Source organism: Epinephelus fuscoguttatus, linkage group LG1, assembly GCF_011397635.1.
Source record: "Epinephelus fuscoguttatus linkage group LG1, E.fuscoguttatus.final_Chr_v1".
Taxonomy (NCBI): domain Eukaryota; kingdom Metazoa; phylum Chordata; class Actinopteri; order Perciformes; family Serranidae; genus Epinephelus; species Epinephelus fuscoguttatus.
The window spans coordinates 29,070,138-29,351,630 of NC_064752.1; the positions used below are offsets into that span (position 1 = coordinate 29,070,138).

The following is a 281,493-nucleotide window of genomic DNA, read 5'->3' on the forward strand; positions in this document are numbered from 1 at the left end:
CATTTCACCCAAGATGTGAGCTGCACAGGAAACCATGTCAGGTCACCAACCACAAGTTGAAGCACATATCAATACCCTATATTAAATGTTGAGAATAATATTTACAGTCATTTGTTCATCTTATCTTTTTTTCTCTTGTAAATCATAAGGTCACTAGTTTTGTCTTTACCGAATTATTATAAGCTCAGAGCATCCATCTACCTGGCATTTGAAACATGATTCCGCAATAATAAATTAGCTGAATAAAAGACAAGGTAAAGAGCTATCAGCCTTTCAGCTGAAGTTAATACAGCAGCTGTTGCAGGTGTCTCACTAGAAACAAGATTAGACTGCAAATCCTCAATTATTAGAATTAAGTCAGTTCAAATTGTAGTTTGAGCAACACATTATTGTCATGTTTTTATGGACAAAGGGCGTATATTCTTGACTGGCCGTGTTACCAGACCTCAACCCAACTGGGCGTGTTGAGGAAGACCACACTGAAGGCAAAAAGCCCTCAAAGCAAGTCAGACGTGAAGGTTACTGTACTATGGCCCTGCAGAGCATCACCAAGGAAGATACTAATTTCTAAGAATGGGTGGCAACCAAATATTAACATCAACATTAACATCAACATCCCGAACACAGCAAACTAATTAGAAATTAACCAAAGGGTCTCTGCAGATAAATACACAGCCACATACTTCTTGTGGTTCATAAGTGATGATTGAAGGGGATTACTTTTGTATGATGCTACACTGTTTTTTAGGAAGATCAATAAGAAAGAAAGGAATTCTCTTCTATTGTTGGTGCAACCAAAACTGTAATGGCAATCCAAGCCAGTATGCATTTATCAGTCATTTCCGTATTCCAGAAGGACCCCTGACTACTTTAATGCACAGTTCACACTTCAATGATTTAATACACTCTGCACCCTGGCATCGAGGTGTAAATGGACCTGAAGGACTCTCTTCTTTGCTGTCCTGTTTACAATTTACTACTATCTAGGGACAACTGAGAAGCCTGCCACAGCTTGATAGAGATTAATGGGGGCAGGAAATCATTAATCCCCTCCTCCATTTTCGATCAGGACATAGCTGTGAGTCCCACAGAAAGTGAAAAGTAGGGGGCGATCCAATCTTATTTTCAATTATTTTGATTTGTAATGAAAAAGAAGAGATTAGTTGAAAACTGCTGAAGGGGCTCAGCACATTTTTTCCCAAAATATGATGTATACTTACAGGCATTTTTAAAAAGAAAATGATGACCACAAGGAAGAGATAATTTACTTGAACTTGGGAGCAGACAAAATTTGCTTGTGTTTACATTTTCTAATATACCCCTTTTTGGCAGTGGTGACTAAAGTTTGTTTGGAATTGAAAGAAAGATCTTTCACACTTTTCACCTAGTTTCTTCCTTCACCTTCTTCAAATCTATGCAAAGTCCCCCCAGATAAAACACAAAAAAACAAAAAAAAACATCAGTATGTCCTGACCTCATACTCTACCTCCTGGGTAAAATAAGTCAGGCATGATGCTGTAAAATCAATAGCTTTTAACATCACTATATTTCAAGCTCAGGTTTTGGACCAATATCAGCTTGATGGAGCGAATCTGCTTTCTGCTGTCAACATAGGTTGAAGAGGAAAAAAAAGTTTGATTTCTCCCTGCAAAAAAGAAAAGATGATGTGTAAATTATTAATGACTTGTATTACAGATGCAGGCCAGAACTCTCAAGGGAGTGAAGTTTTTCCTCCTGATACAAAACTGACATTGGCCTATCAACAGTTTTCATTCTTCTCATCTGCTGCAGCTTGCAGGGCTCCATTCAGCAGAGCAAGGCATGGCCGCTCAGAGGCTGAGGCTGCTCATGAAAGGCTCATATCTACACTGCCAGATTGTAGGCAACATAACAACTGCAAGTCGCGAGCAAAGTGCTCATGTCGCACAGATTTATATCAAACAGGTCAACACTAAAGGTCAAGTGGGGTTTAAAATGGCTAAGGCATTTCAGGAACAGACAAAAAACTGTAGGGTTTTCAATCAAGTCAGCAAATACATTGAAGTCCCGAGTTCCCTTATTCTACATTTATCTTTTCAAACCAACTGTTGTATTAATATAAAGCTATTTAAAATGTTGGTGAGCATCTTTCAAATACCCATTTCATATGGTGTTCCACAGGGTTACTTACTTGGTCCCTCCTTTTTTCATTACACATGCTCTGCTTGACAATACACTGTATATTTTCACAGCCATTCAGGCAACACTTAAACTACAAAAACACTTTTATCCAGATTTGTCTTGTAGCCTACATTTCTTTCTAATATCTCATTTAGTTGAAAAATACATATTTAGTCTGTCTGGTTTTCTAAGAACAATAGAATTTAAAATCTAATTCTGAGGTACTTAGTGCAGATCATCTTCCCTCCACCATTTTGAGTTTATGCTGTATTATCCCAAAATGACAAAGAGATCCAAAGACAGTAATAGAATGTAATTGTAGACAACACTGGGGGTCCGTCACCTGGTGATTGGGACATAGCATTACAACTTAAATGGTTCTAAATGGCTTCCAAATATGTGCGACAGGGCTAGCTTAGAGCAACATCAAAAATTTGAATTATCCCACCCTACCCCCTAAAAATTTGTGAATAGTCTCTGCTTTGTACAAAACTCAGCTCCCAAAGTTTTACCATAAATATATGAGAGACATCCATACTGTCTCTCCCTCTATACTCAAAGACGCTGCCTTAGACCAGTGGTTCCCAACTGGTCTAGCCACGGGGTGCAGATATCTCTTTAGTCATTAGTTCAAGGTCAACACAGTTTAACATATTCACCAACATATTTGTGTAGGACATGTTGTGGTGCTAGTTTGCTGTCTCTGCTAAGTAGCTGTCCATTATTCACTCACTCTACAGCAGAAAACAACACTTTAAAATAAAAGCTCTGTGCCGGAAATTCGTTGTACTTCAAAATAAAGTGTATTTGTTACAAACTTGAAACGTCCGCGACCCACCAGTTGGGAACCACTGCCTTACACTGTTGAGCACAATATTAAATGTATGACCAGTAAAGACCAATGATAATTTATTGTTTTGTTTTTTAATGCCATTTAACGTGAAGCACTTTGAGCTGCATTGTATGTATGAAAGGTGCTATAAAAACAAAATTTATAATGATTATACTATGAAGAGGCAATATGTAACAATTAACTATGAAAATAGTGCTCTAAACCATAAATTTGCTGCAAGTGAGAGGAACAGCCAAGCCCACTTACTGGGACATACATTAACCTCATTTAGTGTAATTTACGGAGTGTAGTGTATGGTCCCAGGAAAACCTCTCGGCACACATAAAGTTATAAATTGAAATATAGCAATAAGTGCTCGGAGCAGGGAGAGCTGGATGCACCAATTATGGTTGAACATTGTACAAAAATATTTTCCTCTTAACGTCTGCCTCTAACAGCCACTACAAAAACATTAAGGCCCAAAGGCTATGCAGTTTAATTATGCTGAATGATTTCTGTGCACCTCTCATAAATTCACTTATTCACCACGAATATTTGAGGCTGAGAGTGCAAGGTTGTGAAATTCAACAGATAAATTATTTGGGATTATTTTTGCAGCGTATTAACCAGTTTAAAGGAGAGCGGATCTTCAACTGAAATGTTATCCAAAAATAGCTTTATCTCACCAACTTAACTGTGATGTCACAGTGAAACCTTTCTGCACAGGATGGATAGATTCAGGATGAATTGTTAAAGAAAAGTGATTCTGACAGTTTTCAGGCTGGGTTTCAGGGTTCATGAGGCTAATACCACTCATGCAAAATAAGCTTATTTGAATGCAAATTCTGAATGTGTCAAAAAGAATTCTATTTCTTGTCATTTAAGCAGTTTCCTGCTGCACTGTGCTGCACATATGATGAGAGTCTTGCTTCACTGGTTCCATAGGGTTTTGCACAGAACATCTTTTATGCTGGTTTCTACTGGAACAGATTCCAAGAGTTCCCAGTTCGGTTCCAGCACTTATTTGTGAGGGTCTGCCATCGTCACATAGCAATGGAAATAATTAGCCCACCGCTTTCAAAAAAGTCTTGTTCAGATGGCCAATCTCACAGATTGCTTTCCCTCTCTCCAAACTTGACACAGCACTTGAGCAATGGTTATTCATGTTCCCTCTAATGAGGCTGCCATATAACACATGCAGTTTACAGACATAAATCGCTCACACTCTCTGCATCATGATCAACCAGCATCAACCGTCTTATCTCTGTATTTGAAGTCCACATAAACAATCACAACAGAAGATGGGAAGGAGAAAAAGAATATGTATGTGTATGGGATACATTAGAAGGCCAACAGTATGGGACCTAATGGTGAACCCAGCTCAGGAGAAAAGCTATGGTCACACAGCTGACGGCAGCACTCTTCACAGGTCTTGCACTTTTTATAGCCCAGATAATACAACAGGGAACAAGAGACATGGAGAGGAGAGAGAGAGAAAGGCAGGGGGGATCATGGCTGTCTTGATTCTTCTCTACTGTGGACTCTGTGGGCTCTGCCCAGCAAAATGTGGCCTCACACACACACACACACACACACACACACACACACACACACTTTGACAACGAAAGCTGGGCTCACTCTCTCTATATCAAAGGCCCCACCTCACGGGGATTGACTTTTGTTCTTGGCAACATGAAAAAAGAGAAAACTTTATGATGTTTATTTCCCTCTGGTTTTATTTGACTCCGGTTTTGTTGTGGGGGAAGTGTGCTCGTTGTGTGTGACGTCTGTTTACAGCGCTGGGGGTTGCTACTGTATGTTGGTGAAATGTTTGTTTGGTTTGTTTGCGAGATTGACAGATTGTTTGTCTATGTTGGCTGTTTCTTCAACTCGTTTAATTGAAAATAAAGTCGTTTGCTCCTGCCAAATGTCTGAAGGCAGAACAAATGGAAGAGGAAGAAAAGAGATAAACATACCTGCCTGGTCTGTTGTGTTGTTCTGGTCTGTGTTTAATATCTCATGTGGCATCTCGAGGGCTTATTATTTGTTTTTCAGAGCTAAGGGGAGAGACCTGGGTCATTCATGTTGCTATGCTACAGCAAAAGCGATGCACACATAAAGACTGCTGCATCCATGTTGCTAGAAACATCTTCAGGAGCAGGGCAGTGGCAATGAAGAGGACTTCTAACAGAATGCTGACCTCTAGTGGAAAATGCAACAAAAGACAAAAAGTGTCAAAAATCAACTGCAAATGGTTTGCATAAATTCCCATATTTACTCCAAGTCCACAGCATGAGATAAATCTATAAACAAATAAATATTTTAATTTATTACTCTATCTCAAAGACATTGTGACAGAAAAACAAGCAACAGGGTGTCTTTCAGAACATTGTGCCTTCAAGAAGAACGATCCAAAATATACAGAACAATCACGACACTGCAAAAGAATTAAAAGCAAATGTGGGAATGTCAGACTCAAATATGGGCTCTGCTGCTGAAACAGTGCACTGTGTTACAGGTAGCACAAAAAAAGCTTATGTGAATTTATTAGATGTTCTGCTTTTTGTGACTCCTTTCCAGAGGTGGGACCAAGTCCTAGTTGTCAAGTCTTTGCACTCAAACCAAGTCCCAAGTCCATAACTTTATGTTTCAAGTCCTGAACAAGTCATAACACATTCTTCACCAACTGTAATGCCCTTTTAACAACAGAGTAGTGATACATTTACAACAATTGTGACATTTTGTATTTATTTGTATAGTATATGATATAGTTTTTGTTCTCCAACTATGTTTGGTGTCATTTTCTCCAAGTGGGGCTAAATAATACAACATTACTCCTTCATGGTTCTCTCCTGCAACACTTATGGATGACGTCGGACTGGTTCAAACAAAATATACCTGGAGAACTAAGTGTCAGCTTGCTGGGAATAAATGGTGTTAATGTAAGTTGATTCAGAAAATGAAGAGAAATATATTGATTGTGGCACATTTTGTACATCAAATATGGGCATGGGTGGATTGCTCAGGGGCACAGATATGCAAAGGGCCCCATTACCTCTCCTACATAGGAGCAAGACACACAGACTTCATGGTAGTTAGCTGTGGTCATTATGCATCATTTGTACATTGAGTGACACTTTGCAAATAAAGGCCCGGGTGTCCCCTGAAACTTTTGGCCCCTGGGCATGTTCAGTGATCCATGCATGGGCTTGGGGGAGGCTATCACGTATTTTTCAAGTCAAGTCGAGTTGCGGGTATTTTTTATTTTGGCGAGTCAAGTCTAAAGCAGACAAATTTGTCACTCAAGTCCACACCTCTGCTCAATACTGTAGCCAACACTGTTTAGACATGAATATGGAAGAACAGACTTTGCATTTATAATGTCTACAGTAATACCAGCTGAGCAAGAAAGAAACCTGGTATCTGAATAAGAGTCATGTAGTGCCGGAACAGGTTAGCTCAGCAATGAGTACGATTTGGTAATCTGGCTCTTGCCTTAGCCTGGGCCTTTATTTGTACAGTTCTTTGGTGTTTAAAAACACTTCAGTTAGCCAAATATGAACAAACTGTTTTTATGCCATTGCTAGCTAGCTGGCTAACATGCAGGCTGATTTAGCAAAACAGTGTAGGCTAATGCAAATTAGCTTCTGATGGATACATAACAAGTGTTGACTTGTTTCATTCTCTCTAGCTAACACACTAGTGTCTGTAGCTGTGAAAAATAACAGAAAATAAATGTCTGTTAAATACTTTTAAGATGACAGAGTCTGAAAACTCAAACAGCTGGTGATGGACCTCCAATATGGCTGCCCGAGGATGTGCTTTTTCCAGCTGAAAACATCTTACTACCACTTTCATGCACACAAACAGTAAGCAGTATCTCTGTTTCAGATGCTTTGTGGTAAGAGTCACTGTTGTGACCTGGTCAAGTTTTTTTGTGCTCCTGCTGTTAGCACCAATACCAGTTTTAAGTCGAGAGAGGAAGAGGAATGTGGATCAGGAGGAGACTGAGCCCGAGTCTTCAGTGTCTGTGGAGTTGTATTCGTCAGCAGACTCTGTGAGGGCTGGGTACGGCCGCGGCTGGTCCAGGTTGACATAGGTGATATTCAGACTGATGTAGTGTTCTCCTTCTAGGCTGGACAGGATGGTGGAGACAGCCAACACCAACGTAGCAAAGCTGGGCCTCAGCTCTGGATCAGGGTCCCAGCACTGGAGCATAATGCTATACCTGGGAAAAAGAACATGGACAGAGTCTGAGTCTGAGCAAGGAGGGGATGGCCAACTCTGTCCAGTCTGACAGGGAACTTCCTATGATACACTGAGACATTTCTTCTTGCTAACATTCATGTCCTATTCTGCATATCACTATCACACTATAACTGCAGAGATCTGTGTTTTTGATCAGTCCCAAGGCTACTGGACGTTCAAGGCCCTACACCCACTGTCCACCTACCTAGGTGTCTTTACTTATTACACCTGATGAGACTTCTCCTGCATGATTGACATCTGTCTGACCCAACAATTATTTTTCTTGCACCAGAATAACTGAGCATAAGTGAAGACATCTCTGTGGGGTAGCAGCTACCTTACCCAGAATTTTTAGGCAGATTTTGTTACCTCCGAGCGTAGCAAGGTCAGCTGTTTCCACCTGTTTACAGTCTTTATGCTGAGATAAATTAACCAGTCAGTTGGCTCTGGTTTCATATAACTGTCAGTGGTATCAATCAAACTATCATCAAGAAAGCAAATAAGAATATTTCTCAAAATGTCTGACTATTTCTTTGATGTCCCGTGTTAGCGTTCAACATGGGTCCATGAGTGACACTTCACCATGAACTCTTAACCCTTGTTGAGGGTACGACAAAGCCTCATGGACATGGGGTATGAATGGTTGATTTATTCTCCATCAATCTTTAAGTTGGTGGGAAGAAAGCTCTGTGCAGGGGATTTATCATTAAAAAAAAGCATGGTGGCTTTTATTTGAGTCATACCAGTGTGTGTGTGTGTGTGTGTGTGGTTTTGTGACAGAGGAAGTGTTCTTTTAAGTGTTTTGTAGACATATTAACTCCCAAACTGCATTGCATAACTGTGCTGGAATACCAAGTAGTGGACAATTTACGGGTTTCACACTACTGAGTGACCACTTGTACATCTCGTTATTACTGCATGGACTTTGTTCTTCCGTTTTGCAATTGTACATCTGTGTTATTGTAGTATTAGTATTTATCCTAAAGCAGCTATTAATTCAGTTAAGCTTTAAGATAGATGTATGCAAACTATGCAGCAGCAACTGATTTACAATTATTCCTCAGATTAATTCAACACAGTATGCATCATCATGCTATAATTCTTACTACTTACAAAGGGTCAGGGCAATACTGAGGTTGGGGAAGCCTCCTGCCCTTCATTAAGTAATGTGTCACATCATAAGGGTCCACCTCAGGGTAGGGGCTTGCTCCTCTGGTCAGCATCTCCCACATTAGCACACCAAAGGACCACTGTATCAGGAGAGGCAAAAGTTCCAGTACACTTATATAGACCTGAACTCCTGATCACACATATTAAGAAAAGGTTAAAAATTTATTAACTACTTTAAAGGTGTTAAATTGAGTGATTTCTGTCTCCCCTACCTGCAGACGATTTTGTGCATAATCCAACCAAGTGGCAATCAATGCAAAATACAGTACAATGTAGAGCAGTGTTTCCCAAACTTTTTGGATGGTGACCCCTTAAACCAAAGCTATGTTAAACTAGGACTCCTCATCGTCATGTATGTGTACTGTTTGTAACAATTTTAACCACTTACCCTTGTTTTATTTGAATATTTTTAAAGGCCTAAAGAGCTCAAATTATCAGGTAGTTGAAGAGAGAGAAAATTGAAGTTTAGAAAAAAAGTCAGACAAAATAAATAAACATTTCTGCAGCATTAAATGTTTGTTTTTCTGCTTTCTTATCTCGTAAATTATTTTGTGATCCCTCAAATTTACCTTGCAACCCAATGGAGGTTCTCAACCCCCAAGGGGTCACTGAGGACAGGGGATCACAGTACATTGATTATAACCATATATTCACACAGTTTTCAGAAACATATGTTAGTGTACTGTTTAGCTGTAAAATAAGAAAGTTTATCATCCAGCCACCACGTTGGACATAGTCAAACGTAGCACCAAGCACTGTCCACCAGCCGGACCAACTTTCTCATTTTACAGCTATACTGAAGTATGTTTCTGAAAACATCTGAGGAGAGAAATAGGCAATACAGTAACAGAATCTTGATTAATATTTGATCAGCACTGCCTAGTTGGATAGTTTGACCAAAGATCATGAGCCATGGTTGGCATGATTGACAGCTGCATTAGTGACTCCTCGGCTCTGATGTTTGTTTTCATTCAAGTGCAGTAAGGCCATTAGAAGCAAATCCAGGGGGCAGAGGAATATGATTCCTTTCACAGATAATCTGTCTCATGTGCTTTAATCACATGACACAGGATAAAGACATCATGCATTAAACACTGAATTTGACCCCTAGAAACATTGATAAGTGTCCCTCAAAACTTTGATGGATACTGCAGAGATCTCACTTATGCTGAAGTAGACGTTTACTTGCTCACCACATCAGATTTGGAGGTGAATTTCTGTGTCTGCAGACTCTCAATGGCCATCCACTTCACAGGCAGCTTAGCTTTCCTGTGATCCTGGACACTGTAATACTCCTTATCAAAAACATCTCTGGCCATGCCAAAGTCGGCCACCTTGACTGTATACGACTCATCCAGCCTAAAGACAGAAAAAAGTTGTACCATGAAACATCTCCCTCCACTAAATCAAAGAGAAACTCAGGCCTATTGGCAGTGAATAAAGTGCTGATTTCCCCGCACATCTCGGTGACTCACATGCAGTTGCGTGCTGCAAGGTCTCTGTGCACAAACTTCTTCTGGGCCAAATACTCCATCCCCTTTGCAACCTGCAGCCCGAAGCCAATCAGATCCTTTACGGTAGGGTTCTAAACACATATAAAAAAAAAAACAAACACTGATTTCAAACAGTTGGAAATGTACAGTTTGTTGGTTAATAAACAGATGTCTGTACATAAATCAGATGATTTATTTGCACTGTTTTAATGTTGCTGTCACACCCTCTTCTCGCAGCGTATGAAGTGCCGCAGGTCCCCGTGTTTCATGTATGGTAGCACCACTAGAGGGAGCCCTTCCTGTGGCAGGAGGATGCCCAGCAGAGACAGCACATTACTGTGGTGGAAACCCTTCATTATGATACCTTCCTTCAGAAACTGCTCCACCTCCTCCACATCTGTTATTCCTGATGACACACACACACACACACACACACACACACACACACACACACACACACACACACACACACATTATGGACTCAAATCTAAAGGAAGAAAAATAAGTTTTAAAAGCTGCTTTTAAAGGTACTCAGGAAATATCCTAAATCCTGTGGCAACTTGTTCCACATCAGAGAAACTGAGAAGACTTTCAGGTGCGTTCTTAAAGCAGATATTACTCACTGTTCAAAGACTTGACAGCACAGTGGATTTCTCTGTTGTTGTGGTCTGTGAAGTAGCCATGATAGACTGTGCCAAAATGACCTACAAGGGAAAAAAGGCAGAATGTCACAGGACTATTGCGCTTCCTTCCAGGTAGGACATAGCTTACACAAGGCTCAATAACAAGTTTAGTGTTTCAGACAGAGGCAGTGGGGTTCCTTACCCTTCCCTATGATCCGGTGGTGCTGCACAATAAGCATTTCAGCAGGTATGAGAACATCCTTCACCTCCTCTAACAGCTCTGGCCTAAAACTGGAGATGGAGATCTTCTCTGCAGGCATGAGGGGAGTGAGGGTGGGATCTATGCTGCCTGCAGCGTAGCTTAGGCTCGGGAACACCACCGGTCCCACCAGCGGGGTAGGAGGACTCAGAGATGCTACTGGTAAAAGTCCAGAGAGAGGGGTATATTAAGGAGAGCGACGAAGGTAAGTGTGTTAAGAGCAAATTTGCTATAGACCAAATCACTGTGATGTCGTGCTTACAACAACAGTCACTTTTGAGTGGACAACTGGTTAATAATTCCAATAGCGGAGATATGTGAAACTGACAAACCTGTTTATATCTGTTGTCATTTCAAGCTGTAACTGTAACGTTTAAATATATATAGTTAAACACCGTGGTTCGAACTGTGCAGACAGGGGCCACAGCAAAACTTATTTTAGCCACCTAAAGGCACACTTTGGAAAATTCATTATCAGTTTAAGTGCACGCTATATTTAGAATATTTTCTCCGGTTTCACACTAACCTACCATGTCAGTTGTAGATCAGCAACTCCTGTGTTCTGCGAAGTAAAATTACTGTTTCTATCAATGGAGTCTGGTGGCTTAGCGATAATGGCTTCAGTTCAACTGTTATAAAGGGCTTGTCTGACAGCAAGGTACAGCACTTAAAATATTCTAAATATAGTGTACACTGATGTTGATTTTTTTAAGTGGCTAAAAATGAATCAATGGAGGCTCTGTTTACTCAGCACCATTTAATTTCATGTACGTGACGTGGAGGTTTTCTACTAAGAATTTATTGTAAACAAACATTGTGATTCGGTCTATACAGTACTACAGTGTAATATGATAAACACTTAGCTAGACAGTCACCTCTCCTGTAGTCCCCAACAGGCGACAGATCCACATTATTAGTAATAGAGCGGTTTGCACTGTGGGCCAAACGGGTCTCTACCATGGAGGCTGAAAAAGATTTCACAACACTTTTTAATCATCAACACATGAACACATGTACATCCTTGGCCACACCAGGGACGTTCCAGTTGAAAGACTGCATAATTCATCCCCACAGCCGGTAGCCTCTGTATAAACAGGTCTGACCAAGGTCCATATGACAAAGAGGAGCCCACCTTTTTTCTTCTTCCTTAAGTGCTTCATGACAACAAAGGCCAGCACCGCCCCGGCCACCAGAGCCGCCAGGATCCCCAGAACAATGCCCACCATGTAGTGGTTGCTGACCCTTACAACCGTGCCAACGTTGTGGACCTGCCCATTGATGGAGATCTAAAGAACAGAGTCCGTCATACACAGTGAATTACAATATAATAGCTTTACTATCTTTTTTTCTGTTGTAACCAATGGGAAAACATACAGTACATTTATAAGTTCAAGCTATTTTCACTGAGGCTGGCTGTATTTAAAGAAACTCTTTGACATTTTGGTAAATGTGCTTATTAGCTTTCTTGCAGAGAGTTGAATGAGAAGATCAAAACCACTCTACGCTGATCTACATTCCAACCCTCACCTATGGCCAAGAGCTTTGGGTAGAGACAGAAAGAACATGATCGCAAATACACGTGGCTGAAATGAGTTTTCTCCATAGGGTGGCTGGGCTCACCCTTAAAGGTAGGGTGAGGAGCTCAGACATCCGGAGGGAACTTGGAGCAGAGCCACTGTTTCTTCGCAACAAAAGGAGCCAGCTCAGGTGATCTGAGCATCTCATCAGGATGCCTCCTGGGCGCCTTCCTTTGAGGATATCCTGGCACATCCAAATGGTAGGAAAGCCCCGGAGTATGACCAAGAATATGCTGGATAGAATATATATCTCATCTGGCTTGGGAACGCCCATGGATCCCCCAGGAGGAGCTGGACAATGTTGCTGAAGAGAGGGATGTCTGGATAGAAAACGGCTCTCATACTTGTCCAGTAAATATGAAGCTACCTGCAGCTCACTAATTAATATGTTATATTTCATTTGTTTAGTCCTCTCAGTCACTGAAGTGTAAAAATGAACATTAAAAACATGTTTTTTTTGAAGGGTTGTGCGCTGGACGCAAATTTGTGAATCCTAGGATAGCAAAGGAATAGCCTCTGATTTAGGGCTGGGAGATATGGACAAAAATTCATCTCTGTATTTTCAGGCTGAATGGCGACAGACGATATATATCCCGGTATTTTCTACTAAGCGGGCTACATGTTCAGTTGCAAGCTGATCCACAGCTAAAGTCCCCTGTTATTTTTGCTGCATGTGTTTTTCCACAGCTGGGCAGGTAAAAGAAGTTTACGTATTGGAGGTGAGCTGTTGCAGTAAGAGCCTGTTGTCTGCAGCTCTTCATCAACATCTCACTGTGGCTGTTTCTGCTTTCACTTGAAGAAAAGGCACTAATAAAGTTTCGCTAACTCTGAAATAAACATATTTTAATTCCTATAGAGTCTTAAAAATAAAAGTCCCCCTTATTTTGTTATGTAAAAACATTTATTGTGAAGCAGCAAAATTAGGAAATGTTGAATTTTTGAGCAGCAACTTCTAATACGGCTGATAGCGAACATGAAACAGTAATATGAATCAGATATCTAATGTAAAAACAGGACGCAGGAGAGAAACTAAACCAACAAAAAAATCGATATACCGCCTAGCCCTACTCTGATTGGCTTACCCTGACATTCTTAACAACCCTAACCAATCCAACTCCTCTTGCCTATACCTAATCAATTCAACCAAGGCAACGAGTACTAGCTAGTCAGAGTAAGGCAGCTCATTCCTTCGCTATCCTAGGATTTCCAAATTTGCAGGCTGGGCTACTTCTTGGCGAGGCACAGTGACTTCCTGGAGTCTGACAGGGAAACTATGAAAGAAGGAAAGGACATGATGTCAGTGACAACGTTCGAGGAGCCAGACTTTGGTGACAGTTCTATTGAAGTCAAATCAGACTATAACCCATCATGTCTTTGTAGATTCATCCTTGACTAAAAAAACCTTTCCACCAAATTAGAAAACAAACATTATGTGATGCTTACTGATGGTTTTTATCTCAATGTGCACATTTGTTTTTCTTGTTATTGGTCTCCAACTGACAGGCCATATCATTATATCCAGTCAGAGCTATTAAGAACTGATCTAATTATAACTGCAGTCTGGTCAGCGATAATAGACCGGACCTGCCTCGTTTGTTTATGTATCCTGATCTAACATTAGCTATCTTGGACCAAACAGGGGCTTGATACAGAGCCATGATCTGTTTGGAGACCAACAACAAGAAAACAAACAGGCACATTTAGATATAAATGTCAGTAACCATCACGTAATGTGTGTTTTTTAATCTGGTGGAAGGATTTTTCAATAAAGTTGAAACAACAAATATATGATGGATTATAAGGTGATTTGCCGTGCCCTCCCCATTAACTCAAACTGAACTGACACCAAATCTGGCTCCTTGAATGCCGTCACTGATGCCACAATCTTTCTGTCTTTTAGAGTCTGGTCCCAGTGAGGCTGCCAGGCAACCAGTGGAGCACAAATAAGAAACTGTCTAGATTAGTAAATTTTTAGAGGTGCGATCAGTGGTTATTGTTATGGACAGAACCAGACTAGCTTTTCTAAGGTAATGGAAGCCTTGAAACTATCATACAGACTTCTTACCTTCCCTTGCAACGAGAAAGCAAATAAGCAGATTTCAAAAATGTAGTATCACTTAAAGTTTTACTGACTTTGACTGCAAAAACTGTCAGAATTTCCTGAGTTTGTGAATACTAGAAAATGAAAGCTTTGCAATTTATTCAGCATAATGTTTCAAATATATGCTGTATGTTTGTGTAGTACATTCTAGTGTTTTTGGTTATATGTTTAGGTCATTGTTTTATTGATAGCGCTTAGGCTATGTCTTGTTGTTTATGCCTGTGTGCCTTGTTATGTGCTTTTGACTATGGTTATATGCTTGTTCTGTGCTCATGTGCCCTTCTATGGACATGGCGTCAATCCATTTTTATCTGTGCTTCTCTGTTTTTGTATGTTAATTTGTCTTTTTCTTATATACACTTACACCATCAACCTGCCAGGGACTGCAGATGAAAATTAGCCTGTATGGCTAAATCTGACACATTTACATGACTTAAGTGATCATGTTCATTAATGTGTACTGTCCCTTTCTACATAAAATAAACATAAATATCTTTAATTGAAATATGTATGTTGGTGATCACTGCACCACCACGTGTGATGTGATGCTCCATCAGTCAGTCAGTTAGTCATCATCAAACCTCCAGCCTGACTAACCTTCACTGGCAGTCCCTCACTGGGGATGGTCATGTTTTTGGGGATCCTGCAGGTGATCTCATTATCCAAGACTTTAGCATCACAGTCAACGCCTGCCACCGTCATAATGATGGTCATACAGGAGCTCACCAGATTCAGCTTTTGATGCTGTGCACAGAGAGATCAAATAAAGATATGAGAAGACATGAGTTATTTAAAGGTTTGCAATAAATATTACAAATCCACATTTATTTTGTCACTGATTCAAAAGCCAATATCCTCAGAGCTATCTCTTACATGTAGTGACACCTCGTCAAACCCTGGGTACAAATTCAGCACGTGTCCCTCTGTTTCAAAAGGAATGGGCTCGCCGTAGGGGTGGTAGGAAAACTCTTTGTTCCAAAGTCCCAACGCTCCGTCCATGTCGAAGGAAAGCTGTCCTTCCTCGGTCTCATCCCTGGGGAACACAGGGGAAATACACTCCATCCTCATGGGCAAGGACTTGCCTATGCACTCCTGAAACACAACAATGTAATCATACTTAAATGCTCCGTCCACAGTAAAATGCAAGCATATAACATTCTAAAACTGTAGACTGACTAACAGAATAATGTTTCTGTATGTATCTACTGTACATTATGATGAACAAATTACCGTTGTCACAGGTTTCAAGTGGCTCTCATTGGGTTTGAAGCGGATGATGGTGCGGTAAACGGAATCCAGGTTCTCCCCCCTGATGACAATCTTTGACCCCCTACAAATCAAACAAATGTGAGACATGGATATGTTTTCATAATGTCAGGGGGGAATAAGATTTTCTGTTACAACTGACGAAGAAAAGGATGAGAAAAGGAGGAGGTCTCACTGGCCTACCTGTCAAAGCTACAGTCAGGCAGGACAGCTGTTATCCTCGGGTCTTCTTTGTAGTAAAACACCTTTGTAGTGAGGACAGGAGACTTGTCGATAAAAACACTCAGGGGGACGTCCCTCACCTCTGAGATGGGCTGGGACAGACAGATGATGGAGGACACATTGCCTTTTGGCTTTGTGACTCTGTAGAGGCAGAGGTATGTGAATTACATGCCATAACTGTTAAAGTGTAGAAGATCAAAAGGCTTCATGCAACATCTCCAGTAGACAATAGTTCAGTTATGAGTCAGTCTTTGGCTGTCTGCCTTTACAGCCTGCAGTTTCCCAAACCATAATTATACTACAATCATTTTGAGGTTAGTGTGATGAAAACAAAAAAATAGATAATTCCAGACCTCTTTATAGGGCAGGGCATGTCATTGAGGGTAACCTTCCTGGTCTTCCCAGCATCCAAGTGAGGTCCAGTCACGGTGATGAGTGTGCCCCCAACACGGGGCCCATAGTTGGGCTGGATTTCTGTAATGTTGGGAATCTGGAGGGACAGTTTATTGCAGTATTTTGATGGATGAGCGTGTTTGAAAAGTGGTTCCATAGATTGAATTGTGTTTTAAATTATTCATAGTTTTGATGTTGTAATGAGGGTTTCAGAAGATAATAACAGCAAAGATTACCACAAATGTGAATCCTGACATTTCTGCCTTCCCGTCAATAGAGTAGCGTCCCTCCACCTTACCCTCATGCACCTCCACTGTAATGTTAACAGGTTTGGACAGCTCTGTGGCCCCAGAGCGAATCTTACACACCAGGCTGAAGAGCATGCACCACAAAACACTTGTGTCAGTAGGTCAGTGGTAAATACAGTAATTGCAACACCAGTGACAAATCTGATGAACGAAATTATTAAACTGTTGAATTTTAAACAGCATCAGGAGACAAAAGCTCCTAGTCGGCTTTCCTGCTAGAATACAACTTTCAAGTTGAATCAATCCACTGCTTGTATCTGAGATTGTCTTTATAGAGTTAGTATGTTGGTGAATCTATCAAAGAAAAAAATACTGTAACAGATTGAACCTGGAACCAGTACAATGCCTGCATGTATACTCACTGTGTGTTATTGCTTTTGACTGGAAGCACAGTGCAAGCAGTCTGTCCCAGTCGGACCTGGTGGGTTCTAGAGGTGATGGCAGGTCTTAAGGGGGACTGGAACTCCCATCCACACACTGTTAACTCTGTTTGACCATCAGGAGGAGCAGTCCGTGGAAAGAACTGCGTCAATAAAGCAGAATATATAGTGCCACCTTGAAATGAAATGTTTTTGTTACATGCACAAAGAGATGTCTGTACCCTGGATTACAGAACAAACCTCACCCCAGTGATTCCTGGTGGGCAGGACTCGTTCCTCCAGCGGCTGTGACACTCACTCTCCCACGAGCACACCCCAGAGCACCAGCCACAGCCCATGAACTTAGGGGCTGTCAGGCACATGGCACATGTCAGGAAGTGTTGACAGCCCGGCCCTCTCTGGGGTACCTGGATCATCTGAAACAGAGATAAAATTTTAAAGGTCACATATTCAATCTTAGGCGTGTGCTGATCCATTATTAATGAAGCTATTAACATGTAAACTGATATGGGCCTCATTCAGCACAAGGCTGTTTGGCAGGTCACATTAACAGCTCCTGGTGCTGAAATGAAGTCCAATAAAATGTCCCAATCTCAGCAACACAACATAACACTCCTTACATCCCATAAGACCCATGTGATGATCCAGTGCTAGCTTCTAATATCCACCTTGCTCCAAACTGTTAAGCAATATCAAGTTTATTGATTTCCTTTAGCCATTTACTCATTCCCAGGGTCACAAGGGTCACAACCTATCCCACAATGCACTGGGCAGAAGGCAGGAAAACACCCTGCACAGGTCTCTAGAGCACTAGGATCAATGACAGACAATCAGTCAGAGGCCCAGCTCATTTGTAATTGTAATGTAACCTGACCTGCATGTCGTTGGTCTGTGGAAGGAAAAATGACTCAAGGAGCATCCTGCCATCAGATGACAGGAAGATCCACAGAGCCATTGAACACGTTTAAATTTATATACATACATATGTATATGTATATATATATATATATATATATATATTAGATTGTTTTATTCTCATTTCATATGATTGCTCTTGTACCTTGTCTCCAACCACAAAGAGAAGATACTCTGAAGAGTAAACAGCAGCAGTGGACGAGACCCTCTGGTTCTCTACCAAAGAGTAATTGGCAAAGATAATAGGGCTGGATCTTGTCAATACAAGCTGCCAACACAGACACAACATATAGTTATTAGTAATGGAGCACATACAATGGTCAAGTGAAGACAAATGGCTGTTTAAAAAAACAAAAAAAAACAAAAAAAAAACCAGTCATCTTTTTAACCATGCTGTATACCTGCAGCAGGCGTCCAGTAGAGGTGCCAATATGGGCCACAGTCTTGTTCTCTATGGTTGTGACCAGCAGAGATGTGAGCAGGACATCTGTCATCTGTCTGTTGAAGAGGTCCACTCGGTAATAGGGTTTTGACACCATAGTAGGATGGTCTCTGCATGTGGCGTTGTTCTCCATGCTCTAGTATCAAGGCCACAGGCAGCAGAGGACATGAAAATGAGACAAGGAGGAAGAACATGAGTCAGAAAATACACTAAAAAAAGAAGAGTGAGGAGTCTGACCTTCTGTAGTGGCTTTAGTGCAGGGGTCTCCAACATTTTTAAGGCCAAGAACCCCTTAGACGAAAGTACAATGGAGCAGGGACCCTATGATGCGATGTGATGTGATACGATAAGATAGCTTGTCAGATGGCCTAAATTTCCACCTATAAACATACCCTTTCATGGTACATACAATACTAATCTATTAAAATAATAATTAGTGTCAGATTCACATATTTACATATCATGTTCGTTTCTGAGGTGGATGGTTTCAGAGTCTCTTGCTTGAAAAGGTACAAAATGATCTACTGTGGCTCCAAGAATGTTCGTACACTTGAAATAATAAAACAGTGAATTGGCCAATATGTTTAAGTAGTACATAACAGTTAGCCAACCAGTTTTTAAGAAGTATTCATGGGTAACAGTTAGGCTATCATCAGTGCTGTGTACTGTAAATTAAATGAAGGCAAATTTATCTTTGCTAATACTATGCTGGATTCATGTTAATGTGTATTTTAGGACTTATTTTAACAATAATTTTTTTAAAAAAAATGCAAAACGTAAATAAAATGATCAAACAATAATTTGGCAAGCCCCCTACAGTAACTCTGAGGACCCCCTAGAGGTCACAGACTCCATGTTGATGACCCAGACTTTATTGAATTTAAGGTTTAGCCATTTCTAAGGTCAAAAACATAATTTATATTAAACATGAAAGTTTATTCTTGACCTTAGATAAAGTACTGAGACAAAAAAATCAAAACTTTAATCCCACAGCAGGTCCCCTTTTTAAAGCTTTCACAACATCACACATGCTCAGTTGTCATGATGATGGATCTGTACGAATAAGCCAGTAACTGAACCTTAAGTTGTAATTGTTTTTTACATATTAAACCTTGACAGATCAGAGTGTGTGTTTATGTGCTCTGAAGAGTTCCACATTCTCAGAGAATAATACATTACCTTCTAAAAAGGTACAGATGTAGTAAGACAGGCCCAACTGTTTGCTTGTAAGGACGTGCTACGAGCTGCGCTGGTCACCAGGTAACCATGAGAAACAAAGTCCCTGGCACGCCAGAGGTACAGGGTAAATCTGTCATGGTAATATGATCATTTCATAATATAACAGGCCATGATAGATGATTGTGTGTTGCATTACTGACAGAAGGATTGCCTTGGACACGGAGCAGGGTGGATCACTGTTTGATTAAAGGGAGTCTTCAGGTACACACAAGCTAATATCTTCAGGCCAAGATTTTACTAGAATTACCGCCATCAGTTTATATGCCTCCGCCAACCAGTCAAGTTGCAGTTTACATCCATGTCTGCCCAGACTTACATAGCCATGACAGTGCTCATGGGAACAGGACAGACACACAGACAATGTGAAAACATAACTCATAATCCTCCTGGCAAACAGACTTGCGCTTGTATAGCGCTGATCTAGTCATTTGACCACTCAAAGCGCTCTCACCCTAGTTGTCACATTCACCCATTCACACATACATTTTCACATTAGTGGCTAAGGCTACTGTGCAAGGTGTCACCTGGTACTCAGTATTTATTTATACATTCATACACAATCACGCACCAATGACAGCCACTGTGAGCAATTTGGGGTTCAGTATCTTGCCCAGGAAACCACCAACCTTACGTTTAGAGGACGGCCTGCTCCACTTCCTAAGCCACAGCTGTTCTACCTCCTGAGCCAAAGCCTCCCCAATTGTTTTCTTGGCATATAAAAATATTGGAGGAAATGCATCCTCTATCATCCTGTCTCATCATGTGAGCCCTGAGCTTAAGGAACAAACATAAACAGCATCGCTATTGGCTGAAGTCATTCACATCCAAACCCCTGAGGAGCATTAAACCTTGGTTATAATTCAGTGTCCTGAACCCTAAACCTCAAATTCCAAAAATACAGTACATTACTTGGGAAGTTTAAGGACACATACAAGGGGCTCAAAATGAGATGGCATAAGCTCAGTCCATGGAGACTTGGCTTGGTAGCTGAAGGGTCGCTGATTCAAGTCCCGGTAATGCCCACGTATTGAGTGTGGTGAACTTGAGTGGGAACTGGACCCCAAAACTGCTCCAGGGATGCCGTACTATGGGTGACACTGTGCTCCCTCCCCTTCTTTAATGTATATATGTGGTTTGTATAAAAAAAAAAAGGAAACTCCATATGTACATTTCAACTGCCAATTACCTGATAGATAGATAGATAGATAGATAGATAGATAGATAGATAGATAGATAGATAGATAGATAGATAGATAGACAGAGAGACAGACATTATTCAATTGAATGATCCTTCAATGTCTAAATAATTCAATGAAGTACTAAGTAGCAGGAAAGCACAGTGTTTATGAAGCACAGATGACGCTGCTGGTGCAAACAGTTTTTTGACTTGTTGAGAAATGGAAGAATCAGGATTTCAGCTTGTTGGACAATCCCACTGGCAGGTTATTCAATATACAGACCAGCAGCCAAAAGCAACAAAACAGAAGGAGCCTCAGGAGAAAGGTTCACCAGTCCAAGTAGAAAGTTCCTCTGAGGACAAATAGAAGAAAGATCATCCAAAGGAAACATTCCAGCTTAATAAAACTGTTTAACTAAACCTCTCCTCTTCTCCTCTAATCCAATGTTGAACAACTTGCATCACCTCAGAATGTTGTTTCTGAGTCACAGCATTTTCTTTCTACTACTCAGTATCCAAATTATGATATCATGGCTGCAATTGCAGTAATAATAACAGTTCTGGGAATTTTACGTTGTTCTAATAACTGGCACTGACTTTGGCAATAGGAGTCTTAGCACACACACACTAGAAATTCACTCAACTGATGCAGAAAACAAGTTATACCACCAATAAGCTCTCACCTACCACCTGCCCTCCATCTAATTTACATTCCACTGTGTGTAGGATGTCTTTTTCCAACCTTATTTTCCCATCGAAAAAGCTATTTGTATCCCTCTTTTCTTGGATTATACAGTGAGTGCTTACTGAATGCTGATGCAAGTGGTTCTGGTTGCATTCCTCTGCCTGCTGAGTTTCAAAATGACCTTAATGGGAGCCTACTTCACAGAAATCTCTGAAAGTTTGATGGTGACAATGTGCATACAACAAGGAATTATTCCACGTCAAACAGGAAATAAAAAGGCCATATGTTTGGATAAACTCAGTCACATATCAACTGGATGACCACAAAGATTCGCAGTTGTTTTCATGTGTGTTCATGACCTACTCACATTAAATCAGCCACTTTCATCACTCTTAAAACCTCCGCCCCTTCTTGCCAAGAGTAAGATGTGAAGATCTATGTTAGATATGAAGCTAGAGCCAGCAGAAGGTTAGCTTAGCTTAACACAAAGCTGGGGGAAACATCTAGCCTGGCTCTCCAGCTTCATATTGGTTTCACATTCATTTTACACAATAATCTTGAGACAGATGTATCTTGGAAAACACTGAGTCACACAATAACAACATGGAGCTGGAGCTAAAACAAAACTATGACACAACCTTTTTGCAGTTCGTTGAATTTCATTAGTCATGTGTGGCTCAGTCCTCATCTATTAATCCTGCTCCTGCCAGTAGTGTCAGTGAAGTGTTGCTTTGTTTGGGGGTTTACATGATTTCATAAACTGGTTTCTCTAAAATAATCATGAGAAAACACAGGGTGAAGATATGTACTTGTCTTTACAATTTGGATCTCGAATAAGTGTTTATTTACCTGACTCATTTTCCTTGCTCGTGTACAAACAAGCAAATTATGGTTTTCATGCAGGCACAACAAGCTCTCAGTACCCTTAGCATCTTTTCAATATTTATGTATACATTAAGACAACAGCCACAATTTACAGCTCCACAACCACATGGTAAAATTTTACCAGGCCTTGTCAGGATACCTTCACCATGAGTCAGCAAACTGTTACCCATTTGGAGAGATACCTTGGATGTTTTTTTTAGTTTGAGTTCTCTGAAAGTGAGTGATGTATTGCATCATCTTATCCAGCAGACTCAACATATGTTCCATCTTATCAGCCCTGCATGAATTGGAAACACACAACTGAGTTTACCATTGTTCCTCACCTGCATCTTTACTACAACCATGTAGTAGTTTTTATATGCTACAATATCATGAGCAAAATATAGAGTAAAACCACAGTTGAGCCAATCACCTCGTCTCAAGAATGCAGATCCAGACTTCCAGGGTTTGTTACATCACAAACCTTAGGAGCCAATCCTGTCAACTTACTGGGTGGAGCTTTCCATAATGCTACAGCAAAACGAGGAGAAGCCAGATGTAGCTAGGTATCAGTTAGGTTTCACTTTCACTTCAACTTGTCAGAGCTGGCGAGATGAGATACGTTTTTAGGGGTTTAATCAGTGCCCAGAGAGGGACTTTAACCCTTTGAAACCAGGGAAAATTGGGCTTGATTTCTTTTAAAAACATGGGAAGAAGGCAAAGAGCAATGAAAGAAGAAATGACCCAAAAAATTAGCAAGACATGAGGAAAAATACCTGCAAAAGGCGTCTGAAAGCAGCACAAGAAAAGTGATGTCGCTTCAGGTTTCAAAAGGACAAAACTGTATCTCAAAGAAAATCAAACAGGGGCTCTTTCAGTTAAGCAAAAGTGGACTTGAGATTACATTAATCACCTTGAATTTCTGTGTGTTTGTAGCTCACCTCATGTGGACAGCTCTCACAGGGCTGGAAATGGCAGAGCCCCCTGGAGAGCTGCTCTGGTCCAGACTCACAGCAGTCATCCACCCCATCTACGATTGCTTTGTTCACATTGTCCATTGGAAAAGCACACAGGGCAGAGTCGTGCTCTGTGACCCCGTTGTCATCAGTAACAGCAAAAACCCCATAGAGGATGTCATCTTCCTCCTCCGCCCCTAACTCCTCTGCCAGCTCCCTGCCTGCCTTGCCAAAATGGGCTGCCTGGACCACATTATACACCACATCTTTATAGGGTTCGCTGGCTACATTTCTCCTCCGGCGTTTCGGTTCAAACCGACACTCCAGGATCAGCTCACGATATCTCTTCATCTCCCATTCATTCCGTGGGAGACGGCCCAAGCGAGTCTGAAATGGAGATGATTCATGATCCGGGCTCTCTCTCTGAACGGAGAGGAAGTAGACAAACTCCTGAGTGAAAAAGCTGTAGACATATTCAATATGATAAGTCCTCCGCAAACCCGGGAGTACAGTCAGTCCACGCACATCATTGTAGAAACCATCTTCTGTGGCCAGTGGTCGCCGCACTGATAGAGACTTCCTTCCGTAACGTTGGGTCACGCTGTCATTGACAGTGGTGGCAACAAAGAAGTAGACAGTATGACCCTCTTCGACCATGGTGACTTTGGTACCAAGAGGGCTCGCCACACAGTCAGGACAGTAGGTGGCAGAGTTCGAATCCCTCCTGAACAAACACTTAGAAAGAGAGGGAGACTCTCCATTTGCCTTAAGTTGGTGGAAATAGCATACACCATACTGAGAACTTCCACAAGAGTATAAAGACATAAAGAGAGTATCCAACAGCAACACCTGATTGTCCGTGTCCTCCAGGAAGTTGGGGTCCTTGTCTATGTCACACAAATTGCATATCTGACACTCTGGGCTTCCCACTGGCCCAGTGCGGAGCTCCCACACCTTCTCTAAGCTTCTGTTGACAGCTTCGATCACATTCTGAGAGGCAACATACACCTCCTGGTAAAATGAATTGTTGACTATGTTCTGTATGGGGCCCTGAGCCTTGAAGAAAGGCATGGTGTAAACCACAGAGAAGTTGACAGGGCTGGGGGCAAGTGAGGGACAGTTGGCTGAGGCAAAGGCCAGCAGAGTCTGGAGCCAGACGCATGTCCCCCACTTTGTGGTCCAGCGCACCATCTCCTCTCCAGGTTGCACCACACGACGACGCAGGGTTACCTCCAGGTCTGATGTTGGGACCAGAGCATTCTTAACACCAGCTGCTGATACCTGAATGAAGAGAGGAGAGTAAGTCATTAAGTTATTGAGACACTTTCCCCAAAATACAAATGCAACTGAAACCACAGTGTACACAGTTCATTCTTGACCCTGATAAAAGAAATTAACTAGCTTTTTGCCAAGCTGCAACCTCCAGAGCTGAAAAATGAAGCCAACGCGGAAGTGCCAACAGGTGCAGTCCTTTGAATGGCCACTTGACACCAGCTACAGAGGCCAGTCAATCCCCACAGACCCCCATCTTAAAATGTCCAACTGTACAGTAGTAACAAACATGTTTACAGCCTGGTACAAAAAACGTTTTGGCCTCTATAGCTAACTTCCCCCTTTATGACAACTGTGTGGGGGGTGAATATTCAAATAATTTACCATTTACATTTTATTTAGGCTTAAAGTTACGTACCATAAAACTTAAATTAAAAGACATTAAACACCCAGTCCCTTTTACTAGCCCGGTATGGCTACGCATTTTGACAAATATACACCTTGCTCAATTAAACGTCAGGTCTGGTTTCCATGTAATTCATTGTTTTTACAGATGTTCTTTGCATGTTGGCTACCTCAAATTATGTGTTCATTACTTAATTACCCTGTAAGTTATTTCTTATTTCTGTTTGGTCCTTAGATCAAAAGAATCAAAAGGGTTTCTCATAAAAGTTAATCCAAGTTGTGAGTATTGTTTTAACAGAATAAAGTGGTGCTGTGTTGGTATGCAGATACCGTAATTCTCAAGTGTTGTAACTCTCTCTCTCTCTCTCTGTGATGCTGTGTCTGTCGGAGCTAGACCAAATGAATGATTCATAATTGATATGTTATCTAAAGCCTCCTTTTTATACAAGTAATAGTCATACTGGTTTAAATAAACAATTCACTCCGCAATCTTTGTTGAGCAACAGTTTTGTGTGAAAGGAATTAAAAGCCAGTCCCATGTAGACTAATATAAGTAAAATATATTATAGGCCCATTGATTTCAGTGATTTGAGCAAATAATAGCCCGGGCTATTAATTGAAGTTTTACGGTGAAACTATGGGCAGGCTCCTCAGAGTGACAGGCTGTCTGCTAATAGTGTCCTTAGCTTCTCAGTCAGATCCATCGCTTGCTCTTCAACAGCTCTACCCTCTCCTCTAAGGATGTTCACTTCAGGCTCCTAAAAAACAAAGATGGCGACAGCCAAAAAGCCGAACTCAAGGCTTCAAAACAAGATTATTATAAAAATAATTATTTTATACAGTCTGTGCTTTTTACATAACTGTCAACCTCATCTTGTGGTCTTCCAAGGTAAAGGAATTTATTTCAAATGCTGAAAAGTGAACCCTAAGGTTTCTTTTTCTTTCATTGACTGAAACAAATGACTGAAAAAAATAATTCATTCAGAACTGATCATTATATCAGTTGTCGTCAGTAATACTAAGCCTCCTGCTAACTATAAAATCATAAATGGTGGCCTGTTACAAAAAAAAAAACTGTTTCATGGAAGTGAAGCTCAGCATAAGTTAATTCAGGAAGACTATATTTATGCTTCATTCATTCAGCCAATCAGCTGATTATGGACATTTACAATCTCTATCAGCCACTGATGTTGCTACTGGCAAGCTTTAAATCTGTTCTCCTCTCTGTAGCAGCCAGCCCATCAAAGGTCCACTCCTCATCACATCCAAATCCCCAGCATCCTCCACATCTCACTACCACCACCACCACAAGTGTCTAGACTCCACAGGGCTACTGCGGCTTCACCATCCCCCTTAAAATATGACATCACGAGGGGTCTTATTGCCAAAGACTATTCACAGTTCTCATACTTCTGTGCACATGTAATGTGTGCATTATTTGTAACTGATTAAAGTTAAAATCAGTGTCAGTCTGCTTAACTATGTTTTGCACTGAAGCCAAACAGAAGATTTGAGGTGACAAATATCATCATCTTGGTTGAGCCAGATGATGATAAAAGTGCTTGTGGTCATAAAGATAAAAGCTTCCTCTGACTCACCACAAACACAGAGAGGAAAGGTTTACATAACCATACAAAGAGCTGTGTTGGTCATCATAGTGGATAGTGTATAAAACTATTTTTATTGTGACTTCCTGCACAACTCATTCATATCTGTCTGGACATGTTTACTGTGGTTAATCCAACATCCCATCTGTTTTTCCTCCCGTTGTGAGTCATGTTCCTTTATGCGGAGAAGTGGTAGAAACAAAGCAAGTTAAAGTAAAGTACCAAAACTGAGCATTTTTCTTTGGCTCATCTTGATCTTCAATTTCCTAACAACAACCAACCAGATGGAACCATGTTTCAAACTCTGAGCCTTGTCTTCATTCTGAACAGACGTTGTTGGGTGGATCATTAACTAGAGACATCACGGTGAGGCTGTATTCAAAAACCCCGGCCTCTCTACTTTGGATTCCTGTCACAACCACTACGTGCCTTCCAGGGGGAAAGATGTGCACGGGCTGATGGTCATAAGACGACATGCGCCTTTTTAAGCCCAAAGTGGAGAAAGAACGGCTCGTGCACTCATGCCACAGAATTTCATCAGCTCTGATTTTTAATTAAGCAGCAGAGAAACTTCACTTTGACCAAAATTCTTACAAGAAAACAGCACTTATTTTTGCAATAAGCAGTCATACGGAAAAGTTTGAAGTCAAGTACGGTGTCTTTACATTAATAATTCATGGAATCCCACTAATGTGGTGTTACATTTTAACATGTGCTGCTCCATGTGAAACTGAGGTTAAGGTTCGAGGACATGGGCATACATAGTAATGGCACTGATTGACTTTCTTCATGTTCATGGTTAATAAAGCAAATGGTTGAAATTGAGTTTCCATTCATGGCTCTATAGTGCTATTTACAGGCCGGTCAGCATGCAGGTCTTGGCTGAAGGCTGCAACAGTGTATTTTCCTCACTGATGAATAAAAAAGGCAGGATTTGGATTTATGGTCAGTGTGTGAAATGTACCTTTTCTAGCTTGTGTATTTTATCTTTGCATTAATATGAATTTAACTATTTTATTTTCCAAAAATACAACACAAAGTTGTTTTTACTGTAATTTAAATCCAATAATGACCTGTGAGATTACAATGAGAGGGGTGCAGACATTACATTGGCTGCAGCATATGCAGTACACCTGGGCAATGTATCAATAATATAGCAATGCTCTAATGTAAAGGTTTCATCACAGTAAAGTGATGCAATTTTCTGAACTTACCAGACTGTTTCAGCTGTTCGATTATTTGCTTTTTCCAACTTAGTCCTTATGTCCACAATACTGATGATTATTTCTCAAAAATTGTGTTGATATTTTTTTTTAAAGGACAAAAAGTTAACCTACAATACTGTTGCAATATCGATATCAAGGTATTTGTTCGAACATTTTGTAATATTTGATTTCCTCCATATTGCTCAGCCCTAATATGCACCAGTTTTGTTGGTGCCTTGCTCACAGGCACAGATCCAGGGGCAGTTAATTAGAGAAAGAAAGAGCACCTCTCTTTCATCAATCACTTGCACAGATATCCACAGGGATTTCAGGAGGCAAGCTGTGCAACAATCAATGGCCCAAACCTATTGGACCCCAAGGACACAGGTATCGATTCAGTGGCAGGGAATGCATTCCTAAACAGTACAGTACCGCCAAAATCCACCAGCTCTGCGTTTACTTTATTTTGATACATTCAGGTATGGATGACTTGAGTTTATTCTTCATAAAACAATGTGAGATTAATCCAAGTGGTCACATCAACATGGCACCCAAATCAATTCTGAAAACTGCACAGAAGCAGAATCATTTCTAGACAGTGCTTATTACTTCCATATTCACGTTCCTCTTTCTTATCCAAACTTAGCCTGAAGTTCAGAGAAATCATGCCAGTAAAGTCTGGCTCCATTCCACATGTAAAATGGCATTGAAATACAATGCACAAAACAAAACTCTGCTCTGTGAGCTCTATGAATGGTTATAATCTGGTACTAATATGTACACAAAGTACATTTAATTGCAAGTGTACATTTTATAACATAAGTCTCAAATTATAAATGGAACAGTATATGCACACCCCCTATATTATCAGTGTTCACAACTTTTACACTCATCTTCACACACACACACACACACACACACACACACACACACACACACACAAAATGCCACCGTTTTAACACCTCAGACTATATTACAATAAAAACTCCTGTTTAAAACCACTAAGACTAATTTAAATTCCATAAGTAATAGACAGTAATATGTTTAAATTGACTTTAACACGCTTTATTACAACCATTATCTCCTGTTTTAGTATCACTGTATGATTTTCCGGAGGAATCGTTGTTAACACACAGAGTGGCTGAACGTTTGCTATGATACCTGAACATGTGCCTATTTACATGGTGCCTGCAGCTGTAAATGTTATGACAGGCTTACCTGTTGTGTACTGTCCTGTTCAGGGAAGCAGCCACTGCCAGGTTTGCTTCTTGTCTTACTGCAGAACAGCGCAGGGATGACTCTCTTTACTCAGGTATATTCAAGATTTCACCATCAAGCTAGACTGATGTTTTAATAAAAGTTAAAGCCTGGTCATCCTTACAAAGAGCTGGTACATCTGACGCGTGCTTGTTTCGGGTTTAACTTCAGCTGTGTGTGTCTGAGTCGGCGCTCTGTGCCTCTCAGCGGTGCTCCGTCTCGCTCGCTCCTCCCCTCCTCACTCTGACACCAGCGGCAAAACCAATTAATCCCCATTGATGTGCCTACGTACGATGTCATAACATGATGCATGCCAGTGTGTAGTTTAGCACTAACTTGCCTTTACATGTTTGCTACATAGCGCACATTTATCCCCTGATCCATTGTTATTCCTCATTAAAACAGAGCATCAGAGACACATGTTCCAATACACTTTGGTTACACGCTGTTTAGCCAACACACCAACATGTCTACGGGTCTTATGTATGCCCCCAGATACTCATGATGGTACACTGTGGAAAGAAAATTCCAAAATATACAGTGTTGAGTTACATGTGACTAGCCACAGGAAATATAATGAGAAAATAAATGCAGTTACAGCTCCTCATATTTTAGAAAAGTAACTAAATGTATTATTGTAGTAGATATATTGTGAGATATGTTGTGATAATCATAACTGTATCTGTGCAGCACTTTTTGAGCTGAAAGAACAAAGAGTTTTCCAATGTGCAGAAAACACAAAACAAAAGTGACACCAATAAAACATAAGCAATGGCACTGCACTAAAGTTACAACACTTTGGTATGATTTGTGTAACACACTCACTGAAGTTATGGACACCCCAGTTCCGTTAGATCCAGGACTTTTTCTCCTGGGAAATGTTAGAAATTTGAAACTAAATCAAAGCTCAAGGAAATGTATTGATAAAGCTCTTGCTGTTCCCAGGAATTGAATTGCATTAACCTGGAAGTCAGATTCCCCCCTCTCTATATCAAAGTGGACATCAGAAACCATGATTTGTAATTTGTATGCCTCTAAAGAAGATCCTCTATGTCCTGAAAAACAAATATGATGCCATTTTAAACATTTGGCAGCCTTTCTTGAGTATATAGAAACATTACCTTTATCAACTGTAAGCTAATAGTAACATCCAGGTACAATAGATAGATGTGTCCATTGATTTTTTTGGAGGGAATAGTTTGTAATGTTTATGCTAAACTGAAAACATAAAATAGAATATTCATAAATAAATAAAACATAAGCATATACGTACACCTACATCAACATATACACTTCAACACATACCTGTAAGCATGCAGACATATACACATAGCTGCAAATACATACATACACTCCCATACACACAGTAAGTCTATCAACTGTCAGGAAAGGCCAATCTGTAAAAGTAAGTTTTCAGATGACATGAACAGAGTCAGCTGATCTAATGCTCAGTGGGAGGCTGTCTCAAAGCTACAGAGCAAGAACTGAAAAGGCTCGATTATCCTTTGTCTTTAACCTGGACTCTGGAGCAGTTAGAAGACCCAGACTGGCAGACCTGCGGGGCCTGTTGGGACGGTACAGTTTGAGAAGCACAATTATACTCTGGTGATGCATGTGTTATATGTGCTGAATGTGGATTGTGGTTGTGCCTTCTGTGTTTATAGTGTATTGTGTTTGTATGATGTTTGTGTTTTAGGTCTACATGTAAAAGCCCAATAGGGAAAAGAGTTGAAAATTAGCTATAAACCCTCTGTGTAACACATCAGTACCATACTCTAGTCTGTAGTGGAACTATGCTGAATTGTACTGTCCCTACCAAATAAAAATAAAAACAGATAAATAATAATAGTAAAGGGTAAAAAAATAATTGCATCATTTATACTGGGACAACAGTGGGGTTCTTTTAAAAAAAAAAAAAAAGGTTGTAAGTGGAAATACGTACATTTACTTAAGTACAATTTAGAGCTTAATTGTGAAATTTATACTTCTGCTCCACTACATATCAGAGAGAACCACTGTATTGTTTACCTCACTATGTTTGACAGCTGCAGTTACTAGTTACTTTACAAAATAAGAGTTTAATAACAAAACATATGATCGATTTATAAAATATGATACTGTGCCACAGATTAAACTATCCAAATAGTATACCAAGTTTTTAAATTGTGCTCCAGTAACTGTAACATTGAAATGCTGCTTATGTGTAAAAGAATCAGTATCACTATTCCAATAATACATATGATCAAGTACTTTAACTTTAGGAGACCAATCTGCCTGACAAGCACTTGTTACTATTAATACTTTTGTACTTTTTGAATGAGACTTTTATATGTAACTGAGTATCTTTACAGAGCAAAACTGCTACTTGAAGTTAACTTTAAGTAACTTTTACCATATCGTACCTTGTACTTAAGTAACTCACTTAAGTTAGAGGTATGAGCACATCTTCCACCACTGATTCTTAGCTCACTTAAAAAAGCAAGAAACACAAAGGTCACAGGCAAACAAGACAGAATCTAATAGGGAGTCTGTTTTATTATCAGCCATAATTTTATTTCTATCTAATAATTATGGAATTGTGCAGCAGCCACACTGGCTTTGTACAAAGACCATTAGTTAAGGCATGATTAGTGGAGGCAGACATGGCAACTTTGGATTCCCGAAGCAAAGCAGGATCCCGTGAAATACAGTGAACCTTCATGATTAGACACAAGCAGGTAAAATCTCATACAATACTTTTCTTGATTAATATGCATGTTAAGGCAAATTGAGGAAAATTCTAATGGACACTGGAAGATTAATGGACTGAAATTAAGATTCCTTTACATTGATATAAACAAAACATGTAAACATAAACAAATCACAGCAGTAAACATACCCATGAACACATTTCTTTTGGAGTGCGTTTTGCATAAAGAAAGTGCATCGAGGTAAAATGATAATGGTTCTTACAGTTATTGGTCATCGTGTAAAGATAAAACACAACAGGAATGTGGTTAACCCATATGTTGAAATGAGAATACATTCTACTGCACGTCCTCAAAAATTCCAGTTTTTAATTCAAATTTTATTCTTGATTCTTAAGAACTGAGCATCTATAAAAACAAAGACAGTATTTTTCATATTCTCAGAGGCATAATAGGTCTGTTACAGTAAAATAATCATTTATGAAACAACTTCAGCTGCATACAAACACCACCGCTCATGTTGTTATTGTGTCATTGATGGTGCTGATGCTACTATCATCTGTTGCTGTTATCCAAATTTATAAAAGTCTAGCCAGATAAAATATAGTTTTAACATACCTTTATAGCACAATCTCCATCATCGCATATCTGTCAATTAGATCAGAGCAACCTGGAAGCAAAGGGGGACAATCATTCGTGAACACTGAACTGCATCATCTGCAGATGTTGTTAGCACCAGACCAGTGGAGGTTCAGGGTGATGCTTTTTGTTTCAGGAGGTCAGCCGGCAGCGAGGGCTCAGTATGTGAGAGGACTCAGGATGAAGAGGCGATCCTCCTCCTTCCTGATCCACTTCAGCAGTTTGTTGACAGCAGACACAGCCATAGCCTTGGTCCCCAGCGGACTGAAGCAGAGGTAGAGCTCAAAGCCACTTGTCACCTGCAGGGAAGAAGGTAGAGCAGTTTGAAGGGTGTGACTTGGTCTTCTAAATGAGTAGTTCAGTACTTTCAGTTTGCTTTGGCTCAGTTTGATATATAAAACTCTTAAAGCGAGGAGCCAAATTGACTCGCTTTAAACAAAAAAAGCTGTCCTTTTACATCACCATTCTACCAATCTACATGAATCGCCATGCAGACGGGAAGTGTGCATCTACTTGTGCTTGTGACAAGGCAGTGAGCTAGCAGGATATGCATGCTTCCTTCTGCTCAGTGATAAGCTGTGCATTCCCTAACCCATACTACCGTACTACTTAGTATGCTAGAAAAAGATTGTATGATAGTAGTATAAGATAGTATGTCCCAATACATATAATGTCAGATACAGTATGCCAAATATACCAGGATGTTCTACTGCACCTGGTCGTGTTTTGCAATACACAAGCCAGCATGCTTTTCTGTCTATTGTGACCCACAATCCTCTGTGCAACAAAAGATCAATCAATCAATCAATCAATCAATCAATCAATTTTATTTATAAAGCCCAATATCACAAATCACAATTTGCCTCAGAGGGCTTTACAGCATACGACATCCCTCTGTCCTTAGGATGATAAGGAAAAACTGCATACAGCTAAGTAACAATACCAGAGCTCTTGGGTAGAGCTCCGTCTCAAGCAAGGTCAGCAAATGCTGTTTTGTTTTATCTAGAAGGAAACTGATAGATGAGCAAGGGGGTCAAAGTTCAGGGCATAATGTTATGAAGAAGTGGCATGTCCCAGTTGTGTGCATGGTTAACTTAGTAGTTAATGCATTTCCTTGTTTCACGCTGTGTGAAACAAACTCTGTTGTGAAAACTGAGCCAGAGCAATTGTGGAAAAAAAAATACAGTGGAAGACTACAAGCATCTCATCTCACAGTGCAAGGCTTACCCATGCCAGCAGGTTTTCAGTTTCGCTGCAGCGGTAGAAGGTGCGGAGAGGTCTGGTTGGATGATGCAAGCAGCTGTGGAGGTCCTGGTACAATCCCATCACCCTTTCCTGCTCTTCATCAGACTTGTACACCTCAGGAAACTCTGGACTGGAGGAAAGGAAATGAGAGTATTTTCTTAAGATTTACACTCAGAGAGATGCCAAGAATTTGGCGTGTTTGAGACATAAAATTGACGAAAGTATAACTCCTGCAGACGTCCTGCCCACCTGGTGTACAGCCCTGAGCTCTTTGATTTGTAGAGGAAGTGCCTGAGCTCCGGGATGCCGACCTGGTCCACAGAATAGCTGGGACTTTTAAGTGCCTCTTTCAGAGCCTGGTAGGCACTGCGCTTGCTCAACCTCTCCATGAAGCGTTGCTTGCAGTCAGACATGTTAAAAAAGTCCTCTCGGTCAGTTGAGACCAGGATGAGGCAGACATCAGACGCATGCTCCAAGTAAGAAATGTGAGCATGGAAAAATCCTGCAGTGTTGAACTTTGGCAGACAGATAGGCGTCCAGCCTTCACCTTCGCGAAAGGACGAGGAAGAGCCGACGAGGTTGAAGACCAGGTGCAAGTCTATGTGGTGCAGGAACTGGTCCTTTTTCCTCACCAGAGTAACCAGGCGGTCACCCGCCACCAGGATGGAGAACACCAGGCTTTTGGATTTGGCGGCCTGCAGGCTTGATGACACCACGTCCCTGGCAGAGCTGGCCAGAGGCAGGCAGGTGACAGCGCTCAGCAGCAGGCCGGGGTCTCGGTCCAGCCGATGCAGCAGGTTGTCAGTAAGGTACTCAGAGCCAGCCAACAGGCGGCGCAGGTCGTAGTTCTGCTTGTGCTGGAAGATGTGGTTGAGCTGGGTGAGGGTAAGCAGGCTGACGATCTGGTAGTAGATGTACTGCAGCTCCCGCAGCAGCTCCTTGTCTGTCTGACAGGTTCGAGACACACCCACCAGGACCAGAGGGCTCTTGGTGAGGAAAACCACTTTACAGCCATCTGACACACAAAATGTTCACACAGTTAATACAGACTCAACAAAGTTCATGAAATGCACTTTTAACCCATTTATTTGAAACTATGAACCATATCCTTGAACCAAAATATAATCTTACCTGCATGAATGGAACGAATGATGTTCTTGTCGGCCTCAAGGACTGATACAAGTGCCATCATCACCCCCATGGTGCTGGACAGAGCCTCCTCCGTGCCGTAGCGGGTGTAGATTGGCTTTCCAGCCTCGCTCAGCACAAACACGTGTTTTTTGTGGCTCCTCCATGCCTCACTGCACACGTCCTCCTCCTTAGCCCTACTCTCTGATGTTATGTCATTGTTGTGCTGCTCCTGTATGGTTTTCTCTCCCACCAGCACTTTGAGTTCCTCTGCACAGTCTTCCGATTTGTCTAGTTCAGCCTCTCTGTGAACCTCTTCTTCAGCCTCAGCGGTCAGATCCTCGAAAGACTGTGCATGGACGAACATAGCACTCTTCTGACCGGCACCTGCGTTAATGTAATGATAAATGGTTGTCAAGTGTTTGTCGGTACAACATATGGAAGGTTGAGGAATAAACACGTAAGCCTTTAAGATAATAAACAGCCTGGGTGACAGTCCCCGATGGTTCCCACTGACATGCTCCAGGAAGTGGTTGTGTACTGCCATTTAACAGAGGTGGGGCGGTTAACCAGACACACACCTGTTGTACTAACCACTCAGTCCTCATCCTTTAAGACTTTTCTCTTGTAAAAGTAAAAAATACAAAAGTATATTTCCTATATTATTTGAGAACAGAAGATGAGATTTCTCCTCTATTGTAAGTGTTTTTAAACAATACTTTTCTAGTTTATAGGAGAAAAGACTTCAAGGATGAAGACTAAATGTATGATCGGCCAGATTTACATCTAATTAACCCCCCCCCCCTCCCCCCCCAAGTGCACAACTGCTTTCCTGAGATTTTCGATGGGAACAATTCAGGACTGTTTCCCACAGTCGGTGAGACGGTCCAAAAAGGGGCTAATGTTGACCAAAAAGTTGGCAGAAAAAGCTGGCACATGATACAGAGATCGAATGTTTATGTTATGGCATGTCAGTTTGTAAGATATCCTTTTACTGACGAAGAAAAAAAGAAAAAGAAAAACTTCCCACAAGGAAAAAATATTTTTGAACACTGACTAATATTACCCCAGTCCTGTAAAAGCCTCAAAAGATGTATTATTTGGTTTATTAAGAAATATTTCTTAACAACAAAAGAAGTATTGTGCTACTTTAGACCCTCTTTTCAGAGCAACCACAATAAGAGGAATGAATAAACCCTGGTCACAGCTCATTGGATTTAGAGAATGAGAAAGTAGGAGAAGAATAGGAAAAGACTGATAATGAGTCAGTGAGATCAACTGCAAAAATGTCATGTTTATCTCAAGAGTCAGTAGAGAAAATCCAGGAAAAGTTACATAATTTCTCCTGTCAGAGTTGGATTTGTTCAAGCTGGATGTGACCTGCTGCTGACATGCTTTTACCATGACACTTTTTTAATAGTCAGTCAGGAGACACCTGTCACAGTAAATGTCTTATGCTGTTGGTATGGCATGGTATTCATAATGTGTTTAAGTTATTGCAAAAAAAAAAAAAAAAAATAGACAGAGTATGATTCATATTACAGTGTACTCTAAGAGAGCCCAAAACTAATGGTGTTCTGGAGCTTCTGTCAATGCAGTCGTTGTCATCTTTTCTTACGAAAGCATTCCCCTCAAACAGCCAGCAATGTGGCGTGAAGATTACAAAAGACACATAACTGTGATCATAAAGTTCAACATTTTTTTGCACAACAGGATGTGCACATTCATGCTCTCTCGCACACACACACACACACACACACACACACACACACACACACACACACACACACACACACAGTCCTTCCCATAAGATTGCATGATAATAACAATGTCAAATGGAGAACTTTGCCTGTACCCAAGTGTTGCCAAAGTATTACTGTCATGCTTTGCATGTGTTTTTGTCATGCAATTATGTATCCATTAAAAATCAGTATTATTGCAGGCACAGTGTGCTGCAAACTTTTTCTGTTTTTATTTTTCAAAAACATGGCGGAACTAAGCAGCAATCATGATCAGAATATCCAAATGCCAAACGACAAATGACTGCTTATCCATAGAGTGATGCATGACCAGCTCAAATGGAAGTTGTCTCTTTGTATAAGGAGCACTGGTGTACTGTAAACATTACACTCGTGTATATGTAAACATTTTTGATGTTTTGTAATATAATCCCGTGGGGGATTGGATGACACATAAAGGAACTCTATATGAAATTCAGAGCATGTTTGCGATCCAGTTAGTCTGCACACAGCTCTCAACATAGAGGTGGCTGTGGGGCCGTTAGCAGCTAATGGTGCTAACAGCGCAAACACTGCCAACAATGGCAACAGTGCTGACAGAGCTTAAGGTGTTAACAAGGGGGAAACCAGAAGGTGGACACTACACTTCTGCAACGAGTAAGATATTAAGCTTATATTGTGACTTTGCTGTTTTAATATTACTGTTGCTGCTCTAGAAATAACACAAATACAACAGTTAAAAAATACCAAGTTTTAATCCTGTTGTGTATTTATTCTTTTTTTTAATAATTCCTTGGAAAATTTACAGTACAGGCTCTCTGAGACTCTCTTTTACATTCTAGCAAAAATTGGTATTGCGACCAAAACATCCCTAATTTAATCGATATAGAATCAAATCGAATCAGGACCTTGTGAATCAAAATTGAATCGATTCAGGAAATCCGTGGCGATACCCAGCCGTAGCAACAACGCCACCCCGATATCAGCGGTAACCACTGTATGAGAGCAGTGCAGAGTGGTACTGATTACCTAGTCAGTGAGATACACACATTTGTTCTCACATGCACTACAAATGCATATGCGATTGGAGAAGCTCAGACTACAACATGCAGAGGGAGCATGACATAATTTTCTGCTCAGGCCACCATTACTCCACTAAATCTTTACATAGCAAATGCAGGCAGTTGTTTGCTGCTGTATTCGTGAATGTCATATAGAGCTTCTTTAGAGGAAAAATTCACCGACTAAATGACCTTTGGAACTCCATTATACACGACATGTTACCTTGAATTCACAAAGAAAACCTTCTCGCATGTCTTCACGAAAAATGGCGAACATATTTATTTGTTGATAGATTGGTGACCACGTTCAACAGCGATGAAACTATATCTTAACATTCATTTACAAACTCTCACGTACCTTATGCAGTATAATCCAAGTCTCATTTATCTGGTCCTTTGCTCAGAACTTCCAAACACATGTATTTCACTTAAAAACCTTAGTAGTAGAGTCTGGCTTTAAATAAGACATGGAAATGTTTCCCTATCGGTTAAATAGTATGATTTTAGTGAAAATACATGTGTTTGGAAGCACTGAGCATGTGGCTTGATAAATGAGACTTGCAAGATTTTTCATTAAATTCATTCATCCTCTTATCCAAGCCTAAAGATTTCTGGGCAGGCCTACAGTTTTATGAGAAAGCAAACGGCAGACAACAGTCTCACTGATAGTGGCTAATTGCTGAGACATGTTGCTTCAAGTAAAAGCATTACATCAGGTTGTAAACAGTTCACACACCACACAGTTGACCCCTCTGACATAGTTCAGATGATCAAGATTTATATGAAACTTCACTGTAGGTGTGTCTGACTGAATGTGGACCAGCCTCACCTGGTTCAGTTCCCTCCACCAGACCTGGTGTGGGGCTTTCCGCCCTGTCTGTTCGAAGGTGGTCCCCAGGAGCCAGGGTATTCTCCCATGACACAGTCGGCCTCTGGGCTTCTCCATCCATCACTGCTACTTATGGCAGGGACACACACCTGGCAGGACAGACAGAGAGACAGAGATATAGGATCAAAGGTCAACAGCTTCGTGATTGAACCTATGGTTTAAGATCAAGCTGGTTACAATGTGTTATTATTATGACATGACCACCAATGCGCGAGTCATTAAAATTTTATGGTCTGACTTTAACCTTCATAGTTTCTGACGTCAGAGCTGAGTATCAATCATGTTACTACAAGCAATGGCTCGTGCCGTGCTAGACTGGAAGACAAAATAACAGACAAACATTTCTCCTTCGTGTTTACACCCTCCTTTAATATGAGTCATAGGTCTGTCCTTGTTTCACACCCCTCAGTGTGAGAGAAACGCCTGATATGCTGATGAAGAACTTTAGAGGCTAACTGTCACTTCGATGGCTAACTTTAGCAGATAACCAACAGTATCTAAAGCTAGCTGGGTTTGGTTTACCGCCTTCATCCTGACAAAGAGCTCTCGTGACCCGTTCCGTTATTCCCAAATTATTACCTTTCATTTCCGGAGCTGTCTGCGTTTGATGTTGTGCTCCACAACTCGCTTGTCACATTTACTGCAACCAGCGAACAATCAGAGACTTTTTCTTGCTAGTCAACATGCCCTGCTAGTTACGGAAGTAGGAATTGTGGGATATGAAGTTCTCCTCCGGAGAATCGCTGTGGAGCAGTGAACAGGCCGATTTGTTTTGAACAAAACTAATTTAATTTTTGAAATGTCTGTGAATCAGTGTGTTAGCTTCTTGATGAATTATTGCATTATGTAGTTTGTGCTGTTACGTAGTTCACGTGAGGTCCATATTTGATCTTGATGGTGAATTCACTGTACTTCGGACATCAAGGAACTGCCCTTACTAATTATTAAGACACTTAAAAAGACGCTCTATATCTTCTACATCATATCTCTTGATATTATATATTTTTTCTTAGTGAGGTAGAAAAACGTGCCTTTAATAAAAAGTTTCTAAGAACTCTGTTGTCACAAAGTCATTTCCTCCGATGCAAAGCTGCCTCAGCCAATGAGAGTACAGAATATCCTCTTACACCATTTATCTCAGAGAGATTGGTATGGTTTACACCTGGAACATCAGTTTTCTTTGGTCTGAAAATATTATATGTATCAATTGCACAAATTTTCATTGACGTAAAAAGCATTTATCTATATTCCTATATGCGTTTCGTAGTGAGTGTGAGAGATATGGATGGAAAAAGAAAAATATGTAATGCAAATAAATGGGGAGGGAGTTTATCTGTTTGGCCCCGTTGAATTTTAGCTTTTCTGGTAAATATATATACATGGTTTTAAACTGAACGCTCTGTTTTCACTTTGTGCAAAGTTAATTGTAGTAAAATACCTCGCAAGGTCATTTATAAACACTAGAAATATGGTGTACAACTACTACATTTACCCTTCTAAAAATATGGCAAGTATACGAGCAGCACTTGAATGCAGCATAGGGGGCGGGGCTTGTGTTTGAACGTTCAGCGGGGAAACGGAAGGACCATTGTGTGTGTGTGTGTGTGTGTCTGTGTGTGTGTTAGTTAATGATAACCGCACCAGCAGCTAACGTCAATAAAAGGGGTCTGATAGTCACTAAGTTATAACTTGACTAAAATGTCACATTCCCCATAAGTTTAGGATGCTTGGTTTCGTTACGAAGGACGTCGCAGTAACTTAACGTCTTCATTTTGTAAGTATGGTAACTGTTAATAAGGCAGCTAACGTCAACAGAGCTAACTGGTGTTAGCCTAGCGACATGTTACGAGTGCAGGGCCAGTAACGTGTCAATGTTAGCTGATAACAGCTAGCATTGCAGCTTCAGACAAGCAGTTTTTGCACACACGATCACGGTTATGCTGAAGGAAAGCAGGACACTGTTTGTAAGTTAAGTAATATGTTTTTCTACACTCTTCATAACAGGGTAATCCTTGTGACAGCAAGATGCCTATCCGAGCATACTGCACCATTTGCTCCGACTTCTTCGATCACTCTAGAGATGTTGCTGCTATCCACTGCGGACACACTTTCCACTATGAATGGTAACCTGATATTGCAAGTTAAATCTTAAACATCCACGTTTAATGACACGTTTTAAGTGGCTAATTGTTACCGTTCACGTCTCTTCTCAGTCTTCTCCAGTGGTTTCAGACAGCACCCACAAAAACCTGTCCACAGTGCAGAAAACAGGTACAGTACTTCACACCTCCAGATGCCACCAAACTGCCAAACTAACCTGCCAAACAGAGGAAAAACTTAAATTCTGTTGTGCTTTGTGTGTAGGTCAGCACCAGACACATCATCAGCAAGCTGTTCTTTGACATTGGTGGAGAGGATGAGTGCACAGCGGACCCTGAAAGCCTGCAGGTACCAAGCATATAAGGGAACCTTTTGCTTGGTAGTCCTTGTCATTACATCATCTACATTTGAATTACAGAGTCATATTTTTTGTGTGTGTTTCTGTTTCTCAGAATGAGCTTGATCGAATGAGGGCGCTTTTAAGCTCTAAAGGTAAGACCCCTAGCTATGTTATGATTCAGTGATGCTTTGAGTGTTGAAAGTAGACAGCACAAGCTCATCATCTGTCTGATTAATTTGTAGAGCAAGACTGGCGGGACAGACAGAAGATGGTGGACGGTTTGAAGGACACTGTGGACAAGCAGAGGAGAGATCTGGACTGTGTTCGGAAAGAGATCATGGAAAAGGAGATGCTGTGTTCTGCCCTCAGAGTAAGCCGTCTGATCTGTTGTTTAAACCCATATTCTGTACTGACTCATACCCCAAAATGTCCCTGCAATACCTTTTTGTTTATTTGTGTAATTATTTGTGACAGAAACAGATGACATACCTGGAGACACAACAGAATGAAACTCAGGCTGCCAAGGAGGAAGCCCGGAGACTCAGGACCAAGATGAAAACATTTGAAAGGTATCTGCATTCAGATAAGTACTGTCACATTAGGCTTCTGATAGGGTGCCACTTTATTAATCACAATATTGACTGTTCTGCAAGTGTGTAAACATTTTTTGATGGTCTTGAATATCTCAGTATTTATAGTATGATGCTGTTTTGGGTATGTCTATGAACTTAAACTTATAGAAATTAAATTAGGGGTGATTGGATCGCTGAAAAAGTCATTATGAGTAATTTGAAGATACTAAGTTTTACACATATACATATACAAGGTATTTAAGTTTATATATCACAATAATGATAACAGGACAATCAGAATTCTTAAGATTGAGTTTTGTATGATGGTATTTTAAAATATCTAAAAGCTTTGCATAGTCTTTTATCATTGTTGATGAAATAGTCATGCTGTGCACTAATACTACTGGTTTGGCCCCAGCCTGGATGTGTTGTTGCAGGGCCAGAGAGCAGAGGTGGAGTCCATGATCACAGATATGGGTGTCAGCCAGGCGGCGGTGGAGCAGCTCTCCATCTATTGTATCTCGCTCAAAAAGTAAGAAGGATCACAATGAGGGATCATTTTCAAACAGCATTATTTTAGAGCTTTGGTCCTAATGAATGCAGCTTCCCAGTCGTCACTGACTATACACTCACCTTTATTCATCCCTTTCCTGATTTAGAGAGTATGATAATCTGAAAGGAAGCCTGAAGTCTTCAAATGACATGTGTGAGAAGCTGAAGAGAGAAGTGCTCTCCTCAAACAACAAGGTAACTTTATCCTAGCAGGTCACCACAACCAGATGAATCCATTCTTGATCATGGAATCTCTGTATTAAAGGTTTTATTTGCCATTTTAGTTACACAAAGCCACAGTGGAGGTGAATCAAACCAAAGAGGACATGAAGTCTCTGCAGAACGATCTGGCCAGTGCTGACAAAGAGATCTCTGTAAGACAAATCCAACAAATCTGCTTTTATTTCCATTATCAGAGTAAGTCATGGTTTTGATTCCTGTATGTGTGTCTATCCAAAGAGTCTGAAAAAGAAAATGGAGTTTCTTCAGAGGACTCTGAGCACCCCAACGCGGACAAATGAAGCTCTCAGTCGACTTGTCTTTGAAAGGTGTGTCACCACACTGCTGGACTGAAATCTCTACAGCTTTCACTTGTCTAATCTTAAACCATGTGTGATTTACCAATGAGGTTTCTGCGCTTATCTTTCAGCCCGGCCCCAATGGAGCTGAAGCAGCCTCACTTCCACCAGCCTGCAGACAGCGAGGACATTGACCTCAACCTGACTTACGACGTCACTACGCCAGATGATGTGGCCAAGAAACCAACACATTTTAAGTCAAAGAAGATGCGGCTCGATCCACCAGCGTACGTTTGATATAGCTCATTGTGGAAATGTGTGTGTTGATCTGTTCTGAGGAAGATGTGTGAGCCATGTCAGGGCTTGACAGTGACGGTTGCCATTGGCTACCAATTTGAGAAATTGGCAACCAGTTCTTGGCCTCTGGCAACCACTTTTTAACACATAAAAGAGATAGACAGTAAACAACAAAACATGCATGTAAAAATAAATAAATTTTCAATATTAGTTACATAACTGATATTTAAATATTGCTGTAACAGCTGGAACCTCAATCAGACAACGCTACATGTTAATTTACTCACATGTGCATCTACTGTGATTTTATATACCAGGGATTGAGGGTGGACATGTTCACTAATAACACTTAGGATTCAAATTCTGTTTAGTATCAGATGAAACAGACACTACACAGAATTTTGTTCAGTTTCTTCAATAGTTTTTAAATAATTATTTATGTCCAATTTTTATTATTAAGCTGATGTACAACTGCATAGTTTCTATTACTCAAAATATAAGGTGACTAAAAATGGCAACCATATGTTCAATTTCAGCAACCAGATGATGCTCGGTTGCCAGTCTGCCAACCACTTTTATGAGTCCTGCATGTGTTCAAAATATAGTGTTTTGCAATCTGTGTTTTTGTGAACTAATTATATAATAGAAATGCCTTAATGTTATGTTAATGCTTTATTTTTCAGATCATCTGTGCCCAAACACACTGAGAAAAAATCATCTCTAAGCAAGGTAGGTTTGTAAATGTCTCTCAGCAAGGTCTGTTTTAAAATCAGTTGCACATATCTCACTATATTTTTCTTACCTCAGGCTCGAGATGAGGACGTATCTATGGATCCTTTTTTGAGGAACTCCCTTCTCTTCAGAAAGAAGACTCTCGGTAGCATGTTGGACCCTCAGAGGAAGATTGGCGCTGTACGTACAACACAACCATTTCCTGCATTTCAGGTGGAAAGTTTCAGTGTGTTGTTTAGTTATTTTAAGTTTTTTATTTAAAAAAACATTTCTTGTTTCAGGTAAGATCTGGTTATGATGGTTTAGGAGGACGTACTAAATTCATCCAACCTGTATCCTTTTTGTCATGTGGAATGTATGAGTGTTACTTGATTTGAATGAGTTCGTCTGATTGTTGATGGCGAGGTGTTTAGTAGTTGGGTGTTAAAACTATTTATCTTGGCCATGTCGATGCTTACTTTTGGTAGAATGTTATCCCAAACAAATCAAAGCAGCTTGTTTAAGGTGTATTGCAATATTCAAATAAATTAAAGCTGCACTAAGATTTTTTTAATGTAACCTGCCCTGCTTATAACAGCAGACAGACACAGGTGTGAACATTCTATAGTGGAGCATTTAGCAGCTTAAGAGCCAGATATATTTCTCATGGGTTGGTGGAGATCAAACCAGAGTTTACATATTGGACTTTAAGCGCATTCATCAGATGGCCATAAACCTGGCTTATGTTGCTAACATGTTTCCCATAACAACTTTATAAAGTGATATTATGTCAGTGTTGTGTTTTGGGGACATTTTTAGATGAATATCCATGGAAGAATTGAAAACTCATTGGCAAATATACATACCAGGAAATGATTAGGACAGATAACAAATCAGTGTGTGAACTACATTCCTTAACCAAGTGCTCCACTGCAGTCTCCTTTATCAGAGATTCGCCCGCTGATGAAAGCTAAAAGGAAAAAGGTAACCAGGCCTCAACCCAAGATTACAACTTGCCTGACTCTGGACAGCTTCCTCGAGTAAATGTTAACCTGTCCTTCCCTGGATGTGGAGTCTAAGGTCAGGATTCTGTGTGATGTAGCGTGTTTGTGCTGCTCTGGCACACAGAACCAGTCTGGCAGCGGTTCTGCCACTCAGCACCAAACAGGACTCTCTGATTGAACTTATTTAAAAGCAGTAACGGATCCTGCACCTGACGACGGATACTGAGCTTTTGGTGACATCAGCAAAGCTGCTGTACATTTTTGTGTGATGACTTGAACTTGTATGTGGAGATTGTGTCCGGACCAGCCTCTGCATTAGAGCCTTTTCTTGTTGTTGATATGTGGGTGTGTATGTGTGTGAGGCAAACTGACTTATTTGCGGACCAACCAAATGTCAGTGCTCTGTATAATGTCATTGGTTATCACTGATGCATCTTTTCTCTACTCCGAAAAATAATCAGTTATTTTTCACACTTATTTAAAACCTGAAACACCAACATGTCGATATACTTTAGGTATTTTTAGTTTCACTGGTCCTGCCAGATGTAAATCAACTCAGATAATAAACAATATTTTTTTTTATTAAGGTTTGTGTGGGGTCTACAAACAATTCCCTCTTGGCTGTTTTTTTTTTTTTTTTTTTATTCACAAACATTTCACTGAGATGTGCTTTCCTGCAGAGGGCAGTACAAACAGTCTTGTCTCACATGAGGACATGAATCTTTCAGTCCTCCTGTGCCGTGAGGGAAAATGTACTGTACATGGTAACTGCTGAAACCATTTGTATTGAAAAGGCTGCGCCAGCACAGAAGGAGCTCCTCCAGAAAAACATGATTTAAAACACCTTCAGTAAAACCTGAGTTGCACATTGTGATCAAGTAACAAAAAGTAGACTGCAAATGATATCCTGGCAATGAAGGGACGGTTGTTAATCTTGGGAGTTACCTCATTAAATGAATGATGCTTGCACAAATGAGAACTTGTAGTGAAAGAGGACCTTTCATGGTACAAAATTAATAAATAATAACTGATGACATGAAGTCAGAAACAGAATGAGAGTAGAACGGACATTGAACAGTTTGCCATGGTCATTTGATGAACAAAAGAAAACGTGATTGATGTTAGTTTTTATTGAGAAGACACACATCAGTGCGTCACACTCATTTGAGAACTCTGTTTTGGCCTATTCTTCTTATACCTATTTTTCATCACTAAACAGGAAAATAAATTCGTACACCAATCCAAGTTTTTCTCTTTCAGCGAACTAAACGTTAGCTTAACGTCATTGTTAACTCTTCGTGGAACACACTTCATTCAAACTCGACAAAAGCAAAATAAAACTCACCAAAACCACCCTTAGTTAGTTGAAAAACACCCTAAATTCACTGAGTTAGATGAGATAATATGCTGATCTGCACAATGTTTTCCCCAGGGTCTCATTCTACCACCCAGCTGTCCACTGAGCAGCGTCTTTTTCTTCAACAGTCATGCAGTCAATGGCAACAAAAGAAACGGGGAAATAGCAGTTACGGATTTGAGTCATGGTTAAGTGACGATTGCTTATTTGAAAATGTACTCAACTGTTCATTTGGTCCTTACTGTAAACCTCATAAGAGAGCTCAGAAATTGCTGCAAGTGAGTTTGTGTATAAGGAAGTCTATATAGAAGGTAACCCACTACAATTTGCAATGGCAATGCATCCACATAAAAATAGCCACCACTCTGACCATCCTCAGGGCTATTTAGTGAATTCTGGGACACGCTCTTTGACCACATGGGAGCTATGGAGTATGACACATGCACAATGTAACTAGACCCACGATGTTGGAGGGCTACAGCAGACAGCACTAGAAATAAAGGGACGGTGTCCGCTCAGGTGCTCTTTGGGTGCACTCAGCCTGATGAACTTTTGGTTACACTCAATTCAATGGCAGCCCAAATACAATATAAGGTTTGCATGAAAGTATTTGATTATGGTCTTTTATGATTGACTTTTTCAATAATTACAGAATTGTAATTCTCACCCATATCTTTATTTTTCGTTCAAATATATTCCAACCCAAGGCCAACTGCGGACACTTCAATGAGCTGAATCAATCATCCCCATGTTGAGCTATTCAGCAAGTGTAGACCAGATTTCACCGCGCACGTGTTGTACCCATTTGGTATGACGTGATATGACACCATGACTTCTATTTTTAACGTCCTTGACCATCTTGCAATGTTGATTTCAATGTTAATGTCCATTCTACTGTCATTCTATTTCTATGCACGGGGCTTTTTGACAGGGCTCCCATGCATGAAAAAACAGTAGCTTGCCCATGACTTTGGCATGTTGCCTTACCGGCTGACGTTCGAGGAGATTGCTTGATATTTTGACAAACAATATAGGGAAATGCCAAACATTGTTTTCCACTGCGGAGAAGTAAAAGTACCAGGTAGAAGATAAATATCCTGCTCGTAATCACTTGTATCCTGTTTGCACACATGGATCTACAGCTTCCACAATGAAAGCCAGATTGTACCTTAATACATATACAACACTACTTTAAATAAAATGCTTTGTTGCATTGGTGATTGGACATTGAATGATTCTGCTGTGAGTGATTATAGTAAAGTGGTTAATTATACCTCCCCAGGGGACTTCATCAGAAATAGTAACAGGACATGGTGGTGCATTTTAAGAACTGGTTCCTTCCAGTGCAATCAGAAGAAAAAGTCACGACACCCCTGATGAACAATATTTCAAAACACTCATGTACACATAAAACACACAATCCATGCAGTGCTTTTGGAGCCAGTTAACAATGCTTCGTTGACCCCGAGGGATTCCACATACATGTACATCTTCCTGTAGGGTAAAGGTCGCCATTTAAACGTATTTTTTCCTAATCAGTATTTCCCAGGGAAAGTTAAAACTAACAATACCTCCTCATCCAGCTGAGGTGTGTATGTGGATGCTGAATACAAAAGAAGAACAAACCTTACGTCAGTGTCCTTTCAGTTCTTTTTAAAGTGTACTAAAAAGTTGTTAATTTTAAGTGTGAGCATTTTCTATTTCCTTCTGTGTTTCATTCCAGGTTCAGTAGATCTGAGTTTTCTAAATAAGTGTGAAAAGAAATAACATCCAGGGATGTCTTCGCTGTTCTTCAATCCATAGTAAAGGGGAGAAGAAGAAAAATTATCCGGCCAAAACTAGGAAAAATGCTGATTTTTCAGCAGCTGTCTCAGTCTGTGCTTGAGATGTTAGGTGATAGAAACATGGACCCAGTTTCATTTGTTTCACTGTGATCTGTCCGGCTCAATCTTGGACTCTCCGTTCTGTTTGTCGTTGGACTTCTGGGACAGGTGCGTGGACACAGTGGCTGCCTGCACCACAGCTTTGAAGCTGCGCTTTCTCTTCTGGACGTTCTGCTCCGGGTGGAAGATTATGACGTAGACCTTAGGGATGTAGAGCATGCCCAGGGACACTGTGGCACTCAGGCTCATGGACACTGTCAGGGTGGTGGTCTGGATGAACATCTGCAACAGAGACATGGCAAGTCAGAAAGATCCCTACACACACCTGTGCTAACAGTTACTGAACAAATTATTGATTAATTTCCTAGGAACCTTTAAAGGTCCAGTGTGTAGGATTTAGTTAATTTAGTGGCATCTAGTGGTGAGGATTGCAGATTGCAACGAGCTGAAACTTCACTTAGTTAGATTACAGTGTTCATTGTTGAGGAGGTTTTTACCGGTCTCTTCCTCTCCAAAACAAACAGAGCAGGTAATTAAAACAGGTAAAAACACAAGGTAAAGCAATTTCACATTACAAATCAGTGTTTCTCCTACGCTGTTATGCTCGTCAGAGGCGGGTCGCTAGACCTAAGGTGAGCTCACCAATTTTCTCTGATAACTTAAGACCAGACATTCAGGAGGTTTTCACAGGGAGCTGAATTATCCACAGAGGTCTCTTCCCCTCCAAAACATACAGATCCTATGGTTAAAACCGGAAAAAACACTGAATAAAACATGGTGAAGCTGCTTTTAGTTTCTATGCTACTCAAATTGCCAGAAGAGCCAAGACTTGAGACAGTGCTGAGCACTTTCAAATCCAAGTTAAAGACATATCTTCTCACCAATGTGTTTAATTAATTCTCTTTTAAATCAGTTTTTATTTGTTTGTTTTTTTGGTTGTCATTCAAACAAATGATGACAACAATAAAAGCAAGCACTCAAAAGATTGCATAGAAACAAAGGCAAACAGGCGAAAGCACATGGAGTGAAACAAAAAAAAACAGAACGTACAATCAAAAGCACATAGTTTTTGACTGTTTAATTGTTTTACTTTGGGTGCTTTTACCCATTTGCCTTTGTTTCTATTCTGTGCTTCTGATTGCTTTTATTGTTTGTATCATTTGTTTCTTGTGTTTTTACCTATGCCCACCTGTCAGTTTTTCGCCATCCAGTAGTTTGGAATAAACATACGAACAGCTGAATGAGTCATAATGACGATCTCACTGTATATATGTTTAACCATATTTTAGCAGAATAACACTACTCAAATTCACAATGTGTTAAAACTAGATAAGTTCTTTTTAATCATACACACTCACTTGACAATCAACAGGCAACTGAACTGAGGAAGAAGCCAGTTAGCAGCCTGTTAGCTAAGCTAGCACAATGTCATTCAGCCTCTCCGAAATCCACTGCAAAAGTTTTGCAGGCACATCGGATATCACAGAGATTCCCATAGGAATGAATAGACTTCCACATGCCTCGTCTTCATACACATACATAAGTGAAAGTGAAGCATTAATGATCTGTGTTTTTCTGACACCGCTTGTGAGAATGTGAATGGCCCTGTATAGAGCCAGTGTTACATTTGTCCTTTCTGGGCTACTGTAGGAACATGGTGGTGCAACATGGCAATCTCTGTGGATGAGGACCTGCTCCCTGTGTAGCCAGAAATTGCTCATTCTAAGGTAACAAAAACACCATTCTTAGTTTGAGATGATTATACACTAAGAAAACATTATTATATATTCCATTTCTGCCAATATATCCCCCTAAATCCTACACACTGGACCTTAAAGTACCCGTCCGTTTGCTGTTAAATATTGATTATTATCTTGCATAAGTTCAAGAAAATAGGCTGTCATCACATAGGTTGTCACAATGCAGTTAACAGTTTTCATCTCGAAGCACAGGAGGCAGGGTTCTTCCCCTGTTGAATGATTTATGACCTGGTATATGCAGTCAGGAAAGGAAGCTCTATTTATGGCCTTTGACCACGTCTACTCTTCACTGCTCTTCCTCTTATTGCAAATCCAACAGTAATAATGAGAAGAGACTTCTCCCGAGATCTGCCTCCAATAAATTATGAACTCATTATTCAAGGAAACTCTACAAGTCATAAATAAATCAAGCCATATGTGCCATAATAAATAAGATATATTTGTACTATAAATAAGTGATAAATTGTACACTATCCCCAGCAGCCGCCGCAGAACATCCTGGTGTCTCACAGGCTGATGTCCATACAGTATAGTTTCTTTTATCATCTCTGTCATGCTTTTCATGGGTGACCTCTGTGTTTGTAAAAGCAGCTGCGGCGATTGTATTCATGTGCTTGGCCTGAGGCGAGACTGGCTCAGGAACAGTGAATGGTTGTTCCATATGTACAGACATGAAGCAGGTAAATCACCTCCTCCTACACGTGGTCTTACATATGATGGGAGAGTAACAGCCATTATTTTCATGCGCCAGACAAAAGTTAGCGTCTATATTTAGCTCTTTTCCTAAGTGATGATTAATTGAATTGGATGGCTGATTTGGTCTACAAGGGGTCCCTACCGTCCCTCAGCTCATCTGACCTCCTTTCTTCCCTCCCTCCTTTTCCTTAATTCACTTCATTTCCATTCGGAGGAGGTGAAAAGACTTTGAAAGCACCTCAGGCTTTAATTGTTTCAGCCTGACTGATTCATAATACAGCTCTCTATTAGTCAAAACCTATCTCTGTTTTTCAAATATTCCCCCAACAGCCTCGTACTTTGTGACTGCAGAAATAGCCCACAAGCTAAATTAAACTCTCAGTACAGTGGAGGCAGGATGTCCTGTGAGTACAGCAGGAAGCAAATATGATATGACAGGCAACAAACTCAGATTTCACGTTGAACATCTGAGGGATTCATTTACTCTCTTACTATTAGTGTGTGTTATTGTGTAGCGCATCATTTAGATTCACCTCATTATTTAAGGTACTGCCATTAATATATGCGATTCAAGAGTAAAGAGACTCGAGGGACATTTAATCTGTCTGTGGGGGATTAATAAAGTACTTATGCTTTTTCTTAAATTACTTAAACAAAAATGAATGTACAGGGTTCCCATGGGTCCTTGAAACCTGAAACATTTATGAATTTGAGAAAAATTGAATGTTTCTGAAAACAGACATCAATAGACACAGTTCATCCAAAGTACTTAAATATATATATTTTGTGCAAGAAAAGAAATACTCTGTATCAACTGCTGAACTTACACAATATATTGTTTTGTTGTGCTGTTAGAGAAGACAGGACACCACACTGTCTGCCATCACTGTAACACAGCACCACTGAGAAGTGTTCACACATTCAAGCCTCTCTATTTAATTGGTGTCTGTGTGCTTCTGTAAAGTCCGCTACTTCTCATTATAAAAATTCTCAATCTTGTAACGGTAATTCACCTTGATCCAGGTCTCAAACCTTACAGTGTTGGGTCCTTGGATTTCAAGAAGTTGGGTCTGAAAAGTCCTTGAAATAGCCTGAATTTGATGTTGAAAAAGGTGTAAGAACCCAGAATGGGATTGATCTTTACAAAAGAATCTATTAGATGATCAATCAATAGATAATACTATAAAGCAAATAATCATGTCATTAGTTATTGCACGGTAGCCAGAATGAATGAGAGTTTGTTGCTATGATCTTTAAGGTTTAAACATTCAGGGGATGAGAGCATTTGTTTTCTTCAACAGCAGAGAAAATAACATGCACAAATTAAAGCTGAGAAAATATTTCCTTTTTTAATTTCCTTTTTGAAAACAGTGCTGCAAAACATGTTCTGGTGGCAGCCCCTCAAATGTGAATATTTGCTGGGAGGTTTCTGCTTATCAATTGATAATGAATTTATTTGGGTAAAAATTTAATTCTAAGTAATGCAGGGTGCCTGCAGGTAAAAAAATGTTAAATGTTAAAATGTTAAAATGTCTTAAATTCAAAGTTATAGATATTAGGCCTCAAAAGTAATTAGTCTTAATTGCCACAAACATTTTATCTTATTGAATTTGTCCATCTTTTTTTTTTTTTTTTTAAAGATATTTTTGGGGGTCAAGCTCTTCTGCACTAAAGTCAATTAACCCAACTTACTCTAATAACCACTGTCTAACATAAAAACCTTTATACTTACCTTACCTGCTATGCTTTATTTGGAAAAAGATGATTTGTCCAAACATTTGTACTGAATTTGAAAAAAAAAAATATTTTGAAAAGGTCTTAAAAAAACATTAAATTAAAGTGTCTAATATTTGTAGAAACCTCATAATAGTTGCAATATCACACTATAAAAATACTCCATTACAAGTAAAAGTCTTGCCTTTATTATTTTACTGAAGTGCAGATGTAAAAAAAAAAAAAAAAAAGAAAGTGTTAGCTGCAAAATGTACTACATCATTTCTGAAAGTGGTGTCCCCCCACTGTCAATTTAACACTTCTTTGCTGTGGCCATGTCTGCTACCTGCTGGGAAATGTGTGCTGTTAGTTAGCCGTTAGTTTGCTTGTTTATGAAAACACACTGGTTACACCTGTGTAGTTCCTTCTTGCTGCATGTCTACAAACTGTATGACAGTCCTTGTAAGGGGCACAGAAGTAAAAGGGGATTGTGCTTGATTAACCAGCATTATATGGTGGGCCACAGTATATTTTGAACAACAACCCAGGGACTGTTAAAAATCAGTCTGTGGACCACGATTGGCCCCTGGGCCAGACTTTGGACACTCTTGCCTGAGTGTGTGTAAGCAGCATTTAATGGTTTAGCTGACTGAGGTGGAGCTAATTTAAACTACTTTATATACTGTTGAGTAGTTCCGTCTGTAAATGCATAATACTTTAGAAGTTGATAATGTTTTATTGTCAAAATCTTGATCTTCAAAGTACCTGCTAATTTCCCTCTGAAATGTAGTGGGGTTGAAGTATAATGCAGCGTAATGTTAAGTACCCCAGTGCCTCTACTTCCAGGAGAACCCACAAAATTGTTAAATGTCCCACCTTCTCTGTAGACTGTGCAGTGCCAAAGAAGATTGGTACAAAGGCCAGCCAGATGATGCAAGTCGTGTACATGGTGAAGCCAATTGGTTTGGCCTCGTTAAAGGTCTCAGGAACTCCTCTGCTCTTGATAGCGTACACAGTGCAGGTGATCATCAGTACGATACTGTAGCTCAGACACAAGATAAGGGACAGGTCGGACATGTCACACTTGAGGACCCCACGGGCGAACTCTGGGTTTGGGGGCTTCTGCTCCTCATAGTCGATGATGGTGTGCGGAGGCATCACACCAAACCAGATGAACACCCCAAGTAACTGCAGAGAGAGGAGCGTTAGTAAGAGTGCAATACAGAATCTAGGTGATGTGTATAAAAGAAGCATCCACATTCATACCTGCACTGAGATGAGTATAAAAGTGATAATCAGCTGAGAGGTGGGACTGATGAATTTGGGGGGCGTGACCGACTTCTTGCCCTGTTCGAAGATTCGGTAGATCCGATTGGTCTTGGTGAGCATGGCAGAGTAGCTGATGCACATGCCGAGCCCCAGCAGCAGCCTGCGAAAGGCGCATACGGCTATGCTAGGCTCGGCTATCATGAGGAAGGTGATGAAGTAGATGAGGAAGATGCCCGTCAGCAACACATAGCTGAGCTCTCTGCCTGAGGCTCGAACAATGGGCGTATCGTTGAAGCGGATGAAGGTGATGATGACTCCACTGGTGGCCAGAATGCCCAGGATGGCCAGGAAGACTGGGATGATGGCCCAGGGAGAACTCCACTCCAGCTTGATGATGGGTGTGGGCCGGCAGCCTGTGCGGTTCTTTAAGGGCCTCATGTCGAAGGGGCACATGTCGCAGCTGAACTCATCCAGCAGGTACTGGTAGCCATCACAGAGCTCACAGTGCCAGCAGCAGGGAACACCCTTCACCATCTTTTTTCTCTCTCCAGACTCGCAGGGAAAACTGCACACTGACTCCGGGATCTTACGGTCACCACCTGACCACTGCATCTCCTCCGACTAGGGTGGATAAGTAAACACACCAACTAGTAAGAACTGTCTGAGACTTTGTATCAGGCTAAAAAGTGCTGCCATGTAGCTGGGCGGACACTGTTCAGATCAAGCTCGATTTTAACCACTAATCGGTTGTCCCCAAATAATTTTAGAATCGCAACTGATGTCCGCAGCTTAATTGTCATTTCATGTGCAGTTCGAAAGGATACTTCACTTACAAAGTCACCATTTGTGTACCAGTTAGTCATGCCATGTTACCTTGAATTCATTAAGATAACATTTTTTTCGCATGCGTCCACTATGTCAAAACATCCGTTAACAAACTCTCACACAATTAGTCCAGTATAATTCAAGTTATTCACATCGTATGCTCAGTACTTCCTAAACACATGCATTTTCTATTTAAAACTGAGCTAAAAGTGAAACTTATCTATGCTCTCTTTGCAGCCAGACTCCAACACTAAGGTTTTTTTTTATGTTTAGCTATAGTTTTGCTGTTGTTAAACATGGTCCCCAATAAATCAATATGTCCACCATGACACATGTGAGGAAGAGAAAGTTTTCTTTGTGAATTCAAGATAACACGTCATAATTGATACTCAACTGTGGGTGAAGTATTCCTTTAAGACACCTCAACAGTGTCAACAACATCAACAGTGTGGCTCTGAGAAGATCAACTGGATTTCAGGCAGGTCAGAAATTTTGGTGCTGTCCTGCCAATTTGAGCAATTACATCATCTGAATTGTCAAAATATCCATTATAAACTGTAGTGAGCTTGTTTTATTATTATTATTTTACATGTTGTGGCTGAAACTGGGGTCTTGAGACTGTTAAAACCAAACAGTGTTTGCCCAGTTACAGAGGAAGCACAATCCATGAGACAGAGGGATATGATACATCCAGGCAAGTCGATATGGAGAAAATCAAATGTCGCAATATTTTTGACCAAATAACTCAATATTGATATTGCAATGATATTATAAGGTTGACTATCGGTGCTTTCACAAAATATTCACACAATGAGATTTTAGAAAAATAATCGTCAATAATGCGGATACAACTAAGTGGGTAAAGGCAAAAAAAACAACAACAAAAAAACAAAAAACACTGGAACAATCTGGTAAATTTACATCACTTTACTGTAATGTAGCTTTTATCAAATCAGGAAAAGACAAAAATATATTACAAAAGCCAAAATCTAAAACAACACCACTTTCATGTTTGTATGCTAACTATGTAGCTAGAGCCAGCAGCTGGTTAGCTTAGCTTAGCACAAAGACTGGACACAAGGAAATTGCTAGCATGGCTCTTGTAAATTCCAGAAAGTTATTACACTTGGCCAGAAAAAATCTGTTGTATAATCCACCATGTGACATTTTTCTACAAATTAAAAACCAAGATATAATGTAATAATTAGTGAGCTATATATCGGTGCTGGCAGGCAGTTTTTTGTTGGGGTGTTTGTTTGTTTTTTTACCTTTGGACTGAGCCACACCAGCTGTTTTTCCAGTCTTTATGCTAAGCTAAGCTAAGATAAGCTAAGCTAATTGCCTGCTGGCTCTGGTTAGCTTACAGACATGAGAGTTGGTCTAACCTTCTCAAAATGTTTAATTATTAGTAGGACTTTCAGTTGTACCTAAAATGTAACAAAAATAAATATTTACATTGAGGCGGAGGTGGTTTGTCCACTGGCCGATAATCTTGTAGCCGGGGTTGCTGACATTAGACAGTTGGTACTGGAAGATGTCGTAGCGACCAGGAGCATCTCCGTTCTCATTGAACATCACTCCAGTCCCTGCGCTGCCTGTTAGATGGAGACAGAGTATTAATGGCTTGTCTGCTATCAAAAAAGCAAAGTGAGTCAGAGGGGAGGAGGAAGTCAAACTCTCTAAGATAGAGATACATACCCCCATCTTTAGTGGTGAAAACACCCACACAATGTTAAATACAGCTAGTGTTTGCTGCCTTCAGTTTTGTGCAATCATGTGAAAGCTGAGTGCAGGATGCTCTTTGGTGAAGGCTCTCCTCCATGCGTACCATCTTTCAGTGCACTCTGCTCTGTTGCCCTAACGCGATTGAATGTTCCTCTTGGGTCCCTGCAGGCGCTCAATCAGAAAATCTTCCATACAAGCTAAGGTCATCCAGCAAGAGGAGAGCAGTAAATAGGATGCTTTCATAGAACACTTTTTTTTTCTTTTTAAAAACTGTGACGTTTTTATGAAAGACGAGGATGAAAAGCCGGAGCGTTGTGTATAGGGAAGAGCGAGGAGGCAGCCCTAGGGAGGGGACGTGCTTTGAAGAAATGTACTATGCTCTGTAGCTAGGTACATTAGCAGAAACATCTCAAGGCTTCCGACTTGAAGATGTTCTCCCTTCTACTGTTTGTTTTTTAAAATGTACCTCTTATCAAATCTGCAGTGACACTGAGCAGCCGTGGAAAAGTTCCTCCAGCATAAATCTCCCTGAGGGTTTCTCGTCAATTTTGATCAAAGAAATAAAATCATTTTAATGTAAACCATCACACGCTGCATGAGAAAGGAGAAAAAACAGATTGAAAGTCAAAAGCTCACCATTGAAGTTGACTGAGCGAATGTATTGGAGCAGATTCCGTCCTTCCACGGGGTCCATCTTCTCACAGACACCCATGTAGCCAGGACACAGGTCCATGTGCATGCTGTGTAAAGCGTGGGCCATAGCGTACACAGCATCAATCACAAACTGCACCTTGCCCTCCTGTTCGTACTGAGAGTGCTGACTGATCCTCTCCTCACCTGAGGGGTGACAAAAGAGTCGAAAAATGATGAAAACACAAACCTGCTCATAAACAAAATTAAGATATGTTTAAAATGTCACTTTAAAGCACTTCCCTGTACGTTAAATAGCAGCCTGCTTACCTGTACATTTTCTTCTACCAAGTTCATACTTTACACCAGGGCGGGTTAGTTTACACTTGAAGTCGTCCTCCCAGAATTCTGCAAACCAGATGTTTCTTCTGTTGTTTTCCAGAGATCTTGAAGTGAAGTACTGGTCGAACCCTGAATCATTTCATAAAGCAGACATGCTTGTGTTTTATGAAAATGTCATGCATGCTTTAAAACCACAGCACTCATATTGATATCAGTATATCAGTCATTTTATTGTGCTGATATTAGGGATTGACATTTGACAAGTGATTTCCATATTCGAGTATTCGCATTAAATTTTCAAGTACCCGAGTACTCACAAAAAAAATAAATCCAACATAGAAGAGGGTCCAAAATGAATACCCAAATGAAAATGCAGGTGAGAGTTAGGGTTAGCCTACCTATCTGTGCTGCATAGACTATAGAGATTAGCTGTGATTTTAACATTACATAGCTTGCACTGCACATTAAAGTGTATGTATATATATGTATATATATAGATAGATAGATAGATAGATAGATAGATAGATAGATAGATAGATAGATAGATAGACCTGCTGAAGTTCAAACCGAGAATCAGATTGGGGAAGAAAGGTGATTTAAGTGATTGCTGATGCACACAGCCATCTCTAGGGTTTACAGAGGATGGTCCCATAAAGAGACAATATACAGTGAGCAGCAGTTCTCTGGGTGAAAATGCCTTGTTGATGCCAGAGGTCAGAGGAGAATGGCCAGACTGGTTCAAGATGATAGGAAGGCAACAGTAACTCAAATAACCACTGGTTACAACCAAGGTATGCAGAAGACCATCTCTGAACCAACACCATGTCCAACCTTGAAGCAGATGGGCTACAGCAGCAGAAGACCACACCAGGTGCCACTCCTGTCAGCTAACAACAGGAAACTGAGGCTATAGTTGGCACAGGTTCACCAAAGTTGGACAATAGAAGATTGGAAAAATGTTGCCTGGTCTGATGAGTCTTGATTTCTGCTGCAACATTCAGACGATAGGGTCAGAATTTGGTGTAAATAAGATGACAGCATGGATCCATCCTGCCTTGTATCAACAGTTCAGGCTGCTGGTGGTGGTGTAATGGTGTGGGGGTTACTTTATTGGCACACTTTGGGCCCCTTAGTACCAACTGAGCATGGTTTAAACACCATAGCCTACCTGAGTATTGTTGCTGACCGTGTCCATCCCTTTATGACCACAGTGTACCCATCTTCTGATGGCCAATTCCAGCAGGATAACGCACCATGTCACAAAGCTCAAATCATCTCACTGGTTTCTAACTGGTTTCTTGAACATGACAATGAGTTCACTGTACTCCAATGGCCTCCACAGTCACCAGATCTCAATCCAATAGAGCACATTTGGGATGCGGTGGAATGGGATATTCGCATCATGGATGTGCAGCTGACAAATCTGCAGCAACTGCATGATGCTATCATGTCAGTATGGACCAAAATCTCCAGCACCTTGTTGAATCTATGCCACCAAAAATTAAGGCAGTTTTGAAGAAAAAGGGGGGTCCAACCCATGAAATGAAATGTATTATGTGGACTTAGTTGGCTCATTTTTTCGTAGCAGGGTGGAAATGTCACTCATAGACTTATCAAACATCATTCATTTCCTTTATTTATTGCATTGGTATTAAACTCATCTATCAATGTCAGATGTCTCGGGCTATCTTAGGTGTTCATATTGCATTTCATTTCATTGGAGCTGAATATAAAATTTTGATTTAATAAATTTGCCGTACCATCAATAGAGGCTCTTTTGGGCAGGATGGTGACAGCACCCTCAGCCACGTCCTCCTGGTCTTGAATGGGGGAGCTTTTGGCCCCCCAACTGTCGGAGCCAACAAACAGGAAGTGGCCTGTCAAGTTGGCCTTTTTGGCAGACTGTAACACCCGTCTGAAAGAGAACAGATTATTCTTCCTCACACACTTTCTACTTTACTCCTCTGCTGGTGACCAAGTGTTATCAAACAGGACACTTGGCAGTTAAATATTAAACAGCACATTTTATCATCTGGCTGTTTTTCTTTCTCTAATATGCCGTGCAGCAGAACTTGACTCACTTGATATCGTCCTCGTTGGCAAAGATGATGACCCCACGAGCATTAGAGGTCTCCATCAATCTCTTGATGATCTTCTCAAACTCCCCGGGTCTGGGCTCTCTGGGAATCTTTATGGACTGTGCGATACACAGCCCCCCTGTGTCAGACATATTGGAAATGTGTAAGCAATATTTGTACATTCCTGTGTTCTTCCCTCACTGCACAGTAAAATTATGTAACACTAATAATCATTATAATGACTGAAACCTTTAAAGAAGTATTTCAAATTGCAACAAGGATGATATAGCATAAAGTGATATTACGTAAACTAAGATATCCTTGTTTTACATCCTATTAGCCTACTTGGCAAATGTTAGCATGCTAAGAGTCTAAAGTAAGACTATTAAAGATATACGAAGCAGGCTGCTCAGCCTTGCAGCAGGTTTTTCCCAGTGGCCACTTGCGGTATTGCAGCGAAAAAATTCCCTGCAGCCCAAAAAGCATTCTCCCTACAGATCACCTGAATGTTTGAGCCATGGTGTTTTTATATATTTAAAACTTTCATCAAGCCAAGTAAAGCAATTTTAAAATCACAACGTAAAGTTGATAAGCCGAGCAGGAACTCATGGGTGGGGCCAGCAGGAGAAACACTACTGCACATATTCAGTGGGTGGCATACCGCAGAAGTAAACCCAGAAGCTAGAAATTTTTTTGGTGTATGCGCCAAGCAAGCAAGTCCATTGGAATGAATAGGCGCTGTCTTGGTGTCTGGTATGTTGTTATTATTAAACTATATGGCCTAAGTGCAGCATCACAGAAAATGAGTGTCAGTCTAGATGAAGAGCACATCTAAGCCAATATTGACACTAGGAAACATGTCTGAATTATTTAATAATTCTGTGAACCTGTATGATAAATTATTACATTGAGTAATATTAAATAAGCTACAAAACGAAGAGTCTACAGCCACACTAGCAGCTTTGACACTTACTAATATCTGCATCCTTACATGCTCATAATGACAGTGCTAACATGCTGATGTTGAGCAGGTATAATTTTTACCATGTTCACCATCGTAGTTTAGTGTTTTAGCATGCTAACATTTAGTGCTGTGGACCAAACACGAGCTACAGAAGGAACAGATGGCAATGTCAGTTTTGTAGGATTTGGAAAATGAAATTTTGATCTGATGATAATGTTTGATGACAAGTTAGGAGTCAACCAAAGATAATACATTTCATCCTGATGGGAACTTGAATGTCTGTACCAGACACCAATACAACTAATAAATAATAATGTTAATAATAATAATGATAATAATACAAAAACCTCATGGCAGCACTCGGTAAAGGTCAGGGAATCACCAATGTCATCAGGATTCATCCTCTGGGGACAATTAATGTCCATATAAAAATGAATAGCAGTCCTTTCCTAATGAGATATTTGAGTCTGGACTGAAGTGGTCGAGCAACCACGGTCAGCATGCTGCTACAGCAGTGATCTGTCCAGCATTTTCAGTTATTGATGTGCAGTATGTGTGTGATACTATGTGAAATCTGAACCCTAGTAACATCATTTGAGCCTTTAAACCCATGTAAGGTGGTGACTGCTATTTGCCCTGTTACATCTTGTGTTTTAAAGGATTTTTGTTTCCTATTTTAGTCTTTTAATGAGTGGGAACAACGCGGCTCGCTAAGTGAGTAATCCCTTATTGTCACAGCAATGAATTCACATTTCTACAGCCAGACACACAACCTGCTTCTCTGGATATCTGGAGAAAGGCGTCGACGCCGCTCTCTCCGTAGTTGCCCTCAGATGCCAGCGTGGAGACGTAGTTCCAGCCCATGGCTTTGACTATGTCCACCATAGCCTGGGCCTGGTAGGAATCAGGAGGCACCACACGGGAGAAGAATTCATAGCGGCTGTTGTCGCTCAGCTCCGGGGCAGTGGAGGCATAGCTGATCTGGGGGATCTGAGACACGAGGATGGGTCAGTGATGACGAAAGGGTCGGGTCAAGGGGAAAACAAGAGCAGTGCAAATTAGGCCAATATGTGATAGCAAGATAAAAAATAGAAGAGGCAATGAACCATAACAGAGGATGATGCACCACTTACTCAGACAAAACCTTAACAGAATCTAAATGGAGGCCTTCCACTTTTATACTAGCAAGTTGTAGTGCATTAAAATCCCAAAATTGGACCATCATAGAGAGCAATCATCTCTTGAACAGCCTGTGTTCTCAGTAATTCTCAGAATTGACGCAACTTCACAGTGTGTTCTGTCCAGAGCTGGTCTGTATATATAAATATATATATATTTATATAGACAACGTCACAGTGAAATACAGATGGTTGGAACCACAGCTGTAAAAGCATTTGTTTGGAAAAAAAAAAGGATGAGAAGATTAATTTACTGGTGTGCTACTTCTTTAATGACACAGTTTATGTCGACAGTCTCAACCCTGACCCTGCTAATGCCGGTCCCACAGCGTGGCTTAACGTTGGGCCGAGGAGAGAAAGGTAGACACAAGGGGTAGTGAAGGGAGAAGGAGAGAGGAGCGAGAGAACCATTTCACAGATTATCTGGAAGGATTATAGGGGTTTTAGTCAAATTACGTTAAGCACAGAGGGAGAGACAGAGATCAAAAGACTAGAAAAAGGTTAGCATTTCTCAGCTGTAAGCCATACAATATATTTAATTCTGATGGCCACATGCAGCTTCAATTTGCTGCTGTGTGTTAATGCCAAGCTCAAACTCACTGGTCAGCCTCCATGTCACAGACAACATCTTCAACCAGGTGTTGACTCTCTCTCAAAAAAGAACTACTGTGTGTTGGACAAGTTTATTAGGTGACATTTGGCATCAGGGTCCAGAGAAGACTGAGTCAGTGAGGTGAATCAATTGTGTGCATGCAAATTTGTAAAGAACAAGATGAAACGTAATCCCCTCCAAATTAATCCGATAAAAGCATCTGCACCAATTCACTTTCTAAAATCAATGAGCCATATCAGTAACACAAGTATCCACTTACAGTCCCGTAGCCTTCTGCTGAAGTCTCACTATCAGTAAATGACTGAAACAGTCCAAGGATGGGATCCAGGATCCAAGCCAAGGAAATATGGTGGTGGTTTAGTTTGACTTAATGGTCTGATTTAATCACAGAAACAAAGTTTGTGCAGGAACAGCCTGAGTAGCCTGATTAAATGTTTTGCTTTGTAATGATTTAAATCATCATTTCTTTGCAGCAGACTTATTGAGGTTTAAGAAAATGTACTTAAATCTGCAGTTGCAGACTTATGATTCAGATTGCACACAGTGTGTTGAAATATTGGATGACACTAAATGAAGTGCATCACTATAAATAGGGCTACAATTAATTTAATTTTGTTATGTTAAAGGTCCAGTGTGTAGGATTTAGGGGTATCTATTGGCAGAAATGGTAAATCCTTTTCATAACTATGTTTTCATTAGTTTACAATCACCTGAAGATGCTAATCTTTGTGTCTTCATTGCCTCAGAATAAGCTGTTTATATCTACATATGGAGTGGGTCCTCTTCATAGATGTATAATAATAAATATATTCTGGACCCCAAGATGGCGCCTATTCAGTCCAATGCAATTGCTCACCACGAACATACGGCAAAAAAAGTTTCTAGCTTTCTAGCCTGAAAATGCACAGAAGTGTTTCTTCCACTAGCCCCACTTACAAGTTCCCGCTTAGCTCGTAGACTATACATTGTGATGACGTCATGGAGTTTTAAACCGCATTTCTCAACTTGAGGAAAATTTGAAAAACCTTAAACCTCCGTGGATCCATATTTATAATAGATAGAGTCATAATTAACCTTGTTTGAAGTTTGAGGTGGCGGTCTATGGAAGCAAGGCTGAGCTGCCTTCTTGGGGGCCTGAGTCCAAGGGTGTATATAGAGACCTGGACCCAGCATTGGAGGCAGGACCTGTTCATTCCTATTAGAGTTGTTCAGTGGCACATGAAGCCAGAATGGGTCCGGGGATTACAGGCACTGCTTCCGCACCGTGCAGCACGTAGACCAGGCGCACTAGAGACTTCCGACAGCCAAGCCGGCTACTTCTGGTTTAGCACTCTGTTGACTTAAATGGCAATAAAGTTATTTAATCGTGCAGCTCTTCTAACTTTCTGAATGTTATCAGCCAGAATGGATTAAATCCCGACAGTGACACAAGTCATTTTGCAGGGTTGTGATGCTAAAAAAAATGTCCATTGATTTACAGACATCTCCTTCACCATGTAAGTCAAATTCTTTTTGGGCTGCAGGGCATCATGTGATGGAGCAATTACACTGCTTAGCCGCTATGAAAAATGGCTTCAAAGCCCAGCACAGTCCGCCATGTTGTTCTACAGTAGCCCAGAACAGACAAATCAAACACTGGCTCTAGGTAGGGTCGCTTCGGCCACCATAGTTCTACACACTTGGCAGACAGGAGAAGTTTCAATTCTACAGCCTCACTGCTAGATGCCACTAAATCTTACACACAAGACCTTTAATACAGATTATTTTCTGATTAATTATATGAAAATAAATTAGTGACAAATATCTTTTGATATGACCATTTGATGTTTTCAAATTGCACATTTTTTGTGTGACAAGTGGTTCAAAACCCAAAGATATTGCATTTACAGTGATGTAAAAGAGTAAAGCACTAAATCCTCAAATTTATAATGCTGTAGTAATAATCAGTTAATTATCTGTCGATTGACTAATCAGCTAAATATTTCAGCCCAAAATGAACTGTTGAGTAAAATACAAAACTGATGTGATTCACACCTTGTAACTTGTATTATATAAATGTGACCTACACTGACAGTTTTCATTTACTGCAAAAGAATAAGCAACATTAAACAGAGTGTGTGTGGTTGATGCTGAAACATCTCCTGCTCCGGCTGAGAGCAGATGTTCGATGTATAGTGACCATCAGTCTAGAAGTATCCGCGGTGTGGAGAGCAGCACATATGGACAGTAGGAGGAAACACACCATTTAGCTAAATCTATTCCACGCCGTCCAGGCTACAAATTGCTGTTATCCTAGAACCAATGTCATCCCGCTGCCCTGATGCTCTATTTTCAGCCTGGGGTCCTGAGCTGCTGAGAGGGGCTTAGTGGAGGGTGGGATCTGTAATTCTGTAGTTAACATCTGCCCTGTATGCAAGCTGACCCTCCTTGGCTCTCATATCAACATCCTTACTATAAAGGATGTTGTAACAAGGAGAAATGTCTGATTTAATTTTTTTATCTGATACAAATTCAGCCAATTTGACAAAGACTAGTGCTGCTGTTTTTTTTATTTCATTTCTAGATTTCTGGCAGACTGCCGGTATGTCAGTAAGTCAATGAGAACATGACATCATGTGGGATTTACACAGACTCAATGTCCCATCATCGTTATAAGCAGTGTAATCAATTATCAAAGGTCAATCATCTGTAAAAGAAAAAAAAACTACAATGAACACATAACACGGATTAGTCTGCGGAGGCTGCGCATGACAATGGATTCAAAATCCTGTGAAGTGAGGAGACTCATTCAAATTATTCATCGTTTTAACTGACTTGTTTCAAAGTCGTATCAGATGAAATGCGCACTGATTATTTGTCTGTGCAGCAGCAGTGAGGGGATATGTGAAACAATATCTCATCAAAATATCCACTGAGGTAACGTTGATAATTAAATGTGAGGAATACTCTTAATTAGGTTTGTAAAATCCATAAACCAACTACAATTAAAGCTCCCTGTGTTCGTGCTGCAGAATGAAGACACAATTAAATGATGACCCCATTCATCATCTAAGAGCGGATAAAATGATTAAATGAATAAGACCATTGTGTGCTCCTGTACATCTTAAGTAGATCAGCAGTGAGCTGATTTAACAGCACAAGCATGAACAAGTGGGTTCATTAAAATAGAAGGTACAAGTTCAGCTACTCTGAGCCTTAAGTCTACATCAAAAGCAAAATTATCTGTTTGTGTTTATTCAGACATATGTGAGGTCCTGTCCCTGAGCACAGCTAATCACTGATATCACTGACAGATCTGATATCAGAATGCTCTGCTATGATTAATACTATGTTTAACAAAGTTTTCCAACGTAAACAGCAAGGAAAAAATGGGAGAAGGGGCTGAAAGCACATTTGCTTTCTCCCTCAGTGTGAATTTCAGGATCTGGTCCCACGTCTTACTACCGCTGCTTGTGCTAGGTCAACATATTTTTGTACAACAGTTTGTATGATTTCTAACAAATTAGTGCCCCACAAATGACAGTCAGGTCAGGTTTAGGCAAGTGAAGTTTCGTAGGTTAGGTTTAGGAAAAGAAACATGGTGACGACTTATCTGAAACTGACTCAAAGTTCATTTGGTTTGGGGCGTTGGTGGCTTAGTGGGTAGAGCAGGTGCCCCATGTACAAGGCTATTGCCGCAGCGGCCCGGGTTCGAATCTAGCCTGTGGCCCCTTGTTGCATGTCATCCCCCCTCTCTCTCTCCCCCTTTCACTCTTACCTGTCCTGTCCATTAAAGGCAAAATGCCCTAAAAATATCTTTAACAACAACAAAAAAAAGTTAATTTGGTTTCACATGGTATCAAACACCAGTCTTGTGTCATTTGACCCATCCACAACCCAACATACATCCCTATGCGTACTACTACTTTGCTCTTGTCAGTGCATTTATCATGTGATCAAAGCTTTCCCTATTACGTGGATAATACATTAACTAGTGGCTCATGATCACATGGGATTTATATATAAATTGTGGTGCATTACTTTTTGAAGGTATACATACGAACAGTGTATGAGAACAGCCTGGCCAAACTGACTATCAAGATGGCTAGCATTAGCATTAACATTGTAGAGATTCAGCCATATATGTTTAAGCTTCAGTCAGACCCAAACTCAGATAAGGAGTCAGAAATATCTGCTATGATGTCACAGTGTGTTTACGTTGTTACATTGTTATTGTTATACACCAGAGATCTAACCAAAATTTGTATTAAGTTACATCTGGTTGAGATTTTTATGTTAGGTGTAGTAAGTCCACTCTGCGCTGGAGGTTTCACATTTCTATGCTGGCATTTCCACATTAGACAGTGATTGGCTTTCGTATTAGTGATGTACATAATCTAGTCTGCCTGGCCTGTGTACATTTAAATCTCAGATTTTAGGTGTGCACAGCTATCGCCCACTTCAGTAGAGAAATGTGAACACACCTCTCTGGTGACAGACACAGGTCAGTATAATCAAGGTCAGATGTGTTCGGGGACATTGGCATAAGAAAAACACATTTCTGAGTGTAGAGGAAGTTTAAAGATGTATTCTGGATTGCTGGACAGTTTTTGACAGTTACTCTTAGTTTGAAAGTCCCTGACTAACTTGATAACTTTTTGGCTCATGACCCCAAATCATTTGTTTCGTTTGATGGATTTTTGAGGCTTAAGGTAATAAAACTATCCAGAACATATCTCGTTTTATAGATTTATAGAGAGACAGAAGGAGAGACAGGAAACACAGGGAGATAGAGGAGGTTCCTGGCTGTGATGAAGCATGTAATGGTGCAGGCATGTGACACATGTCTAAAGCAGTCAACAACCAGGACGCCTTAAGTATCCAATTCAAAGAAAAAATAAAACAAGAGATGTTTTTTTGTTTTCTTGACCCTTTAATCATTTTGGACCCCTCAGATTTACCCTGGGACCAACTGAGGGATCCCAACTCCCAGGCTGGGAACCTTTGCTTTAACTCATGTGCTTCTTTTTTTTCTCCTTTATGAATAGATTAAAAACAGAAGTGAGTACAGGATAATGGCTTTCACCTAGATCTCACCCCACCAGCTTACTTACTGAAAAGAGAAACTGTCCCAATTATTTTGCCCTTTCAGTGTTTAATGGAGAAAGGTGGTGAAACTCACCGCAAACAGTCTGAGCACATTGGCCACCATGATGGACACCGAACTGCCAGACGCCCCAATCACCCCAACCACCCTCTCCGGTTTGGGGATGATGGGAGGCTCTCCGTTTGAGCAGCGCACATCTGAGGTGTCCTTCTGGATGAGTGCCTGGACAAAGGTGAGCGACTGCTCCAGGGCGTAGGTGTCTCTGGAGCAGGTGTCAAGGATCCGGGCCCCCAGAGTGATGTTAGGCAGCAGGTCCGGGTCACTATTGATCTGGTCCAAGGCGTACAACATGGCCTCCAATCGATGGATCCCCTTTTCTTTCTTGACCTCCCCACAGGGCACCCCAGCAGGTCCCCGAGAGTGCACTGGGAACAGCCCGCCCAAGGTGATGTCGCCCTCTATTTTGATGGACTGTGGCTGGGTGCCCTGCTGGGCCCCTGAGCTTGGGCTGATACCCACCAACAGTGCCCACATCAGCTGAAGCCATGTTTGGTACCTGGAAGGTGAAGTGAGCCGGCAGCACTGATGGGATGAGCGGGCCTCTGATGTCATGATGATGACCGGCAGAGGTACTGACAGCACCAGGCCACTCCCCCTACCTCTGACACCTGAGGGCAGTCGGAGACGTCTGATTATCATCTCATCATCATGACAGTGTGTTTCCAAAGTCTCAGTCTTCTTTTGGAGAAGAAGAAGGCTGCAAACTATCAAACTACTACTGCTGCTTACCTACTTGGATGTTTATGTCGGTAATATTCCTTAAGTTTCAGAGCTTGATAAATCAGTTATTTTAACTTGATCACTTTATATTCCATATTTTATTTGATCTGTCACTTAGTCAGTGTGAAATATTTAAATAAAACATGCATTTTTTATGGTCACAACATAAAATGGAAAATTCTAGATGTGTTTTGCATCATTTGATAAACACTGTCTTGTAATTTAGCATGCCAGGTTTTGTATCTTTGGAGACTTGAGATCTTAAATAGAATTTAAACATTTTTATAGGTTTTCAGCTCTTTAGGTTTTTGAACATTGCATTGATCCATATCAGATAACAATGTGTTTAAATGCAGAGAGCCCACAGGAAGATTTTTATTTAAATGTCTGACAACAACCAAAGCCCTAACCTTAACCCTTTTTGACACATTTTCTGCTGCAGAAAATTTAAGAAAAGAAAATATAAACTATACTTCATTTGAAAAGCTGTAGCTGAGGAGAAGATTTAAGACAGCATGCATGATGACACAAAGTGAATATTGGAAGCTTTTATCACAGAGAGAGACGATGATGGAAAACATTATAAATTTTGCAAAACAGAAAACATCAACTGAACCGTCGCAGCATTTCATGCTCCAAAAGTTGGAGCAGGTTAATTTTATCAGCATGAGCATCACTGAAGAAACCCACAGTAAACAACTGGGCTAACCGATCCCACAGACTATAAAACTAAATTATTAAGAGTGTAAATATATTAAATATTTGCAGGCAGGATTTGAACAATAGAAAATATGAATTATGGGAGCTTAATTTTGGTAAATTTAGTATTAAATCCAAATGTCTAACATCAATAAATAACAGTTTTCATGCTTACAGAATAACTGTCTTTCAAAATCAGAATAAGATTTATTATCAAGTAGATTTTCACTTACAAGGAATATGCTTTGGCTTTTTTGGTACATAGATTAAGCATACAATAAACATACGAAGAGGAAATAAAAATAAGGCAAAGCACTGCAACTCTCAAGCACAAATCAAATTACAATAAAAATATCATACTAAAAATACCATAACATAAAAAATGTACAGTGTAGCTGTTTCAGAATTAAAAAGCTGCATGGTTTTGTGCAGGATGTGCAAAACTGCATTACCATACAATTGCAATACATACTTATATTCATACTCAAACTTATATCTACGATGCCAAATCTTTCTATGTTTCTGTACTGCACTTGTCAAGTTGATTTCATGGATGTTAGTTGAAAAGATTCCCAAAATAAGAGCATAATGTGAAACTGCATAAATCACACAACCGTTTACAGAGAATACTGTCACAGGCACCCTGCAAGTAGAGACATTCCTTCATGTAAAGGCGTTTCTTACCTGCCCATTCTTCATTGACCAGTCTTGATTTTATCCATCACATGAGCTCTTCCAAACAGGCCTCCATCCATGGTCCGAAATGTGATTATATATCTAGAGGCTCTCCTCTCCTCACCAAAAGTAAATCCCCTATCATCTCAGACCGCCGCTGGGCACTCTCAAAAATAACCACCACACAGAAAACAACTGTCTAAAAAAAAAAAAAAAGTAGTTGTGATATATGAGGACTAAATGAAAAGACTGACTTTTGAAGCTTCAGTTTATAGTATCATTGCAGAGTCAGAGAAAAGTGGAGGAAACAGCACAACATTACAGCAGTGAGAATCTACAAATCACTGCCAAATCCCTTAAAAGCTCTCCCTCTCTCTCTCTCTCTCTCGTTCTTTTTCCTCTGTGTGCATCTCTGTCCAGGCACTCCCCCCCCTACTCTTTCTCTCTGTTGAACCCTCTCCTCGCCCGCTCTCTCAGCTCACTAATGGCCACAGATTGGGATTATCATGCAGGCGTCTGTGAAGAAAGCACTAGGTGGACTAGCCCACTTCTTTTTTTTTTCCATGCAGCTGAACCAAATGCAGAGCCCCCTCCCCACCCCCTCCAGCATGATGGAACTCACTTTGAGAGATTAGATGAGCAGCGATTTGATTCATACTCTCACAAACACACACACACACACACACACACACACATACTCTCTACTTCACACACCTGTCAACACTGGCACAATGGTGGAGAATGCCAGAGCAGAAAATACATTTCTGCACCACAGAATGCAGCTGGATTAGATTTATTATTGATTTGAGTTGATGTTCTGGGAAAAGCAGCCCCCGGATCAGTTTGCAGCTCATCATCTGTCAATTAGATGCTTGAATGTGATATCACTACTGCCGCCTACTGTACCAATATACACACAGCGCATCACACATTTAAACTTCCATCATATGGTGTTACAAAAAATAAACCACACAGCATAAATTTCTTCACATTACTTTTAATTACAAGTTAACAGACTCTGTGACATATTAGAAAAACAGATTTTCAGAGTGCTCATTGAACCCAAAACAACAAGGTCTAAGGTTTGCTAGTACCTCTGCAAAACGTGACACATTTAGTTAAAAACTACCCTAAGAAAACAGACTTCTCCAAGCCATCCTCAGCTTTGGTGTACTCCAGGTGAGATCTGAAGTACTGGCTCTTGTACCGCGGGCTGCTCCGGACAAATTCAAGATAGTCAGGAGTTCCAGGGCAGATCACGTTGTCTGCCAGTAGAACGCTGCCTTTCCTGAGGAGGCCGCAATCCTGATGAAAAAGCAAAGAGCTTCATGCATCGTGACAGAAAAGAGTTTGATGAATAGAAAAATAAGCACGACAAACTTGCCTCCATTAGTTTTGCATCCGGAAGGTAACGATCCTTCCAGTGATCCAGGAAAATTAAATCAAATGTTGTCACCCCAAACTGCTCTTTCATTTTGGGGATCCAGTCACCAGATGCTCCTTCAACTAATTGGACCTAGGAAGAAGAAACACATCCTCAATACCAATTTTTGGCCTTCAAAGTTTCATTGATTACTACTCACAAATATTCAACCCTTTGGCGGGATTTGAAGACACCTGGGGGTAATCAATCACATTCATATAAGCTAATCAACCACCATACCCGGCCTAGTCTCGCCACCAGACAATCAGAGATCTCCACCTTCTGATAAGTGTCTAAAGACTGACTTGTGAGTCTATACCCGGCCCAACTTTTGTAGGAATTAGCCTTGCTGTGTGTGTGTGTGTGTGTGTGTGTGTGTGTGTGTGTGTGTGTGTGTGTGTGTTGTGTGTTGTGTGTGTGTAAAAGAAAGAGTGATAGGGAGGGGAAGAGAAGTTCAAAGGGGGACTATTGCACACAGTGTTCCTGTAAGTTATTAATAACTCTAAGGCCACAGGTCAGACCGCATCAGAAAGTGAAAACCGCACAGCAAGTTTTCACTGCAGTTGCAAGCCGTGGATAACTGTCAACAATTTCTCTAACCTGTTCCTTTTCCGTGTCGGACAGCCAATTTAATAACTTGAAGTGGGGGTCAATGACTGCACTGAAAATACTGGCCTCATCTGTGTCTGACACTTTCTGACACTTAACACCTCCTTTCAGTTTCCTCCACCAGTTTACTGGTGATAAAACAAAACAATATACAGAGCATTCGAATACTAATTTGGATGCGAGTTACCATGGCAAGCTTCAAAGCATTCTGGTCAGCACTATTGTCATCTGACCTGTGCCGAACATAAGGCTGAGTACCATTCAGCACCTTTAAGTACAAACTAGGATTAGAATGTCTCCTGTCAAACGATACATGCATTCTTTCCCGACTCTCTGCCAGATAATCAAACTTTTCAAACAGCTTAACATCTGCCTGGTTAGCACAAGCTAACAGAAGCAACAGCAGCCCACACCGTTGAACCCATTCATAACCGTTAGGTAACATTAGCCATGTAATGCTAACAGTTAGCTCTGTCACTGTGTATGTGTGCAGCCAGGCAGACACTCACCAACTAGCGAGGAGCTCACACTCAGGCAGCAGCAGGTACAACTTTTACAGTCTGTGGTGTGGTGAAGCCGAGCTAAGTGTGTTTGACAGAGTTGGCAGTTCAGCATGCCGAGATGCTACCAAAGTATTCAAAAAGTATATAAGACTATACTACACGCCTCTCTAGTCACATTATGGATACTGAATGAAGTACTCTATTGGTATTGGTATCACTTTCAGGAAACCAGTACTGGTACTGGTATCATAATTGTTTTAAACCATACCCAGCCCTGACTGCACACACTATGTAATGGATTGTTTTTCAGTTTGTATGGAGACACCTGGCTTTACCTTATCCTCTAATCCTGCCCAAGCGATGACTTGACGAGCAATTGCAGCATAGTCTGGGTTGAATTCAAGAGTGATGAGCTTGCCGTGAGGGGGAAGCAGGCTGGCGATCCGTACTGTGGAGTAGCCACAATAGGTTCCCAGCTCCAATACAGTGGCTGGGTTTACCTCAGACACCACTGAGTCAAGAATGCTGCCTGCGGCAATAAAACAAAAAGAAGATACCAAAACACACAGCTGGGTCAAGTGAGGTAATGATGTCCACATGAAACACATAGTCACATGGTGAGAAATCAGTACCTTTCTCATCCCCCACATTCATGGCCCATTCCTTGTTTTTGCAGAACTGATCAATGGCTTTCACCACGCTGCGAGGGTCCCCTCTGGTGGCGTTTTTCTGTACTGCATCCAGTAGCCTCTGAAGGGAGAGAGAAAAAAGCTAGACATGATATATCTATAATGGAGCATTTTTTAATATCACTGTGCGTGTCATAATTATTCACTCATTAATACTTTATAGATGATTAATAAGCAAACATTAAAAGAACTTGGGTTGCCAGTTGTAACCATGCATTAGAGCAACAGACCCCATGTGTTGGTGTCTGTTCTCTTGTTCTTCAAATTCTTTTATTTGGAATTTTTCTCCAAAAATTCAACACAACATCATTAATGTAAGACATACATTTTTATCCTTTGCAGCTCAATACCCCTGAATGAATGTGGCTTGTCTTACCTCTGGCTCACACAAAAATGTCTCAACATCAACAAACTGTAAAACTAACTGTTGAACAGACGCTAAACGATCAGTTTATACAAAAGTCACAAAGTGAGCTCAGAAGTATGACATCTTGTGACATACATGTCGAAATTGAGTTTAAACTGGAGAAATATGTGTGGCATGAAAAACAAAAGTACAGAAAGGCTATTTGTAATTTTAGAGTAAACAACACCAGAATTCCTGAAGTCACTGGAAGATATAAAGGGCTGGACAGAAACCAGAGGATCTGCAGCCTCTGTGATGATAATGGTGTGCGAGATGAGTATCACATTTTGTTTGAATGTCAGAATGTAAGCTTAATGACACACAGAGAAAGGTATTTGCCAAAGTATTATTTAAACCGTTCATCTATGTTTAAATTAATTTTGTTATTACAATCATATAAGCCAATAATTTGTAAATAGGCACTTTTTTGAAGAATGCAAGTAACATTGGTTGTAATTTAGCCACCTGTTTGCCATTGTTTTGTTATTGTATGTAATGTTTGTACTTCATACCATGTGATATGGTTGTCAATCAAATAGATGGAAAAACAAAGATACACAAAGTGGCCCCAAAAGACAGAAATATACCTCAGAGACCTCAAATTAACCTTTAAAGAGACATAAAACAACAACAAAGAGACACATGACGACTAAAAAAAGACAGAAAGACACAATCTACCTCAAAATGACTACATAAGACACAGGTATACCCCTGAGAGATGCAAAATGACCTCAAAGAAATACAAAACCACAAAAGATGCTGACAACAACAAAAAGAGACAAAGCTTGCACAACATCTATGTGTCTTGTTCCTATGTGAGAAGTGGTGTCCCCCAGTACCTATTGTGTCAAAATCCATCTATCATAATACTGTTGAGAAGCATTACATCCATTTTTACATGTTTCATTGATCATTCCTTTATTATTACTTCATTACTATGTAAGTTAGACCTAAATAGGAAGCGTCACTCAACATAGTAAATTCAATTTTTATTTTTGTTGATTTATTAAATTTTTTTAAAAAGCTAATCTAAGTCAGCTTTATATAGACTGGAAGTAATCTGATGATCAAGACTTCAAAGAGGCCAGTAGTTTAAAGTAGAGTTAGATAGGTTTAAGGAGAGGCAATATCCTGACATGTGTTGACTGAGGTATATAATATAAGGCATCTGTGTATTTATTTTTTTAACAAGTGTATCCTCAGCATATTTTCTTCTCCTGCACTCCTGGTTGCCATCAGCTGATCACCACTATGACGTGTACAGCTGGTTCTTGTTAATCTGTACTGTATGTGCAGCACCTTCTCCAAGTTTTCTTACGGTTTAAACCCCTCTAGGTAGTTGTGCTTTTACCTGTTGCTGCTTCATTGTTTGCTTAAAGGTAATGCTGAGCTTTCTTTGCTGAACCTGTTCAAGTGTAGTAGAGTGTCTTTTACTACATCTGACTTGAGTTAGGACTGACTCTGGCTGTCTTAAACCAAGACGCTTTCCTCAGGGACGTAGGTTAAGTTACAGGGGACACATATGAAACAGGTGTTTTGGGGGTTCACTGCCAGAAAATTTTGAGCATCAAATGCATTCTGGTGAATTTTTTATGCAAGTGTTTCTGCTTCAATTTATGGTGTAATTGTCTTTTTTTGTTTGTTTATTTTGTCAAAATAAAAGTAAAACTCTGCCACTGTAATGTTTTCATTGGGAGAGACAAAAGCTCTGTTCTAAATATTGAGAGGGATGTGTCCCCTGCACTCCCCTTTTCACTCACCTTTTCTCAGGACTTACGTGGGCGTGTACAGACTAGACCAGACCTGACTGACTCTCTCAGTCTTCTGTAATTGTGGAAAAACTTGCTAGGAATATGTACACAAAGTTTCACCTCAGGATTATTACAGTGGCAGAACATAGCTGGAGTTTGGTGTCTAGACCGTAGCCTCATCACCCTCACAGATATGTTTAAATAAGATACTGAAGAGTGATGATTAAATATCTTCCCACACAGGCGGAGTTCACAAGTGGGTGCTGGTTTGGAGGCAGACCTGAAGGAGCAAGCAGCAATACTGATACAGAGCAACAGTGTTGACAAGGCAGAGGGAGAGCTGGGAAATTTCTGGAGTTTAAATAGACAGCTAAATTGGGAGGGTCTGTTTTGTAGCTGTTATATGGAGAGTGAGGTATGACGAGCTCCTTAAATCCAAAAACAGAAAACTAGTTCATGGCAAACTGTGTGTAGAGTGTTCGCACCTGTCAGCAACCCTGCCTACAAAAGTTAAGAAATCAGGCTCACAGAGTTCTCTAGTATTTCATGTACGGAGAAAATATGAAATGTGATGTCAGGGAAAGCAAGCAGGTTTAAATTAAGCAGATATGGCAGCCCTTCCTTGACCACACCACAGAGAGAGGACCCTCATGAACACTAAGTAATTCTATATGACCATACTAACCTACGAAGAAGAGCACACTAACTGTTTTTGTTTGTTTGTTTTTTGCCTTCTCACATCTGTAGGGAGGGATTGTTCTTGTTGTAATGTTCTTTTTAAACTGCTTTAAGGATTTGTCTCTTTTCTTTCTGAAAAAGTTCTAAATGAAATATATATTTATTAAAAGAAGAGTTAAGGTTTGTTTCTGCTGTTATTGTCTGTTTGTTTACAAATTCACATTGTTAACACGCCGTGATGATCAAAAGAAAACAAGGCCTCAGGGTTTTGTTTTTTTCTTTCATTAGGGACAGACAAGGAAGCGTCAGCCCTAATTAATTAGCACAAAGAAAACGAGGAGCTCTTCTCAAGAAACAATCAGCTGAAATCACACATTTATACACATGCATACAAATCATGATGTAACCTAATGAAAGGCTTGGCTGATATCCATAAATCCATGCATTGGTCACAGAAAGATATAAAATGCAAAAATTAACTTCAGGTTTTGACCGGCTACTTCAGCAGTCGTTGTTAATGAGAATAAATGTTTTTTTTATGTTAAAGACTTTTGACTTGTCACAGTAGGAGAAGCACAAGTGTCACTACTAACATCAACCATGGCTCTGTTGCTGTAAAGTGTCCCAGTGAACCAGAATGCACAATAGCAGAGCTGTGGGACACCTAGTATATAGACTGCAGCTATTATGAATGGTATTAGTTACATCTGTGAAAGGACTATTGTTTCAGGTTGAATCTATTCCTGAGCTGCAGCTGACTTGTTTTCTTAAAAGCTTAGTGAACCCAGGAAAAAAATAGAATTACCGCCTTGTGGTTGTTGTATGCCTCCACAGACCTGTCAAGCTGCAGTTATAGTTTATATCCATGTCTGTCCAGAGTCACACGTCACATGCTATGAGAGTTAACAATGACTCAGATATGGATGTTAATACAAATTCTAAAATGTGGATGCTTCACATGCAACCCAGCAGCACAGAGGATCTATACAATGGACACCCAGGATTAGTGTCACCAGTTCAGTATCTGACCAAATGTCTCCCTTTCTCTTCCTGAGTTACAGCGTTGAATAATGGCCAGAAAAGTGTTTTTGCAGAACATTACGATGTCACAGTGAGTTGACCTATTTTTGTCAAATTTTGTTATAATTAGCATATAAATTCTTTCATTAAGGCCTAAATCAGGATTTGTGAGGTAACAGTGATCTTGACCTTTGACCACCAAAATCTAATCAGTTCATTGCTGAGTCCAAGTGGACGTTTGTGCCAAATTTAAGAAATTTCCTCAAGGTGTTCTTGAGATATTGTGTTCACGTGAATGAGACGGATATGAGACCAAGTGACCTTTGGCCTTTGACCACTAAAGTCTATTCAGGTCATCCCTGAGTCCAAGTGGATGTTTATGCCAAATTTGAAGAAATTTCCTTCATGCATTTTTGAGATATTGTGATCAAAAGAATGGGATGGCCCGACGTATTTTTTGCACATTTGTACTGATGGACATTACATAGATGGACTGTTGTGGAGCATAACAAAGATTTGATTGGGGGTTTTTACATCACTGTGTAAAAATGGAATCAAGTTCAGCAATGTCCTCAATGTCTAACAAGAGATTTTCAGTACATTTATGTATTGATACAAAAAACATATTTTTTAGACATACTAGTAGCGTGGCTCTACAGATGGTAATGTCAGTCCGTCTGTTTGCTCACCTGTATTGGAGGGATTGCCATGAAATTTAGTACATTCATGGTCCACAGAGAACAAATACTGTCCAATACTTTGGTTTATGACCAAATATCGGCAAAACGAATGGCATTCTCATCAGCTTCAGCTGTGCTTACTGCTAATGATAGCTAACACCCTAACATTATGCCTGCTGAACATCACCATGTCAGCGCTGTTATTAGCATTTAGCTCAAAGCACTGCTGTGCCTGGATCCTGAATAAAGTCTTGTTTACACATACCTTATTGAGCCATTACTGTAGCACAACTATTTGCAGACGTGTGGAGAGATGTGTTGATGTGTAAAGAATCTCTGGATGCGCGCTTAGATTTGTGAAAGAGTACAGGAACCTGCACATGTGTATCCAGAATCTGTTTGTGCATAATAAGATTTGTAAATGTGTAAAAAAAAAAATCCAAATCTGTATTCAGATTTGCAAGTGTACTGAAATTTGTAAGTGTGTAGACAAATCTGTAAATGTGTACATATATATTAATGAGTGTTTTGCTCCAAGAGCCGAAATACAATCATCAATTACAACTTAGGTGGGCCTCTTAATTGGCTGCCTTTATACATGTGACTGTTGCCACACTTCTGTCATGGCAGCGATCCGCTAATGTATGTGGAGATTTGTCTGCACCGCTCCGTCTGCACTGGGCCTCAGTAGCTATACAGCCGATATACCAGCAGTCGGCAGTAGCACTCAGTGATTTAAAGCTTAACCTTACTGTATATTCCATACAATTAATACTGTTTTTACCATATTTCAGTTCATGAAAGCCTTATGTTGATTCATGCTGCAGCAAGGAGACAAAACTTTTCTTTCTACTCCACGCAGATCATTAACCCTTGAAACAACTAATTGTAATCAGTTGATAAATTTAAACAATATTGTATTCCAGAAAAAGTGCAGCTCCCTTATTTACTTGTTTTTGTTTACAGGCCAGTCCTGCCCAGTTCAATATGGTGGTAACACTGACATTTTACATCAACAGGCCAAAGCAGTTAGTGCACCAACTTTGTACAATATGTACTGTACGTCAATGATCATAACCACGACTTAGTCCAGTGATGTCACGCTTAAAACCACGGGGATGTAGGCTGTATACTTAATGAGGCACAGAGCAAGCAGAGTGTTACAGACAAATCTCCACATGCATTTGCAATTGATGATCTGTCTGTATTTCCAACTCTTGGAGCAACATATTTTTTCAGCCATCAATATCTATGTACACATACAGATTGTCTACACATTTACAAATCTGATTCTGATTATGGGTTGAGATACAGTTACCCAGCTCTCCACACACATTTGCAAATAGATTTGCCACAATAATGGCCCCATAATAAATCATTTAAGGTGCATTTTATTTGTGTTTGAGAATGTATGAACATGCTTAGTTTATTTGAACTACCCTTACAATGCACAAACTTATTTTAGTTTTGACATTTGACCTACAGTGTGTGTGTGTGTGTGTGTGTGTGTGTGTGTGTGTGTGTGTGTCTTTTTCTATTTACAAAGCCTCCTGTGTGAATTTCATCATTGCCATATCTCAGTCTCCTTCACCTGCAAGGATGCATCACACTAATCTGGTCATGAGTGTGTTAGGGGGTGCTCTTGTGAGAGGTAAATACTGTATATTGAAGACACACCTGAGGACGTGTGGACTGGGTCACAGTGTCCAGCATCCGCTCCACAATAACATCATGCCACATCAGCGCCAGTCCTCCATGATACTGCACAGCAGCGGGGATCACCCATCTGTAAAGAGCATACAGGAGAGCTGCTCCACCGGTGCAGCTGTAAAGAAGAGTCAGCCACATCCTGCAACCAAGACAGAAAGCATCAATTCAGCATGGTAACATTGTGCTGCACTGTGGAGAGAGGCTGTGATAAATGTTCCACAGACACAGAGCAATAACAACACATCTGCATGAGATAAATGAAAGCTCTCATATCTCCCCTCACTCCACCTCTCCCTTTGTGTAGGGATAATGAGATGGGTGTTTACTATGCAGTGTACAATACTGCTACTGCTCCTGTTTTTATTATCAGCTGCTGCTGCCAGGCCCAAGCTGCACACCCACACACGTCTCACTGTGGTAATATCACTGTAGGATATCATTTAATATCAACTGCAATAAGCACTGGTAAACACATAACACAGCCCTTTGTGTGCAGCTTTCTCCCTCACAGAAGCAATTAGTGTGCTCTGATATCTCGAGCACAGATGAATTGGGATGAACAGAGTAAAAAGGAGGAGAAAAGCACAGCCAGAATCCTAAACAAGGGCTCCTTCTGTGGGAAAGCAGTGGAGAGCAAGGCTGGAAGCGGCATTACCTTGCACTAATAATGCAACTGTGAAAGACCAGTGGTGGTTGAGGTAATTCCTTTTGATTTAGAGTTTGAGTTGCATGGCAACTGGCTGGAGGTTAAGATCTGTGTCAGAAAAGGCAGAGCACTGGGACTTTAACCTTTACTTTGGATTCTGTCTAAAATACACACAACCAAGAGATTCACAGACAGAAGAGCAGAATAGTCCTGGCATGGCTAGATAAACACGCACTTTCATCTTTTATCATCATGTAGAGAGTTACTTGCACAATACCAAGTCACACGTTGTGCATACTGTCCAACATAACTAAATCTCTATGCAAATCACATCATTAAAGTTTTCTATTAAAGAACAGGAAGAAGAACAAGAATATAAACGTTATCAAAATATTTTAAAAACTTATTTGTTGAGAAATTGGCGCGACTACGAGTATCACCAATGTCAGTTACACACTAATCTCCCCAGTTTCACATTACTATGAGAAAACACATTCTTCAGTCCAAAAGAGGAACTACCACCAGACTGAGCCATAGTCTCCCCTGAGCACCACAGGAATAAACACTTCTTAAGCATAAAACAAACACCTCATGCATCATTAAAGGGTCTCTCATTAAAACCTAACAGAAAATGAGACTTACATGTGTGGGCAGGCAGCGCTCCCTGTCCTCTTCTCACCTTCTCTTGCTGCTAGAGGAAAATCTCTAGCTAAAAATTTCTAGCAGGCGGACATATGCCAGCATTTATGTGAGACTAACTCCTCCCTCTTCTACTTTCCATCCCCCTCTCGGTGCTCTGCTGAATGTGAGCATGCAAAGAATGCACAATGGATAAAATCTCAACGGTCACACACACACACACACACACACACACACACACACACACACATACACACGCACACACACGCACGCAAGCACACTCTCTGGAATTTCTAAAAAGGAGGGGTTAATTCCTGGTTGGCATTTAAAGGAGTACTCCACAAAATGATCATTTCTCAGTTATTTTTTCACCTCGTTACCTTGAATTTGTGAAGAAAACTTAATTTATCTCACATGCCTCCACAGTGAAAGAATACGAAACCATCTCAAAACATCCTTTTACAAACTCATGCATAACGCGTGCAAAACCTCTTGAACACATGCATTTTGCGAAAACCCTCCTATTTAAACACTTCTGCTTGAAAATTCTCACCAAGCGACACCCTCCAGGGCTGAAAAATGAAGCCAACATCAAAGTGCTAAAAACTGCAGTTCCTCAAATGGCCACTTGAGGCTGGCTCCAGAAGCCAGTCAATCCCCATAGACCCCCATGTTAAAATACCCAACTTTACAGCAGAAATAAACATGTTTACAGCCTGGTCGTGGTGTAGAAAACTGGTTTGCTCCCTGTAACTAATTTTAACATGAATGACAAGTGCACAGATGGTGGATTTTTATATAACTCAACCATTTACATTTGATCAAGGCTTAAAGTTATGTATAATTCAGGGTGTAGGTGCTTGAGTGACAGGCTGTCTGTGAGGCGTCACCACAGTCTATGAGTCTTGATCTAGAATAATAGATGAGTCTAGAATAAAAGCAGTGTTAAGTCAGTTTATTGAAATTCAAGAACTTGGTGATTACATAACAATGCAGTCTTCCAGTAAGACAAAACTTCTCTTTGGTCATTGCTAGGCCTGAATTAGATGTGACTGCCATTAAAATACTAAAAGACAAAGCAACCCAACTGGGAAAAGGTTCTTTCTCAGACTGTGCTCATGATGCCAGCACCAGACTACCGCTGTTTTCCCACAGCTGTCCGAGTCCATGTCATGTGCAATGTGTGCGAGCCTGCTCCTAAGAGCTAGTCCACTGGGCTCTGAACAAGACAGAGTTGATGTGTCTAGGAGTTAATCCAGGGGTGTTTCAGACACTGGGCAGCTGTGGCTCTTTTCTCTGGCAGCAGCTCCAACATGGTCAGGAGGAAAGAGCTGAATTGGGTGGCTTCCTCACGCGGCCACTCGTACTTATCCAGCAGAATCTCAAACAAGCCCCACGGCTTCAGCTTTGAGATGTGTCGCAGTAGTCCTGCACAGGGTAAGAAGTAGACTAATACACTGCTTTCATCTACTTTGAATTATTATATACTGTGTTTGCAAATACATTTTTAATTTGAAGCTTTTACTTTATCCCAAACTTTCGTCAGACTGTAAGTTGCTGACTGTTGTGTGTCACTCAGAATATCAGATGCAGGTAATTTGACTATACACTTAGCAAAAAAAAAGCATTTATTAAGTATCACTGTATATGTAATAATTTAGTTAATTTTACCTTTATGGTTGAAGTATCGCTTGGAATTTCTTCCTGACAGAGCGAACTGGCATGGAAGTGATCCCAGCAGCTCCATAATGTGGGCAATGTGATCTTAGAGAACACACAGCACACCGTATTATAAGCATATTTAGTTTTTTAGTCTAAGTCAAAAGGGATGTGGTGAACAACACAAACCTTCCTCACGGGAGAACGTGGCTCCTGATTGGGGGTCAAACAGGTAATCCCCAGTGGCCAGCTCAAAAGCCTGCAGCATATATAAAGGGATAGAAGAACATGGCTGTGACACATCTAGAAATCTTAAGAAATACTGTACATATCTATAAAGGTGCTCGGCTCACCATGCAGGCAGTGCTCCAGATATCAGCCGGTGTGCCGTAGTCAGCACCAATCAGAACCTCCACAGAGCGATACTGACACGTCTGGATATCTTCAGTAAAGTGTTTGTGCTGACGACCAGACAGATGAGATTTTAATGTTCCACCAAAAAAATGACATGCATCTATGACTATTATCTTATCCTCACAAAAACGTCTTCTTTTCTAACTCTACATGAAAATGCTAAATGCTAACATTGGCATGCCGACATGTTTACAATGACAATGCTAATATACTGATGCTAAGCAGGTGTAATGTTTATCATGTTTACCATCTTAGTTTAGCATGCTGACATACAGATTAGACTGAGCAGAATGTATTTAGTCATAAACCAAAGTATTGGGGGTGGCACAGTGGTGACCATGAATGCTGTACACAATTCCATGGCAATCGATCCAAAAGGTGTCAGATATTTTCATCTGGACAAAAGTGGCTGACACTGCCATCCTTAATGCCATGCTGCTAGCGTGGCTAAAAATGTTTTATGAAAGGTAAACATCATCAGAGAAAATAACATCACCGTCTCTTTCTCTGACTCTGCCAAATGAAATGAGAAGCATAACCACCACCAGCGGGTAGTTCTGAAATGCACAAGATTATGCTGTATGTCTCTCTCAAGCTACATCACCAGCCCACTCAGTCTTGTCTCACTCGAAACATATGGCAGCTCTGTCTTTCACTGGAGGGCACGATAAACATGGCTGCTGTGCTCTACAGAAAGCACCTGTCGCATTTGGTTCTGTAAAGACAACGTGTTGGAACTGTTTTATAAACTAGAAATGTGGTGTCAGCCACATTACCCCTTCACCAGCCCCCTGCATTACTATTCTCCATCCATCCACCACATGCCCTCAGACTCCCCCACCTGTCCCAGTCACTTTACTTTCACTACCACCTGCTCACTTGTTTACACTTTCCCTCATTAGCCCTTCAGTAGAACCTGCATCTATAACTGAATCTGTACCTGTGCCTGTACGTGCCTGTACCTATTCCTGAACTTATATATGTTCCTGTACTTGTACCTGTTCCTGAACCTATACTTGTTCTTGTACTTGTACCTGTTCCTGAACCTATACTTGTTCTTGTACTTGTACCTGTTCCTGAACCCATACCTGTTCCTTCATCTGTATTAGTTCCTGTATCTGTACCTGTGCCTGTACCTATACCTGTTCCTGAACCCGTACCTGTTCCTGTACCTATACCTGGTCCTGAACCTGTACCTGTTCCTTCATCCTTACCTGTTTCTGTTCCTTAACTCGCACTTGTTCCTGTTCCTGAACCCGTACCTGTTCCTTCATCCTTACCTGTTTCTGTTCCTTAACTCGCACTTGTTCCTGTTCCTGAACCCGTACCTGCAGGGCCGCCCCTCCCTAAACGCAGAACACGCGCTGTGCGTAGGGCCTCATCTTCCATAGGGGGCCACATTTTGCGCGAGGGGACGCATTTGCGCATATGCGCAATGGATGCGCACATGCGCTACCGTGAGACGCGCGTAGAATCAGCTCGAGGAAGGAGAGAAGAGACCTGACTGCCCATGCGTCGCTGCAATGATTGACAGCACTCCACATCTGAACAATCAGAGGGGTGCGCTGGCAGGCACTTGCAGAGCTGCAGCAGGTGAAGAGTTGTCGACATGTCCAAAAGAGCCTCAGGAGTGGGGAGACCCGAGCCTCGGGGGTATGTGCGGGGCCGGGAGGTCGGATGCTCCCAGAGAGGGGAGAGGGAGAAATATAGCTAAATAAGATGAAAATAGAAAAGAATGTCTCTGTATTTTATTTCTGTTTTCAGTGTTTAATTAAGGTGGGAGAGGCGGAGGGCTGAGGGAGATCAGACGCCTCCAGAGAGGGGAGAGGGAGAAATATAACAAAATAAGATTAAATAGTAAAAACCTGTCTCCCTCTTTTATTTTATTTTCAGTGTTTAATCAAGGGTGGGGGATTGAGGTGGTGGAAGTTACTTTCTTTGAGTAATTGATGGCTATTTGTGACTCAGATTTGTTTATTTATTTATTTCAGTTTGAAGTTATTTTTATTTAATATTTATTTATTTATTTTAATTTTTTATTTTATTTGACTCATACAGCCAAACTACTGTATGTACAGTAGATTTGTTATTGCTAATAAAGGTTGTCAAGTTAAATGGCAAGCCCTGCGTACCTGTTCCTTCATCTGTATTAGTTCCTGTATCTGTACCTGTGCCTATTCCTGAACCGAGACATGTTCCTGTGCCCATAACTGTTCCTGAACCCATACCTGTTCCTGAACCCGCACCTGTTCCGTCATCTATACTTGTTACTGTTCCTGAACTTGCACTTGTTCCTGAACCCATACTATCCCTGTATCTGTACCCATACCTAGCCATGTTCCTATATCTGTTCCTGCAGTGGTGTAGTCTACGTGATACGCAGGTATACGCTGTATACCCACTAAGAAAGCTCCAGGATTTCCGTATACCCACTTAAAAATGTGCAAAGATCCGTAACAATATAGTTTTGTGACAGAACTTTAACTTCCAGATGCCAGGAAGGATGTTGTGCTGTTGGCTGTGACACCAGTCGACAAAGAAACCCCGGACTGCAGTTTTATTCCATCCCAAAGGATGTAACGTTAGACTGGAATAAATGGTTGGCTGCGATAAGAAGAGACCACTGGCAGCCAACAGCTAACATTAACTCCAGGTTGTGCAGTCAACACTTCGTATCTGGTAAGTCCTCAACTCTATCTAATTTTTATTTTAGTCTTTGAAAACCCCTTACAAAACACGCGAAACATGATTAACTTCAGATGCCATATGATTAACGCCGACAGCCCGACACTACGTTACCTAACGTGATGTTAGCTACCTCAATGGAGATTCACATTGTCTTATGCTAACATTAGCTAACGTTATCAGATTACGGTACACTCAAAAGCTTATGGTTTGAACTGATGTCAGTCACTAATTAACTATTATTCTTCCCTACTCTTGTCGTGGTGTGGGTCCTTAAATATAATACACACTCACCGGCCACTTCATTAGGTAACACTTGTGCGGTCTAATGCAATCCAATCCAATGGTTATGCCATAAATGCTATTTTTACGACGCTTAACTTTATACATTTTGGGTTTTTGTTGACATTGTCAAAAAGGTGATAATTATACATTATTTTTATTATAGAGGTCATTGTGGATGGTGCTGGTGTACTGGAGTGCATTATATTGTGCGGTGTTCTCATAATTTTGCCCAATCCATTAACATATATTGAGGGGGACAAAATATTAGGAACACTTCAATATATTACAGTCCAGTACGCCAGCACCACCCAGTACAACCTTAATAATAAACATAAAATTTAATTATCACCTTTCTGACAATGTCAACAAAAACTGAAAATGTAAAAGGCTTCATAAAGTAGAATGTATGACAGAGCTGTTGGATTAGATTGCACGGGTGGACCTAATGAAGTGGCCGGTGGACGGACAGACGGACACACACACACACAACATGTTGCAGAGGTTAGCGGACAAAATACTGTTGAGGGTACTAAATATGGGCCGCAACCAATAATGGAAATTTTTAACAAATATCGTTGTCTCTCCGTCTCATTTAAGTATGAGGTGTGTACTGCCAATAGCGAAACTTAGGGGTACAGTCAAATCGGACACAAATATGGCGGCGGTCTCGTCGACGTGACGTCACTGGTACCCATGAATAGGTCACTGCCAGGCCTCCCTACGAGGCTGGGAGGGAATCATCACAGTATACCCACTACAATAAACTAGATTACACCTTATTCTTGTCCTTGTATCCGTTCCTTTATCTATACCTAAAGCTGTCCCTGTATATGTTCCTGAACCTGTATTTTCCTGTATCTGTATCTGTACCTGTTCCTCAACCTGTACCTGTTCCTTTTGTCTGAACCTGTGCCCAAACCTGTACCTGTTCCTTTATCTCTACCTGTTCATCTATCTGTACCTGTACCTGTACCTGTTCCTGCATAGCCTTGTTTCCACCAAGCCATCCATTTCAGTTATATTAAGTTCATTACACATTACAATGGTTATTTTTGCAATTCCATTGTCAAAAGTTGTGTATGGTACCCCCCCTGCCTTGTTTCTCTGTTAGCGCTTTGTTGAGGTAACTACCACACTGATCTCATACCAAAAGGTGGAGCTAGAAACACTGCAGTCCTTGTGGAGGTGCTTGGTCAAGAGAGAATCCCCAGCAAGCACTTTTTGGTTTAAAAAATGTCTAATAGCCGTCTACATGAAGACCTGACGTCTAGGCTAAATCATGGCTGAATTTGGGCTGTCACTGAAAATTTGGTAGACGTCTAACCATAACCAAAGTGTAGACGTCATCAATTATACGGCTATGTAGAGACCATGTCCAAAAAATGGAGATAAACATATTTTAATTACTGTTGACTCTCCATACGTGATTGAATATCATACCGCACGCCATCTGCAACGGCGAAAATTACATTTAATCAATTTCAAATTTAAATCGGCTAGATTTGGGTTACATGTAGCTAGACTAAATCAGAGCTAAATGTAGCCAATACGTTTAAATCACGACTATTGCTTGCTGGGATCGCTCTTGCTCAACAAGGTCTCAGTGTACAAACTCGCTATCTTTAAATATCCCATTAATTGCAACAGAGACTCTAAACACAGCCTGTTCTTTTTTGTAAGGAAAATTTCTGTGCTCTTTCCGCTCCATGGACAATCAACAAGGTAGAGCTGGATGGACTTATCTGTACCTGTTCCTGTGTCTGTACCTGAACACATACCCGTTTCTGTATCTGTATCTGTTGCTGTATCTGTTCCTGTTTCCTCGTCTATACCTGTCTGTCTGTAACTTTTCCCTGCCTCATTTCTGTTCACTGGTGAATTCTCAGTAACTCTTGTTCAGACTTGCTACTCGCCAGTAAGCTTACGTAGCTTCACTTTTTTTCAGTAAATCACTGAACTTTTCCTGTCAGCCTGGATTGCAATCACCTGCCTGACAGTGGCCAGTCATAAAACACCTCACAGTTTCCTTCACAGCTCCAACAACTTTGAGGTGCAGAAGAAAAAACATGTCTTGATTTAAGACATACCTTTACAGTAGGCCCCACCAATTTCTCCCTTAACGTATTTTCATTGTATTTTTATTTATTATCTTCTTCTTTTTTGCCATTGTTTTCACCACTCTACAATTTTCATCAAATCTTCATTTAGTTTGGTATGTAACATATTTTGATAAACATGAAGATATTTCAGTTATTAAATCCAGGTATTCCTAAAAATCCTGGCCAATCAGTATGGTTATCACTGTGTATTTTGATGCATAAATAAAAATCCAAATTAAAATTTAAAAATGCTCTATTATCAAAATAAATTGTGGAGGATAATGCTGCCACGGAGGATAGTCACTCACCACCCAGCAGGCATTGCCCAGGTCAGCAATCTTGATGAGGATTTTATCAGCATTCTGAGGCTTTAGTAGGTCTGGAACGACATCCAAATCTCTGATAACTAAAAAAATATAAAGGAATGTGATAGATGAGAAGACATGGCCAAGATAGACTGTAATGACAGACAGAGTGTACTGATGAAAGCTAGGTAATGTATAAGCTAACATACTGTGTAAATATTAGCTCATGCAAACACATTCTTGAGACTGACCATGGGGATTAGATGGCGAAGGAGGGGGCAGCTCTTTGTCTGCAGTCTGATGCAATAACACCGACCTAGAGCCAGAGACAGGACCATCTGTGTTGAGGTCTGGCCACGTGCATATGGAGTGTCTGTGGCTGTGTGGAGACGTGTCCAGTCCATCTTCCAACAGCATCGTCTGCCTCCTTAAAGTGAGGTTAGGACCTGAGAGCTTACAGTGACGGATGGAGCTACTGGTGCTAGAAGGAGCAGTGGCATCAGAGAACGACACATGAAGTTGGTCCTTTTGATTGTGGCCAGACGCACTCTCCTGTCCTCGTCGACTCCTGTCTTTTCTTGTCAGTCGCTTAATGGGGCTCCTGGAGACCTTGCTGGACTGCAGGGGTTTGATCAGTTGTGGGAAACAATCAAAGATGAGCACTAAGTAAAACAATGGATTAATTATTTAATGGATTATCACAACTTCATGCCTATTATGGAAGTGAAGGAAATCGTGCAAATTAAAGCCACTATGGCTAAATCCAAATGTACAGACTTCACCACATTAGCAGACACATCCAGTCCACAAGGAGCCTCAAACTGACTTTTTCCAGACTGCCAAAGAGTTTGCTTGGGGTGCAGACATAACCAGACTCTACTGATATAATTATCCATAATTCATTGCAATACAGATGTGAGGTTGTAATGTCCAATTGCCAACTCAAACAAAACTAACTTATCATGAATCTTTTAAACAATTAGTGTATTAAATCATTACTTGAATCATGTAGGCCAGAAATAATAGTCAACCACATCTTGATACAGACACATGACATTTGTCTTTTTAATTGTGATATGTACAAGTATAGGCTATACAGTTTATAAAAATGCTTTTTATTATGCAGCCTACCCAAGCAGCAAACTCCAGTGTTGAAAAGCCATTGCAAACAACTGTAGTTCCTCAAATGACCACTTGAGGCTGGCTCCAGAAGCAAGTCAGTCCCCATAGACCACCATGTTAAATTGCCCAACTTTACAGCAGAAATAAACATGTTTACAGCCTGGCCGTGGTGTAGAAAACTGGTTTGTTGTACAGCCTGGTACAAAAAACAGTTTTGGTCTCTATAGCTAATTTCAACATTCATGACAACTGTATGGGTGATGAATTTTTATATAACTCACCCTCTGAAATTTTATTAAGGCGTATGCATAATTAAGGGCACTGCCACTTTGAGTGACAAGTTGTCTTTGAGGCGTCATTACAGTCTGAGTCAGATCCACCCCTCGCTCATTCACAGTTCCACCCACTTGTCAAAACATAGTCACCCAGATGGCAACAGCCGAAATCAACCAAATTCAAGGCTTTCAAACAAGAGTACACAAACCAATAGGTGACGTCACGGTGGCTACGTCCATTATTTTATGAGCCTACCCTGTAAAAGCTGGGCAGTGTAATGCCAAATATATAGACTAAGACATTTGGCCAAAAAACAACCAAAGGACTTACAATGTCAGTAAACCCAATTTATTTAATCATAGTCCAGTCCTTATTTACAAATATTTCAGATATTTGAATATGTGTAGTCTAAATGTTGTATAAAAATACGAGTATCATTTTGTTCAGTCACAAAAAATGCCTATAAATGGGATTTATATGTTGTTATCTGCAGGGGCGGATGAGCAGACACTAAGATTCATCATTTTGTGTGAAGAGTATGACCAGGTGTGGGGCATTCCTCAGCTGCAAGTTCGCAGTTGTTGCTCAAACGTTTCCACAGCAACAAGTGAAAAAGAGTTGAGGCCCTTATATCACCGGCATTTATAGCCTTACTGCCTTGATGTGATGATGGTGAAAATGTCACAGTACATACAAATGAAGTCTGCTAGTCAGAACGTTGGCCATTTGGATTCAGCCTTTGTGTAGGATTTTAAAATGTCTGACTTTGGTGCCCCCCAATGGTAGCATCAAAAACACTCAACATGAAATTCACATGATAAAAACATATTATTCTGTGACCATTTATCAGCTACTTTTACCAGTATATCCGCATCTGTATGTATATTGTCTGTAGTTTCCATAAGCCTATAGAGTTTTACATGACATCCATGTATTAATATCTCAAGAATAAATTGTGAGGATGTTACTCTGTATGTTGTAAAACAGTAAGTTGCTAACAACAACCTATTTTGAAACCACAACAGTAGATGTTGGAAGGACATCAAAATCTGCAGTTGTGTCATCTTACAGAAGCCGACATCAGGAAACCCCCTCCACACCCCTAACTTGTCCCATCTCTTTGAGCTGCAGGAGCCTGTTAGTTAGTGACACAACAATACCACAAGAGCAAGCTAGCAAGTTTGAACAGAAGTTCAAGACAACTGTCAACATAAGATATAATCTGGGGCTATTTCAGTGTTTCTCTCTTTGGCTTTTAATTTTGATAGTTACAGAAATGAGATATAAGAGCTGTGCAGTATAAATATATCTTGTTTTCTACCCTGGTCATCTCCTCTTCGCCTGCCTTGACTGCAATGCAAAAAGTGCTTGTAAAAAATATGTTTCTAAGTTGAGTTGCAATCTGTACAATGTTGTTAAGGGATTTCCACTGCCTCTTTATGGTCAAGTGTGATAAAAAGAAAAGTACAGCAGAATGAGTATAGTAACACCTATTATATCAACCGAACTTCTTAAGAGCAAAAACAAAGAGTTCAAAGAGCTCCCTGTATTTACAGATCCCAATGTAACCCTGACTTTAATCGTGGCAAGCTTTTTTGATTAGTCAACAAGGCTTTTTTGCTTAAATTATTTCTCAAAATTAGTGGGTTAATATTGCTGTAATATTAACAACATAAATGTGTATAAAGGATTCATATCTCCTCCTCCTTGAGCAACACAGTCATGATTATGTAAGAATCGACAGAAATCTCTACGCAGTGTGCTCATCTAGGGCAGCAATCTGCCAAAATCAGTTAGTGTATGTCCGATGTCCTGCCTTTTCATGATATCACATGTCCTATAGCAAGTTACAGGCTCTAAATGTTGTCAAGATGCAGTTAAAAGGCTCAAGCACAAAAGCAAAGCACAGCATTCATCTTACCCACTCCCCAAGAGTGTGGAAAACCCCAGTCAGCTTCCCCAACAAGCTGGACAAACTCTTCAGAAGTCATAGGAGAAATGAACAGGTCATAATGTAATTGTGAAAAACACAACTGTCCAAATGACAAGAAGCAAGAATAGAGCAAGAATACATTTCAGGTTGCACACCTGTTTTTCTCTGAGGCTTTTGTTCACTGGCAGGAAGCAAAACATCAGCAGGGCGAAGAGGCACAGGATGTGAAAACAAGCGAAAAAGGAAACACAGTGAACATTTTCCTTGCATTTAATCAATAACACCTCCATCAGCCTGGTACTTGCAGATTCCCTTGACACATGCTCCTTTATACTTGAAGCTAGACATACTAATGCAGCATCACTAACCTGCGGAGCTGGTGAAACCGGAGGACACTGGCAGCTGCCACAGCTTGGTGTCGGCCGCCAGGTTCTGAATGTAAACCTCATCCACTTGCAGGAGGATGTTTTCTGGCTTGATGTCTGTGTGGATAATCTTGCATTTAGTGTGCAAGTAATCTAAACCCTGCAGAACCTGTGATAAGGAGTGAAAATACAGTCACTGTCATTGCACCCAATGTCAATGAGGAGCAAAAATAGAAGATAATCTGTTGAAAGAAGCGCTCAGCCAGTGGTGAAATACAGAGAGGATGACTTAAGAAGGAATAAAAGGTTGCACAGCACCTGTCTGAGGATGCTCTTAACACAGGGCAGGGGGAGGCCGGTGTAGTTGGATTTGACAATCCACCTCAGCAACTGGTGGCCCAGCACCTCCAGAACCATGCACACATCTGGTAAGACATTAAGGACCTCTGCAGCATGGGTGTTGAGAGTTTCTTGGGTATTTGGAGAGGGCAAAAACACACTGACATAATCTTTTCATCTTGAAGTCTCAAAGCCTACCACTATGACACAAAGATGTTGTCACGGTGCCATCTGTTTCTCTGAGTACAAGCACACTTGTAAAAAGCAGAATTTAAGAACAGTATTTAACAGAAAAGTCAGACCTGCACCACATGTTACAGAGTGGGGAAGTACGGTATGTTTCTGTAAAGGATACGCTCTCCATTCACTCCAGTGATCCTGAAGTCATCAATGAGGTGCACAATTGTCTCACGTTTTGGATCTTTGGGGTCACTGTCCCTAACCTGATGGTCATATAGTACACATATTAGAATATCAACAAAAATGTATAAGTGTAATAAAGACAATCACATTGTGATTACATGACTTTCTATCATCTATCAAATGCAATAACATAGTGCAAGATGCTGCTGCTGTCCTGTTGGTGTTTATGTGAAAATAACAAAATCTGTGCAGGCAGGCTGAGCTACAATATTAATATTATCATGAGCTGCTATGACATGACAATGTTGTGCACTCCCTGTCTTCCTCACACATACAAACAAACACACACAAAACCATCACAGTTTGTGATCATCTTCTCCCCATAATACACTTTCAATATCAAACATATATCTCAGAGATCCTGAAATGACATCAGACATTGTACTTTATGCCACCATAATCAGTCTCACTCATTAGTAAATCTTCCTACAGTGACTGAGACATTTCAAATGAACTGCAGGTCCAAACACTTTGCGAATTAAAAAAAACACAAGCGCATTAACAGATAACAGAAGAAACAAATGCAAAAGTAAGAACAGAAATGTTTTTTGTTTTTTCTGTCAAAGCCACAGTGGGAAACTTTTCCAGCAAATATGACCTGACTGTAATTACGCTCTAGCGCAATTCAATACTTTTCATGCTCAGACTGTAAGTTGTCTCTCTCATCCTGCCTTTCACTTGCTGCACACACACTCACTCTCTATCTAGCTGTCACTGTCCAGGGCTGTCAACTGAGTCTTCGCTGATTCACAATCAACCAGTAGCACAGCAACACACCTTCTCTGTCAGCCTATCATCTCACTGCTCCTCGTTTTAAATATGGTTCTTTCTTACTGCATTTGTGTGCACCCTCCACCTCCCCATCACCACCCAGACTTTACGCATTCATCAGCCTCATCTGCCTCAGAGTCAGCAGCCACCACCACCAGTGTCTGGACTCCATGGGAGGATTAACTCTGCTGCCGCTCAGATGTCCCTCAATCACAAAATATCTCCCTCTGGTTTCCAAGCACCAAAGACTTCTGGTAAATCTTAATCAGCACAAATCATCTGTTAATTTATATACTCATATCCTGTATCAAAATTTTATCTCAACTTCAGTCTTCTGTCTCTCCTGATTGAAATACACGAGACAGATAATCAGTACAAAAAATAAATAAAAATCAGGTTTCTCTGGCTTCTTGTGCTCCTGGCGGTGTTTGCAATAACCCACTACGTCCGATGAAAGCAACCAAAGCCAGGCGGAGTCTAACATGGTGTCAATCACTGCTTGTGCACATGCTGCGCTGCCAACAGCATCGTGCATGGCTAAGACAAGTGAACAGAAGAAGACTGACAATGAAAAGCTTTCTTTCTCTTTCACAGAAAAAGACCGACAGTCATATTCTGTAAGATATAAGCCGAGCCAGAGGAATATGATGTTTTAACAGATTATCTACCTCGTATCCTACTGTCAGGATATAGTGACAGTTACAAAAAATAACTTTTGTCATAACATTACTCACTGTAGCTTTAATGCATTTGTGTTTTTGCAAAGTGTTCTGGATATGCAGTTTGCTCAAAACGTCTCAGGCATCGTATCTTCCTGCTTCACAGCCACCACAGTGGAGTCAGTGCGTTCTTTATGGTGACCAGAAATATTAACAACACTCTCACCAGATCCACAATTCGTGTATTGTGAGACTACACATTACTAAAAACTACTGAGTACGCCTCTTAAAACAAAAGCCATGTGGTCACACTGACACATTTCAGAAGTTTGATCTCATCCAGTGCCGTCTCTGTGAATGTCTGAGCACTCTTCACCACCTTCAGAGCCACAAAGCGGCTCTTCCTGCATGCAAACAATTATGGCAGTTAGCTACAATTATGTTTGATTATCTCTAGGTTATGTTATCATGTTAAAGTCAAAAAGTCAAACCTACTTACACCATATCCCAGCAGAGCCACACAGTAGAGAAGTGGCCCCATCCCAGCTTTTTAACCACTTGGTAACGGTCTACGAAAATGTCTCCAATCTCTACAGGGTAGTAACCACCTGCAACACAATGAACCACCTGCGTTAAAGAACAGATCTCAACCAGTATGTTGGATTTTGGTGCTGCAGTGCTTCGTACCAATGCCATAGTCTGCAGGATTCTCCTGTTGCTCATCAAACAATCCCACAGGCTCAGGTGAACAGGGACTTGTCTGTACAGCTGTAGGGCAGTGGGCAGGTCTGCTGGGCGTGGGGGAAGATTTAGGACTCCCTGCTGTATCTGGGGAGGGGTGAGGGCTGGGTATGATGGGTGGATTGGAAGAGCTGGCTGAAAGTAGGGCTGATATAGCAGCAGCATATGAAGATGACATGCTTAACTGGAGCCTGAAGAGTTCGAGTACAGCTGAAGATGGGCCCAGATGACAGCAGCACTCAGGAAAAAAGCTGCAACAAAAATGTGTTTGCATACTTGGAAGGAGTTCTTCAGTCATGCTTACATCTCTGAAACAAGAGTTCACCAGCTGTTTATCTCAGGCAGATAGCTTGTGCTTTTCGTCACTGATTGTAGGAGGTTGTGTGCAATGACATTTCCTAGGGGCAGTGAATGTGTGCATTTATTTTTAGCTAGATGAATGGCATGTCAACGTAAATAGCTCCTGACACCGGCCCAGCTGCAACTGAACTCTTTCTGATATTACATGGACTACTACAGTGAGGCCGCCAATGTTGTAAACATGAACGGCTGGCAATTCAAATGTTTTTTCAGGGATATTTGGCTAGAGCCATTATTTTGTTAAGACAGTAAAATGATTAGTAAAGTTTCACACAGCTCTCATGGTACTCAGTGGGCCTCATTCACAAACAGTGGGTACGCACAAATCTGTGCTTAAATCATGTGTACCAACATTTTATTATTTTCTTATCTGACTTTGTTCGTACTCTGCAAACAAAATAAGAATTGCCTAAGACCATGAGTTTTGAGCAATTGAATTAATTATGTTTTAATTTTGAAAGATAAGTCAACGTTGATTTCGCGATGTTGTTTCATAAACTTTAAACAGCTTTCCATCCTCATTAACTATAGTCATAATTAAACATATTATTATAAAAACTGAGTGTCCCAGTCCTAGCTTACAGTGGAGTATATGAAAATGTCCAAACTGAAATGTAACAGTTTTGTTTTCCATTGATATTATTGAATCTGCCTCCAGTGATGGCTACACCCATCATCTTTAGTGCCATGGAATTATTAGTATTGATTTTAACAGGCATGCAGGGTATATAAGAGATTCTAATTTACCTCCACACAGGTGCTAAGAAGGCATACGTGGCACTAATTTTCTTTCGTACCTTTTCACAGAGCTGCAATATTTAAGTTCAGTTCAAACTCATGAATGTTCATGTAAGCTAGCTTTGTTTTTACTTCTCCAGTTGTTAGTTTTTCTACAATGCATGTCACTTTACTACGGAAGCATATTGCTGCCACATCAGGAAAAAATTAATGGATGAGTATTACGTTATGAAAAGTTTATTGTTCTAACAAGAAGTTTTTCATGTTATAACAATATATTTTCACATTATAACAATGTAGTTTCATGTTAAAACATGATAACTTGTATTGTAAAAATGTAAAAAAGTTTCATACTATAACGTGATAAATTTATATTGTAAGAACATGAAAAGTTTTACGTTATAACAATATAGTTTCATGTGATCCGTGTTTTGGGCCATGTTGATGTCTGTTCATTGCAAAGAGCCAAGTGTCAAATCACAACCGGAGTATATGGGTGCACCTCCTCCCGAGACCAAACATTGCATTATAATGATAACGTGAAACTTTTTACAGTCTTGCAATATAAATTATCACATTATAATGTGAAACTTTTCACGTTCTTACAATATAAATTATCACGTTATAACGTGAAACTTTTCATGGTCTTACAATATAGATGATCACCTTTTAACGTGAAAATATGTTGTTATAACGTGAAAATATATTGTTGTAATGTGAAAAACTTCTTGGTAGAACAATAAACTTTTTACGTTGTAACCATAGACTGTATAGGTTGTAACGTAATACTGACCCATTATTTTTTTCCTGGTGTGGCAGCAATGGGCTTCCGTACTTTACAGATGTAGGCTATGGCTAGCTAAACTTTTTACATTCTTCTGCTCTGTGTGACAGTTACAGCTCACATTTATATGCCTTGTTTTATAAAAGTAATTTTGTTTACAGCCTTTAACTGTCATTTGTTTACATTATGTTGCTATTTGGTCCCACAGCGACCAAGTCCACCTGTTTTATTGTGAAGGTTTTAGCAGGAAGTTAAATTGACTCTCGTGCTGTACTAATCGTGTCCAGTGCGTGTTGCTGGTCTTAACCATCAGACATGGCAGTATAAACACTCAGAGAGCTGTATTCTCCTCATAAATACTCAACAACACAAGAGGAGGAGTCTACTTACCGCTGTGTGTGATATATCCAGTTTTAATATTTTTATCGCGGGAAATAAACCGAGCCTGGCACGAGAACTGTGTGCCCGCGTGCTCTCCTGCTCACCGTGGTCGCACTGAAAGTCACTCAGGTCCAGGAATAGCAAACTGCTGCTGCTGCTGCTACTGCTGCTGTTTCTGACAACATGTAGCTACCAGTGCTATTTCCAGAGAGGGTGAGGAGGTCATTATCTTATTTATCTTTGACTTTCCTATCACCCACTTACAACAGGTCACCATAAAAGAAGAAGAGGAATAGTAATGCTACAAGAGATTTAAAAACAAAAACATAGAATTAACTTAAACTTGTGTACCAATATCACAGTCACTCACTGCAAGATTTTTTTAATCATCAGTTGTTGTAAATCAAAAGAAAGAAGAACATTGCCCCTCCCAACAGAAACGCGAATTAGCAGAGGACATTATGACAAAATTAAAGAGGTTTACACCATAAATTGATGCAAAAAGGTTCAAATTGGTGCATAAAAATTCATCAGAATGTTGAAGTAAAGTCTTTGATTTTCAAACTTTTCTGGCAGAGGAACCCCAAACCATTTCATGGGAGTGTCTCCCCTCCAGTGTTGAAACTAAGATTATAGCAGTTTTCATGCCGGACTACAGTGTGGACTCTGTATGGTTTTGTTGTTACAGAAAAAAATAGACCACTATCATTTTTTCAAGTACATAACTTTTGGTGGCATTAAGTAATTCCCAGAAAAGGCCATTTTCTTTTTACTTAAAGGGACAGTTAACCTCAAATCAAAATGTTGTGCTGTTGATCAGTCTAGATTGTCTTGGTTTGAGATGCTGAGTGTTGGAGATATTGACTGTAGAGATGTCTGCCTCCTCTCTAACAGAGAATGTGAAGTTGACGTCATGCTGTGTACATTTTCTGGACAGGGGCACCATCTTGTGAGGATTGTGTTATTGTGCCTGCTGTAGTAGTCAAGCATCAGTATTTGGACAAAATAATCATGATAAACAACACTGATCCGTATGACTTGGAAGCCAAAGGCTGGATTACAGACCCAGACATACCTGGACATATATCTTGTTTTTGGACTGAGTGTATTGGTAACAGAGTATCACAATATGGCGCCCCCTCTCACACGATGTGAGGTACCTTCACATTCATAAGGAAACTAGAAGGCACTCAGCTTGTGGTGGTCAAAGAAAAAAAAAGTCTTTGCAGAGATTATGATCCACAGACTGCTCAGATTATGAACTTTGAAATATATTATGATACGTAACTATTCTGATATTAAAAAATGTTCATTTACCAAGTTACTCAAAATAATCCACAGACCTTGTTGTGAGCAGTTTGATGTACAAACTATTTTCTTTCTAGCCTGCCAACCATATTGCTGCATAGAAGGAAACGTGCATCTACTGCTAGCTCACCTAGCACCACTGAGCTAGCTAACATTATAGCTCAGCTAAAGAGGACGCCAATAATGTTTACATCACAAGCATGAACCTCACATCCATGAGTAGATGCATGCTTCCTTCTGCATTTTGATGCATTTGGTGGGTGTAGCTTGCTAGAAAGAAAATGGATCCTACATGAAACTGCTCACAACAAGGTCTGTTGTGCCATCTAGTTCCATTATATTAGAGAGAAGGCAGCCATCTCTACAGCTGATAATCTCCGACACTTGGCAACTCACACCAAACCAATCTAGACTGATTAATAGTACCACAGATAAGAGGGAAAATATTTATTTTTGATTTTGGGGTGATGTGTCCTGATAAGGGTTTTTGGGGTCTTTTCACGTGCTATATACTCCAATGGTTTAACTAGTTTCAGGGCCCTGCAAACGGTGTATGCTTCCACTATAAATAAACATGTCTGACACATTCTGTATTGAGTTCAACATGACACTTTATTTAGTAGAATGAATGCACAATCTCATACATACAGTATAGGGCGGGCCTATAGCCTTATTTCATAGGCCTGGTTATAAAGAGAAAAGGGAAAGAGAAAACAGCTGCATTTAAATATCTAAATAAAAAAAAAAAGAAGAAGAAGAATCAAATATTAACACGTCACACTGCTGAATGAAGTTTTAACACACATTACCAATTCCCGCACTGATGAGAGAGAGCTACAGTAGATAGCTACAAAATGTTATAGGTTCATAAATATAATATAGTTTGAATAAATTTGCTCTGGAGCTAAATTTATATCATTAATTTTCTTACAGAGTACATTATATGAAAAATACATTTACGACCCCCAGTGCACAGCAGTTTGGTCTTTGATTTCAGGTTTTAACCAGCTGGAAGAAGCTCTATGAAGCTGAATACTGAGAGGATGTGAACACATCAGACAGCAGAGGAAACCAGGTCACATTCCACGGTGTGCTACAGTTTGTAACAGAGTAGAAAACAACATCACGTATGACAAAGAATTACATTCAGATGAGTCCGAGATGGCCAAAGGTCAAGAACATTAAATGGAGGGGAAAATGAAAAATGTTCCGTGTACACTAAGACATATATTTTCAGTTTCCTTGAGGATTTCATGTATTATTCTGATCTTTCTGTAGATTAAATTGCAGAATGCTGTTAAGACTGATTACAAACTTTGAAATATATTATGATACATAGCTACTCTGCTTTTAAAAAAATGTAGTTCATTTTTTTTAAACAACACAAAACCGAGCACGTGAAATGAGTTGAAAATATTACAAATACAAAAATCAGCCAGCATGAATTCTCATTAACAAATTTACTGGTATGAGACCTGCTCACACCGTCATTCAAAACTGCAGCAGCCCTATTCTGTTCACACCACCAACCTCACTTTTTTTTTTTAACAACCAATTAAATAGTGCTCACTTGGGGGTGGAAGGGGTGGGAGAGGTTATTTTGATTAAATACTTATCATGTGGTTAGTTTAAAAATTACATTGTTAGTACGGGAATAAAACAGCTTGAAACTCATCAGTACAATCCACACTATATACAGACTAACACTCCGATAGACCTTCAGTGGATGTTAACAAAACTCACTCTCTTATTTTTTCCCCAGTTACAAACCCTGTCAGGACCTTCCTACTGCCTGTCATCTCTCTTGGTGACAATTTCTTAGGGAATTAAGGCTTAAGATGTTCATAAAGTGCTCCATATGACACTCAAATCCTCCACAACTAAATGCAGAAAAAACAGATCAGATATGAGTAAATTATTGTCATACAGTCATGTGCTACTGCCATACAGTAGGTTTCACAACAGCCCTCAGGTTTTTCCTAAAACTGGTCTAATTTTTCTGTCAAGGTCGGCACAGAGAAAGCTACATTTATTGGCCAGCACTAAGCTGAATCTAGAAAACATACTGAAAAATCACAATATATATGACATCATTCCAAATACCGTAATTTAGTGACATCGTGAACTGCTCTCAGGTTTTGATTAGACTAAGCTCACAAAGGCTTAATGCTAGCATTTCAGATTATTAGAAAGCACTTTAAAAGTTTTCTAACCAAGTTTTAATATTAAAACATTTAGGCACTCCCGTCCGCTACACCAGTACACTACAGTTCATGGACCCTTTCATTTAACAAACGTGAAAATTCAAATGGCTGTGAAATTAAAGGTCCAGTGTGTAGGATTTAACAGGGATATATTGGCAGAAATGGAATTTAATATAATAAGCATGTTTTCTTTTGTTCATAATCTCCTGAAAATAAGAATATTTGTGTTTTTGTTACCTTAGAATGAGCTGTTTATATCTACATAGGGAGCGGGTCCTCATCCACAGAGATCACCATGTCGCACTGCCATGTTTTTACAGTAGCCCATCTGACAACCCAAACAATGGTGTTAGAATGGGCAATTCAGGTTATTGTGTGCCGCCACAGTTAGCAGCTGAACAGTGTCAGAAAAACACTGATTTTAATGTGAAACTGCTTTATTCAGTAATTTTACCAGTTTTAATCACCAGGTCTGTTTGTTTCGGAGTGAAAGAGACTTCTGCTGATAATTTGGCTTCTGGTAAAAACCTCCTGAACGTCTGGACGCTAAGTTATCAGAGAAAAATGGTGAGCACACATTAACAGGTGCTGGGCTGGCGGCCCATCTGTGACGTGCCAAACAGCGTAGGAGAAACACTGATTAGTAACAAGACTTGTTTATTCAGTGTTTTAAGCCGTTAAAATCACCAGGTCTGTTTGTTTTGGAGCGAAAGAGACCTCTGAGGATGATTTGTCTCCCAATAAAAACCTTCTGAATAATGACAGCTGAGGGACTAATAACCAGGAGTTCATGCTTGGCACACAGGAGACGTTACATCAGTCCTCACCGATAGATGCCACTAAATCCTACACACTGCTCCTTTAACAGCAGATGGAGACTGAAGCATGTTTTTTTTGCGTTTTATATAGTTTACAAACACACATTCACTGGCATGTATTAATACTTTTCAAATGATATGAGCTCATATAACATCTTCGTATATCACAAGATTAATGAGCAATAAATTACCTCTTTAATATAGCTGTTCTTTATATCTGAGAAGATACAAAATAGTAATTTAGAGTTGTATATATTCTGTAAAAAAGTATATCTCCGGAGATTTTTCAGGGTTATTAGGAAGGAGTTTACTGCTCGAGTTGGACCAGAAATATCGATATATTAAGTACAGCATGACCATATTGTTATTAGATGAGTCAACTCCAGTGCACATCCACATGAGAACACTGGGTCTGATGAGTTCATATACTGGTGGGATCAGTTAGAACACAGGGAACTTGCCAAGGCTTTTTCACACTGTACAGCTACAGTTTGTCATTATTCCAGTCTCTTTCTGCTGAGGTTGCCGTGTTTTGCTTTGCTGTTGAGGTCACATTGTATCAACTTGTCTGTGTACGTGTGTGACTATGCGAGTCTGAGTGAATGTGTGTGTGAGGCTACAGTGTGTTTGCTCAGATAATGTAGTGTGTGTGTGTGTGTGTGTGTGTGTGTGTGTGTGTTCTGCTGCTTCAGACGAGGGTGCCTGGGTCTGCACTGGGTTCCTTTGGGGTCACCTCTTGCATCTGTTGATGAGGGGTCTCCTGATACAGAGAGAACTCCATCGACCTGTTGGGGAGGCAAGGATCAATCAATACAGCACTCCACAAACAAGAGGCAGGAAGTGGAGGGTAAAATTACAGTCACAATACATCGCCATGAAATAAAAAGTATGAATCATGGTGAGAATAAAACAGAGTGTGGAGAGGGACGTCCCTGGAGGTTCATGAAATCACTGTAAAATTAAGGAAGGGGGGAAAAATCCTTGTCATAATTAAAGGGGCTCATTAATGCATGTTCACATTTTATCTGTTGAGTTGTCAGTTTCATATGTAAATGCGGATTCTGTCTCTCATTTCACTGCTGGAAAGGCCTGTTCATAAAACTAGGCTGTTGAAAGACAAATACTGGAAATGGTGCTGCATGACCAAAGCAATGGGGAAAAAGGTCTGTGGCATTTGCTTTTGTTCAAGAGGTAGAAAACCTACAACTACCAGAATGCACTGTACCTCATCAGACCATATAGATACGCTCCTGCTGGTGGGTAATTCCAGCTTGTCCATTTCGACAAAGGAAACAATATGGCGGCTGGCTGGTAACAAACAATCTTGAACAGGCCCACAGTAAGTGTGCCAGGCTTTGAAGCCAATTTTTGTAGCAGCCAAACAATGTCCTGTGGCCCAAAAAACTTCTTCACAATGACTTACATGGCAAAAGAGAAAAACTGTAAATCAGGGGATACATTTGAGCATCACAACCCCCACAAAATGACTGGTTTCACCTTCAGAATTTGATCCATTCGGTCCAGTAACATATTGAAAGTCTAGATGAAAATGCAGCCCCGCCTCCATTGCTGTATCCACGTCTCTTTATCCATTCATGATCTTGAATTACAGTTTAACAGCAAGCTAAAATATGTTTCTGAAAACTTTTAGTTGAGAAATAGGCAACTACATGAACGACGTGGGCAATGAGGGTTCCTGGTTCCAAGCTGGAGTGGGAGCCCTTCTGTGTGGAATTTGCATGTTCTCCCTGTGCCACCATGGGTTTTCTCTGGGTGCTCTGGCTTCCTCCCACAGTCCAAAGACATGCAGGTTAATTGGTGACTCTAAATTGCCCATAGGTGTGAATGTGAGGAACGTGAGCATGAATGGTTGTCTGTCTATATGTATTAGCCCTGTGATAGTCCTGCCTCTCGCCCTATGTCAGCTGGGATAGGCCCCAGCCCCCCTATAACCCTTAACACGATAAGCAGCTACAGAAAATAAACTAATGAATAGGCAATGTAGCTAAACAATCCTGGTTAATATTTAATCAACACTGCTTAGTTTTAGAGTTTGATCAGAGTTTGATCTGACGGCCTTAATACATGGGACACGGACACGTTGAAACACGTCTGCCACAGCATGCCCACAGCAGAATGTGTCCAGTAGAATCAAATGAACCTATTACACTGACCACAGAAGCTGCACTTGCCTGCGTAAGCAATACTATTTCAAAACCTCCTTAACCAACTGCGTTATCAGTTGGTAAAACTTAATACACTCACAGTGAAGCTGGCAGCAACCACACACAACAAAGACTGATTCTGTGTAACAGGTAAGGCCCACCAATGTGACGCGATCTCTCTCTCTCTATCTGCTTCTAAAATGTGGAATTACAATCGTAAGGTTGAGCAACCACCCTATAGCCAGTGAAAATCCGTCATCCTTGAGCTGAGAGATGAGCAGAGAGATCAGGGTGCTGCAAAGATGGAAGTTCACCACAGTTCACACAGAGTACCCACATAGTTATGAAGCTGGTTGAAAATCAAAGTATCCCTTTAAGGCAATTCGAGGAAGCCTGTGAGTGAGAAAACGTGAGTGTTTTTGATCAGCAGAAGTCCAAGTGCCTGGACGTTGGCAGATAATGCTGACCATGCAAAATACAAACACAAACAAAAATAAAACAGCAGTGGTTGTAAAGGTCACAGGATGATAGATGGATTGGCTGGGAACAGAGTGAGAGTAATAGCACCATCCTCTGCTGGGAGACCTGCTGCCAGATTCCAATGAGAAAGATATTTAAAGCTGGAGTGCAGGACTTTAACTTATAAATGAACTTCTGTTACATTTAAGCTGTTGCCAAACTAGATCCCTCACTGCTGATTAAGTCTATCGATGCCAGGGAAAGCTGTCTGTATGTCACAGTGTGCCAGAGTTTGGTGTCTGAGGAAACTTTGCTGCACAGTAACACTGGAAGTGATGTGTTTTATGTCAACCAGCCAGATTCATTAATTTATTTCACCTTAGCTTTGTTATTATTTTGTTGTCTTTTTCTGTTTGGCTATGGTTTTTGATTTGTTTTCTCAGTGCTTCTCTTGTATATGCATGATTTTGATGTTCTGATGCTATGTATGTTGACAGATTTTCTAAGAAGCATTCAGCATGCTCCAGATAAAAAAAAATTAAACTGTCAAGAAGAATTTAAGTTGAAAGGCTTGAAGAAAGTGGGGGGAGAGATGTAGGGAGATCACCTGCATGCAAAAGTGTTCAGCATCTGCCGACAGTGTTAATATAATTACTCTCACTGCCAGAGGGGGGAGACAAAAGTTCCATACTCCAGCTTTAAGCAAATATGGTAAATACTGATTGTGTTTGCAAGCATGCATGTTGTAATTTGTATTTTAATAAAATGTTTTCTTACAGAAGAAAATGTCCCTTGAAATCAGATAAAAGCGTTCTTCTGCTTTGAGTGCAATGTAATCTCCAAACACAAAACAGTACTGACAGAAAAAGCTCCATTCCTTTAGGCTTGTTTCTTTTGCAAGTTTTTATGGTGTATGAATTCTTGCCCACAACACTGATGATGATTTCCACCAATAGATGCAGATACAGGTGTGACAGACACAAAGCAGTACAATATAAATATATATATACTGACCTTCCATGCAGCGGGTGACCATGGAAGCTGACTGACTGGGGTATCTGAGACCTGTGGAGGTTGCCTGGTTCACCTTGAACAGACTGGGCCTGGTGCACCAGCGGGTGGGGGTGTGACAGGCGTGAGATCCCTGCCTCATGGCCCTTTGAGGCAGCAGGAGGATAGCCAAGGGCGTTCCTCAGATACCAGTCCCTCAGTCCTTCCAGAGCCAGGGCTTTATGCAAGCTTCGCGTTGAGTCTTCTGGGGTTGGGAGAGAGAACTGTGGGGGTCTGCGGCTGTAGGAGGGGCCAGACAGCTCAGTCTGGTAGGGGTGCAGGTTGGGAATGGAGGATGTGGTGGTGCCCGAGGCAGGAAGGGGAGACTCATACGCTGACAGCAGGATGGCATCCTGGGGATGTTGCTGCAAAGGTATAAAGGGTCCACAAGATTTGGTTCTGGTGACTTTGACCCTGCGCAGCTCAGCTTGGGACCCTCGGAGCACCATGGGGCTGTAAGGAGGTGCAGCACTGGGGAGGTGCACCTGGGAATGGGAAAAGCCGTTGGCATGTGGAGGCACCGCCGCAGTGGAGGAGCGGGGAGAGGGCCCGTCCTGCCAGATCCTGCCTGTGGACTGGTACAAGTGGTGCTGCACCTGCATCCTCTGCTGTTTCCCCCAGATATAGTCCATCAATAGCTCATTGTAGCCTCCACCAGCCGCTCTGTCGCCCATGGACAGACGCATTTTGGCCTGGTCCACAGAGCCATCAGCCAGTCTTTCCGGGCTGCCCAGGTGAATGTGTCGCAGCTTGCCATCAGTGAGTGTCTCTGAGCTCTTGTAGGGCCCTCCTCTAGGGGGCATCCCGTTTCTGGGCGCAGGATCATCAGGCAGGCTCGATCTATCCAGCAGGGCCTCTGAGCTGTTACTGCGTCTGGCCCGGGAGCTGTAAGGGCACCCTCTGCGATCAGAGGAAGAGCCCTCCTGAGCCAGTGGAATCATATAGGGCACATCCAGGCTGCCAGACCACTGCTTCAATCCATTACCACCCGACGCATCCGACCTAAGGCAGGGATGAGCACAACAACAGCTTGCATTAGGAAAGGAATCTGAGCAACTATGGACAAAGAAAAGTGAGTGAAAGCCATTTTAATCAAAACCATGTCACTAAATTTCACAGAAAATCACTTAAGAAGTGAACACAATTGTTTGTTTAAAAACCAAACGATGAGCTTGAGCCCTTGCTGGTAGCTAAATATGACACTAATCGGTGTTACAACCCTGACTCTGTGTCTGCATTAACAAAGTCATTAAGCCATTTCCAACCACACACTTATCACAGTGGGAGGGAGCTGTAGCTTTGCTGCATCAGACAGGAGCTGCACTGTGGACAGATTACCTGACGTGAACACTGATTGGAGCAGTTCGAGCCAACAGAGGAGTCGCTGGAACGCTTCTACCTTCAGTGTTAGATGTACTTCTGGGTAGAGAGTGAGTTGGGCTGTGAGAGGCAACACAAGAGGACGTGTATGTAATATGTATTATGAAAACAATAATGGTTATAGGTGCACAAATATAGTATAGTAGAGCATAGTATTGTATTGTATTGTATTGTATAGTGCACTCTCAGACAAACAGACTGCACAGCTTTCACTATGGGTCACTTTAAGGGCCCTAACACTCCAAGCCCAAAGTCGGCCATCTGTCAATGTTTGGCTGTCAGTGAGCGTCTGACACCCTTGTTTTTGCAGTGTGTCCAGCACCATGGGCTCTAGTCGGCCCTTGTCCCCCTTTTTTTTTTTGGCTGATTCAGTTCTTTGAATTGATGTCAAAGCTGGTGGAGACTGTTGTTGAATGATTGGCGGAACAGCTCAGTGTATGAGAAGAGAAACGCAAATGAGGAAAGTAAATAAATGGATAAAGTCATGAGCCAATGAACTCTTTAGCAAAACAATTCATGGTGGGTTGTTTTACTCTTCCCTAGTGCACAGTGATCGGTGAATCCGACCTGTCTGTCTTTCAGTTTCCCTTTTAGTATGATAAGTACAGGCGACAGCTGCCTGCTGTTATGAGGAGTAATTTCCTAACATACCGCACATGCTGATTGGCCATTGGTTGTAGTCTCAGTGCATTCAAGTGCAAATTTTTGGCCAAGACAAAGGTGACGTGAGGCAAGCAACAGTCAGCCTTCATCGCCACTAGTTCTTTGATGTTGGTTTGGTGTGTCTGAGCCTTTCAGAGGAACTATTTTGCGTTTCCTTATTTTGTGTCGTATATTTATAATGTTACAATGAAGGATATTCTTATTAAACATTAAAATAAGGAGGTAAACGTATGTTAAAAAAATCCCTGTGAGCAAAAACCCAAGGCTTCAAACCATTCTGAATATTTTAACAGTTTTTTTCTACTGTTGAGACAAACTGACATCAGCTCATGACAAATTTCCTTATATGATCATCTGCGCCACGCATGCTACCATAAGTGTTTAAATTACATACACGGTTACATGTGGCTACATGCTAATATCAGGCAAACATGTAGAGTCACTCTGTTAGAGTCATCCCTCCCAGCTGCAATGACGTGCAGAAATGCTGAGATACGTAAGACCCAGAAACTCTGACCAATCAGAGCAGAGTGGGCTGAGGGTGAGCACAGGTGTTCCAGCACAGACAGTATAAGGAAAATTTTAAGACATCTACATTCGACTTAGTCCTGTGTTGCTGATACAGCTAGGCATCAACGACAATGGGCAATTCTTCCTCCTTGCAGTTGCTCTGTATTTCGTTAATAGTGTACTTTTAACATTTAATGTTGTACAACTGTGCATGCTAAATTTCTAAAGGGTGCATTGCAACGGTATGCATGCCTTTGATGGTGTTGTAAAGACCTCCATAGTCTAAAGTTGGGTCCCCCTTTTAATATGCTAGTTAGTGTATGGGTTAACTAGCAAATAGATCCATAAGAGGCAAATTACCTAACAGAGCTTGTGACAGAGTTGCGGCGTGTCCTCATCTCGTAGTAAATTTCGACTGGTGACAGCTTCCTGCTGATCCTGTGGTCAGGGCTGCCCACAGTGAGCCGGGGTTGAGACAGAGAGCGCTGGTCAGCCGCCACGCTGGGAGAAGACTCTTTTGGTGGAGGAAAAACAAAACAAAATGATCTTTTAATGAAGCCTGCTCACAGATGACAAAATATCACCCACTCTGCAAAGCACACCTTGGTTGACATGACAGTTTTCCCAATCCTGAATTATGGTAACTTAAACTGGACGTCATCTACCACTCCGCCGTTCATTTTGTTACCGGTGCCCTTCAACACTCATCACTGTAACCTGTAGTCTCTCATCAACGGTCAATCACTCTACACTAGCTTACAAAGCCACTGGTATTAGTCCATTTATAAATCTGTCATTGGCAAAACTCCTCCATATCTACACTCACTTCTCAATATCTCCAACAGTGACCACAATTAATGCTCTAGCAAATTAATTAGTATGCTCATTCCTAAAGTCTGTACGTCCTTTGGCTGTTACTCATTCCAGTTCGCTGCTCCTAGTGACCAGAATGAGTTGCAAAAGATGCTAAAACTCCTTCATTCCATCACTAACATTACTAAGTAATAACTCATTACAAGTGATAGTTTCTGATCACTGCACTTTTACTCTTTATGTATTGTGATGTTTTAATTTTGTCTAATGTTTTATTGCCCCAGTGTTGTCCTGTTGCTGCCTCTTGGCCCAGTCATCATTGTAAATAAGAATTGGTTCTCAATTGACTTATCTAGTTTAAACAAAGGTAAAATAAAATAATCACCTTCATTGAAAGCACAACAAGCCAAGTGTGCTATTTTGGGTTTTACAACTGAAATATGACGGCGCACTCATATTTAATGTCTTAACACCAGAAGTGCAAATGAGTCTCCCACCCGCTGAGTGTGAGTGATGTATTTTGAATGTGAAAAAGGCTTCAAATACGTTGAGCTAATTCTACTGCCTGCCTACCACTGTGTCAGTTAAGCTCATTATGAATATGGAAACAGTATCCACCAGAGATAGTTGCTCACAGACAGTCAGTGTATTCAGTTGACTCACCATTGTCATGGGATGTTGAATCTGACATGGAGCTTGTACTCTCTGACATGACAGTGTCCTCTGAAAAATAACAAATCATTCAGGTCACAGATGATGCAGCATGAAATCTGATACCTTTGCTAGACATACTGCAATGTTAATACAGGTCCAGTGTGTAGGGTTTGGGGGGGTATACTGGCAGAAATGGAATATAATATTATAAGTATGTTTTCTTCACCTGAAGATAAGGATCATTGTGCTTTTCATACCTTAGAATGAGCCATTGACACGATCACCATGTTGCATCACCATGTTTCTACAGTAGGCCAAAACGGACAAACAAAACACTGACTCCATAGAGTTATTCGCGTTTTTGTGTCGGCCACTTTAGTTTGCAGCCCTTCTGCGATGAGCAGCGTCAGCAAAACATAGATTTTTTAACATGAAACTGCTTCATTTAGTGTGTTTTTACTGGTTTAAATCACCTGGTCCATTTGTTTTGAAGAGGTAGAGACCTCTGCAGGTAATTCAGCTCTCTGTAATAACTTAATCAACACCTGGATCAGAAAGAAGGTGAGCGCACATTAGCAGGTGCTTGTTGCATACAGGCTGAAAAGCATAGGAGAAACACTGATTCGAAAAGTGAAACTGCTTTATTCAGTGTTTTTACTGGTTTAAATCACCTGGTCTGTTTGTTTTGGAGAGGAGAGCTCTGCAGATAATTCAGCTCCTGGTAAAAAACCTCCCGGACAATGAACACAAAAAGACTCCTAACCAGGAGAAGTTTCAGCTGGCTGCAGTCTGCAATCCTCCTCCCTGGATGCCACTAAATCCCCCTAAATCGTACACACTGCTCCTTCAAGTGTGTTTTTCAAAAGTGTTAATTGGTAATGGAGCTTTGTTTTTATTCATGTATACCACAAGTTTTTTTAAGTGGGTGTATTGATGTGGTTTTCGGTGCTTTGTAATTATACCTGTGTGACACCCTCGATGTACTGTCCTCTTGTTGTTTGGGACATTTCGGTCTGATTCCGAGTGTCTGTACAGAGCACCGGTGAAGATGGCTTTCATCTGCTTTCTTTGGGCAGCCTCATCCTGCAGCGAGGGACAGCCAGCCGTGTTAGACCACAAGTACACACGGCGGTACAGCTGCTGCGTAAACACAATTGATATTCAAGGTGTTGACTTACCTCTGCCTTGGTGTTGGGCGCTAGGCCAGCTCTGCGCTGCACCGCTGGGGGTTTCTCTCCCGTCTCCAGGGGGAAAGCATGTGGCAACTTCCCAGTCAGCTCCTGTAAAGGACATTCATTAGCCTCCAGTAACTAAAATCCATCGTCTCACTGGCCTGGGAGGTCCAAAGTGTTACATAAAATGAGACCACTTAGCAAATTACTTCAAGTCTCAATAAAAGCCACCCTTTAAATAGTTGACTGCATTAAAATAGATGCCAGAAATAATGTTTTTACCGGGATAATACATCTAAAGTGGTTACAGGAGAACTGCAGATAAACAGTGCTTTCAACTGCTAAATTGGCTTTACTGAAAACAGAGTAGACAACTTGTCAATCCAAGAATAGAGCATGCAGAGACAGGGCGGGTAACTATACATCCAGCTGGAAACAGGGAGGTTTTAACAGCTGTTAATGAAACGCTGAGGCAGCTGTGGCTACATTAAGACGTGCTAACAAGTCCTCTGGAGCAATCAAGCAAATATCATTATGCCACCCATTTGATGTGAGAGAAAATATCACTGGTTGCCAGTTGCATCTACATCCAGAGGTTCAGATTTACAGAGCATAAAAAATAAGCTATAATCTGTAATATGATGAAGTCCCCTCAGTTGAAACATCACAAGAGCACAAATTAAAAGACTGGAGTTTTCATCTAAATGCCTGAGGTGTATGGGGTGAGCATGCTGCAGCTGAGCCATGTATGTTTCAAAAGTGAAGAGAGAGCTACTCACTGCTTCCTGCAAACAGACTTGTTTGAGCTCTCCCACTCTGGTGTTGAGGAGAGCCTCGAGGGCCTGCTTCCTCTCCTGCAGAGCTGCAACCCTCTCAGCCTGCAGCTTGCTGTCCTGGCAGCCTTGAACATCTACACAACACAGCACATTAAACACATCTTAAGGAAGGCTGAATTAAAGTTTACGGCTGGAAATATACATATGTTTTTTTTATTGTCAACAATTCCCATGATAAAACCCAACAGCCCCATCACCAGCAAAGAAAGTTAGCACTGTGTGTTTTTGCAAACCATGGATTTGTTACATTTGTGCATCTTATGCGTATCATGTTTACATCAACACCTCTAAGTGACATCAGATTACACGTGAAAGACCTGACAACTTGTGGCATTTTCAGCCATGTTTGTGGCAACAAAACCAGATATTTTAAGCCAAAACATGATCTTTTCTTAGTCATAATCAAGTGGGTTTTGTGCCCAATCAGAACCTCACATTAACAACAATGTTGCTGAAATGTAGTATATTTTCAATATAATAATGTACAGGTTTTTTCAGTAGGAACCAGTTGGTTTGTGATTGAGAGTCACAGACAGGGAAGTCATTTAGTTTTGAGAGACGGACTAACACGTTGTTTATTTGTAATTTCATAGGATTTGTTGACCTTAAGAAACGTATAGAAAAATGGCAGGCTTCTGCTTTACCAATAGTGGGCTTTACATTTTAGGGCAAATCCCTGGATTGTAGTTTTGAAGGATTCAAACTAGGAATCTTTAAATTTTAAAACATTTCTATTTGTTTTGGTTTCCTATTCTCATATGATGTCTGCTCACAATGGCTGAGTGCTCTGATAAGATTATCTGACAGCTGTGGTGACAGTACGTGAACAAAAGGCCTTCACACATACAGCTGTTTTTTCAGCTGCCTGTTACCTTGAGAAAAACACGATTGTTTTCCTTCTGTTGAACTGTGAGAGAAAAAAAACACAAGCCATTCCACGCTTGTCCAGACACGAAAGTGTCTGTCTTTACACTGTGAGGAGTCATCAGTACTCACCAGGAGCCCCCAAACCCATGGATGTGATCAGATGTCCTTTGACCTCCATGTGATGTAATTCTGGGGACTTTACAACTCTCGCTCCCAGCCACGCCCTCACCTGATGAGAAATCAACAGAGACTTCACTGCTACTGAAATGTATCAACAAAATATATTCAGGCTTACATGTTTTCTGCTCTCTAACCTTGCAGTATCAGTAATGTGTCCTTTTTTTTCCAGGTCTAGAGTCAATGGTTTCATTTCTACCGAGTCAGCAGTAGATAAGAATGCATCTGTGTCTAAACTGAATCCCTGCAAAGGTTAAGAAACACAACTCAAACTACCGAAGCACATTTCTGCCAGTGTGATGAGAAAAAGATCCTGTAAGTCATTATAATGAAAAACTGTTTCTGTCTCAAAATAATAACTTAATATCCCAAATAATGAGAAACTTTCTTAAAATAATACCTTAACTGACCTTTTTGAGATACTAACTCACTATTTTGAAAAAGTTAATCATTATCTTGAGATACTGAGTCATTAATTTGAGATAAGTAAATCATTTTTTTGATAAAGTTTCTCATAAAAATGACTGACAGGATATTTTTCCATCACATTAGTGGAAATGGGCTTCAGTACTAACACAGCTTCAAAAGAATTGTGGAACAATATTTTGATTTTTCTGTGACTGTAATAAACACATAAATCATGACAGACTCAACAAGCTGAAAGTCAATCTGTCATACAGTATGTAGTACAGATCATCTTTTATCAGAACAGCAACAGCTTCACTAAAAGCACTATAAAACCCAGATTTGAAATTACATAAAGCCATATTAATAACACGCATTAGGCCAGTTTTTATGGGACATTTAGAAAATATCAAAAGTTCAATAAAAGTCTGATCATAACTTAGCTTGCAGCTTAAGGCACTCTGAGAGTGTGTAATAATACTCTAAAATTAGCTCTCAGATACAATTAGCAACCAATTAATTTGCAAAGAGAAGGAAATGAGACAGGATAAGTAACATTAATAATGCATGGACAGAAACACAGAGCGAGAAACCCAAACCCTGAGTGTTTTATGTCTCAATAGCTCAATAGCCACTGGTACAAAGAGGAATAGAGCCAGGAGCAAAGTGATGGAATAAATAACAGAGGCAAGGAATAAATGCAATGTTCAGCGGAGTTTCCTCTTTCCTGCTGTCATAAATTTCAAGGGTTACATGAAATTCACTCTGCATGCAATCACATGTATTTTTTTTTTTTACTTTTTACATATCAGATCATCAGGGCCAGCTCTATTTATAAGGAAAACAATTAAACTGTTGCCTAACTGAAATCTGAAACAAGAAATGCTGCCATCACTCGACTGTAGCAAGTGAGCAATGTGTCATGTTCACTTTTCCTAACATAATGGAGGTTCATTACAAACAAAGCCTCCCCCCTAATACCCAATAGAGACTTGACATCCAAAAATAGCAATTGCGTTTTCTGCCAAAAGCCTCTCACTCAACGCTGCTCACAAATGGCTGCCATAAACAAGCATCTTGCCAGTCGACTAAATCATAAAATGACTCCATTCAACCCTCAAATCTAGACGGAAGGCCTCAAGGGCTGAATCAAATTTACCCGTCCAAACTCTGCTTCTGCCAGCATCACGTCTTTCAGAAGGAAACATTTATCTATCACTCTTATCTGGTGTTACTCTAAGCAGCTGTCTCAAAGCTCTGCACACAGTTGACAAGCTTTCTGCTTTTTGTGGGTCGGTAAGACATAGAGTTTTGTTTTCCTCGCTCAAACAATATAAAGAATGAGTCTCACTTTGTGCGGAGACATACTTGAAATACTTGTACCGAGTTTGCATTGGCTCCTGTCCTGGAACTGAACCAGTAACTGCTGTTTGCTCCTGTACGTGTGAAAACCCCCAGCATGCTTGACCTCCCATTGACAGACAAGTAGGAGCCTTTCACACAAACAAGTGGCAGAGTTACGACCGCCGCTCAGACAAAAGCTCATCACATGAACCCTGTTAAACAAAACCAGGTCCGTGATAATGAGATTTTAAGTTAATCTAATATACTGAGAAGGACTTTCACCTGGGAATGTGCACGGCACTGTCATGCCTGTTCTCTGTTGAGCAGCGAGGCTGAGCAGTAAACCCGCTGAGAGAAGCAGTCAAGAGAAGACAGACAGAGACATTTGGTATTCATCTGCATGGTCGCCGGGCAGCTGGAACCAAAAGGCTGCCGTGGCTCTAAAGAATGACTTTGTCCAGCAACCAAAACATTTGCTTGGAAGCTTGGTGCTGTCCTTTCACACACTGAAATGTGCCTTTTATGTCTTTATAAAACCAACAATCCTTTGACTTAAATGTTCTTGGTTAACCAATGTTTCATGTTTGTTACTATACAAGCAAATAAAGTCATTTAAAGCCAAGCAATGTAACTTTGAAGAAAAAAATAACACATTCTTACTCTTACATATGTAAAAACTCAATTCGTCAGCAATAAAACCCACTTGTTGTTTTTAACACTCAGGGGTTTTACTGCTGCAGCCTTACTTGGTGGCTAATGTTAGCAAACGTAAATACGGCTGTGTAACTGACATTGCCAAGCCAGTTTGCTGGCTTAAAGGTATACTATGCAGGATGCACCCTCCCCTCTCCAAAAAAATAAAACAAAACAACAGACTCCTACAAAAGTAATCCTTCTCAATCATCACATATGACGCTTTAGAATTTATGGCAGTGTATTTATCTACAGAGACTTTGCCTGTATTTACATCATATTTTGTTGTGTGGGGACATTTCTGGGCACAGCGCGCAGGTGAGGTCTAGACTTCATAAAGTGACTCGGTGCCAGACCAGAAACACCAAGGAGGCTATGAAAATGGCGGACACAGCAGTGAAAAATGCAAATATAGTTCGGCAAATCACCAAGTGGACAAAGCTTGTTCTGAACAAGAGTGAATCTGGGGTCGGCTTTCACTTTCCCTTTTGCTGGTCAGTACTGAGGAGGATGGGGATGAAGAGCAACACAGTGTTGGCCTGTTTTCTGTTGGACACATAGGTGCCAGCAGTTAGCTTAGTTAGCTTGCTAAAGTATCGGCTTTTTCATTACAACAAATGTAATGTTGCTACAGTAGTACAGTAGCTTGCAGTGTATGTACAAGCAGTTTTCGGAGGAGGGGCCAAGTTTGAATATTGTGTTTGCAAACAATAACCAAGAATTCCTGCAAAGTATACCTTTAATGACTCTCAGTACTTCTCTATAGGACAACACACACCAATACCCAACATGTCAGGATGCCCCACCGTTCTGTTTCCCAGCAGCAACCACAGATTTATAATAATAACTCGAGACCGGCGCATATTCATTGCAATGGAGTTGCTTGCTGGTGCATATGCCAGAAAAAGTTTCAAGTTTCTGGGTTTATTTCCACAGTATGTGGAACGCTTAATAGTAATGTTTCTCCCACTGGCCCCACATGCAAGTTCCTGTTTGGCTCATAAACTTTACATTTCGCTGACTTCACAGAATTTGAAATCGCTTTTCGCGGCTTAAGAAAAGTTTTAAAAAAACGTAAAACCTCCATGGCTCATAATATAGAGAGTCAAAAAGAGTCACTCGTTTGCAGTTTAAGGTGTCCTGACGTCTCATTTATATCGGTGGCCTCTGGGGAAATTGTTTTTGGGCCACATGAGGATTTTTTTCGCTGCAGTACCGAGAGTGGCCACTGTGAAAAACTGGCTGCAAACAGAGCAGCATTCCTGGGGGCCTGGCATTAACACACATCAATTCTCCAGACAAGCAGAAATTTATCACATTCAACACATCCTGACAACAGTACCTTCACAACTGCTTCTGTCTGGATGCGTCTGGTGTTTGCTACTGGCATCATATGTAAAAACAATGCGATGCTCCACAGAACAGCCAGTGTGTGTTGATCTGTTTTAGCATTTAGCACTATCCCGTAAGTGCCTATTGTTCAGCAAAGGTTACACACCAGGTTACACTTAAGTCTTTCTACTGAAACCTTCAATGTATCTGATTCAAGAAAACTTTAAGATATTGGTGGAAAAAAAATTCAACAACAGCTGTTGCTACTTGTCTGAAGTAACCTGAAAAGGAATTAAGTAGCAAGCCAGCAGCTAAACTGAAAGAGTAAAGATACCAAATATAGAACAACATCAGACAGAAAGGAACTCTATAAAGGAAATAAAAGAGAAAATGGCATCACAGTATGAGCCACAATTTCTGACAAGACAAAACACCAAAGTAGTGAGTGCTTAGCATCAAATATACATCAAGGCACTTCAAGACAAGGGTGAATCAATCAGCTGCAACAGGTCGTCCTCTAACCACTACTGAGTCTAACAAATAACACACCTGAGAGAATCAGTGGTCTCACTGGTTGAAGTCAAGCGCTAACTGCTTAAACATCTGGTGTACAGATGTGTGCAGAGGTACAGGTACAACAACTCGAGATGGGCGGCATCACATTCCACAGAGAAGCCTGCGGGAGAGATGGCGGGACAATGAAGAATCAGATAAACAGAGAGTCGCCGAGAGCAGCATCAAAGGACGGATCAGAGGAGATATGGGTATGCGAGATATGAGCTCAACACGATCATCAAACACATGTTGACTTAGCATGTGCGGGGGGATGAGGGACGTGCTCTGGATGGTGGTATAGATAGCACTTTGGGAGCCATGTTGATTAAAACATGAGCTGTGCGACGAGAGTGAGCTGCCCCTGTGCAGCGTGCATCACACGAATGCAAATCAGCGACGAGTTTAATATTCAAGTCCGACGGGCTAAACACTGAAGCCTGTAAGGTAGGTCCAATCCTACCGTGTCCACACAAGGAACGGAACTGCTCTTTCTTCAGCTTAGAAGTCATACATATTAGATCACAACATTCATAGCAAAGTGAAATTCCTACAGGCAACAGTTTTATATCCAGTTTTCTCATCCCTTGATAAACACGATGCCTCCCAGCTCTTTAAGAGATTCACTCTCTCTGCTGTCAGCTTTTATGTGGCCCAAGAGTCCCAGGAACAGGCTACTGTTGTCAACAGCGTTTATATAACAGATATATTCATGACTTACAGTGCAGCATGTCTTAATATGTAACAGCTGACGCTTCTGCAACAACCTCATATCTGTTGCAAGTGGCGGGGGATGTACAATATGTTTGTTAGTCTCTCTCAACAGGCAATACGGAGCAGCTGAGACGTAAAAGAGCAGCTGAAATATCACCTCCAGCCCTCTACGGACAGGTGAGGCTGGCAGCCCTCATGTTGACTGTTGGTGTTGACACAGCTGCTACTGTTATGAACCTACACACGGTTACCAGGGCAGGGTCACAACTATGTTTCTGTAGAGTTGAAACTAGGCCAGTAGCGTTGGAAGACTGTGTAGCTTTGACATATGTATAATAAATGTTGCAAAGTTGGCTCTCTCAACGCATTCAGTGCCATGCCAGGACAACACTTGGGGTGTTTGTCTTGATGCCTCTGACCTCTGAACTAGGGATGTTCCTAACGACCAATTTCTCTGATGTTTAAACGGAAGTTCACAGAAGAGTGATGGGCAATTAAGAGTCACCAAGCTAACCTGCATGTCTTTGGACTATGGGAGGAAACTGAAGAACCCTTAGATAACCCACTCTGACACGAGAACATGCAAACACTGTACGGAGGGGCCCCCCACCCCAGGTTCGAACCAGGGACCCTCTTGCTGTGGGGTGACAATGCTAGCCCCTACCCTTTTAAGAAAATGTGCCTGAGGATTACAACATCTTCACTGGGTGAATGCAGTAGCACAAAGTAAGTTTAACCAACTAGTATTTCTAGTGCCGGCTAGCGAGGGTAGTAACGACGCAACTGGTCGACTAATCGTGCACATCCCTACTCTGAGCCTCGCTCTGCTCATTTGTAGGAGAACAGTAATGTGACCTTTATCTGCACATTCTGCCATTCAACAATAAAGTCCAAGAATGTTAATATGCCCACGAGGGAGTTGCAATAGTGAGGATGAGGAGCAGAGACATTCAAATGTTTTTAAATTAAAGAAAAAAAGGAGATGTGGTTCAGGCTTCTGTATGATAAAGAAATGAGTCAGGGTCAGACATACAGAGGATTTACTGAACTACCTCCACCTGACCAACCCCAACCGAAGAACTGTGCCGGGGCTTATGGAAGGTCAGGTGACCCCACCCCCGATCCCCCACACTAATATGATCTCTTCTCGTGCTCTCTATAACCATGAAATACTGATTTATAACACGCTTATCGGTGCACAGCAGGGCAGCTTAGCTCGGACTGACCAGTCGTGTGGCTCACCATTTCTCCTCCCTGGCCTTGACGCTCACCTTTGCACATTTGACACGGCTACCGCAGGTGAAACAAAGCAATCTTGGTGATTGCTATCCACCTGGATTCTGCTAAGCTGAGGTGGGGGGAGTAATAAAGAAAGGAATGCGGCTCTAACGTCCAAGGGGATTATTCCTATGCATTTTCCCTTTGCGCCGTAACACCTGGAGGGATTTCTGTATGTATTCCAAAGTCGTTTTTTATGTTCCACTGTGGCTGTAATCCCCCTTGTTTGGTTTTGGAGGGAGTTCAGGGCTGCTTATGATGTGCAGCCACAGTCGTACACTTACATTCATTACTACACAGGCATTACAGCCTGATCTGGTTCTTTTGTGCTTTTATGTTCTTTATGACTGAAGAAATGTGGGTGAATTCTCTCTCTTATCCGTGGCACCACCACTCTGGTGTATTTCCAACACTTGATAAGGTCTGGGATTTGATTCCCCGAGCTCGCACACTAAGCACCAAGACACTTTAGAGGAGGCCAAAAGACTATTTTCATTTTTAATCCATGCAAATGTGCAGGTTAAAGGGTTTGCAGACAGGTTCAGGATCAGGAGGTGAGTGTGCGACTTTTCACACACCCCACTAAACCTGCATGCTTGTCAGTCAAGTATATTGAACCAGATGCTCAAATGGTGTCAGTCCATGTCTTAAGGGCATTATAAAAGGAGCAGTGTCACCTTGGTGGAATAAAATGGCAAAAGAATACCATTGTGTTTTTGACAATCTGGGTCAAAGCCCAATTCCATGGGTGTTTGATTGAATTGTAACACTCAAAGTAGCATGAAAACCACAGGGAGTGCTTTACAGAAGAGTAAAGTGCCATGCTACCAATTTGAAGATAACAGCGACCAGCGAGGGGAGAAAACAAACACCAACATGTGTCCAAATCCCTCTGAAGAAACAAAGCATGAACAGTCTCCACACAGCTACACGAAACCTCCCTGCAAATTATCTAATGGTCCAAGAATCCAAAGCCACTACAAATACACAGGAACCCCAAAATAGGAGCGATCAGCACTTTCAAAATTGCTTGGCAGCAAAGTGGAAAATCCTCTTCTGAAAACAGAGGTGTTTCCCACGTACAACAAGAGGCGGACTAGCTGTGAAGCACCCCGAAGGCACAGCTGACCCTACACAACACATTTGGATGGGTTTTTTCAGATCCAGACAGACATCCTTGTTCAGGAATCTGTTAATAATAGGGCTTAACCCTGCTGCATGAGAACAAGCAGGATTCATATATGAGAAGAGTGAAATCATTAAGGCCCAGCAGACAGCAGGAGCAGCATGCTTCTGCCTATTTTGCTCCACAACAATGCAGTAACGGGGAGAAGTTGTGTATTCCCAGGAAGCATGACACAGATTTTTACTCCGTTTAAAGCTGCCCGTTTGGATTTACGCAGATGCTGTTGCCATCCTGGCATTTCCTGCCTTTTAATGAATGTGCCACACAAACAATGTGTGCTTCCGTTTGCGGGCGCTGGAAAACAACACGGGCACACATGAAAGAGACATACTGAATTTCATTTCATACAGTCCTTGCGTTTAATTTACAGGCGTGTTATTTGGCTCAGCGTGGAGAGCATAAAGCATGTGTTCCCACATTAAGTCCGGCTTCAGCAGCCATCCTGCATCTGCATAGTCGGTGCAGACGGCAACACCGGCTGATAATGAAACACACTGGACTAATTAATGTTAGCAATAACATAGCGCAGGTGTGTCACTGACTGACACCATGACAAACACGCTTTTACGTTAAGGTGAATACACGTCTTAATAATAAATAATATAGCAAAAAAAAACGTCTTGTAGTCTCCTATGTAGGCCAGGCTGTTTTTCTAGAGAATATAGGTTGTGTTGACGGCTGTTCATTAATACGCCCAGGAAGGATGAGAAGGACATCTTGGAGCAGAAATCCCCTCTTACCAGAGAGCATGACCGATGCCTTCGGAGGTCTCCATGGTCCTCTGTAGCAAAACCAAGCCGAGAAAATTCATTCCTGCATGACACCACAGGACAAAATCCTCCCCAGGAAAAAAAAGCTTTAATTAATCAAACATGCGGATAAATCGGAGTACACGCAAAAACAGCCCCTCGTTCATGGTGGCTTCGTATCCCAATTGTAATTCACCAGCAGCCTCGCGACCTCCGCTGTGTCGGAGCCCTGCGCATCTCAGCAGACCTGCTTTGAGAAAGAAGAAAGGTTTCCCTTCTGCACCGGATGAAAACCCTCTATTTCTCACAGCCAACTGACTCAACACTGTCACAGCGGCGATGCCCCTCCCAGATGTTACATGCCTTCAATGTGCGCCACTTAATCCTGTCATACAAATGTTGTTATCCAGTTGTTGCATAGGCACGCGCACAATGACGCTGAATAGTAAAAAAAAAAAAAAAAAAAAAAAAAAAGAACTACCCTGAATTGATGTGTGTAGCGCATTTTACAAATGTACAAATGTGTCATTTTCTGCGAAAAGACCATAAAATTAAATAAATAAATTAAAAAACAAATTATATATATATATATATATAGAGAGAGAGAGAGAGAGAGAGAGAGCATAAAATGGAATATTAATAAAACATACAGAATAAAATGAAATTTCTAATAGAGATTAAAATTATTTTTTCTAAACTTCCCTCTCTTCTATATATATATATATATATATATATATATATATATATATATATATATATATATATAATTTTATTTTTTTTACAGCGTAGATGAAGAACCTTTGTATCCAATACAAATATGTTTACAAAATAAGTAATATTTCTATATTAAATCAAAGACTTTGACTCCAAAATTGTGAAAATTAGATAGCTGTTATCACAGGCACATTTACAGAAAAACTGATGACTGTGGGTTGTCATTACAATTAAAGAATATTAAATGCATATATTTAAAAAACAACTGAGAACATATTCTTACAGCTGTTACACACAACACACTATGATAATTATAATAATAATTGTTGGGGAGGTTGAAATGGAGACTTTCCTTTTTTTTTTTAGAACAGTGCTTCTCAATTTTTTTCTGCCATGCCTGCCCTCAGACGCCAAAAGTCACCCATCCCACAATTAAAATTCTTTAAATTAATCATTACCAGTAATTGGGTAAGCAGCTAAGAGAAAGGGATCCATGTTGAATTTGAAGATACTGATGATAGCATCAACAAACCTTTATTTTCCCTACATAAATCACATTCATTCACATTTGTTTCACTCCATATTTTATCCCCTTGTCATCCACGTCCCACCTGCAGCAGCTCTATTCCCCCCAGGGAGTCCTGTCCCACAGTTTGAGAACCACTGTTTTAGAATAACAGTGATGCATATTAAGTGTTTATGCTGCATAACAAGCTGGTGTAAATCAGCTTAAGTAGTTTCATGGGGCATCAGAGATGCTTCATTTCAAACGCACAGACATTGATGGACCACAGATCGAAGTCTCCAAAGCAATATAAAATACAGCTTGGGCTTTACTGTTGACACTGAAACAATCCTTAATAATAAAACCAATAACTCAATCAACAAGTAGGCCACTCTGACAGTCACTGAAACATTATCTGGCTCACATTACCGCAGCTCCATCACACCATATATCATAACAGATTAAATAACTGGGTATGAAGCAGCAGCTGTGTTCATTTATGTTTATAAAATCCTGGGCTTTCACTGTTTCCAAGTCAGGTGACACTACTAATACGTGTTACAGATGTGAGACGTCCATTAGATATATTTGATAAATTTCATTAAAAGCCAGTCAGCATTAAAAGTTTATTTGCACACTGCCTTCAGAAAGACAAAGACAGCAAAATGTTTGTTTCAATTCTCTAAATAGGTTTTAATTCAAAGACTAAATAACAATAGATTTTAAAAGAAACCAACTGATCCCAAACATTTCAAAATCTGCACAGTTACTTGAGGAAACCAAGAAAATAAAAATAAATCTGATATATGCCAAGAATGCATAAACTAACATTTTCAAAGTAACTGAATTACTTCATAAATATCCCAATGGAAAGGGGGACGGGAGAAAATGTAATTATACAATTTAAATTTAATCCATCAAAAGGTTTAAAATACAATATCAAATACCAATAATCATACCAGTCAATAACAGAAATGGGAGGACATGTTTTAAAGACATTTAAGACACTTCTATCATCCTAATAATTACAAAATGTACTCGTCTGTGAGATGAGTTTTGGATTCACCACAGGTTTCATTTGAGGATATCGTTTCAGAAAGCAAATTCTACAAAGCATTTGCTAGAGGAAGCGTATGTACTCCGATCTCAGTACTGTTAAATTTTACCATTTGTCAGCTGTTGAATCTGCCAATCAAAACCAGCTGATGTGTATTGAGTGGAAAGGCATCTGCTGCAGCCCAAAAATGATGATGAATGAGGAAAATGTATTGTGGGAGTTTTAAAATGAATTGTGGTCCCCTCTAATGATTTTGTGCATTGTAATAAATGAGGTGAATAGTCACTCATTGTGTTTTATATCTGCATTATTGTGGTCAATTTGTAGAGACTTGGTTTCCACCTTTTGGTGTTTTTATCTTGTACATCCACTGAGATTCAATTACAAAAAGCAAAAGTCCACATAAATGTACAATTTGCTATAAAATGAAAGAGGTAGAGACGATGCAAACATAACTTAGTCCAAAACACTTCAGGCTGCTGGTTAACTCCATTGGCACACATGGCAACAGTGTTGACAGTGTCCAATGTTGCTGGTGACAATACAAGAGGGTTACATGCTAATAAATTCAGCTTCATTTTTGGGCCAAGACAGACTAAATTTGGGTTACACAATCACTTAAAAGTGGTGAGAGGGGGAGGGTTATAGATTCCTCAAGTAAGAGTGTGAATCAACCAACAGAACACTAACCACACAGTGGGCTCATGATTTCAGCTCTATCCATCACACACACACACCCAGTATCTGACATAACAGTCATGAAGAGAAGCCCTAAACAAACATAACAGAAGACATCTGAGAAGAAACGCCTGGAGTATAATGTCACAGCTCCTGGAATGCCTTTGGTGATTCTTCAAATAATCAAATCGTATCATCACAGTCTGGAGGTAAATCTGTAAAACTGTCATTTATATTATCACCAAAAGAAGAACAGAAACATAAAGAAGAAAGTAGCACAAAGTTGCACCAGAGAACAGGTGGTCTCTCCACTGTGGTCACAGATCTTCTGCTTCTGCTCAAGTTAAAGTCCTTGCAGTGCGCTGCAGTTAGAACAGATGCTCACCTTCCTCTTAACCAAGAAATCACATGTCGACGCCCGCTCCAGTATGATTGGGTCTTTACTCGATAATGGCTCTTTGGGGGGCAGTCCCTGGCACACAACGTACTTCTCCAGGCCCAAAAGCAAACTGACCACTTCAGACACAGAGGTTAAGCGTGCTGGGTACTTGTCGTACAGCGGGTGGGTGGGGAGCAGCGGCTGCTTTTGGACGGTGACCTGATAGCAGAAGCCTGGGTCGATCAGCACCATGGTGTCGGTCAGGCTGGACTGTTTAGAGCACTGGATGAGCTGTAGCTGTGGGCCCTCCACCATGATGGCATACCATAGGATTGGCATTACAGAGGAGCGCAAAGAGTGTAGGAGTTTCATGAGCTGGTCTTCAATGTCCACACCACTCCCAGATGGGTTATCAGCCAAACTGAAGATCTGTGTGATCTGCAGGGAGCAGCAGAGGGGAATTAAATATTCAAACGGGTTTTCATTATCTGTGACTATTCAGACAACTTAGCAGGACACTTACCATGGGCAACTCTTCTTCTTCCTCATCTTCTACTTCTTCTTCTTCGTCTTCCTCGTCATCTTCTTCAACATGTCTCTGAGCATCTCTGCCTGAGAGTGATTTCTCTGCATCCCATCTGTTTAGCTGGTCCTGGATTGAGAAGGGTGACCAAGTAATATAAGTCTAACGGAAGTTTGCAAATCTGTGACAACAAGGAGACATTTTTTATCTTGTCTCAGAAATGATTTCAAAAATTAGGTTTAGGATTTGACAAAGTTGTATTTAAGACCAAATGATTTTGTTTCTTTGCTCAATTGAACCTCACCAAACTGTCTTTATATTTCTGCCTTATTAGCACTCAAGAGATTGTACATGACACAAATACTAAAAGCAACATTTGTGCACCGTCAGTGTTTGCAATAGAACCAGGAGCCCTCTGCCTGCAAACTACACTAATCATCATAAAAAATACAGCCTTGTATTTGCAAGAAGCAGTGGGGCATGTGGCAAGCATCACTTAACCGACATACAGATGACGGTGGATCAGATAAATTCAGAGCATGTGCACTACATTATTTTAAATCTAGTGTAGACCAAGAAGTTTATTTAAAAAATCCAAATATGGCAAGGTAAACTTAGGGGAAATGTGTATATAGTTATGCATAAAACATCTACACTGCAGAGTATTTACATCTGATTCACCCAGTGTAACCATGTCGCTTTTCTACTTGTCTACATAGATAAGGCTAAAAATAAGTGAGAAAAAACAGAAGCCACAGTAATATGTGACCACAACGACAAATTGAAGGACAGCCAAGAAGAGGCAGCTGACAAGGAGAGAGAACAAACTGCTTAGTAGTGATATGCATCGTTTATAAGAAGATCAAATTTACTTTTGGGTGTGGCCTGCTGCCAAGTAGTAAAGTACCATATAATTGTAACATCCCCAGTTTGACTTTGACTATGTTATACCCCTCTGTCTTTCCTCTCCTCATGCCTCCTGTCTCTACATACACTGTCAAACAGTCCATTACAGGCAAAATGCCCTCCAAATTAAAGAGCAGAGGACAGGGGGAGAGGGACCATCCCAACTTAAGACAAGACAACAAAAATCAACACAAGCACACCCACAGCCAAAAGATTCATTACCCTTTATAGAACATAACAGTAAAGACTGCAATTACCATGGACTGGTTAAAAAAAACCTGGTCAAACGGAGTTGGAACCAGGCCTGGATTCATCACACTGAGTCACAGGCCAAAGAACAGCACGGCAACAGATACATAAGGAAGTGAACAAGTTGCCAAGAGCGTTTCGTGAAGGAAAGGGAAAACAGGAGGCCATGATGATACATGATCAGTCAGGTTTAGTGCTATTACAGAGTAACCAATCCCCAAAATTACCTTTTCCAGCTGAAAACCAATGTATATGGGTATTAGTGGAGTTATTGATAGATTCAGGTCCAAATTCTACAGACTGTGTTTTGAATATGTAGAGAAACTGCCCTCTACTGGTTGAAACCTGGCTACTGCAATTGAATTTTGCTATTGGCTCATCTGGTTGCAGGTGACGTATTAGGTGGCAGCTTTCATCACCTACCAGCCCCTCTCCCTCCATTGCATGAAGCATGAAGGAGTGATTGTGTGTGTCTTACACCAGCACCTCCACTTCCCCTGCCTTGCATATGTCGATAGTTTTTTACATTCCAGAGAATTTTTTTTAAATTTCCAGGGTAGAGGTACTAAAGCCAAAACTGTACTATCTGGCAGCAAAAATATGTACATTAGCCACAAATAAGTGCAACTATCTACAAAAGAGCTGTGGGATATTTTAAGCAAAAGGCTCCTAAACTTGAAACACAGAAACACTACTACCAAGAGAGTGGCCTGAAAGAACAAAAAACTTACCATTTCAGAGTTGTTGTGGTTGGTGTTGTGCAGATTTCTTTCAGGCAGTCCATTCTGCTGTCCAAAATCAAAATGATTCAACTGCTGAAAGACAAAAAGTTGGCAATCTGTTTAGTGAGATGAGCCTTGGCTGACAAAAAACATGTAGGTGCAAATCTAATTCCAAACCTGCATAGTTGATGGGTTTCTCACATTCAGTTCATAGGTGTGTTTGCTACTGCTGGCAGGCTCAGGGGGCCAGTTCAGCTGCAACAATGACACATAAGCAACGTATGAAGAAAAAACAAATTCTTCCTTAACTTACCTGCAGGGAAAATGCTACTATGTTCAAAAACAAACTCACCATTGCTAAATTACTGTCATCATCTTCATTGTCGGAGAAGTCAAAGCCAGATTGTTGTCCTTTGTTTCTCTTTAAACCTGACTTTCGACTGTACGTGTAGTGAGGTCTAGGCCTACCCGGCAGCAACGAGCTATCAGGCCCATAGTCACCTTGTCCCATCTGGAAAGGCAGCAAGTGTCTCTGCCAGATTGCGCAAAGACATATTTAAAATCTATGATTAAATCATTACCTGGAGTAAAGAACTAATTCATGAGGAATTGGTGTGGTGTTACCATTGCCTGTCTCTGACACTGACGAAGACGACACTTTTGCCTCTTCTTGTTGCTGCCTCCGAACTTGGGTTTGTCTATGCAGAAATCACATGTGCCGCAGTCTTTCCTGCAGAGACAGGCTTTACACTCTCCACAGGATCGCCGCTTCCGCTTCTTATGCCACTGTAGACAAGTATATAAGAAGAGAGAGACATTTTTTACATTTACTTCTACACTGACAGTGGAAACAGAGATGGACTGCTGTACAATGTTGCCTCTGTTTATAGGTACAATATTACCACCTCCTCGTTTGTTGTGTGAAACTTATGACTCTTTGTATGTGTCACTTTACATGGAAGATGCAGGGAAACGTTACACCGTCGAGTTGCTGTCAAATAGTTAGCTAGCTTTAAACCAGATGGGGACTGCTGGGCTAAAAACAGGCAGCGCCAACTACCGTATTTTTTTTTAACCTGGTCGGTACCACAAGGAAATAAAAGATGAGCACTCTAACCATGGTGCACTCTTGTGTGGTGCTGGGGTGTACAAATAGATGAGAAAGGGCAGTAGAATTTTTTTTCTCCGGAACATCATCATGAAATGAGATATTGGTGGGTTACAGCTGTGCAAAGATGGAACTGAAAACTGGGATCAAACGATTCATTTCAGGTAAGTAATGTCAGCTGAAAAATGTAAGTAACGTACACAAAAGTGATAGTTTTCTTCAAATTGAAAATAATTCATGTTAGTTCTTTCCTTTCACAGCTGTTACCCACCTGTATCTTCTTGTATAACATTACCAACACAGTTGAAATAGTAGTGCCGTTAGCGCTGCATGTGTTTTGCCCACAGGTAACTATGTGTAGTTTTGTTAGAGTGTGGGTCAGTCCCTCTTTTATTTATTGGTTTACTTTTATTGAACTGTGCAGGATGTAAGCTCTTCATGACTACCCACTTCTTTAGCATTGTATTTTGTGTGAGGAGAGTGATGCTTTTGCTCCCCAGTGCTATGCACATGCGCCACGCATTTGTTTACAAACACCGGTTGCAAACGCTTCAGCGCTCACGCTGTTTCAGGATTGGCCTTGAACAGCACATGCACCACAATACTGTTGTCAAACCGTTGCCAAATTAGTCACAAAGATTGCGAGGATGATATGAGAACAAAGCGAATATTCATTGCAGTGCTTTTTAACTTTGCTGAGCCACAGTGTAAACATTGGTTGCCTCTGGTTGTAAACACATACAGCCATATTCTTGCAAGAATATTTACATAGACACAGAACTAAATCTTGCCAGGGTCTTCGAATTCACACACTCCACTGAGTTCAAATTCGCTGGAGTGTAACAAATTGACAGTTCTGTCAGATTTCAGGCAAATCTACATATGTTTTTGAACCTAACATGGCCCTGTAATGGAGAAGAGGCCTTTCTGAAAATTCTTTTACAATGTGCTCTACATTTGGATGGCTTAGTGAGTGTACTACTAACAACCCTGCATAAAACTTAACATTCATCTTTAAACATTGTCAAGAACAAACAAAACAATGTTTGCCACTGCTGTGAATGGTAAATATGGGTTATTGTTCCAACTAAAACTGTATAAACTGCAGCTAAAATACTGCAGATGTGGTTTGAGAAGTTGTTGTGATAGCTGTTTTACCACCAGGACAAGTTGTTACTCCTGGAGTACACACACTAACTGATATGAATGAAGCTGACCACAGCTGTGGTTCTCTTTTTGGTTTATTTTGTGTCACTTTAGACAATCACGTCTGTATGACAGTGGGTTTAAAAAAAAAAAATTTAAAAATCTCACATCATCATCATCGTCCGTTGACATGTCATCTTCATCATCAAGGTCCACGTTGACTGAGAAGTTCTCTGTGTCACTGCTTTTGAGACTTGGGTGCTGTGTGAATAAAACATAAATCAGTTAGAGTAGGGAAAAGGAATTGCAATAATATTGAGTATTGTGTGCTGATATTGAGAATTTGTTCTCAAATTACAAAGAAATTACCTGCGAGTCTGTAATTTCACTCTGTAAAATAAAAGTGTTGTTAGAGCTTGAAATAACCATCTGAACATTTGACATAACTAAAGTCTGACCCTGACTGTAATCACATAGAAAAAAATAATATTATCTTTGACCCTACAGTAAGCACAGTGGAAAAGCACATTTCAGAGGATTATACAAGTTTTTATTACCTGGAAACTCATGCTGTCATCAAATGTTTCAGGAATGTCATAAGGCCTCTGCGGCAGGAAGCCTCCACTTCCAGGTCCCTGATGGAACGACAGAAAAAAGGCATGAATGCAAAAGTAACATAAACAAACAAAGAGCATCAAAATAAATCTGTACCCAGCAGCTTACCTTGCGAATGGGACATATACATTTACGTTTTCGGCAAATGCGTTTCCGGGACTCTGGGCTCTGCAGTCCATGCTTACAGTTTGCACACTGCCCACAATTCATTGTGTTGTTGCATCCCACACACTGTCCACAAGGAATCCACTACAGTTGACATTAACAAAGATAAAAAAAAAAACACGGGTTTTTTCCTTTTTAACATTTTCATTCAGTTTCCTGATTCTGGAAAATCAAAGAAATTTGTCAACTTTCACACTGTCAAAAGTGATTACATGTCCAGTCAGGTTCAACAATGCAACTTTCTCATATAAACAAAACATTTACATATGTGAATTCTGTATCCATGGTTTAACTACTGTTAAAGTTCCCATTGGACCATATGCTAAAGTTTTAGCTAGTTCAGGTGGCTGAAATGCAGCTGTGTTTACAGACGGTAATTTACCTTTCTGAAACGAACCATCGGATGCTCTTTTGACTTTGAGGCCACTGAAATTAAAAAGAAAAACAATGTAGGATGAGTACCCCACCTCAGGTATTTCAGGTATTTATTTATTTTCAATTTCTAACGCAGACTCAAATACTGACATACCCCAACAGTTGGGACAGAAAGGCTTCTTTCTTTGTTTGTCGTACCATGTGCCTGTGAAGGAAACACCACATCTGGCACAGACCCTGTGGGGAAACATGATGATGCTCAGCCAATCTGCATATATCACGTGCAGCCAGACTAGCTTACCACAACAAACCACAGAGAAGCTCATATTACAACACACACAAAGTAGAGGGTGATACAGGAATTTCCACATAAGAAATCCTGTCATGTCCCAATCCTGTGACAGCATAAAAAAATAATTCTGTCCCATTCCAAATTAATGAAAATTGCATTTCGTCATATGAGAACTGCATATTTTTATATAAATCTATACATATGCTATTAATTATGCAGTATAGCATTATGCTGAAATTAGAGCTGCCCCCTAACAGTCACCAGACGTAAGTCGACCAGAAAGGTCATAAGACAGCGAGATTTTATTGGTCGCTTAGTCGCAGAAAAAAAAACAAACAAAAAAAACCCAACATGAAACTCTATTAGGAATTTCTGTGAATATTCAGTCTGTAATAAATACGGAAAAGCTGATCATTTTAGTGCAGGGCTACCCAGAGCTTTACATCTGTCCCTCTGATGAGAGGCCTACACACTTACATACACAGCGTCTTGAAGAAGATCAGCTCCGCACTCAGGATTTCAGGTAGACAGGCTATGATAACATCCTTATTAAGATTACTTAGCAACCTCGGACAAAACCTGCTGGCACGCTCTTGAAAGCTGGCACAGAAAAGGCACAAGAGTAGCACCCGGCACCTAACCTCGCATTTTCCTGGTGGTTAAAGACATGGCATGTGTACAGCCCCTAATTTCCAGGGCTGGGACCTGCATTTATTACACAGGTTAGTTAATAACATGTCGGGCAGGAAATCCAAAGTGTGGAATCATTTTGAGAAGGTGAAGGACGAACCCGAGGTGATATGTAAACTCATCTTCATTCATCAACTACAAACATGATGTATCATCTGAAACATGTCACTAGCTACATGCCCATTAGCCACTTAGCACAATCATCACTGCTTTGCTGACAGCGTCATTAACAGGCGGCTTGCTCAGTGTGTGACGTGCACTTGTAGATAAAATATAGGCTTACATTAATGAAGGTTCGTTAGTACGGTTGTGTATTTCTCTGTAATGTAGCACAGCGTTAACATTGTTACTGATACTATTCTGTCTCACACCTTGAACTCAAACCATTGTGTTGCCCCGCCCAAAATATATAACTTAATAATTACACTAATATCGATTAACCGCCCTAAATTACAACTATTGGTCGACTAGGAACATTTTTAGTTGGGGGCAGCCCTACTTGAAATAACTGATAACAAAACAGCTGAAACAGCAATGTGTTACATAGGCTACAGTAATATTTTAATAAATTCTTTTTCATATTTTCATTGTAATTTTCCTATCCCATATGTATGTTCTTGACTGTTGCAGTACTTTGCCTTTAGTTATATTTGCTATTAATATGTTTATTGTATGCACCAAGCACCGAGGCAGATTATCTGTAGGGGAGAAGCTACTTGTTGATTTTGACTCTACCTGCTACAACCATGTGCCAACTAACTAGCGCTTTAAGTTCGTTAGCTCGATGCTAATACATAAAAGGAATTCCATTAACGCGCTAACGGAAATTAGCATCGCGATCGCGACAAAATTGTCTCAAACGATCCATCTGACTTCACGTGCTTCACAAAACGACACGCGTGCTAATACTTACAGGACTGCATTTCTTACACGCGGCTGAACCGAACGGGTAGCTGCTGATTTTCTTGGCATTGCTACCTCAATGTTGTTATTTTGATTCCCCTCGCTCCTGCTCACTGACTCTTCCCCACCCCCCGTCCAGTCCCAGTCACGTGATGAATAGTGACTTGACTCCCATCCCGCGGGAATGCCACAGGAATCCCATGACCCTTAGGTTTCCCCAAAAAAAAAGTCAGCCCCCAACACAGGTAGCTTGACTTCATTCTCTATTCAGGATGCCATTACGCCACTATATTTTTACATAGCAGATACCAGTTTGCAGCTACATTAACGCTCTGACTGTCACACATAGACCCTTTAAGTGATTAACATATGAACAGAAGTAATAATGGACTCACAGTGTGTTTTCCTCTGTCCTAACTTCTCCATTTATGGAAGGGAGCATTAACAGTCTGGATGATGAGGGAGCGGGAAGTTTAATTCTATCTTCAGTTGATGGATCCTCTCTGCGAGAAAATGCATTCTGAGTTCCTATTTTACTGTGCGAGGAGAAACTTGACTGGTTGTATTGGAGATTTTTGGGCCCCTGATTGGGGGTGAGCCGGTGGTGGGAGTCTGGAGTGTCGGCCCCCTCTCCTCTCTCCATCCAGCTGGACTCTGAGGAAGAACGCTCCCGGACCTTTTTCTAATTGATTGGACAGAGAGGAAAACTAATCGTAACACACACACACACACACACACACACACGCACACATCTTAATGTTGTAAGTTTTATGTGATAAAAGAGGCCAATACCTTTGCTCTGTGTCGGACTCTAACTGGTGGCGCTTCGCCTTCGTAGAATTTTCCTGACTTGTATTCAAAGTTTGACAAGTCAAGTACTCCCTCCAGCACCCCAGCCAGTTCTACTCGGCTTCTCAATCGATCACCCTGGGGACTGCAAAGACAAAATAAAAAACACATTTACAGCTGCTGAGAGCTGGAGGGCAACCACTTAAAACAATATCATCCTGTTCTCATCCAATCCCATGCCTCTGCTTCAATTAAAGTTAGAAAATATAATTTTTTTATTTAAAGGAGGAGTATGTAGGACTTAGGAAAGGACATCTAGGAAATCTAGATGTGAGGTTGCAGATTATTATTTTTTTGTTTTTGTTGGATGAATCAATTGGTTAGTTTATAAAATGTAAAATAAATAAATTAATTAACATCCATCACAAGTTCCTCAATCCCAAGGTGACACTGAATAAATTATAGCATCTAACCCATTGAAAACTAAAATATATATATATATATCTAAAAAAAAAAATGTTTTTCCCTATTTGGCTGAAGACAAATTTCAACTACGGTGGATAATAAAGTTTTATCTAATCTAATCTAATATTCAACCTTCAATCATATAAAAGGAAAAAGAAGAAGCAAATATTTAGAATTTGGGCTCAGTCTAGGCTCTGAAATGTATTATTATTATCAATTCATTCTTAGTGGTTGCTATGAACAGTTAATATTTTGAATTTTTTTGTCACACTGCCATGACCTGACACTAAACACTGAGTAAAAGGAGTGGCAGAAGGTAGTTTAAAAAAGTAGTAAAATCTCAGCACTACCATTAATATTACTGACCACAAAGTAAATACATAATAAGTGTGTTCTGCCCCCTGAATTAAAAAACAACTGCACATTGGGATTTTTTGCATTTCTACTAGGCAATATTTACCTCATGTAATATACATCCTTCTGTCCTATGCTTGAACCTGAGCGCCGAACAACTTCTTTGCGTTTCCAGCCCTCTCCCAGTACTGGCCAGTCATCCCATCCTTCATCAGGATGTGTTCGCTTACGGCGGGGAAACTGAAGCCTGAATTTAAAAGAGAAAGTGGGAAGTATACATGTTAGAAATCTTTATACCACATGGGAAAAACAGACTGCATGTAAAGCCATGCAACAAGATGTTAATATGCTAAGCTATGTTGCGTCATTGAGCTATTTAGTTTCAATAATTTGACATAGGATTGCCTTAGGTGGTCGCTAATTTATTTTTAAACTACCCATTGATAGTTTCTCTGAACACCAGTATTTAACCTCTAAGACACATACAATTATACCCAATTCCCACCAAGCAGAAATAAACTTTAACCCCCTTGCCTATGTACATCATTTTGCAGCCATTCCCTTTCACCAAAACGCTTTGCTTGCATGTGGACATGAAAATCTAAACCTGACCTTAAAGTTATACAGTTCATTATCAATTCATTATCAGACTACTGACTAAGATATAAGGGCTCTGCAGACAACCAGCACCTTATGACAGCATACTGCACTATTGTTACCACAAATTGGAGAAAATCATTAATCAACCTACTGGTAAATCTTTTTCCGCTCGCTGCCAGCCACGCTCTCACTCCTTTCACTTTCTCCTGCCAGGCTTTCTTCCTCTCCATCATTCCTACCAGTGCTAGTGGCATCATCATCATCCTCCTCCAGCGGCTCAAACCAGTCAACAGGAGGTTCACCACCAGTGGCCTTAGCCTCCTCCTTTACTTCTGCTGAAGTTTCCTTTGCGTCCTCCTTTGCTTCTCCTGGGGATTCCTTTGCCTCTCCTGGATCTTCCTTAGCTTCCTCCTTTGCTTCTCCTGCAGCATCCTTCTCCTCCTCCTTTGCTTCTCCTGGAGTTTCCTTCTCCTCCTCCTCCTTTGCTTCTTCTGGAGTTTCCTTTACAGGATCTGAGCCGAGGTCTTCCTGTGTTTCGAGACTTTCTACAGGTGCCACAGGCTCCTGTGCTGGTGGTGCCTCAGAGGTGTTTTCTGCTTCCCTGCTGTTCTTCTCTTCTCTCCTGTCTTCTGTGCTTTGTCCCACATCCTTTTCCACAGGCTCACTGCCAGGGACCGGGGTCTCAAGTGGTTCCTCGTTCATTGATGCACCAGTTTAGGCTACAAAGCGTTCAAACTGTTTTCCTGGAAACAAATAAGATATCCTCTAGAGCTGAACTTGCATTCCATTTAAAAGGGTGTATTTCCACACTGGCCGTGGATGTAGCCACTTGACCTTGGCCACCGAGGTTTGGGCAGGCAAATGAACAGTCAGTATGGTTGGCAGCTGCAGTTTTTGTGACAGAACCTGTAAGAAGACGATGCTGTTTAGAAAGTGTACACACGCTGTATGTCCAGTACTGTATGCAACGTTAAGCTAGCTCGATGGTTTCGTTACTGTAAGGTAATGTTAGCCTCATACAACGAGCTGCTCAGACATCTGTCTTGAACTCAAAGGCAACGACTCAATGAGCAGGCATTTGAAGTTATGTATACTTAGCACAGCATGCCAATGTGTATGCATTGCAACCTAAAAAAGACGGATTGTAAATCGTGCCCCAATCTAGCTTTCAGAAATATGGCTAACAATATATAGCTTCCATGTAGCCATGGTGAACCAGCTAGCACTGGGTTGCAGCAAGTGTTTTCCAGCCAACAAAACGTTAGCGACACAAGCTAGCCTCCACTGCTAAAGGTGCTGTTACTACTGAAAGTGCTCTGTTATTGGCTTTTATTTCCTAACACATGAGGTTAGTTAAGCGACACACCACGTACCGTTAACACCAACAGCTGGAGTAGCAACACTGAAACTGAAAGCGGGAGTAACGTTAACGTTAGCTGCCGCTAGCTACATGGATCCACCGTGGTTTCTGTGCCCAAAATGTTCCTCTGAGTGAGAGCCGTCTATCGCTACCACTTTACAAATGTTTGCGGTCAGATTGGGCCAACAAAACACACACACCTTTGAGGTAATATTCCCCAGATCCTTGGCAATCTAGTCACCACAGGTAGCACTTCACTGTATAAGGTAGAGCTAACGTAGCTAGCTTAGCGGTTAGCACAAACGGAAACGGTTGTAGGACCAAAGAAGGCTAGACAGCAAAGATGCAAATCCACCTCGCCCCACCTACACCAGGATCACACAACAATTAGCCACCCATAACCATAATATATTAACCCAGTATCAGTTTCTCTGTGACTCACAAGTAGGGATTTTATCACAATAATCCGAAATTTACCCTTTTATACCTGTGACTGATAATCACTAAACGTTATTGCGAACACCAGCGGTCAGGCCCTTTTTAGTATTTAAGTTATACACCCACTCAATGAGGCAAACTGAATTTAATTCTTTATTTACTAATTTCAAACAGTAATCGAAACATTAACAATTTAATGCAAACAGGTTAGAGGGGACAAGTAAACTGATAAATAGCGGATATCACGCCAAAACGAGGCTCGCCCCAGCAGCAGCCGGACGGGAGTGACTTCTCTCATCCCGTCTTCATCCTCTTCAACAGCACGCTTCATCTTTTGTCATTTAGCTGTGTTGCCTTCACGGCTGATTAGAAAGAAATGAGAGCGCACTCGACGGCTGGGACTTATGTGTTGTCTGTGGTGGATAATCCTGGGGTTGTCTTGACGGTGGATTTAACAATGCGTGATTTTACAGGACGCACAGTTTGGAAGCCATTATCTACCATTAAAATGAATGTGTGATATCGTATAGCCTGACCCTTCATGTAAACAATATTGTATGCTTCTTGTTTTAGTCCAAATCAAACGCACTCCCTGACCAAAATAAGCAGCTTTTAGTCTAAGGAGCGGGAATTTAGGAGGAACACTTAAAGGCAACAGTGCTTGTTAAAAATGAAAACTTTGTTTTTGTCTGTTTTGTTTTGATAGAAATAGGTTATCTTACATTAATACTTTTCTCTTGAAAAAGATGTGCAACAGTACAAACACACGTTTGTATGAAATAATATATATTATTGCCATTCAAGCAATAAATAAGATATCCCTTTCATGCATGCATTATAGTGACCTCAGTCAAGATTTTTTTTTTCTTGACTGTTTTATTCCTCTTTAGGCATGAAAAAGTAAATTATGAAGTTTTTTAAACATGCATTTTTTTAAAGAGTTTTTCACATGTCCACTCAGTTGGACAGCATGTGTTTAAGTTTTCAACTGAAGAAATGTGAACCAGATTCAAAAATGATATATATCGCGTGAAACCATACAAAAATTTATTTTTAATGCTGTTAACTAGTGTGTTCACATATTTTAACATGTTCATATACTGTTCTATGCCTGTGCAAAAGGCATCCTGTACCTAATCCTCAATAAACATTTTCTGCAACAATAACAAAAGTATTGTCAAAATATTGTTTCTGTTACAAAAACTTTACATTGCATTCTAATAACATAAATCAATTGACTTACAGGTCAGAAAATCACTGATAATAAGGTATTTTCAAAAACAACAAAGTTGCAGTAATGATATTGTAGTTGAAATATAGCCATTTTAGTGGACAAATGATTAATTGCAGTTTCCTTGCAGCATAAAATTAATACTTGGAAAATTTAGCAACAGTATTATTCCTTAGATGTTACTTGATAATGACAGATTTTTTTTATTCACCAGTGTCTCCTATTATAGAAGGATTGGCAGGATATTCTTGAGCTACACAACATTTCTTGCTTTCCGGCGGCCATTTTGGTTTTGAGAGCTTTGTGTTGCACTGACAACACCTGGCCAGTGGGTGGCAGTGTATGGCATGACGCACAAGGGTCCACTCTGGTGACTTAAATGCAACTATAGCATCAAAACCAATGCATATACAAGAAAATGGCTTTTAAATAGCTGTCCACTGTAATGACCACAATGTATGAAAGGGATTTGACAACATGTAAACAGAAGGATTGCACTTTAAAGTTGAATGTAACATTACCAACATATCAGTCGTTTATATAACAGGCTGTTGAAGGAAATTGTGTTAAATTACAGACACAAGCAGTTTCTTTTCACAGGCCAACGCTATGATGAACTGTTAACATCGGTCACATAGTGCCAGAAACAATCCCTGTGGAATAACCCTGTAGTAAATGAGAATACCTGTATTATCATTGCACCTTGCACAACAAAAATTTGCGATGCAGTTCCTAAAACGGTATATAAAGATTTAACACACGCACACATGCTCACACCCACACACATCTGCCATACAGATAAATATTAATAACAGAAAAGAAAGTTAAAGAAGAATTAATAAAAAAGAAGTGTCATATCAGACAGTCTGCCACATGCTATTGCACCTTATATATTGGATGGATTATTTGATTATCATCTTCAGTTATTGCTCGTGTCTTCATTTGTATGGAAAACACTATTCTGGATGTTGGTCCTTTTTGAGTCTAAAAGTGCAGGTCTTTAACACCCTGCAGAGCCTCCCAGATGGCATCAGAGAAGAAATGGTGACAAGGGTAAGTTGCATCCCTAAGACTGCTGCTAGCTCTGCAGAAGCAGCATGCTCTTAAGCTGTCTTCCAGTGAGTGCATGGAAATAACAATTATTCTCTGGGCTGTGTTTATGACTCTTTGTAAAGATCTCTACTTCTTCTCTCTTTAGAAGACAGACATCCTTGCAGTGTCTCCTGAAGTCTATCATGAGTCAACACAAAGCTACTTGTACACTGTATTAGTTTGAATAATTTTATAATATATATATCATTGCTGTCTATATAAAACTAAGCATGCTGTATTTACTGACTCACTGTCATATCCACCTACCTCATGAATACGAAGCAACCTGTTACATTAATCATCTCATATTTACTCCAGCTCCCTCGGCACCCTGCACCATTGTTGTGCTGTGAACCAATCTGCACATAAGTTTTACCTTGTCCACCTTTGTTGTGCTTGTTCTAGCCGTATGTCTATTTCTGTGCACATACATTAGGATCAACAGAAACCGGAGTCAACTTCCTGGTATGCATACATGTACCTGTCAAATAAAGCTGATTCTGACAGCATGTATAATCATACACAAGAAAACAGGGAGGGAAAATGTCATATGATCCAGTCTTTAAATTATACCAATCAGAAAGCTTTGCTTTGATTATTATTGACCAATCAGAAACATCCCATCCCATTAAGAGGAGCATATAGTAAGAGGTTTACAATGTGAGGGTGGGAGAAGTGTTGTCATTCTGCGCTCTGGATCCAGATGTGTGTTGTACTTCAAAAAAAGGCATTTTCTACTTAATAAGTAAAGTTTTGTAGTTCTGGATCTCAGTGTTTGGTTCCTACAAACGTATTTGTGGTTATAAAAGGCTGAACACAGAAACCCAAAAATGACTGGGGCATTGTCAAAGCTGCGATATCTGTGTTACTTCACTGTTCTTGATGCATTATTGCTCAGTGTTTCCTCTGTTACATCCAATTACTCTATCACGACTATACTCACGGAACAATTTTTCCTCCTTGAAGATGGCAGTGATTGTTCTGCTGTACTTTTCTTCATGACAGTGAAGGATGGACCAATACAAATGGGCTTCTGTGTCAGTTTAAAGTTCACATAAGGTACACATTCATGGTTAGCTGCACTTCAAGCCAAGCTGTAATAGTCATAATAACTATGCCCATTGTGTGCAGAAAGGCCAGCAGAAACGACGGAATAAATAACAGATACATCACTCAAACACACACCTAATCTGAAGAAAGCTCAAGGTGTTTATTAAGAGTGATCATACCAAAAACAGCTGTTCTCAAACAACAGTAATTCATCTATCACAGTCAGGAAAAATATATATATCCATTTACCTCTCACAGTTAACAATCATACAAGATTTTAAAATAATTATCTAGTTAGAAAATACGTTTTCATCCAAGCGGTAGTTATCATTTGAATCTGTAACACTCACAGCTCACGTTATGTACAGTGACCCACAGACCTGAAAACGTGCAGACTATGTCAACTACCTATCCTTGTTGCTACGGAGATCGGTCGTCACGGGGTCATGCTGAATAGTTTGGTGCAACATCAGAGCCAGCAGACCAGCTCTGTTGGTCATAGCAGTCCTGACATTACGCTCCTGTTCAAAGAGCTCGTCCAACTTGTACCACTGTGGGTGGATAAAACAAAAACAAAACAAAAAAACAAGTTACTACTGAAGAATGAATAATTAATGACCGAAGTTATTTATCATCATAGTCAGATAATTATCACTGCATTGTGGGTCTAGCTAACAGGCATTTGCTTTGAAGAGGTGTTCTCTTTCTCTCTCTCTCTTTCTCCAAAACATCAGTCAGGGCGTTTGACTTACCACCCGCACTCGCTCCAAGTCCACCTCTGCTCTCCTAAGCTTTTCCCAGTTGTAATGCTTGTTGCATTTCCTTTTGGAGACCCTGCAGTAATCTCCCGTCAGCTCAAATACATTCTTCACCAGAGGACATCCACACACCTCATCCACTGGGATCTAGACACCAAATAAAGAGAAAAACAAATAAAAAAATCTCCACGCAAACATTTCTTTGAGTTTAGCAGGTTAGTACTATCATTTCAAGTTTTAGACAAAGGCTGCTCATTAGTCGTGCAACATGCCCTCATGTACTTCCCCTCAGGGGGGAATCCCCGCGGCCATCGTAAGCGCTGTTTCATTTGTCTGAAAAACTGAAGTGAACTTGGTGAGATCGACCCTTAGGGGGCCGAGGGAGCAAGTAAACAACGATCCAGAGGTTTATGTCACCCACAATGCATTGCAGATATGCATTTGATGCAAGAAAATACACCCATGGATAGGTGGCAGTAATGTGCATATAACTCTGGTTACCCAACCAGGAAGATTCATAAATTTGAAAATAAATAAAAAATAATAAATGCACTGACATGCTTTCAGCTTCAGTTTTTCTAATATATCCTATAGATCTGTATACATGTGTATAGGTTCATTAGCCTATTAGCAAGTAGTTTCTTAAGAAAATCTCATTCACATATTGATATTTTAATGAATATGTCATGTAACTAATTGCAGTTAATATTTATTTTGACAGCTGTACTGTTCAGTGTGTGATTTTATTATTATTCCTAACATTATTTGTCAATGCTTTAAAAAAAAAAAAAAAAACATTGCAATTATAGTTATGATAACCATGATACAGATCACAATCTCAAATGTCTCAATCAGAAATTGATACAGCTAATTACCAATTGCTGACGTATTGCAATTACCTGCAGAAGACGCCTTCACTTAATTGAAATGAGTTTGCAGGTCTTTCTGAGGATTTGTATAAAGCAGTATCGCGCTACACCTACAACTAGCGGTCGATCATGATAGTTTGGGCTCAAAGTGTACAAGGGCAGGTGCGTCCCATTTAAAGCCCCCACTCCTCCCCTGCTCTCTTTCCCTCTGCTCTCCAAGTGGCCTCGGTGCAGTGTATGCTGTTACTTAATATCAAGGGCTGAAGGGAAGTGAATGAGGGGAAGTGGAACTACTAAAGAAACACAGTGAAAGTAAGCAGTTTTTAGTGAATCATGTGATTGATACAAGTGGCTGAGGTGTTTTTACTGACCTTCGGATCTCTGGAATGTTCTGGACACAAAACCTGAAGCCTCTTACAATATGTTTTGCTTTGGGGATTGTAAACATCACAGAAGAGTCTGGTAGCACTGTGGGAAATAAAAAAAAACTGTTAGCAAAGCAACAAACAGAAATTGCAATACTCTTTGAAAGGATTTCCTTTTCTTACCCTTCTATCCTTGTAGGGTACATGGAACCAAAGGAAGTCTGGCTCTCATACTGTCAAGATAATCATTAGGGAAAGAAACGTTAAGTGTAGCCCATATGTTTTTATTTGCGCTTATATTTGATGCTTAGAGGCAGCAAAAGGAATTCAAATGTAATCACCTTTGCGTAACATCTCTCCATATGTCTCAGTGCTACTTTTGGATTGACGGGATGACTGCAAGACACACAGAAAATCTGCAGGTCCGTGTCCTCGCTGTCCCCTTCATTCACCTGCACACAGAGCCAAAGCATTTATCAGAAAAGTGCTACCTCTGTTCTTTTTCAGCAACCTCAAATAAGCAAAGAATGTCTGACATTACACTTTTAAAGCTGGCCCTGACTTTGACAAGGCCCACAGGGAACTGTCATGAAGAAGCCGTTACAACCGACTAAGCTTTGCAGCAGAAAGAACAAGCACGTGGGCTGCTGCCAGCTCACCTCCTCATCCTGCTGAACCGCCTGCTGCTTGGCCTTGGCGATGATGCCTTCAAGTTCGTGGAAGCGTCGCTCCATATCTGTGAGGCGCAGCCGGGCATTCTGCTGTTCCCGACGGATGCGCTCCAGCTGCTTCTTACCATGCTCCTCAGCAATGCAGGGACTCTGTTGCCACTGCTGGATACGCTGAGGGAGGATCTCATAGATCCGACTGTAAAACAAAATGCACACAGATCAATGCATTTCAAAGAGATATAACACCTCAGAAACAAACATTTTCCATGGGACACTACACCGAGGGTAGTGATGAGAAAAAGGGTGGAGCAGAAGAATAAATATTGATATTTGGTTCAGGGCAGAAGTTTCCAACAAAAGCTAATGCAACCCTAGAAAATCAGACCATTCAACCAGCATTTACTAAGTTGAGCAACAGTATCATCATTTACTAAACAGAGGTGGTACGAATTAAAGATGTTTTGGAAGAAAACTCCAATGAGCAGCAGATAAATTAAACCTCCATTTAAAGCCACAGAGATGTTGGCTTTGTTTGTTCTAAGCAGGTGTCCAGAATACAGTATCTATCCTAAAAGAAGTACACTAATGAAAGGGAGAAGCAAGAATTCTTACTTGGCTGCTAACTTCATGCCACAGTCCTCAGAGCAGTATTTGGAGTTGGTTCTTGCTGCCTCCACACAGCTTGGCCCCAGACACTGACGGAGACCGGTGCTATCTCTGAGCTCTCCCTTCTCACTGTATCTGGTTCTGTCTTTGTGCTTCTGCTTCTGTTTGTGCCGTCGTGACTCCTTCTGGATAGTTAAAAAAGAAGGGGCAGTAGACCGGATGTCACTATAGATGGTACTACCATTAACACCTGGCAGCACTTCAAATAACAATGACAAATTCTGTGAGGAAACAAGTCTTACTTTCTTGTCAAACTTCTTTTCTCGTCTCTTGACGTGTTTCACCTTCACAGCTTTCTTACGCATAACAGGACTGAAAGGTGGCTCATCATCTTCATCACTATTCCATGTCTTGATGAGAGGGGGAAAAAAAAGGACTCAACATACAGTTCCCGATCAAATGACTGAGCTGCATCAAAAATGAGCAAGTTTATACGCAACAGTATGGTTTCAAATATTCTACTACCAAGCTGTTGCTCAGCCCTGCTGCCTTGTACTGCTGATACAGCTCCGCCTCACTGTCATAGTCCTCTGAGTATCGTCTCCGCCTGTGGTAGGAATTATCCCTCCTTTCTTGCAAAGACAATTCCTCATCCTTCACGCGCAGCATTTTCTGTTAAAAAAAAACCAAACAAACAAACAAAAAAACAACAAGCAACAGGTTGAACATTTGCAAAGTGGCCACAATGACAGCACAAACACATCAGAGATAAGGGGTGCTATTCACTTTAAGGATTGGGGAAAAGGGATCTTTTAAGTTTCTCATTTAACAACTATTTCATGTTTTTGAACTGGTACCTTGCTATATGAAGATAAACACTGCATTATTATTACTACTACAGAGTAACATTCTAGTAAAGGATCATAGTAGGAGCTTAACTTGTATGGACAAGTTAAACTGACAACTTCCAAGACCTTTCAATGACAAAAAGAAGTGTCAGTTAAACGAAGATGAAAAAACTAAATATTAAGTATTCCTCTACACTTCAGAGGCATAATTTTATTTGAAAACAAAACAGACATAAAGTGACTTACCCTGGCCCGAACCTCACATTGCCTGAACCTGCACTTCTGTCTGATTTTGTTGGGGCCTCCAAACTTCTTCATGTCCTTGCAGAAGTCACACTGTGCGCAGTCCTCCGTCCTTCTGCAGGGCTCACACTCCCCACACATTCGGACTGAGCGCTTCACCTGAAAAAAATTAAACAGTGGACAATAAATTCCATTGGATAGAAATGTGCATTGTTTTACATCCTTCCTATTCACTTAATGCTTAATAAATGGGTATGCATCGCCTTGACATAAAGCGATATTTTCTATCATGTTCGGTTTAAAATCAGGTAATGAGTTTAAAACTGATGTGCAAACTGAGGAGGACAAAAGACAGTGAAATTAATTGCTGAGCAATATGGGAAACAAAAGTGACATTATAACATTATTCCATAAAAATTAAGTTTGCCTTTTAACTTGTCACCTTTACGTGACTTACTGCAAGTAGGTTCTGCATCACTACACCACACAACAAATGGCTTTTACTTTTAAATCACTGAAATCAGGTTTATGTATAATAACTTCCATCAGTTTTTATTCATATACAGTAATTGTTTCCCTTTGCTTCCTGTGAAAAATTGTTGATGTTATTTAGGAGATCCAATTATCTAATTTATGTGCGTACATTTTAATGCTCCTCAGATATTGCAGTCAAACCTAAACATTTAGGTCAGAAGCACAACTTACTTTAGATCCACGCCGTCTTTCGCTCTTATAGTCAGGAGTACTCGGGGTGCTGTACTGTTTGTCAGATCCTCTGTCAACCTCAACTTCCTTCTCTCTGCTTTTCTTTGATCTATACTTTATTTCCAGCGAGGGGTTTTTATCTGGTCACAGGGAGAATAACACAACACTATCTTGTTTATTTTGATGATTAGTGAAATATTTTACTGTTAAGCATGGCACTTTTAGATGCTGTAATAACAGAGAATTTTTTTTTTTATTACCTCTGCATCTCATGCAATACCATTCCCGGATTGCCTTCGCCATTTTCTCTGTGATGTTAATGCAGTGGCCATGGAACCACTCATTACAGTTATCGCAGCCACTGTCAGTGAGAGAAGCAAATGTAGCTAATAATGTATGTGCATTGTTGCATTCACAGGCAATGATGACTGAAAAATCACCATCAGTGTAATGTACTTACATCATGAAGCAGTTGATGTCTGGTTTCCTGCAGATACAGTACAGTGGTGCATTCTCCCCCTCCATACTGCTGGTCTCAGGTCCTGGTGCGGGGTCAACGTCAGACATTTCGCTGTCCTGAAAAGCATAATATGCATCACAAACCATATTATAACTGGTGAAATTATAGGCAGGTGCGTCCACGACTGATGACTGATTGTTGAGCTGCAGGGACATTTAATCAAGGAGAGCCAAGACTTTATGTGCATTTAATAACACAATATTCTTTTGTTTTTACAAACAGTTTATGTGCTTAGCAGTGAGACACTCTGCTGTAATACAGTCTCCCTGCTCAGTAACTGGGAATTGTTCCTACCTTGGTCACTGCATTGGGTTTCCCCGCCATACAAGTACATTATTCTAACACAGACCATTCTTCCTTTGCTAAACAACAAATTCAACCTTTAGATCTCTTTTTTTATGAAAAATATACATTTTTTTACACTGCAAGGACCAAGACATGGTGTATAGCATTTGTAGCTGAGTAGCTGATTTTATAGCTAACACTGTTAACATGTCCAGTGCCCATTATTTCACGTTTGCTAGCAAACTGTATCATCAATATACTGTAATATCCAGAAAGAGACTTTAATGTATTGAATTGCGGACGCTGTTTTAAATATAAGGAGTTGGTCAGCTAACTAAAACACACAGTAAAAGGCAAACTCATAAACAAACAACTGCTTTATTTACACGCAGACTATACGTTACTGTGCTTTAGTTAGCTTGCACAGTAGTTAGCTAGCATCAGCTAGCTTAATTGTCAGTTATCGATAGTTAACGTTTACCAGCTAGCTTACTTTGCTGTACCACATAAACACTAAGTTGTGACGACAGATTTTAATTTAACATTATCTTACGTTTTAACGTTACTATTTGGCATTTATAGGACTTATATTACAACGATATAACTTGGATCACAACATACTCCTGTGGGATGTAAACTTACTGTCGTTTGAGTGTTAACCTAACGTCGCCTAATAGTTAACTTCGCCAAATCGCAAAGGTCTTTTTTACCTCATACTTACCATGATGTGAGACTTGTACCGCTACACTCTTAAGCTGTTTGGTAAATATAATGGAAAGGCAAATATAGCACCAAAGCGGTGAACTCGATATTAGCTCGGTAGCTAGCTTTCTTTACACGGACATAACATCGCCGGCATTCGGCTGAACTCGTTACTACTCGTAAAAATATCGTTTGGCGGTTTCTTCTTCTCTGGTGCCAAAATAACATCCAGTGGTACACTACTGCCACCTGTCGGATTTTTATTTATAGCTTCTTAGATAAATACACCAGACACTGGGTACTATAACCTACTCCCACCTACAAAGTATGCAGAAGGACAATTGCACTTGTCTAAATAAGCAATATTAATACAACCATTGTTGTCGTTGTCCTTGTTTTTACACACACACACACACACACACACACACACACACACACACACACACACATTTTGGATGATCTAGTCACAAGTGGACAGCACTAAATACAAGTCTAAATGACATCAAGAAGCATTGTGATCAGGGGTCTCATTTATAGAACAGTGGGTAGGATCCATACTAAAAATGTACGTACTGACAAAAGCCAACAATGGCGTGTGCCAAAACAACATTTGACAATTTCTAAAATCAAGGCTTCCACCTCACTATCTACATCGTCACTTTCCCATCTCCAAAAGGTTTGTAAGCATGGGCCATAAAGTCTGTCTTTGTAGATCACAATTTTTCTGCAAGAAGTGGCGTATGTGTCTTTCAGGACTCATTTTGAGTGTATGCAATGTTAATAAAGGAGACCTCTGATCTCCCAAACTACTTGCTGAGGTGGTCTGGGACACATTTGACCACATATCTTTTGTAGAATAAACACTAATGCATCCTGGTGCGTCCCCCAACAAGGACTACTTTATCAGTGCAACTGTGGCGTTTGGTTTGGTGACAGTGTGCTAAAAGGTCTATAACTAACCCATTTTAGGTCGAGTTGAATGAAGTGTTGCATGACCATCCCTCATTTTGCCCAATGGAAGGAGACATGTTGAATTCTGCTGACAACAATCTCTCCAGCTCTACTGACATAACCACTTCAACTGCGGTGGACCTAATAACTGTGCACGGGGCAGTGATGAAATCTGAACACAAGTGGTCAGCTGGAGACACATGAAAGGCACAAGTGTGAACAGTGATGTGTCTCGGCTGTCTACTTGTGTTTGGATCACCAAAACACATGTTAATACCAGGTCGAAACAGGGCCACACACACACACACACACACACACACACACACACACACATCCAAGCACAGAGAGAGTGAGGGAGGGACAGACAGAGGGACAGACAGAGACAGAGAGAGATAGAGAGAGGCTACAGCCTGTGTGATACAGTTAAACCTCCGCAGCTGACCGGTCACTTAGGGATGTGTCTGTGATTAACGCTGCATGCTGGATCGCCTACCTCGAGAACATGCCATGAAAAGTGAGTACAATAAATTTCTTACAAAACTCTTATCATGCAGAGAGCAATAATAAAATGAGAGATATAAACACTGTGAGCTTTATGGATTCCTATACATGACAGCGTTCAAGATTTAATGGCTGTGGCTATCAATTTATTCATTTATTTATTCATTATCAAGTTTATTGAATGTAAATCATTTTGACACAATACTACATTATACCCTATTTACATCCTTTGAATCCCCTCTAAGTGATAATTGGATATCCCCCATTCATTTTGTTGGACTATAAAGTATTAAATTTGGATAAAATATTCCAGATAGATAAACTAACAGTGTTTTCCACTGTTGTTTCTGCAAATAAAATAATAATCTAAAAAAACTCTTTCAAAATGCCACATAAGGTAAATATTACTTGAAGACATGAATTAATAATGAATAGCAAAATCAAGATCTCACATTCTCATATAGCTGTCAGGATATCCCTGTGCCGCCTTTCATCTACATTATAAATGTTTCCAAAATGGTGATTAATAATAGATTAACTTCTCTGCAATTTCCAAGATGTCCACTCATCACTAACGGCTACGAAACCTCAGCTAGAGATCTGACTCAGGGTCTGTGGTATCTACAGACAGTGATGAGGTTTAATTGTACATTAGTAAGCATATGATTTCAGTTTAAGAAAAGATGTTTCTTTTGGTTTCCTTTGTCCTCCCTCATAATCCTAGTTGGTTGTCTTTCACTTTTTTTCTAGAGACTGAAGCAGATGATTTATTTAACTGGATGCCACAATGGATGCCAAACTGGATTCCACAGATGTGAATGAAAAGACGAGTGATAAAAGTGACGATGACTCACTAACCACTGCTTTAAAGTTGCCCAGTATCCCAGACAACTGTGTCGCAGGCCCATCGGGTATGTTTACAGAGAACAGGGTTCACAGTGCTGAATTAAGAAATGAGTCGCAGTTGCTTAGAAAAGTTGAACTTTCTTTTCTCACAGGATCTTTGACTGAAGTCACTAGTTTTTCAAAACGAGTCTCCACTGAGGACGCTGAATTATCTGCAACTGACATCTCTGTGAATGTATTCCCCAAAACAGCTACAGGTAACTGAAACTATGAACACTATATTACTATATTATTTGTACTGTGCAGTACCCTCAGTGAAAATATGATCCTGCGCTCACAGACCCCTATGACTTCATCAAGAATGTTCACCTTTTTGGGATTTTTCATTCACCACTGACACGAGACAAAATAAGGTTTCTCCCCAAATTCAACATAACCACAGGCTGATTACGCCAATGATCATTTGGGGGTGAAGTATTCCTTTAATAGCTTGCTCCTCTTAAAGTTTTTAGTTTTTCTTAAAGTTATGTCTGGTGCAGAAGCCTCTGTTGAAACCATTTTGGATAATAACCCAAAAGGTGGAGTGACCAGAGCAGTATCCATCTGCAGCCCATGCTCTGTGGAGAAACACCAGCCAAAGCCTCTATGTGCCCTGCTGCCATCCTCTATAGAAGCCAGCGCAACCTATGATGTGAGTCAGTCGTTTACATCTATTAGCAGGAGTCAAAGCAGTCTGAAAACCACTACTGTCCACACTGAGCCAGATGGTGACGGTAAGGACACATAACTGTTCTGTATTCCTCATTGATCTCCTCTTTACAAAGCTTCGTCCTCAAATTAAAGCGTTCTTCTCTCACCTCGCTTCTTTTCTTTCCTCACTACCTTTCCTTCCCTGAGACCTTTGTGCTGCAATCCTTATGGCCTGCCTCTTCTGTCACCCACTGGACTGTTTACTGGCTGTGACGAGAGGGTGCAACCACTGCATTTGGTCGCTGTGCTCCTCCCTGTGCGGCTGCGAGCCCGGCACCTTACAGCCTCTCCTGGACGTCACTCGCCAATGTGACCTCTGCGGGTGTTTGGGTGTTCGCTGCTTCATGTGCGACTGTCCTGTCTGTGACATCTGTCTTCAGGCAACAGAGTGCCTGGACCTCGCTATGGAAATTTCTCAAATGCTTTACCACTAATGCTGACTGCTAACAAATAACCACATCCAGAGATGAACCAATGGGAATCATTTATTTGTTAAAATCTTTCGAAAGCCAACTTGTAGGGACAAGACACAAATGCTACCTGTTTATGGTAAACAGTCAATGTTAGCACTCAAATATATGTCCAGGTAAGACATGGTTAATAATGTGAAGAGGGATTAAGTATGAGTGGAAAAAGCTAACCATAGGTACTTAATCTTACAGGAATAGGGACTGAGCTCTGGAGTAGAGCTCAAAAATAAAGTGTGGAAGTTCTGAATGACCAGTAGAGGACATCTTAAAGTCACTGTAACCCTCAAAACACCAAACCAGTGCTGATGTTTGTAGCTGCTGAAGAGTTTAAAATTGATGTATATCAATAACTTGGAGGCTGTGTTGGAGGAAGAAAAAATACAGTGCATCTGTGTTAAAAAAAAAAAACAAAACATAAACAACTACACTTAGGCAAGTACTTTTTCAAACACACATTCATTAACTGTACATAAGGTCGCGTTAAGCATCTGACAAATTAAATGCCTTTCTAAAGTCTGTGGCTATTTTATAGAATAATAATTGCATTGCAGGTTTCACACAACAAACAATTATACCTTATCGTTACAGAGGTGAGGCTAGTGGTTGGTTTAAAAGAAGGTCAAAGCCCTCTGCATTCACACTACAATGAGCAATAATGCATAATTAGATATATCACTTTTGATCGTCCAAAAAAAAAAGAAGAGAAAAAAAAAAAGCCACAATCTTGGTAGAACATGCTAACCAGTAAAATCACTCAGTGACCATGGAGGTTAACAGACAAACAATCACTGACAACACAGATATTAGTCATGAGAAACTACTTATCAAACTATTATTCAGGTATCAAAAAAAAAACAACCTAAAATGTAAAGATCTACAGTACTATTGTAAAAAGATAAAATTGTTCTGCATTTCTCATACTGTCTTGCATTTCCACTGACTGAGTGAATATATTCAAAAAATAAAACGTTGATTTGTAATCTGTAGCTACTCTGGAAGAAGTCCTGCTTTGGCTACCTAGCTGCAGCAGCAAGTGATTTTCCATTGCTCTTAAGGTTTATTACAAAGACATGCAACCTGGGCATTTGCTGTCCACTGTGTGTGATGTAATAAAAACAGACAAAAGCTCTCATAAAATGCATAGACTGCCATAAAATAAGGTGCAATAAAATTGCTCAAAATAAAATATTCTTATATACAATATGCAGTAAATATTTCACAATGTGCCAATTCACTTTACAAAGATCCCTTCTGTAGCTGCTGGTGAAACAACCCAACATGGATGAGTATGCGACTGCCATTAACAAACCCTGATTCCAGTCAGTTTAAAAAAAAAAAAAAAAAAAGCAAAATAAAATAAAATAAACTGTATGTTGGCATCTCTTAATCAGTTGTCATGCCAGTCTTGTTGTGAAAAACAAACCTCACAGCTTTCTTCCCTATAAATGAGCACATAATAAATTCAAGCAAACTTTATATCCCTCTTAAATCTCTGAAGAAAATCTTAAAAACTATTTAAGAATGTATTATCTCTAAATGCTAAGTCCATGCCCCTATTATATATATTCCATTTTAATAAGATTGCATTTAGAAACCCAGACATAATCATCTGACCCGCTCCGAACAGGAACAATAATAATTACGTCTGTATGGCAAAAAAATCAAGAACTTACTTTCTCCAACATTTGTTAGTTTTGATCTTAATGTTAGCTATTTCTGCTCCTCTAAGTTCAATTCTACAGTCGTATAAATAGACTCGTGTTATTTAAGGGTAGACTGTGCTTCTTGACATTCTTGTCCCTACAGACAGTCTCTGACCGCCACACAGGTCATCACAACTCCTCGTCCATTTCAAGGCTGCTTCTGCGACTGCTGGTTTTCGAGGCACCTGGTGACAGAGGTGAAAAAAGCGGCTCAGCCATCCTCTCTGGGGACAGGGTGCACCCGTCGTCCATAAGAATGTCTCCCAAGCCAACGTCAGGGTAGAGTGCTGAGGCGGAGGTGTGGTCTAGCTCGGCAAAGCTCAGGCTGCCCAGGTCCAGGGGGCTGCTGATGGTGACTCCTGCAGGAGAGTCTGAGGAAGGCGGGGATAGGAAAGAGGCTGGCAAAGGCTGTCCGATGCCTGCTGCACCCATACCGAGGAGGTTTTGGGAGGAGGCTGCACTGGCAGGCAGAGAATGGCCGCTCTGTTGAACCTGCTGCTGATGGAGCAGAGAAGGATCAGAGCTCAGACCAGGTCCAATGCTGCTGGAAGTGGAGAGGCCGTGGAGTCGTGCCTGCATTTCCAGTTCCTAAAAAGAACAGCGGCACATTAACATTCGAATGCCATGTCCTGGAATGACTGAAAATTGTATTATTTTACAACACCCAGGAGCTGTTTCTGTGTTTTGCACGTGAAAAGTAATCTCCCTACAATAAACAATACCTTAAAAAGTACATTTTAGCTTTGTTGCCTGAATGAGATTGATTAAAGCTGCACAAAGCAATTCTGAATTTTGGTAATCCAAAGTGGCAGCGAGGGAACCAAGTCAAATTCGAGAATTAATGAAAGTAAACAGCATAATTCTTGGACTAAAACATCACTTCCTTGGACGACTGTTAATCTTTACTGTCTTTTGGCTGTACAACTAACATAAATCTTGCCTTGTGTACTTTTCTTGCAAACAAGTGTGGTCTTGTTTACACTTTTGTTCTTTTCTTACTCTACATTTTTAATTACTAGTGCAGTGCTGTTTCAAAATAACCCCCAAATCTAAGTTTAGTTTACAGGCAAAAAAGAAAATCTGACCTGTAGGCCTAACTATTAACAGATGGTATGTTTCCTGCCTTTTAAAAATGTCCTAAAAACATTTACTTTTACATTTTTTAGGACCAAACATGCAAAGTCTGCATGGTGGGAGGCTTAGTTGCATAAAAGCGTTACCTATATTAACTCAGTAAAACAAATCTTTACAACAGAACACAGTTTCCCATCACACATTTCTTTTATCATCACCTAGGCTTGTGGCATGCATGTGCATCTTTGCACTAAGTGTCCAAGCAGGAGAAATTAGCAATTTGGGGACCCATTCATCACTGTAAAGGTGCCACTAGTGGTCCAACACTCCACAGTGTGCCTCTAAGGTATGTAGCCAAATTTGATGACCACAACTAGTCAAGCGATACCCAGCTGTTGTATTTCATTTCTGGATATGCCTTCTAACACAGCTGACCAAGAGACACTGACCTGGATGCGTAACATTAGACTGTGGTTTGCTTGCTCCAGCTTTTTCTGACGCATATCGATATCCTTGGCTCGCTGCTGCTCCTTCTGTAACTTCCTGATGTAGTCCACGGAAGCCTTGAGTATGGTGCCTTTATTCCAGCGCATCTCGCTGACATCATTGTGATATCAGTAAACATATATAGTAGAGACAGTGAAGAAAATACAACACAAAAAGATTTTTACTACACAACAGTTACAGAGATGAAATTCCAAAAATCTAATTCAGTAATTTTGTAATGAATCATGAAAAATCTGTCTGCGCTTACGGGTCATTTGACTTCGGTATCAGAGTACCAAGTTCCTTTATTCGGTCATTGATGTTGAATCTTCGCCTCCTCTCAACTGTAGAAAAGCAAGAATGACAAGGCTAAATGGGAAAGCAGCACACTTAAGTTACCTTCAGTTTTCACTGAGCAGGCATTGTTCGATATACATGCACAAAGGATCAAATGGGTTGTAGTCGAGTTAACTCAAGCAAAAGATCATATCATATGGAGTGTTTGAATCTACATGGCACTACATGTCACATTCAATCGAACTGTATTCCTGATGTCACTGCATTCACATTCACCAAAGTCACGTGAAATAAAGGTTGACTTACTGAGGTTATGGTTGTCTTTCTTCTGCCTTTCTTTCATTAGTGCTTTGGCATCTGCTTCTGCAAAACAAATTCATAGTGTTACATACAATTAAATACTAAATAAAAAACAGTCATCCTGAACATTAAAAGAACATGTTTAAAAAAGTAAAATACCATACCAGTAATTTCCCTTTTAATTTTTGGAAGATCAGCGGGGCAGGAGTTGCTGACAGTGAGAGTAGGTGCTGCCATTCCAGGGCTATGGTATACATCCAACAGATTTCCTGGGAGCTACAGGAAATAGAGCAAGTTAAAATCTATGTCATAAAAGGTCACTGCTTACGGTAAACACAGAAGAAAAAATTCAGAAGGAAGTCTTCCCCATACTGCTTTATTTAACCCTTTATTTAACAAGATAAGTCAATGGAGAACCAGTTCTTATTTACAATGCTGACCTGGCCACGAGGTGCTGCTTATAGGGACAATTCACCCCAAATTCAAAAATACATATTTCTCATCTTACCTGTAGAGCTATTTCTTAGTTTAGATTGTTTTGGTGTGAGTTGCCGAGTGTTTGAGTTCTCGGTTGTAGAGATGTCTGCCTTCTCTTGAATATAATGTAACTAGATGTCACTCGGCTTGTGGTGCTAAAACTACCAAAAAAATACATTTGAGAAACTCAATAGCAATGTCTCTTCACAGAAATCATGACCCGGTTACTCAAGATAATCCACAGACCTTGTTGTGAGCAGTTTCATGTAGGAACTATTTTCTTTCTACCAAACTACACCCGCAAATCCTATAACGATGCAGAAGGAAGTGTACATCTATGTATTCTGACTATTAGTTCAATAGCACGGCTGGGCTTGTGGCACTTTACGCTCCACAAGCCTTGTTCCATCTAGTTCCCTTATATTAGAGAGAAGACAGACATCTCTACAGCCGATATAACACTCAACAACTTGCACCAAAACAGACTGATAAATAGCACAAAGGGTATGAGAAAAAATGTATTTTAAAACTAATATTTGAAACAGATGCTGTTTAAGGAAAAAGTACAAAATTCAACCATGTATGCTATATCCTTACATATTAAAGCTGAACAACAATACCTGGTGCTATTTCAGAAATCCCAGATACATTTACCTCACTGTGATTCTTTTTCTTTTCTTCCAACAGCCTCACCATAATCCTCATCTTTTGTTTTGCAGCAAAATTTAGGCAAGCTCCTTCAATGCAACAAATAAGTTGTCTAACCTGGCAGCTACAATGTACTTTTTTATGAGCACAATCCACTTGGTCTCGCTTCTCCCTCTCTTGTATCCTCTGATACCTTCACTCCGCCCAGACAGCACTTTTGTGACGAATCGTAACTGTGTGCCAAAAGTATATATTTACTCCTACGACTTCAGAATTCCACACGTGAAAGAGACCATCCATTCACAGAAAAAACACTCTGGGTATGAAAAGTTCGATGTTTAGACCTGAATTTCACTGTGTGATCCTGTCACTGTACATCTACAGAAGAACCTGTGAAATATAGAGGAAACTTCAAAAAGGAAGTATTCATTGTCAAACAAATACATTGTTCTTCATACCGTGCTAGGCAACTGAAGACCTGAGTCGATCAATGTAATGATGTCGTCATTAAAACTGGATTCAAGACTTATGATGTCGTCGATCACATCGTCAATCTAGACAAAGCACAAAGGAGAAAACACCAGTGGTGCTAAGTTAGTAAAGTTTTCAGGGTTAAATGGGTTGGTGTAATCAACACATATGTATATAATGTGCTTTGTGATCTAACATAGTCCTAAGTATATTCTGTAAGGACTGACATTAACACATTCAAGTGAACTTAAGAGGCCTTATTTCAAAGACAGGGGTGCGTGCAAGAGAAGTGCTGGCATGGTTAAACTGTAGGTGCAGTATTTAACATCTTATTGTGACAACAGGCCAACAAGGGTATGATGACAAAAGGTATGCATCAGTGCAGTGGGACCTTTGGAAACTCCATTGCAGAGCAAACAAAAAGTAATTAAGCTAGAAGTGAGCAGAGGGATAGACATTTAACTTCTCCAAAATGGCACTGTAAGTTTGCAGAAAAGCAACTACTGACGTGGTTGTGTAATCTGCTGTACCAGCACACCAAAAACCACACACAGTTAAACCACTGATATCAAAGCAGGAATTTCCCATACTTCCTCCTTGTTGGATCCGATGTTAAGTAGGGCCATAGGACTGTTAGGGGCGCTGCTGGCAGAAGGAGCAACTTCAGGGGCAGAACTGGACTGCTGCACAGGGGACACACCCAGGGTCTGAGTAACTGCATTGTTGCCCAGAGTGGTGGAAAGGTACTGTTTCACCTGCTGCCTCTGTGCCTGCTGGATGTGGTACTTGGTGGGGTTCTCCAAGTGGGTCTGCACCTGATCATTTAAAGAGTTGTTAAGTTCTGACATTATCACACCTTACTAAACACAAGTGATGAACATACAACCAGGACGCTCTTACTTTAAGCACCTCCACAGGCACCTGTGCTGGAGGGGGGCGGGCAGCATTTGGGGGCAGTGTGACAGAGATGGCTGGAGTGGTGTCAGAAGCCCGGAGCTGAGAGGCTGAGGCCTGTTGCTGTGCTTCACGTCTCTCCTGCTCCTGGGCTTGTTCTCGCATCAGCTGCTGCCGCAGCAACACACGTGATGACATGGCTGAAGAGAGCGATCCAGATCTAGGGATGGAGCTGAAGGCAAACACAAAACAAAGGAGCATTATAGAAGGTATTTCATAGTAAGTAATGTTATTGTGTTATTACACAGCTCAATCATAAAAAATATCCACTATAGTACTCTAGTGATGATACTTGGGAGGCCTATACAGAAGTTTAATCTGACCATTGTTATCAACAACATAATTTCAAATGGAAAACTTTGCATTAGGTTTCAAATGATCCAAGAAAATAAGTTATATAGCAATAAAAGTGTTACGATATCATCTTGACAAATCAACACACTTCTTTCAATGTTTAAACCAGACCATTATTTCTCTTTTCTCTGCCAACCAGCACAATTGAGTTTTTGCTCAACACCACCAATCAGCTTGTAAAGCTCTCTCCACCTACGTCTGATGTGTCATCGAGTGCTGACTGTGGAAAAAAATCATCCTGTCTTTGTCAGTAATTGATCACATCAGGGCCAACATCAGTCCTCCCTTTTCCTGGTATGAATTTACTGAACTGCCCTCAGCTGATACCACCGCATGATCTAACAGTTAGTGTGTTATAAATGAGGTTCTGTGTTCTAGATGTGTAAAAGACAATTTTAAGATAGCTCGTATTGTACTGCTGCTGAAAATTCCAGACTCCATAAAAATGTTAAAGGAATACTTCACCCACAAAGAACCCTTTGTATATCAGTTAGCCATGCTGTGTTTCCCTAAATTAGTTATATTAGTCTTGCATGGCTCCATGGAAAATGGTGAACATATTGATTTATGAATTGACGCTGGACCACATTTAACAACAGCAACAGTATATATCAAAACAGCTATTTACAAACTCTGAACACCTTATGCAGTATAATCAAAGTCTCCTTTATCCAGTTGTATGCTCAGTAATTCCCAAAGAGGTGCATTAATGCTTGAAAAAAAAACCCAGTATTGGCATCCGGCTTTGAAGACAGCATACATAAATTTCACTTTCAGTTCAGTTTTACTCATCAGTGGGTTGTTTTTTTCTGCAAAAGTGCATGTGTTTGGAAAGTTCTGACTGGTTCAATGAGATCTGGATTATACTGCAGGCATTGTGAGAGAGTTTGTAAATGGATGTTTGAATATATTTGATGATACCTTTTTTTTAGTGGCATTACTTTTAACTCCATCACATCTGCACATCCTCCCATCTCCAGTTGTATATAACGCTGTTTGCCTTTCTGTTCCAACCCCTCCTCTGAGATACAGTATTGACTAACCTAGAGCTGTTACCTTAGACACAGACCAGCCTTCACACCTCAAGCCTACATTCACAGTCGGTGTCTCGAAAGCTCCTCTTACGTTACATCCTTTAGCTGATTATATATTTGGATCACTGGTTTTTACCACACTACTTGTTACTACCGAGTTGTTCTATAGTCTTGAATGTCTTCTAGTGTCACCCAGATTTAAGACTTCTCACACGGTGTCATTTACACTCATTCCCCACGTTTCGACAGCAGATGCAGGGACACAGTTTAAATTTCTCGTTACAAGTTGTGTGACGTTACATGCCTACAGAGCGCCTAGCATGCTGTTACTAGCTAACGTTAACGCTGTGTGAAAGTAAGTTGACAGAGCCGTTACGTCCGCGAGCAAAGCCCACCACACTGACAACATACCACTAAAAAACTACTTTACATCACGTCATGGTCGTATTTGGGTAGATTTATGAGCCATTTAAACAAGTTATACACTTCAAAGGGTTAGCTATCTTACTTTTAGCAGTTATCGTAATTTCTATTTTTAGTGAGCTCTAACGTTAATCTCGCGTCGTGCTAGCTGAGATAAATTGACAGCTCAGTGCCGCTAACGGGCCCAACGCTAAAGCTAACTACTATTTACACTATCAACCCTTTGCAGTGGCTTTAATTTACCTACCAGTCGTCAAATAGAAAGAGTTGGGCTACGTTTATTGACACCTCTGGGGTTTGTATCGGCAGCGCCTGAACACACAGCCACACCAAACTGAAAATAGGAAGTTGCCGATTAGCTTAAAGAGCTAGCTGCCGCTAGTCGCCTGACATGCTAATGCTAACTAGCTGGGTAACTTATTTTGGAGGAAAGATAAAAACGTACTGTGGCAATAGATTTGTTATACGTAATCACAGCCATCAATCTCCGAAGTCCTCCGGTTTCTTTGCCATCGTAAAGGTTGGTAAGTTAGAAGCAAGTTCTTCTGCTGTCGTTAGCCGCGGCTCAAAACAGTGTTGTTTATCTTGGGCCGATGGGCTGAGGTCATCCTACGCTGCTTACCCGGAAGTTGTTGACTACTGAGGTTACTGAATTTTCAAAGCGTCTTTCACAGTGCAGGCATACCTTATGTAAAATGAAATTACACTGTAATATTTATATGATAACCAGTGTAACTGAGATTCGTTATTAAAAAAAAAGGTAATTTAAGTTTTTAAATTAGATAAAGTTAAAGTACAATTAACAAAGAGCTCATAGATGTATAAGCCAAAGTGCAGGTACAAACTACTACAAAAACCTCTAGTGAACCCTAGTGAAAAACTACCATTAAAGAATACAATTTTTTAATAATTGAATTAAGATTCAAGGGTTTTGCATGTGGATTTTAAGACATTTTACACCAGAATACTGCAGTTTACATCCAAGAAAGACAAAACACAAATAATGTATTCTTCTGATGTTTTTTTATTTCAGTTTATTTTAATCAGCTGTCTGAAAATGAGAAGTCCATTGCAGCTGTCAAGGTGTCTGAGAGTTTGGTGGCAAGTTTGTCTGTAGAGGGAAAAAACACAATATAATTTTTATTATTAAATATACAATCAGTGTCAGGTATAGAGAACACACATTACTCATACAGAGGCTTGTCTGTGTGTGTGTGTGTGATTACATAAAGATACATATTTTGACCATCAGCTACACTGAGCAGACAAAATCAACACTACAGACTTATAGAACCTTTTACATGGGAATAGATGTTTCAGTCGCATATAGCCAAATCTCCACAATAAACTGAGAGCGCAATCTTAAAGTCTTCAGTGGGCCTGATCCCTTTTTTTGCCTTTTTCCTGTGTTTTACCAAAACTAGAGTGTTTCTTTTTTGCTTACTTTCCTTTGAAGTGTTTGAAGAAATCATGGCGTGAATACACCACACCACAGTCAAACTGATATACTATAGTATTAGACTTGGACCAGTATTTATAATCAGAATCAGAAGTACTTTATTGATCCCCGAGGGGAAACTGTGATTCATTACATTCACTCCGATGTAAAGAATAGAGAATTATAAGAAGTGAGAAAAGGAGTATGAAATAGAAATATGTATATGTAAAGTAATAAAATACAATAAAATAGAAATAAAAATATGCATTACCCTACAATGTTAACACTAGTACTTAGGATATTAAGAATAAAACATATATCTTCACTGTGCTGAGTCTGTAAGTGTGCGAAGAATATAAAAATATGTGCATTGTGCTAACAATTTATACAAACCAGATCTTTTCTGTTGCTTTTTCCTCTTCTTGCTGGCCGCCAGGAGAGCCTGGCCCTGCTGTAAAGGATCTACATCAATGATATCCCTCAAATTTGGAGCCTTGGATGCAGCGTCACTTGCAGGTAAGTCCGTCTTTGACCTCTGAGATTTTATCTCCACTGTCATTGGTCCAAACTATTTCAAGCAGAACAAAACATTAAGATCAATGACACACATTTTACAGTTTTTAAGTGCACAACATACTGTAGTTAAATAAACACTTTAGTTGTAATGATCGCACTGTTTCACACCTCTGGGTCCTGGTCATCCTCCATAGATTGAATGTCATCTTTAAATTCTGTCTCTTCCAAGGAGCCCCCCGCCATGTCCAGGTCAGAAGGTGGTTCACCCCGGCCACCTTCTGTCATTCCAGTGGTTTCCATGCAAAATCCCATTTGGATATCAGGACAAGATGACTCTGAAAGACGGCAAAAAAACCATCAAACTTTTGAGCAACTGCTGTTTCTTTGTGGTGGATGCCAGACAATCTGATAAGACAAGGGTAATCTTAGGCCCTGTTAAGGCCCCGTTTATACGACAACGATTTCAACTGAAAACGGTAAACTTTAGTTGCGTTTTGTTTGCACGACAGCAGTGTTTTGGGTGCCTGAAAACGCAACATTTTGAAAACGGGTTCCAGAGTGCAACTTTTTGGAAACAGCAGCATCTCCATTGTCATGCAAACTTGCAATATGCAGTTCCTCTGAAAACGGAGACTTTTCGCACATGCGCATTACGGTTCCAGTCACTCAGCATGTCGACTGTCACAACAACAATGCCGAGCTCTGTTTGTGCTGCTCACCCTGTTGAGTTGAAGTAAAGTGTAGATCTGTTACTGTAGCAACTCCACCTCGTCGTCCATCCAGACAAAGTTATCTGTGCATGCTTTCACCATTGTGTCTTCTTTGTTTTGGTTTGTAATCACCGTGTTGTAGAGGAAGGCACCTGAGCGCAGGCACTTTTCCGTTTTTAGAGAAACCGTTGTCGTCTAAAGACGACTTTTCCTCTAAAAACGGAAAAGTCTGTCCTTTGCGTTTTAAAAAACTTATGCGTTTATATGACGATGTTATTGAAACGATCCCCGTTCACACAGAGCTGCAATATCTACTGGAAACGCTGTAGTATGCACACCGGGCCAATGGGTGGCAGTATAAATTTGTAAAGCAACACCACGGCATGACGCCATGCGCCTGCTCTGAAGCGCCTTCCTCTACAACGCGGTGATTACAAACCAAAACAAAGAAGACACAATGGCGAAAGCATGCACAGATAACTTTGTCTGGATGGACGACGAGGTGGAGTTGCTACAGTAACAGATTTACACTTCACTTCAAATCAACAGGGTGAGCAGCACAAACAGAGCTCGGCATTGTTGTTGTGACAGTCGGCATGCTGAGTGACTGGAACCGTAATGCACATGTGCGAAAAGTCTCCGTTTTCAGAGGAACTGCATAGTGCAAGTTTACATGACAACGGAGATGCTGCCGTTTGCAAAAAGTTGCACTCTGGAACCCGTTTTCAAAACATTGCGTTTTCAGGCACCCAAAACGCCGCTGTCATGTAAACAATCGGCCAAAACGCAACTATAGTTTACCGTTTACAGTTGAAATTGTTGTTGTATAAACGGGGCCTTAGTCAACTCTGTTTTAGTCTAATCTAATGTTAACCATGAATTTAACTATTATGGAAGTACTAGTTTAGTTGTCCTTCTGTGACACTATTAATTATCACCAGGGGAAAAAAATGGTCAAAGGTCAGGTCACAAAAGTGTTAAACCTTGCGGTGTCTAGATATGCGAATAGCTTTAGATTTGTTCTGAGGTTCTTGAAAGATTGATAAGTGGGTCCTTCTTCTTAGTAACGGTTTGTGAATGAAGCCCACTCTTTCTAGATTCCAGTGGAAGTAACCTTTACCTCCAAGAACTTCCTGATTTCCTTTTTCCAGCTCATCCCAGTCAAACGCTTTGCCCATCTCCGTAACAATCTCGGCGCTGACGTGTGTGGGAAGAGTGTGTGTCTCTGGAGGATGTGTGAAGTAGCTGATCCTTCCCCTGAAGGTTACAACATGCTGAAATTAATACAGTGCTTATAATGGCAGGTTGATCTGTCAAACATCCAAAATTCTCATTTTTACCCACCCTGTCCAGTCCAATAATACACTCTTTGCTGCTTTGTCGGTGTCAGGCAGTCCCCCCTTCCTTAGTTTGCCTTGACGTTGAGCAAGCATTGCCAAGAACTCCAGAGCTGTGTGAAAGTCTGAAACTCCGTAGTGCTCGATGATCTGTACATCCAGCATAATGAACGATATGGCATTGTGCAAATGACACAATCAAGCAACACACAAAAAGAATATTAAGATGACATGTTGTACCTGTGCCTTGTTGCAGCGTCGAAGGATGGCTTCAACAGGTGGAAGAGGATCTACGAGCTGTTCGATTTTCACACAGTTACGGAGAATCATTGCTGCATCAGATGTTGAAGTTGCCATGACAATGCCAGGGCAATCTAGGAGCTTAATGTGTTTGTCCAAATGTACCTCTTGAAGGCACCTGAAATCCATCAAACCCATCAGCAAGACTAGCAGGGAACAAGCAGGACAATATATTATATTTATATGTATTATAGTAGCTTACTTGGTGACACCAGGAGTGGCTCCAACATTACATGCTCGTGCTCGTTTCAAACTGTTGATCAAACTACTTTTTCCTACATTAGGAAAACCTACAAAACAGGAGTGGAAACATTGTTTTCACTTTGGACAACCTTGCATTATACACAGAGAGAACCTGGTGCATTGCTGGATGGGGAACTTACCCACAACACCCACGGTGATGGCCGTCTTGATGTCAAGGTTGCGGCAGTAGTTTCCTAGAAGCTTCATCAAGCAATCTGCACCAACACAAGCACTGGTACTGAGTAGCTCTGTGGTGGCTTGAGTCACCGGTACGTTACTGCGTTTCTGTCCATGGCACAAGATGGAGGGAAAAATTGTTTATGTGAAATTATGTTATTCCATAGCTTTAATTATTTGAGTCTGAATTAACACTGTTAGGTTATCAAAATATACGTTTTTAAATGCATACCAAGTTCTTGGTCTGTTGCTGAGTAGATGCTTTGAAAGCTACTGTAGGAAACTCATTACGAAGATATTTAATCCACTTTTCCACAATTTCCTTTGACACCAAATCTATAATCAAAGTAAAGCCATATAAGTTAAGCATCGCATATTTGGCACAAAAGATAAAATACTTGCAACTACATTGTTGTCCAATCAAAAAGCAAATTTAGATAATCCCTAAAAGAAATACTTTGTAAATGTATTTAGTTAACTTACCAATTTTATTAAGGACTAAAACGATCTTCTTGTTCGTTCCACTTTGAATGACTGCCTGCTCCACCTGAGGACATCTGCAGCCAAGAGGGTCACGTGCATCCAAAACCTCCAAAATCACATCTGAGGCCTCCACGACCTTTAATAAAACATTTTATAAACACACAGTGTTCATATTCATAACTCTATTTGACCCTGTCCTTTTACTTTTCTGTCACAGCTGAGGGAACAGCGTGATTCAGGCCCTGTCTACACATATACAGATATTTTTGAAAATGGATATGTTCCTCTACATTTTGGCCTCTCGTCCACAATAAAACTGAGATACTGTAAAACGCCTTCTAAATTGGAGATTTATTCTCTTCAATTCGCACATGCACATTGTTGCTTTGTTTAATGGACATATGCTGGAAAATACAATGACGGACACTGGTTTACATTTTGTTAGCACTGCTTGGACTAATGACTACTTCACACTTAAACTTTTAATTGCTGCACCTCTAAATACTGTAACATTCATTTGATACAAGCCAGTTTGTTGCGTGAACTGAGCAACTACGCACCTTTTTAAATTCTCTGTAATACGCCTTTCTTGAATTTTCATTTTCGAAATTAACATTCTTCTCCAAACTCTGCATCTCCATCTCCTGTGAACACAAAGAAGAAAACACAAATCACTACAATGGCAAGTAGCACAGTGTGCAGTTTTTCTTATTGCAGTCAATTTTTGCTACACAGGCTGACATTTACCCTCTGCTCAAACGCTCTTTGTCGCTGTAGGATGTCATTCTGATAGCTTTGCAAATTCCTCCTCTTCATCAGTTCTCGTTCTCTAGAGATTCTCTGCCTGTCCTGGAGGTCCTGAATCTAAATAGGAAATGTACAAATTGAGAGATTTGTTAACCTGAATAAAATATCAGCAATGTAACCTCAAAAATGAGTACAGACAAGACTTTCAAACATTCACCCTCTGCTTCCTGATTTCCTCTGGTTTTCTGTTGGCTTTGACATTCTGCACAGATGACTGCTCCGAATTCTTTGTCTGCCCTGAAGCGTCATTTTTCTGTCCATCTTTAGTCTGCAGGCCGGAAAACATATGAAAATTATTAGTTGATTATAAAGGCATCACAATGCAACATAGGAATCAAAACATTCAATTTATCACCATAACTGTGCGTCATAGAAACTCGCACTTCACTGAGCAAGCAATACATATTATAATCAAACAAGTCTAAAAATCTCTCTGATTATGACTTATGATTAGAAACATATAGAAGAATGTAGTGCAACATACTTGTACCACACACAGAGACTTTATATTCTAGTCTATTAGCATGTTTGTGTGCTTTAGCATGTTATACAGGCTGTTCAAACGTTTTGAATAAGCTGTTAAATTGCTATTTTTCCTCACTCCTTAAATAATGGCAAATTTAGCAGAGATAAAAACAGAGTAATTACAATAATAAACATAATAATACATTTTATTTACAGGGCGCTTTTCATAGTACTCAAACACACCTTACATCAGTAAAGCACACACAACATCATTCACACCTTAAAAGCCATTTTAAAGAGGAGTTTTGATGAGTTATTTGAACTTGGATAGGTCGGGGCAGTCTCTAATGTGTTTGGGGAAAGAGTTATAGAGGGAGGGGGTGGCTCTGTCACCCCAGAAGCAGGAATTAAATGATTAAATCTTCCATTTAGTCGATGTTCCCAAAGTTTTGCATGAAAGGGGAGAATACCGTTGCAACACTGTTCCCTCAAATATCCCTCAATTTTGAATTTGTCTTCCAGTCCAGAAAAGCCACGTGACCTTCAATCATAACTGAAGCACATTGGTAAAGTTGGGCTCTTAATATAATTTGGGAGCACATTTTTCTGAGCCCTCTGCAGTGTACTCAGTGGTTAGACATAATAGGTTTAAACTGTGGTTTGCTACTTCATAGTATGTGAAGCTGATATTCTCCAATCCAACTTGAACAGTGCAAACCCAAAACTAACTTAAACGAACTAACATACCTGTTCACTTAGGCTTGTTATAGGCATAATGGTGTACTTGACATCAAGACAGCAACGCATTCATGTTAAATCTGGACAGCTTTTGCTATCGCTAAGCCTCCAACATCTTTTATCAATGCCTAGTGACTTCTTATATTCTTATTTGAGGTTTCTTTGCACCTTTTAAGTTGTCAGGTTCAGCAGTTTATTTTGTTACTGATCTAAAATATATGTTTTGTTTCTCACCCATACACACTATATAGTTGATTAGTTGATTAGCACACTGTCACTGAAATTGATGAATGCTAAATTTACAAAATATGATGATGCAAGGAGCTGCGACAGGAGCTTATCCATCCTTGTTGGTATTTGGCAATTTCAGCCATATACCAGTCACGGTTACTAACAGATAAGCGTCCATTACAATAAACATTAGGAGCTCCAGCTCTGAAAGTTAGCAACAGATAACATTAGCCGGGTAAGTTAGCACGTACCTTAAATTTCCCGAAGCCGAGACGTTTGGCTCGTTTTTGTTCTGTAAAGTGTAAGAGACGACAGAAACCATTTATAACCATTCACAGATATTTACTGTGTGAATACATTTAGTCAATGCAGATAAAATACGTACTGGCTTTAGACATAACTTAACTGAAGTACTTCTACGCCTTCACGTGTGTGGCAGGAGGGCGGACACGCGCACACAACGGCTTCGCCAACAACATCCGGGTGGGTGTCAAAATAAAAGAGCGACATGGGTCCCAAACTAAGCGGGGGCCTGTATCACGAAGCAGGATTAATGTCTTAGCGAGGTAACTTCAGGGTTAACCCTGGGTTTTCGGTCTCACGAAGCCGGTTCAGTTCTTATCGGGGTAGATCACCATGGTAACTTACTCTGAACGGCTATCCTGCTCCGGAGCAGGGTAAGTTCAGGGTTGAATCTGATCCTATAAAAAGCACCACCCACTGGCCAATCAGCTGTTCGGAAAAAATGACTCCGCTGACAGAAATGCAGCCCAGTCATGACGGGAAGTTTAATTCATTTGATTGATTTTGATTTGAAAGTTTATTTTGAACATTAGAAAAGAAAAGAAAGCAACAACAACAGACAATGAAAAGATTGTTCAAAAAGGAGTGGAAAGAAGTCGAAATTTCATCCCACCCCTTCATAAGAAAGAAACTGATCATTTAATAGCACCATTAATTAGTGCCAACATTTTTTTTTTTGTTGGAGGAAACGATCCCTGTTAAAGATAGTGGGCCTAATTGACAGCATTGCTGCTGGAAATGTGGAAAGTAGCCTATCATGTCTACACTTCATGGTGTTTGAGGGATTTTCCTTTTTGTTTTTTAAAGAGGGAGACTAGGTATATTTTTGCGCAGCTGTTAATTTCTAACACAGCTCAATATCAGGATGATTTTATTCAGACTATCAATTTGGTATAATATAATATAATGTTATGACAAAGAAGACCAATTTATCAGACGCAATGATGTTAGACGATAATTGTAATAGCCTACATGCAATTCATCTGCGCAGCATTGATTTCATGGGATTCAAGGGTGTGATCAGTGTCAGATGTACAGGTACTATAGCTAGGCCTACTTGAACCATTGAAGAGTAGGCTAATTTAACCTACCTTTGTCTTGATTTTTCCCTCTCTCCTCCTCTATTTCTTCTTTCCTTACCCGTTTTTTTTCTTCTCTATTATGATTTCATTGATGTTTGAGCTTTTAGTGGCTTCTAACCTCTCTGGCACTTTTCTTTTTGTAATTTTGTAAATTTTATACTGCCTGTTTTTAACATTATGTGCAAATAAACTAATCTAAACTAAAACTAAACATTATTCATCCCGTTATGCGTTGCCACGCATGTTTCCTCCTCCTGCAGCTGCCACGGTGTTGGCCTTGCTTTTCTCCTCCTCATATTTTAGTATCTCTGATCCTCACTAGAAATACTGTTTTTCCCTCACATACAGCGCTCTGTGAGGACGCTCAGTGACGCTGCGCTTCTCTCATGATTGCGATTGGTCCGCTGCGTGCGCGTTCATGGCTCTTGATAAAGCAACTCTGGGTTGAGTTACCGAGTTGATATCCAGCGTCGTGATGCCGATTATCCTGATTGCCATTGTTAGGGTTAGTCAACCCAGGATAGGTCTGGGTAACCCAGGAAAGGCTGATCTCACTTCGTGACACAGGTCCCAGGAGTCGTTGGACCCCGAGTTTATCTGAAAGTAAAGCTGTTTTGGGGATACCAGCCAATGAAGGATCACACGTGGAAGAGGCATTTTATTGTTATCATTGTTATTTCATTCACTTCAGCATAAAACAACACTTTATTAAAACTGTTGGGACTGAAAACATCGAAATACATCCTCTGGGAACCGCGAATTTATGAAAGCATGTATTTCACTTGAGTACAAAAATCTACTGCTAGCTATAATCATTTTTTCTGAATTATTATTTCAAATTTCTGAGAAATGTTTTAATGAAAAATGTTCTTTTTTAAATCTGAGCTAACAGAATGAACCCAGGATTGAACAAGGAGGATAGAGCAGCCGAGGAGGGATCTTGGGATGAACCCATGGATAGATGGATGAGTTGCAGCAAACCCATGTGAACACATGAAGGTAGAAACAGAGAAAGTTCTCCAATCACACTGCTCCAAGTCAGGAGCTCTAATCAAATGACCTCAAAACGCAGCTCTCCTTCTGCCGAAACCCGGGATTGAACCAGGGACCTTTAGATCTTCAGTCTAACGCTCTCCCAACTGAGCTATTTCAGCTCAAAATGCTACAAACTGGTGGTCACAAGATCCAAAAAAAATCAAAGTGTGTGGAAAATATGAAATACATTTCAGAAAACAACTTTACACACATCGTTAGGGGGCTGTAGCTCTGTCACTTAGCATCGAACTTTGCTGCAGTTAACGCTTGTGTATCCTGGCTTCCCTCCCCTCTCTTTGTCTCCTCAGAACGCATTTGCAAATTGAGATGTCCTCAAAGATGGTGAGTCTCAATCTTTTTCCAGGTCATGTGATGGAGGATGGAGGAGTCAAGGAGGGATCTTGAGATGAACCCATGGATAGGTGGATGAGTTGCAGGAAACCCATGTGAACACATGAAGGTAGAAACAGAGAAAGTTCTCCAATCACACTGCTCCAAGTCAGGAGCTCTAATCAAATGACCTCAAAACGCAGCTCTCCTACTGCCGAAACCCGGGATTTAACCAGGGACCTTTAGATCTTCAGTCTAACGCTCTCCCAACTGAGCTATTTCGGCTCAAAATGCTACAAACTGGTGGTCACAAGATCCAAAAAATATGAAAGCGTGTGGAAAATATGCAATACATTTCAGAAAACAACTTTACACACATCATTAGGGGGCTGTAGCTCTGTCACTTAGCATCGAACTTTGCTGCAGTTAACGCTTGTGTATCCTGGCTTCCCTCCCCTCTGAGGACCTCCTCTCTCTTTGTCTCCTCAGAACGCATTTGCAAATTGAGATGTCCTCAAAGATGGTGAGTCTCAGTCTGTTTCCAGGTCATGTGAACGAGGACAGAGCAGCCGAGGAGGGATCTTGGGATGAACCCATGGATAGATGGATGAGTTGCAGGAAACCTATGTGAACACATGAAGGTAGAAACAGAGAAAGTTCTCCAATCACACTGCTCCAAGTCAGGAGCTCTAATCAAATGACCTCAAAACGCAGCCCTCCTTCTGCCGAAACCCGGGATTGAACCAGGGACCTTTAGATCTTCAGTCTAACGCTCTCCCAACTGAGCTATTTCGGCTCAAAATGCTACAAACTGGTGGTCACAGGATCCAAAAAAAATCAAAGCATGTGGAAAATATGCAATACATTTCAGAAAACAACTTTACACACATCATTAGGGGGCTGTAGCTCTGTCACTTAGCATCAAACTTTGCTGCAGTTAACGCTTGTGTATCCTGGCTTCCCTCCCCTCTGAGGACCTCCTCTCTCTTTGTCTCCTCAGAACGCATTTGCAAATTGAGATGTCCTCAAAGATGGTGAGTCTCAATCTTTTTCCAGGTCATGTGATGGAGGATGGAGGAGTCAAGGAGGGATCTTGAGATGAACCCATGGATAGGTGGATGAGTTGCAGGAAACCCATGTGAACACATGAAGGTAGAAACAGAGAAAGTTCTCCAATCACACTGCTCCAAGTCAGGAGCTCTAATCAAATGACCTCAAAACGCAGCTCTCCTACTGCCGAAACCGGGATTGAACCAGGGACCTTTAGATCTTCAGTCGAACGCTCTCCCAACTGAGCTATTTCGGCTCAAAATGCTACAAACTGGTGGTCACAAGATCCAAAAAATATGAAAGCGTGTGGAAAATATGCAATACATTTCAGAAAACAACTTTACACACATCATTAGGGGGCTGTAGCTCTGTCACTTAGCATCGAACTTTGCTGCAGTTAACGCGTGTATCCTGGCTTCCCTCCCCTCTGAGGACCTCCCCTCTCTTTGTCTCCTCAGAACGCATTTGCAAATTGAGATGTCCTCAAAGATGGTGAGTCTCAATCTTTTTCCAGGTCATGTGATGGAGGATGGAGGAGTCAAGGAGGGATCTTGAGATGAACCCATGGATAGGTGGATGAGTTGCAGGAAACCCATGTGAACACATGAAGGTAGAAACAGAGAAAGTTCTCCAATCACACTGCTCCAAGTCAGGAGCTCTAATCAAATGACCTCAAAACGCAGCTCTCCTACTGCCGAAACCCGGGATTGAACCAGGGACCTTTAGATCTTCAGTCTAACGCTCTCCCAACTGAGCTATTTCAGCTCAAAATGCTACAAACTGGTGGTCACAAGATCCAAAAAAAATCAAAGTGTGTGGAAAATATGCAATACATTTCAGAAAACAACTTTACACACATCGTTAGGGGGCTGTAGCTCTGTCACTTAGCATCGAACTTTGCTGCAGTTAACGCTTGTGTATACTGGCTTCCTCCTCTGAGGACCTCCTCTCTCTTTGTCTCCTCAGAACGCATTTGCAAATTGAGATGTCCTCAAAGATGGTGAGTCTGATTCTTTTTCCAGGTCATGTGATGGAGGATTGAGGAGTCTAGGAGGGATCTTGAGATGAACCCATGGATAGTTGGATGAGTTGCAGGAAACCTATGTGAACACATGAAGGTAGAAACAGAGAAAGTTTTCCAATCACACTGCTCCAAGTCAGGAGCTCTAATCAAATGACCTCAAAACGCAGCTCCTTACTGCCGAAACCCGGGATTGAACCAGGGACCTTTAGATCTTCAGTCTAACGCTCTCCCAACTGAGCTATTTCAGCTCAAAATGCTACAAACTGGTGGTCACAAGATCCAAAAAAAATCAAAGCATGTGGAAAATATGAAATACATTTCAGAAAACAACTTTACACACATCATTAGGGGGCTGTAGCTCTGTCACTTAGCGTCGAACTTTGCTGCAGTTAACGCTTGTGTATCCTGGCTTCTCTGAGGACCTCCTCTCTCTTTGTCTCCTCAGAACGCATTTGCAAATTGAGATGTCCTCAAAGATGGTGAGTCTCAGTCTGTTTCCAGGTCATGTGAACGAGGACAGAGCAGCCGAGGAGGGATCTTGGGATGAACCCATGGATAGATGGATGAGTTGCAGGAAACCTATGTGAACACATGAAGGTAGAAACAGAGAAAGTTCTCCAATCACACTGCTCCAAGTCAGGAGCTCTAATCAAATGACCTCAAAACGCAGCCCTCCTTCTGCCGAAACCCGGGATTGAACCAGGGACCTTTAGATCTTCAGTCTAACGCTCTCCCAACTGAGCTATTTCGGCTCAAAATGCTACAAACTGGTGGTCACAGATCCAAAAAATCAAAGCATGTGGAAAATATGCAATACATTTCAGAAAACAACTTTACACACATCATTAGGGGGCTGTAGCTCTGTCACTTAGCATCGAACTTTGCTGCAGTTAACGCTTGTGTATCCTGGCTTCCCTCCCCTCTCTTTGTCTCCTCAGAACGCATTTGCAAATTGAGATGTCCTCAAAGATGGTGAGTCTCAATCTTTTTCCAGGTCATGTGATGGAGGATGGAGGAGTCAAGGAGGGATCTTGAGATGAACCCATGGATAGGTGGATGAGTTGCAGGAAACCCATGTGAACACATGAAGGTAGAAACAGAGAAAGTTCTCCAATCACACTGCTCCAAGTCAGGAGCTCTAATCAAATGACCTCAAAACGCAGCTCTCCTACTGCCGAAACCCGGGATTGAACCAGGGACCTTTAGATCTTCAGTCTAACGCTCTCCCAACTGAGCTATTTCGGCTCAAAATGCTACAAACTGGTGGTCACAAGATCCAAAAAATATGAAAGCGTGTGGAAAATATGCAATACATTTCAGAAAACAACTTTACACACATCATTAGGGGGCTGTAGCTCTGTCACTTAGCATCGAACTTTGCTGCAGTTAACGCTTGTGTATCCTGGCTTCCCTCCCCTCTCTTTGTCTCCTCAGAACGCATTTGCAAATTGAGATGTCCTCAAAGATGGTGAGTCTCAATCTTTTTCCAGGTCATGTGATGGAGGATGGAGGAGTCAAGGAGGGATCTTGAGATGAACCCATGGATAGGTGGATGAGTTGCAGGAAACCTATGTGAACACATGAAGGTAGAAACAGAGAAAGTTCTCCAATCACACTGCTCCAATTCAGGAGCTCTAATCAAATGACCTCAAAACGCAGCTCTCCTACTGCCGAAACCCGGGATTGAACCAGGGACCTTTAGATCTTCAGTCTAACGCTCTCCCAACTGAGCTACTTCGGCTCAAAATGCTACAAACTGGTGGTCACAGGATCCAAAAAAAATCAAAGCATGTGGAAAATATGCAATACATTTCAGAAAACAACTTTACACACATCATTAGGGGGCTGTAGCTCTGTCACTTAGCATCAAACTTTGCTGCAGTTAACGCTTGTATCCTGGCTTCCTCCTCTGAGGACCTCCTCTCTCTTTGTCTCCTCAGAACGCATTTGCAAATTGAGATGTCCTCAAAGATGGTGAGTCTCAATCTTTTCCAGGTCATGTGATGGAGGATGGAGGAGTCAAGGAGGGATCTTGAGATGAACCCATGGATAGGTGGATGAGTTGCAGGAAACCCATGTGAACACATGAAGGTAGAAACAGAGAAAGTTCTCCAATCACACTGCTCCAAGTCAGGAGCTCTAATCAAATGACCTCAAAACGCAGCTCTCCTACTGCCGAAACCCGGGATTGAACCAGGGACCTTTAGATCTTCAGTCTAACGCTCTCCCAACTGAGCTATTTCGGCTCAAAATGCTACAAACTGGTGGTCACAAGATCCAAAAAATATGAAAGCGTGTGGAAAATATGCAATACATTTCAGAAAACAACTTTACACACATCATTAGGGGGCTGTAGCTCTGTCACTTAGCATCGAACTTTGCTGCAGTTAACGCTTGTGTATCCTGGCTTCCCTCCCCTCTGAGGACCTCCTCTCTCTTTGTCTCCTCAGAACGCATTTGCAAATTGAGATGTCCTCAAAGATGGTGAGTCTCAATCTTTTCCAGGTCATGTGATGGAGGATGGAGGAGTCAAGGAGGGATCTTGAGATGAACCCATGGATAGGTGGATGAGTTGCAGGAAACCCATGTGAACACATGAAGGTAGAAACAGAGAAAGTTCTCCAATCACACTGCTCCAAGTCAGGAGCTCTAATCAAATGACCTCAAAACGCAGCTCTCCTACTGCCGAAACCCGGGATTGAACCAGGGACCTTTAGATCTTCAGTCTAACGCTCTCCCAACTGAGCTATTTCGCTCAAAATGCTACAAACTGGTGGTCACAAGATCCAAAAATATGAAAGCATGTGGAAAATATGCAATACATTTCAGAAAACAACTTTACACACATCATTAGGGGCTGTAGCTCTGTCACTTAGCATCGAACTTTGCTGCAGTTAACGCATGTGTATCCTGGCTTCTCCTCTGAGGACCTCCTCTCTTTGTCTCCTCAGAACGCATTTGCAAATTGAGATGTCCTCAAAGATGGTGAGTCTCAATCTTTTTCCAGGTCATGTGATGGAGGATGGAGGAGTCAAGGAGGGATCTTGAGATGAACCCATGGATAGGTGGATGAGTTGCAGGAAACCATGTGAACACATGAAGGTAGAAACAGAGAAAGTTCTCCAATCACACTGCTCCAAGTCAGGAGCTCTAATCAAATGACCTCAAAACGCAGCTCTCCTACTGCCGAAACCCGGGATTGAACCAGGGACCTTTAGATCTTCAGTCTAACGCTCTCCCAACTGAGCTATTTCAGCTCAAAATGCTACAAACTGGTGGTCACAAGATCCAAAAATATGAAAGTGTGGAAAATATGCAATACATTTCAGAAAACAACTTTACACACATCATTAGGGGGCTGTAGCTCTGTCACTTAGCATCGAACTTTGCTGCAGTTAACGCTGTGTATCCTGGCTTCCTCCTCTGAGGACCTCCTCTCTCTTTGTCTCCTCAGAACGCATTTGCAAATTGAGATGTCCTCAAAGATGGTGAGTCTCAATCTTTTTCCAGGTCATGTGATGGAGGATGGAGGAGTCAAGGAGGGATCTTGAGATGAACCCATGGATAGGTGGATGAGTTGCAGGAAACCCATGTGAACACATGAAGGTAGAAACAGAGAAAGTTCTCCAATCACACTGCTCCAAGTCAGGAGCTCTAATCAAATGACCTCAAAACGCAGCTCTCCTACTGCCGAAACCCGGGATTGAACCAGGGACCTTTAGATCTTCAGTCTAACGCTCTCCCAACTGAGCTACTTCGGCTCAAAATGCTACAAACTGGTGGTCACAAGATCCAAAAAAAATCAAAGCATGTGGAAAATATGCAATACATTTCAGAAAACAACTTTACACACATCATTAGGGGGCTGTAGCTCTGTCACTTAGCATCGAACTTTGCTGCAGTTAACGCTTGTGTATCCTGGCTTCCCTCCCCTCTGAGGACCTCCTCTCTCTTTGTCTCCTCAGAACGCATTTGCAAATTGAGATGTCCTCAAAGATGGTGAGTCTCTTTTTCCAGGTCATGTGATGGAGGATGGAGGAGTCAAGGAGGGATCTTGAGATGAACCCATGGATAAGTGGATGAGTTGCAGGAAACCCATGTGAACACATGAAGGTAGAAACAGAGAAAGTTCTCCAATCACACTGCTCCAAGTCAGGAGCTCTAATCAAATGACCTCAAAACGCAGCTCTCCTACTGCTGAAACCCGGGATTGAACCAGGGACCTTTAGATCTTCAGTCTAACGCTCTCCCAACTGAGCTATTTCGGCTCAAAATGCTACAAACTGGTGGTCACAAGATCCAAAAAATATGAAAGCGTGTGGAAAATATGCAATACATTTCAGAAAACAACTTTACACACATCATTAGGGGCTGTAGCTCTGTCACTTAGCGTCGAACTTTGCTGCAGTTAACGCCAGTGTATCCTGGCTTCCTCCTCTGAGGACCTCCTCTCTCTTTGTCTCCTCAGAACGCATTTGCAAATTGAGATGTCCTCAAAGATGTTGAGTCTCTGTCTGTTTCTCGGTCATGTGAACGAGGACAGAGCAGCCGAGGAGGGATCTTGGGATGAACCCATGGATAGATGGATGAGTTGCAGGAAACCTATGTGAACACATGAAGGTAGAAACAGAGAAAGTTCTCCAATCACACTGCTCCAAGTCAGGAGCTCTAATCAAATGACCTCAAAACGCAGCCCTCCTTCTGCCGAAACCCGGGATTGAACCAGGGACCTTTAGATCTTCAGTCTAACGCTCTCCCAACTGAGCTACTTCGGCTCAAAATGCTACAAACTGGTGGTCACAAGATCCAAAAAAAATCAAAGTGTGTGGAAAATATGAAATACATTTCAGAAAACAACTTTACACACATCGTTAGGGGGCTGTAGCTCTGTCACTTAGCATCGAACTTTGCTGCAGTTAACGCTTGTGTATCCTGGCTTCCCTCCCCTCTGAGGACCTCCTCTCTTTGTCTCCTCAGAACGCATTTGCAAATTGAGATGTCCTCAAAGATGGTGAGTCTCAATCTTTTCCAGGTCATGTGATGGAGGATGGAGGAGTCAAGGAGGGATCTTGAGATGAACCCATGGATAGGTGGATGAGTTGCAGGAAACCCATGTGAACACATGAAGGTAGAAACAGAGAAAGTTCTCCAATCACACTGCTCCAAGTCAGGAGCTCTAATCAAATGACCTCAAAACGCAGCTCTCCTACTGCCGAAACCCGGGATTGAACCAGGGACCTTTAGATCTTCAGTCTAACGCTCTCCCAACTGAGCTACTTCGGCTCAAAATGCTACAAACTGGTGGTCACAGGATCCAAAAAAAATCAAAGCATGTGGAAAATATGCAATACATTTCAGAAAACAACTTTACACACATCATTAGGGGGCTGTAGCTCTGTCACTTAGCATCGAACTTTGCTGCAGTTAACGCTTGTGTATCCTGGCTTCCCTCCCCTCTGAGGACCTCCTCTCTTTGTCTCCTCAGAACGCATTTGCAAATTGAGATGTCCTCAAAGATGGTGAGTCTCAATCTTTTCCAGGTCATGTGATGGAGGATGGAGGAGTCAAGGAGGGATCTTGAGATGAACCCATGGATAGGTGGATGAGTTGCAGGAAACCCATGTGAACACATGAAGGTAGAAACAGAGAAAGTTCTCCAATCACACTGCTCCAAGTCAGGAGCTCTAATCAAATGACCTCAAAACGCAGCTCTCCTACTGCCGAAACCCGGGATTGAACCAGGGACCTTTAGATCTTCAGTCTAACGCTCTCCCAACTGAGCTATTTCGGCTCAAAATGCTACAAACTGGTGGTCACAAGATCCAAAAAAAATCAAAGTGTGTGGAAAATATGAAATACATTTCAGAAAACAACTTTACACACATCGTTAGGGGGCTGTAGCTCTGTCACTTAGCGTCGAACTTTGCTGCAGTTAACGCTTGTGTATCCTGGCTTCCCTCCCCTCTGAGGACCTCCCCTCTCTTTGTCTCCTCAGAACGCATTTGCAAATTGAGATGTCCTCAAAGATGGTGAGTCTCAATCTTTTTCCAGGTCATGTGATGGAGGATGGAGGAGTCAAGGAGGGATCTTGAGATGAACCCATGGATAGGTGGATGAGTTGCAGGAAACCCATGTGAACACATGAAGGTAGAAACAGAGAAAGTTCTCCAATCACACTGCTCCAAGTCAGGAGCTCTAATCAAATGACCTCAAAACGCAGCTCTCCTACTGCCAAACCCGGGATTGAACCAGGGACCTTTAGATCTTCAGTCTAACGCTCTCCCAACTGAGCTATTGCGGCTCAAAATGCTACAAACTGGTGGTCACAAGATCCAAAAAATCAAAGCATGTGGAAAATATGCAATACATTTCAGAAAACAACTTTACACACATCATTAGGGGCTGTAGCTCTGTCACTTAGCATCGAACTTTGCTGCAGTTAACGCTGTGTATCCTGGCTTCCTCCTCTGAGGACCTCCTCTCTCTTTGTCTCCTCAGAACGCATTTGCAAATTGAGATGTCCTCAAAGATGGTGAGTCTCAATCTTTTTCCAGGTCATGTGATGGAGGATGGAGGAGTCAAGGAGGGATCTTGAGATGAACCCATGGATAGGTGGATGAGTTGCAGGAAACCCATGTGAACACATGAAGGTAGAAACAGAGAAAGTTCTCCAATCACACTGCTCCAAGTCAGGAGCTCTAATCAAATGACCTCAAACGCAGCTCTCCTTCTGCCGAAACCCGGGATTGAACCAGGGACCTTTAGATCTTCAGTCTAACGCTCTCCCAACTGAGCTATTTCAGCTCAAAATGCTACAAACTGGTGGTCACAAGATCCAAAAAAAATCAAAGTGTGTGGAAAATATGAAATACATTTCAGAAAACAACTTTACACACATCGTTAGGGGGCTGTAGCTCTGTCACTTAGCATCGAACTTTGCTGCAGTTAACGCTTGTGTATCCTGGCTTCCCTCCCCTCTGAGGACCTCCTCTCTCTTTGTCTCCTCAGAACGCATTTGCAAATTGAGATGTCCTCAAAGATGGTGAGTCTCAATCTTTTTCCAGGTCATGTGATGGAGGATGGAGGAGTCAAGGAGGGATCTTGAGATGAACCCATGGATAGGTGGATGAGTTGCAGGAAACCTATGTGAACACATGAAGGTAGAAACAGAGAAAGTTCTCCAGTCACACTGCTCCAAGTCAGGAGCTCTAATCAAATGACCTCAAAACGCAGCTCTCCTTCTGCCGAAACCCGGGATTGAACCAGGGACCTTTAGATCTTCAGTCTAACGCTCTCCCAACTGAGCTATTTCGGCTCAAAATGCTACAAACTGGTGGTCACAAGATCCAAAAAAAATCAAAGTGTGTGGAAAATATGAAATACATTTCAGAAAACAACTTTACACATCGTTAGGGGGCTGTAGCTCTGTCACTTAGCATCGAACTTTGCTGCAGTTAACGCTTGTGTATTCTGGCTTCCCTCCCCTCTGAGGACCTCCTCTCTCTTTGTCTCCTCAGAACGCATTTGCAAATTGAGATGTCCTCAAAGATGGTGAGTCTCAATCTTGTCCAGGTCATGTGATGGAGGATGGAGGAGTCAAGGAGGGATCTTGAGATGAACCCATGGATAGGTGGATGAGTTGCAGGAAACCTATGTGAACACATGAAGGTAGAAACAGAGAAAGTTCTCCAGTCACACTGCTCCAAGTCAGGAGCTCTAATCAAATGACCTCAAAACGCAGCTCTTCTTCTGCCGAAACCCGGGATTGAACCAGGGACCTTTAGATCTTCAGTCTAACGCTCTCCCAACTGAGCTACTTCGGCTCAAAATGCTACAAACTGATGGTCACAGGATCCAAAAAAAATCAAAGTGTGTGGAAAATATGCAAGACATTTCAGAAAACAACTTTACACACATCATTAGGGGGCTGTAGCTCTGTCACTTAGCATCGAACTTTGCTGCAGTTAACGCTTGTGTATCCTGGCTTCCCTCCCCTCTGAGGACCTCCTCTCTCTTTGTCTCCTCAGAACGCATTTGCAAATTGAGATGTCCTCAAAGATGGTGAGTCTCAATCTTTTTCCAGGTCATGTGATGGAGGATGGAGGAGTCAAGGAGGGATCTTGAGATGAACCCATGGATAGGTGGATGAGTTGCAGGAAACCCATGTGAACACATGAAGGTAGAAACAGAGAAAGTTCTCCAATCACACTGCTCCAAGTCAGGAGCTCTAATCAAATGACCTCAAAACGCAGCTCTCCTACTGCCAAAACCCGGGATTGAACCAGGGACCTTTAGATCTTCAGTCTAACGCTCTCCCAACTGAGCTATTTCGGCTCAAAATACTGTAAACTGATGGTCACAAGATCCAAAAAATATGAAAGCGTGTGGAAAATATGCAATACATTTCAGAAAACAACTTTACACACATCATTAGGGGGCTGTAGCTCTGTCACTTAGCATCGAACTTTGCTGCAGTTAACGCTTGTGTATCCTGGCTTCCCTCCCCTCTGAGGACCTCCTCTCTCTTTGTCTCCTCAGAACGCATTTGCAAATTGAGATGTCCTCAAAGATGGTGAGTCTCAATCTTTTTCCAGGTCATGTGATGGAGGATGGAGGAGTCAAGGAGGGATCTTGAGATGAACCCATGGATAGGTGGATGAGTTGCAGGAAACCCATGTGAACACATGAAGGTAGAAACAGAGAAAGTTCTCCAATCACACTGCTCCAAGTCAGGAGCTCTAATCAAATGACCTCAAAACGCAGCTCTCCTACTGCTGAAACCCGGGATTGAACCAGGGACCTTTAGATCTTCAGTCTAACGCTCTCCCAACTGAGCTATTTCAGCTCAAAATGCTACAAACTGGTGGTCACAAGATCCAAAAAAAATCAAAGTGTGTGGAAAATATGAAATACATTTCAGAAAACAACTTTACACACACATCGTTAGGGGGCTGTAGCTCTGTCACTTAGCATCGAACTTTGCTGCAGTTAACGCTTGTGTATCCTGGCTTCCCTCCCCTCTGAGGACCTCCTCTCTCTTTGTCTCCTCAGAACGCATTTGCAAATTGAGATGTCCTCAAAGATGGTGAGTCTGAGTCTATTTCCAGGTCATGTGAACGAGGATAGAGCAGCCGAGGAGGGATCTTGAGATGAACCCATGGATAGATGGATGAGTTGCAGGAAACCTATGTGAACACATGAAGGTAGAAACAGAGAAAGTTCTCCAATCACACTGCTCTAAGTCAGGAGCTCTAATCAAATGACCTCAAAACGTAGCTATCCTTCTGCCGAAACCCGGGATTGAACCAGGGACCTTTAGATCTTCAGTCTAACGCTCTCCCAACTGAGCTATTTCGGCTCAAAATACTGTAAACTGATGGTCACAAGATCCAAAAAATATAAAAGCGTGTGGAAAATATGCAATACATTTCAGAAAACAACTTTACACACATCATTAGGGGGCTGTAGCTCTGTCACTTAGCATCGAACTTTGCTGCAGTTAACGCTTGTGTATCCTGGCTTCCCTCCCCTCTGAGGACCTCCTCTCTCTTTGTCTCCTCAGAACGCATTTGCAAATTGAGATGTCCTCAAAGATGGTGAGTCTCAATCTTTTTCCAGGTCATGTGAACGAGGATAGAGCAGCCGAGGAGGGATCTTGAGATGAACCCATGGATAGATGGATGAGTTGCAGGAAACCTATGTGAACACATGAAGGTAGAAACAGAGAAAGTTCTCCAATCATACGGCTCCAAGTCAGGAGCTCTAATCAAATGTAGGGTGATCAAGCCTGTTTATTCCGGATTCACACCAATGGAGTTAGTTTAGTTTAGTTTATTTGTTTCACATAAGTTTAGTACAAGTACAAAACTGTGCAAGGTGGGAACGAAGCCTCTGCAGGCTTGTACAGAGTTCCACACCTGGTGGACTTTCACTCAGCTTCCTGACATCAAAGACGAATTGGTGACCAACCACTGGGTCACTTCACAGACAGACTCAGCCACATGGTCTGAAAGGTGTTTCAAACATAACTTTAGTATTTAACACGTTGGTGTCATGCAGGAAGAAGAGGAAGACTCAGCACCAGGTCCCCTATGGTACAGACGACTGTGTGTACTGTATGTTAATGTGATAACACCTTTCCCTGCAGTTGTCTTTTAAGAGGAAAGACAGAAACGTGGATTCTAGGAACCGGCATGTTTCGATTGTAATTTTATGTTTCACCTTTCTTTCTATTTCAGTGCATATACATACACATGTACATATATATTTGATGTTATAACAGGATCACCATGTATAACATCTTAATCTAAATTAGTAGTGTCTGTTGACCACGTATCTACTGTATAAGTTGGTAATATCCTGTTGCAGACAATGTGTGTTTGGTACCATTCAATAGCAGACAGTGCCACGTTGATAAATATGGAAGTATTGGAAATGTTCCAAGCTTCATTAACCATCTAGGAAGCAATTAAAGTAAATTAAACTTTAAACTAAGCAAAAGTGCAGGAGGGGAGGAGTGAAATGTCCTGCCAGTGACAGTGAACTGCTCTGACTGGACATCAGCCTGAGAAGACAGCTGGCAAGGCCAATCACAGCACAGAGGCCGGAGCCTGCCTGCCAGTCTCAAACCCTTGGAACAACTATAAGATGAGTGAGGTTAAAGAAGAGAGAGAGAAAGGAACAAAGAACTTGAAGAAGAACTTTTGAGAAGCCGGCGGGCCATGCTGGGCTCCATCCAGCGTGACCCGCCGGGCAGTTCCATGGCATCCTGGGCAGAACTGAACATGCTAGAACCCAACAGAAAGAACTTCATGCCACAAAGCCGGCCAATTCCTGTGTCCTGGACCAACAAGGTGAGGACTGAAAAAAGGCAGACTCCTGCATGCCCACACTGGGTGTGTGAAGATGGCCGACATGGAGAGACTCCCTCACCCAAGCCAAGGTTGCCATGTGGGCTCAGGAACACCCAAAACTGCCCCATGGGACAGCACCAGGAGCAGCACACCAAGGAGCAGCAATGCCTTTTCCTCTTCCCCCTCCAGAGCATCTTCTTCCTGCTCTGCTACAACTCAGGTGAAACAACATCATTTTCCTTTGCTGGGATTTGATGCGTAGTTTAAGTATGGTAGGGAGCATTATATAAAACTAGGATTTCCCCTAAGTTTTCAGATGTTTCTCCTTTTTGCTTCCCATGCCTCTCAGCTGTTGAATGGTGCTTTTCACAGGTCCATGTCAAAGTTTCCTCTGCTAATTATCTTACCATTGCTCACTGCTTCATCTGGTTCACTCTGGTCAGTCGTTCATTCATTCATTAGCATCGCTGTATTCATTTCATTCCACTCATAGTTGCATTTACTCATTGTCTTGTCTGTTGTTAGTTGTATTGTGTCTTGGTCTCCTGTGTCAGTAGTATTAGAATAAATGTTTGGCTATGAAGTCGTCGTCTTGGTTTTCTGTAAGATTACATTCAGTCACTTTACGGGTGCAAAGATTCTGGCTACTTGAGCTCTATTTGAATTGACAACTGATAATTAATAATTAAAGTGTGTTAAACATTTTTTTTGTCTGATCAACAAGAGGTGTGGTTTTATTAGTCTGACTATGAAATTATATTGCTGGACAAATAATTAAAGTGGTAATGTTTAATAATTCTTATTAACGTCACTTTCTGCTAATATTGAGCTAATCAAACCCTACAGTATTCATGGTGAAAAACGTAGGCACCTGAATAAACTGTTTATGATCAAATTAAAATTTACATATATGTAATGGTGGAGAATTTTTACTTAATAAATGCTGCCACAAAATAAATTATAAACTACATAACAACCAATATTTCATTACATTAACATTACAGCTCCATTTCAGCTGCGGAGCGCCTGTCCATCTGTCTCCGGTGAGTAGCAGTTTATTGTTGTGTCAACAACTGGACGTCAGGGTGTCAAGAGTTGGGAGAATCTCAACGCTGATTGGCTTTCGCGGCACAGCGTCACGCGAATTCGCCTCAAAAGTTCAAAATTTTCAACTCGAGCGATGAGGCGATGGACGCGAATTTCGCGTCTATCGCACTGCGCCTACGACGAGCGAATTTGCGAATTCACGTTTGGTGGGTACACAACATAACACGCATCTGTGGAAATAGGCCGCACTTGAGCATCCGTCCAGGCCGCGGAGGTCAGGCCAGGGGGCTGTGGAGGTCAGGCCTGGGCGGGACCATAGGTGAGTGGATCCCAAGTCTCGAGCCCTGCCCGGGACCACGGGTGGCAGCTCCTGGCACTTCCACTGTAACCCAAAACGAGTGCTCACGATAACCAGATGAGCAGATAACGTCAACTAGGGAAAATAAAATGAAAACACCACAGTTGTAGCCTGTTAGCTAACATGAGCTAAACTAGCTAACAGCTAACGGAAGATCACGTTAGCTGGTGGGGACGTGTGCTATATACACCTAGTCGTGCCTCACCACTCACCAGGAACCTCTATAACGGTCACAGCATAAACAACAAAGCTATTTTCTGCCAATTTATTCCAGTTAGCTTAACGTTACCTGAAACCAACTGCGATGAGATACTGTGTCCCGCGAGCTCAGTTCCAAACAAACACCGCCGAAATGAAATTCTCCCTTCTGTGGCAACTTCCGTATGTGGGCGGGTATATTCTACGGCACTGGGCCAACCCAAAGCCGACGTAACAGAGACATTTGATGAGCTGGGACAAAAGAGTATTAAATTTAAAGATATCATATATATATGGCGCACGTGTGTAAATTAACAGTCCCTTTATTCCAAAAGTGGTAAAGAAAGCAAGAGAAGAACATTTAATTTACAGGGCTTTCCCTGGAGGGTGGGAGTGGATGAACCCGGTTAAAGAGTACCCGCCTGGCCGGGATGCTCTAAAACTAAGGCGAGTGCGCCCACAAGGAGGCAGGGATCATTTCATTGGTCAACAGTAAATCTGGCATTCTGTTGGTTGGGGGATTTTGACAGGGTTGTTACACAAAAAAATCCAAGCGCAGGGCAAAAAACAGTTTGAGCGCGAGGAGAAATGCTGAAGCTCGAGCAGGCAATCTGTGCGAGCAAATGGTATCTGAGTGCAGGCACACAGTTTGAGCAGAAACAGAGTAGATCCAAGTGCGAGCAGAGGCTATTTGAGTGTGAGGGCAGGGTTTTTGAATGTGAAATCAATAAATAATGCTCTCAAACTGATAAACCACTCTCTTGAATAAAGATAGGGATAAAGCTGCATAGCTAATCACTTTCCCCATTTCAAACAAGGTTGCTTGTAAACTAACGTTATGTTAGCTAATGGAATGTTTGCAATAGCCCATGAGGTAGCTGCACATTTCAGTTGAAGATTTTTTGCTTCAATAATATATATGGTTACATGATGTAATTTTTAAAGCTAGCAGGCTTCAGCTGAAACATACAGTTAGCTTGTAGGCTACTAGCAAACAATATAGTAGCTAGCACAAACTTGCAAGTAGCCCCTACAGTGGTTAGCTAGTAGTATATTTTTAATGCACACTTGGAGGGGATTTCAGGGGCTCAGCTTCAGCAATTTCTGTCCACTTCTTTCATTCACTCTATCATTTATCTTGTCATCACAAATGTGAGGACGTGTGAAAGAGACACTCCTGTGTCTCTTCATAATATATAAACGCATAATCATTTGTAAATGATGAGCAACATTCATGCGTGACATTATCACAAGTCATGCATTAATTTGTACCCTTAATGTGAAGATTTACCCAGTAATTTGTATTCAAATATCAGTAAATTGTATTTGATTTTTAAGTAATGCCGAACTCATTTTCAGGGCCTGGAATGATATGACCACGTTTGCATGCGATCAAGCCTACAATGCCATGCCTACCACTGAGCTGAATCTCCTTAATGAAACGTGTTTACCAAATGTATTATTATTGAGCTAGTCAGGTGGGCTACCTCTGAAGATGCACAGAATGAAATAGGGAGTTTTGCAGTGGGAACAAAGGAGATAGGGACATTATTATGTAATGGTTATCAGTAAACTGTTTACGGGTAGATGTACTCAAATCTTTAACTAGAGAAAAAAAAGCTATACAACAATGTTGAAATACTCTGTTATAACGAAAGGTATCAAAAGTAAAAGTGCTCATTATGCAAAATGGTCTATTTCAAAATGTAAGGTTCACTTTAATGTTACTGCTGGTGAAGTTGGGGCTAATATTAATTGCATATTGATTGATGTCATAAGGGTTTCAACTCAATGATTAAGAGAATCTGGAGGAATAGTCTTGAACTGATGACTCTCAGAATGAATCCTCAATTCAATCAAGTACTTTTACTGTACATGAGAGATGCTATGTCTTCTACTAGAGAATGTCTACCAAGATGCACTATCTGGAGCTGCTCCATAAACCCATTCATTTTTTCAAAGTTGTTTCAAGAAATAAAATGTGGATATGTTCTCTTAATAAACTAACAATAACACCAATGATAAGGAAAATGTTCTAACTATACCTAATTAGCTCTTCATTGGTAGTTATTAAAAATCATCAAAAGGAAAACTTTCAGTGCCCTTCATATTTTAATGTTCATCTAAAAAAACACTCATATATACAGTAATTGTCCGTTTTCTTTATGTATATTTTTATATATTTTGCCAGAAAGCTATATTTACTAAGAAAAAAAAAACAAATAACATAATATATATTTACTGTACAAAACTCAATGGGTCACAGTGAGAACATCAACAGCTTTATGCAGGAGCCACAGAGGAGACCTCTGTCTTTGATGTAGATACTTCAGAGCCATCATCCACTTCTTTGCCAAAGAGTTGCATGATGCATGTACGAAACTGATAGAAAGAGAAACACAAAGGTCCGTTAAAAAATATAAACCAAACACATCTGATTTAGACATAGAAAACTGATCAATGTGGCAGTGCGACTGTTGTGCCCACCTGCCGGTTCATAAAAACGTAGATAATTGGGTTGTAGATGGTGGCGCTCTTGGCAAAGTACGCAGGCATTGCAGCAGCCAGAGGATGGAAGGCATATCCAGGGTTAGCTGCAGCAAAGCACGCAAAAAAGGTGTACGGCCCCCAGCAGAGACAATATGCCAAGATCATGACAACGACCATTCTGGATACTTCTTTCTCAGCTTTCTGGGTTGACTCTGATTCCTTCTGCTGCATGGCAACCTGTGAGCCACAAATAAACACTGTGAGACTCTGTCAAGCTATGATGTACTTCAGATAGACTATAAAACTGCAGGTAAGATAACTTACAGCACGGATAGCCAACCAGACTGCAAGGTAGCACAAGATGATGATAGCCAGAGGGATGAAACAACATGTAGTCATAAGAACAATCATGTAGGACTGGACTCCAGGGTAGTCACTTCCACTGAATACATCAGGTCCACAGGAAGTCTTTAGTCCATGAGGCCAGTACCTGATAAAGAAAATATTGAGTTTGCACATCCACTGATTCAGTTGAGGAAACAGTGTGTAAGATTTAGGGGAATTCAGTGGCATCTATCAACAAGGATTGCCGATTGCAACCAGGTGTAACTTCTCCCGGTGAGACTGTCTTCAGTGTTCATTGTTTAGGAGATTTATAGCGGGAGCCGAATTATCCCCAGAAGTCTCTTCCTCTTCAAAACAAAAAGACCCAGTGATTAAAACCAGTAAAAACACTGAATAAAGCAGTTTCACATTGCAAATCAGTGTTTTTCTGATGCTCTCATCACGGAGGGGCTGCTAACTATGCAGGGCAGAGTGAAAACATGAAAACATGAATTTCATTCTGGGCTACTGTAGAGACATGTCAGTGAACATGATCTCTGTGGATGCGTACCCGCACCATATTCAGATATAATTAGCTCATTCTAAGAAAACGAAAGGTGACTGTACACTAAAGAAAACATACTAATTATGTGATATTCCATTTTTTCCAGTATATCCCCCTAAATTTCACACACTGGACCTTTAAAACCCATTTTTGATTTTAAAAAACACATCACGCTACCTGCTCCATCCAAAGATAGGCGGAGCACACCACGCTGCTGCCCAGGTCCAAGAGAACAATATTCCGGCTGTAGCCCATTTGGCATCAAACTTGATGTTTCCAAAAGGTTTGCAAACAACTACCCATCTCTCCCAGGAGATGATAGTCAGGGACCAGAGAGCAGTTATGCCTGTGTGAAGAATAAGGATACTCAGTGAAGGTATTTTAACTCTCAGCCTGATGTCATTTGCAACACCAACAATCCTCTTTCCAAACTATTTCCAAACTCCTTCCAATCAAAGAGAAAGAACTGTGAACACTCACCACAAACTGAGACAATGTAGCCCTCAAAGACGCACATTGGGTGTCCTAGAATGAAGTAACCGAAAACCTGGTTGCATACACTGATGGTGCTGGCAAAAACTGTCTCTCCGAGATCAGCAATTGCAAGATTGACCAAGATCCAGTTCAGAGGGTGACGCAGTTTCTTGAACTTTGCTGTGGCCACCAAGACGAGACCGTTGGTGAAGACTGATAAGACAACCACTATAAACATCCAAACTGTTGCAACGTTGTAAACCCATCGAGGAGCAATGTGGTAATTGGGACCCTCAAAGGGATCTGAGAAAAAAAAGCAATTTCATATTTAGTATCACAAATTAGAATCATATGTGGTCCACACTGTCTCATTTTGTAAGGCCTACAAAACAATACCTCTTAGAAACAACACATATTTATATATTAGTCAATGTTACATGTACTGTATGAATGAGATATAAGTCTAATTTTTGTGATTTTAACTCAAAATCCTTTTTAAAAATGTGAATATACCACAATTAGGCCTATAACTTCATGACATTTGAATCAAAGTGTGGTTAAAGCTGCATTAAGCTGCAGAAAATGGAGACAGAAAATACTTTTAAAAAACAACACAACAGACCTGCATACTGTATATCCACAGTGTCCGAATTTACACTGTCTTGTTTAATAGCTCGGAAGCAAATGGTTTATGTGTGATTACGCTCAGTCTCAGGTAAAGAAACAGCAGAAATCTTTAATTTGTTTAATTATACAGAGTAGTGTCAGCATGCAGTCAGTTGGTATGTAACACCAAACATAAAATTACTGAAGTCAGCAAAATACAGTGGTGAATCATTAGATTTAATTCAGGTTCTATTGGCAAACAGTGTCTAGATTTTGCTCTAACACACCAATCTAATTATTTGTATAATAATAATAATTATTATATAAAACTTAATTTAATTTTCACCTTTCATACAAGAAATGCAGCCCAAAGTGCTTTACATAAGGAAAAGACATGCACTGAGTGCTTCACAGGAAAAAGGATGAACGTTTTTATAGCTATGGAGCGCAATTGACATGCTACATAAAATGATAATACCATACCTCTGGTATGATTGCTGTTTGTGTAAACAAAGGCAGATCCTCTTGTTGTCTCTTCATTGTACCGCCTGGCAGCAAATACCGGTTTTCCCCACTCCTCTGCCATTCTGATTATTAGAGGATGAACCTCAGCTGTCAATTTTTTTGACCCTCGCAGCCTCCTTGAGTGACTGGTGCAACACATCCAACATTAGCTTTTATACTTGTGCTTCAGAGACCTCTGATAGGATTAGGTAGTTAGGTTAGCAGTATAGTGTCATGCTTGGCAATGATACTCAGCCACAGGACAACCCTAGGCAAACCCATTTGAACTGTAATTAAAACTATCAGCTTACCTTAAGACACAAAATGCCCAAATAATCTTGTTAGAAAACGGATGTCCATCCACTCCGGATTAGTTGCAAGATTTTAATTTCCATCATTTGCCGTCATTGGGACCAGCAGTAGCTAATACTGCCTCTTTCGTACAACTATAGCAATGTAGAAATGATAAACTAAATATCAATCAGTCAATCAATCAAACTTTATTTATATAGCGCCTTTCATACATCAAAAATGCAACCCCAAAGCGCTTATATATAATATGTGTATAAATGAGAATTGAAGCTTTAGAACCAGTGTATATTTTCATATGACATATCACAGCAGAACTGTGCATATCAGCTTATTTGTATAATGTGTGTGATAAATATGCATGTGGACTCTGGTGGGCATGAAAGGACAGCCAAGTCTTAAAGCAGCTTAATTGGACAACTGGTGACCCATGAAACTGTTATAGCTACAGTCACAGTTGTTGGCGTGTTAGTGTGGTAAGACACTTTTAATCCCTCCAGAAAGATAGTTCACATCAGAGCACTGGATTTTTCGGCTCTCGTGTGACCTGTAACTCACATCACAGTCCTCATGTCAAGGACAAAATGATATTTATTGGAAGGACTTTTGAAGAAGGCTATCAAAAGGATGCCACAAACAAAAAAGCATGCACAAGCTTCCGTTATTTGTGTCAGTGAGTCAATGAGTGTCTTTAGCCAAGAGGCAGGATTTACAGCTAAAATTACAATGAACAAAATAAACAATAAAATAAGAAGAAATCAGGGCAGTGTTTTCACATTATAAAAATACAAAGATGCAGCTTAGTTGGGGTCTGTGAGGATGACCATGTGAGATGCTGGAATGGAGCCCATGAAGTCTGTCAAAATCTTATTGCTGTTTATTATTTAATTTACTCACACAGGTTTGATTTGATTATGGCAAATACCCTAATTGTCAAACTTTCACTACTTATTATTAAGTTGGACATGATTTAACTGTGCAAGATTTCACTGGGGATTTTTGACCGCTTTGGATTTAATTATAAATATATATGTATATATATATAGATATATACATATACATATATGCTATGCACAGATTTTTGGCAAAATGAAGCTGAGTGACAGCTGTGTCTGTCCAAAGCTCTTCAGTTCTGGGTATTCCCAACAGGATTGTGTCTTTAAGGGATAAGAGCAACCAGTGATTAAGGAATTTAGTGTCCTCTTGCATACTTAAAGTTTGCTAACAATGTTAACTCAGTGTACTTAAAGTTTGTTAACAACGTGCTGTCCTTCAGTCAACCTTAAGCAGGTTATTTAGACCAGCACACTCACTGGATCCAAACTACCGAGTGGTGCTGCTGGTGAGGTGACTTCAGTGAGGGAAAACTTGTGGGGAATGTCAACCATAAACAAAAGAATTTGTGGCATCAGACAACAATATCAGTTTGGAGAAAATTATAGGAGTAGCGAGAGGCTGCAGTGGACAAATCATGGAATTACTGGGACAGTTCACCTCAAAATCAAAAATACAAAGTTTTCCCTTTTACCAGTAGTACTATTTGTCTAGATTGTTTTGGTGTGAGTTGCAGAGTGTTGGAGATATCAGCTGTAGAGATATCTGCTTTCTCTTGACTATAATGGAACTAGATGGCACTCAGCTTGTGGTGCTCAAAGTGCCAAAAACAGGGAGTCCGGAAGTCATGACCCATTTACTCAAGATAATCCACAGGCCTTGTTGTGAGTTTTCATGGAGGGACTATTTTCTTCCTAACAAACTACAGCCACAAATTATATTACCACATAGAGGTAAAGCGTGCATCTATTCATGGATGAGAGGCTCATGCTTGACAGTTTGAGACGTAAACATTTGTAGCGTCCTCCTCAGCTGAGATGGGACATTTGCTAGCTCAGTGGTGTGAGATGAACTAGCAGCATATGCTTTAAGGAATGCATGACTCATGATGAAATAATGTGTGAATTAATGCAGGCTCATTATTTTCTGTTGCTCACCATTACCACCCTGTTCACTGACATTTCGGTATGTTATAATAGGTACAGCACAAGTGTAAAACAGTAAATTTGACGGCTGAATTCCATTTTGTTTTTTCAGTTTCATGGTCCAGGTCCTGGCTCACTGTCACACTGTGTGGTTCAACTGTCGTAGGAACAGCTACTTTTCCATCCAGTCAAAATGCCTGCTGTGAAAGTGGTCTATTATGAGGGGCCTATAACACATGATTGTTCAAACCCTTCAAATCATCATCATCAGTCATCATCATTATCACCTCATTGTCATTCCCAGGGCATCAAATACTGACACTTTCACAGTCAACATTTGTATGTGGGATCCATGTGGTTAGTAAAGGAGCCTAAAAGAAGGGCCCTGTATGGGATCGTCCATGGGTTCCATAATGACTCCATGCCAATTGCCCACATGGGTGGCTTCACCCAAGTGGGTCCCAGATAAGATGCCTATTTTGGCCCATACCCACTTGGTACCCAGGTAGCCGTAGTATAGGGGGCCCACTAGGGTAAACCCACCCATGTGGGCAATTGACATGGGGCCATTGTGGAACCCATGGACAATCACAAAAAGGGCCCATTTTTCAGCTCATGGGGCCCACATACAAATGTTGACTGGGAAAGCATCAGTATTTGATGCCCTGGGAATGACAATGAGCTGGATTGTTTGTTATGTTGTCATTTGTTCAAGTATAACATGCTTTATTGTAATATTTATGATTATTAGCCTTTAGTCCAGAGGAGAGGGCAGACCTTTTTTTCATAACCCTTCAATAAAAAACCAAAAGTGTCAACATTGTGTGGGCACTTGTGAAAGTCCCCACATGTCTTACGAGTCAGATGCTTGACAGTAAGTCATATTACTGACATTACTGTCAGTACAAATAAACAGTATAATTCACACTGTATCAGGGATTGTTAGGTAGCAGCTGTTGTGGCAGCAGTGTCTCCCCAAATAGTGTTGAACCTCTAATCAGAACCTGGTTGATCTAGATCCAGATTTGTCTTGTCCCCAAAGACCAAAGCAGATTATACGGACAACCTGAGTTCTTCCATAAAACAGATTAACATAGAGTAATTACTTCTGGCATGGTCACTCCGTAACACTTTAATCTCTCCGGAACAACAGTTCACTTCAGGAGAAAGCAGAGGTTAATTAAAGCTGCTGTAGTGGTTTAGTTTAAGCCGTTGATTCTTTTTTTTTTTTTTCCCCAAGTCCACGTCTCACTCAAGTAGTTGGCTTCCAGATTTGATAAGAACTCCATGTAGGACACGGACTGCACATCAAAAAGAAGAGGATGGATCCTGAAACTAAAGAAATCTGTAAACTTTTCTTATATTTTCCTTTATTTACAATTATGTCTCTATTTATACTAGTACTTAACTTCACTGAATTTTCATCATTGTTTATGAAGTAATACTCCTTTAACTAATGTCTTAGGGGAGAGATTTTTGTTTTCAGTGAGAATATATTTACTTAGCTAGCTAATGCTTTCTTACTGCTACTGATTCCTATTTCCATGTGATGCTGTGATGTTTCGGGGGTAGGTCCAGAATTCCGCTAGTTCTGAACTATTCGTAGTTGGTAAAAGTTCACTACTAGAAGAACTCGGATTTGCTCCCGACTACCAACGGGAATCTCCATGACAACCATGATCTGGTGTGAAGGTCTGGTTTATACCCTTGCTGTCTGAATAGCTGTAGTGTGGATATGTATTACACTGGTGTGGAGTGAACAGAGTCCATTTGCTACTCATCATGTTCACTTCACATCAGGTAATAATCCTGTTCTCAGATTTGTGTGCAGATGTTGTTGAGGGATGCTGTGATGACCAGAATATCCCTTTTTTACCTTTGCTTTTCCCTGCAGCACAGATGACCCATGATGGCCTAAAACCCAGAGGCAGTAGTGTGGTATTTCCAAGTATTGACTCATTGATTTTCATCTCCTCTCAGCAGCATGACAGGCAGACAACATGTAGCCACCTATGTTTAGTTGTAATCTGAACACACAGGCAACAGTTGGGTACAATACTGAGGCAAGTGTTTCTGTGACAGGTTTTAACTGCTTAATTAAATGTTTCGGTAACACTCTCTATGCAGCCCTCTTTATTATGCATTATAAACAAACTTGTAATGCACTCACACTGTTTCCATGCATTGTTTACATGTATACTTACGAAAAGCAGTGCATCAGAATTCATATGTAACCTACAAATACAATCATGTGACAGCTGCACTGACGAGAGTAAAGAAGGAAGTAGTGCTGCAGGAATGAGTCCCTTGTCTCAAAGGCTTTTTTTGAATGGTAAAGTCATGGCAGTAAAGTAATGTGACCGCATACTAGTTCATTTATAGCCTAATGTTAGCTTTTTACTTCTGGTGATTGCATTTATGCTTCAAAAAAATCATAAAGGTGGTGTTTATTTGTGGAGATTATCTTGCTGAACAAAATGTGTTAGTATCAAACATTTTGTTTTTGTTCTTTTCCCACAGAGCTTATTTCCTTCAATAATCCAGGATCCAATATCTTTTTGTTGAGGGAGCCAGGGTGATGGTAACATCTGGGCTGGCCTACAAATAAATGTCACTCTTGCACTGCTCTATAAAGAGTGAAAGTCCGCACAAGGAGGCAGGGTGGGGTGGTGGATGGATCAGACAAACACAGGACTTTCCCCAAAGACAATCAGGGTTAGTGTCTTTATTATAAAATATGTACTCACCATGTTTCTTTTGCTAAACCTAATCTGTGTAACTTCACGTCGCAACATGACACCATTCATGGGACGCTACATCGGCTATTATACAAACAGTTGTATGAGGATATGTTGATGTATTATAATCTGCCTCAGGCATTTTGAAATTATAGTTATAAGCAAGTATCATAATATTTTATTTGCATTTTTGAATTCTATTGCACCAATCTTATTGTATTATAATTCTCATAGATGTGATACAATACAATCATTTTATGTGTTGTATTTCCGTCATAAGTTGTTAGACATTTTACAATGTGTTGTTGTTTTTGCATAGATTTGATATTTTTTCCACTTTACTTAAAGCAAACAGTTACCTCTTACAGTGATTTAAATCCAGCTTGTAATATTTTCTGTCTATACGTCCTCAGGAATTTTATTACTTCACTTAAATGGCTATTTAGAGTAAATTATAATCACATTACAAAGCATTATAAAATTATTGTAATGCATTGAGAATTATAATACACTTTGATCCTTGCAAAAATGTCAGTTAGTGACTGTTATTTATAAAATATTATGACACTAGACCTTATAAGTCATTGTAAATGCTTTATAATGTTTTCTGATCATTGTTTTAAAGCATTAAACATATTTATGAGTACTAATATAAATAATTATACAGAGCACATCAGTGTATCATGTTTTTTATTAAAAGTATGTTTGTAATGCCTTGTAGTCATGGGGTCAGAGAAAATGTTACTGAATTGTCTCACATAAATAATGAAATGTAAACACTAGTACTATGTGAGTACCTACACAGAGGTTAATGTGTAATCCTCTTCAGTTAACCCTCTTTAGCTCATTGTATTAAAGCATTTGAAAACTAGTGCATGTAACTGCTTTAAACTGAGAGTCATTCATCATTATAAGAATACATTTTGTTTCCAGAGCACTTATTATCATTTATCAAAGTGGACACAAGGGGAAAATTATTCATGCTTAGATTGTATGACAATATGTGTATGAGTGTGTGTGTGTGTGTGTGTGTGTGTGTGTGTGTGTGTGTGTGTGTGTGTGTGTGTGTGTGTGTGTGTGTGTGTGTTTGTCTGCCAAGTTATCTGAACTCCGCAAGGTAAAGCCTTTAAGTCTGTGCTCCTTGAGTGAACTAGTGATCCACGTACCCGCAGCATTGTTGGCAACAGGTAAGAATGACTGACAGACTGGATCTAATCTGAGTTTGGCAAAGTGTTTCCATTCTACAGATGACCTTGAGTCATAGATATAAACAGTATAATATATAATTAAATGTTTCTTAATATTATGGTGTGTAATAGGCCTATACAATATATTCATACAAGTTGTTGTGCTATAAAAACTACGGCCCTTGACAGTGTTTTCAAGTGATTACCTCACCCAGATGTACTCAGTTACAGTACCCATGGTATCAGCTGTGACCAAAGCAGTATGGCGCCATCTGCTGGCTAAATGTTGACTCGTCTTTTACACTACAGTGACATCTGATATATTGGATTTTATACATTTGAATGAATTGAATGATGATTCAAAAGAGAGTGCTGCATTTATTTATGTATTTATTTTATTTTGCAGATTTGAGAGCGCTGTCAGACAATGTCAGCTGTGCCAGATGGGATTCAAAGGGGAGAAAGGAGTAGATGCACACTTATTTCAATTTCTTAGATTATGTGTTAGCAGCATTTCAAAGTGTTTGCATGGACAAAACTAGGTCGTGAAAATCATTTAATCACTTCATAGATTTGTATGAATAATGTTCTATAATGATCATAACTGCACTTGTATGTTTACGCTCTGAAATGGTAATATGCTTTGTATATCATGTTTTCCTTGTGTGCTGAAATATCATTCCAAACCTTAATATTAATTTTACCTCAAATTGTCCTTCTGGCTCACTGCTGATGTTCTGAAACATACTCAGTTTCAAAATATCCACAGTGAGCGGGATGGATGTGTTTTGAGATTCCACTGAGCACTAAGACAAATTCAGGGAGTGTAATTAAAGCAGAACTATGGCTTTGGCTTGGCGTCTTCATTAAAGGGGAACTACACCCAAAAAATCCCTTCATGTTACTCCTATAGTTTAAGATAGTCCAGAAATATTAGTAAACATGAACAACTCTGTACCAAATCCCAAAATTAGAGTGCTTAAACACAAATATGTGATGTCATCAAGTATTAAGTGTGAAATTGCTGCACTGACAATGAATGGTGAAAGATGACAGATGAGTATATGGGTACATTTTTTGTTTCAGAACTAAGAACACTACAATAGAAAAAGGGCTTTTTCATATTTAGTGAAAATGATTCATACCATGCCCAAGTACGGTTGCCCCCACCCCGCACCACCCTGTCCTCTTCCTTGCTGCTCAACCTTTATATTAGTAATGTTGTACTAATCAAATGAACTGGGTTTTGGGGTCAAGTGTACTGGGATTGGGGCCCTGGTCCCTGATGTGAAAGCCCCTTAAGGCCTCATTTCTGCGCAAAGTTAGATCCATGTACATACACACATGCAGCCATCTATCCGTACTCTGCGTTCATTTCCTCCATATTTGTGCACATTTTCTGAAAGCTCACAGACACGGATGAAACAGAGCAGTACCATCAGATATCGTGGGGGCAGTGTAGCATAGTTCAACCATAATGCAACTGCAGGAAAGACAGACATTCAAAAAATGGCGGAACAGACTGAATGGGTTATATAGTGAAAATAATTCTCTGTTCACATGTCATGATGTATTTAATCTCCTCACAGACCACCTCCGTCTACAACGCTGCCTTCATTTAAATTAAAGGTACATAATTGCGACCTCATCCTATTGCATTTGTTGTTGACAGAAAGTTTTGACTTTAGCCTCTAGTGCCATCTGTTGGCTCTATCTGTGCAGTGGCAGTGGCATTTACAGTGTTTGAAATGAATGTATTTATAGAGTATAAATGAGCCTTAAAGCTCATTTGGGTATAAAAATGAAAAACATTCTGTGGATCCACAAAATCAGGCTCCCATTCATTGTCTGTGAAGCAGCTCCAGATTTCATGCCTGACGACATCACAAGTTTAAGACTTAGTTTTCTGTTTTCTAGCTTTGAGAGAGTAGCTCATGTTCACAAATATTGACTGATTTCCATGGCAATTGCAATGACATATTTGAATTTATAATTTAGGTAGTGTTCCCCTTTAACGTCAGGGCATTCAGTGCTTCATTGAGCACATCAGCAGAGAATAACATACGCAGACTTGTGGACTTTACTTTTTTCCCCCAAGTCCATCCCAGAAACTATCAGACAGATTAGATGAGGTGATCCCAGAGTGTTTGCCCACATTGTCAGTAATTGTTTCTCACATGTATAAAACTGTAAAGTTGTAGGTCAGCTGTTTATTATTTTCTGTTAGACTCCAGGTTGTTTCTATGCACAAGAATCCCTAAACAATAAATACAGTTTTCCATCTCATTCACAAAGATTTGTAATATACTACAACATTAGCTTGCAATTAATAAATTAACAACTACTATGGGTTTCCATTGACCAAAGTTTGACATCTTCATTTAATTTTTAGGACAAGATCAAGGCTAAATAATATACAATTTGTCACATACATCTGAAATGAATAGTCTGGAAAAGACACAAATAATAATTTTATCACTGACATTTATTTGTTTCTCCTTTTTTTAAAACATTTTTCTTTGCATGTAACTCTTCAGCTGAAATAACAGAATAATCCATTTGTCGTATTTGTTCGTTCAGTGTTATTTACAATACGTAAACAGTGGTGTAGTGGAGGGTATATGCAGGTATACATGGTATACCCACTTCTTTTCTGACCATATACAGTTTACCCACCTATTTACCCAATAATCATTGGAATATATAGGAGAGCACACCCACTTCCTCCTCTATAACATACCCATCTACCTAGCCGTATACCCACCTCATCAGCTACCACTACACCACTGTATATCAGACACCAAAATGAGTCGTGAACAACCTAAGCAGGTCCGACTTTGGAGACTTCAGTGACGGATTGACTTGTTGATGATTCCTCATCGTCGCCTCCACTCATCCCCAGCATCTTCTGTATACATGAGCGGAACTGAAAGGGAAAAGCAACACAGGTACATTCATTGGTGAGGGAAAAATATTTCCATTAGTACCTCTAATTTAATAACATAACAAACTTTGGAGATCAAACTGTAACAATATATATTTGATGACTTGTGACAGGTTTATTTTATCATATAATCCAAATTAATAAAGACTTCAGAATTTTAAGTATTTAACCTCACATCACGTTTTCTCCATGAGGATGGAGCAAGCTTTTTGTATCTTTGAAAGCCACCATTAGAGGTCACCACTGGCCTCGTCTGTGCTATTTTCAAATCAAATTTGCTCTGTTTTGTTCAAACTTTTAAATTCAGCCCTTTTGCATGAACAAATTATTGGTATTGTACATTTCTGTAAACCATGGATACGTTACATTTGTATGTTTCATACATGTCATATCAACATTTCTGAAATGTTTGAGAGCAAAAAGCAGCAACAAAGGTTGTTTTTTTGCGAAACATTGCAGCATTTAAAGCGGCTCTAAAATCAGGTATTTAAGCCAAAACATGTTTTTTCCTAATCATGCCCAAGTGGTTTTTGTGACCAAGCATATCCACATACAGTGGAAGAAGGAAGCTCTGCTTGGCTCTGATGACTGGTGAACAGGTGCTCTTTGATGAGGCAGGTAAAAAGTGCAAAAAAACAAGATCCCAGAAGTCTCAAATTAATGCAGAAAAAAATAAGGCACTTCATCTTTGGGTGAAATAATCTTATATATTAATTCTTCAATGACAGCCAAAACATAATCTTTTCCTCACCAAAACCAAGTGGTTTTCATGTCCGAATATTACTACATGTTTACCACAGTGTGTTGAAATGTAAGGAAACCAAAATGTAAAGTTTCAACACATCCCTGGCACAATAACATGCAAATGTTACATATCCATAGTTTGCAGAAATGTACAATGTCCTCATTTATTCTAGCGACTGGGTTGCTAAATTCAGTACAACTTTAGTTAAGCCAAGTGAAAATAAGGTTACCCTCCTACCTGCAAATAGCTTTTAAATCATAACTGACAGTGAACCAACCTGTTTATTTAGGAGGATGTAGATAATGGGGTTGTAGACTGTGGAGGCTTTAGACAGACAGGAGGGAATGGTTGCTAGTCTCAGGTCAAAAGGCTGCCCTCGATTGTTGACGACCCAAAGAGCAAAGGAGGCGTAAGGCATCCAGCACACCAGGAAGCCCAAGACCATGACGACCACCATCCTGGTCACCTCCCGCTCTGCCTTCTGGGTGGAGGCAGATTCAGCTTGGGCCTTCGCTGCCTGTTGACCAGGGACATACATAAATGTGGTTGGTCTGAAGGAGACAAACACACTTGTAGCTATGAAATCAAATGAGATATTGTATTGTTTTTTTAAATCAACCTAACAGAGACGTATCACTTACCGCTTTCAACATGAAAAGCAGCTGTGAGTAGCAGAAAACGATGGTGAAGAAAGGGACAGAAAAGCAGAAGCAGAAGAGGAACATCACATAGGACTCATTGTTGAACTTGTTGTTGGTTGTGTACCAGTCTGGTCCACAGGAGCACTGCATGCCCTCTGGGATATACCTAGAGAGACAGACAGTGAGTCAGTACTTCACATGTACGTACTGCAGGAACATGTGGTGGCTGTGTGTCTGGATATTTGGAATTAGGGGCAAAATGATTAACCTTACAAGATCTCTTGTAAGAGTGGGGAAAATTGGTACTTCAAGATCATAGTTTTAAAAAGTCAGTTTTTAGAGTTACTCATCTCCATTGCTATATCATCTATTAAAAACTAAGAACTCTGCTGTGTGATGGCCTTTAAATACAGACCTACTCCATCCAACCAGAGGAGGAACTGCAGCCATCAAAGCAAACACCCAAGTCATTGCGCAGCAAGCTATAGCATGGTTAGGCTTGAAGGCGAAGTTCCCGAGTGGCTTGCAGACGACAAGCCATCTCTCAAATGCTACCACAGCCAGAGACCACAGGCTGACCATACCTGGAACAAGACAGGAGAGAATAACAGACTGATAACAGCTCCCTCATTGAGCTGCACTTTGTCATACTGCATATCTGTGGTAGAGTCTAAAACATTATAAAGCAGGGATTGTAATGGTTACTTTGTTTTACTAAATGATACTTCTGGCTTGCCTGCAGTCCACTCAGCTAGACCTCAGCGGTAGTTGCATGTTTGGTATTAGGCTTTATTATTATCTGTAGAGGCCTTATGACATATTTTGCTGTCACATTTTCATTGAAAAATTGTTTGACATTAAAGGAAGGTAAAACGATCACAGTGGATCTGATGCAGAATGGTTTTAAGCAGTGTTATAGTCAAGACCACCTTAACGGAGACAAAATCATGATCGAGACTACCAGTGCTTGCCTCTTACTGGAAAATGTGGAACATAAAAACCATAATGTTCCATAGTCTGAAAGACCCATATTCCCACTAAATCACCCAGATAAAACAACAAAAGATTTCTCTTTTATGCCATATTAAGTATACGTGTATACTTAATATGGCACAGGCAATTCAGTGATATCCCTACAGTTGTGGTCTGGGCTGGTCTTGAAATAAAGTTTTCTGAGTCAGAGACCACAATAAAATGGAGTAAAAATGTGGCTGAGTCCAAGATGAAGCCGAGACCTTCAAATACTGGTCTCAAGAACAAGACAGATCTTGAGTACTACACACTGGTTTTAAGTTTAGACAAAGAATTCGTCTCTAGTCTGTCATCCAAAGTTTCTAGGTTGCTTCCTGAGCAGCAAGAGCCAATGTTTCTTTGTAGATTGAGGAACAGAACTATATCTTAGTTCTCATAACAACATGAAATTAACAGCTAAGATGTTAAAGTTGTTAAATATTATTTTTCATATATTAAGCACAAGCTAAAATTGCAGATTTTTGTATGAGGTGGAGACACTGACTTTACAAAGTGTTGTTTCTGTGGTAAAGATCAAAGTATTTCTCCAGCAGACTACTGTTATGAAAAACAAGTGTCAGTATAGAGCCATGCTATCATATATTTTCATATAAATAGCAATGTAATACCATGATGCTGATGGTGAAACCACACTGTAATCTATAAAGGATTGTTTTGTCATGGGAAGAAGTGGCTGCGACTTATCTGAAGATATCTTGTCTGACAATAAAATCAGCATGGTGGGGTTGCAAGAAAGTTCAGAGGAGGCTTGCAGTTTTAATGTAATCCTTTTTTATAAACAGTAACCATAGGCACAAAATGTTGCATACTTTAAAAGACGCATAAGCAGAAATGTTTGCCTTTTGGTCAATAGGATTAAAAAAGAAACTCCTCTGTGGTAGGATTGTACTCAGCTAACTATTTTTTATAACTTTGTTTTATTTATTGCATTCATCAAGATCCTTACCACCAACAGTTGCTGTAAATCCTTCAATCTTGCACCCCAGTGGACCAAGAATCATGTATCTGAAGGCAAAGCAGTAGAAGCAGGTGAAGGAGCCGACAGAGGAGACGAGGAGGTTTGCCACAGCCAAGTTCACCAGAATGTAGTTCAGATGAGAGCGGAGCTTCTTATATTGAACAGTACATGCGATAGTGAGGATATTAATGCCTGTACCGGTCACAAACAGGAAGAACATAAATGCTGACATGGAATAAAATATCCCAAGGCTCCCTAAGTGGTCCTGAGGAACTAGGTATGGACTGAAGGATGTGATGTTGTTGGTGTCCAGAGGGATGGGAATCCAGAAGTCCTCTGGGAGCTCCACTGGACGATTTCCCCTCATTTTTGTCTGGTTCTGTGTCAAATAAAAATTCAAGCACTTTTCAGAAAGATGTTAAAATGGTATTATTGTACCAAGACTACAAATAATTTGCATCTGATTTTAAATAGTGCTGATACTTCTGACTGTTTCACAGTCCTCTGACTGACCTTTGTCTCTCTCTGATGGAGCGTTAAGGGCGCATTTATAGGAACTTTGAATATCACTCAGGCTAAACTTAATTGGCTCAAGGAGGGGCTTTAAAGCTTTGGTTCACAGATCACACATACTTATACTGGTGTATGTGCACACACATCATGCACTCCCATAATAACATGTGCCACCTTTGAGCTAATATAGAGATTAGTAGCTCAGTACCAGAGCTTGCAAGGATCATCTTGATACATCCCAGTGTAGCACTGTTTGTGAACCACCTAATCTCATCATCAGTGATGTGCGGGTGGTCATTTGCATGCATTTGGCCCTCAGTAATCCAGGGTGTACTGGGTTACCTCAGACTTTATGTCACCAACAATTTCAAAGAAACAGATTCTTATTATACATATGCGCCAGCAATAGCCGTGGCCAAAGGCAATTTTGTTTTCAGGTTGACCCTCTGTCTGTCTCATTCTTGTTTACGCAATATCTTAAGAATGCCTCAAGGGAATTTTTTCAAATTTGGCACAAACATTCACAACGATGAAATAAATAGAAATTGGTGGTCAAAAGTCAAAGGTCAGCGTCACTGTGACCTCAAAAAACATGTTTTTGGCCATAACTTAAGAGTTCATACGCTAATAAAAGTGACTACGATGATATTTTATATCCAAAAGGTGAAACGTCAACTTCCCTGTGACATCATACTGTTCTGCAAAAACAAATTCCTGGCAATTATTCAGCATCAAAACTCAGGAACAGAAGGGTTAGTTAGATACTGAATTGGAGACACTGATCATGTCCCCTGTCTCATGAAGACAATAATTTGGTTGGAATCATTAACAGTAACAAAAACAACGACTGTCACCACAATGCTTTTTTTTCATTTCTTGGAGTGAATATGTGCCTCACAACACAATGCACATACAGGGAAACTGCATGCAGTCCAAACCAGTGAATGTCATCAACAAACGGACACTATATAGAAATGTTTTTTATTTTTTTTATTTTTCACTTTGCAGTTTATTTATGACTTCTTACTCGAATATCAGCAGAGCATATATATATATATATATATATATATATATATATATATATATTATATGACAGAACACATACATTTATTGTTATTTACAATTCACAATAATTTGTGGCAAGCCTTGATGTTCAGGCTAAGCAGGCCCAACTTTGGAGACTTCAGTCACTGATTGTGATGTGGAGGATTCCTCCTCACCTCCACCCATCCCCACCATCGCCATCATGCATGAACGGAACTGAAATTACAAAAGGGTAAAAGTCGTTAAAATGTACGTTGTTTGTGTAGGACAAAAGTCTGTTATCTATTTTTATCATAAAGTGTGAAGATAACAGAGGGTGAAAGGAAGCAAAATGTTAATTTTAAACATTAAAGGCTCTCCTGATATTAGGCAGAATTGTCAACTTTCTACACTCTGTTTCTATTTTCAGTCTGACATTGCATCCATTCTAACTGATTTCTGTGGGGCAAGGGGATTTGATTTTCCCAAATCAGTCACTAGAGAGCATGTCCACCTGAATCTTACTTCATGTTGAGTCCACACTGATATGTAGCCATGCCAACATGCTGGTTTTGCCAGTGTTTTAAGAGTGGAGCAGAGAGAAGTAACAACAAACTTTGATATTGGGCAATGTTGACAAGACCTGGATTTAGAATTGCCTCAACAGTAGCATCTATCTTCAGCACTTTGCCAAACAACCTGACAACAATTTGACAAGAGTGTTAACCCCGTTTGTTGTGCTGATTGGCTAAGTGACTCCACCCATGGCACTCTTTGGTAGCTTTTTTTTATTTCTGAAACTGAAATTTCATGTCACATTGGCAGACAAACCAGTCAACTCAGTGACGTGAGCAGATTCAAAGATCTGCAGGCAAATTAAAGGCACTATAGTGTATGTTGCCTGGTGGTCGCATCAAAACTACACCAGTTTTCAGTGGGACTGTAGGAATACTTCTACACATAGTGGCATAGCAAAGTGGATAAATTAATGATTTAACATATTCTGTATTTTTTGACATGATATAAAAATGTTGCATTCGTGAGGTATATGCACAAGACAGCACTGACGCAAAACATCTACTAGCAAGTAATTTTCTGAGTTTCTGTATGATCTGTTAAAAGCTAAGAGGAAGACACTTCATGATTTCATAGCTAACTGTTGCACTCATGCACCTCAGACTGACATCAGAAACAGGACAGTGCTTATGTGATACAAAGGCAGGGCAGTATGGAGAAAGTCACACTACCAAATTCCTTGATATTGATATTGTAAGGGCACTGTAGGATTGACCATAGGTGCCTTACAAAATATTAACACAATGAGATTTCTGAAAATAATCATCAGTAATGTGGATATAATAACTAAGTGGGTAAAGGCAAATAACAGAACAGCTAGAACAGTGTAGTAAGTTTCGACAATTACATCACTTTACTGTAATGCAGCCTTTAAACTCAAGAAAGGATGACACCTATGATATTACAATGTTCAAAATCTAGGCTATATTGCACAGCCCTATGTGATACACAAACTCTGTTTTGGCACATTGTCAGCTTCATGTGTTAAAAATCCAAAAACAGGGTTATTGTTGGGTTTCCTTATCGGTTTCTCTCAACAGCTCTTCCACATACTTCTTTGCAACAAAGCAAAAAGTGCACTGTTTCAAACCAAACATTTAACAGACCTGTTTGTTGAGGAGAACATAGATGATTGGGTTGTAGACTGTGGAGGCTTTGGACAGACAGGAGGGAATGGTTGCCAGTCTCAGGTCAAAAGGTTGCCCGCGATTGTTGACGACCCAAAGAGCAAAGGAGGCGTAAGGCATCCAGCACACCAGGAAGCCCAGCACCATGACGACCACCATCCTGGTCACCTCCCGCTCTGCCTTCTGGGTGGAGGCAGATTCAGCTTGGGCCTTCGCTGCCTGTTGAGGAAGCGAGTTGGGTCAAAGAGGTTATAAATGAGCCAGTAGTGTCACCAGCGATCGCAGTTAGTGCACATACACAAGTGTTTTCTGAACAGTCAGTCAGTCTCTGTTAATGGTCCAGCTATTACTAAGTCAGTCAAATGATTTCTAGTAATAAACTTTGGCTTTGATAAGACACAAGATCACTCAAATATAAATGTTGTTTACTCTTGAGAAGACTTTTTTTTAGTGTCACATGTAAAAATGCAGCCTTTTTAAAACCTTTTTAAGTAAACCAAAGTAACTACATTTGGGCTTTATGTTATTTAATTTAAGGCTTTTTTTGTTATTTAGTTTAGGCTTCATTTCCCCCCTGTGTATAGGCAAAATACATGTACAGAAAAATACAAAATATAAAATTACAAAAGTCAACGTCAAGGTACATGTGACTCCTCAGGCAGGTGCGGGGCTGAGCTGAGGAAATCTGTAAGCCACAAAACAGTTGTTTATGCATGCCTACATCTGCTTTAGGTAGACACAGAATCTTACACACAGAAGTTAAAAAAAACAGCACTCTGCAAGTTCTTAGGTGAGTCTGATTGATTTTGAAACCCTACCTTTATGTTGTTTTTAATTAGCCTTTCTGTGGCTGTTGCATGGTAAATCAATGAAGTTTCATTTTATGAAAAACAACTTGTATCATTGCACTTTTAAACAGCCCCCTTATCAACTTCATCCTGGCACCTGGCATGTTTGTTTGCCTCACCATTTTCAGTGTGATGAGCAGCTGAGCATAGCAGAAGATAATGGTGGCGAAGGGAACAGCAAAGCAGAAGCAGAAAAGAAACATCACGTAGGATTCGTTGTTGTATTTGTTGTTCGTGGTGTACCAGTCTGGACCACAGGAGCACTGCAGGCCTTCTGGGATATACCTGGACAGATATTCACAGTGGCATTCAGTGTACATTCCAGCTTCCCGAGAAAAGTTTTCGGTGTTTACGTTGGCTTTTGTTGCTTACCTGCTCCATCCAAACAGTGGAGGTAGTGAGGCAATCAGTGCAAACACCCAGGTGAATGCACAGCAAGCTATGGCATGGTCAGGCTTGAAAACAAAGTTTCCAAGTGGTTTGCAGATGACCAGCCATCTTTCAAACGCTACCACAGCAAGAGACCACAGGCTTACCATACCTGTAATGACAGAGACAGAGAATTTAGAACATTTTTCAAACCACTATAGATAAGTCCAGTAGTAGAAAGGCATGATCCAATGGAATTAGTTTATTGTTTCAAAACGACAGCTTACCGCCAAGTGTTGCCATAAAACCTTCAATCTTGCATGCTAGAGGTCCAAAGATGAAATATCTCGTTGCAAAGGAGCAGCAGGCAGTGAAGGAGCCCACACAGGACACAAGAAGGTTTGCCACGGCCAAGTTCACCAGGATGTAGTTGAGATGGGAACGGAGCTTCTTGTGCTGGATGGTGCATGCAATGGTGAGGACGTTAATGCTAGTGCCAGCTGTAAATAAAAAGAACATGAATCCTGCCATGATGTAGAAGGTGCCCGTGCCACCCAGGTGGTCCTGAGGAACCAGAAAAGGACTGAGTGATGTGATGTTGTTAGTGTCCAGGGCAACAGGTATCCAGAAGTCCTCTGGCAGCTCCATGCCACGATTTGCCCTCATTTAGCCCTTCTTAATATGAAAATCAATCACAATCAGTATACCTCCTTGCTTATGCTGTTGCTTTGCCTATATCATATAATGGTAATGAAGAATAAAACTTTCAAGAGGCAGACATTAATGCTGTGTTGTCTGCGTCCCTAAAGTCTCGTGCTGTTCTTTTGTGGAGGACTGACGTTTATAAAGGGCCAAAAGATGCTACTGATCCCAATTAAAAAGTTAATCAATTCTACAAACGACTGATTATTGGGGTTGCATTAATTGGTGTAAGTCATTTAGTGGCTTTCTCCTCTGGCTGAGCTGCCAAAGAGGTTGCAGCACGGATGTTTTGATAAGGTGTGGCACTGTCAGACAGTTTAAGCATTACAGCTAGGATGAAGGGTTGAGGACAATATCTGGCATGCGTTCAAAGTACAGCCAGTTGGCACATGCTGCAAATTTCATAATAAGTGTTACTGTCATTGGGTGGATGTGTCAGAGGAAATGCTTCTTATTTGCCCAGTTCACTAAATATCAAGCGTTTTTTGTTAGAAAACAGATTGATGGTTTTAAAAGAGAGGGGAGGGGGCACTCTGGTTCTGAAGAACTTTAGCACTGTTTGCCCAGGGGGCACATACCCATTCCAGGTCTTTTACTACGTGGTAAATGCGAAGTGGTGCTGGGTGCTACTTGTGCCTGCTCAGGTGCCAACTTTCAAGGGCACAGAGGCAGGTGGCACCTCACGTTGGTTGCAATTATAACCTACTTACCAGAAATCCAGAGTTCAGACCTGATCCTCTTCCAGTCTTTGTTTTTTAGGAGTGTATTAAATTATCTGTCCATTGGGACAGATCATAAAGCTCCAGAAGCCCTGTGCTATAATGATCCTTCGTCATATTTACTAGTGATATATACATGAGAAACGTGTTAAATTTAAGGGTGCAAAAATGCTGCATGTGTCCAAGCCCTGAAGCATCATTTGGGACTGCATCAAGACCGAGTTAAACAGGTTAATCCCACTTTCTTAAGCAAGAGCACAGCAGGTCTTTGCCTGCTAATCTGGTTTCCAATAACATTAATTCTGATAATCTCATGCCTTGTGGCTCTTTGTAATCCACTCTACTAGTTTAACTCAAGCTTTGTGTTACCTTTTTGGCATTTTGCCTCCTTCCCTGAGCTTAAAGGGTGCATAAGATGTTGAGAAGTGCAGAAGGTGCTCACTGCACCGTAACTCTGTCAGTCCAACAGCCCAATGCACACAGGGAGATTATACATCATTATATCAGGGGAGGCAGGTGATTTAACTGAGACTAGAGGATGAAGTTGAAATGAACAATAAAAATGCGTTGAACTGCATAGGGATATAAAAAGCAACATAAAGCAGCTGTATTATGAAAAAAAGAAAAAAAAACAGATATTGTTGCAGTTTAAAAGGAACAAAAATATCTCTGTTACCACATGGCTTTTTTGAATTTCTCACTAAATAATAAGTTACTGTCATAACACAGCTTGTGCAACAGCCTCTCACATGTCGCAATGAACATGTGCCTTACGAAACAATACCCATTTAAGGAAACCGTCAACAGTCAAAATCCAGTGACTGGTTTGTTTTCCAGTATCAACAACATACAGACACCATATACATGTTTGTATTTTTTTATTTTTCACTTTGCAGATTATTTATGAGTTCTTCATTATTTGAATTGCAACATTGCATATATTTTTTCCAACACATTCTCACTTCCAACTCGTCAAATACGACGGCTTGGTCAGTGGCCCTATGACCAGTAGGGACTCCCTCTAGAGTCAGTTTTGGATGCTCAGGGGCAGGGTCTCCATTTTTGCTCGTTACATATATGGTGTCTTTTCAAAATAAACCTCTGTTTTTACAGAAACATAGGTTTTGTCATGAAAACTATTTTCGGTTTAGGCAGCAAAACTACTCAGTTAGGTTTAGAAAAAAGACTATGGTTTGGGTTAAAATAAGTATGATTGTTGTGTAAATTTACTCAACAAGTTAACAAGTATATCATTAACGTAATATAGTTAAAAAGAGGGTCAGTGGTGACTTTTGGTTTCACACAGAACGCGAACGGTGGTCTCATGGGTGAAATAAATCTGTTCCCATCCCCTTATGAGTTTAAACTGGAGTTAGCTGAAAGCCTGATACATCTCATACAAACACTAAAGGGTGCCTTGTGCATCGGAATCACACACTGACGGCCGCTGAAGATGCTGCCGTATCCGACGCCCTGGGGATAAGAACGTGCTGATTTTTTCATATGACAAAACACACATACATATACTGTTATTTACAATTCACAAGAGTCAGTGGCAGAGAGGTCAACAGTCTTGATGCTCAGTCTAAGCAGGTCCAACTTTGGAGACTTCAGTCACTGACTGTGTCGACGACTCTTCATCCTCACCTCCACCCATCCCCAGCATTTTCATCATACATGAGCGGAACTGAAAAACATCAACAGAAAAACAGTTTCAAAAATATACCTTTTAACCATAACTGTAATGTATTTTCATTCAACAGGACATCCAACTGACCTGTTTGTTGAGGAGAACATAGATGATTGGGTTGTAGACTGTAGAAGACTTGGAAAAGACAGCTGGTATAGAAGCAAATCTCAGGTCAAAAGGCTGCCCGCGATTGTTGACGACCCAAAGAGCAAAGGTGGTGTAAGGCAACCAGCACACCAGGAAGCCCAGCACCATGACGACCACCATCCTGGTCACCTCCCGCTCTGCCTTCTGGGTGGAGGCAGATTCAGCTTGGGCCTTCGCTGCCTGTTGAATGAGAGAAGTGATTTGAGCCTTATGACTTCTGCATTTTTAGTGGTCCAAGAGATACAGCTAGGTTTAAATTCGTTTCATAGAAATAGTTTATACATTTCTGACTAGCATCCAATAGCCAGAAACACATTCTTTAATTCTGTTTTAGTTTTCTAACTTTGTCTCACCATTTTCAGTGTGATGAGCAGCTGAGCATAACAGAAGATAATGGTGGCCAAGGGAACAGCAAAGCAGAAGCAGAAAAGAAACATCACGTAGGATTCATTGTTGTATTTGTTGTTTGTGGTGTACCAGTCTGGACCACAGGAGCACTGCATGCCTTCTGGGATATATCTGGAGAGATGTTCACATTAGCACTGAGTGCACATGGCAGCTTTCTATCACGATCAGCGCAAATGTAAAGGTGTGTGAGTGATACTGACCTGCTCCATCCGAACAGTGGAGGAGCTGAGGCAATCAGTGCAAACACCCAGGTGAATGCACAGCAAGCTATGGCATGATCAGGCTTGAAAATAAAGTTACCAAGTGGTTTGCAGATGACCAGCCATCTTTCAAACGCTATCACAGCAAGAGACCACAGGCTTACCATACCTGGAACAAGATAAAACAGATTACTTTTTTTCAGCTCATTTAAATGTACCATAATCTTATATATCTATGTCTCAAAGTTTGTCTTACCACCAAGCGTTGCCACAAAACCTTCAATCTTGCATGCTAGTGCTCCAAAGATAAAATATCTCGATGCAAAGGAGCAGAAGGCAGTGAAGGAGCCCACACAGGACACAAGAAGGTTTGCCACGGCCAAGTTCACCAGGATGTAGTTGAGGTGGGACCGCAGCTTCTTGTTTTGGATGGTGCATGCGACTGTAAGCGCATTGATGCCGGTGCCCGCAAAAAATAAAAATAACATGTACACGGCCATTGCATAGTAGGTACTTGAGCTTGCTAGATGGTCCTGGGGGATCAGGAAGGGGCTGAAAGCTGTGATGTTGTCCGTATCCAGAGGGATGGGGATCCAGAAGTCCTCTGGAAGTTCCGTAACACGACCGTGCTTCATTTTGCCTTTAGTGTGTCAGTGAGGAGAATCAAAGTTTGCTTTTCATGTGATGGTTAGTTCAGTGTCTCATGCACTATGGCTATGGCAGTCCATTACAGAAGACTGGCTGTACATTTATAGGGATGTCTGACAGGACATTTAATTAATTGAATTAATTGAATTGATTAATTAATTGGAGTCAACCCAGGCCAGAAGCCATTACAAGATTTCCTCATTATTCATATCCTGTTCTTATCTCATCACTGAGACACTCCCAGGTCAAAAGCAATGATGCACAATACAATGAAACATACACACACATACATAAATGCGAGACACACATAACATATATGCACCCAAACATTTTAGCTGAATTTAGTCTCTAATTGCGCAAATCAGTTCAATTGGATCCAATCTTGAAGGAACAACATTTCTTTGAAATCAGCTAATCCACTCACCAGTGCTATTACGACTGCTAATCACATGCAATCTGTCCTCAGATAGCCTGCTTTCTGTTAGCATTAGGATGGATGATCTCTACCTTCTTTACTGAACCGGGATCAAGAAAGGATTACCTCATTTTGCAACCCAATCGGCGTGATAAATGTTGGCATTGTGTGTTCTGCAGACCACAGCAATGTTACGTACATTTCATGTATAGCAGTATGTTGAAGCTTTAAATTTTTTACGTTTCAGTTTTTAATTTTATGTCGTGACAACGCTGTGGTTAACCTGCTCTTAGGTTTTTTGTCAGCCACTGTAGTTCTCCTACACGCTTAGCACACAAGAGTAGTTTCAGTTTTGCAACCTCACCTCTAGATGCCACTAATTCCTACACACTGGACCCTTGAGAAACATATTTACCATTATGGAAGTTGAGCTGTAAGTCTGCACTTCTTGGCTGTGAAGGGATCTGCAGTTTCTCCTGGATACAAACATATTTTATGTGCTGAACAATATCTTACATAGTGAACAGCAGATCTACAGATTTTCTACAGGTCTACCTAAAGGCCACAGTGTGCCAAATATCTTAATCAGGTACCACAAAAGGTGTACAAGTGACTTGCCAAATTGGCACTTTATTTTGAAAGATGGTTGTAATAACTATAGGCCCATTTCTAAGCTGCATTTGTTATCCAAAGTTCTTGAAAAGGTGCCGCTAACTCCATTATTATTTATGTTAAACATCTAAGATGCATTTCAATCTGGATTTCACAAACAGCATAGCACTGAAACTGCTCTCTGAAGGGCCACTAATGATTTGCTGATGGGTGCTGATGCTGGGGAATGTTCCATTTTATTGCTTCTTGATGTCAGTGCTGCTTTCAACACTGTCGATCATAACATTCTCATCAATAGACTAAATCCGTGTGTAGGTAGATCTGGAACTGCTCTTAAATGGTTTGAATCGTATCTCTCAGATAGAGAATTTTCACCTTCAGCTCCACTAATGTGTGGAGTGCCACAGGGATCTATTCTTGGTCCTACTTTGTTTTCACTTTATATGCTTCCATACGCATTATCAGCCATTTTAATTAGGTATCCTACCACTGTTACACTGATGACACCCAAATCTACCTGTCCTTTAAGCCAGATAATGTTAGCTGTTTTAACCCTTTAACAGAGTGCTTCACTGCTATTAAGAAATGCATGACTTGTAATTTTCTGCAGCTAAACTCAGACAAGACAGTACTAATCTTTGGCCCTGATCACCAAGTAAGGGAATTATTACAACCATTTATTGGTCCTCTGGCAACTAATATAAATTTTACAGGGAGAAATTTAGGCATCACTTTTGATTCTCAATTGAACTTAGAACCACGGGTCAATTATCTCATTAAATCCTGCTTCTTCCACCTAATATTGAAATATTACTAAAATTAAATCAGCAGTGTCTATTCCTGACCTAGAAAAACTTATTCATGCCTTTGTATTCTTGCGCCTCGACTACTGTAATACACTGTTTAAATGCCTCAGCAAATCTTCAGTAGCTCGGCTTCAACTTCTGCAGAATGCTACAGCTCATATTTTAACTGGGACAAATCCTAGGTCACATATCACCCCAATAATCGCCTCCCTCCACTGGTTGCCAGTTAACTTCAGAAATGATTTTAAGATTCTTTAAATAACTTTTAAAGTGCAACATAGTTCAGCACCAAGTTATATAGCTAAGCTTCTGATGACCTATGATCCAAGTCATGACCCGAGATCCTCAAGTCTACCCTCGCTAGTTGTCCCTAGATCGAGGTTAGTAACCAAAGGTGACTGGGCTTTTGCCATCAAGGCCCCACGGCTCTGGAATTCTCTGCCTGAGGAGATTAAGCTGGCTAACACATTACATTTAAATCATTCCTTAAAACATATTTTTATAGGAAAGTTTTCCTTTTTAATGACTGATTTGTAACTTTTGTGTTTCATTTCCTTTAGTTCTTTATTTTTTTACCTCCTACCTTTAGCACTTTGTAACCTTGTTTAGATAAATGCTATACAAATACAACTATTATTTATTATTATTGATACAGGAAGGTGCAAATGAAATGTAGACAATTTTCTGCTGTAACATAGACCCCGTTTTCTTTGTTTATAAAATGCATTTAGGTGAACTGACACCAGTGGACAGCTGAGACACATCAGGGTTTATGTCTGTGTCTATCGTGTATCTCCAGTGGAACACTTGTGTTCAGAATTTCTTACTGCCTACATCACTTCTGCTAGAAGGTCAAAGGGCCACACACACAGTTTTATCCACATTTGTGCCTGTTATGCCTTTCGAAAGTATTCATTTATCTCTTCTGCCAGGAAGTCCTGGTCAAGAAGAGCAGCAAAACTTAAAAAGTTAAACAGGGACAAATAACATTGCTAATAGGGATGCACCGAAATGAAAATTGTGGCCAAAGCCGAATAATATTAAACGCTTGGCTGAATACCGAGTACCAAATACCGAATGCCGTTTTTTAGTTTCTCATTAGTTTTTGCAGATGAACCCCCTCCAGATTAGTGTTGTCACAGTACCAAAATTGGGACCCACAGTACGATACCAGTGAAAATATCACGGTTCTGAGTAGTATCACGATACTACAGCAAAAATTAGGCAGATGTGCCTTTTGTCATTTATAAAAAGATAAATCACTTTTCTATAGTATATCAATGATATTTCAATGGAATAAATTACTTACTGACTTATTCATACTTCAAAAACAGCATCAATAAGTGATTAAGAGAGAGAAAAAGAGAGAGAAATGTGAACGGCTCGTTTCTCCTCTGATACACCACATACTGTGTGCTGCCACGGCTGGCTGTTCAGGTACTTTTGGGCAGTCATGACAACAAGTTATTCACCTAGAGCCGGACTTCTCCATCGCCGGTAAGCCGTTATCATGCGCCGCTGTATTTGACAGGAATACGTATTCCTGTCCGTGTCTGTGACCCCCGTTCAACCCACAACCGGCGGGACTCGCCGTTTCGTTTCTGCTGCTGGTTGAAATCTGTGCTCACACAGCGTGCTGAATGATTTATTTTGTCCGCACAAAACTATTTTTAGTCGCAAATGCGAGTGCGGTGACGGACATTTATTCCCTCTGTCACTGCACAATATTTGATTGCGTTATCAAAACACGCCACTATTATTCGGCCTTGCTTTCCACTTATTCCACTGAATACCGAATGTGTGGTTTTTTTGCAATATTTGGCCGAATATATTCAGTTACCGAATATTCGGTGCATCCCTAATTGCTAAAACACACACACACACACACACACACACACACACACACACACACAACAACAGACACAAAATACACAGAGATCAGGGGCTAAAAAGAATCTTGGCAAAAATGGCACTTGTTAAAAGCAATAACATTGTTCTAAAACAAAAATTATGACACATTTTTCTGATTTTCTGATGTGCCAGCCCTTTGATAGTCTGGTGAGCTGATCAGGGTGTACCTACCTCTCACCTAGTGTCAGCTGGGCTAGGTTCCAGCCCCAACCTGACCCTGAATAGGATAAGTGGTTACGGATGATGAATGAATGAATGTTCTGATTTTAAAATACTAGGTCGTGGAGAGAAACTACGACCATCTCATTTCCTTGACATGCAGAAACAAACGGGTCACTGCTCTGTATCAATGTAGAATTAAAACCTAAGACTAATAGCAGCAGACAGTGAAGAGACTTTTAGAATAAAAGGATGGTTAGTAAAACTCTGAATCCCTAAGTTCATTGAAAAATATTTGAAGTAAGTTGCTCATAAGGAGGATATAAACAATATTGGATCTAAAAGGAAAGAGATGAAGAGATGTTGTTGATATGTTTCATTGCTGATAAACACAAGAAAAAAATCTGCTAACCATCAGTCGTTCGTATTGTGTACAATGATGTACAAATAATAACAAAGCAGGTTGATGAGGTTTTGAATAAGACGCCATCTCAAATAGGTTGAGGACAAAAGCAATTAGGATAATTGGCATTTAGAATAGGAAAAACAGCAGGCTTACAAGAGCCTTAGGGTGGGAGTTTGTTCCTTCATCATAAACACTGTCATTCACTTTGTGTGGTTTATGCCTCTGTGATTCTTCTTACATTTACACAATGCAAGGACAGCAACAAACAGTAAAGGTAGGTGGCTTATAATTTTGCTGCAAATACAGTGTTTGACAGAATAAGTAAATCCATGAATCTATACTTTTTGTCACAGGTGTGCAGCACACATCTGTATTAATGTGGACAGGAAACAGCTAATTGTTAATGTTCAAGAGGTGTGATGACAAGACTCTGGATATGATGCTATGTGTTGTGTATAAAATAGTTCAGACTCATATTTCATAGCAGTGATGATCTTGTGTGCTCTTATCTGTGACAAATCCCTTACAACATTTGATTCTATGGTCACAAAATGTTGGTAAATAGAGTAAATGTTATTTTGAAAGAAGCAGGCACATTGTTCTGTTGTGATGCTTATGGTCAGTGAAAACCCACATACACCTCCTCAAAAGCCTCCACCTCCTGCTGCTATAATCCTTGATCCATGTCACTTGGGAGGTTTTACATCATGATCTCTTTAGGCTTTTGAAGTTCAGTCCTCCAGCCGCTTCCTAAGACTCTTAACGTGTGTAAACCATTACCGGCAGCTCAGAGCATCAGAGAAGGTCAAGGTGTTTGTCTGAGCTCCACTGACCTGCTTAACCCGCTGCTGCTGGGTGAACACACACGTTTTTGACTGTTAATGTGACAATGAAAAGAAATAGTATGTAAAAACAGGCAAAAAGTATGTCCTTGAGTCAATCCTAGTACCTTTGGTGCAAGACAGATGAGCTGCATTACTTTGAATTATTAAATTTTAGTTTAGTTTAGTTTAGTTTAGTTTAGTTTAGTTTAGTTTATAGGAGCTGTGTCTCTTGAGTGCCTACTGCTTAACAGTCTGGCACCTGATAGCTACTCTATTTATAAATCCCCGACCTCACCTGAGCACTGTAGGGGTACACACCCGTAAACGTCCTGAACACAGAAAATAAGAAAGTACAAGCAGAGGGCAGAAACGCTGCAGAAAAACCCACCGCCACACACTTATAGAGGGTCATAAATGATGATTGACGTGAATTACTTCTGTATGAGTCTATATATTGTTTTTATGGGAAATTCCTAGTGTCTTCTAAAAGGTTAAGTGGAACTGGCTAAGAATGATAAGCATTACATGTCAGATCAGTCATGATAATGACCATAACATTCATTTGATACACCTAAAAATGATTTGGAATTAAAGATTTTAACTGTAAAGAAAGCTCACTTAAGGAAAAAAGTAAATACTGACAATTTTCCTGTAAGTTTTTACAGAAGTTCAGCTATCTCCATTATTTCATTCTGTAGATGGATTAGGCTGTGTTTCTTGAGATCACTATCTCACTGACACACCTAATGAGTCTCCAATCTGTTTGAATGTGTCAAACGATTAAATTCCTTTTCTGGTCAAAGGAAAGAAGAGATTTTGATAGCTTTTAATTAAAAGGAGTGCATTAGCCTACATAGAAGTATGTTACAAAGGTTTGTGCCAACCTACTGTACAACTGACCTATTAACCTTTTTGGTCTTTGAATCAATATTAGGAAAATTATTCTTAAGAGAGAGATAAGAGAGAATTCTTTATTAGTCCCACGGTGGAGAAACTTCTATTGTTACGGCAGCAATGGGCGTAGAGCAAATAAAGAAGTATTAACTTTAAAAAACAACAACACAAAGCAATACAATAAATAAAGAACAGAAAAACGCAAAATATAATGAATAGACAGGCTGAATGGCTGAATTCAAATTATTGCATGTAGTAAGTATAGATATTGCACAGTTTAGTACAAAATTCTAACACATGCTAATAACAATTCTAATAAAATTTCAGTGTGTTAATCCATAAATGCATGGTATACCTCTTTGAAATATCTTTTATTACTTTTTTGTAAAGGTATGCTCAAGCATTGTTCAGAGTATTGGATTTTAACAAGACAACCTTCATTATCAGACTTCCTGTCTGATGGTGCAGCCCAATGTTGTGGTCACTCATTAGTGTGGCATGTCATTTAATTAGGCTCTGAAGTGAGCCACTGCATGAGTGCTCACCTTGAAACTTGGCAGAGGAGAAATCATGAAGACATGTTAACAAAGAGTGTTGTGTATATGTGTTAAAAGACTTCCACACAAAATTGTTCACGTTCTGTTTCATCATAATTTTCACCGGTTATGTGAAATGGGTATTAGAAGGTGCAAGGAGTGGCTGCACTTTTTACATAATGAAACTGATTAAATGCAAGTGGTGTCTGGTCTTATTTTTTACTGTGACTTTTTTTTATCTTACTGTTATTTCAGCTCAAAAGGAGGACCCAAATGTAAGACACCATGCAGGCAGATTGCAGAAACAATAGCAAGTTTTAATATCAAGAGCTGGTACAGCCAACAAAACTGACAGGCAACAAAAAACTGAAGAGAGAGAGGTAAATCCAGTAACAAAGGAGACACAGAAAAGTAAACTAACCAGAAAGGCACACAAGCAAGAAGATGAATGCGTGAATGAAGCCACAGACAAACTGACAAAGAACAAGAGAACTGGGCAGGTATAAGTAGAGAATGACTAATTGGAGGAGTAAGAACAGGTGAACAGGAAGCAACACAAAGCAAAAACATGACCTAAGCAGCGGAGGCAAGGCTGATCGTGACGCTGTCAGTCAATCTGGCTATAGTCTGAATCACCGGATGTACAATGTGGCTATAAACCTGCCATTAGCCGGCTATTTAGGCTGGCATGCTCCTCCCCCTCTGCTTTCTGCGTGTTACTGTTTTCAAAATCCCCTACAGCAAACAACCTCCTCCTTGCTAACAACCTACATGCTGAAAAAGTCCTTTTTTGATGAAGATTTGGATCGTGCAATAAAGCATGTCTTGTCTTTTTTATCACTAGATGTTGAATCCCACAGTCAACGTCTGTTACTCTTTTTTGTGACATTCAATGACAGTGCTCTCCTCCCCACATGCAAATATCCGAAACAAGTTACTCCCTGCCCAAGATGACTGTGATTGGTTTAAAGAAATACAAACAAGCCAGAGTGGTTTTTTTTCACCCGATAGCAGAATGATAATGTGCGCTTCTAGACCTTTCTTTTGCCCTGACACAGAGACAGGAGAGACAGGTCTGGTTACATGAGACTACCATACTTGTAATTAACTGTGACAAGTTTGGTCATTGCACCACTACTGCTTCATATCTAAACTGAAACAACCATATCAAAGTCCCTGGACACCCATGAAGTCCAGTGATCTCTTGTAGGCCCAGTTCTCAGCACAGCTCAACCTATCTTCAACCTGAGCCAAGGTTGAATCAGACCAAGTTACTAATAACACTTGGGTGGGTGTGCAGGGCCTTTAAGTTGTAATTATGGTTCTTTACTTTATGACTTGCACATGGAAATGTTTTTTGTTTTTGTTTTTTTTTGTTCCAGGATAAGGACAGCACACTGAATCATCAATAAAATATGTAAGTGAGTACCACAGCCCCCTTCTTTACCCTATTCATTTGTACATAATGTCTCCATTATAAGCTGCAGACCACATACAAAACAAGAACAACATACGTCTGCTATCCAACACTGCATTGCATTAAAACTTTGCTCTACAACCGAAGTAAAACACTAGAATGAGACAGGCTGCGCTGTATACTGTGAGCACATTATTTTATTTGCAGTAATTTGATGGCTTTTTCATATGTGTCATTGAAGCAACAAATAATACAATACATTTTTATACTGATAGAAAAAAAGTCTCTCTTTGCTATATTTTAAGGTCAGAGGTCAGGTTCAGCTCTGAAGCTGAAAGGTCATTAGTGTCTGGCACATGGAAACTTCTGTAGCACTTCTGTAGCATCCATAAAAACAGTAGTGTAGTAACTAGTAAACACAGGCTACACAGAACATTTTCTATAAAGTTAGTGGATGATCAAACAGGCATTAAACCTCTGCATAAAACTGTAAAATATATGTAATGCTTTAAAGCCAAAGCCAGTGATACACATCACATAATAGGGTACAGCCCATTCCCCTGATCCTAGAGGAGAAATCAATTACAGTAAGATAAGACCACAAAAACAACAACAAAAAATTCACCACCAAATATATTAATATTAGTGTTAATGTTAATGTTGATATTGATATCTACATGTGTGTGTTTTGTGTCAGTTGACCTCGTCTGGGACAGTAACGAGTCTGCATACAGACAGGAGGGAGAACAGCTGGCCCTCTGATGTAATCAGAACAACCTGGAACTGAATGCTCTAAAAACGGTGGAGATGATTGTCACCCTGGTGGGTCAACAGGTAGAGCGTGTACCATTATGGATGAGTCCTTACTGCAGTAGCATGAGTTCAAGCCCAGCATGCATGCTTTACTGCATATCAACTCATCTCTCCCCTCTGTCTCTCTTTCTCTCACTATCAAATAAAGCAAAAATGCCATTTTTTTTTATGTGGAGATGGCAGTGCACTTCAGGATGAACTGAGGGGGTTCATTCAGGTTGAACTTCCTTCAGGAAGGTACCTCAGGAACTGCTGATGTAGTTCTACTCCAGTGTCTTCTCTGCACATCCATCAGACTACAACGGGCAGTCAGGACTACAGAAAAAATCGTTGGTGCCAGCCTGCCCTCCTTTCAGGAAACATTATTCACCTCCTCAGTAAGGACACAGGCCTGTTACATCACTGCAGACCTTCATACCTAGGACACAAACTGTTCCCACTTTTCTCCGCTGGGAGGCGCTACAGACCACTGTAAACCAAAACAACCAGCCACATGAACAGTGTCTCTCCACAGGCCCTCACTATGATGAACAGGTAACACTACTCCATAGTAACATGAACAATCTCTCTGCAAAAACCCTGTAATAGCAAGCATCCACTTTACCAGTAAATTATATAATTATATAGTTTTCATTTGTGTACTTATTAATTTATACTTGTACATAATAGTCAAATGTTTATAGTAGCCTAGTTTATGTTCATCTTGCTCAGCTTTAATGTCCTTGTCTTTAGCAGTGGTCTGTGTATATTATGTGTACATTGAGAGCAACAAAATAACAAACTCAAATTCCTCTATGTGCACACACATACTTGGCCAATAAAGCTTATTCTGATTCTGAACATCAAGTGCTTTGTGTGATGGTTTTTAGTCTGAATATAAGATCTTCATGCATCCAAGTATCAATTTAGGTGTCCAAGATCACTAGAATAACAGTGAGTTATATGAACCACATCTTAGTTCAGGTTTGATAAAAAGTTACAGGGTTTGACAGCCAAATGTAGTGGGGATGCTGATCCTGCAAATGTGCAAAATCTTAAGTAGCAGCCCCATATTGTACAATAATGTGACTAATGTCCCTTTAATCAAATAGTTCCTTTGATCATCACGTCTGTGTTTCAGAAGCCAGTTTTAAAATAACTTGGGACTATCTTGTGAAACATTTCAGTTTACTGACAAAAACACCCATGGATCTACTTCTATGAACCAAAAGTAGATAGAGAAGTTTGGTAATCTTCTAAAACTTCCACATTTTGGGGCATTTTCTTGTCTTTCAGAGCAGAGAAATATGGCTGGACATGTACTGATTTGAAGAAAGAGGGGAGATGTGTTAATTGATGGTGATAGTAATGCAGTACTTGTATCAGTGGAGGGCGCTCTGATAGTGGGTGTGGGTGTGTCAAGTGTAGTATATGTGAGCGCTATATATGTAAATTAGAGCTTTTACACTATTGTTGTGCATGTATATGCTCATATAAGTAGGGTTAGGGAGGAATAAAATCAGCATCCCCTACAATATTAAAATAAAAGTGGTTTCAGCACGGATGTCGCCATCTTTAGTAAGGGACAATAAGCCTAGTGTTATAACGCAACTTGTTGTAATTTGCTGAAACTCGTGATATGTTTACTTTTTATAGATTTCAAGTGTCCTTTAAAGCACCTCGCTAAACCGAGCATCCTCCGCTGATTCACAATGACAAATAACACAAAGTAAAGGCGTTTCTGTATGAAATGGTCAGCGAGCGGGTCTCTGTCGCCATGTTTACTTTGGGTGACGCCAACTCTCTTCCATTTTCCTCCGCCTCTGGTTGTCAAGAAGATGGCAGCTTCCAGGCAGGCATGAGAGGAAATACTTCTTCACAAATCGAATGAATTTGGATTATTACCGCAAGATCAGACCACATACCCGTGTTTTTGCAATTACTGCATCGAAATAAGTAAGTAAAAATCTGAAATATTTGCGCCTTTCCTTGGTTTGTTATGTTTTGTTGTGGCATACCGCCCGGCCATTTTTCTTGTGGGAGCTGTAGAAGTAGGCCGATTGTCGAAAAGATGGCTGCTTCCAGAGACGGCATGAAACATAATAACACTCTGTTTGTGCAGTTTTACTCGGTTTAGCTGCGTTTCAGGAGTGTTGTTGCAGCGACATTTGTATCAGGTAAAATATGCACGCCAAAATTAGGCGAAATTACATTGCATTTAATTGTAAAATTTGGCGACGCTTTGACAGATGCTAACGCTGTTAGCTTGGGCAAATTAGGTTGAGCAACTAGCCGCTAGCGCTAACGGAGTATAGCAAACGTTTGAATTCACTTGGATACTAAGATTTTACTTTATTCTTTAGTATTTTTAAATATGTTACTCGATAGAAGCTACGGCAAGTGTCTTGCACACCACTGCAGCTGCTATAATACGCTTCAAATATTTCTATAGTGTAAATAATTACGTTGGAGGGATTGCAGAAAATGCTAAGCTTGTTAGCTACAATATGGCGACTCCCAGAGAAGCATGAAAATAGCCGACTCTTGCTAACAGTTCTAACTGTGGATTAAGTTTGTGCTGCAGGTACACTTGGTTCTGCTTTGTTGACCCCCTACAAATGTATTTAATTGTTTTTAAATATTGAGTTAGTATGCCGGTGTACTTGGCTTGCAATCCTCTATTTTTCTTTTTCATTCGCTTCCGCCATTTTTCAGACTGGCAGTAGCGTTAGCGGGGGTTTGTTTGGTTACAAGATGGCTGCTTCCATGGATTGAATTCAATGGTTAGAAATAACTAAGAACAAAACTTAGGTGTATGAAAGATTCACTGTGTTTATTAGCACAACTGTAGCTGCAAATCCATATTAATGGCTATAAACCAGTGGTTACTCGAAAGCTAAACCGCTTTTGTTGTTTTTTTGGATTGAATGTGTTTGTTAACCGAAGCTAACCGCTAACTGTTTTAGCCGCTACGACCGCACTCTGTTTTAGAAGTTAGCCACAGTGCACGGTTAGCTGCTGCTGTTGATAGCCGTTAACGTGTAATCAGTACTGACACTTAAGTAGTTAAGACAAATGTTGCTTTATTGTTTTTCTGACAGAAATCATGTCTGCCCCTGGGTCCGCGGTGTCTGGGACCACGGCGTCGGTTCTGCAGCCGCGGTGGAAACGGGTCCTCGGATGGTCCGGTCCCGTTCCCCGGCCCAGACATGGTCACAGAGCTGTGGCTATAAAGGAGCTTATGGTTGTCTTTGGCGGTGGAAACGAAGGGATTGTGGATGAATTACATGTATACAACACTGGTAAGATTAACTTTGCACGCATAACTTTACTGGTTGATGGTTCACTGGTCATGTTTTACTTAACAAATATGCAAGTGTGAAATAACATAAAATACATTCTCACATTGCGTCTTTGCCTTAAAACAGCTCTCATTTAATGCTAGAGCTCGATTCGTGATGTGTAGAACTAAGTAGCATACAGGCCTCAATAGGCCAAGCAAGTCCGTGTCGGCTTGTATTTGGCCCCCTCTGCTGGGGAAAGGGGTTTGATGCACGTTAAAAAAGGCGGGCTAAAATAAAATGGATGATGCTGGTTGGTTTAAGTATATCCTCTGCCCCAATTTCCTGCACATAAACCAATAAGGTCAGACTAATTCACCAAATTTGGTTTATGTATCCTAAACCCTTGGTGCAGACTTTGGTCTATTTTCTCATTTGAATGACTTGATATGTGTAAGCTTTAAATGTTAACTTTGCTTTCATTATTTTGTTTTAATTTCCAGCAACAAACCAGTGGTTTATCCCAGCAGTCCGTGGTGATATTCCCCCTGGTTGTGCTGCATATGGGTTTGTCTGTGATGGCACAAGACTGCTGGTGTTTGGTGGAATGGTGGAGTATGGAAAGTACAGCAACGATCTCTATGAACTACAGGTAATCTTTCAGTGGAAAATACTTTCGTATTGAATTTCACGTTAAGGTATTGCAGTGTTTTTCAAATCAAAAGTATTGGATGGAACCAAACTTCTCTGGATATGTTAGCTTTATCTGAAATTGCTTTTATTATAGCACATGCAAGCATAAAAGGGAGATGGATTTGTTCATAATACCATCAATGATTTTATATGTAAGCTATCCTGTTCATATTGTAAAATCTAAGCAAAGTGGACATTATCTGTGCATGTGTATGATGTAGAAAAAGAGTGAGAAAATATATAGTTTAAGTTCTCGTTCAAGGCTATAATATAGGTGTGTAGGCAAATAAAATCCATCTTTGCAGTTCCACTACAGACAGTAACAGTAAGTCACTGACTGCAGTTAATTGAAAACATGAATCCTGATTTATCAAATGACGACTTGGAGGTGTTTTGTATAGTTGTTGGGGTGCCATTGAGTCTGCTCATCTTGACTGTGTACTTCAAAGCAGTAAACTAAATAGCTAATGCAGTGCAAAGGTTGTAGTCCAACCCCATCCCACACTGATGAATAACTGCCAAGGGTGAGGAAAAATAATAGTTTCTTAGATGCATTGTGATTCTTTCTTGAGTGATTCAGAATTGACTCATAAAATTCCTTACTCAGAATTCAGAGGATTCACCATGTTCCAGCAGCTGATTAAATAGTTCAGCAGCTGCTTTTCAAAATTGATGAAGTAACTTCTTGAGGAGGACGGGGGCAATCTAAAGAGGAATTTAAATTAGTTTGCCTTAGTTTATTCTGTTGCTGCCAAGTGCACTATGCCAAGACATGTCTTTGTACTGTCCTACTTGCAAAAGCTTCAGTTTGCACACAATGAAGGAAGTGTAAGTTATAAATTTGCTCTGTTTCTAGTTACGACATAAAGCGAGTATGTCTCAATCAAGTTTGTCAACCAAAGTCCAGATGGATTGTCTGCCACTTGGAAATGGAATAGATAAATATTAAATTAAGTAAAAATGGACAAATTAATGAAACATTTGAAATAGGCTTAGTGGTTAAAAATAAATGAATAAAAGTGTGGTTTTGTCATAAGTTTTAACACAAAATTCCTATCAGACTGTCAGAATTGAGGATGAGGTGAACTTGTTTTTGTTACAGCATCTGCAATGACCTTAACAATTTGTACTATGTTGTTTTGACCATGTTTCTTTTTTGTTTGTTTTTTTGATACAGGCCAGCAGATGGGAATGGAAAAAGTTGAAAGCAAAAAACCCGAAGAATGGCCCCCCTCCTTGTCCTCGACTTGGTCACAGTTTTTCCCTGGTTGGCAACAAATGCTACCTGTTTGGTGGACTAGCCAATGACAGTGAGGACCCAAAAAACAACATTCCCAGGTACAGATGTTATTCCAGCAGGGCCCTTTGATGCAAGAGATTCTTGAGCAACGTGAGGGTGACATCTGTCTATTTTTCATTCTCAGATACCTGAATGATCTGTACACACTTGAGCTTCGTGCGGGTTCCAGTGTGGTTGGATGGGATATTCCAATCACATATGGAGTTCTGCCTCCTCCCCGTGAGAGCCACACTGCTGTGGTATACACAGAAAAGACGAGCAGGAAATCTCGCCTGATAATCTATGGAGGGATGAGCGGTTGTCGCCTTGGAGATCTGTGGACTCTCGATATTGGTAGGTTTCTTAAAGTGTGACTGGAACAATTACAGTATAAAACCTGTAAATGCCCCTGCTGGTACCACTCAGAGACTGTGGCTATTTACACCCAAGCAGACCAAAGGGGATTGAACATAATTGCCCAAAGAGCCCCACACTATGTAAGGTTTTTGTATAACGTCCCTCTGCTGCTCATTGTCTCCAGATACCCTGACATGGAACAAACCATCAGTAAGTGGGACTGCACCGCTCCCCAGAAGTCTTCACTCTGCCACCACCATCACAAACAAGTGAGTGAACTGCTGCAGAAAAGCAGTGACATATTGAATGTTGTATATAATCATGTTTGAATTCCCAGAAGAACAGGCTCTGGTCTGGCATCTCACTAATTTCATTTTCTCAATGTGCAGGATGTATGTTTTTGGAGGGTGGGTTCCACTGGTGATGGACGATGTCAAAGTGGCCACACATGAGAAGGAGTGGAAGTGCACAAACACTCTTGCCTGCCTAAATCTAGGTTTGTCTAAGTCTGTATTTGTTACACTTTGAAAAGTTTTGAGTAAAATGGACTTCCCTGGTGTTAATTATTGTATCATATGTGTTTTTGTAGACTCCATGTGCTGGGAGACAGTGTTGATGGATACTCTCGAAGACAACATCCCTAGGGCCCGTGCTGGCCACTGCGCTGTGGCCATCAACTCCAGACTCTACGTTTGGAGCGGCCGTGATGGTTATCGTAAAGCTTGGAACAACCAAGTCTGTTGTAAAGACCTCTGGTACCTGGAAACAGGTAGGTGTGCTGTAACACAGTTTTATCATTTAGACTGATTTCAGTGGCTCAGGTTTTAAAATAGTGTCACTTTTGTTAATTTTTTTGTCCTTTACCTCCCCAGAGCGACCACACGCCCCTGCTAGGGTGCAGTTAGTCCGTGCCAATACAAACTCTCTTGAGGTGAGCTGGGGCGCCGTCTCAACTGCTGACACCTACTTACTGCAGCTGCAGAAATATGACATCCCTGCAACTCCAGCTGCAGCCTCGCCAGCCATGAGTGCCACCCCCGTGCAGCCTCTGAACTCTCCAAAGAGCCCCGCACCGGCTGCTGCAGCACCCTCTGCTCAAAGCCTACCCCAGACAGGTATTACACTTTCGACCAATAATTCTTTCCCAACCCTTCCATATCTGTTGCTGTTGTCACTACACGAGAAAGCAACTGCAAAGAAGTTGCACAGAAAGACTAATTGTCATTTTCCTCATTTTACAGCTGTTTTGAAGGTTGCCGCTCAACAGTCTGCCACAGGCACATCTGTTGTCACAGTCCGCCCCAGCCAGCCTGGGAAATCCCCCGTCACTGTGACATCTCTTCCGCCAGGTGTTCGAATGGTAGTTCCTGCCCAAACCACCCAAGGATCGGTATAAACAGTTTTTATATTGCATTGTTATCATGAAGACTTTGCATGAAATCTATCAGATAAGTGTTTACAAAAAAAAATTCTTTCCTTTCCCCAGCCAATTGGAAGTAGCCCTCAGATGAGTGGCATGGCAGCTTTAGCAGCAGCAGCTGCAGCAACACAGAAGATCCCTCCTTCCTCTGCTGGCACTGTCCTCAATGTTCCCGCAGGTGCCACAATTCTCAAAACAGTAGCCGTTTCCCCTGGCACAACCACAGTGAAAATGGCCTCTCCAGTCATGGTACAGATCTCACTAAACCTTCGCATGGCTAACATTGTGTGCATTCTGTAAATCAGAGGTCAATTCTTAAAATAATGTTGTGCGTCTAGGTCAGTAACCCAGCCACCCGGATGCTGAAAACTGCTGCAGCCCAGGTGGGCACAGCAACTGCGTCCTCTCCCACCACCACCAGACCCATCATCACTGTGCACAAGTCTGGTGCAGTCACAGTGGCACAGCAGGCCCAGGTGGTAACCACTGTGGTTGGAGGAGTCACCAAGACCATCACCTTGGTCAAGAGTCCCCTCACCATGGGCAGCAGTGGCACTCTGGTAAGAGAACAGGACTCTGTAGCACAGTGTAATACTGGAACACCACTCTAAGAGCACCCTTTGGTGCTTTCACACGCATGCTGTATATCATCTTCTGTAAATTGTTTTGTCGCACTTGGTGTGTACGTTTTGTTTTTTAATGATTTGTCACACAAGATGGTGACAACATGCACTGAGCTTGAGCCAGTGGGGGAGGGAGTAAAGGTTGGCCTTCAGTGACTGTTGGAGAATTCTGCTAAGAAAACAGGGAGCATGATGTTAGTGATCTGCATGACTGTTGGTCAGTTAGAGCTGAAATGATTTATAGAGCCACCAGTGGTTCACCTTCCCACTGAACTCCCTGTGCTGTCCGATGTTTTCTGGCGACTCATGAACTTGAGTCTCTCTCCTATGTCGGCAGATCTCCAACCTTGGCAAGATGATGTCTGTGGTACAAACCAAGCCAGTGCAGACATCAGCTGTCACAGGCCAGGCTTCCACTAACCCTCTCACACAGATCATACAGGTCAGCTATCTGCATGAGTGCAGGAAAAAAACAGGAGGTAGCTTAAAACTCCTGAGACAGGCACCAGATGTGTTTCTCCAAATGGTTTGCATAACGTGGGCCTCTCTCCCCAGACAAAGGGTCCCCTCCCAGCCGGCACCATCCTGAAGCTGGTGACCTCTGCAGATGGCAAGCCCACAACCATCATCACCACTTCCCAGGCAGGAGGCACAGGAAACAAGCCCACAATCCTCAACATCAGTGGTGTCTCTCCTACCACCACTAAGCAAGGCACCACCATCATAAAGACCATCCCCATGTCGGCCATCATGACACAGCCTGGAGCCACAGGTCTAAACTTGCTCAATTTTACTGTGTCACAGATGTGTATCATAGTAACCATTACATTTATGACTGAGAGCACTTTTTTGGGGTTTTGTTGTTGTTGTTTCTCTTTGTTTTTATCTGGTTGGAATTCCAGATGAGCAGTGTTGGCATTTCACAACAGAAGTAGTGATGCTGCAGTCTTAAGTTAATTTTTTTATACTGTTACCTGCAACGTTTTAACCATATTGGCAACTAATGTGAATAAAAACAATGATACAAACTATTTGCAGGTGTAAATTAGCCAAGGCCTGGTATTCGGGTAGTGTGTCCTGAGATGACATAATTGTACAAAAATTTACTTTGCTTTTGTCCTTGCAGGTGTAACAAGCAGTGCAGGCATGAAAACGCCTATCACAATCCTTACCACAAAGGTGATGACCACTGGAACGCCTGGTAAAATCATCACTGCAGTGCCCAAACTTGCCACTGCCGCTGGCCAACAGGGACTGACACAGGTAAGCTGACGTTGTGCAGTAGTCTTTATAGATAACAGTTTTGATGTGCTGCCTGTGTATGTTAAACGTGAGGAGACTAAACCTGAATTGTGTATCTCCAGGTGGTTTTGAAGGGTGCTCCAGGGCAGCCTGGCACTATTTTGCGCACTGTGCCCATGAGCACAGTCGGTGGTGTTCGACTTGTTACACCAGTGACGGTGTCTGCTGTTAAGCCCACTGTCACCACTCTGGTTGTCAAGGGGACTACTGGTAAGAATAACTGTCATTTGATTTCAGTGATTTATTACTGGATCACATTAATATGTTGGTACATATTTTGTACAGTTAACTGTTGATTCTTTCATCTTTTAATACTACTTGCTTTCCTTCCAGGTGTCACTACTCTTGGGACAGTCACTGGCACAGTCTCCTCAAGCCTGGCAGGAGGCACGGTGGACAGTTCCAATGCCTCTCTGGTCACCCCCATCACCACACTGGGAACCATTGCTACCCTGTCCAGCCAGGTCATCACCCCAGCTGCCATAACTGTGTCAGCTGCTCAGACCAGCCTGACCTCTGCCTCCGCATTGCCCTCCTCTACCATGACAGTGCAGGTAAGACCCTGCAGGTCACTGTCCCTCAGCTTGTCCTTAGCATGTTAGTCAGCAGGATATAAAATCATGGCAGCAGTGTGTGCTATAAGTGTTTAATTACCACATTATAAGTGAAGAAGAAGGCTGTAAAGGTCAGGGTGTCGACGCCCGTTGTTGAAACTACTAGGGTTGGGTACCAAACTCAGTAGTCTAAAGGGTACCATCTATTATGTCAGTACTATAGAGTACAGATTCACATTATGTCAATTGGTGTCAAATTTTGTCACCTCAGAGCACATCTGGGTGACAACGCTGAGTTCAGGTAGGAGGTGGAAATGCCCCAAAGCTGGAAAGCCAGCTGTGGAGCTCTGTCAGCTTCCCAGTGAACGAAAACTAATGCTGCAGCGCCGACAGTTTGTGTCTTGTCTTTTTTCTTTTGTTTTATTTTAGAAACAGCCTAATATCACTGCAGTTTGTGATTGTGTTTTTTTAAATTACATACTATTCCACATATTTGTCAGCTGTGTCTAAACATATTGCAAGAGAGATGAGCAGACACACACAAGCAAGCAGACAGACAGAGACTTAGCTCTATAGCAGAATCGCTTGTTGACCTGCACACAGTATACTTCAGAGAAGAAGAGAGAGTCAAGTGCTGGGAAAAAAAGGTTCAGTTGAATACTGGTACAGAGTTCAGGGTACTGGTATCATTTCAAATATGAATGGTACCCAATCTTAATAACTGCAGAACAATGACTGAGCTACTATTTGAAAAATTGGGATAAGAGCAATGGACAGAGAATAAAAGTATTTCGTTTTGACAATGAAACATGCTGCATGACTTAAAAATAATTTGGATTGCTTCACAATATCCTGCCCAGAACCAGCCCACCCAGGTGACTCTGATTACAACTCCCAGTGGTGTAGAAGCTCAACCAGTGCAGGATCTCCCAGTGTCCATCCTGGCTTCACCAACCTCCGAGCAGCCCAGCTCCACTGAGGCTGGAGCAGCTGGAGAAGGCTCTGGGACCGTCACCCTGGTCTGCTCTAACCCGCCCTGCGAGACCCATGAGACCGGAACCACCAACACAGCAACCACCTCTTCTGCCACCATGGGAGCAGAAAAGGTCTGCTCTAACCCGCCCTGCGAGACCCACGAGACCGGAACCACCAACACAGCCACCACCTCCTCTGCTACAATTAAAGCAGGACAAGTGTGCTCTAACCCGCCATGTGAGACCCATGAAACAGGCACCACCAACACAGCCACAACTGCATCATCAAACATGTCTACGCCGCGTGTGTGCTCCAATCCACCATGCGAGACCCATGAAACTGGGACAACTAACACAGCAACCACAGCATCGGCTAATATGGGAGGAGTACAGCAGATTTGCTCCAACCCACCCTGTGAGACCCACGTGACCGGCACCACCAACACATCCACCCAGGCATCATCTAACATGAATGCAGGCCAAACGAACACCGTGCAGAGGGTTTGCTCCAACCCGCCCTGCGAAACACACGAGACAGGGACCACCAACACCCCGTCCACAGCCACCTCCAGCATGGGAGGTGACCAGACCAGCACAGCTACAGGCCAGGTCCAGAGGGTTTGCTCCAACCCGCCATGTGAAACACACGAAACCGGGACCACCAACACAGCCACCACTGCCACCTGCAGCATGGAGACAGGCGAAGGCACAGGTAAACCCATTTATACTGTTATTGCGTCAGCTCACTAGGGTAATGAAATACAGCAGTCCAAAAATGAGCAGTCCCGCTGAAACCTTTTGTTTGCTACATTCAATTCATTAGCTTTTAATCATTTGTGTTGTGATGTTCATTATCTCATTTGTTCTTGCTCTTTTAACAGAAACAGCAAAAATAGAAGCGCTGATGTGCCACATTTTAGATTCTTGGGTGGCATCCAGGACGTACAATGGATTTATTGTATGAAGTCAAAGTTAAATTATGTTTTTGTGTCTACCAGCAGCCCAGCAGACAGAGGAGGCAACAGAAGGTACCAGCAGCACAGAAGTGGCCTCCACCACTGCAGCAACTGGCATGGTTACCACCACCCAGGGCAGGGCCATCACAACTGTCACTCAGTCCACACCAGCTCCTGGACCCTCTGTACCTGTAAGTGCAGTAATTTACTGGCAGAATCATTAAATGATCTCACGACCACAGCTGAGTCATGGTAATCTCAGCAGATTTCTGTCTGAAGACTGCATGTCTTTAGCTGATAGCATTATGTGGGAGACATCATTTCCTAATTTTTTTTTCCCCCCATTATGACCCATCTGTATGTTTCAACTTTGTGTCTCTCCAGTCGATCTCATCAATCACAGAGAGCGTGAGTACTGCTGCCAGCTCCACAGAGGAACCGATGCAAACTGATGAGACGGCATCAGCGGAAGCTGCACCTGCAGTGGAGGGAGCCACCGCGATGGAGACGCAAGCAGAGGTAAATACAGTGCAATGTCACAAAAAAGCCAGTGTGGGCCTGAAGTCCATTCAGTCAAGGATATATTGTCTATATGACGTGCAATGTGTTCTCTCAGGGAGAAGCAGCCACAGCTACAGCCTTGAATTTGCCCTCAGAGCTGATGTCCGAGGGTCAGGGTGCCACACTCATGGTGACAGGGCTGTCGGACGAGGAGCTGGCTGTTACTGCAGCGGCAGAGGCTGCTGCTCAGGCGGCAGCTACTGAAGAAGCCCAGGCTCTCGCTATCCAGGCTGTGCTCCAGGCAGCCCAGCAAGCCGTAATGAGTGAGTTCAACTATAGTCATTAGTTCAATGGTGTTCATTATGTCTTTAGTTTCTGATAATGACTTTAGTTGTTCTTTTATCTCAGACATGTTAGGATGTTACATACCTTGACATGTTTCGGCAGAAACTTCCACCTTCCTCAGAAGTGTCACTTGGTGGTGGTTGTGACGCGTCTTTATCAGATGGTGGCGTGACCCGGTCACACCTCCCTTATATCAGCTGATTGACATATCAACTGATGAAGACATAACCACCACCAAGTAACACTTCTGAGGAACGTGGAAGTGTCCGCCGAAACATGTCAAGGTATGTAACATCCAAACATGTCTGAGATAAAAGAACAACTAAAGTCATTAACTATAGTCATTGTTCTCTGCTTATTTGGTTTTGATTTGAATTTGGACAGTAACATCATAGTTCAAGGTTTGTCTCTAGTAAAGTGGGGAAAAGACATGGAAAAATAAATGCATTCTTTGCTCTCAAACAGTTAACTGAATTATTCATCAATTTCTCACAGGGCTGTCATGGTTGTAGCCTGTTTAAATTCGTAAATATTTTGTATGTGTACAGATGAAGGTGATTCCACTGGAGAGAGCCAGCAACCCACCAACATCCCCATCATGTTGACCCAGCAGGAGCTCGCAGCGCTGGTCCAACAGCAGCAGCAGCTGCAGCTGCAGGAGGCTCAGGCTGCTGCACAGCAGGCCAGCGTGGACACAAACTTGCCCACTGAAGGTCTTGCCCCTGCTGACAGCCTCAACGACCCTTCTGTCGAGAGCAACGGACACAATGAGATGGCTGCCGCAGTCACCAGTGCAGTGGCGTCACTGCTGCCACGCACCACTGCTGAGAGTAAGACTTGGTGTTTTTTCGTTTTGTTTTTTCCTCAGTAAATACCTTGGATATCTTTTTGTACAGTAGATTGACCTTTCTGTGTTGTGCCTTTCACTCCACAGCACTCGCTCCATCAAGCACATTTGCACCCTCTGTATCAGTGGCAAGTCCAGCCAAGCTGCAAGCAGCAGCCGCACTAGCAGAGGTCGCCAACGGGATTGAGGGAGAGGTGAGTTATTGTACAACATCTGGCTGGTTCAGCAAGGTCAAAGAGAGAAGAAATGTAACCATGTATCATTTGTTTTCTCACAGAAGCAAGCCCCTCAGCCAACCCCCGTGAAGCCTGTTGTAAAAAAAGAGAACCAGTGGTTTGATGTTGGAATTGTTAAAGTGACAAATATGGTTGTCACACACTTCTATGTGCCAGGAGATGATTCTCAAGGAGATGTAAGTGTCTCAGGAGGCTCCTTTCATGCTTAGATGACTGTGTGTTAGTGTGCTCAGTGCATCTCTAATCTCTGTTTTGTTTGGTAGGATGACTCTGGCATCATGCCAGACTACAGCCAGATGAAGAAAATGGAGCTGCAGCCTGGAACAGCTTACAAGTTCCGTGTTGCAGGAATCAACGCTTGTGGTCGCGGAGCTTTCTCCGAGATTTCTGCTTTCAAAACTTGCCTACCAGGCTTCCCAGGGGCACCCTGCGCCATCAAAATCAGCAAGGTAAACACATCAGTAAAGCCCTTTGGCTTGTTGTCCTCTTTCTTTGGAATTGATATACAGGTGTGTAAACATGACGATAACACCAGCTGTTCTCATGAGCCATGCTTTCAGGCACCATGTAATAATCTATTACTCTCCCTCCACAGAGCCCAGATGGTGCCCACCTGACCTGGGAGCCACCCTCAGTGACGTCGGGGAAGATAATCGAATACTCTGTGTACCTGGCTATCCAGAGCAACCAGACAGCTGAAGCCAAGGCCTCCACCCCGGCACAACTAGCCTTCATGCGTGTGTACTGTGGACCCAACCCCTCTTGCTTGGTGCAGTCGTCCAGCCTCTCCAATGCCCACATCGACTATACCACCAAGCCAGCCATCATCTTCCGCATCGCCGCCCGCAATGAGAAGGGCTACGGTCCCGCCACCCAAGTTCGATGGCTTCAAGGTAAGCAAACAGATTCACAAACCTAGTCCTAAGGCCTAGTCCACACGCATACAGGTATTTTTTGAAACTAGGTTTTCCCTCCTTTGTCCATAAAAAAACATCATCAACACACACGGTTTTAAAGAAGACCCTGTCGAAATAAAAAAGCAAAACACAATTGAAGTGATGTCAAGAGCATGCCAAACCAACAGGCAGCAATATATCCAATCCTGGCACCGCGCAAAGACGATGATGGCCAATCAGAAGGCTACCTGAAGCACTGACCTCCATGGCGCGATCTGGCGCATCTGTTCCTTAATATAGTGGAAGATAATTTATGTGAAAATGTAAAAATCCTGTTGATGGGGTTAGCGCCAGCACTACAAAGGAGGTAACAGTGCACACTCTGATGTTACAAGCTAAAAACTTATCTGTCTACACGTCACATAAAAAACAGAGTTTCTGAAAATCTTTGCCCTGGACAGAGGTTTTCAAAAGATGAGTTTACAGTAATCTAAAATGTAGTTAGTGTGTGGATGAAAAGCCAAAACTCACACAGACAAGCTATGTTTTCAATAAACACATGTACGTGTGGACAAGGCCTTATACCCAAATATTAGTAAGTAAGCAGGTCTTTATTGGGCCAAGAGATATATGTTAACAATTTTTCTGCTCTGTAGAATCCGGCAAAGATGCTGCCTCTGCAAAACCGGCCCCCAAAAGACCAGGCACCTCTCCTGATACGTAAGTCCAGTATTGATGCCGCATACCGTGCACACAGGCCACACTGATGAATAAAACATGCAAACTCACTCTGCTTTTATGTGTGCTCTTGCAGTAAGGCTACTGGTCCAAAGAAAGCAAGGACGGACCAGTGAGGTTGCCCAGAGATCCCTCCCAGTCTTTTGTCCTTTTTCCACTCGCTGTCCTTTTATCAGGAAGACTGACCTTCACCCCTCCTTCACCTCCTCATCCTCATCCTAATGTCATCCTCCACCCTCAAGTCTCAGATCAAGACAGCATTGGAGGCAGAACAACCGTATGAAGCTGAGATGAAAGTCAATCTGAGAGATGTTTCTGTAGATAAAAACCCTCCTTCTTCCTCGTTCTGTTGGTTGTACTATTTTTAGAGCAACACAAACTTAGAAGCACATTATCTTTTTCAGTCACATCCCCTTCCATCGTTTAACATCTATTTTTGGCTTGTTTCAGTAGTTGAGCAGTATAGAGAAGCATTTACATCTTTCACAAACTGGGAGCCAGCCTGAGCGCAATGTTACCTTTTTTTTTTTTTTTTTTTTTTTTTTTTTTTTGTCTGTTTTGTGAATCCTGGGGGGATGTAGAGAGAGACTACACAAAATGATGTACAGTGTTGAAAAAGGCTGTGGAGGCATTAGCTTAGATGAGAGGAAACATCGGTATGGATACAAATAAAGCACTTGTCCTCAGCGACAGAGGACATAATTTTTTTTTTTCCTTTCCTTTTTGCTCAAATTTGCTTCATCGAGAACCAAGTCTGTAGTCATCGTACTGGACTCCAGTCTCCTGGTAATGTCATCACTGTGTGCTTTTTACCCCAAGATGAGGACTGGTTGCCGACACTTCAAAGTGGACAAAAAGAAAAAAAAAGACGACGAAGAGATTTGTAGAGAATGAATGACAGACTTTGCTAGGACTGAGACTTGCAGCACACACAAAAAAAAAAATCTTGCAAAATCTTCCCAAAAAATTAGCAAGCAATGACGCAGAAGATCTTTTGTGTAGTTTATTTTTGTATTTTTTAAGCTTTTTTTTTCTCCTGTGTGTATGTGTATGTTGTGTGCATTTTTAAAAACATCACTTTTTTTAACTGTTGTTCATCCCCATAGTTTGTGTTCGTGGGAAGACCGGTGGCTGTGTTGAGGTTGCCACTATATTTTTAAAAATCTTCATTCAGTTGGTTGTATGTTCTTGTTGTTAACAGGTGGTTATGAACGAGAGAAAGACTTTTGTATTTGTTCCAAGTAGAACCCGCAGAGGTTATAGGACTGAAGGGAACTTTGAAGTGGACCCAGGGAGAGGAGAGTTTTTACTTTGTTTACTACTCAATGCTTGTGTTGCTTTGTTTGCCAAACATGGAATTTCACGGGGTATGAGGAAAACAACATCAGATCTTTTCATACCTTTTCCCCTGATATCCCGATCAGTTGTCCTACGCTTTTTATGCTCATGAATGTGGTGTCTAACCTCTTCTTTAATTTTTAGAATGGCAAATTATATTAGTAGACATATTTTCCCTATCCTATTGATGTATGTGAATCCATTTAATAAATTTTAATTTTTTTTTCCTTCCACGGCTCTGTATTTCAGACTACAGATGGTGTGCAAGCTAACTGTGATGTGTAAACCCGTATGTCTTTGAATGGGGATGTCTTGGGAAGAAAGCTTACATAGCCGGAGTGTACTCACTTGTAAATTAGTTCGTTCATAGAGCAAGAATAAAACAAACAAAAAAAAACATCTTGGCCTTTTATATAATTACCTGTAACAAACTGTTTTTACATGTTGGTCATCTCTTGATTGCCTTTTGTGTCTTTACTTATAAAAGAAACAAATATATATATATAAATATATATAGTCTCCCTGATTGTTCTAATTTGCTTCTGTCAAGCTGATTCACTGTAGGAGTCTGAATCACTGCTAGGTTCATTACAATACAAGGATTTGTACAGGGAGGAGGTTTCTGACCGGACATGAGTGTATATCTACTTTGTAAGGGCGGATTCAGTTGTGATGGTAACGGCCAGGAAGATCAGAGCCAAGGTGTTCGCTTGCCGCCTTTTCTCCGGCTGGCGCCTTGGCTTCCGTTTGTGGTTTCTCCCAATTTCTTTCTAGAAATGAACTTTCTCTTCATATGCATTCATAATTTTTGTGTGTGTCAGTGTGTCTGTTGAACAAAACTAGACATGCATGCAAAAGCAGTGTATTTTAGTAGTGATGCCTTAAGTTAGACCATAAGCTGAAGGTTCTCAAAAAAAGAAAAAAACATTTAATGAGTTTGTTCCTCTCTCCATGTGGTATACAATTGTGTCCTTTCCTTCCACAGTACCTTTGCTGGGTCACTATTTTTGCACCCTCGTTAGATAGGTCATCATCAGCAGTGTCGAGGTCTCTCTGAACTTTTCCCTCCCACACTGGGACGAGTGCTGCTCTCAGCACTCACAGGTGTTGCGAGTTTCTCTCGGCTGTTTGCAGGTTATCTGGAAATGTCCTGTATTTTCCAATGTGTGTTTTTTGTACTGTAGGGAGTAATGTATCTTTTATCATCAAAAAATAAACATGTTAAACATATGGAGATTTTGTGTCTTTCTTATTTTTCACTACAAAGATTAAGAAGTGACTCAATCACCTGTCGTAAGCCGCTCTGAGCCGCTCTCAGAAATGACTTTTCCACATCTAGATCCTCCTTTGCGCTTCCTTCAAAGTACTCTGCTCCTATTTCCTCACACCACTGCAGGGCCTTCCTGCCAGACACCTGCAGGGAGAGAGTCACAGTTCGAACATCAAACAGGGCTGACATGACAGCAGAGGGCGCGTAAAGTGCAACAACAATCTCAAAGTCACAAATTTAGTTCTATAATAAAGATGTGAGCAAGATGTGCCGTAGAAATATTTGGTGACAAGCTGCAACACTGGGAAGTTATTTCTTACATCATGTACTATTGTACTATTAGAGAACAGCTCACAATTAATGAAATTTACTTTCGCACATTTCTCAACTCATCCTTAACATTTAGAGTAAGTGCATTTCTCTGATCAATTCATACAAGCAGCACCACACAATGGATTACTTACAAAAGCCTGTAACCTGCTCATAATCCTTTATTTGTTTCTCTAAAGTAAATATGTCACTACCATCGGAGTGACGGTCCTTTTGTCACTGTTTACAAACAAGATAGTCAAAATGCGTAGTCATTGTTAACAATGTAACGTGTTAATGGCTAAGGTTCTGATGATAGTGATTTAAATTGCACAAAGCTGCACTTCTACTTTTCCTGTATGGCGCATATATGAATTTCAACAATACAAAGTTACACATGATTGTATGACGGAGATTGATTGCGAGAGACAGGGTGATATTTCCATTTATGTCTTTACTGTTTGTACTCTAATTTGTTGACAGACTGTGTCACTGCCATACACAAGGCTGTTTTACAGCACCACACAGCACACAAGAAAAACATACAATATTAGAAATGTAAATATAAAAAACACCCCTGAGGCAGAGCTGGACACGCAGTGCTGTGTGGGGAACTGCAGTGCAGTCTTTCTACATGTTCCTTTCTGTCAGGCCAAAGATTCTCATCCACATCACAGCGGATATCTTCTCTATCGATGCAGCACAGAGAGAATCTTTTGAAACGTCTTATCCTTAAGATAAGATGCACCCATGAGCTATTTCAGAGAACTGCTTGATCAAACACTTCGCACATTCCCCTTCATTAATGAAAGTTGAGATTCACCTGAGAGCACGTCATTAATTCAGGACACGTTTACAAAAATTGTTTGATAGAAATGTATGGGGAATATGTTTGACAGATTGGATTGATATGACAACCGATTCAGCAATTTAGCATGTAATAACTCATGCAATGAACTGATGCCTGGATGTTTTGAGGGGTAAAACTGTTCAACAGAGAACCAATATCATACATTTTGATCAGCATGACAAGCAACTGATGATGTAGCAAACAAAAATCGGTGATGGAGGAAGTATTCAGATCTTTTACTTAACTAAAATTAATAATTCCACAGTGCAGAAATGCTGTTACAAGTAAAAGTACTAAAATATACTGTAAGTATCAAAAGTAAAAATACTAATTATGCAGAATGGCCCATCTTAGAATATTATATATTATGTTACTAGTTTATGATTATTGATGCATTCACATGTTCATCACCTTAATGTTGCAGCTTGTGAAGATAGGTATCAAAAGGTATCAAATACATGTAGTGGATAAGTATAATAATTATAACAACATTCAAATTACACCAGTTAAAGGGACAGTTCACTCCAAAATCAAAAATACATAGGTTATTTTTCCTCTTAAATGTGGTGTTATTTATCAATCTAGATTGTTTTGGTGTGAAGCGTGCATGTACTCATGGACAAGGGGCTTGTGCTTGTGACAGCCCAAGATGTAAACATTAATGGCGTCATCCTCGGCTGAGCTGTAACATCAGTGGTGCCAGGTGAGCTAACAGTAGATGTACATTTCCTTCTTGTGATGATATGGATGGCTGGCATCATTCAGTTTGAAGGAAAATAGTTCCTACATGAAACTGCTCACAACAAGGTCTGTGGATTATCTTGAGTGGCCGGGTCATGATTTCTGGAAAGAGATATCGCTGTTGAGTTTTTCAGATGTATTATTTTGGCGCTTTGAGCACCACAAGCCAAGTGCCATTGAGTTCCATTATATTGGAGAGAAGGCAGACATCTCTACAGCTGATGTCTCCTACATCAAGCAACTCACACCAAAACAATCCAGACTGATAAATAGCGCCACAAGTAAGAGGAAGAATATGTATTTTTGATTTTGGGATGAATGGTCCCTTTAAACTTTTGCATCTATGGTTCACTATGTCACTTTACAGGATGGCACTTTCACTGACCTCCCTGTCGCTCAGGTCAGTCTTGTTGCCCACTACAATGAAGGGGAAGTCGGATGGGTCCTGGGGCTCGCCCTGGATCAGAAACTCCTTCCTCCACTCCACCAGGGCAGAGAAACTGGCTCTGGATGTGACATCAAACACCAGCATGCAGCAGTGGGCTCCTCTGTACAGAGGTGTCCCCAGAGACTGGAACCTCTCTGTACCCGCTGTGTCCCAGATCTAAAGGAACATTAAACCCCCCTTTAATATCACCATGTACTGCTGCTCCTGCATGGATGTGTGGCGGTGTCTCACTGTGGCTGTGCAGGTGGACTGACCTGCAGGTTGACTGTGTCCCCGTCTATGGTGACTGTTTTGCAGAGGAAGTCAGTGCCGATGGTGGCCCGGTACATGTTGGTGAAGCGGTGATTCACATATCTGTTCATGAAGGAGGACTTTCCCACCCTGTGTAAACATCATACAGAGGTACAACACATATCTCTCTCCTTTCACAGACATCTGGCAATTCGGATTTTTCACACACTGCGCTGTTATAATAATAACTTTTCGGAAAATCCAGTAGAATTTGGACCGCAGGATTTAATAAATCTTAGAGTAAATGAAAGTGAAACAACTGTCCACGGCGCAGTAAACACAAGCTTTACAACAAGATACAATAACATTTTAAAAACGAAGCAAGTCCTCGTTACCCGGAGTTTCCTATGAGGATTATTTTCAGTGTCACCGGACTTTCTGTGTCGCTCATGGTCACATCTGTTGGGCTTGATTTCCACTGGAGCTTCAGCTGCTGCTGCTGCCTTCAGGAACCCTTCGGAATCGTGCCTTTCCAACATTTGACGCATGTCTCAGTGGTGTGTCATGGTGATTTTAATCAGGGTGTTAGAAACATTGAGTCTGGGTCTAACAAATTAATATTATTTCAACTGTATAATAATAATAATAATAAGAAGAAGAAGAAGAAGAAGAAGAGGAAGAAGAAGAAGAAGAAGAAGAAAAGTAAAAATTATTATATTTTTTTTTAATGTAGTAAGGAACACTACTATTTTTTCAAAAATGTGCTCTCTTTTACTGTTAACATAACTTATTGCTCCTACCTACCTAGTTGCACTATTGTATCATACTGCAAAACTTCACTAAATCACTGAAATCAAAAGGCCTATATTTGGGACAGGCGTCTATATGGGACAGGCCTATAAATCCTTTTTACACAAAACTGCTGCTCAGAAAAGACAGGAAATACAGTCAATTTGTTTATCTAATTTCATTTACTTATTATCTATTTATGGTGGTGCAGTGGTTAGCGTTGTCATACCTGCACAGCAAGAGGGTTCAGGGTGGGGGGGGGCTTTCTGTGCGAAGCTTGCATGTTCTCCCCATGTCAGCGTGCTTATTCTGTGGGTCCTCAGCTTCCTCCCTCAGCTTCCTGGTGACTCTAAATTGGACGTAGGTGTGTGTCTCTATATGTCAGCCCTGCAATAGTCTGGCGACCTGGTAAGGGTGTACCCTGCCTCTCATCCAGTGTCAGCTGGTACAGGCTCCAGCCTCCCTGCGACCCCTAACAAAATAAGTGGTTACAGAAAATGAAAGAATGAATGAATGAATAACATATCAAGTCTTTTAAAATTTTTTGATCTGAGGACCCTTACGGACTAAAGGAATATGAATAATTTACAGGGTAATCGAGGAATGGACACATAATTTTAGGTAGCCAAGAACCAGGTTTTATACATCTAAAAATCTTCTATGAAAAAAATGAACAGCTTGGCACCCAGACCAGGCCTCTAATTGAGACAGGCCTTTATTTGTCAAAATGTGTGGGGACTGGGTGTTTAATTGGGACTAGGCTTTTAATTGTAAATTTTTATGGTGCATTGTGTTATGTGTCTTTGAGAAGGTGGACAATAAAGCTATCTATCTATCTATCTATCTATCTATCTATCTATCTATCTATCATTATTATTACTATTTCCTATACATTATTTTTATTTGATTTATTTAACTGTTCAACAATATTTTACCATTAATCTATTTCCTTGCGTGAATGTCCACAGTGAGTGTAAAAGCCCTCTCTACAATGCTAGGTATCAAAGTCTGGTTGGGAATCCCTTGTGTCAAATTTAAGCATATTGAAAATATTAAAACATATTGAAAATACTGGTATTACTGTAAATCCAGATAGATCCAAATATGTAATTTTCTGCTGAACATAGATTCTTACATCCTGTGTCTTAAAAGTGTCCAAAGCTATCTGAGCTCTACAGGTGTCCCCTGTCTTTCTTGACCATTTGTCACTTTCAAATTACAGTTTTTTTTAAAGAGCCTTTGAAGGCACCATGTGACCAGCTCTGTGTGGTTGGCACGTAATTTGACCTCTGTCCTGTCTGAGTCACAACTCAAAGACTCAGCTGCCTGCAGAATAAAAGTCACAATAATACAAAAACCCATAGATAGATAGATAGATAGATAGATAGATAGATAGATAGATAAAGACAAAGTATAGTGAGGAGTAGGTGATTGTGCTGCAGAAATAAAAACATGCACAGCTCTAGCTTTAGCTCTATTCTGCTGTTACTCTATATTTTCGGAGATACAGGTTTTCATAAAAAGGATGGATGACCTCTGTTCTTTTCTGTCTTTGACGTCACTGTAAAACAGTACTTTTGAATTTAAAAAAAATCAATTGACATGTAATCTACTGTGGATTATATTGGACCGTTTCTTTTTGTACCACAGGGGGGCAGTATAGGCCTCAGGTGATTCACCTTGCTCAAAGGATTTCCTTTCTGTTGAGTCCTCCAGGTGGTGATGTCTACTTTACAATATGTCAAGTGATTCACTGTTTTTCACAATCTGTTTTTCAGCTGAAATTAAAGTTATATCATATAATTCTTTTAAAAAATGCTCAATATTCAAAGTAAATGCAGGAAACACATTCAAGTTCAAGTACCTACATTTACCATTTTGATTTTTCAGCTTTTCTTCTCAATCAGAGTAATATGTAAACATTTTAAATTAATCTGCCTTCATGAATTACAATTAAATTTATTTTAAATTTATTTTAAATTGTGAATATCACAGTAAACCTTTAAAATATATTTGAAAATCCTGTAGGTTTAACAGTTAAAACAATACTTGGTTATAACAAAACCCATCCTGTGTAGCCAAACATAGTTAAAACCCAAAGAACTGTTTATTTAATTCTTTAAATTCTTAGTGTGTTAAAAGATGCCAAATATGACAGGATGGTTTTTGGATAAATGTGTATGAAATGACACATATGTCATCTAGAATATTTCTATTTGATGTAAAGATGCTGACATAACAAAACATTCTTTTGAAACTACAAAAAGATTCAGGTCTGACTGTTTCACTCAGTGTAAACATTATAAAGCTTTACTGAAGAGCTGAAACAAGCTAATACAGAGTATGCAGTATATTAATGATACTACCAGACAGATGATTTTAACAAGCCTAAAGCTACTTAAGGTGAAATAAAAGGGGAAAACTGGATGTTAAGAGGTTAGCATAATGCCATAAAGTATAGTAAGATGAGACTATACTGACAATCACAGACTTGCAGAAATATACATTATACAATAGGACACACACAATAATGACTTAAGGTGGGTTCAGCAAAAAATAAAAACAGAAAGCTGCACTACAGTAAAAATAAGTCAAATGAAATGAGTATGAAAGTGAAAAAAGGTGAGAGAAGTAATTAGTTACACACACTGAGGTAACGTTGACATGCTTTTGCATATCTGTGTCTTGTTGAGAGTCAGAGGTGCAGCAGAATACTGAGATTACACAAAAATCAGCAATATAAAACGCCATGATATCTCAGTGAGCGACGCTGGAATGCAAAGCTTTGGCCACTCAACCACCTCAACAACCTAACTTTATTAGTCATTGCAGGAGACACAAACTCATGTCACACTGCCTGAGCACAAAACATCACATGAAACCACATGTGTTCTTGTTATTCCTTGATGACTAAAAGTGTAAGTAGAAAAAGGGGCAAAACCAAAGACCGATGGGGAAGACTGTGTGTGTGTGTGTGTGTGTGTGTGTGTGTGTGTGTGTGTGTGTGTGTGTGTGTGTGACAGAGAGAGAGAGAGAGAGAGAGAGAGAGAGAGAGAGCTCTCCTGGGCATGTTGCTGCCGCCCTGCATGGCAGAGATAAGACCACCGCCTACACAGAAGCCTGTTTCTTGGGAATTAGAAAGCTGTCCCCAAAGTCCACTGGTGACACACAACACCATGCGTCACCAGGAGCTCACACAACCTCCCAACTTGGCTCACACTGCATCTGTCGAGATACCGTCAACTGAGCGGGCAATGTCATGTGTGTGTGTCTGTCTGTGCATGCTTATGAGTTACATGACACGACCACGAACATACTGCAATGTCCTGTAGGTCTGTGTGTACGTCTGTGCTGCTGTATGACAGTGAGCGGCGGGCCTGTAATTCCTGGCCTCCTCCTTTCATCTTGATAACCTCTTATCAGAGCAGAGCAGCCCGCTCACACAGTGGCAGCAGCCACATCCCTGCCCAGCTGTCCACACTGCCACAGAGACTTCATTTCACTCCTAATATTAGTCTCATTCACACACACTCAGGCAGCTCATGGCTCCCATTCAGTGTCATTATTATTATCCCTTAAGAGTCCAGTAAATCAAGTGGGGTGGGGAAGGAATAAACTTAAGTAGATAACACAGTAAATTAGCAGCATTTGATCAGGGTTCCCACACATTTTCATGTTCAAAATTTCAAAACTTTTTCAGGACTTTTCAAGTTTTTTTGCCTCACTTAACCATTGTTCTTTAAACATATCAGATTCAAACTCTGTTAAAACATCATTTCAGCTGGCTGGTATACATGAAGGGAGAGGTGGAACATGGGAAGAAAACATATGTGATGGTGAACAAAATGTTGTCACGCATTGATGCATATTAGAGCCATGTTACGTCGTCAGCTACAGAAAATAAATTTGCTGCTATGTTTCATTACTTACACACAACAATTTCCAAAACTTTCAATGATTTTAAATAATTCCCTTAGTTTAGCTGGATCCTACCCAGCATGCACTAGGTGAGAGGCAGGCTACATATTGCACAGGTTGTCCTGAAACACATTCACACATTCAGGCAATTTCAAGTTTTCAATCCACCTTATCTGCAAACTTTGAACCCAGGACCTTCTTGCTGAGACAACAGTGCCAAAAGCAAGCCTGTATCCATGAACCAACCGGAAAAATAAATTGCATTAGGGATGTTGCAGTGGCACAAGGTTTGTCTTCCATCACTGTCCTATCTTTTTCTACCACCTCTCAAAAGACTGTCAGGAAATAAATGCCTAAAATAATATTTTAAAGAACTGCACTACCAGCAGCCTCTGTGCAGTCATGCTGTAAAATACATCAACCAGAGTTAATAAAATAATTCCTCACCTTGTTTGGTTTTAATTTTCAGCAGTCTATGCCCTCCTCAGAGGGACTAAACTTTAATTTCACGTAAAGGGGATCAAAAACAGGGATGAAGGCACGATTCTACAAAACTGAAGCTTTTATAGTTAAGAAGTGTGGTTTATTCGCCTGGTTTGGTTGGAACAGTAATTAACCAGTAGTCTTCCACTGATACTGTTCTGTTTGACACATCTTAATAATGTCATGTCTAAGCTTTGTGTAAATATTGCAAAATCAATAGATAACAAAACTCCTTTAAGAAAAATGCCATGAGTGGTGCACAGTAGCTCAGTGGGTAGAGCTGGTGTCCCATGTACAAAGACAATGTATTTGCAACAGTGGCTGCAGGTTTGATTCCAGCCTGCATCCCTTTGCTGCATGCCATCCCCTCTCCCTCCTCTCTCACACTTAATCTGTCCTGTCAATAAAGGCAACAAATGATCTTTAAAAACATGATTATATGAGACTATAGAAATTTAAACACAAGTTGCTGTAGTCAGGGATCACTACACTAGCAGGCTACAGCTGATAAACCACTGAAAATGTCACTTCACACATGTTACAGGTTTCTCCACATCCCCCCAAAATATCAAGGACATGACCCGAGTGTCCTCAATGGTAGCAGCTACAGCCCTAATTAAGGGGGGCGTTCAGTATCCTACGTCTCTGTTTAGAGATGTAGTTATTCTGTGGCACTGGGGCACAGCAGTGGTTCACCTGGCAGAGGGTGCACCCAATGTACTTTGACTGTGTCCTTACTACAGAGGCCAGTATTCAAGTCCGACCTGGGTCCTTTGCTGCATTTTCTGCTTTCTCTCTTCCCCCCTTTCCTGTTAGTCTTTGCCTGTTTATCCACTAAAGGAAAAGGGCCCAGAAAATAATCAGGAGTTATCTTTTACTGTAGTCTGCAGTTTATATCTGTTAGTGCTGCGGAACACTTTCATGCCAAGCAACTGTAGAAAGAGTGAAAAGTTTAGGGAAATAAGTGACTCAATTACAATTTTGTACCACTGTTATCATGATGTAGGTATTGATTTGCATCTGACCTAACTGATGTGGTTTATCTCCCACTCACTTCTTTATAAGGTTGTCATTTCAATTTAACTGCTGCAGGTTCTTAAAATGCAGGAAAAAGGCCAAGTGTTACAAATAAAAAAAAGGCCTTAGTTCTTCCCAACTGTTTTTCTCCCCTGATTTCCCTGAAAACTGTAAATGAACAAAGAGAGAGGAAAGTCGGGGAGCTGCTTTGACTATCAAATGACTGGGACAGTGTCAGGCTTGTGCACCGCCAGGCCATGTCCAGACCATATCTCTCCCCATGATTGCAGCTCCTCTCCTGATTTGCATTACTGTGTTCCACTCTAAGCTTTGCTGGACCACAAAGAAATTGAGTCTTTGCATTTTATATTTGCTTTGTTTAAAATGTCTGTCGACTCTTTTTCCATGTGGGCTCTGTCTTATCAGGGGCTGTATGCACATTTCATCAACAGACAAAAAGCTCCCATCCTGCTCTGCCTGAAAAAGCTGTGTGAAGTCCTTCATGTTACATCTATGTGTTGACATATACAAATAAAGATATAACTGCACAAAATAACTAACAGCTATAACTAATTGTTTGATATTGGGTATAGTTTGGTGCTGATATGCTTTTTAAAGTGGTGCGTGCTCTCTGGAAACCATCACAGATACAAACATGTTATCAGTACTGCACTGCCAGCACACACAGCTATAAAGGAAGGGCAGAGGAACCAAGATTTAAAGCTGACACCTTCACCTTTTTCACTCACTTCAGAAAAAGCCTTTGACAAGACGACATTATTTGTGCCTAAATTACAGTTAGACATGATAACACATTGAGAGTTGTTACGTTACATCTACCAGTTTTTTCTCTCTGGACCAAAGAGGTGTGTCTTTCAAAAAAGTTGTCCCCAACCCCTCCCACGGACTGTCTCTTAGCCCTAAACTTCGCTGGTGGTTGGAGAAGTTGTTCTTGTAGCCATCAGCCTACAGTGAGCTAGACGGTCGAGCTGTTCCACCTTCCACCTGGCCCCATACGTTTAACCCTGCGTCCTGCTGTACCGTTCACCTTACTCATCTGTGACATCCACTCAGGTAGGTGACCCCTCAGCTTTTTGTCTCCTGTTGGTCTTATTCTTCAGCAGACACCAGAATATCATCCAGCTGCTTGAGTAAAGAATAGTCTTGTAAAAGCGTATTCATGTGTTTGGGACTTTCACTGGTGAGGTTTCACCCAAGGCCATTTATTAGCTGATTGACTGGGAATTGTAGAGATATGAGAGGTGAGGACTTTGCTTTGAGGTGACGGAGATTCTGTTTCCTTTTTAATTTAATTATTATTTTATTATTATTTATCATTAATATTATTATTATTGTTTTTTTCCCCTAAATTTATCACCATGGGTCTGTGTAAATTAGTAATAAAATTAATTTGGATCAATTATCATCATGATCATTATTCTTTTAGGTGACTTGGGGTTAAATTAAATATCTCATCCTTTTCATGTTAAATGTATTAATATAAATAAATGCCCACTCATTCACCTTTCGGTTAGGATAATAATTAAATCTCACGTTCATTAAGGTAATATTTGAAAAAGCAGTTTAGTTTAAAATAATTAAATCTATGTAACTGTGTTTTTACTTCTGGATTCCTGAGTGTAATCTCATGTGATCGGCTCTCCACAAAATGCCATCTCACTCTGCTGTGTTTTTACATTTGTCATATTTCAAGTCTAACAGATTTCTATTAATCAGATGAGATTTGAGTCATGTGATATCAAGCTGGATATATTTAGCATTATAATAATGCTGTCTATCAGATTTTCTCAGACTTTATCAGACGCTATCAGCCTCTTCTCTTTCCTCTTCTCTTTCCTCTAAAGATATGGAGCAAGACCGGCCTTGGGTCTGTTATTGTTATATTCATAATATTTCTTTGACGTTCTACACTTTCATTATTTTATCCACTTTAATCAGTTTTTTTACAGCAGCAATTTTAGAAATATATTTAAGGGCAGCAAATGGGCTTTTCATCTCAAGGACTAAAAATTGTAACTTAACTGCAGTTATGACTTATTTCAGCACCACTGAACAATTACTTAATAAGAATACCACTCAGAAATTGAGAAGCCTGGTGTGAAAATGACACACGATCTTCGGTCAGAGTGACAGAAGTTGCTGTGAACACTTTCAATTAGAAAAAATCTCTTTTTTTAGCTGGAGTGCAGTGTTGTTTGTCCACCCTGCATGGCGTCCCAGAGGACATATATTTTGCATTCTTGTAACTGGCACACCTATTGTAGGAAAGGCCACTGAGTAACCGTTTGGTCACTGGCTGCATCACTACGTTTATAGACCCATTTATTTTTAGTTTTTACTTTCAGCCACAGTCAAATGAGGATCCTAGAAAAGGAAGTTTGAAGAAGCCTGCTGTCGAGAGATCGCGTTCCTGATAACTTCAAGTTTCACTGGTTATTATGAAGTGAAGAGTGTGGTGATAATGTGTCTGCTTCAATCAAGAGTAAATCAGATGCAGTTAATTGTGGCATGCATTACCACTGCTGGCAAAAAATAAAATCTGATTTCAGCTTTAAGTTTTTGAAATATACTCCTGACAGGATGCCTTTGGCAGAAATCTTAAAGCGCTGTAGATTTCTCATATCCCCCTGTGGTCGTGCTATAGGTTGAGGTTTATTCTGTCAGCATGGAGGATTCATCAGAGCAGTCCCAGTGGGTGTCTCCAGCCCTGCTCAGCTCAGACCCTCTGGCCAGTTTCTCCTCTGAGTCTGGCCTGCTGCCTCCAGGAGATGATGGAGAGGCCTTCTTCTCCAGCCAGGACACAGACTACACCAACCTGCCCTCCTTCTTCACCAACCCGAGCCACAGCCGAGCACCACCCACCTACAGACACAGCTCAGGTCAGTGCTCCCACCCACTGTTGCCCATCAAATCCATCTTCTCATCCAAGATCCACATCATAATCTGACTTAATCTGTTCTGTCTGTCCAAAGTTCGACAGGTCTACACCTCACCGAGCCTCCTCAGCAACCTCCAGCTGCTGGATGGGCCCGGCAGCCACCTGAGCTCACCCTACAACCCCCCTGCCTCCACCTGGAGCAGCAGCCCCCTCACCAAGACCCCACTGCACTCACACACCTCGACCTCCCTCTACACCCCCAGCGTCACCTCCACCTTCACCACCTCCAGGGACGGATACTTGTCTCCAAGCAGAGAGGGCAGGGAGAGCCCCCGGCTTCAGGAGGCCCTGAAAGCCGAGCGCCTCAGCCCGCTGGGAGGGTTGGGAGCCAGCAGCAGTTTTCTGAATCTGACTCCTGCTGCTGGAAGTGTGTACACTCCATCATCCCACTCCCATCCCCACATGTTGAGCCCCTACAGCTCATACATGACAGGCCCACAAGACTACAACTCTGCTGCCCTCTACAACAGCCCTGGGGGGTGGATCAGCCCCTCATACTCCCCTAAACTCCGCAATAAGATGAGGATATCCACTCCAGGTGAGAATTTTCTCTGATTTCAGATCAGTCAGTGATCTAAAAATTAAGATCTTTAAGATTTAGACTTTATTGTTAACCTTGGAAGCAGCAATTAACAAAACAATCCCACCACAAGGTCCATTTAGTGGCTGCTCTGGAACTTTCAGTCGTATCCCATGACCTCACTCTGCCACTGTACTTGGCTATGGTCAGATTACTCCTAAAAATTCAGGTCAACAATTAACTTAATTCTCTTTTTACTTTTAAGCCAACATGAACAAGAAGTCCTTAAAGCGCTCAGAAAAATGTAAATTGGAAAATCCACAATGCATACATGACAACTGGGCAAATCCATCTGCTGAGAAATGGGACTGTAATGTCATGCATTTTGTAATAACCTCTTGATACACCAGGAAGTTCACTAATAACAGTGTACTTCTGATTTTGAACAGAGGCCAGAGAGTGTGTTAACTGCGGAGCCACAGCTACCCCTCTGTGGCGTCGTGATGGTACAGGCCACTACCTGTGTAACGCCTGTGGACTGTACCACAAGATGAACGGCCAGAACAGACCACTAATCCGACCCAAGAAGAGACTGGTACGAGACACACACCAACACACCTTTCTGATACACAGATATAGATGTGCTTTGTGATGTATTCAACAAATAATAAGCAATTGTTTAAGTAATACATGAAAGTAGCAGTTGAGTTTTATTTTGACAAAATTAAGTGTATAATATTAGTAATGTTAGTGCATAAAAATTCACCACATTGCAGCAAAGTAAAGTGTTTCATGCTCAAAATGTTCTGACAGAAGACCCCAAACCCCCCACCTCATGTATGTCCCCCCAAATGTTAAAACAAAACCTACACCCTTGTTTTAGATTGTCAGCAAGCGGGCAGGCACACTGTGTGCCAACTGCCACACAAGCATAACAACACTGTGGAGACGCAACGCCAATGGAGAGCCTGTGTGTAATGCTTGTGGACTCTACTTTAAACTGCACAATGTAAGTCAGCCTGGATGAAACTCATAGCTATATTCTTCTTCTTTTTTTTTTAATCCTCCCAAACTAAGCCAAAATCTGCTTGTAAACAAAATCTCTGACTTTGCTCTTTTCCCAGGTCAACCGGCCTCTCACCATGAAGAAGGACTGCATCCAAACACGCAACAGGAAAGTGTCCAACAAGAACAAAAAGAGCAAGAAGGCCGCCATGTTTGAGCAGTACTCTGAGCCGATGCCTCAGGCTCCCTCCCTGGATGACAACTGCGGGTCATTTTCCCTCGGCCCCGGGACTCTCCTCACCTACAGCCACACACCACATCTCATCCCAACACCATCATCCCTGCATCCCTCCTCCTCCTTACAATACACACACCACCTCAACACTGGCATGATGCCCACGCTGGTCTGAAGTGACAAAACAGGCAGCTGCAAGCTGTACAGGTTTCAGAGTCAGCACGCTTGGTTGCCAGCTATATGTGTGAATTTGTATATATGTGTTTCTACACTGGATGACTCATGTTTTCTGTTTATTTTAACTGTATTTTAGTAGATATTATCAAGTCAGATAAAATCACTCTACTGAGGTTGTTGCACATGTAAACACACTGATAAGAGAATTGTTTTAGCTGTAAATACAAACACAAAGCAGGATTCGGCTGCCTCAGTCTTCATCCCTTTTCAGTTATTCATAATGTGAAATCATACTTTGGTGTTGTGTTACACGGGTCTGTTTTGTATTTGCAAAGTTCCTGTTACCATATTGAAACTCTACTGGGGAAATAATAAAATGTGTGACTTATTCTGTTGGAGTTAGGAAGGCTTTTGTTTATGATGTCATTTGAATTCCCAGTTCATCTGTTCAGCTCAGTGACGTGACCACAGTAAAGCCTCCTGTGTAGGGTCATTGTACTCCCCTGCTCAGGTATAATGGTCTCTTTGTACAGGCAGCGCTCCACTTTGACAGTGTAATTGTACATAGCGGGTATGCAAATTCTCCATTCTGCAGAAGTGACAAACATTCAACTAAAGTGCAACACTTACGCAGTGGTTTTATATTTAGACCAGCGCTGCCAGTTGATGAGCAACTGGGCTTCAGATTCAATTACACACAAAGGCAAGGTCATGTTTGTATTCGTTATTACTCATCACTGTGTGTGTGCTCATAAAGGGGGATTTTTCATGCATAACACTCTCATGCTTGAATACAAAGGACAGAGAAGAACTTAAGTTAAGATAAGTTACAAGTTGTTTCATGACATCACAGTTTCTTACATGTGTTTTACTTGTTCCTAAAGAGGTCAAAGAGAGAGCAAAACACTCAAAACATTAAATGAGGAAAGAAGTATTCATATTCTAGAAATTTGATACCACAGAGTAAAAACATTCCAGGTTAAAGTCCTGCACTCAAAATCTTACTTAAAGGAATACTTCACCCACATGCCTTGCATACCTCCACAGAAAATGGCCAACATATTGACTTATAGTTTGATTTGGGACCACATTTAACAACAGCAAAACCATATAAACACATCAGTTTACAAACTCTCACACAACTCATCACGCAGCATAATCCAAGTCTCATTTATCCAGTTCTATGCTCGGTACTTCCAAAACACATGAATTTTCACTAAAACTTTACTGTTTAAAACTGAACTGAAAGTGAAACTTATCTGCGTTCTCTTTAAAGCCATCTCTAACGCTACGGTTTTAGTAAAAATGCATGTGTTTGGGAAGAAGCGAGCACATAACTGGATAAATGAGACTTGGATTATACTGCACAAAGTATGTGAGTTTGTAAGAAGATGTTTTTCACATAGTTTTGCTGTCCCAGATTAATCAATGTGTTTTCTGTGAGTTTTCCTCACAAATTCAAGGTAACACGGTAGCCTATGACAAAGCGATATACAAAAGGTGGTTTTGCTGATGAAATATTCGTTTGAAGTGTCAAAAGCTTTTATTACAGAGCCGAATGGCCCCTGTCAGGGTATATTATTTGTCATATTAAAGGTTAGTTATTACTGATGCATAAACATGTAAAAAAGCATTTTAAAGAAGTGGTTTAATCTGCAACAAGTACAGGCTTTAGAAGACGCTTCGAATCTGAAATAATGATGTGTCTGATTGCTTTCTACAACTTGCACAATCAGGCAAGTAAGCTGCTAGATTTACTAGCCTGACATGGCATTTATTGCCCCGGGGAAATCGATTCGCATTGTTGAGCGCTGTCAAGGAGTAAAAAAAAATAATATTATAAAAAAATGTGACAGAGTAGAGGCGCAAAAAATGAAAGTACACAACTGAAGTACAGTTCTTCAGGAAATTACACCACTTTTAATGACTATACTCATAAGTGACCTTTTCAAAATATGTCTTACATCATCACAGAATTTCTATGTAGATGTCAGCAATACTTTAGTTGTACAGACATTTAACTTTCTACTGTGATTTTCTATATCCAGCTAATCCAGAGATAACAGTTTCATACTGATCAAACTTGTAACCATGTCTTTGTAACTGATTAGACTAATCGCATTCAATAAGATGTCATTTTCCTCTAACTGCTATTTCCTCAGTAATGAAATTGTATTTAAAATATGGGCAGTAATGCAATGGTATGTGTGTACCGTGTATTTGTTATGCTGAGCAGCAGGGCTGGGGTTGCTCACTCAGGACTGGGAGATAACTGATAGGTTATCACTGAGGCCACAGACGCCAAAACCATCCACCTGCTGCTGGCACCGCCACACTCACACTCCCTGTCAGTTAGTCAGTGAGGGGCACCATGTACACACTAGGTATGAGGACATGACGCCAGAAAGAGTTCACAGAGATCGTTGGTATCGTCTGACAGCACTAAAGGGACTGCTGTAGGTGGATTAACTCAATTTTATAAATGTCTTTATTGGTTTTAGTTGTAAGGATGATACACATGTTGTAAAAGAATAAGGATAAACTCTTTTTTGTTGCTCAAATGAGTTCCCTCATTGTTTAAAAATCAATGTGCCATGATAAGGTCAAATGAATCCAGCCAGGTTTCATAATCTGTGGGCACACACACTTGTATGAAAAAAAATGTATAAATTATCAAACACATCGCTGAGTGTGTTTTCACACGCTGATTTGTGCACGCTTGACTGCAGACCTCAAGGAGAAATAAGACTTTCATTTATGCACGGCCCTGTGAACATCTGGGCACGCCACCCACTAATTACACCCCACACACACACACACACACGCACACACACATACACAGAGTCTGTCCTATCAGTGTTTTGAGGATAAACCAATTCTGAGGCAGATATTTTGATTATAAGCATTTTGCCTGTTGAGCAGAACAAAGCCATTAAGTGGGCAATATTTTCTTAATTTCATTAGCATTCAGCCATTGTTATGCTTCACTGCCCTGATTCCCCCGGGACCGTGTTGATGGGAATTTGGTGTATTAATGCCCCTTGAAGTCACAGCATGAAACAAGGGGTTTTCTATGTGAGCCCATTTACCATATTTACCCAAAGTTTATCCTAAATCACACAAAAGAAGAGAAACTTTCAAAGTCCGCATTGTTTCCCTCCTCAAGAATGATCAGAACTAATGGAAGAATCACGAGACAATTAAGTGTAAAAAAAAAAAAAAAAAAAAAAAAAAAGACATGAGATATAAAAAATGAACTGTTTCTATCTGCTGTTTATCTGCTGCGGCCGCCAGCTCTGCTCTGGGGAAATGGCAACAAATGACGGGGATAGATTAGCAACCACAGGCCTGCTCAAGTTAAGTCACAAGGTCGTCCGTTAGTGGCCTTTTCTCTCCTGCTCCTTCAGTGTTTGTCTCTCTTCCCACTCAGAATGTTCTATCCTGCAGAGCTGTACAGTGCTTTTAGTGGTAGTATAAACTATTACAACAGGGGGGGGAGTGATTGGATGAGTTGTTTAATCTTCAACACTCTGGGAGACTTTAAAATATAGATTAGAACCATCTTTGGGCAAAGTCATGCTTTGATGGTGTGTAATTTACAGCCTTCCTGGAGGAGGAAACAGATGCATTTCTGACTAACAGAACACATGTCAAAACTGCGCTGTCATATCTACAGCCAGAAAAACATTAGAGGTAAATGAAACCACCACTGCATGATGTGTAGTCTTGTTGAAACATATGGTGCTCGTGCACCCCCCAAAGGTAAGAACACATCACTGCAGCTCCAGTTTCTCACCAACTGACACAGGATGTAAAACCCGTCACACTGCAGTTTAGAGATAACACGTGTGTGTGTGTGTGTGTGTGTGTGTGTGTGTGTGTGTGTGTGTGTGTGTGTGTGTGTGTGGAGTTCATATAGTCATGTACAGTGTTGGTGCATATTATAATGGTACTGAGCTGAATATGAATTGAGGAAGGCTTTACACCACTGATACTTAATTTAGGGCCTGCAGGCCAGATAAGGTGCTGCCGAACACTTTCTAATTTACCATTAAAATAAACTGATTCACACTGGAGGCTGTTTTTTGTACTTTGAATACAAATAAGGTGTCAGAGTGTGTAAAATGCATAAAAATAGAGGTTGTTTATCCAAAAAAAAGTGCCGGGGAAGGATCCTCCCAGACACCCTACAGAGGTGCAGGCTAAGCCCTGAATGTCCTCAAATAAAAATGCCCCTGTGCACACCTGACTAGTGCGAGTCAAAAATGTTTATTTATTCTATATTCATTCATTATCCATATGGCTAATCCTATTCAGGGTCGCAGGTGGTCTGGAGCCTATCCCAGTTGACATTGGGTGAGAGGCGGGGTACACTCTGGACGGGTCACCAGACTATCACAGGGCTGACACATAGAGACAGACAACTATTCACACTCACATTCACACCTACAGGCAATTTAAGGTAAGCGATTCACTGAGCCTGCATGTCTTTGCACTGTGGGAGGAAGCCAGAAATCCCAGAGACACAGAGAGAACACGCAGACTCCACACAGAAGTTCCTCAAGACCGCAATCGAACCCACAACCCCCTTGCTGTGAGGCGGCAGTGCTGCCCCCTTTATTACACATACTGATAAATATATGATAAATGGTGGTTTGTTAACTGGCCACTTGCCTCCCAACATTTTGCAAAAGTAGCTCCCGGGCAAAGCAAGTTAAGTGTCCATGCTTTATATTTTTGGATGTCTAACACTAGGAGGAGTGAATCTAAAATAAAATACTTCTTATAAACTGAGATTCTGTAAATTTGGATCTATTTTGGGTATAGCTTCTTGTGCAGTCTTGATGATCACATACGTGTATGTTAGTAGAAAGAACATGATGTGTATGAGTTAAGTTTATTAAGTTAAGGACATTTTTAGTGTATTCCATCATGTAAAAATTTGAATTTGTCCTTTTATATAACTTACAAACTTTGGGGATATTTTTGGTAAATGTATAATAAGTATTTTATGTATATATCCTACTTCCTATATATGTAATGTACTCAGTGATGTATCAGCATGTTGGTAAATTTTATGTATGGGGCTTATTATCGGTATCCATTTTGGTATCGAATGAGATAATGGAGTATGAAACTTCTCTTGTCAAACGATACCTGCAATCCATCCTTTTTGCACCCAGGCCTGTGAAAAAAATGATTATTTGTATGGTCTTGCTTGCTGCCAGTCACTGATGGCAAGCATTCTTAGATTTAATGCAACATGATTGGCAACTTCCACCGCAGCTATACAGTTTGCCGTGTGGTGAAGTCAAATGCGGAGTATTTGATAGAGCTGTTTCTACAACCAGTGACATAATAAACCTTATAATTTGAACACTTTCACAAAAATGTATTCATGTAAAAATAATTTGGATGCGGAGGAGTGGTGGTGGCATATTCAAGTGTATTACCACACAAATTAAACATTCATTTCATTATTATAAAACGTACTTGGCCATGGTCTTGAGATAGACCCACATACAGTTGCTCAGTAATAGTATTATTTGCAAGTACTCAGTTGTGTCATTGGACTGTGTGGTAAATTTTGTTGTGGTTGTTTTGGTGGATGTTGTCCTCTGTTTCTTTTTTTGTATATCTACAGTACAGGCCAAAAGTTTGGACACACCTTCTCATTCAATGCGTTTTCTTTATTTTCATGACTATTTACATTGTAGATTCTCACTGAAGGCATCAAAACTATGAATGAACACATGTGGAGTTATGTACTTAACAAAAAAAGGTGAAATAACTGAAAACATGTTTTATATTCTAGTTTCTTCAAAATAGCCACCCTTTGCTCTGATTACTGCTTTGCACACTCTTGGCATTCTCTCCATGAGCTTCAAGAGGTAGTCACCTGAAATGGTTTCCACTTCACAGGTGTGCCTTATCAGGGTTAATTAGTGGAATTTCTTGCTTTATCAATGGGGTTGGGACCATCAGTTGTGTTGTGCAGAAGTCAGGTTAATACACAGCCGACAGCCCTATTGGACAACTGTTAAAATTCATATTATGGCAAGAACCAATCAGCTAACTAAAGAAAAACGAGTGGCCATCATTACTTTAAGAAATGAAGGTCAGTCAGTCCGGAAAATTGCAAAAACTTTAAATGTGTCCCCAAGTGGAGTCGCAAAAACCATCAAGTGCTACAACGAAACTGGCACACATGAGGACCGACCCAGGAAAGGAAGACCAAGAGTCACCTCTGCTTCTAAGGACTAAGGATAAGTTCATCCGAGTCACCAGCCTCAGAAATCGCAAGTTAACAGCAGCTCAGATCAGAGACCAGATGAATGCCACACAGAGTTCTAGCAGCAGATCCATCTCTAGAACAACTGTTAAGAGGAGACTGCGCAAATCAGGCCTTCATGGTCAAATAGCTGCTAGGAAACCACTGCTAAGGAGAGGCAACAAGCAGAAAAATTTTGTTTGGGCCAAGAAACACAAGGAATGGACATTAGACCAGTGGAAATCTGTGCTTTGGTCTGATGAGTCCAAATTTGAGATCTTTGGTTCCAACCGCCGTGTCTTTGTGAGACGCAGAAAAGGTGAACGGATGGATTCCACATGCCTAGTTCCCACTGTGAAGCATGGAGGAGGAGGTGTGATGGTGTGTGGGTGTTTTGCTGGTGACACTGTTGGGGATTTATTCAAAATTGAAGGCACACTGAACCAGCATGGCTACCACAGCATCCTGCAGCGACATGCCATCCCATCCGGTTTGCGTTTAGTTGGACGATCATTTATTTTTCAACAGGACAATGACCCCAAACACACCTCCAGGCTGTGTAAGGGCTATTTGACCAAGAAGGAGAGTGATGGAGTGCTGCGGCAGATGACCTGGCCTCCACAGTCACCGGACCTGAACCCAATCGAGATGGTTTGGGGTGAGCTGGACCGCAGAGTGAAGGCAAAGGGGCCAACAAGTGCTAAACACCTCTGGGAACTCCTTCAAGACTGTTGGAAAACCATTTCAGGTGACTACCTCTTGAAGCTCATGGAGAGAATGCCAAGAGTGTGCAAAGCAGTAATCAGAGCAAAGGGTGGCTATTTTGAAGAAACTAGAATATAAAACATGTTTTCAGTTATTTCACCTTTTTTTGTTAAGTACATAACTCCACATGTTCATTCATAGTTTTGATGTCTTCAGTGAGAATCTACAATGTAAATAGTCATGAAAATAAAGAAAACGCATTGAATGAGAAGGTGTGTCCAAACTTTTGGCCTGTACTGTATATTGTATAAATATAAGATTTTGAATTAACAGCATTTTGACCTGACAGAGGATCCAACCGGGATTGTACCAACGTAACTTTGTGTGCAGGCATTACTCTATTTATCTATGCTGCATATGAATTGATCCATGAGATGAAGTATCTGTTTATTAGGTCATTTTATCAATGCATCACATCTCCCAAAGGATTCCTCACACTGCATCTGCTCCAGATAAAATGCTGTATTTATTACTTGTAAATCTATTTTCTCTGTACCTGAAAATGAGACAATTTGGACTCACAATATTGTAATTTTTTAGCCCGATAATAAAACTGAATTGCCATTTGCTTTCACTTAATTCTATGAATTTGAACTGTTGAATAAATTTGAGATGTAAGCCGTTTCTTTATGTAATAATATGACATTGTAACAGGAAGCTATGACATTTCTATTGGAGTCAAACTGGAGTTATGCAAAATTACAGTTTGTTGGAAAAGGCTCAGCTTGATGACAGACATTTGTGCATTTTGAAACTAGTCGTTTAAGGTGATCTATAAAACACACAAAAAAGACGCAAGAAAAACATAAATATATTTATTTTTCAAGCATGCCTAAAACTCCAGTACAGCCAACAAAATGAGCTGAGCATTACACAGTGAAAAGGAAGTATAACTTACATTCTGTCCGCCAGTTTGTAAGTTATAAAAAATTGGTCCTTGGATAACACACAAAGGGAAAAAAAATAAAAATAAGCAGTCTCATCAAACCAGCTGAATCTGTTTCACTGTCTCTTAGCTTATCAGGTTCATTTAAAGCACTTCCAGTCTGGAAATTAACTCCCTCTAACATCTGAAATCTCTGCTGTGTGTTAAAAAAAAAAAAAAAAGACACAAGACAAAGCGGGGTGAGGAGTGTTACAGCTCACCAAGCTACATTTTATGGATACTCCCACAAACTGCTTCAACCACTCCACATTCTGTCAGTGCACAAGCAGACTGGGCTTTTTGTAAACATCAACTATTTAGTTGTATTGTTCTTGGCGTAGCATTACACAGGGTGTGCCGTGGTGAACGAGATGCGGCACCTTCAGTGATTCTTGGCGATGACCACACCGACCAGCACTCCCATGAGCAGCGCGACTCCAACTAGCAGCCATCTTCTCAGACTCTCCTGAGATCGCCTCGCTTCTGCAGCGCTGTTCTGCCCAAAAATCTCAGCAAAGCAGTCCTGGAATAAGAAAAATGATGCAGACAAAAAGGAGAAATTTTGTTGTTAAACAACAGCTAGGTTTCTTTCAAGCAGCAACCACCGAGGCTGTTAAATGAAGCCAAAAAATGAACTGCCACTTGAGGCTGGCTCCAAAACAGAGCCAATCCTAACAGACCCCCATGCTGAAATGCCAAACTTAACACCAGAATAGCACATGAGTTGTTGGTACTAACTTTTAAATATGTGTATATATATATTAAGTATATGAGGATCTATGTAAATGTTTATATACGGTACGTGCACAGGTATAAAGACATTTAACACACATTTTTTGTTTGAAATCTATGGTATTGTTACTGCTATGTAAACAAAGACAAACTCACTATGTTATTCATAAAAGAAGGAAATTATTTGAAAATTGAAATACGAATGTATATTTTTACTTTGCAGTCAAGCAAAACAGGAAAACTAAAAAAAACAATCTTCTTTTAAATCCTATGGCGTGGTCAATAATATCAAAACTTCAGTAACTTTTATGGGTTGTAATAAACAATGATTGAGGTTGTTGACAAAGTTCTGGCCATTAGTCCTTGGAATAATTTGTAACTGCTGTGACTCTCAGCTGACTGCAGCTGCTGTACTCCATGATAATGAAGCTACAATGTTTTCAGGGCCACCTTTGAAGCGTCTAGGCAGTGAAGATTCGACAATCAAATGGTAGATATTCAGTGTTTTTTCTTTTAAACTGTGTGAGTTAGATCCAACTTTTTTCAATTCAGATAATTCCAATACTTCAACTCAGGGTTTCTGACAATACTGAGTGCTGATCTGCTCTCCCCCCCCGCCACATTTAAAATCTGTATACCTCACTGTGTAGAACACACATCTGTATTGGGTCAACACATCCCAAGGCACACTCACAGTGCCATAAATAAAGCTGCATGCTGAGTTCATCCTCTGCTGACTCACCCATCCTCCTTGGGTCTGGATCCATGGATTGATGTGCTCATCCAGGTACGTGGTCATCCAGTCTGTGATGCGGGAAACCAGCTCGCTCATATCCTTCTCTACACATTCCACACACAGCACACCGCCAAAGGCAAACAGGCCCACTACACGTCCCCAGTTGACTCCATCCTTGAACACCTCGTCCATCACGCTCTTAAAGCTGTGGTAGGCTGTGTCAGGAGTGATGTCTAGCTGCGAGGAAAGGTCACTAAATGATTGCGTGAAAAGCAGTTCAAACTCATCTGCTGAGTCCCGCAGAGCTGCCTTTACAGCTTCTATGTCACCATGCGGGGGTGATGACGTCCCCGGCTGGCTGCCCCCATTCCTGCTGTTGACCAGCAAGCCGTTACTGGCAGCTGAGCTGGCCTTGTCTCGCTCAGTCCTTCCTTCAGCACCCTCTGGCCTCAGTAGAGAGGTCGGGTGGTTCCTCTGAGACAGCTTGTAGCTTACAAAGAACTCCACCAGCTCTCTGTTACTGTACGACATTATTTCCACACTGTGAACCCCCAACACACAGCCAGCCTAATCAGATCCCGTGGTTTCTCCTGCCATTCCTCTCTGTCAGCTGTCACATCAGAGCTTCTTCTTCTTATGTTGCAGCTAGCAGTAGCAGCCTGGAAGCACACAGAGAGGGGTGAGAAGAAGTTGCATCAATTCCTGTAAGCCATTAGTTTCTGTATGACATGGAAATCTATCAGGAGACACTTGAAACTTGAGTTGTGAAAACCATCACAGAGAACATCAAGACTGTGAGTTACATTGTCACTGCTGGGCATTTCAGTTTAAAGAGGGACACCACCTAAATTTAGATTAACAAGGTTCAATCTTGATCTCCTATCTCTCAAAGCCAGAAACCAGAGAGGTAAGCACAAACTTGTCAATAACGGTGCCTACAGATATAACGAAGTTAAATTTAAATTAATAACACCTTATATGAAACTTGAGACCAAACCTGCAAGGAAATACACATCGTGTGTGTGTGTGTGTGAGACACATGAGTAAGTACTCTGAACAGTAAGGAAAAATTTGCGAGTTAAATTTAATGTGTTTAATGTAAAACAAAAACAATCTCATGGTTGTTATAAATGCTATTTGTTATTGTAATTCTTCAGTCTGTCCAATGATTGTAAACAGTCATTGGGTCTGTCAGGCTGGAAAAATTTCGCGGTAATGTGACCGCAAATATTTAAGACACATCGACTCTGAATTTAAGACAATCTAATCTAAGATATTTTAAGACTTTTTAAGGACCTGGAGACACCCTGATAAAGTCTGGAGCTGCTCCATGGACAATTAATGGGAGCCTGATTTTGTTTACCCACAAATTTTTTGTTTCCTTTTTTATACCCTGATGATCTTTATTCAATTGTAGTGATCGCATTTGTGAAATAGAAAATGTACCCATATACTCAGAACTCAGCACATTCCCCTGGCTGCTCAGTGTCATCTGTAAAATCTGAACCAATTCATTGCTTTTGGAGCAGCTCTAGACTTTATACTTGATGACATCACATCTTTGAGTTTTAGCACTCTAGTTTTTGGATTTGGGAGAAAGCCGATGATGTTGACGATATTTTTGGACTGTCCTAGATGATAGGAATACCATGTATGGACTTTTAAAAAGGGCGTAGCTCCTCTTTAATTTTATGTTAATTTGGAGTATCTGCACTGCATTAGTACACAATAACAGTGTGTAAGATGTTCACCTCACGTTTTAGCACTCTGCTGATTGATTTTATTGTACAGAAATGAATATAAACTGATGGATACCTGGAATGTGAAGAATAATACTGTGGCGTTAGCAAACATTTGAAAATAAGCACGAGCTAGCAAACATTAGCTAAAAAGCAGCCTCACGAGCTCAGTATATTAAACTCTAGCGGCATTAAATCATTACGATGTATATGATGCCAAATATGTGCGTCCAGATGCCAACCTGCCACCGCTGACAGCTCTAACTACAAGTCACGTAGATACTACCAGTTTTAGCTTCATATGCTAACTAGCTGTTTATAAACAGTCCGCAGGAGACGCTTCAAAACCAACTGAAAACTACACCCGTGGGACGGAAATGAGGTAATAATTATTGACAGTTATACTTACAGCTGCTAAAAGGTTGTTTCCCCTTTCAGAGGGCAGCTACGGAGTTACTAAAAGCTGTAGTTGTGAATGCAGACACAATATGGACATCTTTGCAGCTGCACTCTGTGGCCTGGACCGTGATGCACGCTGGCGTTTGGCCAATTCTGCTACTGTACCAGCCAGAAGTCCCGCCCCCTCCTGCTGCTGCACCAATCAACGTCGGAGACAGACCGGAAATTAAGGGGCCCGTGAAATGAAAGCAAATTCATTGGAAAAGCATGTTTGAGGGTGGTCTGGTATTGTAGGGCCCTAGTCTGTAGGTACTAAGTTTGAAACATTAATAATACTTTTAAGGAGAACTTGTTAACTAATTTGACTAAAGCCAAATGATAACATTCGGTATACCTTCCCTAATTATATAATTTAATAGATGGAGTTCATTTTCTACTAAAATATAATAACAACATAAATAAGTCACCTGTAAAGTTAGCCAAATTACACAAACAAGCTATGCTGCTATGCTTTTTCAATGGCTAATTATTTCATTTGGAACAATAATAATGTTCTGTTGCTGTACCTCTTGTATATAAAGCTTATTTTATGCATCTGTAGTTGTTTTTAACACTTTAATGCTTACTGTGGTGAATAAAAAATTCCCTAATGTATATCCAATAGCTGATGCCTTCCACTTAACTATTACAAAAGCATGTACCTGCAGATTTTTTTTAAAAATTTCTCTCCCTCTAATTGCACCTTACAAAGTTATACAACTAAAAAAAAAGACATTTTAGGCATATCTTCCATTACGTTCCTGTTAAGATTAGGCATCAGTTACATAAACCTTCCTTCCAACCAATTTTGCTTCTCTTAAAACTTCATCATGTTCTGTACATAATGTTTTTAAAATGGCTGTTTTCTCAAGACCTGGCACTAAAGATAATTGTGAGTGTGTTTGGTGTAGGGAAAAAAAATCAAAACGTTTTTATTTAACAAACATATTTATTAAAACATGTACATAAGCAGTTAGCATATCCTACACGTTCTAAATGTGAAATGACAATATGATACAGTTTTTTGTCACAGTAGAGGGAAAAAAAACCTATGGAGGTGGGGAAGCTTCCATATTCATTTCATAAATCCTGTGACAGTTAAAAGGTGAATAACAGATTGTATGAAGAAACTAACAAAGAACAATGGCTAAATATATACAATGTCACTTACATACGCCATATATTTATGCGCTATGATGTAACTTTTTTTTCTTCTTTCCAACACTGGTAACAAGGTTAACACCTGGAACTGAAGAATTTAGTCACCCATGCCATTTGACCAAATATTTGTGATTTGTAACCATCTGTAGGCCTATGGTTTTTTTTTCTTCCTTGTCTTAATTTATACACCATTTCTCAACCAAGGCACACTGCTAAGCAGGGACACTAACAGAGAGTCATGCAAGCATTTGCGTTCCCATCTTGCAAAGGGTTCTCCTCTTTAGAGGGCTCGTCCGTGTTCAAAGGTTCTGGCTCTTCTGTCAGGTTTACTGTTTCCACAGATTTTACATTCTCGTCTTGGTTTGTGTCAACATTTCCATTCTCAGTTGGTCTTTCCTCTATTTCTGGCTCACTGTCTGAATCAATGGAAATTGTCTCTGTGCATGTACTGAGTTTTAAGGTACAGTTTAGTGTCTCAACCTGCTTGTTTTGGTCTGTGCTTGGAGTACCAGACTTAAAGCCTACAGATCTCCCCACTAAGGTGCCAACAGGCTTGCTCTCCTCAAAGATCAAGTCATGCTTAACTTTCTTCAGAGCGTGCATGTCAAAGCCGAGCAGGACGGACACCTTCTTGGTCTCACACTGTCTCTCACACGCCCTTCTCTTGGTTGCAAAGTGACTAGCAATGTCAGATTTCCAAAGCCACAAACTTGCAGACAGCTTATCCTCTTCCTGAGGAGAGAGGTATGGTCGCCGGTTGAAGTAGGCAGTCAAGAAATTTTTCCTAGCTTCATAAGTCTTGTGTTCATAGCTTCTAGGATCCAGAGCGAGGCCATCGGATTCGGACTGATTTCCAGCGGTTGTCGAGGAAATCTTTGAGTCCTTGCTCAGCTTTAATCTCTTGGGGTTGGACATGGCCTGTGTTGGTGGCTGCCTCTTTAGGAAGCCAGCCCCGGATGAGTTGAGGGTCAGGGGAGACTTGAAGCCTTGGCTTGCCTGGTTCCTACCAACAGCCCTGCACTGCACAAGATGCAGTGTGATTGTAGACGCAACCATGTTACTGGTGTACACTCCCAGGCAATGAATGCACTTGTATGTCATCTTTTTTTCAACAGGATGCATTGTTTGGAGCACTTGGTGTCGCTCCCTCAGATGCATGGCTAAAGCATCAGAGATGGGACCTTTGAGGATGGTGAAACACAGTGGACACAGAGTCTTCCCAACCTCAGTCTTGTTAGCCTGAGAGGGGTAACTTCTAGCAAGTGGTTCACTTTTCTTTTCAATCATTCTGGGAGCGGTTAGTTTGACCAGAGGTGGAACACTATTCTGAGCAGCAGCTGACTGATCTTGACCATTGACAGATTCCTTCATGTTAAAAGTGAGCACAACAAGTTGTACATTTCTGGACTTGTCTTGTTTAATGGTGAGATCAAAGGTCAGAGGTGATGCACCAGGGGGTCCAACAAAGTCAGCAGGATGAGCCTGAGCCACATGCTCTATCAGCTTCTCAACATTGTGGAAAGCAGCATGGCACTGTGGACAAGTGAGCCCATGGATTAGCATGTGGTTTAGCAGTGTATCACTGGGCAGATAGCGGTTGCAAAGCAAACACTTGCTAGTGAAGTTGTGGATTTTCATGATGTACTTGGCAAGTGCCCACACTTTCTTTGCCTTGTGTGCGTTCTCAAAATGAGCATTGTAGAGGTTTTCAGGAAAGAGCTCGTTGCAAACTGTGCATATCTTCCACTTCTGTGTCTGTGCTGTGTTAACACCACCAGCGTTATTTTCAGCCACAGTGCTGTTGCCAGGAACTGTGACATGCACCTGACTGGCTGTGATGGAGGACTGACTTTTAACACTAGGGGGCGCTGGCTTTAAATAGCCAATTACTGGTTGCGCTATTTGGTCAGCTCTGAGTGTGTGGCCCCTGCTAATCATCAGAGGGGCCTTCTGAGGAGCAGCTGGCAAGGACTGAGGCCTGGAAACAACAATATTAGCATGTCCAATCATGGTGGTTACTTGAGCACCAATGCGCTCATGGTACTCTATAACATGCTGTACTAGAGCCTCATAGCTACGAGTGGAAAACTGGCAGCGTTTACAGAGGATGTTGTTGCCATTGACAGAATTAGCACCATTTTTGACAGACGATTCGGAAACCATACCAAGATATGGTGAGACAATATGCTGAAAATGTTCCCTGTAAATGTGCCTTCTCACAACATTGTAGAGCGTGTCCCGAAACGTGCATTTTTTGCAAAAGTACATTGCTTTCTCCACACCATCTCCCTGTCTGACTCTATCAAAGTACGCTTTGTCCTTCTTTCCCAATGCTGCTGCCTGTGAGTTCCCATAATTCTGCCGTGCTGAACTGGGTATGTGGAATATTTTAACATGCGTCTCCAAAGTTCTCTTGCTTGCAGTGAACGTGCAGTATGGACAGTTGAGCAGAATTTTACTCTCAAAGATTTTCCTGTGTACATTGCGGAAGTGATTCTTGTAGCCTGAGTAGTATTTGGAAGAAAATGGGCACTCTGTGCAGCAAAATGGCTTCGATCTGTATTCCTAAAAGACATCAAGGAAAAAACAATGGCATTAAGCTAAATATGGTGATTTGTGCATATGCACTTGCAAAAGGCCTTGGGCACAGAAATAAAATTTACCTGTGTTTTAGAGGATGATGGATCCCATCCGCAGATATCAAGGCAAAGACTGCCCTTTACAAATTGTTCATCGGGGCAAAACTCTTTGAACTCCTGTGGGCAGATGTGAAAAGACTGAGGCATATTTGTAATGATACACAATCATGCAAAGGTGTCTAAAAAAGTATTTTGTTTTGAACAAAGCATAGTGTGTGTTAAATTACAAGCAATGAGAATTACATACTGTTCACTTATTTTGCGATACTTAAGTTATTGTGTGGAAGTGTGGGCCAACACAAACATTAGTAACATGAAGCCATTGTTCATATTTCAGAAAGAGGAGTAAGAATTACTTATAAAGTGGATCCAAGAGAACACACTAATAGACTATTTATTAAGTCGGGGCTATTGAAGCTTTAAGATTTAGTTGCGTTACAGACACTGTTAGTTATGTATAGGGCAAAAAGCAGAGTATTACTAGAAAATTTGTAATTATTACAGAAGACGAGGAGCATCAAAAGAAATTTCCCTCTAACCCTTTGAAACCTGAGCGAACTTTATTTCTTTTAAAAACATGGGAGAAGGCAATGAGCAACATAAGAAAAAGAGAATGTTAAAAAACAAGAAAATGAGTTGTGCAATTTGTGTGACATTTCTTACCAAGATGCTCATTGCCTTTTTCCCCATGTTTTTGAAAGATATTGCACCAATTTACTCAGGGTTCCAAGGTCTGAATACGTGTGAAAGGTGCCTGAGCGCAGCACAAGAAAAGTGATATCGCTCCAGGTTTCCAAGGGTTAAGCACCACAAAGACTACATTAAAGCAGATGCATACTTCAGTGGTTAGGGTCAAACTATGGAATTCTCCACAGAATGATTTAAAGGGCTGTCTTAATTTTTTTTGTTCAAGAATATGTATAAAGAAAGAGTAGTTAGACTATACTGAAGCTGTCAGGTACAATCTGTCCCTTTGGTTAAAGTGTCTTACTGTGTGTGTCTCTCGATTCTTATTATTTATCTTTTTCTTTCTTAAGTTACTGTAAGTTTTGGCTGTTAAGTAAATGTATTTGACTGGCCGTCTATATCTTGTGATTGTTTATGTCTATTAGAGTTGTTAAAGCACAATACTAGTATGACCACACTGGCTTTGGACAAATTCTGCTGAGTTTGCATATATTTACCCTGCCTTTAATTTCTTTCACATATTTTCTGAATATATATTAAAGAATGTCACAGAGATACACTCCTAACGCTATGTTTTGAAGCATGAATGAATGTTATCACTAAACATCCATGGTAAGCCATGATTCTCAGTCTAACTTGGAGCTTTTACTCACATGAAACTAGAGCACACTCACCTCTGCTGCCTCCTTGCAGAACTCCAGTCCAATGTCTCCAAGTGCTTTCTTCACTTGCTTCCTGGCCCTCCTGATTCTTGTAAGGTTATTAACTGGAAGTTGATACATGTCTCCTGACAAACAGAAAATAAATGTTTTTTTTTTAAGACAAATCACAGAAAGCAAAGTATTCAATATGTTTCATAATTAAACACTGTGGTTCAATCACTAACCACTAACAGTAAAAAAAAAAAAAAAGACTTCAGGCGACACGCCCTTCAACACTTGTGTCCAATCAATAGATCACTGGCAACATATTTACTTCTGATGGCAGGGTCACGTTATTTTTTTTCAACACTTAAGCGTCTTCAGGGGCCCAGCACTGTTACTGAGAGCATGCTTCAAATTAGCTTTCATCACTGACTAAGAGCTGGTTTGATCAGACAAACTGAGACACGGCAGATCTGTGACCTGTCTTTATCCGCTATATCCAGTGATTTGGGGGAAATTAACAATACACGTTGTTAGCTTTGTGAGCTGCTAGCCAACATTAGCCGTGTTGCCTGCTCATATCGGCTTGGTTACCTAACGTTACTTAGCCAGCACCAAAGCTAGCGTTGCATAGCCGGTTAGCGTTATTTATTTCTTCATTTTCACTGACGAATTCAGTCGACGCGTTACACTCACCTTGTGATACGTCTGAGGACTTGCTTTACACGGGTCGTCTCACAACATAAATGGCGAACAAAGAAGTTAAAGCGGCTGGTCGGGATGTGCAGATTGGTAGTGGTGTGTTCGCTCTCCTCAGAGCCGGTGCTGATGCTCAGCTCCACAGCTAGCCAACCAAGCTAGCTGGTTAGCAGTCACATCTGCTCTGCTGCAGCTCCCGGCTAGCTGGAGGGACGAGAGGCGGGACAGGGTGGTGCACATCTAATGAAAACAGTACACTCCAAAAACTATTGACTACCAGGACTCCTCTTGGTAATTCTTGTACTTGCACTGGTGGCCGGGACAGCCTGTTAGCTACCGCTATCTGCTCTAAGTGAGCCAACTCTCAATCCAAAATGGCGACGACAAAAAGACGGAAGTCGTAGCAGGGTGCTGGGCAGGCGCTGGATGGCCAAAAGTTAGTATTCATTGTGGTCGTATTAATGCAATGTTTTATTTTCAGTCACAGAAAGATGGCATTTGTTGCTCATGACTGCAGGTTAATGAAAACACAACACCCTTTGTACTGTAGTTATCATGTTCTTGCTGCCACCCAGGTAACCATTTTCATTGATTGATTTTGTTCCCCCCAGAAATCAGCACATGTACCCTGCCTATACCAGTCTATAATTTAATAAACAAATACATTCACAGTGTTATAATACAGTTCCAGCAAATGTAGTTGCATCTGAAATAAGAGCCAAAGACTTTAAGACACCCAGAGGAAAGGAAAATTCATAATAAGATCTTGTCCAGCCTGTTTCTCCCAGACATAGTCGAACTGAGCTCAATATAACATCAGTGTGAGATTTTGACCATTTTTCCTCATACTTCCTAAATTCAGCTCCTGAGATGTAACCTCTAACCTAATCCTGATTTGAGATGGTAAAATGCTCATTTTCCTCTTTCGCTGTAGTGATCATTGTCTGAAATAATCAGCCAATGAGATAACGAGAAAAAGAAAGAAAGAAAGAAATTCTGATTGACTTATGAATGAGTGTGCACAATTTCAGAAATTTGTCTCAGTAATCAAATCCAAGTCTCAACTATATGTCTTATCTTTTCTCAGAGCGGAAAAACCTCTCAGAATCCTATGAGCAGAGCAAAAGAAGTCATCTGATTTATTAGGCGTATTTTGCACCTTATTTCGTCAGGGTAGAAACAGATCAGAATTTGGTCATCTCAAAATAAGCAAATAAGAGGCAGATTTATTTCTGATGTGACAAAGAAAAGACCACTGTAAGCAGCCAAATTTTCCTCTCGGCACAGACTTGAAGATAGTTGTTGTCATTCCAGTGGTTCCATAACTTCCAGTATAACAATGCGGGGACCTGTCATCACCAGTCTTGAGACTGTCTTGTAGTTCATGTAGAGAACGTACTGTCCGTTCACCTGGCACACAAACTGCCGTACCTAAAGAAGATGATGTGAAGCACATGGGTTTGCTTTTTGTCTCAGAGTCAAATATGTGCTGTTTTCAGACTCCTTTGAGGTTACTGTTTTCTCTGTCAGTGCCATCATGAATGTAACGTATATACCTTGACTCCAGCAGATGCTGCAGGGCTTCCAGGGTCAACAGCCTGCACATAACAGGGAGCCATGCCTCTGACAACAAACCCCCAGCCCAGGGCATCTCCTATCACCTGATGGAAGGAGGGTGAGATAAATTACACATTAATTCTTTAGGAATGAAATGGAATCTATGTGGTTTATTCTTGGTGAGATGCAGCTTCATTAGTTCATGTGGAAAATAATCTCTCCAGGAATGTGTTGTCTTGTTTCTAATGTAAGTTGTGAAGGGGTAATGCTTTAATTATCCACTTTTTGACTTTGGAGGACTGTTCAGATTATACAGAATGAATGCTGTTAAAATCCTGGTGGTACCGTAATTCTTAGCTCTTAAATAGCCATGGTTTAGCCATGATAGTAACTCACCGTCAACACTTTCTTGATGAAAGGTGCACCAGGTGCCAATATCTCTTCACATGTAAAATGTCTTCTAAGCACTGTAAAAGTATTAAAACATTTCAACAGTCACCATTTTCCAATTTTGGACCTTGATATAACAGGCGTCTTGAAACATTTGATGAATATTAATTACACACTTGCCTGATTTAGGATTGTATCTCACCACTGAAGTTGAAGACAGCTGGACAAGAGGTGCAAATCCAGCAGAGTGAAGCTGAAGGGAATTCAAGCTGCCTCGACGTCCACTGGTAGCCTGTTTTACATCTTTACCTGACCCCACTGGGATTGAATTAGTAGTAAAATCATGATGTGATAATCAGGATTCACAGAAGAAGTGTGTAAAGGGCAAAAAGGGCAGAGAGTTATTTTTTACCAGACTGGAAAGCACTGTTGCCCTCCTGGGGTGGGTTTTTGCGCACAGCAAATGGACTATCATGATGGTTGTCCTCTGGTGTCGACACAGCCACGCCTTCGTCATCGTTTCGTTCACTTTCATTTACCAGTTCAGATAGGCGGCGTCTGCGGCGAAAATTGATGCAGAACTGATAGAGCAGTCCACTGTCAAAAAAATCATGCTTCTTTGCCACTAGTGATGGGATTGGGAGAGAGAGCACAAAACAACGCGTTATAGATTTAATGGTATTTTCACAAAAAGTTGATGGGTGTTATTTGCTTTAGATTGCAAAAGTCCCAGCTGGCCACCCACTGCCAGCAGCTACTGACAGCCCGCTTACTCCTGGTGCTGTACATCAAAGGGCAAACGAGGACTTCCCTCACCGTGTTGAATGATGCCATGCTCCTGCAATGCGCGACACAGCTCCAGTCCCCGACGCCGGCTCTCTGCCTCTCCGTTCTGAAGGAGCCAGTCAATCAACTGGCAGCCAGGAAAGGAGCGCTGGTATGCAACACCATGCTCCTCTCTTAGCTGCAGAATGGAGTTCTTGTCCGCTATGAGACTATAACAGACACAAAAACACTGATCTGATGTGTCCTAACCTGCAAATTACTTTTGAAAAGTGCTGAAAGGAGCTGTGACTGGATATTACTGTCTTGTTGTGTGTGGAATTTTAACCCCAGCTCATAAATCATATTGGTGCATATGAGATCACGACTGTAATAGTTGACTTCAAGGTCAAACAAGAGAATCACAGCACAAAACAAATAGCAGCTCTTACTGTTCATAGAGTCGCTGTCCTCGCATGAAGATTTTCACCTCTGTATTGAAGGGAAATGTTCCGTCATCCTTACGGAAACGGTACAGCAGTTTGGCATCCTTCAATACTGTCCTCTTATCACAGACTAAGAAAAAGCAACATACAGTTTTGGATAAGCTAGTTGGTCTCTGAATGATGCTACAGTAACATTTTTATGCCTCCATGCCAGCAATATCTGTGGTGGGTTGTCTGTCTGATTCTCGTGAACGTGATATCTCAAGAACGCCTGGAAGGAATTTCTTCAAATTTGGCACAATCGTCCGCTTGGACTCAACAATGAACTGATTAGATTTTGGTGGTCAAAGGTTAAGATCACTGTGACCATGCTCCTCTCATTCTCGAGAACTAGGTACCTCAAGAACATCTGTAGGGAATTTGCTCATATTTGGCACATCTTGGACTCAACAATGAACTGATCAGAATTTGATGGTTAAAGGTCAAGGCCACTGTGACCTTGCATCAGTCTCATTCTCATGAACATGATATCTCAAGAAAACCGTGAAGGAATTTCTTTAGATTTAGCACAAAGGTCCTCTTGGTCTCAAGGAGGAACTCAATAGATTTTGGTGGTCAAAAGTCACTGAGACCTCAAGTGAAGTGATGACATAACGTTCTGCCATTATTTAATGCCATTACTCTGGAACAAAGACAGGAGACATTTGGTCAGACACTGAATTAGTGACACCAATCTTAGGTGTCCATCTTGAAACTGTGCTGATTGCATAGATCTTGAATGCTACTGGGTTGACGATGTGTGTGAAGCAACCATGTTTTAGAATATGTTGCTATTTTGCAGCAACATCCACATTTAAAAGATTGTCTACTGTCATGGCTACATGTGAGTCTGGACAAACATGGATGTAAACTGTAACTGCAACTTGACTGGTCCATGGAGGCATACAACTGCCAGGTGGTAATCCTAGTTTTCATTTGTACAGGAGGTCTTCCAATATTCCCTTGCTGAAATGTGTGGTGTTGTTGCTTCCTTCTTACCGTGGTGAATGATGTCATGGTCCATGAGGTGCTGCATGAGGCAGACAGCTGTTGCTCGATCTGGAGCTTCCTTATGGCTCACAAGCCAGTCTATAAGTTCCTGTGCCACAAAGCAGTTGGGATACGTGCGCAGATGATAGCGTCGGTCCTTTATAAGTTTTCCATCATGAAGTCTCAACCTTGAAATGAGGTTCAAATTAGCCATATGTTTAACCTTAAACCTTGAATTTCCTATAAGTCTGATCATAGATATTTATTATGTTCCCCTGCTCTCTCTTTCTCTTCATACCTGAGTTGTTCTCCAGCAATCATGACTTCTCCCTTATGTTGTCTGGCCATGGCCTTTCTCCTAACGCTACTTGTTCGCTCCATGTTTATTATCAGTGGACTGGAAGGTAAGTGAAGCTAACTCTTAGTTACAGCCCCTTGTGTTTACATAATAGCGACTGAAACACAGAGAACCCCAATTGCCATGAGGGAAAGATGTTATGTATACAGAAAGAAGACGTCGTACATTTATGTGAGGTTGACACAGACATAATGCATCCACCAACAAAGAGTGGTCCTGTGTTTTTTCTCATCCTTTATTAAGGCTGAAGCTATCACTAGTATTCTTATTGGCTGTTCCGACAGTACATAGGACATCTCTCCAGTAGTCACATTTGTTCATATTTTGGGAGAAGCAAGTGAATGCCTGTTGATATCCACATGATCAACCTTTGCTAATTGCCTTCATGGTGCTAATCGGCCAGCTACGGCCAGTTAAAGGATGTTGTGATGCAAGCTGTTTTCTTTTGTGACACAAAATAGACAAAACTCTGGGTGGCTATGGATGTTACAGCTTCCTAGAAGACACACCGTCATGCGTCAGCCTGGCTAAACTTGAATAAGGTCACATTTTAAAGGTCATCATGTGGTTGTCTGGCAACAGAAAACCAGAAAAACACACTAGTGACAGTGCTTGTCTTTTATTATATGTGGTTTCTGCATCAGTTTCATAATCGATGGCAGCACAGTACGTGTTGCGGGCCTTGGGATGTGAAAGCATTTGTGCTTCCAGCCTCTCAGGCAGTAGATAAATCCTGCCTACTTTAACAGAATTGGCAGACCTAAACCCCAACTGCGTTTAGCCCCAACCTTAAACAAGAAGCTACATGATTGGTGGAGTTTGTAGGCAGGTTGGCACACAGAATTAATATGAAATTAATATCCATGTCAGCATAATGGTCTCAATTGTCAGATGCAAATAAAGTGGAACCTTGTTTACAAGAGCTGTTGGTGCTTTGATCGTGTGTAGAAATTAAATGTTATTATGAGATGTGGCTGTTTTGTGGCAAAACATGTGTCTGCTGGTGATGTGCACTTACTGTTAAGCATCCTATCATTAACATACCACATACTGTCACCCTGCCGTGCTGACATAAATCTTTATATGTGTCCCTCAACAGTCCTTGCTCAGCCTCACTGTCTCCTCTTTTCCTTTATTCCCAGCAACTAAAGCTGACTGAAACAATGCCTCTGTGTTCTCAGACAGCACTTTCTATTGGTTTTGGCTTGAGTCCTCTATCTTGTCAGTGAAGCTTTCACTATCTTTGGAGCAAGCACTGACTGAGAGGGTCACCTCAGGGCAGGAACGTTGCTTAACCCATTGATATCCCGTGCAGCCTTGTCACCTCTGGACACCACTAGGGCTGACATGCCTGAATCAGACAGCACATCCTGGAACATGCCAGGTTTTTATTGTGTGAGAGATGTTAAAGAGCTGTTGTCGGGGGGCTCGTGATTTCTGGTGGGATGCTTTGCCCTCCTCTGGTTGTCGGAGCCTCGTGCCGACCCACTGTAAAATCAGCAAGTGTCTAAGAAAGGGGTGTCAAATATTCAGCCCCTGGCCCTTTAGATGACTTTGCGCACCTGATATTGATGCACTTGTGATGGCTAAGAGGTGTCAGGTTTTAAGAGCAATTTAAACAGTGAGTAGCCAACTTCAGGGGCCTAAATATAGACGATGGGTCCTGGGGCCCGTGAGTTGGGGGAGCCTCCAGCAGCATGTCTTGTGGAACACAGGCCCCTGTGAGCAATGACGATTGCTCGGTAATATGCCTGTTGATGTTGTCCAATTACAAGTCTCTATTTGATCATGTGATGAGATGATATGCACAGTAGTGTGCATATAGCTTATGGCAACTACTGTACGCCACTTGCCTACAAAATGCTTCAGAGGCATTCCCCCCCTGACCAGAATATAGTTCTCTGGAAAAAAACAATGAAAACTTATTTGGTCATTTAAAGATATTGAACACTGAAAAATATTTTCAATCAGCCGCTTCAGTACAAAATAATCTGTATCAGACTTCTATCTTAAAACAATATTGGTGGAACCCTATTGGTAAGGCACTGCCAAAACTTTTGATTTGTAAATGGTTTGTAAGGCACAAACTTTCTTTTCCTATAACGGTGAAGGCATGACCCAGCCCACTCTCCCTCTGACTGGCTAGTGCTCATTGCCTTCGTTGGTTGGGTTGGTTAGGTTGAGCAGTAAGGTAGACTGACTGAATAAGGAAAAGGTGAGACATATTGTTGAAATCACATTTATTTCTCTTTTTTAGTCTGTTCATTATCTGTTTTGTAAATGGATGAAAGAATGTGCTTTACACTAAAAAAACTGGCATTATTCACAGGTTATTCTGCCATGGTTTTACTGGTCCGCTGGATATAAAACTGGGCTGTATGTGGCTCATTAACTACAATACGTTGAGGGCTCTTCCACAGATTCCCCCAGAATTTCTAGTATTGTAAACTCAATACAAGAGTGGTAGAGCTTGAAATATCTCCAAAGACAACACAAATCAAAACAGCAAAAATCATACAATTAAGAAAACAGACCATGAAAGAATCTGGAATGCCTTGTAATATGATGATGATTTCTAAAATGGTTTCATCTGAATCGATCTAACAACGTGGATGTTTTTCTTAATTATGTTAATTTACATATAAAACATGATCCTAGGTTTACAGGTCACAAAAATCGATTGCTCCATCTTGCACTCATGCAAGCCTGTGCTGGTTTTCACCTCAGCGCTGAGTTGGTCCAGTTTGGGACTTCTGCAGTGTGGACCAATGGCCACAAGATGTCAGTGTTTTCCTGTGTACTAACTAAAGAGCACAGTCACCACAATAGTGTCAAATGAATTGTGCAGCCTTTTTGTTGTTCAAGTGAAATTAGGCTGTCATGACAACGTATAGAAACCACCACAAATTCGGGTATTAATATAAATCGAATTATGGCTGAAATAAAATTGTATTCAGTTATATTTATATATGTTTGAAGTAAGCAAAAGAAAGCCGTATGTTTAGTGGATATGCTTGAAAAACAATGAAAGTACTGCCTGTACAGGGGTGTATGTGTGTATGTGTGTGTGACTGAGCTTCATATACACTTTGATAAATTTAAACACTCCTGTGGGACAAACAGGCCTAAATGTAAAATGGAGGACAAGTCAAACAAGGGGAAAAAACATATTGCATAAGGTAATGTGCCGCTGTGCAGACATTTATAGGTTTTGGTCAAATGATCATCACGAATAGCTCGTGGGGACAGATTCGTAGCAGCTTTTATGCAAATCTCCCTCCTCTGCGTGTTTTCATTGGAGAGGAGCGTGGAGGTGTAGCCTGGAAGGCGTGACATCATGCCAATGCAGCTTTATGAAGAAAGTGCGCTTCTCCTGAACAGGCAAAGGTGCGTCCGGTCCTCTGGTATCACTGGACTTTCGGTGTGTTGCTACTGAAGGCAAAAAGGCTGCGCGGTGCAGATTCACCAGTTCGCACGGAGTTTGAGAGGGTGGGCGGCTTTTACGCACGCATGTTTTTCCCCTCTTTCTGAGCTGAAATCAAAGTTTGGAATTACTGCGCGCTTCGATTGACTGTATGAAAATAGCTGTGGACATTTGGAGCTCTTTGAAGAGACCAGCTTGCCATTTATTATGACCACTGAAGCGCATTCACACTTGGGACTGCAGAAAACCCCCATGGATTTCGTCAGCGATTTCGACTTGATGAAGTTCGGCGTTAAGAAGGAGGCGATGCAGGGGATGGACCGCTCGTTCATCGGGCCATGCAGCCAGCTCCAAAGACCGGACTCTGTTTCCTCCACCCCTGGCAGTACCCCTTGCAACTCGGTACCCTCTTCACCAAACCTCAATCCAAACGAGCAGAGAAATAACGCCGGGGGCAACCACTTCTGGATACCCAACAACGGGGGTTACCCTCAGCAAATGTACCCCCAAGCTTTCGGTTTGACACCCGAGGACGCAATGGAGGCCCTAATCGGCGCTACGGCGCAGCAGGGACACCCATCTGTGCCGCACGGCCACCATCCGCCACCTTTCCAAGCTGAATACGAAGGGTACGGACACCTCAGCGAGCCTGTCCAGCACTACCCGGGACTCTCGGGTCACCCCGACATGCAAGGCATCCCCAGCAGTCACTGCCAAGACCCATATCTCAAAGAAGACGTGGGGTGCGCGTCCCCAGAGTCTCCGGAGGACCAGCAGGTCCTCGGTGCGCACCACCAGCAGCAGCACAGCCGCCACGACAGGCGATCCAACGCCGAGAACCACTTCTCAGACGACCAGCTGGTGTCCATGTCCGTCAGGGAGCTCAACCGACTCCTCAGAGGCCTCAGCAAGGACGAGGTGATGCGTCTGAAGCAGAAGCGCCGGACCCTGAAAAACAGAGGTTACGCACAGTCCTGCCGCTACAAGCGCGTCCAACAGAAACACGTTTTGGAGCACGAGAAGACGAGCCTGGTGTCACAGGTCGAGCAGCTGAAACATGAACTGAACAGACTGATGCGAGAGAGGGATGCATACAAACAAAAATGTGAGAAACTGTCCGGTGCAAACTGTTACCACGAAACTGGGTCTACCAGTGACAACCCTTCCTCACCCGAGTATTTAATGTGAGTTTGTTGATTTCCTGCAGAACTGATCGTTTTCCATGGGGGGGCATTATGTTGACAGCTCGCCTTGCTCTTAAACACACAGTCCCATGGATTCATCAAGTTTTAATTAATGTTGGACATACGGATATCACTCAAATAATTGTAATTAATGCAACTACGCAACAAGTTATGAATGGAAAATTACAATGAAGCATGCATGCAGGACATGTATGAGATGTTTTTATTTTATACAGGCGTATCTGTATTTTGTCTGAAAGGAGATACTTGAAATCAGAGAATATTCCCTTTTTTATTAATATACAACTTTAATGCTTTTGCTTCAGTTACTCATAAAATTTTCATTTTGGTGATTTTGCTTTGCTTAGTTTTTGTAGATCAAATTATATTTTGTGTTCCTGCTTCCTTAAAATAGACAACACGCAAAAGGAATTATGCTAGAAATGACATTTCTATTATTTTTATGAATCTGATTCTGCTGGACAGATGGTGTTCCTTATTTGCTTTTCTTTTTAAGATAATATATGATTATGCAAATTGTTTTTCATTCACTCTGTTTTTAATTTGCTATGGATCAATAAACCTATTGTGACTTTTTAAAATTGTGTCTCACCTGCTGATGGAATTACTATTCTTCAAAAGAACTGTCCACACAGTGAAATATTTGCATCACATGCACAGTTTTCTTAGTTTATGACATACCATAAATGTTAGTTTTTGATTTGTTAGTCTTATAAGAGCTATTTCAACATTTTTGAAAATCATATTCACAATACACAAAGGGATATGCTTCTAAATCCTAAATTAGTACAAGAAGATGCATCCAACATAACATCTGTGGACACTAGAATTATGGTATTTAAGTTTTATAATCAGGATTGAACATTAAGTTTTTTGTCCACTTGCCATTTGGATGGTGGATTCTAAAATCTAGCCGCTACTTAATAGATTAGCATTGTGTTTAGGCTGGTAAGTAAAGCAAATCTATCAATCACTTGCATATTTTACCACCATTTGGCTGGTGGCTGGTGCTAATTTCCAATTCTGCTTATATTATATTAAAACAGTATAAAAAATGTAAAAGTAAATTTTGTGTGCAGTTGAGACTAAAAGCACACAAAAAAACATCACCTCCAATACCATTCTACTGTGACATAATTCTATGACCCTATACATTTTTTAAATGACACATAAATTCACACTGTGAGTTTTAAGAAGTCATTTTACCTCATGATTATTCATGAATTATTATTATTGTTTTAAGACGGCCAAAGGAAGGAGCGCAGTCACACTGCTGTGTTTTTGATGGTTTGGTGGTGAATGAAAGGACGAGTGGCTTTCCCTCCTTCCCTGACCTTTGCCCTTTATGCAGTGCTGCTTCCTGTGGGACCCCAGCATGTGGGAGCACAGGGGGCTGACTGGCAGGGGCTGTGGGGCACAGATAAAATGGAGTGGAAATCAGGCTTCCCCTCTGCTCTCTTCCTCAGACAAACAGATCACCTCTGCATTCATTAACAGAGGAAGAGAGAAACAACAACCACGGCACACACAGCTCCGCGCTCCTCCAGCCAGCTCCGGAGGATTGTTTTCATTTATGTTCTTTTTTTTTTCTTCTGTCCTGTTACATTTTGAAATCCTCAAGCAAATTTTCTGACAACAGATTGTTCTCAGTTCAGGACTACAAAAAAATATTTGGTTGACCATAATAGCTCCAAGGCCATTGTGATTATGTGTGATAAGTGGTCACATTGTAAATTGAGTTTCTAACCTCAGCTGGGCCTGTGTACTGAACGTCTTAGAGAGTTTTTCACTGTCAGGGGAGACTTTCCCACCGCTCCTCCTTTAGTGAGAGTTCAGCTGGCCAGGTGGCTCTGTTAATGGCACCACCCTTTAGCCTGGAAACCAGGTTCTCTTTTCATGTGTGACCCCCTGACAGTTTTGCCCTCACCCCTCTGTTGAGAGAAAGCAGCTCTAAAATCACACCACAGGTGCAAAAACACTTTCCTTCCGAAAACAGGCCTAATCCCTGAAGGTCGGCTCGCTGCTCTGGGAGTACATGACGTAGATGAGTGCGTTTGTGAACATCAAGGATGTAGCAGAAAATAACCAGATAGGTTACAGCAATGAATAATGCTCCTCTGTATTTTAATGTTATTGGGAAAGGCTCATTAATCAGTGGCTCTTATATATGGCACAAGACTCTGTTTACAGGCACAGTTTAAATTTCTTCTACTTTGTAAATATCGTCATTAACAGTAAAATTCAGATGACTGCTGTGCAGAAAGCAAAAATCACTATTAATTATTATTGAAGAAATTTGCTATTAGAATAGTTTTTTTGTGCATTTATTATTTTGTCTCCAGTAAATATAATTTCGAATGTCTTGGTGTAATTTGTAAAAGACATAATGGGGTGAAATATTAAAACTATGAGTGCTTAACATCATCTAAAACCTTCCAAAATTGTAGAGCATTTTAGATTGACCTACTTGAAGTGTAAGTATATATTTGCACCTGCAATACTGGAGAACATTAAAACAAGGTATGCATTAACATATGTGTATACTTGCATGGACATATTTTAGTGGATGTGGTTTTTAAACAGTGTGTTTCCTTGTTCGGTGTGGTATGTTTGCGCACTTACATACATCACATGAGGCTTTTTAAGCAACAGCACAATAATACAGTAGAAGTGTTGGGCGAGGAGAGCGGTTTGTGGTACTGTGTGACAGTGTGCAGGGTGCCATTGTAGAAACGATTAGCCAGCTCTTTTCCCTCGCATGTGATAGGCTGGTGGGCCTGATGTGAGAGCCTCACACAACCCCCCCCCCCCTTCCTCCACCTCCTCCTCCTCCCCCCCCCCCCGCCACCAACACCCCGAGCCCACAGCGCCTGAGGCTGGCTACTGAGTCAGCAGGAGGGAAAGGTGTCTGCACGGCTGTGGCATCAGAACAAGAGAGAGAAAGCAAAATAGCTGGAGAAGGATAAAGCGGAGTGAAAACGATTTAGAACAGACATGCTTGCATTTTTTAAAACAGATGGAGAGAAGGAGCGATTGTGCGGAAAAAAAACCCAGAACGAGATGATGAAGCAGGTTAAAGAGGAAGCATCATCATCTCCTAAATTATTTCAAAATCTGTTCTGCAGAGGCCTTTTTATTGAATAGTGACTAAGATGTTCGCTCTTGATGTAACTATGACACATTTTTACACAATGAATAACGTCTACAGATGGCTGCTGTTCACTGAAAACACTCAAATGTGTCCATCAGGATCTGTTAAACCTGGTGCCAACCTCTTGGCTGAGTGCTGGGGTTTGCCAAGGCCTGGCTGCATCTCAGACAGCGGACACAGACAGAGGAATGCTGCAGATACTCACCATTGTGTGGGGAGAGGCAGAGGAATGCAGGCTGCCAGGCTACGTACACTGTCACCAATGAACACAGCCAGAGGCCTCGAGCCATGAGGGGAAGGCCGGGCCAACAGACCCCACAGTCAAACATCACTCACCACCACTTCATCTGTGATATCATACCCATCTTCTCTGGACGGTGTTGGTTTGGCCCAGCTCACTGACTAAACACTGAGTATCTTGTTGCAGAGCTCCCGACTGACTGTCACAAAAACTGTTAGAGATTAGATACAAACTGGCCCAACAAATAACAGTTAGGTGACCTGCTAAGTAAATATTCTTGTGTTTCAAACAAATCCTGTTGGCCAATCAGTAAATTCTGCATCCACAATAATGATTGTCACTTATCTTCTGAAGCTAAATGTCAACTGACCAGACATTTGACCCCCAATAACAAGCCATTTCCAGCCTCAGCCAGTTCTTCCACTGTTGTTTTGCAACACTAAGGGCTAATACTGATCGTCTACAAGAGTGGCTTCACGTGAAGCGCAGAGCAGAGATTGGGATGGAGGACAGGATGGACGAGGGGCTTCCTCTTTCACTTCCTATATGAGGGTCCAGTCAAGTGACTCTTTGTGAGAGTGTTAGGTTGTATGTCGCAGGAAAACGCAGCTTGGACGGCTGTGGTTTCCGCTCAGGATGTCCACTCGTTTCTGCGCACAGTTGTGACACTGTGAATCATGCAGTGATCACACACGCACACACACGTCTCCATGGACGTGGCTTACATACACACACACACACACACACACAGACATGCCTATGCAAATACAGACGTTAATGCACTTTTTTGCTCTCTCACACAGAGGCGCATACTTTTAATAAAACCATGTGATTCTGACCATTTTTTGTTTTGTCACTCTTTTTTTATTGTCTGAGCTCCTGCTTAGCATTTTTTCAGTGTTGCCACATCCTGAAAGATTCCACAGTAATTATGATTGTACTACTGGTAATGACTGAGGTTATCACATGATGGGTGCTGCATTCTCCGGCAGAGTGGATTAATGTGTAGCCTCAGAAGTTCAATAAAGCTTGTCTTGGTATCTTATTGGCTGTAATATGGAATCTGGCTTCCTGGGGACGTCATGTTCCGTGTGTTTGTGCATGAACTCCCGGGGATCTGATAGGCAGGCCCATTGATAAAAGGCTTGTCACGTTTAAGCGGACACCACTGACAGAAGTGTGACAAAGTCCTGTCACATTACAGACCCTGGACTCTGGTTACAGAGCAAAGGGTGAACCAGTGTATGTAATGATTATACAGGTTGCTCCCAGCGTGACAGAAACATTATAAAAACAGCCCAAGCCTGTTAACAGAGGTGGAAAGCAGAGGGGTGTTACTGGGATACACAACAGAGGTAAATGAACTGTGCAACTGATGTGAAAGTCATTTCAGATTCACTACAATAACCGCACCCTCGACACCTTTCCTGTGATGGATACACCGCATATACTCCTGTTTCATGAGTGACACTGCTGTTTTGCAGCATAAATAAGAGGCCAAAGAGTGGGAGAAGGCTTGTTAAAGAGAAGAGATGAAAAAAAGAAGAGGGGAATCTCTTTTCCTTTCATTCCCTGCTAGGATTTCCTGTTCTGTTTTATGGGGGTCATGCAGCTGGCAGGCGCCCTCCTGCTTCAGTCCATAATGATGACAGGCATCCATTAGTGCACAGTAGAAACACGAGCCACAGAGGTTAACTCAGGCCCTCCTCCCCCTCTGACAGCCTCTTCCTTTTCCACAGCCCCTGGCCCCTGTTATACAACCTACCTATCTATAGGGCAGATAATTGTGGCTCTCAGTTGCTGTTGGCAAAGCTTTGATTAAGGGTCAGCTCCAGCTCAGACACCAGCATGTGCACCCTAGTGAGTTTAACACAACCTGGAAAGCAGGTCCAGCCCTCAGGGACCATATTGTGTCTCTGGTATATAACAAACGTGCCTCCAGGAAAAGTAATGGTGGGACTGGTTTTTGACAAGAGTGCTGCAAATGAGGAAATACAGACATTGCTGCTGTTGGGACACAGAAGCATGTATTTTGGAGGGTTTAAATGTAGGTGATAGAGCATTTTATGTTTTTTGGATGACGCCACTGTGTCACTGTGATTTTAAAAGAATATTAAATAAATCCCAAAGATGTATCAGCAGAAAAACAACTATCTTGATCAGGTTTAGTTGGAAAATCCTAAAGTAAATCAGATTTTTGAGTCAGTTTTCCTGTTGGTTTAGATTCTCTCATGAAGAGTGAGAAAATCAGATATGAATAGATGATAGGGTTTGAAATCAAAACTACAGTTGTCACTGCACATGTACTGTTCAACACCCCTCCTCATAAGTGTCTGCGGTTGTCACTGCCATGAGAATATGGCAGCGGTGTCATACGTTCTGGTAAAGTCTAACAGGCCTCCTTGGAATTGGGTGTGTCGCGCTCCCACTAGTGTGTCATGTTAACATCTCCCTTGTGTCATAACTCTTTCCTCATGTGTCTCAGAGGCACTGTGCTGAGCTTAAAGCCATATAATTTTTCCTTTCAGCTGATTTTAGCGCAGCCGTATCCGTCTCTGCGTCTCTTATGCAGCTGGAGGATTTGGCAGAACAGTGTTCGCACGCCCATTCTTTGATTCTTTGGCCATCTTTGTCATCAAGTACAATGTTAAGCCTCCGCTACAACTGAGTAACAACCATCTGTGCGCTGTGGTTGGACTGTCAGGGAGAGAAGCCTGTGATTGGCCAACATAGAGCTTACAAAGATCTATTTAAGGGGACGCAGGCTTTTATACTACAGTGAACCCATGTACTTGTTTGCTCTTTTCGTGGTCAAGATACAGGAAGTACTTTGTTCTGGGATTTAACGGCAGGGGCAAAAAAGAAACTCTGACTTCTCAAAAGAATTAAATGAAAGGTTACAAGTAGACAATAAAGTTTATGAAGGGTGTGATAAGAATTCCCACTGAATTTAACATAGAGTTCATTTGTAAGATAAATGACGTTCGAAACTACCAGCAGCACATAAATCTCCATCTCATGTCTCAATTGTTGCATCAGAAATACATGCAACATGCAAATGATTAACTTAAACAAATGCAACAGATACTAAAAATTGTTATATGAATAATATATAGTTGATTATTTATGAAATCAAACCACAGTTAACTTTTTGACACTTATAGGGAACAGAAACAAACTGTAAACGCTGACATTTTTATCCTAAGTTCAACCTCTAGGAAGCTACAGCCAGTAGCCAGTTGGCTTAGCCTAACATAAAAATTAGAAACATGAGGACACAATTAGCCTGGTTCTTACCAAAGGTAACAAAATGCACCTACCAGCACTTATGAAGCTCACTGATTAACATGGTGTGTTTTGTTTGATTAATTGGTACAAAAACTGAGATATAAACACGTCAAGTTGTGGTTTCACGGGGAGTTATGTGTCAGACTATTTTCCTGAGAGCCCTGACTGTATACAATAATGGACATAGCTATTATCACATCACCCACTGGTTTGTGGACTCACGTTTTTTAAGGCCTCAATTTTGGCATTTTGGTTGTCACCATCTTGGTTTGGGGGGCCAGAGGTCAACATATTTGAATGAGAATGTGGAGGTGTGGAGGAGTGAAGGGTGGATCTGACTCATAGACTGTGATGACACCTTGCAGACAGCCTGTCGCTCAAGCGTCCCACCCTTACATATGCAGAACTTTAAGCCCTAATAAAATGTAAACAGGTGAGTTATGTAAAAATGACCATTTTTGGCACTTCCTCGTTGGTTTAACTTTTTAGCCCAGTCATTACCACTGCTGTAAGCAGTAACTAGTCTCGTCTAGTTGCTTGGTATCTCCATAATGACCACAAGACTCAAGGCAGCCTCGTTTTTAGAGCTACGACATGAGAATGGTCTCAGTCTTCTCTTAAGTGAAAAACAGTACTTTTCAAAATATCGAGTTAATATGGCCAACATGTTTGCAGTTGGTTATTTATGCATCAACAGATATGGAGCAACAGTGTCATCTTTTTGGTGTACTGTTTGTACCCACCTGATGAGTGCAACTTCAATATTCATTCTCATTTTAGCTCCTGAGTGGAATACCAGGATCTTTACCAGCTAAATGCTTCACTATGTTCACCAGAGTTTTTGGTGCAGGACAAGTAGTGTACAGTGGGTTAAACAAAGCTTTTGAGCTGGAAATTATGCTGACGATAGCAGCAAGAGTTGGAAGACATTTGTCTGTTGATCACTAAGAGCAACTCTTCAAAGTCATGTGATCCATTGTTCACAGGAGTCCACAGCCATG

At 40.9% G+C, this 281,493-nt stretch overlaps 22 protein-coding genes and 24 non-coding genes across 59 annotated transcripts; 4 read left to right on the forward strand and 42 right to left on the reverse strand.

Annotated features, from left to right (window-relative positions):
• Positions 1-4,702: 4,702 nt before the first annotated feature.
• mst1rb (macrophage stimulating 1 receptor b) lies at positions 4,703-29,253 on the reverse strand. 3 transcript variants are annotated; one of them, XM_049583358.1, is made up of 21 exons: positions 29,018-29,253; positions 23,296-24,591; positions 18,349-18,525; positions 18,093-18,215; positions 17,278-17,448; positions 17,015-17,175; positions 16,581-16,716; positions 16,305-16,441; positions 15,913-16,092; positions 15,694-15,793; positions 15,337-15,555; positions 15,061-15,207; positions 11,918-12,071; positions 11,661-11,750; positions 10,729-10,941; positions 10,527-10,607; positions 10,128-10,309; positions 9,886-9,995; positions 9,604-9,769; positions 8,354-8,490; positions 4,703-7,220 (listed from the first exon to the last, which is right to left on the reverse strand). In XM_049583358.1, the coding sequence occupies exons 2-21, from the start codon at positions 24,499-24,501 to the stop codon at positions 6,989-6,991; spliced, it is 4,122 nt and encodes a 1,373-aa protein (XP_049439315.1). In that variant the 5' UTR covers positions 24,502-24,591; positions 29,018-29,253; the 3' UTR covers positions 4,703-6,988. The 3 variants fall into 3 exon arrangements, 2 of the variants coding, with proteins under 2 accessions (XP_049439315.1, XP_049439306.1); XM_049583349.1 differs by having other exon boundaries at positions 4,704-7,220; positions 10,729-10,944; XR_007449820.1 differs by lacking the exon at positions 9,604-9,769 and having other exon boundaries at positions 7,081-7,220; positions 10,729-10,944.
• Positions 29,254-31,584: 2,331 nt separating this feature from the next.
• Positions 31,585-39,256, reverse strand: mon1a (MON1 secretory trafficking family member A). The gene is made up of 6 exons (XM_049587614.1): positions 39,024-39,256; positions 38,385-38,533; positions 34,759-35,142; positions 33,877-34,642; positions 33,610-33,757; positions 31,585-32,681 (listed from the first exon to the last, which is right to left on the reverse strand). The coding sequence occupies exons 2-6, from the start codon at positions 38,503-38,505 to the stop codon at positions 32,541-32,543; spliced, it is 1,560 nt and encodes a 519-aa protein (XP_049443571.1). The 5' UTR covers positions 38,506-38,533; positions 39,024-39,256; the 3' UTR covers positions 31,585-32,540.
• Positions 39,257-40,049: 793 nt separating this feature from the next.
• Positions 40,050-45,118, forward strand: LOC125894564 (TRAF-interacting protein). The gene is made up of 16 exons (XM_049586054.1): positions 40,050-40,218; positions 40,449-40,567; positions 40,658-40,715; positions 40,809-40,892; positions 40,997-41,036; positions 41,127-41,254; positions 41,359-41,453; positions 41,875-41,988; positions 42,116-42,203; positions 42,293-42,382; positions 42,468-42,556; positions 42,658-42,813; positions 43,507-43,552; positions 43,631-43,735; positions 43,837-43,887; positions 44,471-45,118. The coding sequence occupies exons 2-16, from the start codon at positions 40,470-40,472 to the stop codon at positions 44,576-44,578; spliced, it is 1,350 nt and encodes a 449-aa protein (XP_049442011.1). The 5' UTR covers positions 40,050-40,218; positions 40,449-40,469; the 3' UTR covers positions 44,579-45,118.
• A 111-nt stretch (positions 45,119-45,229) lies between these two features.
• On the reverse strand, positions 45,230-69,200 carry grm6b (glutamate receptor, metabotropic 6b). Its single transcript, XM_049586039.1, has 11 exons — positions 68,821-69,200; positions 66,733-67,325; positions 60,554-60,770; positions 58,820-58,955; positions 58,499-58,653; positions 56,727-56,867; positions 56,403-56,603; positions 55,497-55,636; positions 53,214-53,837; positions 52,824-53,135; positions 45,230-48,060 (listed from the first exon to the last, which is right to left on the reverse strand). The coding sequence occupies exons 2-11, from the start codon at positions 67,267-67,269 to the stop codon at positions 47,821-47,823; spliced, it is 2,703 nt and encodes a 900-aa protein (XP_049441996.1). The 5' UTR covers positions 67,270-67,325; positions 68,821-69,200; the 3' UTR covers positions 45,230-47,820.
• A 588-nt stretch (positions 69,201-69,788) lies between these two features.
• comtb (catechol-O-methyltransferase b) lies at positions 69,789-79,725 on the reverse strand. Its single transcript, XM_049581421.1, has 6 exons — positions 79,569-79,725; positions 78,248-78,419; positions 71,979-72,096; positions 71,682-71,875; positions 70,196-70,327; positions 69,789-70,116 (listed from the first exon to the last, which is right to left on the reverse strand). Coding segments are annotated over exons 1-6 (798 nt in total). The 5' UTR covers positions 79,571-79,725; the 3' UTR covers positions 69,789-69,936.
• Positions 79,726-80,505: 780 nt separating this feature from the next.
• Positions 80,506-96,051, reverse strand: LOC125891843 (SRSF protein kinase 3-like). 2 transcript variants are annotated; one of them, XM_049581402.1, is made up of 15 exons: positions 95,914-96,051; positions 93,588-93,892; positions 93,400-93,508; positions 93,217-93,304; positions 91,403-91,490; positions 91,027-91,133; positions 90,712-90,877; positions 90,499-90,524; positions 90,332-90,388; positions 87,264-87,645; positions 87,016-87,113; positions 81,578-81,685; positions 81,414-81,483; positions 81,237-81,329; positions 80,506-80,993 (listed from the first exon to the last, which is right to left on the reverse strand). In XM_049581402.1, the coding sequence occupies exons 2-15, from the start codon at positions 93,817-93,819 to the stop codon at positions 80,809-80,811; spliced, it is 1,809 nt and encodes a 602-aa protein (XP_049437359.1). In that variant the 5' UTR covers positions 93,820-93,892; positions 95,914-96,051; the 3' UTR covers positions 80,506-80,808. The 2 variants fall into 2 exon arrangements, with proteins under 2 accessions (XP_049437359.1, XP_049437368.1); XM_049581411.1 differs by having other exon boundaries at positions 87,264-87,630; positions 95,914-96,050.
• A 1,803-nt stretch (positions 96,052-97,854) lies between these two features.
• ccdc120b (coiled-coil domain containing 120b) lies at positions 97,855-119,625 on the reverse strand. The gene is made up of 10 exons (XM_049586065.1): positions 119,225-119,625; positions 110,933-111,032; positions 109,880-110,010; positions 109,107-109,208; positions 108,891-109,011; positions 107,938-107,997; positions 106,822-106,975; positions 105,247-105,348; positions 103,873-104,910; positions 97,855-101,019 (listed from the first exon to the last, which is right to left on the reverse strand). Exons 2-10 carry the CDS (start codon positions 110,979-110,981, stop codon positions 100,923-100,925), a joined length of 1,854 nt encoding a protein of 617 aa, XP_049442022.1. The 5' UTR covers positions 110,982-111,032; positions 119,225-119,625; the 3' UTR covers positions 97,855-100,922.
• A 1,439-nt stretch (positions 119,626-121,064) lies between these two features.
• Positions 121,065-134,140, reverse strand: mbd1b (methyl-CpG binding domain protein 1b). 3 transcript variants are annotated; one of them, XM_049582501.1, is made up of 17 exons: positions 134,029-134,140; positions 132,620-133,374; positions 131,975-132,115; positions 131,053-131,194; positions 130,656-130,942; positions 128,530-128,612; positions 128,383-128,426; positions 127,944-128,084; positions 127,778-127,855; positions 127,590-127,610; positions 127,389-127,481; positions 125,591-125,752; positions 125,319-125,498; positions 125,144-125,221; positions 124,976-125,059; positions 123,090-123,218; positions 121,065-123,004 (listed from the first exon to the last, which is right to left on the reverse strand). In XM_049582501.1, exons 2-17 carry the CDS (start codon positions 133,168-133,170, stop codon positions 122,531-122,533), a joined length of 2,688 nt encoding a protein of 895 aa, XP_049438458.1. In that variant the 5' UTR covers positions 133,171-133,374; positions 134,029-134,140; the 3' UTR covers positions 121,065-122,530. The 3 variants fall into 3 exon arrangements, with proteins under 3 accessions (XP_049438458.1, XP_049438465.1, XP_049438457.1); XM_049582508.1 differs by having other exon boundaries at positions 124,976-125,056; positions 133,842-134,140; XM_049582500.1 differs by having other exon boundaries at positions 133,842-134,140.
• Positions 134,141-137,780: 3,640 nt separating this feature from the next.
• cxxc1b (CXXC finger protein 1b) lies at positions 137,781-144,382 on the reverse strand. Its single transcript, XM_049588042.1, has 14 exons — positions 144,231-144,382; positions 143,165-143,280; positions 142,965-143,065; positions 142,705-142,844; positions 142,003-142,158; positions 141,434-141,580; positions 141,211-141,318; positions 140,915-141,093; positions 140,291-140,498; positions 139,973-140,083; positions 139,815-139,864; positions 139,638-139,734; positions 138,392-138,544; positions 137,781-138,190 (listed from the first exon to the last, which is right to left on the reverse strand). The coding sequence occupies exons 1-14, from the start codon at positions 144,231-144,233 to the stop codon at positions 138,044-138,046; spliced, it is 1,716 nt and encodes a 571-aa protein (XP_049443999.1). The 5' UTR covers positions 144,234-144,382; the 3' UTR covers positions 137,781-138,043.
• A 3,344-nt stretch (positions 144,383-147,726) lies between these two features.
• Positions 147,727-156,558, reverse strand: tfe3b (transcription factor binding to IGHM enhancer 3b). 3 transcript variants are annotated; one of them, XM_049581517.1, is made up of 9 exons: positions 156,396-156,558; positions 154,086-154,311; positions 153,776-154,000; positions 153,173-153,268; positions 151,754-151,865; positions 151,596-151,652; positions 151,261-151,336; positions 150,956-151,103; positions 147,727-150,020 (listed from the first exon to the last, which is right to left on the reverse strand). In XM_049581517.1, exons 2-9 carry the CDS (start codon positions 154,275-154,277, stop codon positions 149,562-149,564), a joined length of 1,365 nt encoding a protein of 454 aa, XP_049437474.1. In that variant the 5' UTR covers positions 154,278-154,311; positions 156,396-156,558; the 3' UTR covers positions 147,727-149,561. The 3 variants fall into 3 exon arrangements, with proteins under 3 accessions (XP_049437474.1, XP_049437465.1, XP_049437484.1); XM_049581508.1 differs by having other exon boundaries at positions 150,956-151,121; XM_049581527.1 differs by lacking the exon at positions 156,396-156,558 and adding an exon at positions 156,198-156,296.
• A 398-nt stretch (positions 156,559-156,956) lies between these two features.
• gnl3l (guanine nucleotide binding protein-like 3 (nucleolar)-like) lies at positions 156,957-164,070 on the reverse strand. The gene is made up of 15 exons (XM_049588198.1): positions 163,781-164,070; positions 163,647-163,687; positions 162,119-162,229; positions 161,902-162,018; positions 161,715-161,798; positions 161,155-161,290; positions 160,904-161,007; positions 160,635-160,779; positions 160,454-160,541; positions 160,192-160,369; positions 159,959-160,101; positions 159,735-159,871; positions 158,073-158,239; positions 157,782-157,956; positions 156,957-157,061 (listed from the first exon to the last, which is right to left on the reverse strand). Exons 1-15 carry the CDS (start codon positions 163,791-163,793, stop codon positions 156,994-156,996), a joined length of 1,707 nt encoding a protein of 568 aa, XP_049444155.1. The 5' UTR covers positions 163,794-164,070; the 3' UTR covers positions 156,957-156,993.
• A 1,791-nt stretch (positions 164,071-165,861) lies between these two features.
• trnaf-gaa (transfer RNA phenylalanine (anticodon GAA)) lies at positions 165,862-165,934 on the reverse strand. The gene has a single exon. It is a non-coding gene; the product is annotated as a tRNA-Phe (tRNA).
• A 423-nt stretch (positions 165,935-166,357) lies between these two features.
• On the reverse strand, positions 166,358-166,430 carry trnaf-gaa (transfer RNA phenylalanine (anticodon GAA)). Its single transcript has one exon. It is a non-coding gene; the product is annotated as a tRNA-Phe (tRNA).
• Positions 166,431-166,868: 438 nt separating this feature from the next.
• On the reverse strand, positions 166,869-166,941 carry trnaf-gaa (transfer RNA phenylalanine (anticodon GAA)). The gene has a single exon. It is a non-coding gene; the product is annotated as a tRNA-Phe (tRNA).
• Positions 166,942-167,379: 438 nt separating this feature from the next.
• Positions 167,380-167,451, reverse strand: trnaf-gaa (transfer RNA phenylalanine (anticodon GAA)). The gene has a single exon. It is a non-coding gene; the product is annotated as a tRNA-Phe (tRNA).
• A 436-nt stretch (positions 167,452-167,887) lies between these two features.
• trnaf-gaa (transfer RNA phenylalanine (anticodon GAA)) lies at positions 167,888-167,960 on the reverse strand. Its single transcript has one exon. It is a non-coding gene; the product is annotated as a tRNA-Phe (tRNA).
• A 434-nt stretch (positions 167,961-168,394) lies between these two features.
• Positions 168,395-168,467, reverse strand: trnaf-gaa (transfer RNA phenylalanine (anticodon GAA)). Its single transcript has one exon. It is a non-coding gene; the product is annotated as a tRNA-Phe (tRNA).
• A 431-nt stretch (positions 168,468-168,898) lies between these two features.
• trnaf-gaa (transfer RNA phenylalanine (anticodon GAA)) lies at positions 168,899-168,971 on the reverse strand. Its single transcript has one exon. It is a non-coding gene; the product is annotated as a tRNA-Phe (tRNA).
• Positions 168,972-169,391: 420 nt separating this feature from the next.
• trnaf-gaa (transfer RNA phenylalanine (anticodon GAA)) lies at positions 169,392-169,464 on the reverse strand. The gene has a single exon. It is a non-coding gene; the product is annotated as a tRNA-Phe (tRNA).
• A 423-nt stretch (positions 169,465-169,887) lies between these two features.
• On the reverse strand, positions 169,888-169,960 carry trnaf-gaa (transfer RNA phenylalanine (anticodon GAA)). The gene has a single exon. It is a non-coding gene; the product is annotated as a tRNA-Phe (tRNA).
• A 432-nt stretch (positions 169,961-170,392) lies between these two features.
• Positions 170,393-170,465, reverse strand: trnaf-gaa (transfer RNA phenylalanine (anticodon GAA)). Its single transcript has one exon. It is a non-coding gene; the product is annotated as a tRNA-Phe (tRNA).
• A 437-nt stretch (positions 170,466-170,902) lies between these two features.
• Positions 170,903-170,975, reverse strand: trnaf-gaa (transfer RNA phenylalanine (anticodon GAA)). Its single transcript has one exon. It is a non-coding gene; the product is annotated as a tRNA-Phe (tRNA).
• Positions 170,976-171,403: 428 nt separating this feature from the next.
• Positions 171,404-171,476, reverse strand: trnaf-gaa (transfer RNA phenylalanine (anticodon GAA)). The gene has a single exon. It is a non-coding gene; the product is annotated as a tRNA-Phe (tRNA).
• A 431-nt stretch (positions 171,477-171,907) lies between these two features.
• On the reverse strand, positions 171,908-171,980 carry trnaf-gaa (transfer RNA phenylalanine (anticodon GAA)). The gene has a single exon. It is a non-coding gene; the product is annotated as a tRNA-Phe (tRNA).
• A 434-nt stretch (positions 171,981-172,414) lies between these two features.
• trnaf-gaa (transfer RNA phenylalanine (anticodon GAA)) lies at positions 172,415-172,487 on the reverse strand. The gene has a single exon. It is a non-coding gene; the product is annotated as a tRNA-Phe (tRNA).
• Positions 172,488-172,921: 434 nt separating this feature from the next.
• Positions 172,922-172,994, reverse strand: trnaf-gaa (transfer RNA phenylalanine (anticodon GAA)). Its single transcript has one exon. It is a non-coding gene; the product is annotated as a tRNA-Phe (tRNA).
• A 435-nt stretch (positions 172,995-173,429) lies between these two features.
• trnaf-gaa (transfer RNA phenylalanine (anticodon GAA)) lies at positions 173,430-173,502 on the reverse strand. Its single transcript has one exon. It is a non-coding gene; the product is annotated as a tRNA-Phe (tRNA).
• Positions 173,503-173,937: 435 nt separating this feature from the next.
• trnaf-gaa (transfer RNA phenylalanine (anticodon GAA)) lies at positions 173,938-174,010 on the reverse strand. Its single transcript has one exon. It is a non-coding gene; the product is annotated as a tRNA-Phe (tRNA).
• A 438-nt stretch (positions 174,011-174,448) lies between these two features.
• On the reverse strand, positions 174,449-174,520 carry trnaf-gaa (transfer RNA phenylalanine (anticodon GAA)). The gene has a single exon. It is a non-coding gene; the product is annotated as a tRNA-Phe (tRNA).
• A 430-nt stretch (positions 174,521-174,950) lies between these two features.
• On the reverse strand, positions 174,951-175,023 carry trnaf-gaa (transfer RNA phenylalanine (anticodon GAA)). The gene has a single exon. It is a non-coding gene; the product is annotated as a tRNA-Phe (tRNA).
• A 438-nt stretch (positions 175,024-175,461) lies between these two features.
• Positions 175,462-175,534, reverse strand: trnaf-gaa (transfer RNA phenylalanine (anticodon GAA)). The gene has a single exon. It is a non-coding gene; the product is annotated as a tRNA-Phe (tRNA).
• Positions 175,535-175,969: 435 nt separating this feature from the next.
• trnaf-gaa (transfer RNA phenylalanine (anticodon GAA)) lies at positions 175,970-176,042 on the reverse strand. Its single transcript has one exon. It is a non-coding gene; the product is annotated as a tRNA-Phe (tRNA).
• A 438-nt stretch (positions 176,043-176,480) lies between these two features.
• On the reverse strand, positions 176,481-176,553 carry trnaf-gaa (transfer RNA phenylalanine (anticodon GAA)). Its single transcript has one exon. It is a non-coding gene; the product is annotated as a tRNA-Phe (tRNA).
• Positions 176,554-176,991: 438 nt separating this feature from the next.
• On the reverse strand, positions 176,992-177,064 carry trnaf-gaa (transfer RNA phenylalanine (anticodon GAA)). The gene has a single exon. It is a non-coding gene; the product is annotated as a tRNA-Phe (tRNA).
• A 440-nt stretch (positions 177,065-177,504) lies between these two features.
• On the reverse strand, positions 177,505-177,577 carry trnaf-gaa (transfer RNA phenylalanine (anticodon GAA)). The gene has a single exon. It is a non-coding gene; the product is annotated as a tRNA-Phe (tRNA).
• A 5,357-nt stretch (positions 177,578-182,934) lies between these two features.
• Positions 182,935-185,720, reverse strand: opn1lw1 (opsin 1 (cone pigments), long-wave-sensitive, 1). Its single transcript, XM_049573968.1, has 6 exons — positions 185,618-185,720; positions 184,535-184,831; positions 184,232-184,400; positions 183,490-183,655; positions 183,163-183,402; positions 182,935-183,057 (listed from the first exon to the last, which is right to left on the reverse strand). Exons 1-6 carry the CDS (start codon positions 185,718-185,720, stop codon positions 182,959-182,961), a joined length of 1,074 nt encoding a protein of 357 aa, XP_049429925.1. The 3' UTR covers positions 182,935-182,958.
• Positions 185,721-194,427: 8,707 nt separating this feature from the next.
• On the reverse strand, positions 194,428-198,538 carry LOC125889739 (blue-sensitive opsin). Its single transcript, XM_049577827.1, has 5 exons — positions 198,160-198,538; positions 196,597-196,765; positions 196,182-196,347; positions 195,818-196,057; positions 194,428-194,777 (listed from the first exon to the last, which is right to left on the reverse strand). The coding sequence occupies exons 1-5, from the start codon at positions 198,536-198,538 to the stop codon at positions 194,673-194,675; spliced, it is 1,059 nt and encodes a 352-aa protein (XP_049433784.1). The 3' UTR covers positions 194,428-194,672.
• A 1,304-nt stretch (positions 198,539-199,842) lies between these two features.
• Positions 199,843-203,293, reverse strand: LOC125889742 (blue-sensitive opsin-like). The gene is made up of 5 exons (XM_049577841.1): positions 202,915-203,293; positions 202,631-202,799; positions 202,378-202,543; positions 201,390-201,629; positions 199,843-199,944 (listed from the first exon to the last, which is right to left on the reverse strand). Exons 1-5 carry the CDS (start codon positions 203,291-203,293, stop codon positions 199,843-199,845), a joined length of 1,056 nt encoding a protein of 351 aa, XP_049433798.1.
• A 1,801-nt stretch (positions 203,294-205,094) lies between these two features.
• Positions 205,095-207,273, reverse strand: LOC125889734 (blue-sensitive opsin-like). Its single transcript, XM_049577820.1, has 5 exons — positions 206,750-207,273; positions 206,494-206,662; positions 206,239-206,404; positions 205,826-206,065; positions 205,095-205,735 (listed from the first exon to the last, which is right to left on the reverse strand). Exons 1-5 carry the CDS (start codon positions 207,126-207,128, stop codon positions 205,634-205,636), a joined length of 1,056 nt encoding a protein of 351 aa, XP_049433777.1. The 5' UTR covers positions 207,129-207,273; the 3' UTR covers positions 205,095-205,633.
• Positions 207,274-217,468: 10,195 nt separating this feature from the next.
• hcfc1a (host cell factor C1a) lies at positions 217,469-231,475 on the forward strand. Of its 6 annotated transcripts, none has more exons than XM_049577810.1 (28): positions 217,471-217,869; positions 219,015-219,215; positions 219,698-219,846; positions 221,065-221,225; positions 221,312-221,520; positions 221,708-221,792; positions 221,913-222,019; positions 222,113-222,292; positions 222,396-222,638; positions 222,765-222,913; positions 223,010-223,192; positions 223,282-223,503; positions 223,904-224,008; positions 224,122-224,338; positions 224,693-224,829; positions 224,931-225,078; positions 225,202-225,422; positions 226,283-227,108; positions 227,398-227,543; positions 227,737-227,871; positions 227,969-228,176; positions 228,747-229,028; positions 229,133-229,239; positions 229,323-229,457; positions 229,545-229,730; positions 229,877-230,174; positions 230,834-230,897; positions 230,992-231,475. In XM_049577810.1, the coding sequence occupies exons 2-28, from the start codon at positions 219,020-219,022 to the stop codon at positions 231,029-231,031; spliced, it is 5,139 nt and encodes a 1,712-aa protein (XP_049433767.1). In that variant the 5' UTR covers positions 217,471-217,869; positions 219,015-219,019; the 3' UTR covers positions 231,032-231,475. The 6 variants fall into 6 exon arrangements, with proteins under 6 accessions (XP_049433723.1, XP_049433741.1, XP_049433767.1 ...); XM_049577793.1 differs by having other exon boundaries at positions 217,472-217,869; positions 227,395-227,543; XM_049577766.1 differs by having other exon boundaries at positions 217,469-217,869; positions 222,396-222,913; positions 227,395-227,543.
• A 960-nt stretch (positions 231,476-232,435) lies between these two features.
• si:dkey-13a21.4 (uncharacterized protein LOC494576 homolog) lies at positions 232,436-236,631 on the reverse strand. The gene is made up of 5 exons (XM_049577855.1): positions 236,498-236,631; positions 236,126-236,252; positions 235,809-236,027; positions 233,542-233,667; positions 232,436-233,431 (listed from the first exon to the last, which is right to left on the reverse strand). Exons 1-5 carry the CDS (start codon positions 236,551-236,553, stop codon positions 233,345-233,347), a joined length of 615 nt encoding a protein of 204 aa, XP_049433812.1. The 5' UTR covers positions 236,554-236,631; the 3' UTR covers positions 232,436-233,344.
• A 6,411-nt stretch (positions 236,632-243,042) lies between these two features.
• gata1a (GATA binding protein 1a) lies at positions 243,043-247,594 on the forward strand. The gene is made up of 6 exons (XM_049577868.1): positions 243,043-243,383; positions 244,975-245,209; positions 245,303-245,806; positions 246,238-246,383; positions 246,672-246,797; positions 246,913-247,594. The coding sequence occupies exons 2-6, from the start codon at positions 244,996-244,998 to the stop codon at positions 247,201-247,203; spliced, it is 1,281 nt and encodes a 426-aa protein (XP_049433825.1). The 5' UTR covers positions 243,043-243,383; positions 244,975-244,995; the 3' UTR covers positions 247,204-247,594.
• Positions 247,595-255,051: 7,457 nt separating this feature from the next.
• Positions 255,052-258,923, reverse strand: LOC125889057 (bcl-2-like protein 1). 2 transcript variants are annotated; one of them, XM_049576708.1, is made up of 3 exons: positions 258,783-258,923; positions 256,641-257,293; positions 255,052-255,689 (listed from the first exon to the last, which is right to left on the reverse strand). In XM_049576708.1, the coding sequence occupies exons 2-3, from the start codon at positions 257,163-257,165 to the stop codon at positions 255,549-255,551; spliced, it is 666 nt and encodes a 221-aa protein (XP_049432665.1). In that variant the 5' UTR covers positions 257,166-257,293; positions 258,783-258,923; the 3' UTR covers positions 255,052-255,548. The 2 variants fall into 2 exon arrangements, with proteins under 2 accessions (XP_049432665.1, XP_049432670.1); XM_049576713.1 differs by lacking the exon at positions 258,783-258,923 and adding an exon at positions 258,450-258,691.
• Positions 258,924-259,740: 817 nt separating this feature from the next.
• adnpa (activity-dependent neuroprotector homeobox a) lies at positions 259,741-265,038 on the reverse strand. The gene is made up of 4 exons (XM_049577705.1): positions 264,639-265,038; positions 263,973-264,085; positions 262,636-262,728; positions 259,741-262,537 (listed from the first exon to the last, which is right to left on the reverse strand). The coding sequence occupies exons 2-4, from the start codon at positions 264,078-264,080 to the stop codon at positions 260,198-260,200; spliced, it is 2,541 nt and encodes an 846-aa protein (XP_049433662.1). The 5' UTR covers positions 264,081-264,085; positions 264,639-265,038; the 3' UTR covers positions 259,741-260,197.
• A 113-nt stretch (positions 265,039-265,151) lies between these two features.
• si:dkeyp-97e7.9 (DEP domain-containing mTOR-interacting protein) lies at positions 265,152-270,423 on the reverse strand. The gene is made up of 9 exons (XM_049577715.1): positions 269,124-270,423; positions 268,835-269,013; positions 267,803-267,926; positions 267,405-267,583; positions 267,001-267,213; positions 266,769-266,906; positions 266,595-266,665; positions 266,198-266,302; positions 265,152-266,072 (listed from the first exon to the last, which is right to left on the reverse strand). The coding sequence occupies exons 1-9, from the start codon at positions 269,204-269,206 to the stop codon at positions 265,947-265,949; spliced, it is 1,218 nt and encodes a 405-aa protein (XP_049433672.1). The 5' UTR covers positions 269,207-270,423; the 3' UTR covers positions 265,152-265,946.
• Positions 266,244-274,393, forward strand: mafbb (v-maf avian musculoaponeurotic fibrosarcoma oncogene homolog Bb). Its single transcript, XM_049577725.1, is given in 3 exon segments — positions 266,244-266,302; positions 266,304-266,316; positions 272,851-274,393. Coding segments are annotated over 3 exon segments (1,002 nt in total). The 5' UTR covers positions 266,244-266,258; the 3' UTR covers positions 273,796-274,393.
• Positions 274,394-281,493: the final 7,100 nt, after the last annotated feature.

Coding starts and splice junctions, on each gene's coding strand:
- cxxc1b (XM_049588042.1), bottom strand. Junction 143,066..143,164: donor GACATCAACTGCTTCATGAT/GTAAGTACATTA, acceptor TCTCACTGACAG/TGGCTGCGATAACTGTAATG. Junction 141,094..141,210: donor AAAAGAAGTTTGACAAGAAA/GTAAGACTTGTT, acceptor TTAACTATCCAG/AAGGAGTCACGACGGCACAA.
- LOC125889734 (XM_049577820.1), bottom strand. CDS start 207,128: ATGAAGCACGGTCGTGTTACGGAACTTCCAGAGGACTTCTGGATCCCC. Junction 206,663..206,749: donor TTTTGTGGCAACGCTTGGTG/GTAAGACAAACT, acceptor ATCTTGTTCCAG/GTATGGTAAGCCTGTGGTCT. Junction 206,405..206,493: donor CCACTGTTCGGATGGAGCAG/GTCAGTATCACT, acceptor ACATCTCTCCAG/ATATATCCCAGAAGGCATGC.
- mbd1b (XM_049582501.1), bottom strand. CDS start 133,170: ATGAACGAGGAACCACTTGAGACCCCGGTCCCTGGCAGTGAGCCTGTG. Junction 132,116..132,619: donor GAGCGGAAAAAGATTTACCA/GTAGGTTGATTA, acceptor TTTTAAATTCAG/GCTTCAGTTTCCCCGCCGTA. Junction 128,085..128,382: donor CGATGGTTCGTTTCAGAAAG/GTAAATTACCGT, acceptor TGTCAACTGTAG/TGGATTCCTTGTGGACAGTG.
- gata1a (XM_049577868.1), top strand. CDS start 244,996: ATGGAGGATTCATCAGAGCAGTCCCAGTGGGTGTCTCCAGCCCTGCTC. Junction 245,210..245,302: donor CACCTACAGACACAGCTCAG/GTCAGTGCTCCC, acceptor GTCTGTCCAAAG/TTCGACAGGTCTACACCTCA. Junction 245,807..246,237: donor GATGAGGATATCCACTCCAG/GTGAGAATTTTC, acceptor GATTTTGAACAG/AGGCCAGAGAGTGTGTTAAC.
- si:dkeyp-97e7.9 (XM_049577715.1), bottom strand. CDS start 269,206: ATGGAGCGAACAAGTAGCGTTAGGAGAAAGGCCATGGCCAGACAACAT. Junction 267,584..267,802: donor GGACAGCGACTCTATGAACA/GTAAGAGCTGCT, acceptor TGTCTGTTATAG/TCTCATAGCGGACAAGAACT. Junction 266,666..266,768: donor GAGATACAATCCTAAATCAG/GCAAGTGTGTAA, acceptor ATACTTTTACAG/TGCTTAGAAGACATTTTACA.
- comtb (XM_049581421.1), bottom strand. Junction 72,097..78,247: donor CCCAGTCCACACGTCCTCAG/GTGTGTCTTCAA, acceptor CTCTCCCTTCAG/AGGCTACTGGATGCAGTACA. Junction 70,117..70,195: donor CGGATGCAAAACTAATGGAG/GCAAGTTTGTCG, acceptor CTTTTTCATCAG/GATTGCGGCCTCCTCAGGAA.
- LOC125889742 (XM_049577841.1), bottom strand. CDS start 203,293: ATGAGGGCAAATCGTGGCATGGAGCTGCCAGAGGACTTCTGGATACCT. Junction 202,544..202,630: donor CCACTGTTTGGATGGAGCAG/GTAAGCAACAAA, acceptor ATATCTGTCCAG/GTATATCCCAGAAGGCCTGC. Junction 199,945..201,389: donor ATGTTCTCCTCAACAAACAG/GTCTGTTAAATG, acceptor TTGTAATTTCAG/TTCCGTTCATGCATGATGGC.
- mon1a (XM_049587614.1), bottom strand. CDS start 38,505: ATGGATGGAGAAGCCCAGAGGCCGACTGTGTCATGGGAGAATACCCTG. Junction 34,643..34,758: donor CATTCGTTCCATTCATGCAG/GTAAGATTATAT, acceptor TTTGTGTGTCAG/ATGGCTGTAAAGTGGTTTTC. Junction 33,758..33,876: donor AGCTCAGGGCTGTACACCAG/GTGGGCAGGACG, acceptor CCTTTCCTCCAG/TCCAGAGTTTCCTGAGGTGT.
- LOC125891843 (XM_049581402.1), bottom strand. CDS start 93,819: ATGTCATCTTCATATGCTGCTGCTATATCAGCCCTACTTTCAGCCAGC. Junction 91,134..91,402: donor CACTGGAGTGAATGGAGAGC/GTATCCTTTACA, acceptor ATGTCTTACCAG/ATGTGTGCATGGTTCTGGAG. Junction 81,330..81,413: donor CACGTTCTCCCGTGAGGAAG/GTTTGTGTTGTT, acceptor GTGTTCTCTAAG/ATCACATTGCCCACATTATG.
- LOC125889739 (XM_049577827.1), bottom strand. CDS start 198,538: ATGAGGGGAAATCGTCCAGTGGAGCTCCCAGAGGACTTCTGGATTCCC. Junction 196,348..196,596: donor CCTCTGGTTGGATGGAGTAG/GTCTGTATTTAA, acceptor CTGTCTCTCTAG/GTATATCCCAGAGGGCATGC. Junction 194,778..195,817: donor ACATCCTCCTAAATAAACAG/GTTGGTTCACTG, acceptor TTTCCCTTTCAG/TTCCGCTCATGTATACAGAA.
- opn1lw1 (XM_049573968.1), bottom strand. CDS start 185,720: ATGGCAGAGGAGTGGGGAAAACCGGTATTTGCTGCCAGGCGGTACAAT. Junction 184,832..185,617: donor AAACAGCAATCATACCAGAG/GTATGGTATTAT, acceptor TTTTTTTCTCAG/ATCCCTTTGAGGGTCCCAAT. Junction 183,403..183,489: donor TCTGGTTGGCTATCCGTGCT/GTAAGTTATCTT, acceptor TGTGGCTCACAG/GTTGCCATGCAGCAGAAGGA.
- LOC125889057 (XM_049576708.1), bottom strand. CDS start 257,165: ATGTCGTACAGTAACAGAGAGCTGGTGGAGTTCTTTGTAAGCTACAAG. Junction 255,690..256,640: donor TCCAGACCCAAGGAGGATGG/GTGAGTCAGCAG, acceptor TTCTTATTCCAG/GACTGCTTTGCTGAGATTTT.
- gnl3l (XM_049588198.1), bottom strand. Junction 162,019..162,118: donor AGGAAATCAGGAAGCAGAGG/GTGAATGTTTGA, acceptor TTTCCTATTTAG/ATTCAGGACCTCCAGGACAG. Junction 160,780..160,903: donor AGCAACAGACCAAGAACTTG/GTATGCATTTAA, acceptor TGCCATGGACAG/AAACGCAGTAACGTACCGGT.
- LOC125894564 (XM_049586054.1), top strand. CDS start 40,470: ATGCCTATCCGAGCATACTGCACCATTTGCTCCGACTTCTTCGATCAC. Junction 42,204..42,292: donor TGCTCTCCTCAAACAACAAG/GTAACTTTATCC, acceptor TTGCCATTTTAG/TTACACAAAGCCACAGTGGA. Junction 42,557..42,657: donor AGTCGACTTGTCTTTGAAAG/GTGTGTCACCAC, acceptor CTTATCTTTCAG/CCCGGCCCCAATGGAGCTGA.
- si:dkey-13a21.4 (XM_049577855.1), bottom strand. CDS start 236,553: ATGAGCGACACAGAAAGTCCGGTGACACTGAAAATAATCCTCATAGGA. Junction 236,253..236,497: donor ATCCTCATAGGAAACTCCGG/GTAACGAGGACT, acceptor ATGTTTACACAG/GGTGGGAAAGTCCTCCTTCA. Junction 233,432..233,541: donor CTCAGAGCGGCTTACGACAG/GTGATTGAGTCA, acceptor TACTCCCTACAG/TACAAAAAACACACATTGGA.
- tfe3b (XM_049581508.1), bottom strand. CDS start 154,277: ATGTCATCACGTGTGTTGCTGCGGCAGCAGCTGATGCGAGAACAAGCC. Junction 151,866..153,172: donor GTCTTCAGTTGCCTAGCACG/GTATGAAGAACA, acceptor TATTTCCTGTAG/CTCCCAGGAAATCTGTTGGA. Junction 150,021..150,955: donor GTCTAATGTTACGCATCCAG/GTCAGTGTCTCT, acceptor TGTTCTTTTTAG/GAACTGGAAATGCAGGCACG.
- hcfc1a (XM_049577766.1), top strand. CDS start 219,020: ATGTCTGCCCCTGGGTCCGCGGTGTCTGGGACCACGGCGTCGGTTCTG. Junction 222,020..222,112: donor TCTTGCCTGCCTAAATCTAG/GTTTGTCTAAGT, acceptor GTGTTTTTGTAG/ACTCCATGTGCTGGGAGACA. Junction 229,458..229,544: donor GAGATGATTCTCAAGGAGAT/GTAAGTGTCTCA, acceptor TTTGTTTGGTAG/GATGACTCTGGCATCATGCC.
- mst1rb (XM_049583349.1), bottom strand. CDS start 24,501: ATGGTGCGCTGGACCACAAAGTGGGGGACATGCGTCTGGCTCCAGACT. Junction 10,608..10,728: donor CCACCGGATCATAGGGAAGG/GTAAGGAACCCC, acceptor TTTCCCTTGTAG/GTCATTTTGGCACAGTCTAT. Junction 10,310..10,526: donor TGCTGTCAAGTCTTTGAACA/GTGAGTAATATC, acceptor GTGTGTCATCAG/GAATAACAGATGTGGAGGAG.
- grm6b (XM_049586039.1), bottom strand. CDS start 67,269: ATGACATCAGAGGCCCGCTCATCCCATCAGTGCTGCCGGCTCACTTCA. Junction 56,604..56,726: donor TGGTAGAAGAAAATGTACAG/GTAAGCAGGCTG, acceptor GTCACCCCTCAG/GTGAGGAGAGGATCAGTCAG. Junction 53,136..53,213: donor TTATACTCATCTCAGTGCAG/GTATGAATGTGG, acceptor CTCTCTCTGCAG/TTACTTGGGGTGTTCATCTG.
- adnpa (XM_049577705.1), bottom strand. CDS start 264,080: ATGTATCAACTTCCAGTTAATAACCTTACAAGAATCAGGAGGGCCAGG. Junction 262,729..263,972: donor TCTGCAAGGAGGCAGCAGAG/GTGAGTGTGCTC, acceptor ATCTGCCCACAG/GAGTTCAAAGAGTTTTGCCC. Junction 262,538..262,635: donor CATCATCCTCTAAAACACAG/GTAAATTTTATT, acceptor GATGTCTTTTAG/GAATACAGATCGAAGCCATT.
- ccdc120b (XM_049586065.1), bottom strand. CDS start 110,981: ATGGAGGTCAAAGGACATCTGATCACATCCATGGGTTTGGGGGCTCCT. Junction 109,209..109,879: donor AAGTCTGTTTGCAGGAAGCA/GTGAGTAGCTCT, acceptor TGTCCTTTACAG/GAGCTGACTGGGAAGTTGCC. Junction 106,976..107,937: donor TTCAACATCCCATGACAATG/GTGAGTCAACTG, acceptor CTCCACCAAAAG/AGTCTTCTCCCAGCGTGGCG.